This window comes from Rousettus aegyptiacus, unplaced genomic scaffold (assembly GCF_014176215.1).
Source record: "Rousettus aegyptiacus isolate mRouAeg1 unplaced genomic scaffold, mRouAeg1.p scaffold_m13_p_1, whole genome shotgun sequence".
Classification (NCBI taxonomy): domain Eukaryota; kingdom Metazoa; phylum Chordata; class Mammalia; order Chiroptera; family Pteropodidae; genus Rousettus; species Rousettus aegyptiacus.
The window spans coordinates 13,390,041-13,660,992 of NW_023416284.1; the positions used below are offsets into that span (position 1 = coordinate 13,390,041).

At 48.5% G+C, this 270,952-nt stretch overlaps 3 protein-coding genes, 2 long non-coding RNA genes and 1 pseudogene across 9 annotated transcripts; 4 read left to right on the plus strand and 2 right to left on the minus strand.

The window, feature by feature from the left end:
* Window positions 1-24,152: 24,152 nt before the first annotated feature.
* On the minus strand, window positions 24,153-24,271 carry LOC118605994 (annotated as a pseudogene).
* Window positions 24,272-54,869: 30,598 nt separating this feature from the next.
* LOC107513034 lies at window positions 54,870-56,206 on the plus strand. Its single transcript, XR_001597463.2, has 3 exons — window positions 54,870-55,130; window positions 55,568-55,685; window positions 56,063-56,206. It is a non-coding gene; the product is annotated as an uncharacterized LOC107513034 (long non-coding RNA).
* Window positions 56,207-117,974: 61,768 nt separating this feature from the next.
* On the plus strand, window positions 117,975-182,683 carry ZBTB40 (zinc finger and BTB domain containing 40). The gene is made up of 18 exons (XM_016149283.2): window positions 117,975-118,141; window positions 147,407-148,175; window positions 148,588-148,721; window positions 155,223-155,415; window positions 156,046-156,188; window positions 159,934-160,126; window positions 161,882-162,018; window positions 162,384-162,585; window positions 162,944-163,077; window positions 164,654-164,822; window positions 165,140-165,607; window positions 166,401-166,607; window positions 170,307-170,471; window positions 173,293-173,507; window positions 174,587-174,749; window positions 175,410-175,496; window positions 176,648-176,874; window positions 178,666-182,683. Exons 2-18 carry the CDS (start codon window positions 147,482-147,484, stop codon window positions 178,858-178,860), a joined length of 3,726 nt encoding a protein of 1,241 aa, XP_016004769.2. The 5' UTR covers window positions 117,975-118,141; window positions 147,407-147,481; the 3' UTR covers window positions 178,861-182,683.
* Window positions 182,684-191,897: 9,214 nt separating this feature from the next.
* Window positions 191,898-199,215, minus strand: LOC118610027. 3 transcript variants are annotated; one of them, XR_004953671.1, is made up of 5 exons: window positions 199,048-199,215; window positions 198,684-198,895; window positions 197,767-198,024; window positions 195,495-195,777; window positions 191,898-195,314 (listed from the first exon to the last, which is right to left on the minus strand). It is a non-coding gene; the product is annotated as an uncharacterized LOC118610027 (long non-coding RNA). The 3 variants fall into 3 exon arrangements; XR_004953672.1 differs by lacking the exon at window positions 199,048-199,215 and having other exon boundaries at window positions 197,767-197,874; window positions 198,684-198,973; XR_004953670.1 differs by lacking the exon at window positions 199,048-199,215 and having other exon boundaries at window positions 198,684-198,972.
* On the plus strand, window positions 196,176-241,834 carry EPHA8 (EPH receptor A8). 2 transcript variants are annotated; one of them, XM_016149285.2, is made up of 17 exons: window positions 196,176-196,657; window positions 212,878-212,942; window positions 218,552-219,215; window positions 225,531-225,686; window positions 227,791-228,126; window positions 232,419-232,543; window positions 232,624-232,786; window positions 234,069-234,162; window positions 235,438-235,505; window positions 236,335-236,499; window positions 236,705-236,890; window positions 237,196-237,257; window positions 237,801-238,010; window positions 238,834-238,983; window positions 239,073-239,263; window positions 239,557-239,730; window positions 239,891-241,834. In XM_016149285.2, the coding sequence occupies exons 1-17, from the start codon at window positions 196,393-196,395 to the stop codon at window positions 240,003-240,005; spliced, it is 3,189 nt and encodes a 1,062-aa protein (XP_016004771.2). In that variant the 5' UTR covers window positions 196,176-196,392; the 3' UTR covers window positions 240,006-241,834. The 2 variants fall into 2 exon arrangements, with proteins under 2 accessions (XP_016004771.2, XP_016004774.2); XM_016149288.2 differs by lacking the exon at window positions 196,176-196,657 and adding an exon at window positions 197,849-197,962.
* A 24,340-nt stretch (window positions 241,835-266,174) lies between these two features.
* Window positions 266,175-269,106, plus strand: LOC107513061 (complement C1q subcomponent subunit A). Of its 2 annotated transcripts, none has more exons than XM_016149290.2 (3): window positions 266,175-266,302; window positions 267,144-267,313; window positions 268,352-269,106. In XM_016149290.2, exons 2-3 carry the CDS (start codon window positions 267,151-267,153, stop codon window positions 268,924-268,926), a joined length of 738 nt encoding a protein of 245 aa, XP_016004776.2. In that variant the 5' UTR covers window positions 266,175-266,302; window positions 267,144-267,150; the 3' UTR covers window positions 268,927-269,106. The 2 variants fall into 2 exon arrangements, with proteins under 2 accessions (XP_016004776.2, XP_016004775.2); XM_016149289.2 differs by having other exon boundaries at window positions 266,218-266,349.
* The last annotated feature ends 1,846 nt before the right edge of the window (window positions 269,107-270,952 follow it).

Here is a 270,952-nt window from a genome sequence, read left to right on the forward strand (position 1 = left end):
TGAGGGGGTGGGAGGAAGAGCTGTGTTAACAACTCAGCCTGTGTGCGCCACACACGAGCACGGTCGCTTCTGGTGCCTGCCCCCTGCCTGCCGGTTCCGGTGAGGATCTCGGGCTATGAATAGTCCCAGTGAGGCCCCCTCAGAGGACCTGCTGGACACCCCCAAGGCCCTTCGTTGGCCTCCACCCCAAGCTCGCTGCCGGAAAATCAGGGGCGAGGCCTCCTCCTCGGCGCCTCCATCCTGCACGTTTCTTCCCTCTCGCTTCCCGCCTGGGATTACCACCGGGGTTGGGCTTCTGCACGCTGCTGTTGCTTGGGCCCCCACACAGGACGCTTGAAAAACATCTCTCTGAAAGCAGAGAAAGTGTGAGCCTTCGAGAAGGAGGGTGTGGAAGGAGCGAGGTCCTCGGAGAGGGGGAAATTTACAACACTCATTTGGCCAGTTCTGGGGACAGCATGAAGCCAGCGTGGAAAGCCTTCCGGAGGTGAGCACCTTTGGTATTTGACTGCCTAAAATTGAATGTCAACACATCGGCACCCTTGCCCTTGGAGGTCACCTCCACCACCCCCTCCTTCGACGGATGAAGAAACTGAGGCCCAGGACAGAAAGTGACTTGCCTAAGCCCGTACGGCCGAGCGAGGCATCCCAGGCACTGCTCGTGAACGCACTGGATGCTTGCTGGGTGCTCCGGACACCGGGCCAGGGGCCGGAAACTGGGACAATGTGGCTGCTCAGCTCGGCTCCTTTACCCGTCAGCTGACTATGTGCCGGGCCGTCCCTTCAATACTTCACAATCTTCCCGTGAAGACGGAGTTACTACCCACATTTCACAGATGAGAAAACTGAGGCCCAGAGAGCCTGAATCACTTGCCAAAGGTCACACAGCACCGCGGTGAGGGAGAAAGCCCTATGTCGAAGTAAGCAGGAATTTGCCCTCTGGAGTCCAACAGGCCTGGGTTCCGTTACCACCACTCGCTGGCTGCGTGACCTCAGCCAAGTTACTTTGTGTCTTTGAGCCTCGGTGTCCTCATCTGTAAAATAGGGGTAATAATCATAGACTATTATGAAGATTTAGTAGGATAATACATGGGAGGTGCTTAGCACATCCTTGTAATATATTTGTGTTCAATAAATAGTGCCAATGTCAGTACGATTGTCACTGTCAAGATTATAGGCAGCTATAGTAGACGTTTCTTGGGTTGGCTACCAGACTCCAATCTCCAGACTCCTTGGGATGAATGGCCTCTGTCCTTCGTGTGATATTGATGGTGATGGTGGCCGTGGGGGCTAATTCTAGGTACTCTCCTTTCTCCGCCGCCATCCTCTCCCACCCCAGTAGAGCCCGGACCCCGACGCGACCAGTTGATTCTGCTCTGCTGAGTCTTTGAGTCTTTGATGATTTGACACTGCTCAACATCAGTTGGGGACTTTGTTTTTGTATCAGAAGTTGTATCGATGTTCTTATTGCCTTTTTCTGCTCTCAGATGCTCATTTATTTATTCATTCAGTGGTTAGTCCGGGAACACTGCTCTGGGCCAGGCCCTGCGTTGGGAGCCTGGGACACAGTGACACATTATGGGCGGAGTCCCTGCTCCCTCATTCTCAGCCTTCCTGATTCCCCCTGGGGCCTGCCACCCCTGAGCTCACTTCTCCAGCTCCCTGCCGGTTCAGGGTGCCCGTGCTCCTAGCTTCTCCTTTTGCCTCTATCAGCCAGAACTGATTAGCTAGAGCCTGGCTAACTCCAGGCCGTGGTGAGATAGCCCCTCAAGCTTCCCTGTCTCCCGAGCCTGGGCTCATCCCCTGGCATCACCCTGCTTCCTGGTACCCAGAGTTTTCTCAATGTCTGTGTCCTGGGGACACCACGGTTGACCTGAGCAGGACCAACCAGGTCCCTGGATTCATCTGAGAAGAGCAGGGTATAGCCGAGACTTTGAGATGCCACACAATTATCTCACAACAGTGGTTTCCAAACTATATCCTTTAGAACTGTGCAGGGTTGTTGGGATTGGGAGTGGTCGAAGAGGCAGTTGAGTGCGAGTTCACCCCTCTCCCTCCTGCCATGCCTGTTTTAACCAGAGTGGCTTTAATTAGTGTGACATTTAAGAAGCATGGACTCTGGAACAATGCTGTCCGGGTTTGAGACCTGTCTCTACCACCTGTGAGCTGCATGACCTCGAATAAGTCATTGAATTACTCTCTGCCCCAGTTTTCTCATCTGTAAAGTGGGAATGATGGTCCTTCTCACTGCAAGGACGCAAGGAATGTAGGATGTGAAATGTTCAGAAAAGCACCGGCCTATGGCGAGTCTTTACCGCGAAGCAGCGACTGTTACTACCGACTCTGCATGTTGCGTTTCGATGGATTATTCCACGGGGGAGAAATGAAGAAATGGTTGAAGACATCTGCTCCACGGGTCACTCGGGCACCGTCCCCTACGCTCGCCTGGCGCTCATGTCCTCTCCGGCACAGTTCTCCTCTATGGAACTTTCCAGCTCTCAAAATCCACTCTGGACTTGCGAGGCGTCACTGACGTGCTCGTCCTGGGACATTTCGGGGCGTCCGGCCATGCAGCCGGTGTGCAGAAGCAGGTGGCCATTGCCCTGCTCCGGGGCTGAGCTCCCTGGACCGCAGGTTCTGGTCTCCCTCCTAAGATGGCCCTTTGGCGCAGGTGTTCGGGCAGCTTGGGGCTTGGTTGGGCCCTGGGCTCTGCTCCTTCCCTCCACATCAGGGACCCCTCCCCCAAATCTAAGAGGAGAGGAAGAGACTATGACGGCCCCTTGCCAGGGGAGGTGCTCCTCCCCACTCAGTCTCCGCGGGGGAGATTTGGATGCCAGCTCCCAGCTGATGGAGAGCGAGCCAGCTCCCGCTTTCCTGAAAACTCCCCTTTTCCCTTTCTTTGTCCAGAAATTGTGGCCAGAGGGGTCCCAGTGGGGGGTTAGGACAGTTCCTGCCTGTGTCCACTGGGCCAAGCCACTCATACTGACTTAACTGAAGAGTTAGGACAATCAGGAGGCCACAGCCCAATTTGCTCCATAAAGCGAATGGGAAAGTCTGAAGCCTGAGGATTCTGTCCTTGTCTCAAGCACTTTTCTTTGCCGGACTTCCATTCCATCATCTGAAATATTTACGCATCAGGAAGCCGAGCTGATCCCTGGGCAGGCGCCAAATTCTGTGCCCGGTGCTGGGGATGCCAAGATGCCCCACGGAGGTCATCGCCTAGGTCCCCGGCCTTGAGGAATCAAATCAAGTGGATAATCTGATGTGGAAACATAGCCCTGCCAAGGACAGTGACACGGAGTGGAAAATGCGGACACCGATTAAAGAAAGAAAATAATACGTGCCGAACATCACGAAGACGGGCGAGAAGACAGAGACATATAAGAGATATTCTTCCTTTCATGGATGCGTCGTTGGTGAGATATTGCCTAAAGCTGACACAGGAAGAAAGAAAAGTGTGTTTGTTCTATATAATATGGAGGAAACGACCCGAAGAACTAAAACAAGAAATAATAATCATCAGTACTGCCGAGTGTTCATCATGTACCAGGTGTACATCAATTAAGTGTGCATCAATTCACCGACTCCTGACAACAGTCTTATGTGGTAGATGCTATTGTTATCACCCTCATTCTATGGATGATGAAACTGAGGCACAGAGATGGTAAGTATCTGGCTCAAGGTACACAGGTGTAAGTGGTGGATGCTGCCTGCGAACCCTGGGATGTCTGGCTGCCAGAGGCCTGTTTTTACCCATCAAATACTGGTCCTCTCAGGTCCTCTCCAAAGAAGCTTTCTGGATGATGTAGCTGGAGCAGGGGGCGGGGCAGAGACCCTTTTTCCCCCTTTACTCTTCTTTTCTAATATATTTGTTACCATTTGCATGAATCACTTTGTTTAAACAAACACATATGCAAATACACAGCAAAGAGCACTAGAGTCAGAGAGAGAGATGGTTCCTGCTCCGGCTTTGCTATTTATTGGCTTCGTGTTCGAGAATAAAGTACTTACCCTCTCTGTGTCCGTTTCTAGGTTTGGAAAATGGGGATGATCAAAAGCTGATAATAAAGGGAGGAGGACTTAGTGAGCTCATGCATGGCAATCCTTGAGCTCACGGTGCTCAGTAAATGTCAGCTTCAGTTAGGCCTGGGGTCAGCATGGCGCAGGGGAGAGGAAGCAGCTGCGTCGGAGGCAAGGCTGCTCAGAGGAGGCGGTGCTCGAATTGGCTCTTAAAGGATGTATAGCGGTGCTCCAGGGGTAAGGGCAGTTCAGGCGGAGCGAGCACGGAGGCTTAGAACTGCATGGTGGATTGGGAACAGCATATTGTTCAGGAACCTTGAAAGGTGAGTTGGGATCTAGGGGGGAAGCAGCTGGAAGTAAGACCTGGGAGGAGAGCAGGGGCTCCTCAGGTGAACCTTGTGGCCGGGCCGTAGGGAGCCATGGAGGGGTTTGAGCAAGGGAGTGACCTGGTTGGCTTTAAGTTGTAAAAAGACAACTCAGCTGCCGCATGGAGAATGGGCAGGAGGGGAGACCCTGGAGCCCGTGGCAGTCATCCAGGTGATGAGGCCCAGAAGAGGGAGACAGAACACCAGCAGTGCCCCCCAACCTGGGCCCAGCAGTCTTCACGCTGGTTGCATCTGGGGAGGGTGGCCGACCAGACCTCCACCCCGCAGTTCAAGGCCATTGCTCTGAGGGCCTGCGGAGCCGGCTGGAGAAGAGGTCAACCCCAGCCTGGAGTGGGAAGCAGAAATATTTGCTCAGCTGCAAAGACCAACTCATGAGTCCTTCCTTCCCCATGAATGGGAAAGACACTGGGCTGGGGTGGGGGTTCAGCATGGACCTCCCTCAGCTTGCCAGTTTTTTGCTCTTCCACTATTTCTGCTTCTGAGCCATGGAGAAAAAGTATCCTTCCTGCCTGAGATCTGAAGGTAGAGACCATGACTCTTCTTCCTTTTCTTCTCTAATCAAACACACCCAAGGCTTTCATCATTTCCTCATATGAGGGCAGGGACTGACCTTGATTTTTATTTTTAGAGAAACGTCCAGATTCAGCAGTCATTGATTCAAGTATTTTTTTTCAGCAGGGGACACAGACAAGGCACCCCAAGGGTTTAGAGACAGGACTTTGATGCTGGGCAGGCTGGGTCTGAATCCCGGCTCTGCCCCCTTTCGCTATGTGGCCTTGGGCAAGTCACTTGATCTCTCTGAGTCTCACTGGGCCTCTTCTCTAAACAGATACTCTACACCCCTTTCTCAAAGGGTTGCTATAAAGTTTAAATGAGCAGCTATTTATAAGGCACTAGGACAGTGCCTGGCACAGAGTAAATGCTTAATAAATGGTGGCCGTTATTTTCTGTGTCTCTTGACATCTCAGTGTGTGTCAGCTTCCCATAACACGTGGTACCTGGCAGCTGGACATTCGCCAATTGCCATGACCTTGATTAAACCTTTCTGGGTGGACAGATGCTAATATGGCCCCAGAGATCCTTGCCTCCTGCTGTCACGCCCGTGGAATCCCTTCCCCTCGAATGTGACTTGTTTCTAACCAACAGAATACAGCGAAGGTAACTGAATATCACCTCCACGATTGTGTTACATAGATAAGATGGTCACTTCTTTCTTGCTAGACTCTTTCCCATACGAGCTGGGAAGAAGAAGCAAGCTGCCACATTGTAAGCCATCCAAGGCGAGGCCCAGGAGGTGAGGAACTGAGGGTGGTCTCCACAGCCAGCGAGACAGCCTGAGAGGAACTGAATCCTACCAACCACCACGTGAACTTGGAAGTGCATCTTTTGCCCATGAGTCCTTCGGCCGAGCCTCTGCCCTGGCTGACACCTTGACTGCAGCCTTCTAGAAGACCCAGCTAAGCGGTGCGCCCTGACTCCCGAGTCACAGAAACAGAGAGAATAACTGCGTGTGGATTTAAGGGCACTAAGTTTGTGGTAAGATTGTTCTGCAGGAAGAGATAACTAATGCAGCCTCTGAAGGTGCATTAGGGCAAAGCCACAGTGGGCTGGCGGAATTAGAAATGCTTTAAAACAGCTGGTGTGGCGGCCTGTGGACACAGCCGGGTGGCTTTGTTAACAATAACAACAACTAGCCACGCCCGAAGGTTTGCTGTGTTCTTTGCACCAAATCCTTTACATGCCCTACTTCACCTAGTCTTCACCATAACCTTATAAACAACAACTACTACCCCCTTAAACAGATGGCAAAGCTGGGGTTCAGAGAGGCTGAGGGTGGAGGCTGAGCTTCTGCCCTTCTGGGACCCTCCTTGGCCCTTCTCAGGGTGGGGAATAGGGGTTACCTTATTCAGACCAAGACACACCCATGTCCCCAAGTCAGATCCATCCTGAGCTCAGGGGGAAAATTTAAGCAGCAGTTTTCCGGAATGTTTGAGCCTTACTCCAAAGTGATGCAGGAGCAGAGGCCTGGCCTTCACAGCGCAAGGAGTGGGGAGGGCGCAAAGCCCCACAGGTCAGGGGTGTCTGATATGGACGTCCCCACATCTCCCCAGCCCGTCCGTCCGTTTCTCTAAACCTAGTTAATCCTCCCCACAGCTCTCTCTCTAAGCTCGCCTGTAAACCATGTTCTGCCCTCCCCCGCATGATAATGGCCCCCTAGCACCAGATCTTTCTTCTGCACTGCAGACTCTGCCCCCTCAAGGGCGGCAGCTATTAAGCGGGCACTGGGTGTGAGGAGGAGCCCTGGTCATGTGAGTGGTGGTCTGGCGATCTCGGCCGGCCGTTCCTCGGCACGTGGACCGTGGCCCCGATCTCTGTCTTTATCTTCGCGTGGCGTCCTCTCTTTGCGCATGCCTCTGTGTCCAAACTTTCTCTTTTTATGAGACACGCGTCCTATTGGATTTGGGCTCACCCTGTCTCAGGAGGACACCATCTTAACCAGTTACGTCTCCAACGGCCCTAATTCCAAACGAAGAAATCCTGAGGTTCCGTGGGTTAGGAGTGCAATGGAGGAATTTGGGGGTGACACAACACAACCCATAACACTATCTGTGGCCTCTCCCTATGGCTCGGGCTACTCACAGCACAACAGCTGAGTTTCAAGAGGGAGCACTCAGAGCAAATGCTCAGAGAGAGACAGGTGGAAGCCATGAGGCTTCCATGGACCAACTCTCCGCAATCGGACAGCATTACTTCTGCTGTAGTCTACTTGTCAAATGTGAGTCACAGGCCAGCATAGATTCACTGGAGGAGACCACGCAAGGGGGTGACTATCGGGAGGTAGGCTGGGAGCCGTTTTTGGAAACAAGCTACCCATAACATGGCAAGCTCACATACGCCCTGAACCCCAGATGAAAGGATTTTCTAGTCCCTGTTTTTGTCCACAGGACTTGGCACAGGGATAGAGTTGCTTATAGTTATTAGTTATTTATTAGTTAATAGATCCTTGTTGCACTGAATTCCATTGTGAAGGGGTCTGCTCCATCGGCAGGAAAGTGACAGGGACCAGCCTCTTCTCAGTTGGTTCCTTGTTTCCCTGCTGGCCCCTTTCCTTGGGAACGAGGCTGGTGAGGGCCGGGTCCTGGGATCTGAAGGATGCAAAGCTGGAACACAACAGCCGCTTTTTCCTACCCACACACCTGGGCCCGGCGCTCACGGGGACTCTCCCCACATAAGGAAGGGCGGGTTTGCCAAACCCAGAAGGAGGGAGACCTCATTTGAAACTTTTTCCAGATCTTCCGAGTCGAGTCGAGTCGAGGTTCCGCAGCCCCACCTCTGCCCCAGGGAGGCGGAAAAGGCAACGAGAGGAAGAGAAGGAGTGGGTTTCCAGTCTGTTTATATTTCAGGCTATTTTGAAACCCCCTGAAGGCGCTCGCACACAGGGGCGCATTTAATGCACCAGGAAGTGCCCCCGGAATGGAAACTGGAGTCGGGAATGCTGGGGCACTGCATGGCCGTTCTGGTCTTCTGTCCCTTAAACAACCACCAATTCAGCCCCTTCAATGCCCAAGTCAGAGCGTCTCTGGCCGGAAGGGCTCGTAAAGGTCATCTCGTTTCTCCTTTCTCCTCCCTCCCCATCCAGCATTTACCCAGCATCTCAGCATCTCCATCGTGTCAATTATAGGCTTCTTTTGGACACAGTAAAAATAGCACCCAGGCTCATCTAGATGAAAAGTAAAGGGGGGATTTTATTGGCTCAGTTCACATCAAAGTCCGAGGAGAATTTAGCTTCAGGTACGGCTGGACCCAGCAGTTACAACCATACCATAAAGGCCTGGGCTCTATTTTCTCGGCATTATAAGGAGACAAAATCACGCCAACAGCTCCAGACCCTCATCAGCAACTCCTGCAGAAGATCTGAGGGTGTGATGTTCCAACTTCCCAGGCATGGTCACATATATCACCTTCCACTTCTTCTCCAACTCAGCTACTCAGCTGGGAGTGGGATCAACTCTGCCTGAAGTTTAGAGGTACCACTCCCCCCCAACCCTCATCCTCACACAGCAAAACCACACATGCATTCTCATCCCAGCAAATGGTGCCCACGTTCTCCTTTTATACCTCTCCGGTGAGAGTTCGCCAGCATGAAGTAGTCTTGTCCTTTGATACCTTTATTCATAATCATATGAATGCTTCAGTGTAGTTTTTTGTTTACCTGCCTCCCTTATCGAACACCTTTCTTTTTGTATCTCTGGCACCTAGCACAGGGCCCGACATATAACAGGTGCTCAACGAATGTGCATTAAATGCAAAAATAATGTCTTCTATTACTGAGCGCATACATGTACCAGGTGTTTTATGGGCATTATCTCATTTGATCCTCATGACGCTCTCTACGGTAAATAACATTGTCCCTCGTTTTATGTGTGAAGAAATTGAGGTTCAGAAAGGTCAAGAAAGTACTTTAACCAAGGCCGCCCAACAAGAAGATGCGGAGCCGGTATTCGAGCCCAGGTGTCTCTGAATTCTACCTGAGGCAGGAGTAGGAGAAGCAGGGAGAGAAGGGCAGGGAGTAGGAAAGATGGAGAGCAGAGAGAGCAGGGAGAGAAGACAAATAAGGCCGGGGCAAAGGGGAAGGGATGAAACTCTGAAATGTTAAAAATTCTTTCCTCTGATGGTTACTCTTAGCTTGCTTTTTGGTCACTGGCTCCCTCAAGAATCTGATTAAAGTGAGTGCTGTCTAAGGTGACGATGCATTCAAGTGCTATACACACGAAAATCTTCAATAGAACTGAATGCTGTCAATCCTGATGGAGCACATGAAGAGTATGAAACTAGATACATGGAGAAAAAAGATGATGTAATTTTGTCTGAGGGACAGAGTGTAGTTCGGAAAGAATTTCAGCTTGGGCCGTTGATGGCGGGTAAATTGCTTCTCTCCTCACTTCTCAAGGGAGATTCATACTTCATCTCGAGCTGACGGGAACCATATTTTTGTTATGCTACATGGGCGACTCATCTTAATAAATGATTGTCTGCTGCATTTGATGATGGTATTAATAGAATAATAAGAGAGAAATACAAAAGTGAGGCCGGTGACCAAAGACAACACGTGGCTGTTCTACAGTGGCCCTGATTCATGCCATCATCTTTGTGTCTGCTTTTAAAATTTAAATTAGGTGTCGGATTAGAGAGTGGGATGTTGGCCTTTATTGTTGTGAGTTTTGGAGAATGGAACAACTACGTAAAATAAAATGGAGGCCCTGTATGACAAGTGCACACGCAGGAGTCTTCCTGTGTGCGATTTCAGGGCTTTTGAAGATTCTCTAAGTTTGATGACCATATGCATAGAAGGAGATTACCCAGGACTAGGGAAGAACCACCTAAAAGCTTTAGAGAGAGTACTCAGAACTTACAGAGAGTCCAGAATAGTGCCTACTGTCACCTGCTAGGCTGAGAATGCTCGTAATTCACAGAGCATTCGGTAGAGTCCTCAGAAGGGTCTTGCCTCAGCAGTGGGAATAGTTATCCCTATACTGAATGCTGCTCTGATCTTTCTGAACAAATCTCCAAAGCAAGACCTGAAAAGTTAAATACTGTTTCCAAATAATTTAATCGTGTCCCAGAACAAAGATTAAGATTTTAAAAATAAAAATGCAAAAATATTTAGTACCCAATGAGGCAACATCCACAATGTCCGGCATCTAATAATAAATTTACCAGTCATACAAAGGAGCAAAAAAATACAACTTATAACGAGGAGAAAAACTAATAGAAAGTAACCCAGAACTGATACAGGTATTAGAATTAGCAGATAAGGACATTAAAAACAGTTATTATAATTGTAACATATGTTTTAAAAACTAGAGGAAAGATTGAACATGTTAAGTAGCATAACAGAAGAGATTAAAAAAAAAAGGACTCAATAATAACATCTAGATATTAAAATTACAATGTCTAAGACGAAAAATACACTGGATGGGATTAATAGCAGAAGAAAAGATTAATGAACTTCAACACTAATATAAATAATAAAAATGATTTTAAATGAAACCAGAGAGAAACAAGACACAAAAATAAAAATGAAGAGGGCATCGGTGATTTGCAGGACAACCTCGGGCAGCTTAATATGTGAGTAATGGATCTTCAAAGGAGAAGAGAGAAAGGAGATGAGAGAAAGAATAAAATATTTGAAAGAAAAATATTAAAAGAAATAATGACTGACATTTTCTAAATTCGAACCAAGAATCTGAAGGAACCTCAAGCACAAGAAACATGAAGAAAATGTTACCGAGTCAAATCATAATCAAATTGTTCAAAACCTGCGGTAGAGAAAATCTTAAAAGTAACCAGAGAAAACAGACACACAACGTACCAAGGAACATAGATAAAAATGACAGTAGATTTCCTGCTGGAGACAATGTAAATGAAAAGTCACTAGAATAATATCTTTAAAGTATGAAAAACAAAACAAAACTGTTTATTCAGAATGCTACACCAAGAAAAAGATGTTTCAAAACGAAGGTGAAATAAAGACTTTTAAAGATATAGAAAAGCCAAAATAGTTCTTTACCAGCAGATTCACACAGTAGGAATTTTTTTTTAAAAGTCCTTTAGGCAGAAGAAAAATGATATCAGATGAAATATGGAATCAAAAGCATTGGAAGTAATAATTATAAAGATAATTATAGGACTATTCTTATTATTTAAATTTCTTTAAAAGAATCCTGACTAAATAAAAACAATAAAAAAATAGTGTAGAATTTATAGCATATATAGATGAAAAACGTATGAAAACAATAGTACAAAAGCTGAGAGGAGAAACAGAAATATGCTATTTTAAGGTTCCTATATTATTCATAAAATGGTATAATATTGCTTGAAGGTAGAATGAGAAGTTAATTATGTATACTACAAACTCTAAAGCAACCATGAAAATAACAAAATAAAAAGTTATAGCTAATAAGCAAACAAGATAAAATGAAATCAATAAAGAGAAAGAACTCTAAAAAGTCCCTCCAATATTTGGAAACTAAAAGTGCATTTCTAAAGAATAACTCGAAGGTCAAAAAAGAAATTAAAAGGAAATTATAAAATATTTTTAGATAAATGAAAGTGAAAACACGACATTCCAAAATTTGTGGGATGCTACTAAAGCAGTACTTAGACAAAAATTTGTAGCACTAAATATCTGTATTAGAAAAGAAAAAAGTTCTGAAATCTATGACCTCAGCTATCACTTAAAGAAACCAGAAAAAGAAGATCAAATTAAAACCAAAGTAAGCGGAGGAAAGGAAATAATAAAAATAAGAGAGGAAATAAATGAAATAGAAAACAGAAAAGTGAGAAAAACATGAATAAAAGCCAGAACTTGTTATTGAGAAGATCAATACAATTAATAAACTTCTTATCATACTGGCCAGGAAAGAGAGAAGACACGAATTGCCAATATCAAGAACCAGAGAGGTGACATCACTACAAATTCTACAGGCATTAAAAGGAGAAGAAAATATTATTAATAACTCCGTGCTGAAAAATTCAATGATGTAGATGAAATATATAAATTCCTTGAAAGATACGGTAACCAAAAGTCACTCAAAAAGAAGTGGATAAAATGAAATAGATGTAGCTCTATACCTCATTTTTCAAACTGCAGTATAATTAGAAACCTTTCCACGAAGGAAACTTTGGCCTTCACTAGTGAATTCTACCAAACATTTAAGGAAGAATAATATCAATTCTACATGAACTCTTCCAGAAAATTAAACAGGAGGGAATACTCCCTTGCTCATCCTATGAGGTGAGCATGATTCTTAAACTAAAACCAGAAAATGACATCACAAGACAAGAAAACTGCAACTAATATCCTTCATGAACAAAGATGCAAAAATTCTTTACGAAATTTTATCAAGTTGGATTCAACAATATATAAAAAAGTAGTATATCATAACTGAATAGGGTTTACCTCAGGAATGCAAAGTTGGTTTACCTACTGAATATTAATCAATGTAATTCACCATGTTAACAAACTTAAAAAAAAAACACTCTACGATTATCCTACTAGATGTAGAAAAGGCATTTGACAAAATTCAACATTGATTCCTTATGAAAACTCTTAGCAAGTTAGGAATAGACGAGAACTTCCTCAACTTAATAAAGGACACTTACAAAAAAACAAAAAAACAAAAAACAAAAAAATCAACAAATGAAAAAACAAAACAAATGAAAAAACAGCTAAAATTATACTTAATGATGAAAATACTTAATGATGAAAAGCTGAATGCTTTCTTCCTAAGATCAGGAACAAGATGAGGATGCCTACTCTTATCACTTCTATTCAACACTATACTGGAAGTTCTAGCTAGTGCAAAAAGGGAAGATAAATAAATAAAAGGCATCCAGATTGGAATGCAAGAAGTAAAACTGTTGCAGATGACACAAGATCGTGTGTAGAAAATCCAATCCATGCTAGAATTAATAATCAAGTTTAGCAAGATTTCAGGATATAAGATCAATATGCAAAAATTAATTGTTTTCTATAAATTAGCAATAAATAATGAGAAATTTAGATTGAAAAGCATAATTTACTCTAGCATCAGAAAATTTTTTAAAATGTCGTGTAAAAGCTATACACTGAAAACTACAAGAAATTAAAGGAAACCTAAATAAATGGAGAAATATACTACGTTCATGGTTAGAAGACTCACTATTGTTAAGATGTCAATTCTCCTCAAACTGATCTGCAGAGCCAGTGCAGTCCCAATCAAATTCTCAGCAGGGTTTTGGGTAGAAAAATTGGCAAGCTGATTCTGAGGTTACATGGAAAGGCAAAGGACCTAGAGTTGTCAAAGCAATTTTCAGAAAGAACAAAGTGAGAGGGTTTATACTACTTGATTTGAAGACTTACTATAGAGTTACGATAATCAACGCGGTAGCATTATCACAGAGAGGAATAGATCAATAGAATCGGAAAGAAAATCTAGAAACAGACTCACACGATATGGGGAACTGATTTTGCAAAGACGATTCGGTGGCGAGGGAAGAGTCTTTTTATTAAATGGTGCTGGAATGACTGACTATCATCATCCAAGCAAAGAAAGGAAAAAGAAAAAGAAAGAAAAAATCATGAAAGCAAAGGACTTTTATCTGTACCTCAGACCATATTTAAAAATTACCTTTATAAGATCATAGATCTAAATGTAAACGTCTAAAGCTATAAAATCCCTAGAATAAGACAAAGGAGAACATCTTTGTGGTCTTGGGTGAGGCAAAAATTTCTTAAATGAGACTCTGAAAGCACAATCCATAAAAGGAGAAATGGACAAATTGTACTTTCATAAAATAAAAAAAATTCTACTATCCACAAAACACTGTTATGAGAATGAAAAGACAAACTACAGACTGGGAGGAAATTTTTCCAGATCATTTATCTGATAAAGGATTTATACCCAGAATATGTAAAGAACCTTCAAAACTATGAATAAGAGACAGCACAACCCGATCTTTTCAATGAGCAAGAGATCTGAAGAGTTACCTCACCAAAGACGGCATATGAGTGACAGATAAGCAAGTGAAAAGACGCTCAATATTATTAGCCGTTAGGGAAACGCAAACTAACGCACAATGAGTTGCCACTGCACACTTATTAGAGCGGCCGAAATCTGAAAGACTGACCGTATCGGGTGCTGGTGAGACGTGAGGCGCCTGGATCTCTCAGACACTCCCGGTGGGAATGCAAAACAGGACAAAGACTTTGGGAAATAGGTTGGCAGTTCCTTGTAAGGTTACCTACTGCACACCTACCATATGATCTAGCCATTCTACTCCAGATAGTTACTCAAGAGAAGAGGTCCATACAATGTTCATTGTAATAGCCAAAAATAGGAAACAACTAAATATCCACCAGCAGATGAATTGATAAACAAATTACAATACAGCCATACTATGGAATACTCCCCAGCAATAAAAAGGTACAAACTCTGATCTATGAGACAACATGGATACATCTTGATCATGGATACTATTATGACTCCATTTATATTAAATTCTAGAAAATACAGACTAATCTTTAGTGAAGGAAAGCAGATCGGTGATTGCCTGGGTTGTTGGGGAAGGAGGAATTAGAAGGGGGCTATTTCTTTTGTAGTGTGGAATACGTATGTCAAAAATATCAAACTATATACTTTAAATACATACAGCTTACTGTAGCTCAATACAACTGTTCTTAAAGCCACATATACTTACTGGCTACCTACTATTTACAAATGATTACCTGCTATTTTAGAGAGCATTTTTGAAACTACAGAGATGCATTCATTTATTTACTCAACAAACAGTTTTGAGCACCTACTATACTTTCATATACTCTATATACACTATACTTAGTCATATACCCCCGTAAGGTCTGGGAATACGTGGGTCAACAAAAGAAATAAAACAATTTCTGACCTCTTGGAGCTCACATTCTTGGTGGAGGGAGTCATGGGTGGAGAGACAAATGCTAGCTAACAATTTAAATATTTAATATGTCGGATGATGATAAGTACCATGAAGAAAAAAGGAGCAAGGTTAGGAAATACGGAGTGTGGGGTGGGGGTGGGGTTGCAGTTTTAAATAGTGGTCAGGGAAAACCTGAATGTTAATGTGATGTTTGAGCAGAAACCTGAAGGAGACAAGGCGAGGCTGGTATCTGAGGAAAAAAGACTTCTAGACAGAAGGAAGAATATTGCAAAGGTCCTGAGGTGGGAATGTGCTCGGTGAATTGAGAAATAGGAAGGATTCCAGTGTGTCTGGAGCAGAGTGAGCGAAGAGCTGAGGTCATGGTTGGGGCAGGTCAAGTTCAGCCATTGGAAGCACTTTGGCTTTTACAAACATGCCATGGATCCTGCCCCTAAGAGAAGGAACAGGAAATCAATCAGCATTTTCTGTGGACCTACCATGTGTCTCCTGCCTCAGAAGTCAGAAAGACCAGGGCCCTGTACCATCCTATGGCACCCAGCGCCAGGCCTGGCACACAGCTGGCATCATCAGATTGAGAGAGTAAATTGGGACAAGCTTCCTGGAGAGAGCGTTGGAGCTGGGCTCGAAGAGTTATTCCCAAACTCTACAGCTGAAAACCAGTTTCCTGAGGAGCCAGAGGCAACAGCAGGCTGTGGGTCCCCTGAGGACAGGGATGCCGTGGATCCGTGTCAGCCTCTACCCCCAGGACCTGACGCAGCACCTGGCCCACGGCAGGGACGCGGTCCAGGTTCGTTAGGTGAATAAACGACTGCAGGAAGGAACCGATGAATGAAACACCGGCATGCCGGGGGCAGAGCCAGACACAGACCTTCCTTACCTATCCAGGCGCTGCCCGGACCCCTGCAAGAGCCCAGGTTCTGGAGTCAGGGAGACCAGGATTCAAATGGCAGCTCCACTCGTTTCTGCGAGACTGTGGGGAGGCCACTGGACTGCTCAAAAAAATGGAGACGGTGATAATATCTACTTCACAAGGTACTTATGAGGACCAAATGAGCTAGCTTTGTAAAGTGCCAGCCACATAGAGAGTACTGGACAGGTCATCAGCTTGGTTTTTGTTGACTAGTACAGGTCACAGGCTCTGTTCTAAGGGTTTTTCATGTGTTAATTCTAAATTTAATCATTACACCAACCCTATGAAGTAGGTACCCATCTTCTCAACCTGTCTAACAGATGAAGATACAGGACCTCAGAAAAGTTCAACGACTTGCCTGAGTCACACAGCCAGTGCGCGGGGAAGCCGGGGTTTGGACCAGAGTCCACGCTTATGCTTATAACCACCATTCTATTAGGTCTCTCTGATCTCCGCCTCTAACCAGGCTGAGGACTGGGGCTTTGGTCACTTGGCACGAGGGAGCTGTTACAGCTCTTGAGGAGGAACAAGATGATCTGACCTTCGCCTGGCTTCTGCCTATGGCTGGAGGCACACGCTCTGTAACCAAGGGAGCAAGGAGGAGAGTTCGTGCCAGAGAACTCCCTCCTCCATGTGCTCTCAGGGGGGCTTGCTGCACCCCTGAAGGAAACTGGGGAACGAAGCCCTTAGAGCCAAGTCACCCCTGTGCTTAGCTGAGAGTCAGCTGATTTCCTGGATAAACCTTGGGGTCCCTAGCCTGTCCCCCAAGAGGGACTCTTGCTGGCAGTGACCTGCCTGGGCAGGGAGGAGACCGAAGAGGTGCCCGGGGCGGGTTGTCTGGGCGGGTCTCACGGCAGCTGTAATTGTTGGGCAGCAGAGTCCAGGCTGGGCCCTTTATGGAGACATTTATAGCCAGCCCGTCTGGGGGACAATTCAAGTGGTTTTCTCTCTTTTGTGTCCCTTTAATAAGCGAGAAGAAGAGACATCAAATTAAAGCGGATGCTGGAGAAACTTGGCTTCGCTGCGAGGCTCTGGGGAGGTCAAAGGAAGGTTATTTTGCTCTCTAACCCGGAGGCCTGGAGTTTTTACCACATGCTTTTAAAATGTACAGACTCAGATGTCAGGGCTAGTCGGGCCTTTGAGGTCACCCAAACCAACTCTTATTCTTGTGCAGTGATTCCTGCTGGCACATTTGCAGCCTTCCAGGGATGGGGAGCTCACTACCTTTTAAACGACCATGCTGTTGATAGACAGCTCTCCATACTCTCTCTCCTCGGGAGCTGTGGAGACAGAGCTGGGGTGAGGGCCCAGATCTGATGCTCACCAGTGTCAACACCAGAGCCTGAACTCTCACCCCTGTGAGTTCCCTCCTCTGCCAAACGTCGCGCATTCGTTCAAAATACATTTCATCTTAGCCTGGACTTATCCGGAAGCAGACTCAAGACAAGGATTTGAAGACACGCGTTTGGGAGGTGGTCCTAGGGAGAAGGGGAGCCTGAGACAGGGAAGGCGTTGTGGATGGAATTGTGTCCCCTTCCCCCCAAAGGAGTTGAAGTCCTGACTGCTGGTACTGGTAACCGTGACAGTATCTGGAAACAGGGTCTTTACAGATGTAATCAGGTTAAGACGAGGTTGTGTTAGGGTAGGGTGGATGCCGATTCAGTGACTGGTGTCTTCGTCAGATGAGGGGAATCTGGGCAGAGAAACACACAGGGAGGACGCCGTGTGAGGACAAAGCAGGGATTGGAGCCACGCCGCCCGCCGCTGCCGCAAGCCAAGGATCGCCCGGGGCGGCCGGCGACCACCCCCGAGGCGGAGGCGTGGAGCGGGCTCCACCCCGGAGGCCCCGGAAGGCACCGTTTCTGCCGACACCTTGACACCTTGATCTCAGACTTCTAGGCTCCTGAACTGTGAAGAACACGTTTTTGCTGTCCTAAGCCACCCACTTTGTGGCCTTTCATTATGGCATTCCCAGGTCACTAACGCAGCAGGGAAGGAAGCAGTAAACAAAAAGGCCGCGCGGGTGTCCAGCAGATGGCTACCGAGGGAAACTGAGGCTGGGTCCTCGGGGAGCTCAGGGGGACAGTGGATAACTTGCCCCAGAGTTAAGCCAACCAAGGGGAAGGGGCTGGGGTATTCGTCCACCAGCTTCCATCTGTCCTTGTCTGAAGGATGCTCCTGGGGACACTGACCCCCGACACACTTGCCTGACCAGTGGGTGGACAGGGCTGGCTCAGGAGGCCTGGATGAGAATTGCAGGTGCTGGCAGTTGAAAGTATTGGGAACTGAAGCATAGAAAAGGGGTGCTGAGGGAATGTGGATGAGGCACCGGCAGTGTCCGCCAGATTTTTATTGGATGCCTACTGTGTGCACAGGGCACCATTCCAAGTACGTGGAGTGCAGCTCTCTGGGGATGGGCTAGGCCCAGCTTTGTAGGGCTGACACTCCTACAGGGAGACACTCTCGGTGAGCCAGGAGGCAGCATTATGCCCCAAAGAGTAAAAAGGGGGGGGCACAGTGATAGGTGGTCGGCCAGGGGCCTTGGGGATGGCCCTGGTTGAGCCTGGCTAGTCAGAGTCGACCTCTCTGAGGAGATCCGAATGTGGAGACGATCCAAAATTCAGACATCTGGTGGAACGGCATTCCAGGCAGGGGGCACAGCCAGTGTGGAGGCCCTGAGGAGATGGAGGCTGCTGTGAAGATTAAGGCAGCTAACGGATGCGACACGGACCTGGAGCCGAGGCGCTGGCAGGAACCGGGCTTCGCTTCCCCCGTCCCGTGCTGGGTTCCCAGCTCTGCCCTCTGATCTCGCAGAGCGGCACATCCAGGAAAGCCCTTGAGGGGCTCCGAGCGCAGGGGCCAGGTGGATGGACTTGGGCTACCCGCTTCCCTGCCCCTCACAAGCCCTTTGACCTTGGACTAGACCTTCAGCTCTGAACCTCACTTTTCTTCTCTGTAGAATGGCCATAACAACTGTGTCCACCTCATCGGGTTGGGGTTGAGTTTAAAGGCTGCTTTTTCCCAGGCAGAGAAGGGAGGATTCCTCATACTCCTGCCCCTGCCCGGAACCCCACATTCATTTCTTCGGGAGGCCAGAGAACTGCCAGCAAATGTTCTTTGTTTATGTGCCGTGGACATCTTTCCTTATCCATAACCCCGAGGCAGGATGATCGCCCTATTTCGTTGATGTGAGAACCAGGCTTGGCGAGGTGCAGCGTTTGGCTCTAGGTCATGCACTGCTGCATGGCAGAGCCGGGACCCGGGTCTGTCTAAATCTGGGGCTCCAGGCCTCTCCTCCGTGCTGGCAGAGGCCTTGGCCCTGTACAAGGAACTTCCTTCTGAAGGCAGACAGAGAGCTGAGGGGGCAACTGAGAGGAGCGGACCTTTCCAAGGGTGGGAGGTGGGAGCACAGGGGTGACTGTGGGGCTCGTTCAGGGAGGGGGGTCCGAGCCAGGGGAGGCACAAGCCACGCTCAGGTCTCTGCCAGGTTCCTGCCAGGCTTGCTCACCTTCTCGGTGACATCCTTACTTCCCTGTCTGTCTGAGCCAGCCTGAAGCTCTGAGCCCTCCCCAGCCAGTGCTGGCTGGCAGGTGGCTTCTCTCCCACCCCGTTCAGGGCTCAGTATGCATGTGGGTATAGCGGTCAGCATTTGCCTGCCCGCCATCTGTGTAAGCTCAGAGGCGTCAGGTCTTCTCCTTCCCCAAGGGAAGTTGGGACCCCTTGAAGCACCACAGAAGGTAATTGTTCACCTTTTGCTTGGATGACTCCTGAGATGGGCAGGTCATTACCTTACATGCTGTCTGGGACAGCTACGATGGTTGTTTAGATAGTGGAATGAGCCAGATCCAGGTGCTTGTGGGGAGGATAGGAGAGATGATGAATGTAAAGTTTGTTCCAGTAGTTTGTGAGGGCGGGAGGGCTGAATGAGCCTCAGTTTCCCCTTCTGGCTTTATTTGTCTCAGTGTTTATCTAATTGCAGGTCATAAACCATTAGAGAGCCATGGCATTAAATCAGTGGATTGGGAGTAGCATTTTGCAAAAAGAATGGGACAGACTATATCCCCACGCAGTTAAGGATAAGACTTGTTTCTTAAAATTTTTGCTGTTGGCATGGAGGCGGCATGCTGGTGCGGCGGGCATAGAGGGGTCCGTGTAGGCCTAAGGGGGGCAGGGGCCTTCAGCAGCACTGAGGGTGGCCTGGAGGGGCTCCCAGGCCCAGGCGCCTCTTCCTGCCCAACCCGCACCAAGCAGGGGCCCCAGGGGCGGTGGGAACAGGGAGATCCTCTCCTCTCTGCCCGTGCATCCAGTGGGCTCTGAGCAGCCCCATAAATCGTCTGCCCGGAGTCAGGGGCATAGAGCTCTCTGATTTATGCCTCACTGGGCTGCCCCCTATGCCTCCCTCTTGGGCTTTGTGGGGCCAAGGCCTGGCAGGCTGCTGGCTCCAGACAGCCCCTGCGGTTGCCGTGGCGACCGGTTCAGGCTGGGCCATTATCCCCTCCTTCCCTCCCTCATGCTCTCATCAGCGCTGGCTTTTTAACAGCACCAACTCGGCTTCTCCTCCATGAACCTGGCCCTCCCCTTGGGGTGCCCCGTGTCTAGGGGGGCCCATGCATGGGTGTCACAGTGAAGCGCAGATCTGAAACATGCTAAGACGAGGCAGCCTGGGATGCTGAGCGGCTGCCCGCCCTCAGATTCCGGCAGACCAGGGTTCGAATCCCGTTCCTCTACTTCGAGGCTGGCAGTCACAGTGCCTCCCCCACGCACTTGCTGTGCTTGTTGTCAAGAATCAGGAGGAGCCTACAGGGGAAGTGCCGGCCCTTTCACTGGGGCGTAAACCTTGGCAAGTCCGCGTCGCCTCATCTGTGAAGTGGGTATGATTACATCCCGTCCACTGCGCTCTCCCAGAGCCTGCAAAGCTGTCCTGCGGTATGAGCTCCGTGAATGTGAGTGAATAAATGTCAAAATTCTTAAGTGAGAGTATAAGTGCGCTAGACTCAGTGTGAACACAAATCCTTTGACACGCTCCCTGCATTGGGATGTGGGGGTTCAGTTCTCTTCCCCAATCTGCCCTGCCCTTAGTGCTCACTTGTGCCCAACCAAATGCGGCAAGAGTGATGGTGCCGGCCTTCCCAGGCAGGTCGGAAGGATGCGCAGGCCACCCTACAAGAATCCTACGAAGCCGAGCACGCACGCAGTGCTGGGGAGGCCAGGAGGAGGGACCCTGAGCCTCCACGGAGAGAGGGACAAAGATGCCCAGCTGGCCCCCACCTCCAGGTGTTGGAGTCATCCCAGTGGAGACAGATGAGCTGTCCCTCCCCAGCCCCACCCAAATTGCAGGTTCACGAGCAAAAAAATAATTATCATTGCTTTAAGCCACTACATTTTGGGTCGATTTGTTCTGCAACATGGAATTATTTTTTTAGAACAAAATGTAAAGCCCTAGCCCCATACCTATCACAGAAGAAGTGCTCGCTGAAGCGTAGTAGTAATAGTAGTAGTATCAGCTGCTGTTCCTGGGGGGAAAATAGTCTAATTTACTCAGAACTGAGGCTCTGGACCAGGCAGACTGCCTGGATCTGGATTCCGACGGCTAACTCTGCAACCCTGGACCATTTCTTTCCCTCTCGAGGCCTCAGTTTTTTTTTGTTGTTGTTGTTTGTTTGTTTGTTTTCATCTCTACAAAAGCAATCATGACAGTTAACCACTTCGTAGGGTTATTCTAAAGAGTTTACGAAATGCTGCGTACGAAGCTCCGCCTGGCGCCAAGTAAGCGCGGCGTGGGACGGCCACCGCACCCGCTCTCCTGTTAACACCTAACGTGCACTCTCTCATGTTATAAGACCTTAGAAGGGTCAGAGCCGGAAGGAACGAAGCCGTGGTGTGCAACCCTCCATCATCATACAGATGGGACTGGGTTGCTCGTGGAGGCTTTGAGTTATGATGTTTTTATATTTAGAAAGAGCTCTGGGTGGCCCATCGGAAACGAAATAAATAATAACTATGACAATGGAGGAGGAAGGGTGGGGGACGGGAATTTGCGCAGTAGAGCTCACCTATATCTTGTTTCTAGAAACTGCCCAATGATTATTAGTTCCTTGCCGACCGCTAAATTCTGTGAGCTCCTGGGGGGTGGGGGGTGGGGTAGAGGAGGTTCTTACTAGGTTTTCGGATTGGTTACTCCTGCCTGTTGGACACCATCAGGATCTTCCAGGTCAGCTGACCCATCCTCTCACTGTATGTATGAGGATCCAGAGAAGGACAGTGACTTGCCTGAGGTAACACTGCAAGTCAGAGGCAAAACTGAGGACAAGAACCCGGGACTCTCGCCTCTCAGTCTGGAGCTTTCCCGGCTGCTTCCAGCCTCAGATGTAACTCATTTTGGAGAAGGTTTTGCTTACAAAGCTTCCAGGAGTGGGTTTTGCCCTCTCCCCTGCCTGCCTACCATGGACTCCCTTGCATTAAAATTCTCATCGTGGGAGTCTCAGCTATTATTCATTTCTTTCCAAATGGAATGTTAGCATCTGACAAGGAGCCTCTGGGGAAGACAGTGTGTGTTATCTGTCAGCTCATCTCCAGCCTCGGCTTGAGCGTAGCAGGGCGGTTTTCTCATTCCCCTTTAGCAGATGGGGAAACAGAGGCCCAGAACAGGGTAACGAGCCTTTCTTTGCTCATCTCAAACACCACCATGGACTCTCCCTACCAAACGACCAGCAGGCACCATCCACATGGTACGCATTGAGGGCTCTAAGAATGCCAGAAGCTCCCCTGCTCAAAAATCGTCTCCTCAATCCCGTTCTACCATGCCTGCAGATCCACTTTGGGGTTTACTGCCCTTGAGTAGGGAAGTGTTCATGGAAATGCTCCTGGCTGCCCTGCTGTTGAGCTGACAGTGATGAGGATGAGCAGAAAACCTGTGTGACCTTGAGTGCATTGTTTTACCTTTCCAAGTCTCCGTTTCTTCCTCTGTAAAATGGGGGTCATAATTGTATCTACCCCACCCCATGAAGGTGAAGTGTAATGTTTGGGTTGCCTGTTGCTGCATAACAAACCTCCCTAAAACTTAATGGCTTAAAATGCAACCACACTTTGTTTTGCTCACGAATTTGCAATGTGGGCTCAGCAGGGACGGCTGATCTCTGCCCTGCACAGTGTCGGCTGGGGCCAGTTAACTGGGGCTGGGGAATCACCTTCCAAGATGGGGCACTCATGAGAATGGTAGTTGGTTTCTCCCCTGTAGACCTGCCCATGGAGCAGCTTGGGCTTCCTCACACCCCGGTAGCTGGACTCTAAGAAACAGAAGTTGGTTTGGGCCAGGAAAGTGTAACAAACACTTCCGTTGTATTCTAGCAAGAAAGCAGTCACAGAGAACAGACATAGGAAAGAGCACTACCACAATTACAATTAAAATAGTTATTTATGTAGTTATTTATTGACATCTGCTTCCCTTCCCTTCACCCCATTAGAGTGCCTTGTTCATTGCTGGATCCCCAGAGCCTAGAACTGGAGGATATGGGGGCTTCAATAAACAATGTTAAACATATGAATGAATGAATGAATGAATGAACTAATGTCCCTCCCCTGACACTCCCGCCCTAGATGCCGCTTGCTCAGGCTGGTGTGAGGGGACACGGGTTATGGAAGGAACCATGATTCCAGCATCTGAGGCCTGGGTTTGGGCCCCAACTTTGGCCCCAGGGTGCTTAGGTGACCTTGGGCTAGTCACAAAATTCTCTGTGGGTGTCAGCAAAAGCTAATAAAACCAGACCCAGGCTTTTCAACTTGTGTCATCAAAAACCCCGCATAAGACTTGCTTTAATTAAGATAAGAGCACAGCACAATGTTTGGACTTGATGTTCATTCTTTGATGTTTGGCCTTTTCTGTTGTTGTGTTTGATGTCCAGGGGCTTGAAGAACTGGTCTTGGGTTCTTGGCCCTTGCTGGCCGGCTGCCTGCTGTCTGCTGTTTGCCTTGTTAAAAGTGCTTATGATCTAATAAAGTAGATGGATGTGGCCTCCTTGGGGATGAAACACTCTCCACTCCCCTTACTCACTGCACTTCTCAGCTGCACTCACGGCTGGTATTTATTGAGCACCAACTAAATGCTAAGCCCTGGTCTCAGTTTCATCTGAGCTTCAAAACAACGCAATGAGCGGGGAGCCACTATTGTCTCCATTGTAGACAGGAGGAAGCAGAGGCACAGAGAGGCACGGGGGCTTGTCTAAAGTCACTCGGAAGTAAGCTGGTAGGTAGAGGTGCCAGGATATGGACCCAGCATGGCCTCTCATGGCTGCTGGTGTCCCTGGCTTGGATGGTGTGCCGACAGGGAGCCTAGCCCTGCATAAGAGGAAGCAGTTCATTTTTTATTTTATTTTATTTTTTTACGCCTACAGCACTAGGTCTTCCTAGCTGGTCTCCCGTCCAAGTACTAACCAGGCCCGACCCTGCTTAGCTTCCGAGATCAGATGAGATTGGGAGTATTCAGGGTGGCTTGGCCATAGACCAGTAGTTCTCTCTTGATTGCTAAGCTTGCTCAGTGCCAGTGTTAGGTATTGGAGAGAGAAACAGGCCCACGAAGTGTTGTTTCTATGATCCCCATTTTACAGGTGGGAAAACTGAGGCCCAGAGACTTTGCACAAAGGGGGCCAGCTCCAGGAAAGGATAATGGGTGGGAAGGTGGGGGCTTTGGGACCCTCTGCCCCTCTGCCTGGCTCATTGTCCAGAGTTAAGTCAAGCCAAGACGTGAGCCTTTGCTGGTCTTGTGTGTGAGATTTTGGCTGAACGAACCTTGGCATCTTATTGTCCAACAGAGAGTGGAAGGGATGTGATTGTGCCTCCCTGTGGGCCAGAGGTTACGAGTGGAGTGGTTCTCAGGAAGATGGACTGGAAGCCTCCCGTATCCCTGGTTCTGATGGAGGGAAGGGGCTGCTGAGGAAGCTGGTACTCTTCCTTGGAGCTCTGCTGAAGCTATGGGCACCCCCAGCAGTGCAAACAGCACAGCAATGTCCCCCACCTTGAGTCGTAGGGCCAAAAATTTCATCCTTCACAGCTTCTAGAAAAACACAAGCTGCTGGGAGGGAAGGAACATCACTCCTGAGGGCATTTTCCGGGTGGTTAAGGAGCTTCGGTTTCCTTCTCTGGGAAAATGGAAGAAACACCAACCCCACCAGGTTGTGAGGGCTCCCAACACAGTGCCAGTCACCCCAGACAGCAAAAGAGGCTCGTTCGTTCTGAATTGAGGGTCAGCCCAGCAGACCCCAAGCACCTGGGCCTGCTGTAGAGTGGAGGATGGTGATAATTCACTGGAACCCAACTGTCCCCAGGCCTCACCAGCCTCCAGGTATCTGTGAGGTCACACTGACATTAACACCCAGGTGAAGAAGTTTCTTAAGCCTTATCTCTCCCCCAAAATCCCCTCCCCACCCTCAAATGGCCGGCCACTTACTTCCGACACATCCCAAGGAGGTGCCCTACTCACGTCCAAGAAGAAGTCTGCTCATATTCTTAGCATCTTCGTGAGGGGCCTTATTACTGCCTCGGCCACAGGCATCCCCTCAATAAGAGCCTCACCAGGTGTACCCACCCTTGGCCACCCTGAGCTTCCAGGTGCCACAGTTGCCATGCGGCTCATGGTGAGGTGGACACAGAGTGGGCTTAGGCCAGTTTCAGTTTGGGTCTTGTCACCTGGGCCATACAGCAGCCCTACCTGAGCCCTGGGTCTTTTGTGGTCTTCATGACAATGGCTTGGGAAATTCTTTTCCCATTCTTTTCTCCATCAAAGCTCAAAACCAGTGCTGGGGCGGAAGGCGCACCTTCGCCCCATTGTCCTCACCTTTGCCATTCCTTGACCCCCTCAGTACCCAGTTCCACCCCTCCATGAATCCCTTCCTGGAGAGGACTCACCAGGGCCACCATCAGCCAGACCCCAAATCCAAGCGTGGGCTCAACCAGCATAGCCTGCTACAGACAGAAAGCCCAGCCGTCCAGCCGCAGTGGGGGAACAGCGCGCCAGAGGGTTAGGCCCTCCCTGTGGTGCCACCTGCCCCAGGGCTGGTTCCTTCCCTGCTGGGCCTCCGTTTCCCCATCTGTCTCCCCAAGGGCCCATCCAGCTCAGACATTGAGGCCTAGCGTCTTCGTCCAGGCTAGGACAGCCAGCGCGGCCAGGGCCGCCCTGGCCCCAGCCCCTCTTTTCCACTCAGGCCCCAGTGCCAGAACAGCCTGGAGGCCCTTATCACGCTCGGCTATCTTCATTGTTTGCATAGCACTCATTTCCCCTCGGCTAAGAAAACATGTTTGCAAAATCAGATTTCCAGGGAAAGTCGGCAGGTTAAAAGGAAAGGAACTGGTTTGAATTCTGTGAAGCAGGGATCTGAAGGCAGGGACCGACCTCTGGGGTTGCCCCCACTCTTCTGGGTCCCCTCAATTGGGAGGGAGCAGGGCCCGATTCCAAATTCCAGCTTCTAGGTAGCCCCCAACCTCTCCCAAGTTTATTCTAGAACCCACGGGAAGCTGAGGCCTAGAGCTTGATTCAGGGTCACACAGAGTGGAGCCTCCCCTTCTCTAGAACCCTCAGTGGTTCCCCAGTGCTGGCAGGGTGGCCCCACAGGCAGCCTGTGGTTCAAGGTCTTCCTCTTCCCTTGTGTAGCCTTCAGTCCTGGTCACCCTGAATTCCTCACTGTCCCAACCAGGCACACATCTGCCATCAACCCCATCTCTATCTATCTGTCCAACTCCCTCTTACTCTTCAAAACCCCACTTAGATCCTGCTCCCTCCAGGAAGCCTTCCTTGACTAGTCCTGCTCACAGGGTGTTTCTCTCTGAGAGGCCCTAGCCACACCACAGCATTGTCAAGCCACTTCTCATCTGTACCCACCCTCTCCCAACCGTTGTCTCCGCTGGGGCCCAGCTGTCTTCTTGGTCAGAACCTGACTCTCATTCACCGGGACTGGCCAAGCCTGCTCAGGGCCATGGTGGGCCACCAAGGAGAGAACCAAAGGGTTTTCTTGGGGAAAATGATGCCAACAGTGGCCACAGGCTGCCGAAGGGCCTCACCCTGGGGCTTTTCTTAAGAAGTCACAGCTCCTGATAGTCAATGTGAGTAAAGCACGTGTGTGGTCCCACGACACGCCACAGTGCAGCTGTTTACAAGATGAGCTCGATCTACCTGTGCCCCAGTGGACAGCTGTCCATGATGAAAAAGCAAAAGCCACAGAAAGAACCGTGATCCCATCTGTTTTTAATTTAAAAAACAAAACACCTGTGACGACTCTGCATGCTCGGCACTGGTCTAAACACCCTGTGCATTAACTCGCTCGGTTCGCATAATGATCCAATGCAGTAGTTACCACAGTTGGCCCACTTTACAGATGAGCAAACTGAGGTTGAGAGGTAGGATTCAAAGGCAAGCTGCAGGCGAGGTTAACCCCTCCACTGTGCAGCCTGCTCTGCGTTTTTTATGCTATTCTGTGTTCTTCACGCTATTCTGTGTTTATGTATATTCGCAACCAAAGATACAGAAAAGTTGGGAACGATGTCCCTCTGGGCTTTGAGTAGAGTGGGGTGTAAGAGGGAGAGATATAAGGAGACTTTCATTTCCTCTTCTTATAGTCTGCATTGTTTGATTATCACAAACAATATAATTTAAATGAATTCTAAAATAGAAAAAGCAGCACAGATTCATTGTAGAAAACTCAGAAAAGAGAAGAGAAAGGCTCCAGAAACCAGAGTCAGCCTGGCCTCTTGGAGTTGACAGGAAAGCATACTCAGGGTCGTAGGATTCTGGAAGGATCGCCACAGAAATGGGTGAGTAATTGGGATTATTCCAGGTCCAATGGCATCGGCACGAGGAGCAGACATCAGCTCAGTGTAAGAGGCACTGATAACCAGTCAGAGCTGTTCTACCATGGAACATGGCAACGTCTTTTGGTAGTAAGCTGCCTGTCAGTGGAGGAATCAAGTTGATGCCAGATGTTGGATTAACACTGAGCCGTTCGCTAAGTATCTCGTGTGATCTAGTCTGATTTCCACCCCTCACCTTTAATCCAAGTTGGACAGTAAGAGAATGTATATACACGAATTGGTTTAAAAATAACAAATAAGTATAAAACAAAGATTAAAAGTCTTGCACAGAAACAGTAGTTTAGCTCATAGGATTGCTTGGCATTCATGGTTTCATATGATTTCAACATTATAGAAACATTTTACAGAAGAGAAAAACAGAGGTTCAAAGAGGTATGGACTTGCCCCAGGTCACCAGCTGGTCCAGGACCCTGGACTCTGGCCTGGTGTGCCGTCCCATACCTGGGTACTTCTCACAGCAGTCGTTCATCTTCCTGACAGTGTCCAGTACCCAGTAGGTGCTCAGGTCCTCCACGGAAGCGCCTTGGGTTCTAGTCCGGCTCTGGCCCAATGTTCTGTGCGATGCTGAGCAAGTCCCCACCCTCTGGTGCTGGGTTTGACATATCCAGGTCTCTTCCAGCTCCAATCTGTCTGCCACCCACCCGAGTCCCTCACTTTTCTTCACTTGTTCCCTGACAGCAGGCCCCAAGGAGTGCTCACTGGGACAGGGGGAGGGAGGGCCTGTGGGATGTCAGACCCCCCGGCGCTGGGACCCTCTCTTTATTCTGCACAGATTTATAGGGGTGTGTTCCTGAACTTTCATCCACTGTCCACAGCCCAGCGCGTGGTCTAAAAACAACAGATCCGATGAAAGAGATCTCACCCACAGATGAAAGCGGAAGAGGACCCGGCCTCCTGCAGACGCAGCCTGGCCCTGGGCCCACTGCACATTCTGGTCAAGGCCAAGTCAGGGCTGCAACGTCTCGAGAGGACCAGAGGAGGTGCCTGCCCACTCAGGGGTCTGGAGTTTCGACAGGCCCTGGGTGCTAAGCCTTGGACGAGGTGATGAGGGAGGCGAAAGAGAATGGAGACCCGAGCCCTGTCCAGGGGTTTGGCAGAACCTAACGTGGACGGGATGGGGCCGAATGACCCTCAGGTGTCACCCCCGGCACTGTAGGCCACTTATTCAGCTTCGGCCACCCTGGCCTCCTCTCTGTTCCTTGAAATTCAGCAAGCTTGTCCCCTAACTCAGGGCCTTTGCATACACAATGCCTGCTGTCTGGAACATTCTTCTTAAGACCTTTCCCACCCTTCACAAGACCTTTCTTCTTTCCGGTCCCCGATTAAATGTCACCGCCTCGAGGCAGGAGGCCTCCGGCAAGTGTCCCAACCTGTTCTCCAGCACAGCGGTGTTTTCCGAATGGTGCTCGGCACAATTTATAGCCGTTTGTTTTGACGATTTATCCGTAAGCTCCATGAGGGTGTGACCTTATGTTATTCCTCTCGGCGAAGGGGGCCAGCTCGGCCACCAGCTCACCGCTTTGGGTTCAGCATCAGCTCCCCGTATTTAGCTCTCATCCCGGGTACTTTCCATGTATGACCTTCTTCAATCCTCACAGAAACCCAGTGCGGCGGGTGCAAGTATTACCCCCATTTCACAGACAAGGAGACTGAGGCCGAGGGACATTAACGTTGTGCCTTGGCTACAACCCCCAACGCAGTTATCTGTGTACACCGTGCCTCCTCCTGCTGCCCGAACCCCCATCCCCCATGGGTGCCTCATGCGTGAGCACTGGGCGGGGGAATCAAACTGGTCACCAGGCAGTAGCACCACAGAGTGATGACGTCCATCTACTCACTCTGGGGTGGGAATTGAGGGGTTCCGGAGCGAGGGAAGCCACTGCTGGCTGTGGGGTCGGTGTGAGCAGCAGTGGGGAAAGGGATCCTTCAAGGGAAGATGGGGGAGATCCGGGCTCTCTGCACAGGCCCCGCCCCTCAGAGACCCCACCAGCCCACCTGGTCTGCAGAGCAGGACCGCAGGTGTTTCCAAGGGCAGGAATTGGCCCCTCTCCTGCGTTGTGGGTGGAAGGAGGTGGACAGACACTGGTGACTGGACTTTGGGCGGGTGCGGCTGAGCCCTAGAAGCAGGCCCTGCCACGCCCTGTGCTCCCCTGGTCTAGACGATTCTCTGAGGGATGCAGCCAGAGAAAATAATCAGGGGCACGGAGAGCAAGTTCTGGGCAAGCTGTTCACCCGGATGTACCACCCCAAACCCCGCGCCCGGCCCCTGTGTGCGTTTTGGGGGCTCCTTATGCTAGTCTCTCTAATTTTGTATATGTTGTATATTTCTATTATAAAGAATAACAGAGAAATAGGGAAAGGAAGAAGGGAGGGGAGCAGGGTGCATAATACAATTCCATTTTTTAATTAGATGAGGTATATATATATATATATATATATATATATATATATATATACACACCAACATGTTAACAACGGTCCTCTCTGGTGAAATTATTATAGCTTGTTTTATTTTTCTTTGTTATACCTTTTACATTTCTAATTGGTGGGGGGAAACCCACAGCTACTAAGGAGAGAAAAGAGGGACTGCCTGGGGTTCTAGGGCCGCCTTCACCCATTCGGTCACTCTCTAACCCTGCGCTGGACACATCGCCTCGAGGAGCCTGCTCCCTCCTGGCAAAAACGGAGCGATATGGAACGCGCTGAGGCCAGAAGGAGTTGGTGCCTGAAGATGCACCTGGTAGTGCCCAGTTCCTGTGAGCTTGTCTCCACCCAGCACACACACTGAGGCAACCCAGAAACAAAAGCATGGAGCCTGCATACACCTGCAAACCTGTTCAGGAGACGCGCAGACCCCAGAAAGACAACCAGACTTCTCAGCCACCATTCACACTCCCCAGTATACCAACGCCCTCGTGCCCATGTGCACAAACACACACTCACGCACACGCGGACACACACGTGGTGTGCCCGCGAGCACACGTATTGTAACCTCCTTGGGGCAGCCCATCGGCCAACCTGGTGGGTGAGAAAAGAGAGCCCCATCCCTCTCCAAGATAAACACAGGAAGTGAGGATCCCACAGTGTCAGGGCGAGGTTGGGAGCCATCCATAAACTCCAGGAGGAGGTGGGGGGCGGGCAGGAGGAGGGAAAGAGGCCCGGAGCAGGGAGGGAGGGTGTGGGAGTCTGGGCAGGGGCCTGAGTTTGACATCCGCTGTCTTAGGTTCAAATGTGAAAAGTTGAAGCGGTGACTAAGCTTGGGGCCTTCTTGGCTCTGTCTGTCTGTCTCTCTGGGACATCTCCCACCCCCACCCCACCTCTCTCTCCCTAGCTCTGAGCCCAGGGAACCATGTGTCCAGGCCAGTCGGAGGCCCAAGGGCCCCCAGCTGGGCCCCCCAATGCATAGGGAAGCCAGAATCTATGCTCAGCAGAAGTTTGGTAAATGAATGAGTGTATGGAAAGAAACAGTCATTACAGATTCCGGGATGCTCCCTAACCCAGTGCACGCCTCCCGGCCCAGCTGGTATCTCAGAGATAATCCAGGGGCAGCTGCCAGGACCCGCATGCCCCCAGCCTTCTCTTCTGGGGCTGCAGCTCTGCTTCCCCCAGCGCCCACCAGGTCCCAGGGGAGGGGTAGAACAGGGTCTCTGGCTGGGCCTGGGGGCGGAAGGCACAGGGCCAGCTACTGAGGCGCTGCCCCCAGTTATGGTTCTGGATGAATGAACCTTCGCCCCGCACCAGGTAGTTTACATCAGGCCGAAGCACTTTTCTGGAACAAAGCGAGGACAGAGAGGGAGAGAAGGAGATGTTCTCTCGTTTATTCTCAACCACCCAACCATCTCAATGTGTGTTCAAAGTCCCATGGCCAGAGGCAGCTGTGTCTGATCCAAAGCTTGTGTTCCTCCTCTGGCCCCCCCCCCACCCCCGGCCGCCGTCACACCCTCAACAGTGGGTGCAAGGGAAGAGAGTGCCGGGGTGGCGGCAGATGGAAACCTTTTTTTAAACATACTGTCATGAAAGTCCCCATTCCACCCGTGAACAAGTGGGTTGCTCATATTCCCCTCTGAACATAATCGCCTGCTTACCTCTTGCTGTCATAAGCCTCCCATCCCACAGCTGGAGCTCCCCGCCCCACGCACTACCTCCCCAACCGGCAGCCCAGGAGCCCGGCCCACCCCACCCACCCCTGCCGTGCCACTTTGGGCACCACTTTGGGCAAGCCGTCAGCACTCCCTGCCCACTCTCGGCTCCAGATGCTTCAGGCCCGCCTGGATTGCTTCAGCCTCCAGTAACCTCACCTGTGCACAGACAGCTCTTCGCAACTATTATTTGCTTCTCTTGACAATCCAGGAGATAGAAAGATTATGTCTGTTTTGCCGACGAGGAGACTGAGGCCAAAGAAGGTCACACAGACGGTGAGGAGCAGAGCCCAGCCCAGACCCAGGTCTGCTGCTTCCGAATTCAATTATCTTCTTCCAGTGCCAGCTTCTCTGCCAAGGCCAAGGTCAGTGGTGTGAGGACACCAGGGCTACGGCAGAGGGACTCCAAGGTCCGGGGTTCCTTTCGGCCTCTGCCTTCATCGTCACCTTCACCCTACTACCAGCTCAGCCTCAAGCCCCAGACTCACACCTTATCGCGGCCCCTAGGGATCAGAATGGTCTGGCCCTAACTAGTTCCTCATGCATCTCTCTTTCTCCTTTATCTTTTTATTCATTACCTTTGGCCACATGGTTCTTCTTTCATATCCTCGAATTTCTGTTCTTTCCTACTCCAGGGATCTCACTGCTACTTCTATTTTCATCTTTTAAAAAATTTATTCACTGGATAAGTGGACGGGTGGTTGGTTGAATGGGTGTATGGATAAGCGGTTAGATGGGCGAATGGACAGACAAATGGATGGATGGATGGATGGATGGGCAGAGAGATGGAGGGATTAATGGATGAGTAGGTAGGTGGGTAAAGAGGTGATTAGGCGAGTGGACGCATAGGAGAGTGGCTGACTGAGGAGATGGACGGACGAGTGGCCTGGGGTCGTGTGGGTGGATGATGGCTTTGGATGGATGGAAAGGCGGGCGGGCGGGCGAATGAATCCGATGGGCGGGCGGGTGAACATATATGTGGAAAGACAGGATGGAGGGATGAGATGGACAGATGCTGCTTTAGTTCTGCTGAGATTTGGCCTTTCTGTCACCTAAGTGACCTGAAGCTATAGTTTTCACCCCATTACCGACTTGCCTTCCCCCATGAGGATCAGGGGAACAACGGGGAGGCTGAAATGAGCCCTTCCCTTTGGTCCCAGACTTGATCCTCCTCAGGGGGTGTCCTTACAGCTCCCTTCAGGAATGCAACAGGACCTCCGGAGCAGACTCTGGGGGACAGGGTCGGCCACTGTCCTCTGTCCGAATGCCTGAACAGCTTGAGCCCTCACCTGTCACAGCAGCTCCTGCTCTGGGAGGGCGGTCATATCCCTTTAGATGAGAAACTAAAAATGAAGCTGAGAATTTATCTCAGATACCCCTGCACTTTAAATTTAATTACATAAAATTACAGTTGGACCAGATTTTAATTTTAAAAAGCTAGAAATATTGTCTTGAAGAATTCCAAAGTAATTGAAATAAATTCGAAAGGACACCCACCCCAACTGAAACACTGCGTAGTTAAGAGATACTTGTCATTCACCCCCAAATTCAGCCAGAAGGTCTTTAGACTAAATGGCTAAACAATCATCCACGTACAAAGAATAAAATGGAGCGAACAAAATACGACACTACGAGGGGTAGAAATGTGTGTGAACAGGTCGTGGGTCAGCAGGACTTGAAGGAAATGTGCCAGACCCCACGGCCCCTTCCCTTTCGAATCCCTTACGCCGACTCAGAGAGATGAGAGCAAGACCCTCTCCCAGACCCCCGCCTGAGAGGCTGCCCCTGTGCTTGCCTGTCCATGAAGAGGTGACTACTAACACTCACGAAGCACCTCCCTGAGCCGAGCCTGTCACCCCAGTGTCTCACTAATCCTCACACAAACACTGGGAGAGCATCGTGGAGATCCCCATTTCCCATGTGCAGAAACCGAAGTTCAAAGCCAGGAAGCAGAAGATCCAAGGGCCGAATCTGCCTTAAAGAATACCTGTCTCGCAGCCCCACAAAATAGATGAAGCAACCGCAGTTCAGAGCAGCCCAGGTTACACGGCCAGAGAGGACAGAGCTGGCCTTCGGTTGTACAACCTTTAGTATAAAAGTCAGTGAATGGGACAAAGAGTGAAGGCCGGGGTCCTCGCTTGGGGATCAACTCCTATGGGGATGGAGGTGATGCCTAGAGGGGGAGATAAAAGAGGCTCATCAGGAAGGGCTTCCTGGAGGAGAGGGGCATCCACAAACACAGAGGATCTGGCAGACCCAGTGTCCTCTGAAATTACCATGGAAGTGGAGAGAAAGCAAAGGCCCCTCTGCTCTCTCTCTGAGTTTTTGTGTGCAGCTGGGTCACTGGAATATCCCTCGGCCCCCCAACTTTGGGAAAAACTCCTCCCCCTAGCAGGGCCAAGAGGGCAGAAGCAGCCAGCAGCCTCCCATCAAGGCTTGACAAGAATTGTCACCAGCACAGATCCAGCAGGGCTGGGGGGCCGTCTGGCCTCAGTCCCGCTGTTTACCTGTCTGGGCTGTTGCTGGAGCCATCCATCTGGGTGAAGGATCACACGGCCTCCCTCCCTCTTCCTCCCCCTCAGCTTCCCCCTGTCAGGCATCTTCGCACCACTCCAGGCCCCTTGGATACGTCCTCCCTGCTTACCCTGCTCCTTCCCGGCCAGTCCCCGGGCCGGCTTCTGGTCGGCCAGCCGCCCCACCCCACTCACCCAGACCCTCTCCCCTGCCCCGACCAAGTGCTTCCTCCTGTTCTCACCCACCCATTGAATTCCACTTAATCACGCCGAGTGCCTATAAACAACATCGAGGGCAATAATAGTTATTGCAGTCCTGCTGTGTGCCGGGGCCTGTGCTGAATAAGCACTTTACACTCATTGCTTCTCGACTCCTCACCTGTATGCTGTTCACGAAGAAAGGCAGGGGGACTCATCAGCGAGGTGGAGAGTTCACATAGCTGTAGGGTTAGGGTTAGGTTTGGGGAAGGGGCCCATCTCTGAGTCCTTGCAGAGGAGGAAGGGGTTCCAGGTGGACCAGCGGAGTGTGCGCACATGCAGGTAAGCACCCCATTAAGGACACGTGGTCAGGAGCATCCGAGGTGTCCGTGGGTGGGAACAGACAGGAAGCTTTCTTAAGGCCTTTCCAGGAGCCCTCTAGTCACTGGGCCCTAGACCCCTTCTGGCCTCTTGTAGTATTGGCAAATCATACTTATTTCACCTTCCGGTGTAACTTTCTGAGCATGCACTGCCTCTATCCGAGGATCATGGGCCCCTTGAAGGCAGGGGTCATGACTTATGTTTCCCCACATCTACAGTTCCCCAGCTGCCCACTCTTGGCCCCCATGTTTAGTACAATTGTGAATACATAACAGACGTTCAGTAAAGATCCATTATTACTGCCGACGTTTTCGACGGGTCGCCGGCATCTCCGTAGGTGCAAGGATAACGGGATCAGGAACGGCGAGCGGTCAGGATGCAGCAGGTGCTCAGAGAGTGGCGGATCGGGCCACCACGCTCCTGTCACAGCTCTGTGAGCCCTCAGGGTCCAGCCTGCACCCAGAGCTCAGCAGGGGACAGAGGTGGGTGGGGGCAGGGGATCCCTGATCCCTCAGCTTTCCCACTCGTGATGTAGATAAGGGTCCCTTCCAGCTTGGTGACCTTGGAGTCTCATGGACTCTGTCTCTCATGCTGCTATTAAGTCATGGGACTCCCTGTGGTGTGGTGGCCAAGTGCAGGAACTCTGAGAGTGACAAGCCTTGAATCCCAGCTCCGACTCTCACCCACTGGGAATGACCTTCGGTGTCCCTATCTGTAGACAGAGACTCTGGGAGCACTTATCCCATGAACTTGTTCTGTGGGATAAATGGGACACGGTGTGCATCAGGCTCTGCACAGTACCCAGACATAGTACATAGCACATGCTCAATAAATGTAACTTGGTACAACCATTTTTTATTATCTCAAAAAATACTCCCTCTTCCAGGAAGTCTCCTCGGATTGAACCTAAGGGAGGTGTTTTCCCTTTTCACCTCTGCTCAGCAGCCTCCAGCTCACAGTCCTTTGTCCCTCAGTGTAGGACAGAACAGCAAAGCTGCCTTGGCGTCTAGAAAGGCCTGGCTTATACCACTTCATTGGAAGGTCATTTCCGGGCCTCGGTGGGCTCCGTTACAGATGGGGTACCCTGGAGGATGGGGACCATGTTGTGTAAATTCACCCCTGGGGCTCCCGAAAGCCCCTCAGGCTACAGAGTGCACTAGTGACGGGCCATGCCACAGCCGGCGTCCTCCACTCTGGCCTTGGCTGTGCCCGGTGCCCACAGCTAAGACACTAGGCTGCCTCGACCAGTCACCCGTGCACACTCGGGCCACGACACTTGCTGTCCTCAGGCCTGAGGCAATTCTATCTGCTGCACCCTCTGTGTGAACTCTGCCCTGTGACCTTGGTCAAATGGGGGGAACGCCCTCTCCAGGGGCCTCTCTTTGGTGGCCACAATGGGCTTGGTGTCCTCGCTGATACCTCAGGTGGGTGGGGCTTGGGCAGGAGCCAGGGGCCACCTGAGGCTTGGCCAAGTGCTCTGGGGACGGAGGAAGGCTGATTTCCAGAGGACTCGGAAGGGGTCGCTTCCTCTGTGTCCCCCGCCGGGAAGCCGGGTGTGAGCACGGAGGCAGAGGAGCCCTGGAGAGGAGTGGTGGCTGACGTGCAAGGAATAACCCCTGGGAGGTGGGGCTGCCATAATTTAGGCCGAAAAAGAGAAGTGGGCAAGCAGAGAGCCCTGCCCTGACCACCCCGGCCATAGACGCCCTCTCCCGCCCTTGTTCGAGTTTCTCCATTTTATCTTCCCCGCGGGCCCTCCCACGATCTGAAATCCTCCTATCAGAAGGTAGGCTCCTGGAGGACACGGTGTCTAGTTCATCACTATCCCCCGTGTCTAGAACACTGCCTGGCACATAGTAGGTGCTCAATAAATTGCCATTGAATTAATAGTCACACTGCTGCAATATTTCATTCATTCTTTACAGCCACCCTTCACGGCAGGTGTGATCAGTCCCGCTTTGTAGATGGGGAAACCGAGGCTCCCAGAAGTGAGGGAAGTCGGTCAATTTACCCACCCAGTAACTGGTGGAGCCCATTCAAGCCCAGGCCTCTCAGCTCTGGACCAGAGGCCTGGCGAGGTGTGTGATGACACCAGCTGGACATTCAATAGGAGAGAAACAGATTAACACTTTTGCTCATTGGCTCCTGCTGCCTGGTGGATAATTTTATTCCCAAGTTAAGTCTATTTGTGGATCAACCCCTTACTTTACAGCCTCGGCCTCCTGCCTGTCTCTTAAAAGGACTGCTGTTAAATGGACACCAGAGACCAACGGCGAGTGCTGAGGAGCGGGGAGGGCCAGGACACGGGGGCTGGACATGCTGTGCCTTAATCGTGGCCTCACGTCTGTTGGGTGCGTCCTGTGTGTACCAGATGCTGCATCGTCTCATTTAATCCTCACAGCCATCGGAGGGGGTATTTGTCATCCCCTCCAGGGGTGGATGAGGAAACTCAGCCCAAGAGAGGTTGAGCCACGTGCCCCAAGCCACACAGCTGGAAAGTGCTGAAGCCAGCATGGGGGTCCCCGTCCCCTGGCCCCAGAGCCCACCTACCAACCGCTCCTCTGAGCCTGACAAGCACGGGCTTTGGAGCTGGGTTCCAATCTCAGTTCCACCACGGACGTGCTGTGTGAGCCTGGGCTAGCCGTTTAATCTCTCTGAGCCTCTGCTCCCTCAGCTATGAGACGCGGGCTACAGCACCCACCGGGCAGAGGTGCAGGGGGAACTCAGGGACGCAAGGGGCACAAAGAACGTGGCCTGTGCCCGCCACGTGGAAGGAGAGCGACAAATGTTGGTGGCACTTGTAGTTCAAGTGCCCGGCTTGTGGCGAGTGTGCCATAACTGATGGCTCCACCCCAGTTTCATTTTCTAGAAACACAGGGTCAGTTCCAAGTCAGTGAGGCCACCCCATTCAGCCTCGAATCCTTTCTCCACGTCCTGGCCGGGGCCTGGGGTCTCGCCGTAGAGGTAGAATTCCCTTAACTGAACGCTTCACTCTTGGGGAAAATGTGGCTTCTCGCAGGTGGGATTGGGGGTTCGGGGGCTTACACAGCTGTTCATAGTCACTTTAACCTCCATGTGAATGAAGATTCCAGAATTGGGTACCTGGTGAAGGGATTCCCCTGGAAACAGGCAGGAAGGGAGTAACTTTGCCAACCTTATAGTTTCTTCCCATCCATTGTTAGCCTTAGAATCCATCTCACATCTTGCTCAAACACCTTCTTTTGCGGGGCCGAGGACACTTTCCCTTCTACCCAGGATAATGTGAACATTATTTTTCATTAATAGTAATAACGTCACTTACTTCTTATAGCACTCTACAGTTTACATATGCTTTTCACCTCATTCCTCCTGTGTGAGCGTTACGTCCCATTTCACAGATGAGGGAACTGAGGCCCGGAGAGAGGTGGCTGGCCTGGGGCAGTGCCAAAGCCCTGGGTGGGAGCCCAGGTTTGAGACCTTCTCTGGGGCTTGGGCCTGGCGGGCCTCCCCAGGGACCGCCCCTGCCCCCCTGCCATACTCTTTCCCATCAGAGAGGCCCAGACCCTGGGCCAGGCTGGGAATGTTCTGGGGGAGGCCTGCCTGAGTCAAGGCCGTGTGTAAGTGTTTTATTGTTTGCCCGAAGAGGTGTGAATGAAGTAATGGGCCTTCTCCGGCACTCCATCCGTCTAGAGCTGACAGCCGTGCTCCGAGCCCTGGGCTGCTCTGTATAAACGCTGTCACCCTGCCATCCCCGAGCAGGCAGCTTCCTCCGGGAAACTGTAATCAGGGCCTCCCGCACCCGCAGCTGGCCCTGTCCGCAGCTCGTAAATCACAGCTGCCTTCCCGGAAAGCAGAGGGAGAGACAGACAGGGTGACGGGGAGACGGACGAGGCCGGGCGAGGAAGAGACGACAGGGGGAGAGGGCCGCGGTGAGGGTAGGCTCGAAGAAGGGACAGGCAGGGAGAGACAGACGGACAGACAGACCAGGGAGAACAGCCGAGAGAAGAAAAGAACAGGGGAAGCGGCGGAGGGAGTGGCCAACAGAGGTGCGGGAGAGGAGGGGGAAACAGAAAGGGGAGACGGTGACCGAGGGACAAAGAGCCACATCAGAGAGGGACAGACGCAGAGGCAGGGAGAGAGAGATGGAGGCGGAGAGAAAGGCGGGAACGGACCGGGGGAAGACGGCGGGAGAAAAGTAGAGTGAAAAAGATGAAGGAACGAGAGGGGAGCAGCACAGAGACAAGGCAGGAAGGGAGGGAAGAGACAGAGAGGGAGGCGCGCGCCAGACGGGGAGCCTCGGCTGGGATCCAGGGCAGGAGTCCGAGTGCTGGGCAGCCGGGCGGGGATTCGGACTCAGAATGGACTCGGACCAGTCCGAGGGGGCCCGGGGAGGCGGGAGAGAAGAGGCTGCAGCCTCCCAGACTCCTGATCCATGGGCCTCCATTCTGGATCCACTCTCTCTCCCTGGGATGTCACAGGGATCTTTCAGGACAGATACGTGACTCACCCAAGAGCCATGAGGACACCTGGACCGTGCAGCCGCCAGGGTGCTCCACACTCTCCTGCCCCCGGTGCACACACTCTTATGCAGGACACAAGCACACGCGTGAGCGCCTGTGCCCACCTGCCGGAGGAGTCATGGGGGTGGAAGATGTTGGTGTTCCAAGCCCAGCCAGGCTACCTTAGCCTTGGCAGCCACAGGAAACGCCTTCCAGAACTGGTGGAGGATGTTTCAGGCAGTGTTCGGCCCAGCAAGGGATTCCTTTTTTTGGCTTAAGTCCTGAAAGTTGATTTAAACAAACAAACAAACAAACAAACAAACAGAAAAACCTCTCACTCACCAGGTCCTGTCCCAGGGACCAGGGATCTAGTCAAAACAAATTCAGTTTCTGTCTTCTGGACTTGATTGATGTCTGGTCAGGGAGACAATCAGCAGTAAGCAGGTAGACCTAGCATATCACATAATAATGAGAAGTCTAAACTGGGGGAAAGAATGGGGTTTTTACTGTTTTCTGAAAGGTGGGCAGTGAAGGCCTCATTAAGAAGGGGATCTTTGAGCAGAGATTGGAAGGAAGTGAGGAGGTAGAGGAAATAGCACATGCAAAGGCCCTGAGGCAGGAACACGCCTAGCGAATCTGAAGGACAAGAAGGTCAGTGTGGCTAGAGCAGAGTAGAATGGAGGGAAGTGAGGTCAGAGACACAGGGGACCAGGTCGTAGAGACCTTGATGGCCATCGTAAGGACTTTCACTCTTAATGTGAATGAAATGGGAAGTCGTTAGAGGTTTTGGAACCGAGGATGGCCTGACCTGACATATTTTCAAAGGATCCTCTGGCTCTTGTTTTGAGAATAGACAGAAGTGGGGGCGGGGCAGAAGCAGGGGCCCCGTGAGGGGGTTATTGAATCCATCCAGGCATGCGACAATGCAGCATGAACGGCGGGTAGCAGTGGGGGTGAGGAGACTGCTCAGATTGTGGACGTATTGTGGAGCGACGACAGGATTTGCTGATAGACCAGATGTGTGAGAAAAGGAAGTCGAGGACAAATTCGGGGTCTGGGGCCAGTGCACCTGGAAGGATAGAGTTGGCATTTACAGTGATGGCGACGATGAGTGTGGAGCAAGCTTGGGGGTGGGGCGGGTATTCAAAGGTTGGGTTTGGGGGCCTATTACACACCTGCATGGAGGCCATGGGCATCCGAGCTGAAGACATAGATGGGGGAGCTGTCCCCACGTGGACGGTATTTGCGGTTGTGGAGCTGGATGAGGTTACCTGGCGGAGAGTAAAGATGGTATGAAAGAGTCTGGGGCTGCAGGCCACATTTAGGGGTTTGGAAGAGAAGGGGAATGCAGCAAAGGAGGTGGAGAAGGGAGGACCAGCGAGATGAGAGGAGAAGCAAGAAGAGCGGAGTCTCAGAGCCAAGTTGGGGGCATTTCAACAGGGAACGTTGGTCACCAACCCTGCAGAGTATCGAGAAGGGTGAGAACTAAGAACTGCCATTGAATGGGCACATGAAGACCACTGGTGACCTTGACAGAGCAGTTTTGGGGTAGATTGGGGTGAAAACCTGACAGAATGAGAAGAGAGGAATCACAGATAGTGACTGTGGACAGTTCTTTTGGGGAATTTTGATAAAACAGGAAACAAAATATGGGAGAACAATGTCGAATCAAGAGAGGGCTTTTAAAAAAAATAACGTTTTTATTTTGGAATCATTTTATATTTACAGAAAAATTGCAAATACTACAGAGAGCTCCCATATACCCTTCACGCGGCTTCCCTTGATACTAACATCTTCTATAACCACAGTTCATTTGTCAAAACTAAGACACAGACATTGGTACAATATTATCAACCCACTTGCAGATTTGATTGAGATTTCACCTGGCTCTCCACAAAAGTTCTATTTCTGCTCTGGGATCCAGTTTAATCCAGGATATCATGTTGCATTTAGTAGAGAAGGTCATTTTATTTTTTATTCCTTTAAATATGGGGACTTGCTACCTGTGTGTATGCTGTACTGGGGAGGGAGCTGGTGACGCAGGTGAGTGAGGTGATGTCCTCCAACAGGTGCAAGGGCATGGCCACCAGGACTCCAGGGTTCCTCCTGGTTTCTGACCACCCATGTGCCACACAGAGGCCATCCAAAAACATAAGCGCCACCACTCAGGTGTGAATGATGCTTCCTGTTTACAGCCATCTCTCTACACACCATCTCCTTTCAGGATCCCTTCTCCCCAAGAGTAAAACAACCCCAGAGTCTTGTAGGGTGGCTGAGGAGAGGGGTCCAGAAAGAGCAAGGACTTCTCTAAGGCCCCACGGTGTCAGCAGTGGAGCCAGAACTGCTGCGAATGGGTCCCAACTCAGAGCCGGAGCTGTCAGCCTGTCTCTCCATTGCAGCAGGTGTGTTCTGGGTACTCCAGGTGACAAGCTGGAAAGGGCAGGGCTGGGCAGAAACACAGAAAGAGAGACTAGAGGCATTTTCTCCCAGTACATCAGCTCTGTCCACCCCTGGAACACTAGCTCTGGGACCTGGTGCCCGGTGGGTGTGATGAATCACGGTCCTGCAGGAAATGAATAAGCAGGAGGGGCAAGTCAGAGATAGAACCAGAAGGGATCAAGCAGGAGACTTGGCCAGGACGTGACTAAGACAGAAATCCAGGTCTCGCCGTGTCCCGGTGAGTGGGGATTGGTGGTTAACTCAGTCCTCCCTCCTCTGTGCGTTACCTATAGTTCGCTCTATGTATATAGGGTGAGCTTTGCTGTTTTCAACCAACCATATTGATGCCACCAAAACAAAAGTGAATGAATGAATGAATCTTCTTCTGCTATTTAAGGAGTGAAACCTCCAACATCCTGAGGTCTGGTTGCAGAAATTAGGTTTGTTCACAGCCAGCCGCTGGCACCCAAATCAAGCCTTTACACACACACACACACACACACACACACACACACACGCCATGTGTGCACACATGGGCACATTACAACTTTCTCCCTGCTCTCTCTTCTGGAAACTACGACTTCACCCTAAAACAAGTCCACAGGCCCTTATCTGAAACCCTTGGGGCCACATGTTTCAAAATTCATAACCTTTCAGATTTTAGAAGGGTGATTCGGTCCGCATTCCACAGCGTTTATAATAACACCTGTGTGGCCTGAGCAGCACTCTGTACGCAAACACATTAATATTTCTGCAGCGAAATGTATGAATATTCACAGTAAGTGGGAAAAATAAAGACCATAAATAGCCTTGTGACAGTTCAAGTTGTATTTTACAGACTCGCGAGTTAAGTGAAAACGGCTTTTGGAGTTTCTTGGATTTCAGGGTGACGGGTACGTAGACAGAGGACCTCTCGGAAGGCCCTCAGCTGGGTGGGCTGCTTGGTCCCCATGACATGGACGTTTGTTCATTTGTGATGAATGTCAGGGCCCGATCCTCCTCGTGGGAGCAGGTGGGACAGGAGCCTGCATGTGCGCAGGCATGCGTGCGTGCACGCAGCCCTTCCCCCCCCCAAAACACACACACATTGCACACACATACCAGAGGCATGTCTTGTTCCTCTGAATCCTTGAGAGGCCTCAGACGCATCTCTCGAACCTTCTGACCACATCCACACCAAGCGGTCACTCAGTTCCTGTCCCCGTCCCTCCTCTCTGCCGCTCCTTCACCCCCCGCCCTGAGCACTGCCCTCCTACGCCCTCTAGACCTTCTCCCTTCTCCTCCTCCAGACCCAGAATGGAGCAGCCCTGTAGCTCTCATTCATCGGCAACATTCCTCAGTGGGAACCACTAGCACGTTGTGAACTTCTGCCACTTCCGATTGTGAAAGAAGGATCAGCTTCATGCATCTCACTTCTGGCCAGTGAGTGTACTTTGCGTGGAGTTCTCCTTGCCACCCGCCTCCTTAGAAAAGGTTGAATCTGATCAGGGCTGTGGATGCCCATAATCTCTCCTTCCCTTAGAATCTTTTCTTTCTTTTCTATTACTTTTATCTTGAGATAGTGTTAAATTTTAAATGTTTTTTTTTTTTGGCCAAGTGTTCCGAAAAAATATTGATTTAAAAATTTTTCTTATTTTGAGCTCATTTGAGCTTACAGGAAAGTAGCAAAAAGAGTGCAAAGAGGTCCTGTCCATCCTTTATGCATATCCATCATCCGTAACCTTTTACTGCATTTGCTTTATCATCCTCTCATACATAGATATATTCATACTTTTTCCTGAACTATTTGATATTAGACCGCGTGGTGCTACTCTTTGCCTTCGTATTTCAGTATACATTTCCTAAGAATAAAGATCTTCTTTTCCATAACCACAGAATGCACAGTTACACAATCCAGGAAATTTATCATTTATACAATACTTTACTTTAATCCATTGTGCTCCCTCAGGATTTAAGCCACCTTCCTTACAGTTTCTTGGACAGATTGGCTGTGTTTGGGGTAAATTTCTGGTGCTGAGCAATGTGAGTCCCAGTCATGGCCCCCTTGAGTTAGTCTGAACTTTAGACACAAACCATGTTGGGGGTTCTCAAATCACATGCCACGGAATCCTATGGGTTCCAAAAGGGAAGAAAGCATCACTTTGGAGTGGGATTCGTTTGGAGCAAAAAATTCTAAAGAAAAAGGTAGAAAACTACCAAGAATCCAGTCTCTTCATTTTACATTTGAGAATGGAAGCTTTGGAGAGCTTAAGCAGAACTTTCCAAGCCATACTTGGCAGTAGCGGTCAGTCGAGCAGGGGTCTAAAACCAAGTCATTTATTCATTCGACTGACATTGCTCAGACGCAGCAGGGAGATGGGGACGTGCCGCACCCTGGAGTTACAGAGATGACAAACGTCCAGCCCGCCTTCCAGAAGCTGCCCGGCCACGCACAGATGAGGATCTGGTTCCCTGTGCAGCTCTGCCGAGGTGGGCTCTGAACTTACTTACATTCTAGTCCAGGGACCCCAGAGAAGGGAAAAGAGCCTGTGAATCAACAGGAGCTTTTCCAAGAACAATAGTGTTCTTTTAACAAACATTTATTCTATCGGCAAATTTTTGAACATTCAACAAACATCTGTCCATTCAACAAATATTTGCCTGCTCGCCAGTGTTGACTCAGTTCCTGCCCTGTGCCTACTGCTGGGTGGAGATTGCCGACACGGTGTCAGGGACAGAGTGCCAGGCAGCACGAAGGCCAGTCCCCCACAAAGGACTCTGGGCGGAAGAATCTCTTCTTCGCTACCTCCCTTTCCTTGCCTCTGCCACCCCACACCCCAGCAGAAGGGACGGCATGACCCAGCTTTTTACTCCCAAACTCCTCCTTCATAAACAAACCCTTCAAGTCATCACGTGGACCCTCTCATCCCCGACATGAGCAAACCTTGCTTTCTAGAGAGCAGTTCAGCGAGCTATTGGAAATCGCTCAAATGTGCACAACGTCCAAGCCAGCGAGTCTACTTCTAGGAATGTAAGCTAAGGGAACCCATTGTGGGATGAGTCTGAGCTTTAGCCTCCAAGATCGTTTATAAGAGTGAAAAACAGAAACCAACCTGGATGTCTTCTCGGGAGGAACATCCTAGCTCATCTGTGCCCTAGAAGCAAGGTGTCCTGTGACAAGAGTGAGGAGGAGAATGTGGAATGTCAAGCGAGACAGTTTCTAATATATTAAGAAAAAAAGTTTTCAAGATAGGGTTCATTAGATGATCTTGGTTTTTAAGAAATATATACACACATGGAAAAATAGTCTGATAGAATATACTCTAGAAAAGTTAAAAATTAGTTATCTTTGACAGAATTATAAATGATTTTTGAAAATATTCCTTAACTATGCTCTCCTGATTTTCTAACTTTTTTGCAATGAATATGGATTAGTATTGTAATTAGAAAATAATACACAGAGTTTAACCTTTCCACTAAATTCAATGAAACAGCAGTTATTAATCCTTCCCCTGGCATTTCTTAAACAACACTCAGCTGCAAGCCTTTATTACAGACACGACACCATTTCTAGAAATTCGCCCAAGGAAAACATATAACCCTCAACCTCAAGTGGCAGTCCTGGTGATCACATCAGCCCTGCGTCCGGGGCTTCATATCCTTCTGCTTCCCATGTCCATGAACACGTGTGTGCAGACAGATGTGTACACAGATGTGTTCTTGGGGCTGGGCATGCTGCCAGGGGATGGCAAAACAGGGCCTGGGACAGTCATCTCACACCCAGAGAAGAGAATGGTCTTTGATTATCGAAGTCAATTCTTTTTGTTTTGTGTTTTGTTTTCTTGTTTTTGTTTTTGGTTTTGGTTTTGGTTTACTTTTGCTGGCTGCCGATCGTTTATTTTCCACTTGGTGCAAGGCACAGTTAGTTACCGGGTGTCAGGAAGGCTCATGTGTGGCTTGGGCAGTAAAGAGTGAGGTTTTCTCTCTTTTCCTCAAGTTCCTTTTTAGTGTTTTGCCGTTTTGAGATAAAAGAACCCAACTGCTTCTGCTTGCTGCAGCCTGCCTGGTCTTTCGGGTGGGGCGGGGAGGAGGAGAGGGAAGACAGGGAGGGGCTCAAAAAAGCCTAGCGCGTCTGGAAGTCTAGCGGCTGGTGGGGGGCCACTCAGTGTGGGGGTCCCTGCATTGGCTTTGCTGGGCTGGCCACCAGGCTGCTTCCTTGTGGCTTCTTGAGCCAGGTCACAGGGGATCATGCTGCTGGAGGGCTGGGGAGATTGTGCTCTGGAGACTCGACACCGTGGCCATGAACAGGAGCATGAACTTCCTGAAAAAGCAGCTCACCCGCAGTGACCGGGGTCAGCCTTGGGGAGGCCCGCGTGGTGGGGGACGGCTTCCCCATGGTACTCAACGCTTACTCAGGAGCTGTTACTGGCAGAACCCAGGCGGTGAGACAGTAGTCGTGCGTGGCCCAGTGAGCCCTGGAGGGCATGGCTGCCGTGCTCTTGCTTTGGGCTGGTGGAACCCTCCGTGCGATCATGGGCCTCAGCCCGCCATCACGGTGGCACACCAGGGCCAGGGGCACTAGGCCACGGAGCCCATCTGCAGAAGAGGCCACCAGAGGCCACTTCACGACCCAGACACACGGGGTGCGGAGTCAGTTCTTAAAGCTGCTTTTATCATTTCTGGCATAATGGGTGCACTGAGACTTCCTCCACATCCTTTCCCCACCCCATCCCAAATGCACACTCATACACCCAAGAGACACATGCGCACATACGTACTCTGAATAGCAAGGCGTGACTTCTCTCTGCTGGGAGAAAACCAGAGCCAGAAGGATTAAAAGCTCCACGGAGAGACCTCTGTGTGTCCGCAGAACCCCCGGTGGGCATGCTCTAGCAGGTAGGTGCTCATACACGGGGTGTACTCCCAAGTTCACTGCGCCTGGGTGTGCAATACCCATGTGCACGTGCATGCTTGGTGGCACACACAGGTGTCCACACACATGGACAGGGAGGTACCTGAAAAGAGACAGGTGTCCAGTTCCCAAGCCCAGTTTAGCGTTTCATTAACCTTCCAAATTTGGGCAAGCCGTGGCCTTTCCGAGCCATTGTTTCTCCTGGGGAGCGGGAAGGATGCATGTCAATGTGATTTATAAATTGTAAAATGCAATCCACATTGAAGGGCTCGTTATTATTATATATACGCATGCTCATATTTATAAAAACAATACTGAGTCGTAGTAGTCGTGGAATCTGCCTCTCCTCTATCCCTGCCTAATGAATGCCCTGGGATGTTGTTCAACAGACTCTGCTCTGCTCGCCTCTCTCCTCTGTGCCTGTATCATTCATGTTAATTACAAAATCCTAGCTTCGGAAAGGATCCTAGAAGTTACCTAGTCCAGGAGGCATGAACTGTGTCTGTCCCAGAGAGGGCTTCTTCCCTCGACAGAGCAGGGTGCACACCAGGAGAGCCCAACTGTGGGCGTGTGGCTTTGGCACTGTGGCTTCAGGCAGCTCAGGGAGGGCACCAGTCCTTGGTTGCTAAGCCAGGGCTGGAGCCCTAAGCGAACAGAATCAACAGACCCAGGAACTCCCATCAGCGCGCCCCAGAAAGGGGCGGGGCTGGCCCAGGGGCCCCACTGGAGGAGCAGGCCAGGCCTGGGATTTATGGGTCCCTCTTGGACACGTTAAAGATCACATTAAGTGCAATAAATGTAGATCACGCTCCTAAATAAGCTGAGATTTATCCCCGGATCCTCTCCGCAGGGGCCAGCCCCATAAATCCTGCCTGAGCTTGTCCCCTGGCCAAGGGATGGGGGAGGGGAGGCAGGGTGGGGGAAAGCAGTGGGGAGCAGTTCCAGGTACTGAATGACTAGAGCTAACAGGGGGCTCTTGACTAACGGCAAGAGAGGGGGTGGGGCAAAGATAGGACCCAAGCTGCCTGTACCCCTCCAGTCCCTGCCTGGCTCCCCCTCACCCACCCTCCTTGTCCCAGCCCCACCCCAGCCCCCCTCTTCTGACCCCTTACCCCTCACCTTCTCCTGGCCCCTGCTCACATATAATCTTGTTATAGACATTAAAACAATAATGATTCTAATGTTGGAAAAGAATCCATATCTTCTAAATGGGAAGCTGAACCCCCAGCTAAAATTGCCTTTGTCCGTGGTGTGGGAGGGCCCTCCATTAAGAAAAATGTACTGTAGGAAAATGCAAATTTACAGACCAATAAATTAGGGGATGATTAGTCACATTGCAACCTTTCTTCAAAGGATTCTTTAAAGGCTGAGCTCTTCATTTAAGTGTCTGTTTATAGCTTAGTAACTTCCAGACTGAGAAGCTGGGAGGCCCCTCCAAGGGCCAGGGAAACTGGGAAGATGCAGAGAAAAAGGGAGAGGCCCCCTCCTTCACCACCCCTGAAAGGTCATCAGAGTCATCTGGATTGTGCCCAGCACCTCCTATATGCCAGGAACAGCCCCAACACTGGGGAGGCAACCAGACAGGAACCCCTGGACCCTCACGGAGTTCACGGGGTGGGGGTGGGGCGGGGAGAAGAACGGTGATCAGGTTTAGCCTGGTTCCGAGTTGACTAGATGCAATGTACAGGCAGCTGTTTCTGGGCCCGTCCACTGCCAAATGTCAGGGACAGTCCACGCGCATGATGGCGGAAGGAAGGGTGAAATCAATAAAAGACGGAATTGTTAAAAACGTAGAGCAAATATAAACGTCACGGTTCCTCCAGCTTTCCCAAGGAACAAATATGACATTTAGCCTTCATTTAACTAATCGCCCCAGTGTCCTTTGCTCTGTGATCTGGACTGAATCACTCGGCCACTCAGCACCTCAAGCACCATTGACCACAGGCAGACGAGAATAATGAACTCACACCCTGGCCACTGGGATCACTGAGGAATCTTTGCCAAGGATGAGAAGAAGCCCGCTGGATTCCCTCCACCCGCCATGTGGAGCCACGTGAACTTTACACGCTTTCCCGGGCCCTTCCTGCCCCGTTTCCAGGTCTTTGTTCCTGCTGTCCCTTTTGCCAAAATGCCCTCTTCCCCTCTTTTCTGCCTAGCATTCTCCTATTCATCCTGCAGGACCCGGTTTCTATCAAGGACTTATTACATTATGTTGTCACTTAGCCATTTGTATGTCTGCTGCCCCCACTGGATTATAAACTCCTTGAGGGCAAGGGTTAAGTTTCACTGGCACAATTCTTAGAGCCAAGCACCGTGCCTAACACATAGGTGCTGCTCCGGAATTGTTTGCAGAATGAATGGCCCGAACTGATTGGATGTGCAAAGATCATCACAGTCTCAGTTACTGAGCATTGAACACTCACTGAGTGCTAAGCACCTCACCCGCCACAGCCCTGAGAGGGAAGTTCTATAAGAGGAAAAATCGAGCCTGGGAAGATTGAAAGTTTGTTCAAGGTTAAAAAGATGGTAAGTGATAAGACCCAGGTCTATGTGATGATAAAATACAATCTCATCAGTTATCCCTTATAAACTGCAGTCTTTCAGGGCAGGGACTGTGTTGTACTCACCTCTAGATGCCCCACCAGGACCCAGCAGAATATAGGCACAAAACCGAATGACAGAATGAATGAATCTGAAACCATTGTCATTTTGTTAACAAAATGACATTTCTTTTGATTTTCAAATCAACAACCAATGGGCCACATTCTCATGCTGTGCCAAGTCATATCGGAGCAGGAAGCAAAAGGAAAAATGTGCACCCTTATATACACATTTTAAATAGTTTTTAAACAGTTAGTTTCTTCTAGAACATTTGTTAAAGAATTTCGAAAAACAAAAACAGGTTATTAGAACTTATATTATTTTAAATTTGGATACTTTATTCATACCTGAATTTACTGTAATATGCCTTCCTGGCTTGAATGAAAGCACGCTCATCAATACAAATTAAAATTTAAAATCTACTTCTTGGCTTATTTCATTTTCCATTGAGAGTTGTAAGTTATCGCAAATAAAAAAAAAACTTTGAAAATATGTTTGATGAATATAAAACTTTATCAAAAGATGTAAATACACTTTCCAAATATTTAAACTTAATATGATGGTTTAAAGACATTTACTTTTCAATGTTGTCATATTTTCAACTACTTTAACATTCTGGATTAAATGTTACCTTTTTAAATACATAATGTATTTTCGTGTATTTGAAAAAAATTTTTTTAATACATAAAATTATGGAAATAGGAGCACATGTTTTTCCTCAGGCTTAGGGCACTGTGTTTTTATATAAAAATTTGATATTTTGCATTAAAATGCTATTTATCTTGAGTTGAGTTTTTTTGGTGCCCAAAGCAAGTGCCTCATTCACCTCACCCTCTCCTCACACTGCTTCATCCCAAAAGAGGAAGGAAGGGTGGAGAGAAAGAGGCTTGCTCCTATCCACTCTGTAGAGATACAAACAGATATGGCTTCTCTGCCTGGTAAACTTCCATACACATCCAAAAAACATTTAAACGTTTCTTACTTTTGGCCTACCAAAATTTCATTTCTGGAGATGTAGCTAAAGAAATCAAAAGATCCAGATGAAGTGTTTTTTTGAACAAGGATGTTCATCTCTGTGTTATTTATAACACTGTAATGTTGGAAATAACCTGACTGCCCAACAATAGATTCATTCTTAAAAATTCTGTTTATTCGTGCAATAAAATGTTAAGACAGCTGTTTTGAATCATGTTTTTCAAAATAATATTTCCGAAGAATATTTAACGACGTGGGAAAATATTCAAGATGCCTTTGATGAAAATGCACGATGAGAATCATATATTCCATGCTATTTCATTTTTTAAAAACATATTTGTTTTGGAAAAAAATGAAATACATGAAAATGTTCATAGCGGTTGTCGCTGGATGATGGAATTATGAGTGATTTTTTTTCTTTTTTCTACTTTTTTGGTATATGTCTTCTTTCTACTATTTTAACTATTTCCAATGACTTCACATTAGTTTTATAATCAGGAATTTAAAAAGCATTTCTCCCTTTTATTAAAATATAATTGGCATATAAAAAGTAACATTTTAAAGTTAATTCATCCAATGAGTCTATACTTCAGACAGGCCTAGGGGAACAGGGAATATGCCTGCTTCGTTCCGTGTTCCATTCCCAGTGCTCATAGCAGGACCCGGGCAAATAGTAGGTACTCAATAAACATTTGTTGAATAACTGCTTATGAATAAGAAGTTCAAACACTTCTTTTCTGGATCAAGACTCTTTTGGTTGAAAGACAGAACCTTAACTCAGTTTAAGGGGAAAAGGAAGTATGTTGGCTCACAGGTGGGGTCCCATGTTCAAAAGACCAGTTTTGGGGATTAGGGCTCCCCTGGTTTCAGCAGAGAAGAAGGCCGCTGACAGCTGTTGAATCACCTCCTCCCAGCTTTGCTTGATCCCCAAAGGACAGATTCTGGGTATAGGCCCTCTGTAAGTCTCACATATCCTCTTAGCCAATCATGTATAATACAAAACTTCAATGTAGCCAAATCCAGCATCCTTCAAAAAAAAATTTTTTTTTGCACATCCTCTATTTATAGGATAGGATTTACAAAGCTGATGACACTTAAAGTTTTAGTAATTTAAGAGCTGCTAAAGTTGAAAGTCAGATGGTCCCAGGGAAATTAGAAAGCAGTGGCTATTGGACAAAGAAGTTGCCTGAAGGTTTCAGGTCTCAGTTGACCTGACATTTCTCCCACCCCCCAATACATGCACTCCGAACTGTCGGCTAGAGCCATTTGACATTGACATTTGCCATTCCTGAGCTTCCCATGACGTAGGCTGGAGGCATCAGCTATCTGGGCGACAGCCTTAAGAAGTCTGATGCAAGCAAGCCATCTATTTCCCAAGGTTATCAGGTTTCTGTACCTGAGGAATTCAGCGTATGGGTGGCACTCTTAGGCTGCCACCACTAGGGGCAGTATTTGCAACCAGCATTTGATAATCCTGCAAGAATTGAATTCAGGTCAGAGAAGAACAAGTCATTGAGCCAGGCACGCTGTTGGATGACTCCGTATACGTCAGCCCATATAACAAGGCAAAAATAATGATCCCATTTTACAGATGAGAAAACAGTCTTAAAATAGAGAATTCACCCAAATGGCAGGGCTGGGCTCCAAACCCAGGTGTTCTGACTCCAAATCCTGTACTCTTTCCATTCCCCAAGTGTTTCCCCAGGGGGCATAAGGGCCACCAGATGGCAGGTCAAAAAGAACTTTTTTAGGCAAACTATTTGGGGAAATGTTGCAAACTATTTCTCCTTCTTGGTAAGTGACAGATTCCTTAGCATGTACAAGGCTCTGAGAAGTCCTACGTGAAAAGAAACGGATTGATTTTGTGTGATCTTGTTTTTGCCTGAATTTATCTGACCATATAACTCTTTGTCCTTTCTATGATAACTGTGCCTGTGGAACATACTGTAGGAATTGCTGCATTATGCCCTCAGCTCCTGTATTCCATTCATTATAGTAACAGCTTCCCAGGGTTTGCTCTAGTGCTTGACGGTCTGTGAGAGGTGTGTCTCAATTCATTGTATACTTTCAACGGTGTAAATATCAAAGCCACTGAGACTCAGAAGGGATTCAAAATGATCACGGTTCTCACTGACTCACTTTTGGGCAGTGAAAGAGAAAGGTGTGGAGTTAACAGCCTTTGCCCTGGAAATTGCTCATGACTCACAGTCTCCCTGCGCCTTAGCAACATTGCGACCTGTGTGAAAACAATTATAGTGCTTATGGATCATGACTTCTATAGTCATTTCTGTTTCCTTTTCAATTTGAACAAAGGGTAACTTTGGGGGGAAAGGTACAAGGGACATTTCTTGCTATGTCTTTCCCAGCTTTCCATTATATGTGGTTCCTGTGGAAGTATCAATTACAGAGCTTTCTACTGTGCCTACTGCCTTGCCAATCACGAGATCTACTCCTCTGGACGTACTAATCGTCCCAAGAGTGGGGAGTTGACCCAAGTACAGCCCATTAGATTTCCTACCAAGAGGTCGGATATATGGACTCTGAGAGAAAACCTATTAGATCAGAAGCTTTGTGGACATAAGCTTGGCAGAGCCATCTTTCCCACTCCATGGAGGAAAGTTTCACTGAGATTTAAACCAACATATAGAAGGAAGCAGAGCTTGAAACTTTAAAGAGAGGGGTAAAAAGACATCCAGAGTCTTGGTCATATCACTTGTGTCCCTGGATCCAGCCATGCCCGACACTGTCTCATCTCCAGCATTCTCAATCATGTGAGCCAACGCAGTACCCTTTTTTGCTTAAGCTCATTGGGGCTGTGTTTTTGGTCATTAGCAACAACTAAGAAAATCTTGATGCATTTGAAAATTGATACCCCAAAGTGGAGTACTTTAGATGCAGAATTACCCGAGGTGAGGTGGGGTGTGGATAGGAGAGTTGTAAGCAGTAGAAGGATGGTAAGAAATCAGATCGATGAAGAAGGGAGAGGTCAGATCACTCTGATTCTTGTAGACCAAGCTCAGGGTTTTGGGTGTTATTCCAAGTGTGACAGGCAGCTTCCGGAGGGTTTCAGAAGTAGAACAGTGAGCTAATGTGATTTCTGTTTTAAAAAGATTATTCTGGTGGTTAGATGCAGAGTGGCTGGTGGAAGCAAATGTGGCAACCAGGAGACCAGCTAGGAGGGAGGCTACGGGGTTGGTCTAAGTGATAGGTAGTAGGGGCATGGACTAAGATGAAGGGGGTGCAGGTGATGACAACTGGTCATAATGGGATACCCTGGGGAGGTGGAGTGGAGCTGAGGGGCAGGATGTGAGGCAGGAGGGAGGGTGGAGCGAAGGATGACTTGTGTAGTGGAAGCTGTTGGTGCCTCGCCCTGACCTCCAGTGTTCCTGGAGCACCCATCCCCTGGCTCCTGTGAGTGTCCGCCACCCGCTTCTCTGGAGAATCGCCATTAGCCAAAGGGACCTGACTCACTAGGAGTCCACATCTGCCCTACCAATGACTGGCTGACATGAGGTTAAGGCCTCCTTGACATTTCAAGGTGGAACTTACTCTGTGTCACAATTTACCCTCCAGGGCTAAAGCTGGTGTCCAGCTAAGACTACGGCCTCACTTAGGTGTCCTTACCTGCTTCCTCCTGAGAGTTTTTCCTCAATAAATCATTACACAAGGGTTCCTGGCGCGGACCCTGCTTCCAGAGAACCCAATCTAAGGCAGCATCTCTTTCGGCTTAAGTATCTGGGTGGATGGTGATGTAATTTGAGATGGGGAACATTAGGGTAGAAGAGGTGAGCCTAGAAAATAAAGTTCGATTTTGGACATGCTCATTTTGAAAGGTTTGCTAAAAGGTGTCAAGAAGCTATTTGGAATGGAAAGTGAGAAGTCTCCATTTAATATATGTCTGAACCCAGTGGTATCTCTGGCAGGAGGTGAGTGAGGGGGATGGAGAACTTGGATAGTGTAGGAGCTTGCGTGAATAAGGAACAGAGCAAGTGCTTGGCAGTCATGGGAGAAAATTCTTCCCTGTACCTTTTTTCTCCTGGATCCCGTATCCGTCCTGCAGTGAGAAGTTTGTTCGGAGTTCAGCCGGCCTTGGAGTGAAGCTGACTCTGCCAGGCACTAGCTGTGTGCCCTTGAGCAAGTCCTCTATTCTCTGAGCCTGTTTTCTCATCTGAAAAATAGACAAGAACACCTGCCCATATGAAAAAGAAGGAAACTAAATGAGAACTACATATAATGCCTGGTATGAGCAAGCACTGAGGAAGTTGTCATTGCCACTGATGCTATTGTTACTGCACATACACGGCCATCTGGTCCCAAAACACAGGCCCCTCCTGCCTCCCACATCCAAGGTGGTCTGTCCCTGTTCAGGACATCCATAGCGTCACCCGAGCTTCCAGCTCTCGCAGTGAACTCCTCTCTCCTCTTGCCACTGCCTCCTGAATAATCACTTCTTCCATGGGGCCTCCCAGCACTGACCTCACCCCGGGCGCTATCAGCTGAGCCCTGGGCAGCATCTCTCCCACTATCTCAGCTCCCCACACCCAGCAGGGCCTGGGTGGGGCTGGGCAGGGGGCCGGGCCCTGTGCCTGCAGCTCAGGCAGCTGGAGTTGCCTCTAACTGGGGCACAGGGTAAGGAGCACACAGGGTTTGCTGGCTGGGAGGTGCCTTGGGTGGGTCATCAGCCCACTCTGTGAATGGAGAAGACAGCTCTCCCCTCACAGGACTCTGGAGAGGAATCAGTGGAGTCGTGGGCAGAGGCTACACGGTCAACAGGAGGTGTTATCATCAGTTCCTCCCCATTGCCTCGTGTCTCCCGAGGCTAAGGCAAAAGAAGGAGCCTTGCCAACACGACAACGCGAGGCAGGAAGTGCAGAGAGACTCCTCTGGCGTGGTATGGTCCCGAAGGGGCAGCGGCAATAGGCTAATTTTCCAAGGGCAAAAGACCCTACCAGTGTCATCTGTAACAGCTAAAATACAGATACAATTTCAATATGCAAAATTTGGGATAAATCTATCTGTGGAGGGTAAGTTATCTCATAGCCAGAATCCCATGAAATTTTTTACAATCATTTCTTCCCAAACAATATTTAATTGTGTGTGGAAATGACCGTGGGGTCTTATTTTGTGAAAAGAGTCTGTCACCTTCAGGACAGCTGCCATAGCGTGGAGGTGAGAGGCATGGGGACTAGAATTAAATGGAAGTGCAGCGAAAAAAAATTCACCAACATTTGAACTCTGATTATTTCTGGATGGTGGGTGGGTGGGTGGGTGTGGAGTTTATTTTTATTTCCTTATTTGTGATTTTTTGCTTTTCTTCATTTTGTACAGAGCGTGCATCGCTTGTGTAATACAGGACTTACCCGCCCCCCTTGCTACATGCTTTAAATAGACTTCGGGACCAAGTCACTGATCTATGCAACATATTCTGCCCTCTCTGCCCACCCAGGTAGCTCTGTCCCACCTGCCCCTGCCTGCTCAGGGGGGCTCCTATCAATTAGCAGCTGTGTGACCTCAGACACACTCTTAATCTGAGTCACAGCTTCCCCATCTAGAAGAGGCACGTGGTCATAGTACATACATCATGGGGTCATCAGAAGGATTAAAGAAGATCATGGATACAGCCTGGCACATCGCAAGCATTTAGAAAATCATATATATGTATCCATGTATACACACACATATACGTATACCTATACATAGATACATACAGACAGTCCCTGATGATGGTCCAGTTTACGATTTTTTTTTACTTCAAGATCGTGTGAAAGCGATGCACATTCAGTAGAAACCATCTTTTGAATCTTGGTTTTTTTCCTGGTCTAGTGATAAGCAGTACCACGCTCTTGTGAAACTGGGCAGCAGCAGCGAGCCACAGCTCCCAGAAAGCCACGCGATCATGAGGAAACAAGCAATACTCTACAGTGTACTGTGTTGCCAGCATTTTTTTGAATATCGTAATCTGAGCACATTTAAGGTAGGCTAAGGTGTTTGGTAGGTTAGGTATATTAAATACATTTTTGGAACACAACCACGTTGTAAGTTGAGGAGAGTCTCTATCTATCATCTCTGTATCTATCTAATTTGTTATCTATCTATCATTTATATCTATCTAATCTGTTATCTATCTATCTATCTATCTATCTACCATCTACCTGTCATCTGTCTATATCTCTCATACACATACACACACACATACACACACACACTAGTAGGATATACACTAAGCATTAGAAGTGCTTTTCTTGAGATTTTCCTATTTCTTTGGAAATCAGGGGAAACAAAAGGTTCCTGAAGAAGAAAGGAAAGTGTTGCCCCTACTTCCACTGTGCCTGACACAGCAGGACCCCGACAGCTCAGGAGAACTAGGACTGGAACCGAGCCCCCCAGGTGCATAGCCCAGTGCTCCTGCCTCTGGACCACATTGGGGAGGGTGGATGTTGGAGCCCAAGGATGATCACTGTGGGTCAGAAGGACCCCAAATGGTATGTGTAGACTGGGCGAATGAAGGGACGAATCTGACTGGCTGGCTGTAAGGAGAACAAGGAGGGAGAAAGCAAGTCAGGTAGCATCGTTCCATTTTATAGAGCAGGAAATCGAGGCTCTGAGTGATAAAGTGACTTGCCCAAAGTTACTCAGCTGTCATTGCCTGAGCTGGAATTTGAACCGGAGGCCTATTGATTCCTAAGTATATACTGTTGACGCCATTTCTCTTTAAATGATGGAATCCCACGGAAAGGTGGCTTTGCAGATAAAGAAAAGTACAAAGTCCTCAAGGTTGGGTCTGGCTTCCTCGAGGATCGGTCTGGATAGCAGGAATTCAGAGGTTGGGTGGGTGAGAGTCCTTGAGCTCTGAGTTCTTCAGCCCCCGGGGCTGTTGGCTCCGATTACAGATAAAAAGACATGGAAACTGTTGTCCCAGTGTGACTTGGCTCTCTCTTGTCCTTCTAGTACAGAAAGGCCGAGTTCTCACAGCCCCTGCGGCTCCAAACTGCTTCTAATGAATTCATCGTCTGCCTTGTTTGTTGTCCCAAGTTCAGGCCACTTTGTTTTTCGCTTGGCGAGTGGCCTCTTTCAAAAGTGAGATGCACTTTCTCTGCCTTTGACAATTGGTCTGTTCGAACTGGCAGCATCTTCACAGGCAGGCCACTGTCGACCCACAGGCGGATCTCCACCACGCCAGCAAACGGGTGTGCAGGTGGGTGTCCACGTGCCCTGATATCTAAGTGTGCGCTTTATGCAGAGGGAGGACAGGAGTAAGAAGAAATAGGTCAAGAGGATGGGGTCAAAGATCATGCCCTGGGATAGTCAAGGTTAACTGCAGCTCTACCCAAAAGTACTCTGTTACCAAGTTTGAGAAATGCCAAAGTCATATATTTCTTTAAATGTACACTAGTGAGATGAAGGCTCTGAGAAGTACTGCAGGAAGGAAAATTTGTTGACTTTTAACAGAATTTCCATGTTTTTTTTTTTGTCCTTCTTTCTTTCCCCCTTCTCTCCCTCCTTCCATCCTTCTCTCCTTTTAACATCCTTCCTTCAACAAACGCTCAATGAGTTCCCGATATCCACCAGGGACTGTCCCAAGTTTCAAGGACACAGCAGTGAACGAAGTAGACCGAGGCGCTGACATTCCAGAGGGAGGAGGTAGATAACATGTGTAATAAGTGAAACACAGAGTATGTCAGATGGTGGCAGGTGCGATGGAGGAGCATAAAGCAGGAAAGGGTGGGGAGCACTGGGGGCGAGGGAGCCCTAATTAAGAAGGTGATATTTGATCTGAGACCTACAGGAAGGAAGGAAGCCCACCTTGCAGATACCTGGGGCAAGAACATTCCAGGCAGAGGGAGCCACAAGTGCAAAGGCCCTGGGGCCTGAGCATGCCCGGCAGGACCTAGAAGCAGCAGGGAGGCCACCAGACCCTCCTCTACCCGCCCCACAGAACACATTTCCATCACCTACCAAAGAGGTTTGAGAAACCGATGGAGTTTAAGAATAAGGCTTTAGTCAGAAAAACCGAGGTTTTTATCCCAGTTTCATCTCTTCTACTAGTCTATGCAAATGTAGGCACATGACATCACCTCTCAGTCTCAGTTTCCTCACCTGTAAAACAGAGATAATAACATGCACTCACCTCGCAGAGCCTTAGTGAGGGGCAAATGAAGTCATGTCCGCGTGTGCCTTCACTCTGCCTGGCCGTGGTGAGCTCCTGTGAATGTCAGCTCTGGTTGTCGTTATTAATATTATTATAGCTGCATGAGGCACCATCTCACCCCTGGTAGACCTATCACCTTCTCAATCCTCCAGCTGAGAGGCAGCCAGGGAGGGAGGCGGCCTCAGTTCTCAGAGAGGCCAGGAACCCAGAGGCGGGGAGCAAGCGTCAGTCACAGGAATCCTGCTGCCAGCTGCTCCAGCAGCAAATAATCCCCCTATGATAAGGAGAAATGGATCAGAGTGAACCGCGGGAGAAATCCAAGATGAATGGCCAAGCCATAAAGCCCACCCAGGTCAAAGCCAACCAACCAATTTCACATAATCTGTCATGCCCCCTCCCCGAACACATAAATTTTCCCCTTTCCCCACCAGATAATTTTTCATTCTAAGCCCCCAGGAGTTGTCTCCTTGCTGCTGAGATTTTAAGATGGTTTATTCAAGAAATATTTATGAGTGCCAACTATGCGCAGCCACTGTTTAGGCACTTGTGAGGTAAGACGGACAATCTGAGACCAGTGGTTCTCAAAAGTATGGTCCCTGGACCAGCAGTATCAGCATCACCTGGGAACTTGTGAGAAATGCAAATTCTAGATCTCATCCCAGACCTGTTGAATTGAAAACTCTGGGGAGGGGCCCAGTAATCTCTGTCAATTATATCTAAGTCTTCCTGGTGGTTCTGAAGTATGAGACCCAATGGCCTAGAAGAGTGATTCTCAACCAGGCGCACACGCGCACACACGTGCGCGCACGCACACACACATTTGCCTAAGAAAATTGGCAGTGTCTAGAGATATTCTGAATTATCACTACGTACAGGAGATGCTACTGGCATCTGGTAGATAGAGACCAGGGATACTGCTAAACTTTCTACTATATACAGGAAGTCCCCCACCCCACCCAACAACAAAGAGTTATCCAGCCCAAAATGTCAATTGTGCCAAGGTTGAGAAACCCCACTCTAGAGGGAGGGAGTCAGGGACAGAGATAACAAATAAATAAAATCATTTTGATGGGGATCAGTGCTCCGAAACAAATAATTCAGGGTAATGAGAGAGTGAGTGGCTGACGGTGGTCGTGACATTGGGTGACCAGAGAGGGCCTCTCTGAGGAGGTAACCTAGAAACCTAGAAAATAAGAGGGACCTGGCCATGGAAAACTTGGAGAGAAGATTCTAGGCAAAGGGAACAGTGAATGCAAAGACCTAAAGTGGGCAGGAGCTTGGTGTGTTGGAGGTTCAGGGAGGAGGCTAGATTATGACTCTGGCTGTTGTAGGAAACTCCCTCCCTTCCTCCCTTCTCCCTTCTTCCCTTCCCTCCCTCCTCCCACCTTCCTTCCCTCCCGTCCTTTCCTTCCTTCCTTCCTTCCTTCCTTCCTTCCTTCCTTCCTTCCTTCCTTCCTTCCTTCCTTCCTTCCTTCCTTCCTTCCTTCCTTCCTTCCTTCTCTCTTCCTTCCTAGAGGCCAGCACTGTACTGGATATCAGTTCCTGGCAAAGCACCTGGACGAAGTGGACTGAATCACTGGTCAACAGAGGAAACTGAGGAGCAAAGAGTCCTTGAAACCTGGATGGGAAAAATGAATGGGGTGTCAGAATGACAGTGTAATAGTCTCCAAAGATGAACCACCACTCCAATGTTCACACCCTGTGTCGTCCCCTCTCCTTGATGCTGGGTTGGCTTATGACTTGTTTTTGACCAACGGAGAGCATCCTGTAACATCTAAGACTGGGTCAGAAGCCTTGCTTTTACCTGGGTCCCCAAATGCTCACTCTAGGGACAGCCTTGTTTAGAACCTGAAGGGAAAACCTCTTCCCGTTTTCTCTGCTCACTGCACCTCTGACACCAGACGTGTGAGTTTTTCCACACCAAGAAATTCTCTAGTTCTTGGATGATACTGACCAGGGCCACCCTCCCAGCTCCTCCATGTGTTCACTCACATGGACGGCTCCCCAAACCCCTTCAGTCAGGGTTTTTACAAAGGCTTCCTTACATAAGCATGGTCGATTCAATTATGACAATTGACTTAGCCTCCAGCCCTTCTCCCCTCCTAGGAAGTAGAAATGGGCCTGAGTTTTCCAACCCTTTAATTACTTCGTTGGTTTCCCTGGCAACCAGCTCCTATTCTTAGGGGCTTGTCAAAGTCACCTCATTAACATAAACTCAGGTATGATTGAAAGGAGCTTATTATGAATAACCAAAGATGTTTCAGGAGTTATTTCAGGAGCTGGGGACAAAAACCAAATATTAGAACAAAAGATGCTCCTCTTGCTCTTATCACGTAGGAAATTACAAGAGTTTTAGGAGATCAAAACATATACATAGTATTATATCAACAGTTATTCCCAACGGTGATGCTGTGAGAACCCCACCCCACATGGAGAAGCCACAGGGAAGCTCTGTTCCACAGCTGCGGCTCAACCACAGCCTAACACCAGCATCCATCACCGGCCCTGTGAGGTCACCACCTTGGACATCCCAGCTCAGCTGAGCCCTCAGATGACTGCAGCCCCAGCCAGCATCATGCAGAGTAGAAGAGCCACCAGCTAAGCCCAGTCCATCAACAGACACATGAGGGATCATAAAACTGTTGTTGTTTTAAACCACTAAGTTTTGGGAGGGTTTGTCATGAAGCCATAGAGAGGTGAGACAGGCAGGGTCCTGACACTTGTAAGGTCCACCTGGGGAAAGTCCCATAAATGGAAATACAAACACTGTGAGAAGGGCTTGGGGGCAGCAGGAAAGCAGTTGGGATCAGATGCTTGGGTCCTGGCCCTGGTCCACCAGGGTGCTGTGTGGCTTTGGGTCTGACCCTCTCTAGACATCAGTATCCTCTCGATATAGAAGGGCTCTGTTCTGGCTCTGCCATCCTTGGCTGGCTGGGTTCCTGGCTGATCTTTAATCAATCTGCAGATTCCTGCCTCCAAACCTTTGCTAATGCTGACCCATCACTGGAATGCCCTGCTGAAGAATTCCCCCCAACTCCACGATGATGCCAACCAATTCGCCCATCCCAGTAACATTTCCAGAGCATGGGCTTTCTGGATCCAGACCACTCAAATGCTAACTCCAGACCTATCGCCTCCTAGATGTGATGTTGGCTGAGTCTCTTCACCTCTCCGTGCCTCAGTTTCATCATCAGTAAAATAGGAGTACCTCTCTCACAGGAGTAGCTGTGCAGACTTAATGAGATAATTTATGTGAAACATTCAGCCCTGTGCCTGGCCCAGTCAGCTGCTGCTCACTTTCTGTGTCATACATCTGTGCTCCATTGAGCATATTTAATGTGAGTCTTGTCTCCTAATGTAAACTCTCTCCCAAACATGCTTTATGAAGGCCCGACTCTGGCTGAAACCCAGACCACAAGATTTAGCACCAACTATGAGAGCAGACTTTGCACTGGGAGCCAGATGTATGCATTTCTTTCACTGGCTGTGGGATCTGCTCATGATGCTTAGCTTCTCTGAGCTTCTGCTTCCTCTTCAGTAAAATGGAGGTGACTGTCCCCACTCAGCCTCTTCTGGGGCAAGGTGAAGATCGACTGAGATACTGGACGCAAAAGTGCTGTGTAAACTGCCGCGTGCTGAACATGTACTTGTAAGGAACACCGCAGCCCGGGGTCAGACCACAGACCTGGACGGTGGAAGAGCTCGTTCTCGTTCTGGCTGTGTGACCTCGGGCACATTACCTCCCCTCTGGGGACCTCACTATCCCCAATGGCAAAGTGAGATGAGGCCAACATATCTGTAGACATGTTGCTTTAGCCTACATAGAGTGCGTTAAAAATTCAAACTTACCTTTTAAAGACTAGAAATGATCACATGAAAATCAACTTACATGTTTTCTCTGAAAAACCAGAGGTGTAGCAGCACAGGACCCACACATCCATATGGCAAATGCTGAGCGGTGGCCGTCCCTGTGTTCCCCACGACTCCCCACCCATACCAGTTCTCATACCCTTCCAGCCATTCTCATGACTGCCACCTGCACAGCCCTGATAGCTATCTGAGTTTGTCAGCCCCAAACGAGGTGGCTCCTGGGGGCCACTTGTGCTAACATCCTAAGAATCTCTGCCCACAACGATTATGACAGTTACGTTTCCTGGTAACCCACTCAGCCCGGCACAGTTCTGGGAACACAGTGGACGCTCTGCAAACATTTGGTTCCTGCCCCTCCCCGGCTGCCTGGTGACCTCAGTTACCCTACACTCGGGGAGGCTTGAGATACATCCACAAGGGTGTGTCCTGCTTAAGCCCTGTCCCCATGAGGCCTGCATCTGTGTGACCAGTGCAACAGAAATCAGGGCCTAGTTCAGCTGGGGTGGGTCTGAAAAAAACCTCTAGTAACCATAGAAGCTTCTTTCTGACCAGTTCCAAATTTGCAACTCTGCCCTCTCCCCGCTCTCTCACCTCAAACAGAACCGAACTTCACCTGTGGGCAGGAATTCACCTTCACCACACAGAGAGACAGATGGCGTGGACTCTTGCACCACATAGACTTGGGTTGAAACCGGAGCTCCGTCACTTGGCAGCTGTGACTGTGGCTATGCAGGGTTCCCCAGAAAACAGAACCAATAGGATTTATAGAGCTATATAACAGGGTATTTATCATAGGAATTGATTCATTTGATTATGGAGGCTGAGAAGTCTGACAATTTGCCTTCCATAGACTAGAGACCCAGGAAAAGGAAAGCTGATGCCGTAATTTGGTCTGTGTCTGAAGGCCTGAGAGGCAGGGTTGCCAAAGGTATAAGTCCAGCTCCAAGGCCTAGAGGCCCAAGGACCAGAAGCACTGATGTCCGACGGCAGAAGATGGACGTCCCGGCCCAAGGGGAAAGAGGAAATTCGCCCTTCTTCCAACTTTTTGTTCTATATTGGCCCTCGAAGTGTTGGATGATGCCGACCCTCATTGGCAAGGGCGATCTGCATCACTCAGTCTACTGATTCAAATGACAGTCTCTTCCAGAAACATCCTCACAGACACACCTGGAAATAATGTTTTTACCAGTTATCTCAGCATCCCTTAGCACAATCAAATTGACATATAAAATTAGCCATTACGTTAGCATGAAGTCCTTAACTTTTAGGATTCTCAGGTTCTCACAAGTGAAATGGGAAGAGAACTCTCCTCTGCCTGCCTCGGTGAGGGCCTGCTGACTGGATTAAAGGAGCTTGTCTGTAAAGCATTTAGCCATCTAGGTAATCAATGCCCATGATTTTCTCATCTCAGCCACAGAGCGACAAAATGGTTTGGCATTTCCAAACCCAAAGGGGCTACTTCCCCAACTCCATCACGAAACCAAGAATAAATTGGTAGTTGTGACTAGAGTCAAATTGGAATTGGGTGGGAGGAGCCCAGTACAATATAAATGTTTTACCCCTATGTAGAAGACACCTCTTAATTTTTGCACACTCAGAATCCATTTTCTAGTATTAGCACCCCAAGTTTCCTTGGAGAAACTACCGCTCCTCCATGCTCAGTCTATGCAATTCACTGAGTTTGATGCTATCACCCCAGAACCAGGTCTAGCCAATCAGATCTCTGACTCCTCCAGCCGCAGTGATTGATTCAGGAGTGAGCATGTGACCTAGGCTGTCCAATAAGAGATATTTTCTTGGATTTGTGCTGAGTTCTTGGGGGGAAAAAAGACATCTTCTTTCAACTGTAGTGGCTAAGTTAATAGGGCATAAGCCTGCAGCTGCTGGTGGCCAACTTTACAAGCAGAGAGAGAGAGAGAAAAAAAAAAAAAAGGAAAAGAAAAAAACCCAACCGATCTGCCTGAGAGGGAAGCCAACACAGAAGCAGAGCCAAAGGGTGTAGGGAGAGTTCCTGACAACAACATCTGAGCACCTGAATCCGGTCATGACTACAGCTGAACATACACTGTATATATTTTGGACATTGCAGATACATGTATCAATAAATTCCTTTCTTTGCTTGAGTGAATTTGAGTTGTGTTTCTGCCACTTAGAATGAAAGAATCTTGACTAACACAGTCCAGAAATGAAGTCTGCTATCAACGGGAAGAGTGAGGGATTAAACAAATTAAATACATGAATTCGTTAATGAGGGAGTGAGAAAACAAATGACTGAGTGGATGACTGAATGAGTGAGTGAATGAGTGAAGCATTCTGGGAAGCAATCCATTTTTGTTCTCTGAGCCTCAGATACCAACACCTTCTGCTCCTGAAAGGCTTCCTCTACCCGCGTTCAGCCTGTGTTATACTTTGTTAGGGAGAATTTTCAGTCCGTCTCAGAGGGGATCCAAACATCTTAGGCAAGTCACTTAACCTTTAGATAAGCCCAAGATTCCTCACCACAAAATGGGGATAAGAGGTCTTATCTCGTAGGGCTGTCACAATGGAGTCTTAATGAGATACTGCACATAAAACACTTAGCCCACCACGAAGAAACTGGTGCTGTGCCTAGGGTCCGGTAAAGTCATTTGCTCAGCAAAGATAATGATGACTGTTAATGTTATTATGCTTTCAGGCTTAGCTCGTGTCCATCTTCATGAAGATTCCCCTGATCACCTGAGTCCCCATCAGCCAACTTCCTCTAGAGTAGCATCCAAGTTGGCAAGCTTGCCCAGCACTGAGACGCTATCTCCTCCAGGAATCTTGCTCAAAATTCAGGATATCAAAATACCCAAAGGAAGTGTATTTCAAATGTAGACTCCCAGGCTTACCTTCTGAGTACCTGTGCCAGAGGTCTACCATGGAGCCCAGGAATCTACATTTTCACCAAGTCCCCTCAGCCCAAGATGATTCTTGAACAAGTGGCCCACAGGCTACACTTGCAGAAACACCTATCCACCACTCCATTTCGCAGACGGGGAAACTGAGGTCAGGGGGGCGGGGCACGGATTGGCCCAAAGTCACATACTGATCCATTGGTAGAGCCAGGCCTGACCCGGGACTGGCGCCTCGTGGGACCTGGCTAGTCCACCTTGCTGCACAGTCCTTCCTCTCTGGATTGAAGCTTGCCCAGCCTTCGGCATGGGTTTTTCACCATTAGGTTCTCTGATCACTGGCTGGCCTCCTGCGCCCAGAGAGAATGCCTCCTCAGGGCCCTGAACCTTCCCGGTGCTCAGCAAACATCTGCCAGAGGATGAGCACGGCTGTAGCAGGACCAAAATATTTAGCGGTTTCTTCAGCAAGGGAGTTTCTTCAGCGAAGGAGATAGATGATGTGGCCGTGTGAGTGATGGAATCTCCCAAACGGTGCGAGGAAAGAGCTATCACCCACCGAGGGACCCCAACGTGCAGTTTTTCTTGTTTATTTTCTCTCTCGAGGAGAGAGTTGCGATGTTGACGGAGCTGCTACGAACCTACCGACCAGACTGTGACCTCCGGCAGGCAGGGCCTGCACGTTCTCACCCACGTCTCACACTCTCTCTGACCAGCATTCGATAGGCGCTCAGTAAGTGTCGATGAGCTGAGAGAAACAGAACTGTGGACCCCGCTTCTCCTTCCAAGCGGCTCATTTCTTGTAGTATAGATGGGCCGATGGTAGCAGAATGTTACCGCCATTCCCCGTCCTCCTCACTGCTCCCCATCCCGCCCTTCCGGCTCCGGGCCTGGGGAACGTGGAGGTCCAAGAGGTAGTCCTCGTCCCCGTCTTCGGACCATGTCCTCCAGAGTCGTGTATCTGTGGGATGGAGGGTGGGGTGAGGAGGCTCCTGCACAGCTGGGCGTGCCGTCACCCCCGCTGCCGACGCGTCCTCCATCAGCGAGCGCTTTGGCGCCGTGTTCCCTGGCTTGGCCACGACCGGATTTGATTGATTCTTTATGGCCTGTGGCTTCGATGCCCATGCTGAGCACATGGAGAAGACGAGCCAGAGAGGAGGTAGGGGAGAGGAGGGGCGAGGGGAAGCTGCATGCGCCAGACCCCTTGCAAAACACAGGGCTTCCCCAGGCCTGCCCCAGACCAGGACACCCCTTCCCGCCGCACCCACATGCCGATGACTCTGGTTTCTAGAACTGTCCTGAACCTCATTTCCCAGCAATATCCAAACGAATGGGAATGTCCAAGGCTAGGCCTTGGGACAAGCCTGGGCCAAATGTCCTCCCGAAAAAATGCGATGTGAACATTGTTCATCTGTTATTGATTGGGAGGCTGTGAGCTTTGCTTCCAAAATCTCCAATAAAACTGGCTTGGAGGAGAATTTCCTGAATCCACGGGTAAGTGGATAAAGATGTTCCAGGAGTCCGGGGTGGTGCTGGTGGGGAAGCTCATACACCATGACCAGTTGGTTTTCTCCTTTGTTACTTAATGAAGAACAGAAAACAATCAACCCCATCTCTGCATCCAGCTTCACCCTTTGAGTTAATTTCCGGTGGAGACAGGGGTCTGCTCAGCCAGAGGGCCCCTGGGAATCTTCTCCTTCTCTTTTGGGTTGGGGGCTGGCGTTCGCTCATTCCTCTGGGCATCTCAAGAAAGGGCTCTGGCACTGACAGTGGTATTAAGAGGGTAGGAGGTTTTCAGGGAATGAGGCAAGGAATTAAGGGAGCTGGTTCAAATGCTGGAGAAGCCCCAGTATGAAGTCTCCCTCCAGGGCCCTACCGTTTACCAGCTGTGTGACCTTGGGCAAGAGAGTTTGCCTTTGGGGTCCTCAGAGTCCTCATCTGTTAAATGGGTGTCCTCTCAGCCCCTGTCTTACGGGGTTGTTACCAGGAGTCCAGGAGCGCATGTATGTACACACATGTGCTTTGTACAGTGCCTGGCACACGGCAGGCGCTCAATAAGCATGGTTTTTATTACTATTATTCCTTGACACCAGAAGCAGCTGGGACTCTGCTGATTTCACGAAGCCCAGAGACGCCCAGAGAAATGGGATCACCCCTTCCTTGCCCTTCTCCTTCCCTTCCTCCGCCCCCGCCACATGCCCTTGGGCCATGGGGTGGAAGGATGAGGACAATCTGAGTCAGAGTGCTTGTCATCTGGGTGGGGGAAATGGGGGGTGGGCCTAGAGCTGGGAAACTTCGCCCCAAGCCAGAGCGTGGCTGGGGAGGTCAGCCCTTGGCCTCATGTCTTCCACTGTGTGGCGCAAAGATGCCGGAACAGCCTCCCATCTCCAGTGACGTGGACCTAGGTCGCCCTCAGCCCTCCCAGGTGGCAGGGAAGGACCGCGCTACCTGTGGCTTTTGCTCCTGGGCACCTATTTGGCTGTGGACCCCAAATGCTTCTTCTGCTAGATGAGGAGGTTGATTTCCGCCTTGTGCATCTCAAAGGGTTGTTATGCAGCTCAAACGAGGACAGGGATCAGAGATCCGAATGACCCAGACAAGTCTCACCTTAACCCAGAACGCTGTGAACACTGGACAGATCCAAACCAACATAGCGAAGGCTCAGAGAACTTGACCAGGAGTTGAGCCTCTAAGAAAAATCTAGAACAAACAGCCTTCTTTATGGTGAAAGCTTGAATCTTTTGTCCTATGAGCTATATCTTGCATCTTGCATTTTCATACTTAAAAATGGAATAGAAATGGATCATATAACTAAATGTAAAACATAAAAATATAAAATTTCTAGAAGAAAACATAGGGGGAAACCTTTGTGACCTTGGGGTAGGCAAAGATTTCTTGGATTCAGCACCAAACACTATTCACGAAAGAAGAAATAGATAAATTAGACTATATCAGAATTAAGAACACATGCTCTTGGAAAGATTTTATTAAGAAAACAAAAAGATAAGGCACAGACAGAAGCCATTTACTTGTCTGCTAAGGGACTTGCATCTGGAATACATAAAAAACTTCCAAAAATAATAAGAAAGCAAACAGCCCAACAACAACAACAACAACAACAACAACAACAAAAATGTGCAAAAGATTTGAACAGACATTTTACCAAAGAAGGTATATGGATGGCAAATAAGCACATTAAAGATGTTCAAAATAATGATCTGAGAACAGATCATTAAAGCCACGATGAGATACCAATCACGCTTATTAGAATGGCTGAAATCAAAAAGACTGACCATTTGTACCAAATATGGGTGAGAACAAAACTCTCATATGCTTCTGGTAGAAATGAAAAAATAACGTAACCACTTTGGAACATAATTTGGCAGTTTTCAATGAGTTAAACTTATACCTACTATGTGACCCAGCCATTTCATTCCTAGGGACTTAGCCAAGAGAAAAGGAAATATGTGTGTTCACACAAACTTGTACGAGAATGTTCATAGCAGCTTTATTTGTAATAGCTTAAACCTGGACAGCTAAAACCGTTTATCGTCAACAGATAAACGGATAAACAAATTGCTGTATATTCATACAAGAGGCTATGACTCAAAATTAAAATGAATAAACTATTGATATGTGCAATAACATGAATGAATCAAAATAATTAAGCTGATTGAAAGAAGCCAGGCCAAAAAAAAAAAAAAAATACATGCTTCGTGACTATGTAAAACTCTAGGAAATGCAAACAATTTGTTGTGATGGATACAGATCGGTGGTTTGGAGATTGAGCGAAGTGTGTCTTACCCCAGTGATGGCAATAGTTCCACGATTGTGTGCATGCGTCAAGAATGACCAAAATTGTACACTGGAAATGTGTGCAGGTTATTGAACTTCAAATGTAATTCGATAAAATTGGGGAGAAAAAGGATTAGCTTTCTTCTTACACTGACATGGGGTGCCCACTCATGCCGCACCCCCAAGTCCCCCCTTGCACCTTCCAGGCCTCACAGGGTAGGAAGCACTTGAAGGACAGGCACAGCTCTGAGATACTGCACGTTTGGTTCCAGACCATGGCGATGAACTGGGTATCGCAAGAAAGCGAGTCGTAATCGTTTTGCTGGTGGACGGTTGTGCCTTCGATTTGTAAAAAAAATGCAACCCCTGTGAAGGGCAGTGAAACCAAGGCGTACCTGTCCTGCAACGCACCTGGTTTATGACCTGCACCATCCTCCAACCTGGTAAGTCGGAGGAAGCAGACACAAAGCATGAACTCTAACGCTGCTGTGAATTTAATTTGAAGTGAAAAAAGTAAAACCGAAGAGCGATAGGAGTACTGAGGGGGGACTAGTTCCCTCCTTGCTCAGACTCCTCTGAAAGCTGGAGGCGGAGGGCTCGTGTTTGTCCCGTTACTGAGTCCCTGTGTGACGGCTAAGTTTGTGTGCCCACTTGACTGGGTGACAGGATTCCCAGGTATCTGGTTAAACATAATTCCTGTGTGTGTCTGTGAAGGTATTTCCGGAAGAGACCAGCGTTTGAACTGGTGGCCTGAGTAAAGCAGATGGCTCTCCCCAGTGTGGGTGGCCACACTCTGACCCGCCGACGGCCCGAATAGAACCAAAAGGTGGTGAAAGTTGAATTTTCTCTCTCTTTACCTAACCACTGGGAGCTGAGACATTGGTCTCCTTCTGCCCCTGGACTGGAGCTTATACCATCAGCACTCCTGGTTCTCAGGCCTTGGACTCAGGCTGAAGCTACAGCACTGACTTTTGGGGTCTCTAGCTCACAGGTGGCAGATCGTGGGACTTCTCAGCCTCCATAACTGTGTGAGCCAGTTCCTTATACTAAATCTCATTCCAGATACATATGTATATCAATGTCAATATCGACATAGATACATCTCCTATTGGTTCTGTTTCTCTGGAGAACCCTGACTAATATTAATATACCCAAGAAGCAGAAGTGGAGGACAAGAGGAATGAAGAGAAGAGGGAGAGAGCTGTGGAAAGATGTGTGATCGAGCCGGCTGCAGGCAAGAGTCACGGGCTGCTGGGTCTGTGAACTGTGCCCCGGGAAACCGCATGAACCACGTGTCTTGGAATGTCCCCTGGGGTCGAGTGGTGGGAAGAAAAGAAGACTATTTACCCACTGGTTCGTATGTCTCAGTGGTCCAAGTTTCACGCACACAGCGAGGATTCTCCTAAACTTTTGGATTGCGCACACCTGGGCATGGCACAGGGGCACCCCAAGATAAAGTGAAGGGAAGCCCCAGGTGAGCAGGAAGCTGCCTCTGAAAGAAGCCTGCCAGGCCCACAAAGAGCTAAAAGAAGACACTCCTTAGGACTGTGAGGACGAGAGGATCTGAAGTGGTGGGTAAGAGGTGTCTGATAAAAACTTGGGTTGCTGGGGAAAGCTTCAGAAGGGGCAGATGCAAGGGAGTCAGGCCTTGAAGAATGAGTAAGCGGAAGAGCGGTTCTGGCAGTGAGCTGGGGTGGCAGTTCTGGCTGAGGAAGCGGTAAGGCAAAGATGCAGAGGCTGCACTGTGAGTCGTGGGACCATGGCATGCCGTTCCTGTGCCCTGCAACCACGAGGCAAGCTCTGGCTTCTGTTGCCATGGCCAGTGGCATCCGTGCTTTGGCCTCCCCAGAATCCATTCCCACCCTTCACTTTCAGGCCACAGAGCTGACCCCTGGCGTAAGCATTTGATCTTTGCCTGGCCAATGAGAGTGCCAATCCTTCTGGCCACAGCAATTGGCTCAAGGGTTGGCACATGACCTGTGCTGGGCCAATCAGAGCCAGTGAGCAGCAATTCCAGGACTTTTGCTGGAGCGATTAGGAAATAGTCCCTCTCTCTGTTGGGATTTCTAACCTGGTAAGACAGGAGCCTGGAGCTGTTGGGCCATCATTGTCATACCTGGGGAGAGGCTGCCTGAGAATGTCTCTAATGCAGAGAAGAAGCAGCAATAGATGGAGCAGGTTCTTGACATTTTGAGCACCTGGATCCAAGCATGCCTGTAATTCAGAGCTGACCTTTGAGTTTTCAGTTACATGAGCCAATAAATTCCATTTTCTGTGTAAGCGAGTTTGAGGTGGGTTTCTATCACCTGTGACCAAAAAAAGTCCTAAGGATGCATCACATCCTCAGAACCTTGTAAGAGTCTGTTGCAAAGTAAAATTTACAACAGATGTTAGGGGTTAGAATTGCTCAGAACACCTGGCACATCCTTCTCTCAGCACTGACTCCCTGGGTGAGGACCTCCATTCCCAGAGCACGGGTCATAGCGTGTGTGCTCTGGAACCAGACACGTGGGTTCAAATGCAAGTTCAGCCAGTTATGAGACTTGCAACCATGGCTGAATTCCTTCATCTCTCTTAAACCTTAGTTTCCTCATCTGAGACATAGGATAAATAATACTACTTACTTCACAGGATCCTTGTGGCCTTTAAGTGAGTTGTTATATGCAAAATGCTCACCCTAGAGTTCAACACACAGTGCTGGGTAAATGCGAGCTGATGTTAGTACTGTACTGATAACTCCTGAATCTATACCTCCTACTGTCTACTGAGCTCCCGGCCAACAGACAGCTGTGTTCAACGGGCCCTAGACGGGCCTAGTTTCTACTCACCTCCAATCCTCACATCCGCTCAGCATCTGGGTCCAAAGTTCAGTTAAAGGCCCTACAGCCTCTCAGTTACTCGTGCCGGAAAACTGGAATCCCCTGCCCTCCTCCACATCCAGGCATCACCAGCCCTATTGCTGCTAACGCCTCGATCTTATCTCTGGATATGTGCATCAGCCAGACTCTCAGCCCCACTCTAGACCTACAGAATAAAATCTGCATTTTAACAACATTTCCAGATGATTCAGATGAATATTAAAGTTCGAGAAGCCCCTCTCTTCAACTTCTAATTTTTTCAACCTTGGATACCCGCCGACATCATCTGAGGACCTTTAAAAATACTGATGCCTGAGTCCCACCTCCAGAGATTCTGACTGAATTGGTCCAGGGTGTGGCCTGAGCATCAAGATATTGCACTTTTAATGTGCACCTGGGGTTGGGACCCACCACTCTCACCCCTGTCCCTCTCAGCCTGCCCACTGCCCCTACCCTGGTCCAGGCCTCCTCCAAGAACAACTATGACAGTCCCAGCTTGGCCTCCAGGACAGTGCCCCCTCCCCAGTCCATCCCCAGAGCTCCAGCTAGTGGTCTTCTACAACAGGAAAAAAAATCACATCTACTATAATTGAGACATACCAAACCTGTATAGAGACGAAATTTATTTTCTTTAACTGACCCCAATGTCCTCACAAGTCTCCTCATCCTGCTGACAGAGGGCAATAAACTAACAACTAACTTGATTTTACCAGTTAAAGGTAATTCCATCTCTTTTAGGTCACTTTGGTCTCTTTGGGGAATATGTTCCATTTTTCAAGGGTTCTTTTAACCTCCTACCCCATCTTTCCTTAGATGGTTCTCAGAGTGGCAGGGGGAGTTGCTGCTTGTCCACATGTGTCCTCTGGCCTACCTCGTAGGCTTCACCCCCTTATTGTGTCCCGACCCCTTTATCTCTGAGCCTCAGACTCTCTCTTCGCTGAATTGACAGGTGCTGTCTTTGGTTCCTCTGGCCTGCAGGTGTGTGCCCACATCCCCTGCTGCCATTCATTGCCTCTGTGGCCTCCTTGCCCTGATCCTCCCGGGTCCTCTGAGCCCCACTTTGGGAGGCACATGTGGACTTCTGGGACCTGTGTCCATCACCCCATAGACTGTGCAGAAGCAGCAGGGCTCTCTTGGACTTGCTGTTCTGGACATGTCCCTGAGTGGCAACCCGAGCAGCAGAGCTGGCAGGGGGCAGAGCACAAGCCCAAGGTTGTTAATTCCCTCTTTTACTTCCCTGAGGTGCCAAGAGACCTTTCATCTTCTCCTGTCCTCCAAATAACCAGGGGGCTGTCCACTCCCGGCTAATCCCTCCCCCTCCCTCCAAGCAGGAAGAACTCCCAGGGTCACTCTCCCTCGGCCACGCGCTTCTCTTGCATCCTATGCACATTCTCTCCATCTAAAGGTCTCAGTAAAGTCCACTGGTCCAAGATGCTCAGGCCTGGCTTGCGAATACAAAGGGAGATTTGTACATTGTAAAGAAAATGTTTCTCTCTGCAGGAGGCTGCTTTTCAAGACAATTGTCCTACTGCAAACTTAAGAAAGGCAGTCTGGCCTCATTGCTCTAAAGGATATTTGTCCTCTTCTCCTTCCCTGCACAATGAGTCCCCTGGGCTTTCCTCCAGGGTGGACAGGCAACAGGCTTTAGGGTGGAGGAGGGGAGAATCAAAAGCAGCTTTCTTGCAATCTAAAGGCCCACCAGCTAGTGAAAGGAAAACCACATTGTGGCACAGCCATGCGAGGGAATATTACTTTGCAGTTAAAAAAAAAGAAAGAAAATCTCCTAATAGACAACATGGAGAATCTCAAAAGCATGGTGGTAGGTAAAAGAAGCCAGGGACAGAGGCTACTTTATGATTTAATTTCTAAGAAAGTGTGGACAAGGCAAATCTACAGATCTGAAAGCAGATCAGTGGTTGCCCGAGGCTGGGGTTGGGTGAGGGAGTTTGCAGGGGAGGGGACTGACTGCAAAGGGACATGAAGGAACTTGGGGCGGGGGGTGAAATGTTCCATGTTCTAACTATGATGGTAATTACACAACTTATTCCTTTGTCAAAGAATGACTGACTCATATACTTAAAATTGGTGAATTTTATCACATGTACATTATACTTCAATAGAGCTGATTAAAAAGAAAACCTTTAAAAACATCAGCTTTATATTTGAAAATATCAACTTCATTTCGTATCTAAAATTAAAACATGGAAAGTGAACAACAATCCATTTCAAACTCCCCACTGTCCTTGGTATCAAGCTTAAAATCTGGACCGCTCTCTCCCTTCCTTCAACTGCTAACTCAAGTTTATTCTTGGACACTCAGCTTAAACCCAACCTCTCAGGAGACACCCTTCCTCATCCCCCCAGATTGGGTTAGATCTCCATGCACAGGAACCCCAGAGCAGCTTCCGCCTCTCCTTTTCATGGCGTGATCGTTCTGTTGTTTACTTTTCACCTTTCACATGCGACTATAAGTTTTGTATCCGCAGATGCCAGCACAGCATCTAGCACAGAGGAGAGCCTCGATGAATGTCGAGCGACTATTCTCAGCGAATGTCTGGTGAATGAACGGACAAAAGAGCAATGCGTGGGTTGGTGGAGCTGGGGTGTTGTTCACACAAAAGGCTCAAAATACTGAACAAAAACTGAGCCGAGATCTAGGGAAAAGCCACGTGAACAGAGCGGGGCCCTGAAGGGCAGAAGGAATTCAGAAAAGAGAAGGTGATGTGAAAAGGTGCTCTGCGTCGTGAGACCAGCTCAGACAAAGGCTTGGAGTGGACATTATCACAGCGTGTGTGGGAGTCGAGAGGAGACCGGCTGCCCCAAACCAGGCTCAGACGCCAGATCGTGAGAATTTACCGAGTGCCAATCACACGCCCAGAGCCACGGGGAAGTCGAGAGAAGCACGGAGTGTTCCTGCTTGTCTCCACACCACATTTCGCAGCCCCGCACGTCAGTCTCCGCCTTGTAAAGATCGATTCGGTATTGACAGTTCCTGTCTGCACCCAAACAGGCAGAAAAAACAGCCCTGCTGGACGGACCCGTCGACAACTGGATTTACGACTGCATCTCTAAGAACACAGGCTGCCAAAATGCACCGGCCCCGCTGTGGTTCCCAGCACTCCCAGACACACAGCTCCCGGTCGGAAAAGTAAGGACGGGTCCAGCAGGACAGGATCGGTCCAGTAAACCAACATTTACTGATGTCTATACTGTGCCAGCCTCTGAGGCCACGGAGAATAGTAAAACACCACTCCTGCCATGCGTAGCCCTCAGACCAGCCAACAAACATGACCGAATACCTTCCATGTGTATTCAATAATGTTTGCTGAGTTTTAGTTATTTAACAAACACTTACATAGTGCGTACTGTGTGCCAGAAAATGTTCTAAGTATTTTACAAAGATTAACTCAGTTAATCCTCATAACAGCCATTATCATTCCCATTTTCCCAATGAGGAGACCAAGGCAGAGAAAGGTGCAGAGACTTGAGGGCGGTCGTAGCTGATAAGCGGCAGAGCCAGAAGACAAGCTCAAACAGCGGGCTCCAGATCTGCGCTCACACTCCCGGTGCTGCCTTATTTCTGTAGCTGTGGAACTTCATTCATTCCCCTATAATTACTTAGTGAGCTCCTACTATGCACCAGGCATTGAGCGAGATGCTAAGGGTGCAGGGAATAATGATGCCTCCCACAAACATTTAGGGAAGACCTACTGTGTGCCTTAAGGACAGGACCATGTCTCCCTCACCTCTGGACTGGGCTTAGGGCGCAGCACATAGTAGGGGCTCGATCATGTTGGTTGGGTGACTAAAGGTGCCAAGTTTCAGAAAGAGTGTTGAACTTGGAGCCTGAGAATGTAGAGCCCTCCCGCTGGGAAAGAAAATGTTTTGACATGCTCATCCATATTCAGGTATGTTATACATCCCGAGGGGCTTATATTGAAAGAGTGGAACTGAGATAAGGCAACAGTATCCTCCAAAAGAATGAAGTATTAATGGTGGAATTTCAGGCATCCACAAAGGAGATAATTTGGTGGGTGGGTGGCCCCCAAGTACACTCTATTGATTGCCTCCTCTAAGCGCTTGGGAATGGGACAGACATTGTCTGCGAGGAGGTGCCAAGTACTCTGCTTAGGGCTGTGAGTCACTGGCTGGTCATATTGGAACCTGATGGGGCAGCAAAAGTGTACACCCTCACTGCAGACAGATACGACCTCGGGGACAAGGCAGGATTTGTGGCAGCAGAGTGAAGGCCTGGTCCTCCAAGCCGTCAAAGGGGGAGGCTGCCAGGAGCCACAGTCTGACTCCTGGATGGGGACTGTTGTGTCTTCTCCGAGCTAGCTGCTGCCTGGGGAGGAGGCTCATGGGATTGGGGCAAGAATCTGCATCATGTGAGGCACGGCCAGAATTCCACCTCTAGAGCTTTGTCCCCTGCCTGAGCCACAGTGTCAGCTGGCAGGGGTAGGACCTCCCCAAATTCACTTGGCTCAGCCCAGGGCTGGGACTGCTGGCTGGGCCTCCCATCCTCCTGAAAACAACACCCACTGATAGTGAATTGTGTCCAGGTACCCCGACACATGGCACCTCGTCCTACTGAATCCTCACCCCGGCTCTGTGAGGTGGGACTATTCTTTTCTCCTTATGTAGAGGAAGAAATGAGGCACAGAGAAGCAAAGGCAGTTGCCCAGGTTAGCTCAGCAGGCGCTGGGGCCAGCTCCTGCTTCCGAGTCTGGAGCCCGAGCACAGAACCCCAGGGCCATGCTACAGCCCGCAGGAGATGGAGTCCAGTCCTCGCCTCCTGGCTGCCCGTCCTTGCCCTGGGTCTGGACCTTGGCATTGGTGGAAGCTGTCCACACTGATCCATGGTTGAGTCATTATGTCTGACACTAAAACCTGCTAAAAGCCCCCTTGGATCAGAACCTTTAAATCCAGCTGGTAACAGAAGTCAGTGAATTCCCCACCCCACCCCAACACATACACCTTCCCTCCCTCCCTTCCACCCTCTCTCCTCTTTTCTTCCCTCTTCCCTCTTCCCTCTTCCCTCTTCCCTCTTCCCTCTTCCTCCTCCTCCTCCTCCTCCTCCTCCTCCTCCTCCTCCTCCTCCTTCTTCTTCTTGTTGTTCTTCTTCTTCTTCTTCTTCTTCTTCTTCTCTCTCTCTTTCTCTCTCTCTCTCTCTCTCTCTCTCTCTCTCTCTCTCTCTCTCTCTCTCTGTCTCTGTCAGCCCTGCCCTCTCTAGGGTCTCTCCAGCCTCCCCCGTGCCAGCTGCCATTCCCCCCTACCCTGCTGCCCTCCTCCCTCTCCAGGAGTTCCCAGCAAGCTGGCTTGACATAGTTAAATACTCCCCAACCTTCTCTAAGTCTTACAGTCACAGCTACCTGGGGCTAGAATCCAGCTCCACCCAACCCCAGTGCAGTGGCCACTTCCTAAAGTCAAGTCTCCCGAAGCACTGGGAGACCTTCAGTGACCTCCAGGGCAGATGCCACCCCTAGGACCTCTTCCCCAAGCCAGGTGGAGGGCAGCTCCGACAGCTGTTCCTCCCGTCCTGCCCTATTTACTGATCATGTTCCTGAATGCCCAGCCCCCACATCCTCTCCTTCCAGCCCTGCAACCAAAACAAACGCTTTCCCATACTTCATTTCATCACCAAACAATAAAAGCAAACCCTTTTTCTTTCCTAAATGGAGTGCTAATTTCTTCTTTATCATACCGGCCAGCTTGGCTGAGACCATGAAGCCAAGATGAGCATGGAAGGCCAGGTGGGCAGCAGCTTGCCCAAGAGCTGGGTGACAGAGGTGTTTTAGCTTTCATCAGGCGTGCCATGCTCTGTCCAGCTAAGGGGACAGGAGAGAGACAGCTTAAACCACTCTCTTGGCTGGGCACAGCCAGCAGGCCCTGTCCTGACAGTCCTCTGGCTGAAAGGCAAGACTTCTCCATGGGACTGGGCTGGGGGCCCTGTCTCAAGGCACCAAATAAAGAGCGAAAAAAAGTTCATGGTCCAGGAAAAAACAAAACAAAACAAAACCCTAGAGCACGCCCGGCCCTGCCAGCTGATCAGCATCCAGCCGTCCAGGGGTTGGCCGTCTGTCTTGGGGATCCATCACATGGGGGCATGTCACGAAACGCAGATCCCAGCAGACAACTCTCACAGCTCTCAACTCTCAGTTGTTAGTCATTTTCAGTTCCTCTGTCACTCCTCCCAACATACAATCCATCAACAAACCTACCAGGTCTGCCTTCAAAATACATCCAGGGTCTGGCCGCTTCTCACCATCAGTACGTACCATCACCTTCCCGGGCCAGGTCCCCATCATCCCTCACCTGCATCATCACGACAGCCTCTTCCTGGGCTCCCCACTTCTCTCCTTATGGTCCATATCCATACAACAGCCAGTGGGGTTACTTAAAACCATCTGATCTGATCTGAACTCTTTCCTATCCTGCTTAAACCCTCCAACGGAGTACGGCTCCAAGTCTTCATCGTGGCCTAGAAGGCCCTGCTTGACCTGGCCACCGCCTGTTACCCTAACTTCATCTCCTATGGCTCTCCCCATCGCTCACTTCACATCAGCCACACCGGCCTCGTCGCTGCTCTTCCTGCTCGCCCGACACGTGCCTGCCTCAGGGCCTTTGCACTTGCTATCGCACAGGTGTTCCCAGGGCTCACTCATTCTCCTAAATCAGATCACTTTAAAACATGCCCCCCTCAGAGAGCCCACCCCTGACTAGCTCATCTAAAATTACACTCCTCACCCCGCCACTCTCTGTCTCTGTCCTTGCTACATTTTTCTTTCAAGCCTCAGTCACTTCCTGACACCGAATTTCATACAATGTGACAGTGTCCCCACTAGAATGTAAGTTCTAGGAAGGCAGAGGCTCGCTCTCTGTCTCGTTCCGTCTCTGTGTCCTTAGTGCCTAGAACAGTACCTGGCACATAGCAGGGGTTCAGTAAAATTTATTGAGTGAATGAACATTCTGTTTCCCATAGTTTGCATTTATACACATAGCAACACTTTCCACCTAGATGACGTTCTTATTGAGGGAAGGCGTTGTATACCCCCACAGCAGTTCCCAAAGAGGTGTCCGAACTGCCTTGAACAACGGCGGTTTGTTGGCGTGAGTCAGGGATGGCAAGTGACGGCCTCCGTGCGTCAGGTACGTACTGATGGTGAGAAGCGGCCAGACCCTACTCTTCTCCTCCAGTAACGGACATTATTTATAGGTCATGGTTAACCAGGCTCTTCACAAGTGAGGGTGTGACATCTTGGACAGGTGATATTAGGGACTGCGTGTTTGAGCACCGCCCCACACCACCTTTTAAATGCTGAAACCCTCACCCCCAATGAGATGGTATTAGAAGATGGGCCTTTGTGAGGCGATTAGGGTTTGATGAGGTCATCAGGGTTGAGACCCATGATGGGATTAGTGCCTTTACAAGGAGAGAAAGCAGTTAGAACCCTCTCTCCACCCCATATTGAGGATACAACAAGACAGCCATCTGCAAACCAGGAAGAGGGCCCCCATCGCACACCACAACTGTCTGCATCTTAATCTTAGACTTCCAGCCTCCAGAACTGTGAGATATAAATGTTTATTATTCAAGACATCCGGTCTATGGAAATGTATCATAGCAGCCCGAACGGCTAAGACAGGTGAGGTACTGCTGGGGTTTCCCTCATCACAATAAGCATCCTGGCCATGATAAATCTGGATGTTTTCTTTGACATGACTCACGGCTAGGAGAGACCACAAATGTGGCAGAGCACAGAACACCCAGAGCAGCTGGACTACCCAGTCCAAATTGACAAAATGAAGTTCAAGCAAGGTCAACGTTGTCCTCGCTTCACTTAAGTTCCTGAAAGTCAAGCATTGCAACCTATCCTAAGGAAATGTATAGAACGTGAGTAGAGATTTATGCCTGAAAATCTTTCTCATGACCTTATCTGTATCAGTGAAAAACCAGAAACAACTCCATTTCCAATGAGAGGGGGAGGATAAGTCAAGTCGTGTAGAATCACATGGCAGACCACTAGGCAGCCAGGTTCTCAGCCTCGGTATGATTGGCATTTGGGGCCAGATAATTCTGTGTCATGGGGGCTGTCCTGTGCATTACAGGATGCTTAGCAGCCAGCAACAATGGCCCCATTCCCACCAGCTGTGACAACCAAAAATGTCTCCAGATATTGCCAAATGCTCCCTAGGAGGCAAATCACCCTCAGTTGAGACCATTGTTGCACATTCAAAAAAAAAAATATTTCTTAATACCATGGGAAATGCTTATGCTATTATGCTGAGTTAAAGAGAAAAAGATGCACAATGTGTTTTTAACTATACTTGTACGTAAAATAGAAAAAAAGTTTGGAAGGAAACATACCAAGTTGATGACAATAATCTCTGGGCAGTAGAATTATGAAAGATTTTCTTCTACTTACTCATTTCTGCTCTTCAACATTCATTCATTCATTCATTCATTCACTCACTCACTCAATAGGTATCATCTGCCAGGCATTGTTTGGGATGCTGAGCGTAGGCTGTGCACGAGATAGACGCAGGCATTCTACAGAGCTCTGCCTTCACATAGGTCAAGTTCTATGGGGGGATAGACATTAAACACAGAAGCTATAAAGAATAATACTCTGAAATATTGATGAGAGCTGTGAGAACCGTAAAATAACGGGGAGGAGAGAGAACCAGCCTGGCACTTGGTACACACTCAATGAATATTTCTTGAATGAATGAATAACCCTTAAAGGGTTTTAAGGGGAAGAGGAGCCTAAATGATCTGATTTTGATTTTAAAAGGGTTATGATGGAAAAAAAAACACTTAGTTTTGAAAAAATAACACAGGTTTATTCTTGAAAAAATTCAAACAGCATAGAAGGAAAAATGTAAGGGAGAATCTAAAAATCACGAGCTCAGCCAATACAAACATTTCCGTGAACATCCTCAAGCATCCTTCTTTCTCTCTCAATCTTCCTCTCTCTTTCTTCCTGTCGATCTCTGCCTCTCTTTATAAATATATAAGAACATTATATGCAAGTGGATTCAAAACATTCATGCTGATTTGTAACCTGCTCTTTTCCTGCCCTTTGTAATTTTATGCTCATTGTAAACTTTCCACAGTGGGCATATATTACTTTTATAATCCGGAACATAAAAAAAGCAAAAGACCACAAAAAAATAAAGCGAAACCCACAAATACAGGATGAGGGATCACTGGCTGAGCAATAAGGCTGTGAAGAAAGGCTTTGGGGTTTAGCCGACCACAAACGCAGCATGAGCTGACGGCATAATGTGGTTTCTAATTTCAGTTCAGTTCACGTTATCAGACAATTCTCCAGCTTCTGGTATGGGAAAAGCAGAGGGCAAAATGAACAGGCTTCTTCAGGCTCAGCTCAAGGTAACTCGGCGTCTGTTCGATCCCCTTTCTTAAGTCTTTTGAATCACCTGCTGTGTGTGAAATCAGGATGGTCATAACAGCTGAGGTTGAATGAGTACTTCTGCTGCGTCAGGCACTATTTGAAGAGCTATACATATATTAACTCGTTTAATTCTCCCAACGACCCCATGATGTGGGTCCCATTATTATTCTCATTTATAGATAAAGAAACGGAAGCCCAGAGAGGTTATATGACTTGAGCAAGGTCACACAGCTTCTGTAAAGCATCACGAAAAACACCCAGAGGAGCAAGTTATGAGTCTGCCCTTAAGGAATTGACAGTCGAAAAGGCAAACACGGCAATCTCACATTGATTCATTTCACAAACATTCACTGTGCAAGGAGTTCCATGAATACATTGTCTCAGCCCAGCCAAGGTGAATCTTCATTTAGTCAGTCATCAGACAAAATTTTATCAATCATCATCTATGTGCTGGGCATAGTGGACAGTGGTGAGCAAGACAAAGTCCCCACAGTTCAGGTTACCATTGAGTGGGAAAGAGAAACATTAAACAAGCAAATAAGTACATGATCTAATACAATGTGGATGTGTAGGTCATTTAGAAAAGGCCATCAGAGAAGGCCTTTCGGATAAGGTAGCTCTGGAAAGGTGATCTAAGCAAAGAGAGGGAGCAAGTCTTGGGAACATGTCAGACAGCGCAATCCAGGCTTGAAGAATGTCAAGTGCAGAGGCTCTGAGATGTGAACAACCTTGGGAAGGCCATGAGCGGGAAGGAGACTGGTGTCTGGACCAAAGTGAGTGGGGAAGAATTGTAGGAGATGCAGGCTGAGGGGTAGTCGGGAGTCAGTAACACACACAGGGACTTGGCTGTCAGGTAGGCCTTTATTATACCTTGGCCAAGAAGCATTTGAGAAGTTTAAGCCGGGAAGTGACAAGGTCTGAAGTCCACTTTCGAAGGGCCACTGGACTGGAGCACGGCAAGGAGGCAGTACGAGGCTAGTTCAGCAACAGGGACACGAGCTAATGGGACAAAACCAGGGTGGCAGTGGGGAGCCTGTGGGAGTCAAGATTCATTATTAAGTCGGCACTGACCAGATCTGTGGGTGGATTGGAGGCAGGATGTGAGGGAAAGAGGGGAGGCAGGATGGTTCCAGAGGGTTAGGCATGAGCAGCCAGGGTCGTCATTTACCTAGAAGCGGAAGCCTGGAGGAAAAGAGGGCTTTAGGAACTCTGTCTGGTTTGAGATGTGGTAGGGGCTTCTCGAGGTGAGAAGTTGGATGTAAGAGTTGAGATCAAGGGAAAGGTCTGGCCTGGAGAGAGAAATCTGGGAGATGTCAGTGTATAGAGATTTTATGCACAACCTCGGACTGGATGCGACCCCCTGGGTGGTAGGGAGAGAAGGGCCCTGGGTGCTGCAATATTCATGGATTTAGAAGAGAGATGAATCCCAGAAAGGAGCCCGAGAAGGAGTGACCAGGGAAGAAGGAGGAAGACCGCGAGAGTGTGGCATCCTGGAAGCCAGGGCTTACGGCAGGAGGGAGGACTCAGAGGGAGGACTCGGCTTTGACAAAAGCTGCTGAGAGGGTGAGGCAGGTGAGGGCTGAGACCGCCCACTTTGGCAGCTGGTCACCATGTACGTCAGGCATCTTCTCTCTGGCATTCTGAGACACACAATTCCCAATTCCCGTTTCTAGCCACAGACCCATTGGCAGACTGATGATCTCTGCTCTGCTCACACAGGTGTCTGGCAAAGGTCCCAAGAAAATGTCAGCTGAAGTCTTGGCACAGACCCCACTAAGCTCAGACCATCCTGCCCAGAATGAGCTGAAGTTACACATGGTGCAACTACCCAGAGGCCCTGCGAGGCAATATCTGTCATGTCCACACTCACCCAACTCTGATGCCTGAGAGAACAGCACATAGAAGCAATCACACCCTCCTCCAAAGATTGCTGTGAGGGTTAAAGAACCTGAGAGGATCCTTGTCAGCTCAAAGGTAACATAATGTATGTTCTGTGATGTAAGCTCTGATCACAGTCATCAGAAATGAACTCCTCCCTCCAACTGCCTCCCTCCTCCTTCTCGCTTCTCCTGGACCATCTCCCTGACCCACCTAACTTAGCCCATCTCTGTTTTCAGGAATCTCTTCGGTCCTGAAATTCACAGGTCTTCCAAGTCGAATCAGTCCTACACCCCTTCTCCTCATCACCTTCTCTCCCACCCTCTGCTGAGAAGAAAGCAGAGAAAGAATAACAGAATTAGAGTCAGAAATGATGATGATGTGGTGATGATGATGATGGTGATGATGATGATGATGATGATGTGGTGATGATGGTGATGGTGGTGATGACGATGATGGTGATGATGATGATGGTAATGTGGGGATGATGGTGATGGTAGGGATGATGGTGGTGATGATGGTGATGATGCTGGTGATGATGATGATGATGGTGGTGATGATGATGATGATGATGAACACTGATACGTACCCCTTATCAAGTGTTTCTCCTTGTTTGAGACTTTTCATCTTTTCTTTCCTGCAGTCATGGAGGTATTTGCTCTCCCAACGGTAGTGGCTGTCCCTGACATCAGCAGGATAGTAGCAATGCCTACTATTCATTAAGCACTTGCTATGTGCCTGGTTTGGGATAAACGCCTTCTGCTCACTATCTCCTTTCTGCCTAATATCAATGGGAGGAGATAAATACTCTTATTACATCCATTTTGCAGGTGAGAAAAAAAGTTGAGTTGTTAAGTAAAAGAACAACTTGTGGATCAGAATTCAAAACTAGTTCAGGGCAAAAACAAAACAAAACAAAACAAAACAAAACCCAAAAAATGGAGGCAGAAAGACCTCAGAAAGGCCTGTAACTATTGTGCCACCCTGAGTTCCCGGAGACATGCCAGTGCGGGGGTGGGTTGTGTATTGGGAGGGGGCAAGGAAAGACACAGCCCCTCTGCCCTGTGTGTCCTCCCACGAGAGCGAGACCTGCGGGTCCCTGGCTGGTGGCACTCTGGAGAGTGGCGAGGGGTGCCGGCACCAGACGTGCCGCTGACTTGAGTGTGCCCCAGCGGGCCTGTGGCAGCCTTTACATTTTTGTGGCATGAGGTGGAAATTTGAAACATTAAAGAAAGGGAGCAAAGAGACAGAAACAAAAAAGAAAGAAAAAAGCAAGGAAACAATAAAATGTTACCATCTTGCAGGCGCCAGGCTGGGCGATGAAACCACTAATGAGCCCGAGGTTCTGCAGAGCCCAACATCTAATTCAAACCAGACAGATAACAGCCCTGGAACACCCCTGTCCCAACACAGAGAATGTGCCCTCGCAGCGAGGCCGGGGGTGCGAGTCTCCCCGCCACGCCGCCCATCCGTCCAGCAGCCCTGCTGCGTGCGGCCAGGCTGGAGACCAGAGGTGGGAGAGCCGGAAAGGGGCCGAGCAGACACCCACCTTGTCCGGGGAGCCGATCTGCCGCTTCCTCGGCCAGGCCTGACCCAGCGCATAACCCGGGCCAGCTTAGCCGCAGCCCCACCCCGCTCCCCCGTTTCGACCAGCATTTCCCGTTGGGGGATGCAAACCCTGCTACACTTTTAGAGAGCTCTTCCGCTATTTTGCCTACTTTTGAGCATTTGAAGAATTTTCATTTTAGCTCATGTTTTCTAAGCACTCGCTTAGGAAAAAGAAGCACAAGCTTCATCTGAATAATCAACTAGAATCGTATTTTGATCGTTATAATACGGTGAGTTTACGTCTGTCTGTCCACGTATTTTGACTTCCTTCTAGGCATCTCAGAAGCAGGACAGTGTAGGGAGACCCAGGTGTGAATCCCAGCATCATCAGTACTAGCTGTGTGATCTTGGGCAAAAACTTAGCCTTGCTGTGCCTCAGTTTCCCACTTTAAAAATGGAGATGATGATAGTCTCTACCTTATAAGGTTGTTGTCAGAATTAAATGAGATGATACATGTAAAACACTCGTCACTGGGTAAGCGTGCAATGAACCTAGCTGGTTTGTTGACTTTGGTGCATTTTATTTATATGTTTCCTCAAGTATTAGCTGAGCATTTCCTAGAGTCAGGGCTGGACTGGGAATTGGGGAGACAATCCTTGTTGTGACCGACAAGTTCTTGTCTTCCTGGTGCTCCCGGTCCAGCAGGGAAGGCAGACCAGCAAAGAGGTGATCACAGCACAGTGCGCTGGGGACGAGGGGACAGAGGTCTATGGGAGAACATAACGAAGGCACCCAGACAGCCAGAAGCAAATCAGAGAAGGCTTTCTGTAGGAGACGACATCACAGTTAAGGCTCGAAGTACAAGTAGGCGTTAGGCAATGTTAAGGGCCTGGGTATCTCAGGTAGAAGGAACGGGTTTGCAAAGACTCGAAGACATAAAACTCCAGGGAACTCTCAGAGAACTGCAAACAGGGCTGGAAAGTCGAGTGTGGAGGGGAGGAACGAGGCGGCTGGCGAGGCCACGGAGGGAGGCAGGGCCCGGGCCATGAGGAAATCCCTCAACTTCAAGTGCTGGACTAAGGAGCTTGGAGGTTGGTTCGAACCTTGTTTTCGAGCTTCCGCTTTCTTGTTTTTAAAACTAGAATGCCTCACAGAGCTGTTAGGATGAAGCGAAATGACCCAGGGACTGACTGGGCTTTGCACAGGGTCTGCCACATAGCGAAGGCTCCCCACATGCTGGCTAAAAGAAGCGTTGTGATTCTGGTCTAGCAGAATTGCCATGAGATGAAACGAGATCACGTAGGCAACGTTCTTAGCACGTAATGATAGAGCATGGTTGTTAAGAGTTCTGGAGCCAGACCGATTGGGTTTATGTCCTGCATCCACCACCCAAGGGTCAGCAAGTTATCTCACCTTTTTGATCCTCAATTTCCTTGTCTCTAAAATGAAGGCATTAACCCCGCTATGCTGTTAGGATGAAGCATGTATGTACAGGGCCGACCAGTTCCATGTAGATGATAAGTGCTCAATAAAATAAAAATGTTGACAATTATTAGTGCTTATTCAGTACAGCCAGGTTCCTCGCAAACTCCACCCTCACATCCAGTCCGAACTCGGGAACATACAACACTGTTGGAATAAATGGTTTGCCAGCTGCTGGGTTTCTTTTTCAAGATGGTGGAATAAATCACATTTAAAATCCACTGCTTTTTCTGGGTGAGAATCACAAACCGCTTAAGATTATTGTGGAGTTCTTAGGTAAACAGAGAGACCCTTGCTAGATACTGGGTCCTCCACATGCGATTTAAATGGTCCACGTTATAAACAATGAGCATCTGCCCGCCATATTTAACAAAGGGCTGTCATAGCTGTCGCCCTCTGAGGTGGGCAGCCTCAACTTGCATGAAGAAGATGGAGGCTTGGAGTGATCACCTGGCAGCCAGCACTCGAACCCAAAGCCTGTGCCCTGGGCCCCTTTTCTGAGCTGAATGCCAGTGACTTGGGGAAGAGTCGGTGGGGTATTATCTCCCTTACCTGCTGCTCTCTCCCCCGTGGGTCTTCTCTCCAAAGGAAGTTCCTTTTCTCTGGGCTTCCAAGAGCAGCAGCCTCTCCTCCAAATTCTCCACAGAGCCACCCTGTGTTCCCGCAGAGGCTGCCGTGACCCGTAGGTCATGGAGCTGGGTCACCTACTGCCCAGCTCTGGAGGCCCCGTGCACCCCCAAATCACCTGGAAATATTCCCATAGTGTGCAAGGTGGGTTCTGCAGTCCTCAGTATAACAAAGGCGACAAAGGGGAACATTGGACTTGGGGCCGGCTCCTGACCCGAGTGAGAGTTTGCTCTGAGCATCAGTTTCCTCATCTGAAAAGTGGGGAGGTTAACGCGTGCCCCGCGTTCTTCGCAGGATAGCTGGGAGGACCAGGGGAGATTATGCAGTTTAGTATAAACCTCAAGGAACAGCGTGCCCAAGGTCACCCAGCCGTCTCTAAAGTTGTGCCGAACACAGACAAGAAGGGTATCTACTTCGAAGGGACAAATCATTTCCTCAACTGCCAGTTCCTTTGCGTGCTTCTGGTTGTAAGTGACAGATGATGAGAATTCAAAGGAAGAGAGACAGAGATAAACAAATAGAGATAAGAAAGATGCTGCAGAGAAAACGACAAGATGGGAGGGAGGTGGGCCTAAGACAATGAGAAGGATTGAAAAATAATGCATAAAAGAGCAAAAGCTACCCGGAGAGAAAGTGGGGGTTGGGAGATCAGTGGTGAGGACAAGAGAAGCTGAAGCTAAACCAGGAGAGGCAGGAAGCAGGGGAAGCCAGGGGCGGAGGGCGAGGGTTGGAGCCTGACCGGGCCTGGACCATGGAACTCCAGCACATGGTCCTAAGGGATGGGGAAGAGTCAGGGGCAGGTGGCCACAGGGCCGGGGCTGCATGGCTCTGGGTTTGGGTTGAGGAGAGAGTTCGTGCTCTCCAGAACTGCCTCCCCCCGCCGCCCCACCCCTACCCCGGCACCATCTGTTTGGTTCCTGATGCCAGTACCTCCACTCAACCACTGAAGCCCAGTCCAGAAATCCTAGCCTCTGTTTGTGACTCAGATATTGATCTTCGTGTATAGATCGGTGATTTTTCTGGAAGATCACAAGCTGGTGGAACCTCAAAAGCCGAGTTGTCCAACTCTCCCTTTCTTACTGTCTGTTATGAAGTTTATTCGGGGCCCAGAAGGAGATGGCTGTTTCAGAGCATACCTGGAGCCTCCTGGCTCTGGAGGAGAAGGGCGGAGAATGGATGGGGGTGGAGAGTGAGTGGAGGTCTCAAAGCTGGCAGGCTGGGGAAGAGATGGAGTCCAGGGAGCTGGGGGAGGTGGGGATTGGAAGGATGGAGGCTGGGGGAAGGGATGGGGGCTGGGGAGAGAGTACAGGTGAGACAGGTGAGGGGAGGAGGGAGGCTGGAGGGAAGGAAAGAGGTTTTCACCTCTGCCTAAGGCAATGTTTGTGTTATAGATATGTCCCCAGCACCCAGAAGAAGGCCTGGCATATAGGAAGCACTTAAAAGTAACTTGTTATCAGACCCTGAGGCAGAGGAAAGCCATCTGGCAACCCCTCTGCCCTTGACCAGAGCACTGGCCAGCCTTGGGGCTCATCAGGATGCAATAGAGCTGAGGGCAGGATTCTGGCCTGGGTTAAGGTTGAATTTTCCAACTAGACTGTAGCTGCAGTGTCTGAGGTTAGGCCTGGGGTTGACTGAGCTTGAGTTGAACTTGGGATGGAGCTGATGTCTGGTTGAATTGTGGATGGGAATGGAGCTAGGAAAGTTGCAGGTGGTGTTTAAAATCGGGGCTGGTGCCGAAGTCTGGCTGGGATGAGGGCCGAAGAGGGGTTTGAGGCGGGTACTGACGTCCAGCTTGAACTGAAGCTGATGTGGGAATGGCCTTGGGATTTGGGCTAAAGACACTGGAGGAACAGGGCCCAGGGTCCCCTTCCTTCCATCACCCTGACCTCATGCCTCTCTCCACCAAGACTGCCCAGTGGGTCCTCCCCAGCGTCCTGCCCGTGGCCCACCAGAGCCCAAGCAAAACACCATGTTCTGACCTGGCCCCGGGGCCTGCGAGGCGGAGACATGGCGGTGCCTCGCGGGCGCCAGGTGCGACCGAGCTCCCTACGGCTCTGCTGAACCACCGGAAGCAACGAGCGCTGCCACTTACTGCCTTTTCACAAATAAAATGTACCAAGGGAGACTCTTCTGAGGCAACAGCAAATATTCGTTGTGGATTCCCGAGCCCCTGATTTATAAGGGACCTAAGTTGTGTAGACCAACATCTGAGCTCATGTGCTTAGGCTTAAGTCTGCTTCTACCCCCTCGGGCCTTGGCAGGCGTGTGCGGCTGGAGCCAAGACCACAATCGGGAGTCCGCCTGCCGACTGAGAAGAGGGGACACCCGCCCTGGGAGTCTCGGTTCCCACCTCTGCACACAGCACGGGATTTGGATCAGCTCTGGGACCTGTAAATCAATTACCTCCTCTCCCTAAGCCTCGGTTTTCATATCTCTAAAATGCAGATAATTTGTTGAGAGTATATGCCTACTCAAGGTCTGGCTTGTAGGAAGGATTTGCTGTCCCTCCTTTTTTGCAGAGGTTGAGAGATTGGGCTCTGGACTCAGACAGACCTGGGTTTAAACCTTGGCTTCACCACTTATTATTTGGGGGTGGAGGGGGGTGGGGTCTGAGCAGGTTACTTCACCTTTCTGAGCCTCAGTTTCCTCCTCTGTAAAATGGGCAAGTGAGTTCGTTATCTCAACCAAGATGCATTGGTCAGAGTGAACAGCCGCAAGCAACAGAACCAGATGGTATCCCTCAAGCGCCAAAGGGAATTTATCGGAAGGATATCGGGAGCCCACGGAATGTGCAGGAAGCTGGAAGACCAAGCCTAGAAAGCGAGGAGAAAACAGGGAAGAGTGGAGGGCAGGGTGGCAGAGATCAGAGCGAGTGGGAACAGCCCAGGGACAGGCTGCTGCCGTTGGTGATGATCAGGACGCCAGTGGTCCCTGAGCTGGCAGGCCACTTACTCGATGCTCGTGGCCCAGCCTGAGTTATAGGCCTGTCTCCGGCCCATTTCTTTGGTTTCCATAGTGGCAGCAGCGTGACCTCCCACCAGTCCACGTTCACTGGGGATTCTTTAGGAATTATCAGGGCGCTTGAAGCTAACAATAAAGGTCAGCGATGGGGTCTCTGAAAAGAAGATAAGACAACTCACATCGATCCTCTGTGCCCGGCACCGAGTAACACTCTTGAACGGCTGCCAGTAGCTACTGTGGTACCTCTTCTAGCTCAGTTCCTGCCTGCAGAGACCCCTGAACTAAGTGGCAAGTAGATATTGCTGGAGGATTGGCTCGCGAGGCACCATCTGCTTGTCAGGCAGCCTGACCTGAAGGAAAGAGCCCTTGACCAGGAGGCCAACTCTGCACCTTGTCGCTCCTCCGCCACTCATCAGCAATGCGGGGCCTTCGCGCTGAGTTCCCACTTTCTCAGCTGAAAAATAGCATCAGGGCTACCTGCCCTGGCTGCGTCACCAGAAGTTAGGAGGAGCCTATGTGGCAACACGTGGGAATTTTGATTTAAAAATGTTTAATATTTTCTAATAACTTTTAAACCTTTTAAACTGACCCGGAGCCCAAAAAATTTACACTGTTAAAGTATACAGCCCAAGGGTTTGTAATAGATTCACAAAGTTGTGCAAATATCACTACTATCTAATTCCAGAACATTCCATCATCCCCCCTCGCCCCCCAAAAAACCCTGCACTCATTAGCAATCATTCCTCATGCCACCCTTTCCTCAGCCCCTGGCAACAACGAATATACTTTCTGTCTCTATGGATTTGCTTTTCTGTGTATTTCATATAAATGGAATCACGTCATAGGGGGTCTTTTGTGCCTGGCTTCTTTCATTTAGCATGGTGTTTTCGGGGTTCATCTGTGTTGTAGCATGTGTCAGTACTTCATTCATTTCATAGCTGAATAATATTCCACTGAATGGATCTACCACATTTGTTTATGCATTCACATAGGGTTATCTTTAGTTCACACGGGCCCCAGGCTGGGGCCTCAGGTGTTCTCAGAGGGAGGGAGGAGGCCAGAGCAGAATCAGTAGGAGAGGTCACGTCTGGATGTTGGGGATTTTGCAACCTGAGCTGATCAGTCTCTCGCCCTGTCCATCCTAAAAGTGCATGAAGGCATTCCAGAAATTCCCTGGATTCTGAGAATGGAGAATTATTGCTACCTAGACTCCAGACTTTCTCTCACCTCTGCCTCAAACCCTAGGTTGGTGTGGGCACCAGTAGGGACTTCCTAGAGGTGGGGAGGTATTAGACACAATGCTGGACCAGGCACATGGTAAGTGCTCAACAAATACGTGGATGAATAAGTAATGGGTAGAGATATATGGATGATTGGAGGAAGGGGCACGAGGGCAGGTGAGTAGGAGAAAGATGGAAGGATGGATTAAGGAATCGATCGGTGGGTGGAGCTGGCTCTTCATTCTTGCCAAGACCTCCTTTATACAGGGGAGAGAGAGAAACTTTTTACCTAGAGAGAAATCGTAGCCCAAGGCATCCTTGAACCAAAGGACATATCAGTAGTAAGAAGAATTGAATCTCAAGTCTTTGGGATTGCAGGTCAAAATGATCTAGTTGTGCTTGGCACACAGTAGGTACCTATCACACTGTGAGTGGCTGGATGAATGAATGAATCGCCGAAACAACTGAGAAAACCTATTTCCCAACCTTTTTACAAATAAAGAGAGTGATGCTCACTTAGAAATGAGGAAAGTGACACCTAAGGTCACCCGGCAGACCAGGGGCAAAGTGCGGTGTGGAATCCAGGCCAGCGGGAAGTCCAGCATTCTTTCCCCCACACCAGGCAGCTTCCTGGTTCCTGATCTCACTGGGGACGTCCCGCGTCAACCAGATGAGTCATTCGTGGCTCTTGAATTCTGTATTCTCCTACCTATGACAAGGAGGTCACCGAACCGACCACACATCTGCTCGATGTTTGTTTGAGAGTTGGGGGGGGGGAGGGGTGCACACTCAAGAATGGAAAGGCAAACACATGTTGTCAGCAGCTTCCATCTCCCCGTGTCCAGCTGTAGCATGTCAGGTGTATGGGGCACTCCAGATAAGCTGGTTTTGACACACTGCAGATGCCTCCCTACCTCCCAGGGAGATTGTGACGGCCCCGTGTGACAGAGACAATGACGTTCAACATCTGGGTAGCATATAAATGAGGTAATGACTCTTCCTGGCGCATGGTGGCTGCCTTCATTAAATAATGACAGTCCCCGTGGCCCGGGCATTCTTGGCATGCTTCACACTTCTCGGTGCCATTGGATTGGATATCGGGAGGTCTGATTCCGATCCCAGCTCAACCAGGTGCTCCTTCTGTGACCCCTGGATGTCCAACCTCGTTGGGCTTCAGCCTTCTCATCTGCAGAATGGAGACGACCACGACCTTGTCACAGGGTTGCAAGAGATACGACACGAGAGACAAGAGGCAGACTATGGGGGTTACTTTGCACACTGCAGACTAAGCAAGGGGCAGCAAACCACCATGGGCCACGTCGGGTCAACATGTTTTTGTAAATAAAGTTTTATTGGAACACAGCTGTGCTCGTTCGCGTGTGTATTGTCTGTGGCTCCTTTCGCACTATAGTGTCAGAGTTGAATAGTTGTGACAGAGGCTCTAAGGAATGCAAAGTCTAAAATGTTTACCATCTATCCATTTACAGAAAAAGGTGGCTAAGTCCTGCTATTGAGCAATTACTCCCGGGTCTTAGTGGCATCGGGAGCTTGTTAAAACCCTGTCGGCAGGCCCGCCCCCGGGTTCCAATTTGGTAGGTCCAGGGTGAAGTCTGGGAATCGCCTTTCTGACAAGCGTTCCTGGTTTTTCTGATAAAGGGAGGTCCCTCGCCCAGATTTCGAAACAGGATAGATAGATAGATAGATAGACCTAGGGTCAAATCCCCGCTCGACCGCTTCCCATCTGTGTGACTGTGAGCAAGTTACTTCTCTCTCTGAGCCTCAGTGCCCTCATCTGCAAAACGGGGACAACAAGACCTGTCCCTCAGGGCTACTGGGAAGATTAAATGAAGACCTCTACGAAGTGCGCCGTCGGGCCTGGCCCTCAGCCACAGACCCTGTTCTCCCCTTCCCGCCTCACTAGGCCTTCTCCTTCCGTCTCTGGGCAAGCTGCTTCCCAGTTCCTGCAGCTTCTCGAGGGGACCCACCCCTGTCTTTACAGACAGGTCCTGCTTCCACAGCATTTGGTAAGGGGCGGTGTCAGGGGGCTCGTCTGGTAGAACCCGGAGTCTTCAGCCCATTTCTGCCACTGAAACTCACTGGCTTCGTGTTTACACATTTACTCTCATAATATTTGCTTTCAATGGCCATTATTTGCCCAGAGGCTGACGTCAGATTGCAGACTGGAGCTTTCAAACAGCAAGGTCAGCACCTCCCTGGCCCGCCTCCACTGCCCATCCCTTCTCTCCTGGTCTGAATTTTCTCAACCAACCACACTCTGGGCCGCAAGTGACTTAGCAAAATGTGTTGGCGTGAGACCAAGAAACCAGGCAGACTCTGGTCTCAGCTTGTCACTGACCTTGGGCAGGTTTGGGTCTCTCGCTGGGCCTCAGTTGCCTCATCTCTGCCCTAAGAGATCTGGCTTACCTGGTCTCGAGGGATCCTCCCAGCACCATGATTTTGTGGCTTTGGGACTCCAAGAACCCCCCAGATTGGGAGGTTCCAGAATTCATCTGGCCGTTCCCTCTACCCTTCTCGAGCTGAGGGAAGGACAAGGAGAGCGAGAACAGAAACTGTGAAAACTAAGCCACACTCTATCTACAACCACGCAAGTAGCATGATCTTTCTCTCATCAAGCTAGAAAATTTTTAAAAAACTGAGGAAAACTACAAGCCCTTCAATTAGACCATCTCATAGAGGCATGTTCCCCCACCCCAGCAAATGCCCTGCTCCCCAAACACCTCGGGGAGCCTGGGCACGGACTGTACGTCAAGTTTTCCCCACCCATCTGCCACTTCATCGTGTAGAGAGCTCGGCGAAGGTAAAGATGAAACCGCCTGCATCCCAGGGCCAGCTCTGCTTCCCAGGGAGGAGGAAGAATCAAGCTCAAGTCCAAAGGAGGAGGAAGCTGCGAAATCGGGGAGTCTCCGACCCCACTGAAATGTGCTTCCATGCCGAGGACATATTGGTTCATGGGAAAGCCATTGCGAAGGGTGCCCACAGCTCCAAAGGACTAAATACAGGACATCCGTCTGAAGGCTCAGCCTGAGACACATTCGTGAGATGCGCGGAGGCCCCTCAGGCCTCGGCCGGAGGTGCAGGCAGCGAGGGGCCGTTCTGTGGAGCCAGACACACCCGGGTTTGGATTCTGCTAAGGCCACCAGTGGCTGGGTGGCCCCGGGCAAGCCATGCCACCTCTCTGGGCCTGGGCTTTGCCCACTGTGATATGGAGCTGATAAGAATCCACACCTCATGGGGCCATAGTGAGAATGGAAAGGTGGGAGGCAGCCTAGGGAGAGCGCTCCGAGCCAGGTCTAAGTCTCCAGATGGCCCTCACCAAACGTCACTCACCTCCCGAGTGGGAAGGGTGAGCTAGCGAGTCTTTGAGGGTAATGACAGTGGACTCCTACCCTGGTATCAGAAACATCCAAGTTCTTGGAAGCGCCCGCACGTGCTCTCCTGCACCGGCCCAGAAGGCAGACGTCATCGTCTCCATGTTACAGCTGCTGTGACCGAGGCTCGGGGAAGCGAGGCATTGGGCCCAGAGCTCACCACGAGTCAGCAGCAGCCCCGACTCCCGGTCAGTGCTCTCGTACATTCTTTCACGGGGTCAGGTCTTACTGGCCTGGGTGGGCTTGGGTGCGGCCAGAGGCCTCCCGGGTCTCCGCCTCTGGCCTTGCAAGTTCTCTTTGCCTTCAAGAGAAGCTGAAGGAGAAGCCCTAGGAGGCAAGCTCAGCCAGAACTATGAGGACACAGCGCCCTCCAGTGGCTGCTGTGCAGTAGTGAGGGAGCAGAGGGAGGGAAACTTCAAATTCACAAGGGCTGCAGCCCAGAGGTGAGGGTGCAGGGTCCCTCCCACTCCTGCCCTCACCCGTCCAGCTGAGTGCCAGGGTCACCTGCTCTTTGATACCCCGATATTCCACATGTCTCAAGGTTCTTATAATTACATCGTTTTCATTTGAGAAGAAACCCAAACACCACCTAACCAAACACTCCCTTTGCACAGAGAAAATTATTAAACTCAGAGTGAAAACGGCACATCCAAGGTCACACAGGGAGTGGCACCGAGTGGAGACCAGAGCCCAGCTTGCCTATCTCCCCCTTCAGCCCCAGCAAGAAGTTCAGAGAGGCTGGATCCACGGACCCTGCCCCTGCCCCTGCCCCTCCCCCTGGCCCTGCTCTGCCTCCATTTTCCCCTCTGCCCCCAGGGCTGCCAGATGCACCAAGTAGAGTGGGACAGGTTGAAGAAAAAGAGTAGCAGTGATGGGCACATGAATTCTCGATGACTGTGTGACCTTGTACAGGTTACTCAACTTCTCTGTGCCCCAGTTTCCTCCTCTGTGCAATGAGGAAAATAATAGAGCCTATGTCACGGGGTGGCTGTAAGGGCCAGAGAAGGTGTGAAGGAGGAAAGGCTGGTGGCGCAATGCCTGGTAGGGAACAACCAGCCCCAGAGCGTGGTAATGCCTGCTACGGTTTTCATTATTACTTGTGTGAGGCTTCTAATTCACTGGCTCATTTGGGGGGGCATACATCTCGCCTCCTCCCGTTTTCTCATTCTATTTCTTTTCATCAAGCCCCAAAGTGGCAAATTAATAATCCCCAGCACCTGTTTCTCGTGCACCTCCCACATGAGGTGCTGAGTGAGGAGGTGGTCTGGTCAGGGACTGGGGAGTGGGTGCCATCGGCACTGCCCACTTGCTGATCTGCAGGACGCTCTGGCCCAGGGTGAGCACCGCCAAGGCCAAGTCTCAGAGAAAGGCTAAAACCCCAGAGAGCTTCTCTGGGGTCAGGACACAGGTTGAGGAATATAGCCAACACCTTCCTGAGCTTCTGGAATGACTCCGAGGGCCCAGCTCAAACAATTGGACACCGCTAGGCTCAAGTCTCATGATGAGAGCCCTAAAAATCCCTTGGTTTTCCCTTCCCATGAGGCTTAGAGCCAAGAAGACGTGGGTTCAATCCCTGACCCTGCCACTCACAAGCTGTGTGATCTCGGGAAGAGACTCGGTGTCTCCGAACCTCAGTTTCCTCATCTGCGAAGTGGGGATGATGACAGGAGCATTCAGAGCTGAAGGATTGGGGGTAAAGTGCATGGCGCAGTGTCGGGAACGTGACACTTTGCACAGCAGCTCAAAATCAATTCGCCACCTTTTCCCCTTGGATGCGTCTCTTCCTCTTGGATTTCCTGTCCTGGTAGGGGGCAGCATCTGCTCGGCCGCCCAGCGAGGAGTGGCCGGTGCTCTCCAACCTGTGTCAGCTCCGTGAGTGAGGTCAACCCCGTCACACCTTGCTTACACGGCTGACCCTCTCCGCCTGCTTTGGCCTCTGCTCTTGCTCCGGAACTAAGTTTACAGCACATTCCTCCTCGCGGGTTTCCTCCTTCCACCCTTCATCCTGCCGCTGTGCTGGTCATGGCACCCCCTCTCCATTCGCATCCGTCACTCTGAACCCACACACTCCCCTACAGCGCGGAGTCCTCCGCAGAGCCCGATACCCGAGGCCCTCCGTCATCCCAGCTCCACCTCCTCCGCCCACCTTGCCAGCATCCTCTTCCCGCCCCCCTTTCCCTTGCTCCCACCATCCCAAAGCACGCGAACCCCCTGACGATTCTCTGCTACTTCGTGCCTCCAAGCCTCGGCCCACTGTCGCGACCACCCAGAGCATCTTCTCCAAACCCCCCTCTGCCAACCCTCCGACTGCCCCCACCTCCCCAACTCTCCCCTCGTGGACTTGAGTGCTCGCTCCCTCCTCTGCGCCCCACCGGCCTCTCTCACACCTCCATGACCGCCCGTCTCCGCTGCTCGGCTCTCTTACCTGACCAGCCAGTCCTGGAAGACGGGAGAGAACGCTGGTTGAGACCAAGCCCTCCGGGGTTGTGCCATCAGGCGTGGGCTTAAGTCCTGAGTCTTCATGGGGATTTACTGAGAGGCTGGGTGGAAAGCCCTAACCGGTGCCTGCTGCATAGTAGGTGCGCAATAAATGGGAGTGGCTTTTTTTTTTTTTTTAAATCACCACTGCATATTCCTGGAGGGTGAGACTCACGTCTTATTCATCTTCATATCCTCAGCAACTAGCATGGGGTTGGGTCCATAAGGAAGTTTAATGATTTTTTTTTTAATGGATAGATAAATAGACGTGGCTGAAAGAAAAGAAATACATAAGAGCTGCTATTTATCTGGCAGTGACAGAAACATGCAGAGCACTTTAAAAAGTGATGTCACATAATCCTCACCGCAACCGTGGAGATCGATTCTGTTTCTACCTCCTCTTCTTCATGGGGGGTGGGGGGGGGAGGACGGCGGGGAAAACTGGCTCAAAGAGGTAAAGATACTTGCCAGAGTCACATAGTGATGAGGATGGTGACAGAGCGAATATTCAAAGTCACTTCTCGCTGGCTACAAACCTTATGCAATCTCCATTTCTCCACGCTGCTTCCTAAAAGGGGGACAGTCAAAATCACAGCCAGCATGTAAAGGAAATACTAGCATTTATTTGGAGTTTGCTAAAACTGTCAGGGGCTTTGCACTCATGATTTCATTGAAGCTTCACAACAAGAGAGGCTGCTACCTCTCACCCCCAGGAAATAGGGGAGGAAACTGAGGCACAAGGAGTCTAGGTAACAGCTGGCAGGTACAGGCCTCTTTACTGCCACATGAGCCATTCTGCTGCCCAGACGCTGGTGGTACCCAACACGGCACAGAAGGGTGAACCCGGAAGGTTGCATCCTGGGTCTGAAAGTCAGAGGCAAACAGAGGCAAGCAGGTATAGGTGTCTCCAGGCGTTCAGAGCTGGGGTTTTAGGGTGTCCGGGAAATGTCGCTGCCATGACTGTTTTGATAACGTAGTTCATTATTATAGATGCTCCGTAATAATGTACTGTAAAATTACTCACATCGCCATGGCACTTTACAGTTTTCAGGGCACTTTTGCGGGCACAAAATCCTTCAATGTGTGCAAGGCAGGCCTTATTTTCAAATAGCTCCAGAGGAGTTTCATGAATCCCCTCAAGGTCGTGCATCTAGTAGGTGGTTTCCCTGGGTCCGGACCTATGTTTTTTCTGATTCCTGGTCTGAGCTGTTGCACACTTGCAACCTGAGAACTTCAGTGTATTACAGGTGTTATTCAGTAGGTTAATGTGAGTGTCCACGGAGAAATAAAGATGGCAGAAGTAGACGGAGAAAAGGAGAGCAGGAGAACTGGAGAACTAAGAAAGGAGGCTCTGTTGGGGCGGGAAACAGGACGAGGCAACCCAGCACCCCTCCCCTTTCCCCCATGCCCCCAGCTTTATCCAGAGCCGTGTATCAGGCTGGCAACCTAGATGCTGCCACAAGGTGGCGCTCTTGGATAAGGAACCGGCTGGAGTGAGCCTGGCCAGTGTAGGAACTGACTCAGGATTGCTGACCTGAGACCTGCAGATTCTGTCGTTCTGGTGAGGGGTGCGGAGGCTCCTCATTCACATCAGCTTGCATTTCAGAAAGGCCCTTTCAAGCCGCCCCTACTGAAATCCTAGGTGAGTCCTCTCAAATCCAGACAATGGAGCCACATGGTTGATCAGGGGTTAACAGTTATTACCAGTCAGGTGCATCCCAACACAGGTGAATGCAGATTTTAACCACAGTCCCCAGGAAATGCAAAGTAGTAGGTTTCAGCAGAGATCTTTCTAAAGTTGATTAAGCATTTCCGATGGGATAGGTGCTATGCTAAGTGCTTCCCCTGCATGTAAGGTTGTCAGATAAAATATGACATCCAGTTAAATTTAAATTCCAGAGCAACAAGAAATAATTTATTAGCATATGTCCCAAATATTGCGTGGAACTTACGCTATAAAAAACTTATTCCTTGCTTATCTGGAATTCAAATTTAACTGAGCATCCTCTATTTTTATTTACTCAATCTGGCAACCCCATCTGTATTATTTCGTCCTTACAGGCACCAAGGAGGAAGATTCTGGAACTATCTCCACTTTCACCAAGAGATGGAGGAACTACTTATTTTGTGCAGCAGGCAAACAGTGGGGCCTCAATTCCAACCCAGGTTTGCCCAACTCATGAATCTTTGCCCTCATCAGTTTCCTCTGTTAAAAAAAAAAAAAAAAAAAAAAAAAAGCTGAATTCCTTAGTTTTTTCCAAGAAGCAGCCCGTTAAAAATGAGCCATGAAGGCACCGACTGTAAATATCCTCAAAAGGAGAATAATAGAGTTTCGATTATAAAGCAGGAATGGGTCTTATAAATTATCCAATGAGGGCAATTCGGCTTTTAGGGTTAAGAGGCGGGCTCTGGGTTCAGATTGTTGGGTGAAAGCTCCAGCTCCACCTGTTACTGGCTGTGATACTTGAGGCAAGTTATTTAACCTTTCTGCGCTTTGTTTTCCCCATTAAGAATATAGGAGACTACTTCCCATGTGGTAGGGTTGTTATAAAGGTTAAATGAGATAATGCATGTACAGCACTTAGAACGGTGCCCGGCACTTGTAAATACCTAAAAGCATGTGTCTTAGCTTTGTGTATGTAGTCCAACCACTTAACCTTCATGAAGTAGAACACCGACGCCCAGAGGGGGACTGCCTTGCTCCAGGCCACACGGCAGATGAGCCACTGGGCAGTCTCGACCCCAGGTGGTCGAACTAGAGTTTGTGATTCTAGTGTCAAAAGAAGAGAGAGAAATCAGTATCAGATGGCAGGCGAGCGCCCGGTTCTCGATCTCCAATCCTGATTTCTCCCATGGCAGTTGGTACAAAGGAATCCTACTGCTTCTGAGGTCATTTATGGAATTTAAATATTCTGGTTCTTAGTTGCCAGTACGATATTGTAAATTTATTTGATTCCTTCCACAAATATTTCCCAGGGTTTCTCTACATGCTGGACACTGTGTTAGTTACACAGGATAGAAAGGCAAGCAGATACCCAGAGACGCCAGTTTGATTAGCACCAGCGGTGGGGAGCGAGAGCCTGTGGGAGCCAGAGGAGGGACACCTGGAGAGCAGGTGGGAGTGGCAGAAAGGTACTGCTGTAGGAAGTGAGAGTCGATCTGATCCCTTCAGGACAAAGACAGATGGCCAGGTAAAGAAGGCACAGGAAAGGCCTTTCAGGCTGAAGGAACACCGTGTGCCAAAGCCTCGTGCAGACAAAAATCGTGCCATTCCCCTCAGGGCCCACGACAAGAAGACCACAATGGACCAAATGCTTCCCACATTGCCCTGGACCTGTGCAGGGCAGCAAGTCCCCTCCAGTGGGATGGCTACCCCTGTGATTAAGAAGTAGCTGAGCCAAAGAGGTTCTCGTGTCATAAGGGAATCACTGCTTGCCTTCACTGCCAAGCAGGACCCGAATCAATGGCACCTACAGAGAGACTCTGTCTTGGAGACCGGCTCAGGTTGGGCTTTTGTGCTGTTGTGAACGTGGATTTAATTTGCCATTGGGTAACTGAATGGAGGCCTGGTATATATTGTGTCCTGGGGGTCACCAGAATAAAGGCTGGGGTGCCGGCGAAAGGCAGATCTTCGGCAAATCTCTGCTTGTTCCATCTTGATGTGCTCGATACCAGAGAAGAATTCTAATTGCTAGCAGGCCAGAGAGGCGGGGCGGACAGCCATGCGCTGTGAAGCCCATGTGGCCACAGCCCCTGGGTGGGAGAGTTTCTTCCGACTGGCTTTGTGCCCACTTGGATCTTCCTCTGAAGGTCATTACCACCAAGGTCATTGGCAGCACTGCATCTCTGGGAGACCAGCAGTATTTGCTGGTTATTGGATGATATTTCTTCCAGGGCCCTAAGGGAGCATCGCTTGTGCAAATGCCAGGATCTGAAATGCCCGCATTGCTGAAATTGCTGACATAACCTATGCCCAGCAGCCGCTCACTGCAGGTGCCCTCCCCTTCTTACTGGGAGTCGTCCCCCCACTCTCCTCCCTAGGGGAAGATAGAGGTGAATTTGAAGGAAATGTGGGTCTTTAGTCAATGTCTTCTGCAGTCACTCATGGGCTTGAGGTTTCACCTCTGGCTGTGAGCTGGTGACAGCCGCAAGCTCTAAATGGCATGACAAGCAACCAGTTGGCCAAGTCAAAACTATGGAGGCCATCTTTCATTCCCGCCTGTCCCTCAGCCACCTTGATCATCAAGTCCTGCTATTGCCCCCACAAGCCTCTCTCTTCCCCCACTTCTTCCACCACCCCTCACTACCACCCTGGCCAAAGCCACTATCACCTCAAGAATGGGCACCATGGTAGCCTCCAGCAGACTGCTCAGCAGCCTGCAGTCATATCTCATTGTGATCCATTTGCAATTCTATGGCTAGAGTGGTCACTCTAAAATTAAGATTATGATCTCCCTGCTTAAAACCCTACCAGCTATTCATTCATTCATTGAGTCAGTCAGTCACTTCTTCGATAAATAATGTTTGGTCTATTGTGTGCCAAAGATAATTTATTATATCAGTAGGAATTCATCAAGACCAAGTCCCTGCCCTCGGAGAGCAAATACGGTGTTTAGCTCAAAGCTCAGTGCAGAGCTGGATAACGTTAGCTCCCTCCCCTCCTGTTAATCCACCTTTCAGACCCACACCCTCTCTACAAGGGATTCCTTGGAAAGTCAAGTGGTGGGATTTCAAAATCAGAAACTTCCGATCTCCGTACACTCAAATTTGTGAAAAATGCACACACAGAGACCCTGATTCAGATCAGAGGTGATCCCAAGGTGATCCCAGTGTGAGGTCCCCAGACCGGCTTTTGCAAAATACTGTCCTAGTGCCCAGAGAAGGGCAGAGGTCAAGATAGACAGGACAGAGGAAATCAGAGCTGTATAAGATGTGTCCCAGTCAAGGCCTGGGGAAAAAGTAAAATGACCGGAGTGCAAAACATTGTTGTTAATGAAAACAGTAGCCCGTAGGAGACAATGTCAAGTTTTCTGAAATGTAACCAGAGAGAGTAGGTTGGTTGCCCTTATGAAAATCTAGATGTTAAGAAACGCATGTGTTAGCTGTACAACCTTCTGCAACCGACTTACCCTCTCTTTCCTCTGTTTTGTCATCTTCAAAGTGGAGATTTTCTCATTACTCCCCGCTCATCAGGTTGCTGTAAGGATGAAACAGGTAAATGCATACAACGTGTTTAGTGTGGTCCCCGGTGCACGTCAGCTAGGACCGATGTCGTAATCGTCGTCGTCATCATCATCATTACTTTTAAAAGGGGCTCATGGATGGACTCCTTTGAGACTGACGGAAAATATAACCATGCACATGAGTGCACACGAACACAACTCAGCACCCAATTTTGGAAGTTCCCAGAAGCCCATCCATGACCCTCCATCGTGTTGGGGGAGGACCACACAGGCAGAGCTCGGAATCCCCGACTCCAGATTCATCTAGAGAAGCTCCATGTCCACCTCTTTTATGTCTATGTGATGTCATTTGAAGAAAGGAGATATTTTTAAAGATGTGTAAAATGCTCATCTTTCCCCCTTTCATCTTGCAGGTGAGGAACCTGAAGGTCACAGAGGGGAAGACACAGCCAAAGGTCACACGGTAAACTTGGGGCAGAGTCAAGACTGAGATCCAGAATGTCCTATCTCCAAGATTAGCGACCCTGCCCTCAGAAAAAAATATGCAAGGGAAGTTGACAGAGGCCTCGGTGGGTAAAAATGGTCCGTCGGAGGGGGCTCAGTGGATGAAAACACGGGTTTGGGAGACAGACCTGGATAGGAATCCTGAATCAGCTACTTACTCACATTGAGTTAAGTTTCCTAACCTCTCTGTCAATTTCCTCTGAGGTGACAGAAAACGTACTAAGGTTTCTCAAAAGTCTGTTCGCACCAAGGGGCAGTGCTGGGTATAGATGGAAAAGGTGATCGTATATAAACGTGTTATGCATCATGTTCAACTATGTCTTAAAGCTCTGTGTCTGCGTAAATCTGCGTTTCTTCTGGATAAAAGCCTTGAGGGATAAGATCATAGCTAAACAAATCTGTAAAGTTGAAGGCAAAGGTGCGCTTAATGGGAAAAGAGCATCAGGAGCCCCTGGGGGACAGGTGGGGGGGAGTGGAGGGGTCTTTGCAGGGGTTCTGCACCTGTACCGAGTAGCTGTGCCCTGTGCACTGCTCTCTGAAGCCTCTATCTGGCTTTGATAAAATAATGGTCTTGTTTTCTTTATTACCCACAAACTGTATGCTTCTGGAAAAGAACTTTTGAGACACCCTAATAATATCAACTCCATAGGATTGTTGTGAGGTTTGAAAAAGAAAATGGATATAACGAGATTCACTCTTTGCTGGGCACAGAGTAAACTTTTAATAAGTGTACGCAAATTTTAGCAACTTGGGGTACTGTCATTAATGAAAACAAAAACAAAATCTATGAGGCAAGGATTGTCTCATTTGCCATGGACTTCACCCGGTACTTAGCACGGTGCCTGGCACACAGTAGGAGCTCAATAAATATCGGATGAAGAAATGTATAGACTGAGTGAAAAGATTAACAGCAAAAGGGAGAAATGCTTCTAGAGTTAATTATAAGAAATATACTAAACTGAATAGAAGTATAAAGGGGAGGTTTTTATGAAACGCAGCAGAAAATCCCTCATTCATGCAGTCAGTGCACCTTTAGTGAGCGCCTTCTCTGTTCCAGGCACTTTTCCCAGTGTGGGGTTAGGGGGTGAACAAAGGGGACCAGATCTTGTTCTCCTGGAGCTCACAGTATAGTGTGGACAGACAGATAATAAACAAATAAACATAGAATATGATATAATAATAAGTGCCAGGAAGAAAAATAAAGCAGAATAAAGGAGGTAGGAAATAATGGAGATGTCATTTTACATTGTGACAACCTCTCCAAAAAATGACATTTGAGCAGACACATGAGTGAAGCCACGTGGCTATCGGAGTGGGGAGAGACTTCCACACTTGGAAATTAGCTGCAGAGAGAACAAACACTTTTCATCCAGTACCTCGGCCTCATTTTCAATCCGCTGAAACTAAATAAAGACTCTTTGTAGTGCAGAGCCTGAAAGTTGAACAGAAATATACTCAACATGAAAGGCAAACCTTTAGTTAATCTGTTTTTGTTGTTATTGAAATCTTAAGTACCTCCTTTATCGCAGGATGGCTCAAAACCCACGGGGAAAGAGATGCTTTAGAGATACCGCAACAACAACAACAAAAAACCTCAGCCGTGGTAATGGCCTCACAAGAAATAACTTGAAATTGTGAGTGCGCTGCTTGATGAGATTAAACAGTTGGAGGCAAATGATGCAAACCCCAAAGGAGAAGATACGCGTATGAATCTCCACACAGATTCACGCTGCAGCACACCAGACTCAGCGATTTTCTGTTCAGGGAATCATCAGCCATTCCGTCCAGGAACAGTATGGAACACCCAATTATTTGTAACACTGGGTGTTTTGTGGCGTGAAAGGTGAATCCAGTCCAAATCTATACTTAAAGAGCTTCGATCTTGCCCCCAAGTAGGCACACGCTTATTATTTATTTCTATTTTTCTTACTGCTATTTTTCTGTTTTAATTTAATTTGTCCTGTTCGTCTTCTATGCCCAGTTTCATTCCCCTTTCCCACTGTTCTCAGGTTCTCTGTCCACTTTAGTTATACTTATAAATATATTTTACATTTTAAATGCGTCTATAGACATTTATATAAACAACATATGCTATTATGTGTGTATATGTAATGTACGTAAGTGATACATTGCTACATATCTCATTCCGCTTCTTTGAGGTCTATTCATATTGATTAATGTAGGTCTAAATCTCTTTTTCTGACTGTTGCATTACATTTCATCATTTATACAATATTATATTTTATTTAGTAATTTCTTATTGAAGAACATTTATTTCCAGCTCTGTTCTTATAAACAAGGCTTCAATGAACATCTCTCTTTGCATACTCAAAGAATTTCTCTGAGGTTTATGCACAAGACAGGATTTGCAGTATAAAGTGATATACATACTATCTACCACTAAATACATTCAAATTGCTCTCCAAAATGACTGTATTAATGTTTACTTCCCCTGTCGGCACGTAAGAGTTATGGTTTCCCCACATCTGTGGCAGTTTGGTATTATCTTATATTTTATCTTTGGATGTAAAGTAGTATCTATTTCTTACTTTATTTTGCATTTCTCTGATTTTAAATAAGGTTAAACATCTCTTTATAGGTTTGTTAGTCATTCTGTTTTTCTGGTTTCCTCTTCTGTAAATCGCTTCCCCAGTCCTCTGTTTTTCTGTACTTGGTCACACACTTCAGGAGGGCCTATCCCCAGCCTTACAGAGTGAGTTGGAGAGTGACCCAGATTCGGCCTATGGCAAACATAGTGGGCCCCTTTTCCTTGTCAGTGATTAGCTTACGTCTAAATATATGATGCAATGAAGCAGATGAGTGAGTATATAGTAGAGGATGACAAAATCGGAAACACAGAAACAAACATTCTGCCTGTGAATGTAGTCGTGATAATAATGTAAAGCCTGGGGCTGCTGCACCTGTCTTGAATCCAAGGAAGCTAGTCTGTGTTTCAGTCTGATGCACTGAGGATGGAAAAGTGGGAAGATATAAAGAAACTTGACTTTGATGACTTAATGGAGGGTGCAGTTAACTGGTGCCTGAATTATCTTTCTTTTGGGCTCCTTGTCATATGAAATAATAAATTTATTATTCTTAAAATTGGTTTAGACAGACTTCTTTTTTTATTCTTTGCAGCCCAAAGCATCCTGATACACCAAAACTCTCTTATAGAGTTTTTTGAGTAGCTTTTTAGTTTTATTTTAATAGCATAAAAAATAAGTCAAAATTTCTATTTCTGCTATAACTACAAAATATAACATATTATATAATTTTAATTTATGAAATTCTAGAACAGACAAAATTTATCTGTACTGACAGGAAGTAGATCAACGGTTGATGGGGGACAGGGTATGGGGGTAGTTGAACAGGCAAAGGGTGTGAGAAAACTTTTTCAGGTGATGAAAATGTTCTAGGATAGGACTTCTGGTTTCCAGTCAAGCATGTAACAAGATTATAAGTCACACTTCATCCTCACAAGTAAAAAGCTAAACAAACTGAAAAATCAACAGCTCTTCTTAGATCTCTCGGAGAAGTGAGGTCACAGGGCAAACTATTCCTCCCCCTGCCCCAAATTGAAAACAGAGAATCACAACTTACCTGGGCAGAAACCCAGGAGCAGAACCTCAGCAGGAACCAGCCCAGGGACAGGGAAGCCTGAACTGTAATTGATAAGTTGCTGGAGGCTCAGTGCCCATGAGTCTGAGAGTTAAAAACTCCAGAGGGACCGAGTCATTGGTGGTGGGGGAGCACTCTTTTGTGAGTTTTACCACTTTGAGTTCTCACAGTGAATATCAGAGTGCTTCTGGCAGAGGGAGGGGCAAAGAAATCATTTCAAAATAAACCAGAGCATTCTGTTCTTCTTAAGAATTAAAGTTTGTCCTCATAAGAAACTATTAAACCAGATTCTAACCTGGTAGAGTTAGTTTGATCAGCGCCTAATTGACCTGGGGGATAAAAAAAATGCCCAACTCCAGCCCACTCTAGCCATCCCATTTCACCTAAGCGGGTGAGGTGATGAGAGGCACTTGTGAAGTTCACAATCCATAGGCACAGGCTCACCAAGAGACTCTTAACTAATCATAGGACTATAAAAACCTTCCTCTCCGAACACCTCACTGCCCATCACTAAAGGCATTTTTACAACAGTTCCTTTGACCCGGTACATTTTGTACTCCTTTCAACAACAACAACAAAAATTACATGGAATACTAAAAGGCAGAAAACACAGTTTGAAGAGACAAGCCAGCATCAGAACCAGACTCAGTATGGCAGGGATGTTGGAATCATCAGACAGGGAATCTAAAACAACTATGACTAATATGCCAATGGACAAAGTAGGCAGCATTCAGTGACAATGGGCAATGTAAACGGAGATAGAAATTATAAAAAAGAACCAGAGGAAAAAATGCTGGAGATCAAAAACACTGTAACAGAAATGAAAACTGAGTTTGATAGACGTATTAATAGACTGGATATGACTGACAAAAGAATTTCAGAGCTGAGACTATCTCAGTAGAAACCTCCCAAATTGAAAAGCAAAGAGAAGTAAAGGGAAAAACAAAAACAAAACAGAGCTACACCAAGGCATATCATATTTAAGCTTCAGAAATCAAAGGTGAAGAAAAAGTCTTGAAAGTAAGAGGAGAAAAAAAAATGTTACTTATAGAGAAGCAAAGATAAGAATTACATCCGACTTCTCCTCAGAAGCAAGGAAAGAGTGGAGTGAAATATTTAGTGTCGACAGAAAAAAAAAATCAAGCTCGAATTACGTACTCTGCAGTATTATTCTTTGAAAGTGAAAGAAAAATACAGACCTTCTCAGACAAGCAAAACTTTAAGAAATTGGTTACCAGTAGATCTGGCTTACAAGAAATGTTAAAAGAAGTTTTTTATAGTAAAGAAAAATTATATAGGTCAGAATATTGATATACATAAAAAAGAAAGAACACTGAAGAAAGAATAAGCGAAAATAAAATAAAGACTTTTCTTTTTCTTATGCTTAACGGATAATAGTCTGTTCAAAATACCAATAGTAACAATATATTGGTTACATACTATATATATACATATACATATTCTTATGTATGTTTATGTATAAATGAAATAAATGACAGCAATAATACAAGGGACAGTATGGAGGAATTAGGATTACTTTGTTATTATTAGGGACTTGCTCGTGAAACGGTATATTGTTATTTGAAGGTGAACTTGTTCAGTACAACAAATGGAAAACAGTAATAAATATGAAAGATATATCCAAATTTATTAATAGTAACTCTGAATATCAATGACCTAAATGCACTAATTAAAAGAGAGCGTCACAACAAACAAAAACTGGCTGTATTTCTATATGCTAAAAACAAACTATTTGAAAAGGAAATTAAGATAGCAACCCCATTTACAAGAGCATCGAAAAGAATAAACTACTTAGGCATAAATTTAACAAAGAAGTGAAAGACTTACACATTGAAAACTATAAAACACTGATAAGAGAAATTAAAGCATATACAAGTAAATGGGAAGACATTTTGTGTTCATGGATTGGAAAAATCAAAATTGTTAAAAGTTCTATACTGTACTCAGTAATCTACAGAGTCAATGCAATCTCTATCAAAATCCCAATGGCATTTTTTTTTACAGAAATAGAAAGCAATCTTAAAACTCATATGGAAAAAGTGCCCAAAGAACAACCAGTGGTATCACACTTCTTGATTTCAAAATATATTACAAAGCTACAGTAATCAAACAGTATGGTACTGGCATAAAACAGACAGACCAATGAAGAGAACCCAGAAATAAACACACATATACAGTCAACTGCTCCTCGATAGGGATGCCAAGAATCCAAAATGGAGAAATGATAGTCTCTTTAATAAATAGCATTGGAGAAACTGGATATCCACATGCACAAGAATACAACTGAACCCTCATCTTACATTATACACAAGAATCAACTCAAATGAATGAAAGACTTAAATGTGAGACCTGAAACCATAAAAATCTTAGGAAAAAATAAGTAAAAAGTTTATCGATATTGGTCTTGGCAATGATTTCCTAGCTATGATACCAAAAGCACAGACAATAGCAAACATAAACAAGTGGGGTTGCATCAAACTAAAAAGCTTCTGCACGGCAAAAGAAACAGCAAAATGAAAAGGCAGCCTATGGCATGGAAGAAAATATTTGCAAACCCTGTATATGGTAAGGTGCTAATGCCTAAAATACATGAGGAACTCCTACGACTCCGTAGTAAAAATAAAGAACCTGATTTAAAAATAGACAAAGGAACTCAGTACACACGTTTCCAAAGAAGATATGAAAATGTTGAACAGCTATATGAAAAGGCGCTCAACATCACTAATTATCAGGGAAATACACATTGAAACCACAGTTAGATATCTACTCATACCTGTTAAGATGGGTATTATCTAACAATAACGACAACAGAGAGTAGCGTTGGTGGGGATGTGGAGAAAAGGAAACCCTCGCACACTCTTGGGGCAAATGTAAATTGCAGCCACCATACTATGGAAAACAGTATGGTGGTTCTTAAAAAAAATTTTAAATAAAACTATAATCTAGCAATCCCACTGCTGGGTATATATTCAAAAGAACTGAAATCAGGGTCTTGAAGAGATCCCTGCACTCCCAAGTTCGTGGAGTCATTATTCACAGTACATGGAAACATCTGAATGCTCATCAACAGATGAATGATAAACAAGAGGTGGTAGATACATGCAATGGAATATTACTCTGTTTTTAAAAAGAAGGAAATCCTATCATTTGTAAAAAACATGGATGACCCTAGAGGATATGAGACTAAGTGAAATGCCTGGCAGACGCAGAAAGACAAATGCTACATGATCCTGCTTATATGTGGCATCTAAATAATCAGACTCATAGAAGCAGAGAGGCGAGCAGTGCTTGCCAGGGACCTGGGGAGAAGGTAATCTGGGAGGTATTGGTCAAAGGTACAAAGTTTCAGTTATGCAAGATTAATAAGTCCCGAATGTCTACGGTACATCGTCAGCTAACAATAATGTATTATATACTTAAAAATTTGCTAAGAGTATAGCTCTTAAGTGTTTTTATGACATAATAAATAATAATAATAGGAAAACTTTTGGAAGTCATAAACGTGTGTATGGCATTGATTGTGTTGGCAGTTTCACAGATATACACTTCTCTCCAAACTCATCAAGTAGTATACCTTAACTCAATACTCAATAAAGTTTTCTCTTTAATTCTCAGAGTGAATCAAAAGACAAGACCCAACTACATGTTGTCTATAAAACTCCCACTTTAAATATAGAGACATGTATAAATTAAAAGTAAAGGATAAAGAAAGACATACCATGCTAACAAAAAAGAAACAGAAGTAGCTTTATTAATTTCAGGCAGAGCAGAATTCAAAGCAAGGAAAGTTATTAGGGATATATAAGGGCATTACATAATGAAAAAGGGGTCAATAAGAAGACATAATAATTCTTACTGTGCGTGTGCTCAAGAATAGAGCATCGAAATATGTAAGGCAAACTAAAAGCTCTACAAAGAGAAATAGATGGATCCACTCTTCTAGTCGGAAACTATCAGAAGTGAACAGGTCTAGCAGAAAGTCAGTTAGGATATAGCTGAAGTCAAGAGCACCATCAGTCAACTGGATATAATGGACATCTATGGACTACTTCATCCAACAACAGCGGATTACACATTCTTCTCAAGCTCACATGGAATATTCACCCAGATAGACCACATTCTGGGCCATAAAACAAAACTCAACACGTTGAAAAGAATGGACACCATACAATCTCTGCTCTGAGACCAAAATGGAATTAAACTAGAAATCAGTACCAGAAAGATAGCTGGGAAATCTCAAAATATTTGGAGATTAAACAACACACTAATAAATAACACATGGGTCAAGAAAGAAATCTCAAGAGAAATTTATTAATATTTTGAACTAATGAGATAAAAACACTCCTTATTAAAATGTGTGAGATAAAATGAAAGCAGTCCTTAGAGGAAAATTTAAAATATAAATCATAGTTGACCCTTGAACAACATGGGTTTAAATTGTGTGGGTCCACTTATATGCAGATTTTTTCCAATAAATACACTCGGTCCTTTGTATCCATGAGTTTTGAATCCACGGATTCAACCAACTATGGAGGAAAAATAGTATTTTCTCAACTCCAGCTGCAGATAAAAAACAGTTTTCAATCCACATGTGAAGGGCCAACTGTAGTTAAGTTTTAGGGGAGTCAAAAGTTACACACGAATTTTTGACTGTGCAGGGGATTGGTGCCTCAAATCCCCACATTGTTCAAAGATCTACTGTATAATATTATAATGTTATTATAGAAAAGAAGAAAAGTATTAGAAAAAAAGAAAGATCTAAAATCAATAATCTGAATGTCCACCTAGGAAATGAGACAAAGAAGAGAAAATTAATTCCAAAATAAGTACGATAAAGGAAATAATAAAAATTATTTCTTTCAACTTTCTAAAATTTTTAATTTCAGAAATCACTGAAATTGAAAAGAGTAAAGCAATAGAGAAAAATCAATGGAACCGAAAGCTGGTTCTTTAAAAAAATTAATAAAATCAATAAGCCTCTTGCCAGACTAAGAAAAAAATAGTGAGGACGCAATTTACTAATATAGGAAATAAAAGAGGGACATCACTATACATCTCAAGTATAGTAAAGAAATACTATGAACAACTTTATGCCTACAAATTTGATAACTTAGATGAAATGAACCAATTTCTTGAAAGACACAATCTGCCAAAACTCACACAAAAAGAAATAGACAATCTGAATAGGCCTATATCTAGTAAAGAAATTAAATTAATAAATAGTAACCTTCTAAAACAGAAAGCACCAAGCCCAGAAAGTTTCACTGATGAATTCTACCATATTTAAGGAAGAAATTATACCAAGTATCTATAATCTTGTCCAGAAGATAGAAGAAGAAATGCTTCCTAACTGTTCTTTGAGGCCAGCAGTATACTACCAAAAACCAAGATATTACAAGAAAAGAAAACTACAGATCAATATCTCTCATGAATGTAGATGCAAAAACCTCTAACAAAATACTAACAAGTCAAATTTAACAATGCACGAAAATAATTATACATCATGATGTATGCAGGGCTTGGTCAATATTCAAAACTGATAAAGGTAATCTATCACATCAACAAGCTAAAGAAGAGAAATTACATAATCATATACATAGGTGAGGAAAAGCATTTGATAAAATGTAACACCCATTTATGATAAAAACACTCAGCAAATTAAGAACAGAGGGGAGCTTCCTCAAATTGATAAAGAACATCTACAATAAACCTATAACTAACATTATCCTTAATGGCGAGAAACCCAAAGCTTTCCCATTAAGCTCAGGAACAGGGCAAGGATATTCCCTCTCACCAGTGCTTTTCAACATCATAATGGAATTTCTAGCTAATGCAATAAGGTAAGAAGAAATAAAATGTATACTGATTGAGAAGAAAGAAATTAAACTACTTTTGTTCACAGATGACATGATTGTCTATTTAGAAATTCTGAAAGAATCAATAATAACAACAAAAAACTCCCAGAACTAGTAAGTGATTATCATAAGGTTACAGAATATAAGGTTAATACGTAAAAGTCAATCACTTTCTATACACCATCAATGACAAGTGGAATTTGAAATTAAAAACACAATACCATTTATATTAGAAACCCCCCAAATAAAATACTTACATATAAATCTAATAGAATATGTACAAGACTGATGAAAGAAATTATAGCACTAAGAAAATGGAGGGATATGCCACATTCATGGACAGGAAGAGTCAATATTGTCAAGATGTCACTTCTTTCCAACTTGATCTATAGATTCAATGCAATGCCAATGAAAATCTCAGCAAGTTATCTTATGGATTTTGACAAATCAATTCTAAAGTTTCTAGGGAGAGGCAAAAGACCCGGAATAGCCAACACAGTATTGAAAGAGAACAAAATTGGGGGACTGCCATTACTCAATTTCAAGACATACTATAAAGCTACAGTAATCAAGACTGTGATTTTGGCAAAAGAATAATAGATCAATAGAACAGAACAAAGAGCCCAGAAATAGACCCATGTAAAGTAAATTGGTGTTTGACAAAAGGAGTAAAGGCATACAATGGAGCAAAGATAGCTTTCTAACAAATGGTTCGGGAATAATTGGACAGCCACATGCCAAAAAACAAAAACAAAAACAAAAAAAACTAATCTAGACACAGACCTCACAGTGTTCAGAAAATTAGCTCAAAATGGATCACAGACCTAAATGTAAAATGCAAAATCATATAACTCCTAGAAACTAATAGAAGAAAATCTAGATGACCTTGGGTGTGGTGATAGCTTTTTAGATACCATACCTATGGCACAATCTATGAAAGAAAGAATTGATAAGCTGTATTTGTTAAAATTAAAGTTTCCCACTCTGTGAAAGATGCTATCAAGAGAATGACAAGACCAGCCACAGACTGGGAGAAAATATCTGCGAGACACATCTGATAAAGGAATAGTATCCAAAGTACACAAAGGACTCTTAAAATTCAACAACAAGAAAGCAAACAACCTGATTAAAAAAATGGGCCAAAGACCTTAACGAACAACTTACCAAAGAAGATTCACAGATGATAACTAAGCATGTGAAAGATGCTCCACATGTTATCAGGGAAAAGCAAATTAAAATTACAATGAGATACCACACTGCACCTTTTAGAATGGCCCAAATCCAAAACATCATCACCACTAAATGCAAGTGAGGATGTGCAGCAATGGAAACTCTTGTTCATTGCCAGTCAAAATGCAAAATGGTACGACCACTTTAGAAGACAGATGAGCAGTTTCTTATGAAACTAAGCATACCCTTACCATGCGATCCAGCAGTTGTGCTCCTTGGTATTTACCCAAAAGAACTGAAAACATGTCCACGCAAAAACCTGCACACAGATTTTTTTTTTTATAGCAATTGTAGACATAATTGCCAAAACTTGGAAGCAAACAAAACATATTTCTGTAGGTACATGGATAAACTGTGGTACATCCAGACAATGGAATATTATTTAGCGCTAAAAAGAAATGAGCTATCAAGCCATGAAAAGACATGGATGAAACTTAAATGCATGTTACTAAGTATAAGAAGCCCATCTGAAAAGGCTACGTGCTATATGATTCCAACTATATGATACTTGGAAAAGACAAAACTATGGAGGCTGTTAAAAGGTCTGTGGTCGCCAGTGGTTGCCAGTGGTTACAGGGAGGAAGGAATGAACAGGCGGAGCACAGAGAAACTATTTTAGGACAGTGAAACTATTCCGTATGATACTATAATAGTGGATAGGTGTCATTATACTTAAACCAAACCTATAGAATGTACAACACAAAGAGTAAGCCCTAATGTAAACTATGGACTGTGAGCGATAACAGTCTGTGAATGTAGGCAGAGCAATGGTAACAAACGCACCATTCTGGTGGAGATGTGATGGGAGGGAGGGAGGCTAAGCATGTGTAGGGGCAGGGGTGATGGGAAACCTTTGTACCTCCCTCTCGATTTTGCTGTGAACCTAAAACTCCTCTAAAAGGTAAAAACTTCCTATGTCTTGATATAGTATTGCTTACACTGGTATATATATTGCCAAAACTCCACTTGAAATGAGTACATTTTCTTGTATGTAACTTTATTATACCTTAATAAAGTTGATTCTAATCTAAATGAAAGCCTACGCTGGTGTGCAGAACAAAGTAAAAGATATCAAAAGAGGCAGCATGAGGAGGATATTACAGTAGGCGGCCTGTAAAGGTCATTTGGGCTTTGCCTGTGGACGTGGAGAGAGTATATTTAGAGGAAAAATCGACAAGATTCGGTGACTGGATGAGGGTGAGTGACAGAGTGGCAAGGGCAACTTCCAGGTGTCTGATCTGAGCAATCGGGCAGAGAATGGTGGGTGGGCTGTCCTTTCTGAGGTAGGGAGCCAGAGAGGAGAGGCAGGTTTACCTGGAAAAATCATAGCTTCGGTGGATTCTCCATCTCCATGGAATTATTGATTTCATCATTTTAAATGCAAGAGTGCCTTTTGTCTCAGGGAAACTGAGGCAAGGGATCCCTTTACAATATAAGAAGTGCTCCAGACTCCCATTGGCTGGGCAGCCCATTGGTGCCAAGCAATCTCCCTCCTCCTCCTCCTCCTCCTCCTCTTTAGTTATCCAGATGGATGTGCAGGCGGCTGACCTTTCTGAGTCACTCTGCAAATTCCAACAGCATCTTCATCTGAGACTCTCTGGTCTCCACTGGGCAAGATCTGAAGACAAGTTTCAATAGGAATGGAGAAAATGGTAGTGAAATTCTAACACTTAGAAAGACAGGAAAAAGAATGCCAAGGCTCACATACCTACTCTAAGAAATAAAAAGCATATGTTGAGCCTCTAGCAAAATTCATTTCTACAAATAACACCATCGCCTTGGGGAACAGCGGAGACATTTGACCCGAGCGGCAGCTGTGCAGAGGGTGCTATTTAAAAATCCAGCTTTTGCAGCCCAATGACTCTGGGCTTAAGATTTGATTGGAAGGTGGAGAGAGGACAGCAAAGACTGGGAAAAGAACCAGATTTGGGGGGAAAAAAACATCACCAGGTGGTTGGCTCATGATGTGAACCCTGACTATGTTAAATGAGCTCGTTTTAATAAAATTATGTCTATCCATCTTTCTCTGAGTAAATTAAGTGTGTTCATTCATGGAAAGCACTCAGATTAGTGTCCAGCGCAAAGTGCTTACCGAGAGACACCGTCATTGTTATCATTATTATTTCTTCATCTACCTACCTACATTTATATGTGCCCGGAGATGGAAGAATGCTCATCTATAATAATATGTTACTGACAAGTGGTAAGATTTACAGAGATTCTGTTTTGAACTCTTATTTGTATTTTTTTCTATAATCCTTAAATTGTTTATAATGAACACACATTTTGTAAAAACCATAAGTCATTATTCGGGGGCGAGGGAGGGTGAGATGGAAACTGAAGGCTCTAGAGTGAGACTTCCTAGGTTTATAGCCCAACTCTACTTCGTAGCTATGTGACTGAGAGCAAATTATTTACCTTCTCTGGGTCTGTTTTCTACTGAATCCAGGGGAGTAATAATGTTACCTACCTCACAGGGTGGTTATGATAATTAAATGAGATAATCTAGGTAAAGAACTTGGCATGGTACCTGGCAGAGAGTAAGATTGAGGTCAGTGGAGTGCTGTTATTAGCTGTAGACATGGTGGTGGCTGTGTTATTTTTTTACTAGCAAGGGACTATTCACCCCAGTGTTCTTGGCATGTAGTAGTCACTCCGGAAACAGTTGACAGTTTAGCTGGAGCCACTTCAGCCATTGGATGGGAACATTTTCTGTCAAGGTAGAAAAAAGGGTGAAAAGTCCACAAGTACCTTCCCTTCAATGTCGAGGATTGGGTCTGGCAATTTGGAAGTACAAATTATTTCTCCTAAACCCTTGAGGTTCTTCCAGGAGATGAAGTCCTTAAAGGACCCAGACAGTTTTTTTATTCTTCCATATAATGGACAACCAGACTACAGAGCCATTGTTTTCCATGACCCTATGATGTTTTTCATGAACCGTAGGCAAGGGAGTCCCACAGGAATTTCTAACAATGCAAAACCTCAAGTAACCAATCGTGGAAAAGCTGCAGCCATTATCTTCGACTCTGTGCGAGTGTGTGTGGGTGTATGGGGGTATGTGACATTTATTGTTGTGTCTAAAACAATCCTTCAGAAGAGCCCTTTCTATGTTTTCTAAATTCTCTAAAACAAACACGTTTTTGTTTTAAAACATGAAATAAAATAAGAAATAAATATATTTTTTAAAAGTCCTATTATTTGTAACCATGGTCCAGGAATTCAGTGTAGGCACAGTGGCCACATTTCTTGTAGTTTTTCCTTCTAGTCTCTACAGGATGCAGTTTTGCTAAGTGGAAGGGGGAGACAGATTCTGCCTGCAAACACTCCTATTGTTTGAGATTGTTAAGTCTCAAGTCACCCACATTTACATATAGCACAATGGAATAATACTGTTTTTAATCCATCGATTTGACAAATATTTCTTGAGCACCTACTATGCGCCAATCACCATTCTAGGTGTTTATTTGCTAAATCCACAACACTGTATTGGGGACACTCACTATAGAATAATGTAGAGATAGTAGAAATGAATGATTAGGAGGCACAACAACTGTGTTGTGACTCTCATGACTACAAAAGTGATTGAATGTCAGCTATGCTAAATCTGACCCTGAATGTGACAGTGATGTGTGAGTATAATAGTGAAAGTGACTAATTGGGCAGTAACCAGGACAGCTGCTGTGTACCTGGTAGGGGCCTGCTAAATACTGGCTTGACTATGTGGCAGTGAAAGTAGGTGAGTGACAATGACATTGAAGACAACTGAAAGGGTGACAGCTGGGCACACAGTCCAAGTGCTATATTTTACAGAACTGTTTGAAGTTTGTGGTCATTGACAGTGTTCGCATATCAAACAGTGATAGTAAAAAAAAATGATGGACCAGCTGACAGCGACAATGCGACAGTTCCGCCCCGTAGATTGAGTTTGTGATTATAAACGATAATGGAGTAGGAGTCAGTCTGACAATGACAGCTCTCAGAAGGACTGAATATCGACACTACGGCTGTAACAGCTGTAACCACACAGGGAATTCAGTACTGCACTGAGACAACTGGATGTGGGCAGCATGACTGGCGATGGCAGAAAAATTGGCTGCGTGTCAGTGACAGAGTGACAGTGTGAGGCTCGGTGGGCCAGCGCTGATGTGACTTGGTGTGACACTGGATCTGACTTCATCTGTTTGGCTGTGTGAGGGTGGCAAGAGGAGCTTCAAGCAGAGCGCATGGTGTGCGACAAACTGTGTGAAAGGGAAAGTGAGCAAAAGAACAGCTGTGAATACTTTTTCCCCAAACTCCTAAATACTAAAACTGGAGGAGGGAGAGGCGCGATCAAAATGCCTTCAAGACGCCACGATTGGCTGATTCGGGTCTGTTAGCCTTTCATGTCAGAGCAGCGCCACGCCTCTCCACCAATGAGAATACGTCTGGGGACGAGGCTCAGGTCACGTCCCCCCCTTGCACGTGAACATGTTGTTTTGGAAAAAATGAAATATACCTTTTTTTTTTTCTTTTTCAATCTACTATTCTTCCATCTTTGAAACACGATCTTAACCCTAGTGCTACCCCAGCGAGGGGTGGTGGAACTTGAGTTGAACTTTCGTTAGGGCGTGCGGGGAGGAGGGGGATGGCCACAGGTCACAGGTCAGACACAGGCCAGAAACCGGCTTGTCCCACCGCCGCAGCATTGGTGGAGGCGCGCGCGTGACGCCGGCCCCGCCCCGCGAGCCCCGCCCCCCGAGCCCCGCCCCCCGCACGTGACTGGCGCGCGGAGCCGGGCCGGCCTCCCCCGCACCGCTATATCCCTTCCGCGCCGGCCTCAAGATGGCCGCCTTCTGGCGTCTTTGGCGCTGTTGAATGGAGAAATCTTTATTGTTCCCTTCGGGCAGGAGTGTTCGTGTCCTCTATGGCGCTGTCAATAAAGAACGGCAGTTTGAATCGGTGCTGAACAGGTAACCATAGAAACGGGGCTGGGACTCAGCGTGGAGACCCCCTTTGTAGCTGAGGCCCGAGAGGCACCCCGAATGAGGGGCGCACAGAGACCCTTCCGCGTGTCCAACTGCGCGGGCCGCAGCCCGGTCCTAGCCGCCCCCGGCCCTGCGACGCGGACCCCCAGAGGCGGCCCACACTCCGAGCGCAGGCTCGGCTCTGGTCTCCGGCGGGGAAGGGCTGAGGGGTTCCGGCCTTCCCTCCGCCCGGGGCCTGTCCTCGCGTCGCACCGCCTGCTACTCGGCGCGATCGCAGGCCGCTCGCTGCTGCGAGTCTCAGTCCCCACTCCCGCCAAGTCCCTTCGCCTGGCGCAGGCAAACTGGCCTTCGGCCAAATCCGCCCTCCCATTCCCCCTCCCATTTTTTGTCTGCCAGGAACTAAGACTGGTTTTTACATTCTTTAATTGTTACGGGAGGGTGGAGGAGGAAGGAGAATATTTCATGTGAATTGTGACAGTTACATGAAATCAAATTTCGGAGCCCATAAATGGGAGTTTTATTGGAATACAGCCGTGTTCCTCGTTTATGTTTTGTCTGTGGCTGCTTTCCTGCTAGAAGAGCAAAGTTGGGTAGTTGAGACAGATGTTACGTGGCTTTGATCGCTTGGCCCACAAAACCGATAATATTTATCTGGTCCTTCATAGGAAAAGAGTGCCCTAGACGCATCACTGTCGTCCAGCGATTTCTCTGGCCACTTCTCACGGAGTAGGAAACAAGTTACAACTGTCCCGTGCACCTAGAGCTTTGACCAAACACTCTGGCTTCCCATTACCTCTCTGGTCTTGCTGATTTATTAGTCAAAGTGGGAATTGTTTCCCCTGTTTAAATAATAATGCCATCTACTCAGCTCCACAATAAACCAGGTGCTTTGTTTATACTCATACCCAGCGTTTTTGTGCTAATAACACTTTATAAACAAGTGCCCCGATTTCATTTAAGAGGAGGAAGCTTAGATTCTGGGTTAGATTCTGGGTGGTTAAGCTATTTAAGGGAGTACTAGGGTACAGGTATGGCAAAGTGAGCTCATTCCCAGAGCCCCCTGCCGGTGACCGAGGATATACTGTTCAGAGTTTCATCTTTCAAGTCTCTCAACAAGGGGCTGACTATTGGTTCTTCTTTGGAATAGTATCCAAATCTTTGTGCGGTTTATGGAGATTTAATTACAACTCCAAAGTGAAAATTCTCTCTACTTGGCTAAATCATAAAACTTCTGCCACACCCCGCTTTCTGATTTAGATGCCTTTCTTATATGGCAGTAGTTCCCAAACCTAGCTCTTCATTACCAGCTTAACAAATGATTTTAGAACACCCCATGCTTGCAAGCATGCGTTGGTGAATCATTTAGTATTCGTTGAGCACCTACTTTGTATTAAGGATGATTCAAACCCCTGGAAATAGGGTGGTAAACAAAATCAACATGATCTTTGTCCTTCCATGGAATTTAAATTCTGTAGGGGCTTGGACAGATGGTACACAAGTAAAGAAAGACAATTTCAAATCCAGCTGTCATAGCAACATAAGCATAAAATTAGTATTTAATATTTATTGAGTGATTTCTGTGTACTTGATTTACATGGATTATCATTTAATCCTCACACCGACACTATGACATAGGTAATATTAATATTCCCCTTTTAAAGATGAGGACACTAAGACTCAGAGAGAAAAGATGTCCAAGGTTACATAGCTAATGAATGCATAATGGAGCTGGGATCTGAACCTAAATGGGTCACACTCACCACCCTGTATTCCATCTGTTTATCTTTTCTACCAATTTAGGAGGTCCTCAGGGGCAGGGATCACACCTTACCTGTTTTTGTATTGGGGGCTAGCCAGTGCCCACAGCCAGTCACAAATCCAGGCCATTGGTTGGGCAACTATTTGAGTGCCTGCTACTATGTATCAGGCACCACTGTGCTAGGCCAGGGCGAGCAAGATGAACCTAAAACCTGGCATCTAAGACAGTACATAAAGTTATTCCAAATTGTGGCAACTGCCAAAATGGAAACAAAACAGTACTATCCTAAGATACCTCTTTTACCAGGATGGTCCTGGAAGGCCTCTGTTGAAAAAGTTAGTTTAAGCCGAAACTTGGTCGGTGACAAGAATCCAGTCCAGCAAGAAGGGAAAAGGGAGAGAAGTGGGGAGGCAGAACTTTTCATCAAGTTCAGAGACATGAGGTGGCAAGAACTTGGGGTGCTGGAGAACTGAAAGGAATGATTGTGCTGTTGTTTACAGTCCTGTGCTCTCAGTCCCTGGCCCTGAACCCAGCTTTGTTGCTGATAGAGCTGCACGCTCTTGGCCAGTTACGGATTAGTTGTCTAATCTGTCAAATGTGGATAATGGTGCCTCCTCAAAGGGTTATTGTGTGGATTAAATAAGAGAAAATGTAATAATAGGTTCTGAGTTTTCTTGTTGTTGTTACACACGTTGCTGAATTCTAATCAGCGAAAACTAACCAAGTTTGGCCCCAAATGGAAACTCATCTAAAATGCTAAAAACAAAAATCCAGAGGTGTGTTACAGACAAAATTGTATTTCTGTCTTTTGGGGAAAGAGGAACAGATCTTATTTTTTCTTAATGTTTCTGTTAAGAGATGAACTTTTCCAACTGCTATATAATTTTTTTTCAACCAAATTATATAACTGTTTATTCAGAATATTTTTCATCATTTTAGTGTTTTAAGCTCAAAACCATTTGTGTTCCTCCATCTCGTGCATGTGCACATTCTTAAGGCTTTCTAGGAAAACTATAGGCTTCTTCTAGTGGTGATCATTTCACAATTTATTTGCAAATGATTTTGAGTTACCTCTAAAAGTTTTAAAAATAATGTTGCATACTTTAAGCAGAGCATTGAATACTTTAAAGCAAATAGCAGACTTTTTGAATAGGTAAAAATAATATGATGTCTGGGCACATGAACATGAAAAATTACAGAGGCGGTAATAAATCGAGCAAACTATTTAGATCAGCAATGTCAAGTTTTGCTTTCAGCTGTACCCAGATGGCACATGTCATCAGAAGATGTAATCCAGCGCAGCAAATGCAAGGAACTAGACAGAGAGTGGCATGTAAATGCAATGTTAAACAACAAGCCCTGAATTAAATTGCTATTTTAGGTTTGGGTGGGACCTTTCACATTTAAAGTATTGCAGTTTTTCTCTGTGATTTGTGTCTGTTGGGCTCCAGTAAAGAGTAGGTGGTAACACTAGCTTTGAAGGATAATACAAAACTGCAGGAAGAGCCAGGGCATACCAATTTGTTTTTCAATCTATTTTATTTCAGTTCAAAGCCTCATTGCAGACAGGCAGCACAGAAAAAAAAAGCCACGCTTTGGCAATACCCAACTGCTTTTGGAGATTGGGGAAGACTGAGTATAACCAAAGTGTGGCTTATTTTTTCGGACTATCTGTCTACAAAGATGCTTTGAACTGAAATAAAATAGATTGAAAAACAAATTGGTCTGCCCTGTTGCCTCATACTGAGTATTTACATTACCCTTCTGGAGTTCTGCCCGTACCAGCACCCTGGGGGAAAGCAGTGACCCCTCAGCCTCTTTCAACTCTTCAAGAGAGTGGGCTCTTTGATTTTTACAAGGGCATCGAATTGCGATATATGGTTTTCTGGATCTCCAGTAGCCGGCCTTCTAAAGTCATCGTCTTGATGATGTGGAGAAAGCAGGCTATAACCACATAGAAAAAATAAATAAATATTAAGGGCATTTAAATTCAGAGATGAGCGTGTCCCTAGTTTTCTTTTTTTCTTTTCAGTCATGTAGAACAGCGGTCCCCATCCTTTTTGGCACTAGGGACTGGTGCTTCTATAAGAATCTAATGCCTGATGATCAGAGGTGGAGGCGAGGTGGTGATGCCCCTGATGCGAGCGCTGGGGAGCGGCTGCCAGTACAGATGGGCTTGCCACTCTGCTTACCTCCTGTTGTGTGGCCCGGTTCCTAACAGGCCACTGACCCTCTTTCTCTTGGTTAAAGCTGCTATAATCTTTTGTTCTGGATTACTGCAGCAATCTTCTAGCTGGTCAGCTGGCTTCAGTTTTGTTCCTCTTCAGTCTGTTTTGTACACTGTTGCCAGTGATCTTTATAAAGCATAGATATGAACATGTCACTCCCAGGCTTAAAACTCCATGATGACTGCCTGCCCTCAGGCTAGTGCAATTCCTTGGCTTGGCATGTGCTGCCTTCAGGCTCTCTGGCCGTGCCAGTCCCAAGCCTCATCTCAGCACTCTCTCCACTCCCTTCTCACCCTTCCCCATGAGCACTAGTCAACATTCAGTGGGCCTAAGAACTTCATCCTTGCTGAGACAAGTGGACCACACTCTGGGGCTTTGAGGCTGCTGGATTTCCCTGGCCATGTTATTAACCAGGCCAGTAGTGATGCTGTTATCTACTGTAATCATTAGCTTACTGAACGTTGTTTTAGTTTCCCTGTGGTTCCTTTGTCCTTACACCATGCTACTGGAAATACAGTCAAATACTGTGCTAAGGTCACTTGTAATTATTTTCTCTGTGTGGTTGCGCCACCAACTTGATAAAGTTGATAAACAGGTTCATTTGTTTTAAAATTTAAGAATTACCTTTAAAAGTCTAATTTTGTTTTTTAACTATGTAAACCATTTACACAGTTCCAAAATCAGAACTATATAACAAGGTACATTCACAAGAGTTTTTATTTCATGCCTGACCCGTCTTTTTTTTTTTTTTTTTTTTTTTTTTGAGTCTTGTCAGAGTTTTGGGCTTTTGCCAATCTGCTAGGTAAGAAATAATATATAGTATTAGTATATATTAATTTAGCATAGTTTAAATTTATCTGCCCAATATCTGGTTTAAGTTGCAACAAGATTTTTTCCAATTTGTCATATGCTTGAATTTGCATATGTTTTATTGCTATACAGAAGTTTTACATCTTTGTACAGTCATGTTTATCAGTGTATATATTGCTTTAGATTTTGAGTCAGAGTAGGAAGTTTGCCGCACTCTCAATTTATCAGGAATTCATTAATACTTTCTTCTAGTACATACATTGTTCCACTTTTTTTTTCTTTTTACTATCTAAGACTGATCCATTTGGAATTTTTCTTGGCATTTAGTTTGAAAAAAGATCCAATTTTATCTTTTTCTCATTGGCTAGCCAGGTCCTAATACTTCTTAAAGTTCTTACCTTTTCTCCGCTGATTTTAGATGTCGTCTTTCTTGGATACCAAACTCTCGTATGCATTTGGATTTATTAGTGGATTTTCTAGTTTGTTCCATTGGTTTGTCAGTTCATATGCCATTACAAAAGCATCATAATTTTAGAGGCCTTGTAATTTGTTTTACTATCTAAAGAGCCAATTTTTCATATTGTTGTTTTTCAAGGTTTTCTTGGCTGCATTTACTTGCTTATTCTCCCATGTAAGTTTCGTAATCAGTTAGTCTAATTTCAGGAGGAAACAATTTGATGATATTTTTTTTTTTTTTGAAATCATGTTAAATATATAAGTTAGCTTAGGGAGAAGTGACATCTTTATGATATTGTCTTCCTACCCAACATCATGGTCTATCTTTCCATTGGCTCAAGGCTACTTTTATGATTTTTCAGGAATGCTTTATCTTTTTCCTTATATATAATTTGTATACTTCTTGTTAAGTTTGTTAGACTTTCGTTTTTAATATAAATTTTTTTCTATGAGAATCCCTGCAGAACTTCTCAGAAGTCGTATACACCCACATATCCCAAAGTCCCTCTGAAAGTCTGTTCTGTTGTCTGTCTGCCTCTCTTTCCCACTCACGACCTAGCTTTATATCTCACATACAGTAGGCAATCAGCACCTAGCCGTCGAATGGATAAATAAAGCAGTAACAAGAAAATGAAAGTGGATGGAAGTGAGAAGTGTATTAAGACCAATAAGTACACTCTGCAGCCATTAATTCACTGGTCGATAGTATTTTGTTCTCCTCCTTAACTCCATCCTGGAACTTTAAAAAAACATCCTGTTGGTATTAATAGTTACAGTTACCATTTATTAAGAACCTATAAAGTGCCAGGCACTGGACTAGGTGTTTTACATGATTATTTCTTGTAATCTTTACAGCAGCTAAGCAATAGATACTTTTATCCCCATTTAAAAAATTATTATGGAAATCACAAAATACCAGAGTGAGAATAGCATTATGAACTCCCGTATACATGTTATCTCCATTTTACACTTGAGGAAACAGGTGTTGAAAGGTTAAGTAACTCAAGGTTACAAAGCTAAAGTCAGCTTTAAAACCTAACTCTTTTTTAGCTCCTTACTAAGATTTTTTTTTTTTTTTTCAAATTTTAAACGCTAGCTGGCCAAAGGAAAAGCAAAAGGGAGACAGTCAAGAGCCAATCTTAAACTCAAACTGGTAGTATTTTATTAGTCTTCCCTTCTAATTCATATCGTAGATACTGCCCTCACTTCTACCATTTGCAAACATAAGCCCTCCTCTCATTATTATTCTTATGTGCTCTGTTCACACTTTGCCTTCTTGTCTAGTTTTATTAGTGCAATTGATATTAGTTGATTTTTAAAGGCCTACCACTGGTTTGAGTGCTCCTACCTTGCATGATGTCAGGAATGTAGTAGGAACTTATAAATTTAAATAGTGAAACTTGCCACTCATTCATTTAGCCCATAGATTGGTGTGGTACTATAACTTCTGAATGTTGTGCTGAAGTGCTGGCAGTCATTAAATTTGGCCACCCTAGACGCCAGCTGCTCATATAGCTGGCACTTTGCTGTCAACTGCCCTCAGCTCTAGTAGTCAGATTCAGACCAGAGGGAGACTTTCTAAGGTCAGAGTCTAAGACAGCAGACTAATTGGCCCCCAGAGTTCTGGACTTTTTTTTTTTTCCCCGGGCAAGCAAAATGTTGAGGATGAAATTTTCCATGTCTTCCTTTGAACATTTTTGAACAAACTCTATATAGAATCCCATAGGCTCTTCCCCAAAGTTAAAGACAACAGAGAAGTTAGGCTCTTTTGCAATTTTTTTTTTTTTGTTAGCTCCTTAAGTTAACCCTCTTTTCACACTCCCTGGTGATGGACGAGAGAAAGAAAGAGATGAAAATAATTCAAAGACTAAAGAAAAAGCTTACAGCACTAGGAGGAGAAGAGAATGGAGTTCATCTGTGAAATGTACACAGAAGGGTACTGAAGGTTGGGCGATCTGAGTAGTGTAATAGGACAGGATTGCAGGAAGCTGGGGTTCATAGTCTCTTCAGTGATTCTGCTGCTTAACTACAAAGGTATAAGAAAAGAAGGATTTTAGGCTGAAAGTGGTCTCTTATTTCCAGCTGTGCCATAAGCTCTTCAAGAGCAGGGATTATGCTGAATTTCTTCTCTGTGCAGTGTCAAGCCTCAGTTACGGGCTTTTGGCAGAGCTCCCTAAAGATCTGCTGGACACACTGTCCATGGATGAGGCTGGGAAATGGGGCTTTGGAGTCATGCTGGGCCAGCAAGGGCTCTGCAAACCCTAGCCACACTATTACCAGCTGTGTGGCCTTGGACAAGTCAGAGGGCTTGAGGAGTGTGTATATGGTGCCTCATGTAGCACAGAATAAGTAGGTTCTAAATCATGTGCTCTTACTTAAAAAAACCACTTTTATAAACTGTATATCTTTATAGTGCCTCTGAACAGAGAAGTTACCAGCAAAGTAGGAGAAAGACTTTAGGATCAAGAGCTTCACTGCTGTTTAAATTCTCAAGCTTGGGCAATGTACAGTGTGGTAAAGGTTCCAGCGCCGGAGTCCAACAGCATGGGTTCATTTACTGACTCCGCCACTCACTGGCCTTGTGATTTGGGGAAGTCATTTAATCTCTCTAGGCCTCCACTTTCGCAGTTGAAAGTGGAGTTAATAATAGTAACTACCTCACAGGTTTTGCAAAAATTATATAGGGCCACCCATGCAAAGTGCTTGGCACAGTGCCTGGGATAGAATAAATCTTAGAAATGTTAGCTACATATTGTTCAGGTTGCCACCTGAACTCTTCCAGACTGTGTCTGTCTTTTTCCCCTTTCCCAAATGTCTTCCTCATTGCTTTGCACTTAGACTGTGTAGCTCAGACATAGGTAACAGGAAGAGTCTCATTTCTGTCATTCGTGAACTGGAAGATCTTAAAAACATTTTACTTCTCAACACTTCTGTTTTCTTGCCTAGAAAATGTGGGAATTGGACCAGGTGATTTTAGAAGTTCTTTGTATCTCCTGATTTTCAGTGAGTTTAAGGCTTTGTATGAAATCTCTGATTATAGCCCAGTGATCTATGTTCTGAGAAGCCCAACCCTCTCCATTCTCCCCCTTTTCTAGCTGACTCCCAGCTCAGACCTTCTGTATGAAACTGGTAATGTGGTTGTCTAGAATTTTTTTCTTTAAAAAAAAAAAATCATGTAATGTTTGACATACATAGAAGATATATATGTAACATAAAATGATGAGATGGAGTGATTTTTAAAAAGTATATCTGTGAATTGATCACCCAACCCAAGAACTATAAAAACGAATATATTGGCAGGTGTATTTTTATGCTTCCTCTAACATTTGATGAGCGTTTAAAATGTTCACTTCAATGTAGTAGCTTATTATTGCTTATAACTACCCCATGAGATAAGGACTAATATTGTCCCCATTTTACATAGGAGGAAACTGAGGCCCAAAGAGTTAAGCAACTTGCCTAAAGTCATACAGCTAGTAAGAAGGGCAGAGCTGCGATTCACCCCCTGAGCTGTCTGTCTCCAGAGGCTGTGCTCCAAACCTGTACTGTAAGCACACAGCCCCTGGGGTCCCAAAGCCTGGTTGGGTATTCTTCAGTTGCCTGAACTCTTCAATTTTTACATTAGAGCAGTATCTTTGAATTTGGAATTTGGTACTACATTACTGTCGTGGTCCAGATTTAGTCCCTGCTGAAGAAAAGTGTATTCTTATAATAACGCTGATGAAAACTCAGAATTCATTCACATTTTCAGGTCTGATCAAAATGGCTGTCAGTACCAATGACAAAGCCAAGGGTCCTTTTTCACACCTAAGAGGTTGGGTGTGAAAGCACCGAAGCGATGATCGCTTGTTGAGACTTCCGACTGCAGATCCAAGAGTCACATTAGGCGCAATGCAGTCATTATCCCCAGTCACTCATTAGATGACAGTGTTGCTTAGGAGCTTTCGCAGTTTATCCTGTCAAGAGTCGTCTTGGATGAACTACCAGATCAGACTAGCATGGCCCAGAAAGGCGGAGGAAAGGCAGGTCAGTCTCTCAAAGCCTCCTTCCATTTTAATAGCCTTGAAAAATCACTTGTTTCTATGAATTAGTCAAAAGATAAGAGGACACAGTTTGATGTTTTGCCTCATTGTATTTTATAGGATGCCTCAAAAGAAGAGTTCCATTAGAAATTGAAAGAATCTGGAAAAAGAGATTAGCTGAATGTAATGGTTATTAAGGTTTATCAAGAATCAGCTGCCAGCTGCCAGTTTTGAGATGTGAAAAATGACCTTGCTAGTGATCCTTAATCTCTACCTCCTTGACAATCAGGTGGTGAGATGGTGGTCGTGATGGTGGTGATGACGATGACGATGACGATGATGACGATGATGATGACGATGATGGGGAGGGGGACGGGCAGAAAGGGCAGCTAGCAGCTAATTAATTTATCGAGCACTTAGTATGTCCCTAGCACTTAGTGCTGGCGCTTTTAAGTGTGTTAACTCATTTAATCTAACAACCCAGTGAGAGAGGTACTATTATTACTCCTATTTTGTAGATGAGGAAACTGTGCCCCACGAAGGTTAAGTGATTTTCTCAGGATCACAGTTTGTAACCGGAGGTTCAAGCTTCACACCCAGGTAGTCTGATGCCAGCTCTGGCCTTTAACCACTAAGACACACTGCTGCTCATGGCAGCCGTGGGCCCCGTCCCCCCAAAATTGTGCAGTTGGACAACATCACATGTGATCTCAAGAGTATATGGATTTTTCTTCCCCTTCCCAGTCCATGGATTTATGTAAATTCTTCGCTGGCAGAGATTATATCTTATTAACTTTGCTTGATACCTATTAGAAGTAAAATAAATGTTAATGAGTGAATGGTATGTTGGAAATGGCATTAGCTTTATAGCCAAACGGACCTACCCAGGTTTCTATTTTTAAATTTCCTGGTTATAAAAATAATGCCTGTTTACTGCAGAAAGTTTTGAAAATGTACGAAGAAGAAAATAAGTTCCCCATAATGACACTACCTAGGAATAACCACCATTAGCATTTTGAAATATTTTGTCTTTTTAAATGCAAATGTGTATATGCATGTACATATCTTTTGATACATAAACCAAATTGAAATATATATACAGCCATGTTTTTTTCCTTTTAGTATATTGAATGCATCTTCCCACATTATTAAAAATCTTCAAGAGCCTAGTCAAAAAATTTATCTAGATATAATTAATATACCATACAATTTAATGTTTTAAAGTGTGTACAATTTGAAAGTCTGTGTAACCATCTCCACTTTCCAAATCTATAATATTTTCATTGCTCCAGAAAAACACCCCATACCTGTAACATTCACTCCTAAATCCCCTCTCCCAGCGTCCGGCAACCAGTAAGCCACTTTCTGTTTGTGGACTTACCTGTTCTGGATATTTCATATAAATGGAATCATACGCTATGTGGTCTTTTGGATCTGATTCCTCTCACGTAACTTAGTGTTTTCTAGTGTTGTAGCACATCAAGATTTCATTCATTTTTATCGCTGAATAGTATTCCATTCTATAGATATACAACATTTTGTCCATTTTTCAGTTGATGGACACTTGAGTTATTTCTACTTTTTGGCTAAGTAACAGCCAAATCAACATTAGTATGCAAGTTTTTGTGTAGACATCTGTTTCCAGTTCTCTTGGGTGTATACCTAGGAGTGGGATTGCTGGGTCATATAGTACCTCTGTGTTTAACTTTTTGAGGAACTGCCAAACAAAACTTTTCCACAACAGCCACACTGTTTTACATTCCCACCAGCAATGTATGAGGGTTCCAATTTCTCCACATCCTCAGCAACACTTGTATTTTCTGTGTTTGTTTTCTTATAGCATCCTGGTGGGTGTGGAATGGTATCTCACTGTGGTTTTGATCTGTAGTTCTCTAATGACTACTGATTTTTAAGCATCTTTTCATAAGCCTATTGGCCATTTTGTATATTTTCTTCGAAGAGGTATCTATTCATATTCTTCACCCATTTTTAAATTGGCTTATTTGTCCTTTTATTGTTGAGTTGTAAGAATCCTAGATACTAATCTGAAATATTGCATTTATATATTCCAGATGCTAGACCCTTATCAGATATATGATTTGAGAATATTTGTTCTCATTCTGTGAGTTGTCTTTTTACTTTCATAATAGCGTCTTTTGATACATAAAAGTTTTAAATTTGATTAAGTCCCAATTTATTTTTTTCTTTGGTCACTTGCGTACCATGTAGAGAGCCTAATATTCCATGATTTGACTGTGTTCCATATTTACTTTAAAATCTCATATTATACATCTAAGTTTCTAGTTTTTTCCCATTAATGCTATTGCCCTGAATACAGTATACATAAATATTTCATTATATTTCTAATTCATTATTTCATTATATCCCTAATTCAAGTGGGACTAAAAGCATAAATGTTTAAAAATTTTTTTCTTCTATCACAGGCTTCTAATTTTTAAAATTTATCTTTCATTATGCAACTGATAATGTAAACATATTCTGGTAAAACATTCAAATAGTGCACATAAAGTATATTCTCCCCAACTCCCCTAAATTCTCACATCTTTCTCCAAGGACATTTTTTATAGCTCTAGGTGAACAGATTACTTCCCCGAAAGATTTTTAGCAGTTTATACTTCCCTCAGTACTGTGTGTGTACCTGTCTCGTTGCTTCCTTCCATGTGTTATTATTAATGCAAGTCATATTTTTATAGTGATATCAGCGAACACTTATGAGTATTTACTGTTGATAGGCACTTTGCTAAAACAATTCAGATGCATTATTTCATCGTCACACCAAAACTCTGAAGACAGTAAGGTTCACGGTGCTTAAAGTGGCTTGTCCACGACCACTAACGGTTCAAGTTAGACTTCGAAGTGAAGTCTGCCAAATCAGAGCCCATAGTCTAAAACCACTGCTTCCCAATTAAATGTTATTGCTGCAAATTTTTCCAGTCTGATTGTCCCCAAATAGTATTAATGTTTTAATTTACATTCTTTAATTATTCATGAGAATAAACTTTTTAATCAGTTTATTGACTTTTTATTTTGTGAATTATGTTTTTCTTTGTCCATTAAACATTTTTTTTAATATTAAGGGTTTCCTTATTGATTTCTATGATCTTCCTATTCTAATATTAACTGTTATTTTTCACTTCATATGATGGTTTTTTGGGGAAGTTTGAATTTTTATGTAGCTAAACCTACTGGTCATTTGTGAATTTCTTCTGTTTCCTTTATGCATAGAAAGGCCTCCTTCATCTTGACCTTGGTGAAATAGTCATTACTATATTATCTTTTAAATATCTTAGTCACTCAAAAAATTTGTTTTGTTTTTGTTAAGTCAAATCTACATACTGTTCTACTGATGACAGTAGTTTGGGAAGTTTGCAATCATGTATTCCTTCAGGTACTTTTGGGCAGTTTTATGGCTTAAGAATAATTATTTTCTTACTGAAAGAGCTATTAATGGTTGATATTTAATCAACATTCAGGGAAAAAAACAGTAAATATGCTGTATGCACACACCTAGTGCTGGTGGCTGCCAGTCTGTGAGATACATAGAAAGCCCTCCCCATCGAGGGCATATTTTGTATGCTTAGGAGTTTGGTATTTTAAAGTACTGGCTTACAAAGCCCAGACACCTGGGTCCCGGGTTTGGCCCTGCCATTACCTAAATATATGACATGGCAGGTTACTTAATTTCTATCAGTTTCTTCATCTGTAAAATGATGGGGCTGAATTATATAGCCTGTAAGGATAATTGTAGCTGCAGACTTCTCTAATTTTTATTATCCTTCTGATCTGGAATCACTTCGTGTACGTTTGGTATTGGTAAGTAATTTTTTAAGTTTTAATCAGTGATGTTTGGCAGAGTGGCCTGATGACAGGCGAAAGAAGGACAAAGGAGGAAGGAGTGGGTGAGGGCACAAAAGGAAAGGGGGTGAGGACTGAATTCTGGTGTAACCGTTGTAAGGTAGATGACCTAGATGGGACTGAGAAGGCGGATAAGTTTGAAGTGAGTTGAAAGCTCCTGGAAGGAGGAGTAGTTCTGATCTGCTATAGATAGATGTTTGGAGCACCATCAGAAGAACCTGTGGGTGGGAGCAACAGGAGGGCACTCCTTACATTCTCAGAGAGACTGAAAAATTAGCACATGATCAGTGCTGTTAGGTACCTGCACAAGGTTACCTCAAGGGCAGAGCTGAGTCCAGCTATATTAAAAGTGAGACTGGAGCCAAGGAAGAGTCCAGGAACTCAGTGATGGAGGTAACAAGACAGAGTGGCAGCTGGTGCTGCTGGTGCAGTGTACATTGACCCTTGAACTCTGCCTGCCAAGTCTGCGGGCCAGGCATTTACTTCCATGGCAAAGACAGATGCACCAAGCTTCCAGTGAATGTAGCATGTTGTCTCCTCTGTGATTCTTAAAAGGCTTTCTGATGATACTTGGGTGAGTTGCATAATCTTGTTGGACATTAGTTTCCTCATCTGTAAATTAGAGATAATGATATCTACCTCACAGGGGTGGTAGGAGAATTAAATAGGAAGTGTGTAGACAGTACTTCGCACAATGGTGGACATTATTACTATCACAGAGCAGTTGACGACCTTGCCAAAGGCATTCAAGAGATTCAAGGATATGACAAAGAGCAGAGACCAGCAAATTGAGCAAATAAGATATTTTAATCACCCCCTCATCACCCCCGCTGATAAGGGAGGGATTCCATCCCTAGACTTATGGCTGAACACATAACACAGATGAGACTGACAGCATTCTGTTAGTTGCAAATACACCTAGCCCCAGAAGAGGACATGGCCTGCCATGCCAGACCACCTGCACTCAGGAGCGGATGAACCAGGGACTGTGGGAAGCAGACTTTACGGTATTAAGAGGATGGAGTGCCCCCTGGTTTCTGCCAGAGGATGTGATTGACTTATTTGAATAATTGGGGGTGCTGGGAGGGGACTGAATTCCACTACTCAGGGACAAGCAGAAACTGTACCTGGTCCCTTTGATAAGGAGAATTGTTTGGCTAAGGGACCTTGTCCGTGGAGCAGAGCGGGTAGTGGAATTTGTGGTTAAGCCCTTTGAGACTTTCCTGATTTTACCAGATGTTGAGGTGGCACAAATGTTGAGCCTTAATTTTAGACTTTTTACTAGGAAGGAGAATACAGGCCTTGAAATGCTGTTTAAGTTTTCAGGGGATCCAGGTAGGAGGAAGTAGAATTATCTAATTCTGTGGGGGAAGACTGATGGTACAGTGGCTAGAAAAGGTGTCACAATAAGTCATATATAGTGTCATGAGCCAAGATCTCTTCACTGTATTCAGTTCAGCATACATTTATTGATTGGCTGTACCATCCTAGGCCTTTAGAGGCTTAGCTAGGTTAGGTTCACTCTAGATCAGGAGCAGTTTGACCTCTAGTTATTTTGGCAGCAGCCAGGGAAGCTGACTAGTCCTGGAAGACCAGGTTGCTGGAATGCATCTTAAAGGAGTTTGGGTTGGTGCCAGGCCATATAAGCTATTCACCTAAAGCCTGGTTATTGGAATCCTCCATATTTTGTAGGTTTTATTCCCAGAGCTATTTGGAGTTCGTTTTTCTGGCTTGAGCCAAGGATATGTGCAAAAAGGAAAGATTTAAGGATGACTTGTGACTTTTTAGAGGTGAAGTGTTGCTTAAATATATAATAATTAGATGGGAAAAAATGTCATTTGAGAACAAGCAATGTTGTGTAGTCCTTTGTATCTCAGAGAGGGTTCCTTGGACCAACGGCATTCATATTACCTGGAGCTTATTAGAAATACAGAATTCAAACCCCACTCCAAAACTTCTGGATCAGAATCTTTTCTTTGACAAGACTCCCAGGTAATTCTTAAGCATATTAAAGTTTGAGAAAATGTTCTAGTGGATAGAAGGGCGTGAGCTTCAGGATCAGGCCAACTGGATTAAAAATCTCAGTTCCTTTCTGATTTGTTATGTGACCTTGGGCCTGTTCTTTAACCTCTTCCCTGTCAGACTTACTTGTAAATTGAGTTTAACTGTCTTGCTGAGTTGTTACTATTAAAGGAGTTAGTGTAAAAAGAAACAATAGAATGCTTAATTATTAGTAGCTCTTATTCATGGTTATTTGATGAATAACATTCTAAAATAATTCAGTAGAATATGAAAAGAGAGAGCAGGACGTCATTAAGACTAACTCAATTGTGAGACATGAATTGATAACTGAGAAAAATATGGTTTCCTGACCAGTGGATGTGGTTGGCTCAGGGTGAGACTGAAGTGTACTTGTTAAGTAACCAGGAGTTGACAGCTATACTTCTTAATAGCTACTGAGCTCTTGGAAGAGAGAATTATCCGCAGAACTGGTACATAAGGCTTGGCATCCAGTGTGGCCTTCACATTATAAAGGAAAGAACCATGACTTGAGAATTGAGACCTGAGCTCAGTTCTGCCCCTTATTAGCTCTGTGGCCCTTAAGGCATTTGGCATCTATGAGCCTTAGAGTTTATCTTTAAAATGAGGGTACAGGAGATGATGAGGCGCAAATCCCAGTATATAAGCAAGGTGGTATTATCTCAGCATCATCCCTACTTGATGTCTACCAGAGAGCTCACTGGATAGCCTTCCAAATCCCCAAAGGTAGATTTTATGCCCGATTCACCCACTTTAGAATCTTCAGTACTGGAGTTCTTCCAAGGTGTTCTGGCTACCTGGATTTACCAATGATCAAAATGTACTTCAGGAAAGCACACAGGCCATTCAGGTATTGCTACAAATCTCAGGGATTGGAACAGTAGTAGACTAGCATTCGGGATGGAATGATGATGGTAGTGATGATAACAATAGGAATAACAATGAATATATATATATGAAAAAATGCTACCATAAACCCAGACGTGTCGAATACAAAAACCTCCATCCCTTACACTATACATTGCTGCCTTTCAGGCCCTCAGTGTAAGAGAAGAGACCAAATGACGGCTGCCTTTGAACTTGAGAAATCTGGGCCCGATGAAAGCTACAGTCACCCTTTTCTAACCTCACCAATCCTCCTTGCGTTCTCAGAAATAATTGCTAGTGGTTCTCTTTTAACTTAGCCGATTCCTTAGATACCTTACATTTTAAATCATCTTTTTGTGTGTAGAAAATGCCCCCATTTCTTGTCTCTGAATGTGTGATCTTTGCTCTAATTATGTTGAGAGTGCCTGTTATTTCACCTGATTCTGGTTGTTTGTGAGATACTAAATAGCCACAGGGTTAAAGCTGACTCAGATCAAAGAGTAGCTCAGCCTCCCAGGACCTCAGTTTCCTCCCTTAAAAAGGGAAGAGATTGGACTAAGGTCATCTGGTCATGTGACAAGAGTACGTGATAGATAAAGTAATGAACTTCTGTTTGCTGAAAGCAATGAATAGAGCTCAGCAAGGTCCTGTCCAGCTTTCTGGTTCCAACAGAGCCCGGCCTCAAGATAGAAGTAAAAGTTTTATTCAGGAGATAGGGATTATCGATAGCAATAGTAAAAAAGAAAAAAAAAGTACTTAAGGAGTCAGGTTGCATCACACCAGAAAATAAGAACCAGATCATGTCTCACACCATGAGATATGTGTACCCCAAGGAGAGTGCAGAATCGTTTGGGGAACCAGAACAAGTATTAGAATGGCTGTTCTCTCTTGATACAGAGATTCAGGCAGAGGCAGGTCTGGCTTCTGCTCCATGGAACTCCAACAATTGTGTAGCGTTAGACAGTATGTATAGGATCCCTATTCTTCCTTCCCATTACTAGTCACTTTTTTCTTATTAGTCTATCCCACCTGTCACTGGTAAAGCTCTGCTTTAATTGTGCTGTTTTCTCATTTAGAAGGCCTCCCTCAAAACAAGTATAAGACCTTGTGCTTGTTTTCTGGCCTTCCTAACCTAGGCAGCCTTATACTCCTCATTTCCTCTTACATGAGTGTTTTTAGAGACCTATCATATCCAGCCTAGTGTCCATAGTAATGATGGCAACTACTTATTAGATGATTTTCCAATTCCAGGTGCAGCGCCAGTTGCCCACACACATGCATTATTTCCGGCCTACATGCCAAGCGTACCTCTTCTGGAACTGGGTTCATGGTTCTCCCTGTCTACAGGTCTTTACCTCCTCACCCTTGTCTGTTGAAATTGTACCTAACTTGCTTTACCCCCTCCAGCTCCTTCCCTTTCCTTGCTACTCACCGGGATAAATCTATTTTGTTTTGTTTTGTTTTTCCCCTTTCTCTTCCTGTCCCTCTTCTTGTCTTAAGGCTTTTTTTTTTTTTTTTTTTTTAAAAAAAAAGAGTTCTGCTTTTGATCCTTCCAGTGTTGGGGCAACTTTATTACAGACTCCCTGTGGACAAGGATCTTGTTTTATATTTCACTTGGCTCCCACCTAACACCTAGCAATAGGCTGAGTAAATAATAGGCAGTTGACTCATAAATAGTTATTGGTTGACGTGTGTTTTGCTGGCTGAAGACTTATGGGAAAATAAGTATAGTAAATCAGGGAATCGCAGGTCGAGTTCCTGAGGCACAGAAAAGAGCCTCTTACTCTCCAGTAGTGGCAGCAAAGTCCTTTAAGTACTATGCTAAGGGCATTACCAGCAGTTGTGGATTTCAGAACGTCTATTTTATTTACTTAAGCAATGCATATTGAAACCGTAAGTCTTTATATTCCTCTTTGTTCGTTAAAGGCATTCCACATTTTCTAACAACTATTACTTAGTTTTCACTTTGACATTTTTTGGTTTTTGTCCTGTATCTGACAATGATTTCTTTGTAACTTAAAGAATCCTCAAACTTGTGATTCCTTTTTGGCAGTAGACAGAATAAAAATTTAAATAAATAAGCAAGTAAATAAATAAATAAATATTCTTTGTGCTCCCTTTAGAAAGCTGGCCTAGTTTTCACTTTGTGTTGAATTCCCATTTGTGTTTTGGGTCATTTTGTAGCACTTGGTTCAACCAATTAAATTTTTCTTTCTAAGTATCTTTATTCTGTATCAGTATAGTCTTTTCTTGAGGCTTTAATATTGTTCCTTTGAGGAACATTCATCTGTCTAGTGCTCTTTTGTTGCTTAAATATTCTTCCCCTGGGACCTTTGACAATTTTCCTAAGCCTAGCAACTTTAATAAGTGCTTAATAACATAATTTAGGTTGCTTCCATACGATAATCTATAGGATTTACTTAGAGAGTCCAACATGCAGTGTTTCCACTCTAGTTTCTTAACTCTGAAAAGCACACTTTAGTGACATTATATCTAGTGCTATATTTTCTCTCCTCCATTTAACTTCCTTGCAATGGGAGTTAGGGGTAAACTCAGTAAAATATATGTTAGAGGCTTTTACATTTCAGTTGTGAGATCAGCAAAGTATAGTTTAGCCTCTATAGTATAATTCAGCAGCCCCAAATCACTAGTGTATCCTTCATGATTATATAGATTTATTTAACGATAGTATTTTGTGCCTGAGAGTGGTTAGTTTATTTACAGATAGATACTTCAGCTGTTATATCAGATGGCTAGTTTCAGAACCATTTCATGAGACTGATTCACACCTTCTCTTGGTAATAATAATAACAGCTAACACATGTAGTATTTACTACACCTAAGCTTTGTTTTAAGTGTAAATCCCCCCCCATGTTAATTCTCTTACAAACAATTTCTAGCTGGTTTTTCAAAAATCCAATCAGAGAATCTGCCCTTTAACAAGAAAGTTTAATCTGCTTCTTTGTCATGATTACTAATACATTTGGGTTCATTTCTACCGTCTTTAGTTGTTTTCTATTTACTACACTTTCTTTGCCTCCCCTTTTCCAACATGCTATTAGATCAATCACATTTTCCTTATTCCCTTTTATAACTCTTGTTTGCAAATATTTATTTAGCTTTTATTCCCTTCTATCCTTACCTGTTAACATACATACTTCACTTAACGGAAGCTAAAGTTAATCATTATTTTCGTCATCCTCTTGGCTCTTAGAACACCCTCACTCTAGTCTTCCTTCTCTCATCTTCCACGTTGCTGAGATTTTAATTTCAGAGAGGCAGTGGATTTTTTAAAACACAGACCTCAGAGCCAGACTGCCTGAGCTTGGACCCTGGCTCTACCGCACACTAGTGTATAACCCTGGGCAAGTCGTGTAACCCCTCTGTGCCACAGTTTTCTTGTCTGTAAAATGGGGGTGATAAGAGCACCTACTTCATAGAGTTGTTGAAAGGATTAAGTGAGTTCATATATGGAAGCATTGAGAACAGTGCCTGGCACATAGTAAGCATTTAGTAAGTGGCAGCTACTGTGGTTGTCATTATTCTGCCTTGTTTTTTAATCTCCCCTTCCCATGCCCGTTTTGAAACAGTCAGTACATTTTAGGTATGTCAACATATTTCTTAATTTCTTTTCATTGAGATATAGTACATGTAGTACAATGAGCTTACGTTTGCTATTTTAAGAATTTTGACAAATATCTACACTTTAAGAACTACTCAAAATAAGATGTAGAACATTTCCATTCTCCCAGAAAGTTCTCTTTTGTCTTTCCATTCAATTCCCTTCACTGTACCACCCCAATAACCTCTACAACCACTGTCTGATTCTTATCAGATATTTCTAATTCCTATAAATCGAGTCATATAATATGGACTCTTTTGTGCCTGGCTTTGACTCAACATAATATTTTTAAGATTTATCCATGTTCTTGCCTGTGTCAGTGGTTCATTCTCTACTATAAGAAACCACTACACAGTTCTTCCAAGTAGTGGTACTATTTTACACTTCCACCAGCAATGTATGAGTCACTCCACATCCTTACCAGCATTTTGGTGTTGTCAGTCTTTCTGATTTTAACTTTCCTAGTGGATATGGTCAGCATTTCCTTTGCTTGCTACTTGCTTTTTCTTTTCTTACATCCTATCTCTGGTTCAGTTCCTTCTTGCAGTAATTCTTTCAGTGACAGTCTCTGAGTCTCTTGTTTGAAGATTTTACTTTAGTCTGGATATAGATACTCGGTTTATTCTTATATTCCTTAATATTTGAAAACTTACTCCATTTTTTACACACCTGTTGTTATTAATGAGAAGTCTGTATCAGTGCAATTGTCATTCTCTTGTAAGTAATATCTTTTCTCTTGGGTTGCTTACAATTTTTTTTCTGTGTTGCGATTTTGATTTTTCATTCTGAAGCTTCATATCTGTCTTTAATTCTAGAAAATTCTCAGTAATTATATATTCAAATTTCTTTTTCCGTACGGTCTCCATCATCTCCATCTGGAAAACCTGTTAGATGCATGTGCAACCTTCTCATTCTGTCTTCCATATCCTTTAACTTCTCTTTCATTCTTCTGTTTCTTTTTTAACTCACTGCTACTTTTTGAGTCATTTTCTCAAACTTCTCTTCCTAATCACTAATTTTCTCCTTAGCTGTATCTAATATATTTAATTCATCAGCGATGAATTTCAGTGACTTAATATTTTATTCCTAGAATGTCTTTGGATACATATGTGGCTTTAAGTATTATGTAGTACTGTTTTGATTGTGTTTTTTTAACATATAAATAGTATTATATTCTAGATCTCATTACAGTTCTTTTTTTTTTTTTCATTCAGCACCGGGTATTTAAGATCAAGTCATCTAAGGAACAAAAAGAACACACTAATCAAAAACTGACTCACAAATATAGGGGATACTTTGGTGATAGACAGAGGGGATGGGAGGTTGAGGGGCTGGGAGAATGGGGTGAAGGGTTAAAGAAGCACAAATTAGTAGTTAGTAGATGGGCCTGAGGATGGGGAGCAAGGCGTAGAGAATGCAGTTAGTATTAATATATTGGCTAGGTGGAAAACCAGAGGAGAGAAGGAGCAATCAGGGGGATCATTTTATAAACTATATAAATGTCTAACCAATGTACTGTATACTTGAAACTAATAACAATAATAATAAAAAGATTTAGTCATGTTTCTGTCTGAATAGCTAGTTGTTACTTCTTTCTAATGCACCATATTCTATAGTATACATCCTGCGTACTTAGTTACATTCTTTTAGCAATGGACATCTGAATTGCATCTCATCTCCCTGCTACAAACAATGCCCCAGTGATCTTTCTGGCCATGTTTCCTTATGGATCGATGTGAGAATTTTTCTAGGATATATATCCAGGAGTATGATTCCCGGGGTTATAAGGCATATATGCACAGAAGATTTCACTAAATATTACCAGAATGTTTTTCAGAACAGCTATGTCAATTTATATACCCATCATTGGTATACTAGATGCATATACATGTTCTACACATTTTACTGTGAGACTGGAAAAATTACTCAACCTCTCTGGGCCTCAGTCTCCCCATCAGTAAAAAGAGGGTAATAACAGCATCTACCTCATCAGGTTGTTAAAAGGATAGCGTGAGTTAATATATATAAAGCATATAGAGCACTTCCTGAATACAATAGATATCAAAATAAATGTTAGCTGCTATCGTAACGATCACGGTTACTATAGTTGTTGCTAATTAAGTAAGTGCCTCTGCATTGCCTAGTTACAGCATTTGCCTATCTTTCTCCTTGGATTTCATTTTTTTTCCCCTAAGATTTGTAGAAATTTCTTATATAGTCTAGATGTTAAATCCTTGTTGCCTTTTAACTTTGCGGCTACTATCTCCTAGTTCTACCATTTGTCCATTTGTCTGTTAATCACATCTACAGATTTCTTTGACAGAAACCTTTAATATCAATGTAGTCAAATTCATCTTTTTGCCCTTTTTTTTTTGGTGGTGGGGAGTATTGTTTAAGAAGTTTCCCTACCCCTCAGGAATACCCTCTGACATTTTCTGCTGTTAGTCTTTATAGATTGACCTTTCACATTTGGTTTGTAATAGTGAGTTCTTTTCTATGTTTTTCTTTTTCCCGGTGTGAGTCTCTGGGCCTTGCATTATGAAAGTATTCCATTTTCTTTTTGCTGTGGCATATCAAAGACTCGTTTTTATGTTAATTTCTCAACTCAGAATTCCTGTATGATACAGGGTATAAATTTGGATCCTACACCTCTGTGACATAGGCCTACATTTTAGCTTTCTTATGAGTGCCTTTTCCCCTACTCAAGGCCTAGATAATTATCAACTTTTATTGCTGTTCCCTGAGCCAGTGGGCAGAGATCTTTCAGACTGCATATCAAGGAGGGATAGGTATTTGAGGCTGTTTTATGCAAGGGCCTCAGTTCCAACTCCCCCGCTTTCCACCCACCTAAAAATATATTTCCAGTCTTCATGCAAGCTTTAATGCTTTCTTCCTCCAAGAATAGGGCCTGTATTGGAGTTTGAAACTCCCGTGCACCACCATGGTCTACCATTCTGGCTTTGATTTTGATGTCTCTTTCATTTCAGGTGCCTGGGGATTCTGCCTCGGCCCCCCCACCCCCACCTTTTTTTTTATTTTTAAGTTTGGATAAAATGAGTTAATATATATAAAGCATTTTTATTTTGTTTTAGCCAGCATTTCTGTGTGTGTAGTAGGAAAAAAGGTCCATTTACATCAGCTCGGTGTGCCATTTTGCCAAAAGTCTGTTCTTTAATTAGTATTCCTATTGAACTCAGTAATATTTCAACTTTCAACATTGCCAGCTTACATTCATGAAGTATCTTTTGATCTCCCCTGAATGTTTTCTACCTTAACTATCACCATTCTCTTTTTATTGGTCAAATTTATACACATGTTTTTGTTATCTATGTGTTGGTAAGCCACATAATTCTGTTCAATTGTTTAAACCTTGCTCAGTTGCTTATTCTGCTAAAGTTATTCTATTATTTTTTAATCTAATTTAGTTGTTAACAAAAATATGAAATAGCTCTGACCACAAGGTCCTATAGTTAATGCTCAAAATACCTCCCTTTGGGCCATTGATATATCTTCTTATTTCTTAATCTCATAAAAAAGTGTGAATATTTACCCCAGAAAAATGACCAAACTACATTTTAAGTAAGTTTTAGTTTGTTCTGAAAATATAATTTCAACCACTTGTTTCTTATTAATAAGAATGTTTAGAAAGATCTAATGTATGTCTAGATAAGTTTTGATTTACTGTAATTCGTAAGGCTTATGTCTTCTTTTCGGGGAAAAAACCACATTTGCTGCTATAATTTGTTCTTTAGAAAAACCACATTGGTGCCTATTTAGTGGTTTATGTTTTGTGTTATTTACAAATTGAATTATTCTGATTTTTCTCAGATATTAAAATAAGTTAATTTACAATTTTTCAAAACCATCTCCTTTCTTGTAAAGATAGCTTCTACTCTTGGCCTGCTCTGAGTCTCATAGAATTTTTTTTCTGTTTTCCACAAGTACCAGGAGATACAGATGCCAGTCCTGCTTCTACTGCTGCTACTATTACAGCAAGTCAGTTAGCTCCTAAGCCACAGTTTCTTTATCTGTTTTTTAAAAGTATGCATTTTTGTAATGCAAGTATTAAGACCAACTTCTCAAACAGTAGGGCTGGATGTCCTCAGAAATACTCTTTTAGTAAAGTAAAAGTATTTTATGAATTCGTGAATGCCCTATGACGTTAGATACCATGGTATTATTAGACAGGGTTTACAGGTTGATCAGAGCTGAAAATTTTACTTTCATTTTAGGAAATTTTTTAAATAAATGAACTTTATTTTTAGAGCAGTTTTAAGTTTTCAGCAAAAACGAGAGGAAAGTAGAGATTTCCCATACATGTACAACCGTCCCTAAAGTCTCACACCACAGTGACACATTTGTTATAATCAGTGAACCTGCACTGGTGTATCATTATCACCCACAGTCCATAGGTTTCATTAGGGTATACTTTTGGTATTGTACATTTCGTAGATCATGACTCAAGCATAATGCATGAATCCACCATTGTAAAATGACACAGAATAGTTTCACTGAAAATCTATGCTTTACCTAATCATCTCGCCCTCACCCCAGCCACTGGCAACCACTGATCTCATGACTGACTCCATAGTTTTGCCTTTTCCAGAATGTCATTTAGTTGGGTTTATATAGTATATAGCCTTCGGATTAGCTTCTTATACTAAGTAATATGCATCTAAGTTTCCTCCATGTCTATCCATGGTTTAATAGCTCCTTTTTTTTTCAGTACTGAGTAATATTCCATTCCTGAATGTACCACAGTTTATTTATCCATTCACCTATGGAAGAGCATCTTGATTGCTTCCAAGAGCTGCTAGTTATGTGTCTTGTACAAAAACATTTGTGTGCAGGTTTTTGCATGGACGTGTTTTCAGTTCATTTGGGTAAATACAAGGAGTGCTATTGCTGGATCATGTGGTAAGGATACGTTTAGTTTTATAAGAAACTGCTCATCAGTCTTCCAAAATGGCTGTACCATTTTGCATTTTCACCAGCAATGAATAAGAGTTTCCATTGCTGCACATCCTCGTGCATTTGGTGTCATCAATGCTTTAGATTTGGCCATTCTAATAGGTGTGCAGTGGTATCACATTGTTGCTCTAATTTGCAATTCCCTAAGGAAATATAATGTTGAACTTCTTTTCACATACTTTCTTGCAGTCAGTCTGTATATCTTCTTTGGTGAGATGTCTGTTAAGGTCTTTGGTACATTTTTTAATCAGGCAGGTTTTTTTTATTGTTGAGTTTCAAGAGTTCTTTGTATCTTTTGGTTGATAGTCCTTTATTAGATTTGTCTTTTGCAAATGTTTTCTCCTAGTCTATGGGTTGTCTTCTCATTCTCTTGACAGTGTCTTTCATAGATCAGAAGTTTCTAAATTATAATTAAGTCCAGCTTATCAGTTATTTCTTTCAGAGATCATGCCTCTGGTTTTGTATTTAAAAATCAGTTGCCATACCAAGTTCACCTAGGTTTTCTCCTTTGTTTAAGGAGTTTTAGAGTTTTGCATTTTATATTCAGGACTATGATTCATTTTGAGTTAGATTTATCAGGGCTGTGAGGTCTGTGTCTAAATTCATTTTTTTAAACATGTAGATGTCCAGTTCAATCACCATTTATTGAAAATACCATCTTTGCTCCATTACGTTGTCATGGCTCCTTTTGTCAAAGATTAGTTGTCTATAGTTTTGTGGGTCAGTTTATCTGCTCTTTCACCAATCCACACTGTCTTAGTTACTATAGATGTAGTAAGTCTGCAAGTTGAGTGGTGTCAGTCCGCCACCCTTGTTCTTCTTCAATATAGTGTTGGCTATTCTGGGTATTTTGCCCCTCTATATAAACTTTAGAATCTGTTTATAACATCCACAAAATAACTTGCTGGGATTTTGATTAGGATTGTGTTGAATCTGTAGATCAGGTTAGGAAGAACAAATCTCGATAATACTGAGATTCATGACCTTGAAGTTTTTGCATGTCATCTACTTTTTCAGTTTAAGCCTCTAGCATATTAATCTTGGTTTTAAAAAATTCCTTGCCTGATAATTCCTGACATATCTGACAGTGGTTCTAATGTTTGCTCAGTCTCTGCAAATTGTGTTTTTTACTTTTTAGTATGCCCTATAATTTTTCCATGAAAGGTAGACATAAAGTACTAGGTAAAAAGAACTGTGGGATATAGGCCTTTAGTGATGGGGTTGATAGGGTGTGGGAGGAGAAAATGTTTATAGACCTATGATTAGGTCTCAGTCTTTTGGTGAGCACGTGCCCCTGGACTATGAACCTCACCAGTGCTTCTGAAGTCCCCCAATCCTTAGGTGGTATGGGATGGCTGAAATGGGTAAAAGTTGGATATTTCCCATCCCCCAGTTAGGTTAGACTGGTAAAATAGTTTCTCCAGAGGGTATGCTTTGTTAAGAAGAATAAAATACTATGGTATATTTAAAAATTGCTTGCTCCCCCTCCCAGAAAAAGGAGGGAATTTTTTATTCAGTATTCGCTATGAGAACCTGGTAGTGCTCTTGGAGATAAAACTCACAAAATTATCACTCGTTCCCTCTGGAGTTTTTAACACTCAGACTTGTCCACACCAAGCCTGCAGCGATTCATCAGTTTCAGTTCAGTTTTCTTAGTCTGGCACTGGTTCCTGTGGAGGTTTCTGTTACTGGGTTTCTGCTCTGAGAAGTTGCGCTTCTCTGCATCTGCTTGTCTGCCTCTCCAGTTTTGGGGGCAGCAGTTTTGCCCTTTGACTTCGCATCTCCGTTGAATCTAAGAAGAGTTGTCGATTTTTGTGTTTGTTCAGCTTTTTACTTGACAGGACGAAATGATGACTGCTAAGCTCCTTAAATGCCGGACCAGAAACTGGAACTTGGAAATATTTTCTTTCTATTTTTATCTGTCGGTTTCAAAAGTGGAAAATGAGGAAATAATGTTGGAATAGAAAGGGCATCATGCATAATCTTGCTAATAAAGGCAACCGGTGTTATTTTGACATGTCTCTAGACCCCTTTCTTACTGTATTTTTTCTTTATACAAGTGAGATTATACAGTTTTGCTATTAGCATGAGATCCTCAAACCTAAAACTGAAATATAGATGTCCTCTTCCCTAAACTATCTTTCTCTTGTATTATCTGGATCATCTCACCATCTACCCCCACTCACCAAACCTGAAACCCGGAGAGTTGTCTCTCTCATCCATTCAGACCCTAAATCATGACAGTTACGCTGACTAAATATTTTTGGCTATCTCTTCTTTCTTCTCTTACCACTTTTCCTGGTCAAAGCCCTCACTGCTTTTTCTCTGAACTCCTGCAGTAATAGAACCTGTCTCTAGCATTATCTCCCTCAAATTCTGTATATGTCTTAATCTAGATCATATATTTAAAATGCATATCTGACCATGTGATTTTGCTGCTTAAAACCCTTCAAACCCTTCACTGGCTCCTAATTGCCTTTAGGATAAATCCAAGCTCCTAAGCCTGGCCTATATATTTCTCTGTGGCCAGAACCCCTGCCTGCCTCTCCAGATTTATCTCCTGACATTCCCTATCCCCTGCTTTATGTTCCACTGCTGCTGAACTCCTTACAATCCCACCTCCTCCTGCTACTCTGTTTTGTTTTCTGACTTGTGCGCTTCATGCAGCCTTCTGGGCTGGGAAAGCCTTTTTTCTCACACTCTTTCCACCTTAGCAGTGCCTACTCATTTATTAACAGGACATCAGTTAGCTCCCACTCAAAACCTTAGTGTAACCCTTGGACTCCCCTCTTCCCCAAAGTGGGTTTCTAGATGTAACTGTCATTACGTTTCCTTCCCATTCATTTAGTCATTCCATCAACTAACCAACAATATTTGTGTTAGGCAGAATTTTAAGTACTGGGATATAGCAAATGATTAAAAAAAAAAAAGTTCCGTCCCTAATGGAGCTTACATTCTAGCAAAGGGAGATCCATAACAAACAAGTAAAAATATGTCAGTAGGTAATAAATACTGTGATGAAAAATAGAGTAAGAGGGGTGGAATATTCTGAGATTGGACAGGATGTTGCTATTTAAAGAACGTGGTCAGGAAAGGCCTCACTGAACATGTGGCCTTTGAGCAGAGACCTGATGGAGGTGAGAGTGAGCCGTGCACCTGTGTGAAGGAACCTTGAGCATCATGCTCACTTTGTCTTAGGATCAGCAAGAAAGACAGTGTGCTTAGAGAATGGTGAGGGGCAGAGTAGTAGATGCCATAGAGGGATTGTATAATAGCCTGCAATTCCTTCTAATGACAGCCAGATCATGAAGGGATCGTAGGCTATTATAAGAACTTGGGCTTTTAGTTTTTACTGTGGGGCCCAAAACTATGGAGGCTTTTTGCAAAGAAATGACAAGATCGGGCTATGTGCTAGAAAGATCATTCTGACTACTGGGTTGAAGATAGGGTGGGGTAGGGATAGTGCTAAGAAGAGGCAGAAGCATGGAGGCCAGTTAGGAGATTGCCAGAACAATCCAGATAAAAGGTGGTGGCGGCTTGGACTGACTAGAGTAGAGCCAGTAGAGGAGGTGATAAGTGGTTGGATTTGGATATATTTTGAAGGTAGCACCATCAAGATTTATGGAGGATTGGATAAGGGTATGAGAAAAAAAGAGGGAATAAGGACGACTTCTAGGTCTTTAGTCTCAACAACTAGAAGGACAGAATTTCTGTGAAATGGGGAAGCTGGTAGAAGAATTTTAGACTCTTAAATTTATAGAATTTTGGATTCTATAAGTTGAAGAACTCTGTCAGGCCTCCAGTCGGAGATGTTGAGTGCATAGTTGGAGGTGGGCATATGGAGTTCAGAGGAGAGGTCTGAGCTCAAGATATAAATCTGAAAGCTGTCAGCATTTAGAGATTTCAAAGGTGGGGTATCAGATGAGAGAGAAGATAAGAGGGGAGATGACTGAGTCCTGGAGCACTCCAAGCTTTAGAGGCCAACGTGATACAGAGGATGTCTGAGCAAAGGAAACTGAGAAGGCTAGTGAGGCAGTGGGAGAACCAGAGAGCAAGAGCAAGTGAAAAATGCACTTTAAAACAGAGGGAATGATGACCCGTGTCTGGTGCTGCAGGTGGGTAAAATAAGATAGGATATTGTGTTGTAAGTCCCTGTTTGTGTATTTGTCTCCTTCAGTGGGCTGAGAAGTCACTGAGAGCAAGAATGCATACAGCACCGTAGTTACTTACAGCTTGGAAATCAGTGATACAGACTGCCATTGAATGGCTGTTCTCCCTTGGGCTGGTTCTCCTGGTCACTTTGCATTTCAGTCTCATTTGTAAAATGGGGAAGTTACAGTATCTTTTCCATTGAGTTCTTGTGAGGATCAAATAAGATCAGATAAAGCACTAAGTATAGTCCCATTCATATAGTTAAACATGTGATAATAATTATTATTAATTTCATATACGGGCACAGTGCTTCTCACTATTCGAGCAACATTTGTCGAATAATCAAGTAAATTGCCTTTTTGTTGATTTGTTTGTTCTAATATTTCATCCAAGGCATTTCCCTGTGTGTTGTAGAATATTAACATGGCATTTTTGGGCTTTCTCTAGGATCTAGTGCTGAACCTCATAAAGTGGGTCCTGGAAGAAGGGAGGAAGAGAACTCCTTGGCGCCGAGCTGATGCGATGGAGCTCCCCAACTATAGCCGGCAGCTGCTGCAGCAGCTCTACACGCTGTGCAAGGAGCAGCAGTTCTGTGACTGCACCATTTCAATTGGTACCATTTATTTCAGGGCCCACAAACTTGTCCTGGCTGCTGCCAGCCTCCTGTTCAAAACCCTGCTGGACAACACAGACACCATCTCCATCGATGCATCTGTGGTGAGCCCCGAGGAGTTTGCTCTCTTGTTAGAAATGATGTACACTGGCAAACTACCTGTGGGCAAGCACAACTTCTCCAAAATCATCTCCTTAGCCGACAGCCTACAGATGTTCGATGTGGCTGTTAGCTGTAAAAATCTTCTGACCAGCCTTGTCAACTGCTCGGTTCAGGGTCAAGTGGTGAGGGATATCTCCGTGCTATCGGCAGACTCATTCAGAAAGGACTCAGAGAAGCCTGAAGCAGAAATCCTCTCCTCAGAGGGTTCTGGAGAGCATCCTTCCCTGGAGGGTTCTACCCCTGCAGGGGGCCCTGTGAAGGCTGAGGCCCAGGAAGCAGTCCACACAGTTGCGCAAGAGATAAGTGTGGATCCTTCCACTGCCCAGGAGATTCAGGGGGATGCGGACGTCCCATTGGAGGCTCCTCATACCTCTCAAGTTGGTTCTCCTTCCCCTGTTGTACAAGCCTTTAGTAAGGCAAAGGAGGCGAGCACAGAACCAGGTAACATTCTGTAATAGTTGTTTTGTAATCTCTCGTCAATTACTAGATTCAATGATCTTTATAATTTTTTTGTTTCATTGATAAATTTACCAAAGACCACTATTAGATTCTTCTTTTAAAAGTATCTGTGTTTTTGAGTGTTAGAAGTCTGAAGCCGAACTACAGAGCAGAAAAGCAGTATTGAAATAACAATGTACCATTTTTTGTACTTACCGATTGCTTTAACTAGGGGGAGGATGGCACAAAGCCGGAAGCTATTAGAGACAATGTTTTCTATTACTCATAACTGATGCACTAGGCATCAATTATAAATGCAGTCTGTGACCTAAAGTTTCTCGGATAACTGAAACTTTTCAAAATCATTTTAAGTAGTGAATCATTGATTTTTTATTTTGTTTTGCTTTATATTCAGAGTATGAGAAGAAACACTACCAGTTGAATTTTCTTCTAGATAATGAAAATATCTTCTCAGATGCACTCTTGGTTACCCAGGATGTTTTAAATAAACTAAAAGAATGTTCAGAAATTAACGATGCACAGAAGAAGGTAGGTACCATGAGTTTTGTTTGCTGGTTTAGTGTTCTCAGGGTACCAGATGTGCTTCCCATATGAGGCAGAAATATGAAAATGCAAAATACCCCAGAGTCTCAATTTTTTTTCAAAGTTTAATTTTTTTTTGACATTTATTCCCTAAAAGACAGCCTTGCAAAGTACTAGGCAGGATGCTTTCAAAACAAAATTCTAGTTCAATTACAAAGTAAATCTCAACTTATAGCCAGTTTTGATCTCGAATATTTAACTGATTATACCATTTTCTCTGATTAATCAAGGATTAAAAAAAAACAATAACACTGAAAACATGCTACAAAAAGGATGTAATATAAACTTACATAGTAAATTGCATCCAATTTTAGGAACACAATGTCTGGTTTCAGACATCAAAACAATGGTGAACATTCGTTGAACATTTATTGTGCTATGTTTGGTACATATGTTATTTAATCCTCACAGAAATCATATTTTACTATTTTTCAGCCTTGTTTTATAGATGAGAAAACTGTCTCAAAGATGTGATATATCTTGGCCAAGGTCACAGAGCTTATAAGACTCTGAGCAAGAATTCAAACCTAAGCATTCTGACTTTGAGCCGTTCTCTTACATGTTGAGTTAATATTGCCTCCCAACAGGGTAAAAATGATGTGTATATGCCATGTATATATAAATGCTTTACTGACTGACAGAAACTGCCAAATAGTTATCATGCTCTATTTCTTAGCTGACAGGTTTTTTTCCTTCAATATCTCAGTAAGGCGCATCCCCATCAGTGGGCTCCTTGCGACCTAATTCCTCATGACCTTGCAGGAGTAACTCCACAGCCACTTTAGAACTCCCCTTGCCTCCTCTTTCTCCCAGCCGAGTCTCCGTTCTGCGAGGTGCTGGCAGAGAGGGCTCTGCTCCCGTAGGCTTGCTCACCTGGTTGGTGGGCTAGTATTTGGCGGTTTCCACATCGCCATAGGCAATTTAGGTTTTGTTAGTTACTATTAATCCAAGAAATAAATGCCTTCTATTATTTAAACATACCCCTGATACATAGCAAGTTGCTTAAAAAAATAAATCAAGGTCAAGTATTTATTTTAACAATGGTTAATTGACAGTCGGCTGTAAGTTGTTTTGAGAGATAAGCTATTTACAAGACTGGGCTAAAGCAGATGATTCTCTTAGGGAAGTTTCAGGTTGTAAATCCTTGGTACTCTTTGTACCAATTATGCTGAAGGACATTATGGTTTTATATTTTTGCACTTGGATGTCCTCTTAACTGTTCAATCCATCATTTTTGTCACTAGTTCGTTACCTTGATAGCTGTAGGCACACCTCTTTATTTTCTCTCTTAAGACTTCCTCTCCAAAGGAGCAACATCATTCCTTAGATCAGCAATACTGAAATTATTAGTGACACCTCTGTACTTATTTCAGCTGTGTCTTACACATTTTTTTCCTAACACTGGTACCTAAAAGTGTCTGGCACGTAACAGGTGCTCAAAAATATTTACCGTACATGGGTTCATTTAACATTTTTTCCCCTCCAATTCTTGTCCTAATCTTTTGATGGCAATAACATTAATAGTACTTTGAAAGAACACTGAATCACTGTTGGTGATCATTATAGGCTTATGTTATTTCTTCCTCAGTTTTAGAGGTCAGAGTAAGGGCTCCACAAATCATTTGGTGGCTGCATTTAAAACTGATTCTGTTATATTCCATAATAAATGTTTTTGCTGCAGGAAGAAAAAGGAAGAAGATACTTTAAGAACATAGGATTAAATTAAATAAAATACAGAGTTAGGGAAGTACTGCTTTGTACTGAGGCCCTACTCCTCTCTCTCTCAAGCTATGGTAGAACTTGGAAATCTCTATCTTTAGCAAGTTCCTCAGGAGCTGCAGTTTTGGTATCTCTAAACCACGTTTTGAGAATCACTGCTGGTAAACTAATGGCTTACAGAATTCTTAGTGCATGATGCTGGGTGTCTCAGTGTCTATGCTAACATCTCTCAAAGTCTTGAGGGGTTGCTGAATACCCATTTTCCCCAAATATTACTCTTGGCTTACCCCTTGATTCAGCACATATTTACTGAGCAACTGATATGTGCCTGGCATTGAGCTGGTTACAAGGAAAACAAACATAAATAGGACTTAATCCCTGTCCTTAAAGATTATGTCTTGACAGCAAAGAAATTCTGCCACCTGTGTAATTTGGGGAGAAGTTTATGCAGAAGTCACCAAACTATAGGAATCACCAAAGACTTAGGTCTTCAGTGTATTTAAGAACAGTTCACTTGGAATGGCATGCTACATTTCAGCTACAATTGTAAAGATTGTTTGGAGGGTTTCATTTGTTTGTTGTTGTTTTTCTGTTTATACATTTTTAGCTCCCAATGATCTTTTTGAATGTTTTTTGTTGTTGAAAGTTATTTGGTTAATCAGTCATAACATAACTTGAGGTAGCTTAACATTAAAAATAATCCACCGTTACGTGTGATTTTGAGACTTGTTGTAAGGCTTTTGAGAGATGTTCTGATTGAGATGGACCAGCTTCTTCCTTTTCTGAAAAATGAATATAGGGTGTGTAGCAGGCCTGCATTGAGATTAGAGAGGACACCATGAACCAGTGTCTTGATTATTTTATTTCCTGAGATAAATGATGAGAGGTGGCAAAGCCATTCCCTGAGCAATGATTGCAGCAACATGAGAAGAGGCTGGGCTGCTCGAATTGTGTGAAGCCAAAGCCAGAACTGATTAAGGGGAAGTCTCCTGGGTGCCGGGATGGGGACGTGTCTTCTGCCTGTCTTTATCTCAGTATACTACCCCCTGCCCATTAGAAAAAGCAGATACTGACCTAAGAGGCTTTCTGGCTGAGCCGAGTAACATCTTTATTTAAAAGGCAGACGCGGGCTTTTTTTCAGCTTCTACGCCAGAACTTTTGTCTTCTTTATTCTTAGCCATGTCCCTGCTTTTAATTAATTGTGCATATAACAAAGTGAGTCTTTCACTACAATAAGGAGATAACTGTTTCTACTATTGATTTCCTTGCTGTTTGATCCACTTTTCACCTCACGTTCTAGAAAGACTCCCAAAGCTGACGATGTAGTAGCATTTTTTTTCTCCTTCAACTTTGTTTCAAAGGCACTTAAGTCCCATCTCCTCTGTGAATCTAATGTTTTCAGCCATGTCGCTGCTTTGGAGGTTTGTCAAGTTCAGGTTCGTATTTCGTAGACTGTGTTTGCTAACAGGGTAGGCTGACCCTCTTGAGAAGTAGTCAGTAGGATTCATTTTGCAGGTCTGTGAGAGATGAAAATAAGCTGTTGTTTTTCCACATCTCCTCTGTCCTAGTTATTAAGTCTAAGATCTGCTGCCACAGATAGAAGGCTAGTGCTTTTATGGCAAGGAAATTACATTAGGGTAAGCGTTTATTAACCATCTACTGTGTACCAGTCTATACTAATTGAGACCAAGAGAAATGTTACAGATCGTCTGGCTACTGCTATAGTGTTCAAAGTGATGTGGATTCCAGTAAGCCCAGTAGAATCCAGTGTAAATGGATTTGGTTACACTCAAAATCTGGGAGATGGAACTGAGAGAAAGGGGTGCTAGGTCAAATGAATGAGTTCAGTGTTTCATCCAGGCTGCTCTGCCTACTCGCCAAGTGACCTTGGGCAGGTTGCTTCCCCTCTCGGACTCTCATTTAACTAGTCATAGTAATGCCTCCTAGGATTGACGAGAGGGGCAAAGTCGATGGCACAGTGTCTGGGATGGTGTTGAGCTCTTGGGGTCTGTGGCCTTCGGCGTTTAGGGGAAGCATGAGTGAGCAAGAATACAGTGCCACCCAAACACATCTGAAAGCAGCAGGCAAACAGGAAAATAAGTAAATTCAGTTAAAAGACCTGAGTGTAAGGGAAAGATTAAATGGTTTTTCATATATAATAGAGAGAAAGGAAACTGTCCCATCTTTAAATATATCGACCTATATTTTACAGACAAAAATGCATTGATTATACATGTGACTATGAATTGATAGGAATTTATTGACATGTCTTTAACTGTAAGAATCAGAGGAGCTCCAAATGCATGGTCGAAGAATAAAACTCCGTTTTGGTTCACCTCTTAGAGTTCTGTAACATGGTAGCCGTCAGTGAGCTCCAGCCCATAGCAATATGTGATACCCTTCTGTTGAGGCAGATACACTATTTCAGAAAAGGGCTCACTTCGCTCTGGAGCCCCAGGCAGCATGGGCAGCTGATGGAGTAACAGTTATGAACGCTGGCTCTGATACAGGTCCCCAGTAGGTTCTGGAAGGAAGAGCAGGGCCATCCAGGCAATAGACTGCTCCCTCCTGGCCCTTTCATCAGCCCACCCCTGTTTCTCTCCCCAGATGGTCACCCTAGCTAGCATCACTGCTGAGCAGCGAAGTTAACAAATGTTTTAATTTCACTGCCGAGCAGTTCTGCAAAGGAGGAGAAAGCAGAGAGGATAATGAGAAGCATATCCGATGCCACCACTGATGAAAGTGTCTCTTCTCCAGTGGCTCACATGATAACACCAGACAAATCAGACGCTAAGAAAGGTGGATTTGGGATATTTGGAGAGCTTCGGGTGAACAAAACTGGCCAAGCATAGAATGAGATAGCTATTTGCTATATCAATTATGATGCACTAAAGAAAGGAAGGAATGAAAAGGAAAATAAAGAGGAAGAAACATGTTTACTAAGGGCATTAGCAGCGAGTGAGTCTTTATTGGTTATCTGTTGCTGTGTAACAAATTGGAAGGTGTAGCAGCTTAAAAGAACAAACATTTATTACCTCCCGTTCTGTGGGTCAGGACTCCAGACACAGCATAGCTGAGTCCCTGGCCCCATGGTTCTTCACAGGGCTGCCTCGGGTGTCAGCCAGGGCTGTAGACATCTTAAGGCTCACCTGGGGGCATGCTTTTTCTGAGCTCACTCACATGACTGTGTTGTCTAAAGACATCAATTGCCTGCAACGTGGGCCTCTCTGTAGGGCAGCTCACAACAAGGCAGCTGGTGCCCAGAGCAAAGGCAGAGAGAGTGAGAGCGCACACACAGGCAAGATGGAAGTCTAGGAACCTAACCTCAGAAGTGGCATCCTGTTACTTTTGTCCTATAATCTTCCTTAGTCATTAGGTTCAGTCCAAAGGGCATAAGTGCCTGGAAGCGTGGATATTGAGAACCATTTTAGAGGCAGACCACCTACCTCAGGTCCTTACTGCTGTCCCTGACATTCTAAAGAGATTTAGGCCAGCCAACAAAAGCATGATGGGATAAGTAAACTAAAGGGAATTAAGCAATCCGTTGATGCCTTTATCTCATTATTTTTAAAATAGAGACAAGATAAGTTCAAGGGAGTTACTTATTCCAATAAAATCTTAATAAGGATTGCCATGTTTTATCTTTTAAGAGATAACCAAAATACATAGGGACCTTTAAAAAATGTTTAATTGAGCTTTATGCAGCCATTCTGTGATCAGGAAACAAACTAAATCTAACTCAGTTATAAATACTGTTTATTTGGGAGGAGGGGGAGAAAAACAATCTCTCGAAACAAAAATTTTAAGTGTATAATTACTACCAAAATTTATAACTGTCTAGCTGAACTTTGAAAGTGTAGATACTGAGGAGATCCTTTCATTGTGTGTATGTGTGTTTTTGTATATAGAAAACCTTAGCTTTTTGCTCTCTAAAGACTCTTCAGAAAATTCTATTTTCTGTTATAGTATCGACAGTAAAAAACATCAAAGTTAGCTTATAGTTTTGCCAAGTAGAAATGCAAAGACTATACTAAGAGTATACACATGAAATTAAGTTTTGGTTACCAGATTTTTTCCAGATAAATTTATTATTGCCAAAATAGAAATATTAATCCTGCATTCCAGTTGGCCTTCCTTTCATTTGTATGAGAGATGCTCTTTCAGCCCAAGGAAAGGAATGCTAATTTTGTTTCTTTTATCACTGGAGTGTCGATATTTTTTGTACTCTAGGTTTGGAAGAGCCAAGATGGTGAGTTTGGTTTCAGACATATGGTGCTGAGACCTCTGGAGAATCAGGCATATCTAGCAGAAACTGTGTGGCTCTGTATTTAAACACAGAGTTCAGGATCGGAGAGCTATTTTTCAGGGGTATCTGCATAAAGGTGACAGTAAAGGCTATACATTTGAGATCTTTCCAAAAAGGAGAGAACAAAGAGAGAAAAAATAAAAGAGTTGAGACCAGTCTTACTGCTTATGGTTATGGATTTGGAAGAAGAACCATTGAGGAAGGCTGAAAAGGAGTGGTCAGAAAGGCGAGTGTGTATCCAAAATGCTTCAGTGTGATGAAGTTAGAGAATTGTTGTACAGAGACAGTGGTAATGCCAGACGTCCACACAGGAAGGTGAAGTACGAGGGGATCGAAGTATTGAGGGTTTTACTTGCCAAGTCCAAGGAGCATGGGGTTCTTGTACCTGGCTGATCTCTCTTTCTGTTACTCTTGTTCCACAGACCATAATGGGATGTCTTGAGGGTAAGGAAGGACATTCAGCATTCCGGAGAATCCTGGATAAAGTAAGAGAAGAGAGCCTGGATGTTCAGGCTGTTGTGTCCCTGTTGAGGCTGTACCAAGGTTCTAATTCTGCAGTAAAGACAGCGCTGTTAGGCAGAAAGCCAGAAGATGTGGAAGCTGTGCAGCCAAAAGGTAGGAGAAAACCCCATGCACCTGAGTCACCGAGTTTTATTCTGGGCAGATGCTGTACCATTTGCTCCGGTGATTACATTTCTTCAGTGGCTTAGTTAAGTGATTTTCACATAAACTCTACATATAATTCCAGAAGCTGCATGTTAAGTATGTACGAGCTAAATGTGAGTGAGTCTCCATTTCTGTCCCCTAGTTAACTAAACTAGTCTGACACCTTGAAGTTGAAGAAAACCACCGTTCTTCTGCCCTTCAAAAAGCCACACATCCAAATCGGTGTTTTGAGTGCTCAGGGTGAACTGGTTCACTGACAGCACTTTTCAAGGCTGAAGTTTCTCTCATTTGGGTTAGGTACAAAGCAGTGGCCTTGCCAACTAGAAGTTAACCTCTGGCTGGCTCTGCAGCTTTGTGTTTCAACAGATAAATGAAACATTTTTCCTTTCATAGAGTTTAAACAGAATAATAAAGTATTTTCCTCTCCAAAAAGAGAGATTCTGCATTTGGGTCCTCAGAATAGGCTGAGAATCACTTTACTATTCCGTTAGATCTCTCTTGACAAACCATGCTGTCATTTTCTTCAAATTGACTAGCTTCTCTGCTTCTCTTGTGCGTCTCTAACGCTTTCTCCCCCAGGGAGCACAGAGGAGGGAAAGACCTTGTCTGTTCTGTTACTAGAACACAAAGAGGACCTGATCCAATGTGTAACACAGCTGAGACCTATTACGGAGTTCCTGGAAACAGCCAAGGAGGAATCCCTGACTGCCACTGAGAAAAGGGTAACTGTGTCGAGTGCCTCCCCCTCCCTTCTGAATTCATGTAGCACTTTTTTTTTTTTTTTTTTACCTCTTTTGTGGTACATAACACTTCTTACCTTGCAGTATCTTGTACATACTATACAGTAAGCACCTCGAAGTTCAGATTCTTGATTCATGCCTCTGTAACTTGCAACAGCTTGCATGTCGTAGTCATGCATTAAATGGTTAGATGCATGGATGGATGGCTGTTCCTGCTCTGACTCAGTGAGTTTTTATTATAAATTAGTTGTCCCAAGAGTTAAGTGTCTAGTTACATTTGGAATTATTATGACACTTTTCCTCTTTACAGAAATGATATATTGTTCATCTGTAGAAAATTGAGAAAACAAGCAGAAAGAAAAAAATTCAAATCTCTCACCATCTCATCACTCAGAGATAATCACTGCTAACATTTTGGAGCGCGTGCTCTCACTTTTTCTCATTTGAATTATCCTGGAATGGTGTTATCATACAGTTTTGTGCTTTTTTATTTACTGTGCTGTGAATACATTTCCATACCAACAATATGGATTTTGGTAGCTGTATGGTATTCTGTCCAATGGACATACTATAATTCATTAATTCTTTATTGTTGGGCATTTGTTCCAGTATTCTGCTATTATAAATATGTTGTAGAGAACATTTTTGTACACAAATCTTTGCATATTTCTAAAATTATTTCCTTAGGCTAATTTTTAAGAAGTAGGATTTTGGAATAGTATAAATTTTTCAAGTGCTTGATATATGTTGCCAAATTGTCCTTCAAGAAGGTTATACCAATTTACTCTCCTACCAGCTAGCTACTAAAATCCTCATGAAACTGCTGGCATGACTTTTCAAGTCAACTAGATAACTGTATTTGTTGGTGTTATTGATTTCAACTTTGTGCTAAAAATATTTTTGTATCTGGCAGGAAGGAATAAGGCACAGAGAACTTTTGTGGCACCAGTTCTTAAAACTGTGGGAAGTGGCTTAAATGTTCAGGAGAGAAAATGTTTAGAAACCACTGGCATAATGGCTAAGCACTGCATTAATAGTGAGACTGGATTCTAGATTTTCTTTTTCTCAGTAATCTTGTGTTGCTGTTTTTTCATGTAAAATGGAATAATCTTTAATCTCAATTTTGTTTTGCAAAATAACTGTGTTTTAAAAATTTTACTGCAGCCACGCCACCCTGAACATGTCCTATCTCGTCTGATTTCAGAAGCTAAGCAGGGTCAAACCTAGTTAGTACTTGGATGGAAGACCACATAGGAAGACCAGGCGCTGTAGGCATCTAAAAAAAAACAATTTTTTTTAACTCCTCTGAACTTCTTAGAGAAAGATAATACACAATATTAAGGTTAAACCCCTGTTTTCTTCTTAGACTTGAGATTAAGTATACTTTCAGGGACTCAGTTAAAGTAAGTTGCTTATAGCTCCAGAGGTACCTGATTCCCTTAGTGATTTTATTCAATTACTTATTCAAACCTTTTCCTTATTAGCTGGATCGAACGTGTCCTTTGAGCTGTTTCATTATCTTGGTAAAACAGCGTTTATAGGTACAGCCCAAACTCAGTCTCGTTCTCTGCAGCCAAATAGACCACACTGTCATTTTCTTCTGTCACTTTCAGTTTACTTGACAGAAAGGGCTGAAGCAGAAGAACTTAAATTAGATATAAATCACAAAAACACTCCTTCGGATTGGGATTCCACCAGAGCTTCATTAAGCTACTCCTTCTTACGAAAATTGAAGCAAAATAATAAAACAGAAGTGTGGAAGTGCATGTCGATCGAATAGCCACAGTGTTTTGACATCGCAGGGAACAGGCAATTGCACCTCTTGGAATATTTTTCTGTTATGGAATGATGCTCACCATAGGCACCATGGTGCTTATCTGTACATATCTCAAATTCTGTAAGAAATGGCAAATAGGAAAGTCTTCAGGATGAGAAACATGCAAAAATAGTAATTATTATAGCTTCCATTTATTTATTGCTTACCGTGTGTCAAGAAGTATGCTGAGCACCTTGTAAGCATATAAATTCTACCCTCGTAGCAACTTTATGAAGCCATGGATATTACCCTAATTTTTAAAGATGAAGGAACAAGACATGTGAGGAGGCTGAGCAGCTCACCCAAAGACGTAGCTGCTTGTGGAGTACTGGAACCCAGACTTCTAAACAAAGCACATTCTCTTAAATACTGCACATACTGCTTCCTAACAATATCGGTAACCACTATCATTTATTAATGGTCACACACAGCCTAGGAGTTATGCTGATTTCCACAAATAGTAACTTCATTTTACAGAATCCTCATAAAAACTGTGCAAGAGGTGTGGTATAGTTATTTTTTTTACAGGTGATGAAGATAAAGTTCAAAGAATTAAATAACTCGTCCAAGCTCACACAGGCAATAAATTTTAGAACTGGTGTTCAAGCCAGGCCTGTCTGGCTTTAAAACCCATTTCTACTCTTAACGGTGTCTGGCCGCCTCATTATGTATCAGGTTATTGCTTAAGAACTAAGAGATAGCACTGAAATCAGTATGGTTTTTAGATACAAGCTCTTAAATTTTAAATTGTGATTCATTTAGTAGAAATTAATGTATATTAAACCTTAACTAAGAGAATGACTATGTTCTGTACTGACAAGGAATATGACAACTTGATTTATAATATGTACATTCCTATCATAAATATAATGTAGATATTCCTTTCATATATGTAAAACCAATTTGGTTTTGTTGCAAAATTCATTATTTTAAAATGGGAGTTAATTTCATAATGACATCCTCTGGCATGCTGCCACGACTGATCTGCTTTACTCTTTCTCCTGAGAGCTGGTACTTTCCCGAAGGACAACTCAAAACTCAGTTCTGTGCATCTGTAGATTATATGTATCGAATAATCCCCTGCATAATCAGTTCCATAAGAGCCAAGTTATGCATATTGAGTCACAATCCATTAATAGTTCTATTGTAATAGGAAAATATCTGTAAAATAGCTGTCATGTGTTTTATTTTTCAACCTTCTACGGGAGCCATGTGCCCTCTGGCCTTAGAACATCTTCTAACCCATCAAAGAAGAACAGAGAATGGAATTGTGGGATGATGACTGGAACTGAAGTGTGTGCCATTGAGAATGAGAAGGACAGATAATAAAGAATCCACAAGAAAAATAATCCATAAATATACTTTAAATCTGTTATTTTAGATCCACAGACTAATGTGTAAATTATTTGGGTATTCCAGTTGCTATGCAAATAAAATACAAAGAAGTGAAATAATAGTATTGCTCTGAAATTGCAACCTCATGTACTTTACTGAACAGAGATCGAAAAACACTTTAACTTGTATTAATTAATTGGCAGTCTATTTCTCAATCTTATGTCTGAACAAACTAAATCTAAAGAATCAGGTTAGATATAAGCCACTTGCTCTTCCATACAGGCTGAAGTGTAAGAATATTTTCACAAAATGCAACTGTTGGAGGCAAAAAATGTATATAGACCTACAATTGAGAAAGATTGATTTTCATAGAGCTATCTATTTGGAAAATGTTTTGGATTTTTATTGAAACAGACTAAGGAAGAGACTATGAAAAAAAGTAACACTAGAGACCAGCAGAGAAGGAGCTGGAGCTAGGGCATCTCGTAATGCCATCTTGCAGTGTTTTCCAGTGGTGTCTCAGATACACTTAGAATTGCCAGTAACTGGTGTCTGGTTGATTGCTTGCCACCGCAGGTGATTCTGAATTGCTGTGAGGGAGGAACGCCCAAGGAGGCAATAGAAAATTTGTTGCACAGAATGTCTGAAGAGAAGACCCTGACTGCTGAGAGTTTGGTAAAACTCCTCCAGGCTGTGAAGAAGACGTTCCCGAACTTGGGCCTTCTGCTGGAGAATTTGCAGAAATTAGCCACTTTGCCTGGCACCCCAGGTACTAGTTAATTGTTGACTCTCTGGACTGGAACCGCTCCTACATAAAATCAAAACACCTTTTAGTTCCATGCTGGGGAGATAAGATAATGTTAAGAAATGCTATTGCAAAACAGAAACTAGCTGTCACAAATCAATGATTCTCAGTATTTCTGGAGTTAAGTTCTGATATCCAAGGATTACTCTTCATTAAGCTCCCTCATAATGTTTCAGTGGTGCAGGGTGTGTTACAGTGTGGCTTCCCCAGGGCTGTCATGTGTCACCTGTGAATGCCTACGGAGCAGTCGGGCTCATAAGGCTTTGACAAGTTATGTTGACAAATGTGAACAGCAAAAACTCAAATCTTGGCTTCCCCATCCCACTTAAGTGCTGTTTGGTTCCAGTAGTTCCCACAATTAACTACCCCTCATGTCCATTCATTTTGGGGAAACAAGTCCATATCCCATTCCTTAGAAAAACACCAACTCTAGCCAGTTCTCCCTGATCCCAGAGCATTTGAGACTAGATATTTTTCAGAAGCATATAAAAGTCACATATATGAACTTGAACAGTTCGAAAAATTAGGAAGAAAACAACCTAAAATCCTACTACTGGATTACATCAATATTCACACATTGACATTTTATCAGTCACATTATTTTTATAATGTTAAAATACTCTACCATATTTTATAATTTTTCCTGTTTAACAGTATAACATAAATATTCTCCACATTATAATCCCATCTCCTCCTTATAATCCCATTTTTTGAGAAGGCTACGTAGTTTTCCATCATAAGAATGTGTATGACATATGACTCATGCCCCTGTGTGGGGACACATGTAGCATCATGGTTAAGACTCTGAAGACCACGTGAGTTTGCATCCTAACTCGTTTTGTAGCTATGTGACCATAAGCAAGTGACTTAAGCTTTCTGACCCTCATTCTTGCCACTGTGAAATGAAGCTAAGAATGGTACGTGTCACATTCGTTTTTGTGGCTGCTATCACATAATACATGCATAGTGCCTCGCACATAATAGGCATTTAGTAAATACTGTTATTACCTTCATCATCATCATCATTATTACCACAAGCTATATACAGTGACAGATACCTTGGTACATAGATTTTTTATTTTTATTTTTTTGCCTTCAGATCATTTCTTAAGGTTAGATTCCCAGAAGTAGACTTACTGTGCCAAAGGAGAATAAATTTTAAAATATCTGCAAAGCTAAGGGAAACGCCTGATGGTGTTGATTTTTTATTTCTTTCAAATAAATATGTCCTCTTAAAAGAGAGTACTTGCAGATTGGCTCAAAGGGCATATAAACAGAAGAACAGTGGGTCACCTTCACTGCCACAGTCTGGACTCATGACTCATGCCTGCCTGCATTTTGGACCACCACATGGTTCCTTTACCTCAGGCTTGATGACTAACACCCCTTGAATCAGTACATCTGAATCTCTTACAAGTGCAGCCTTCTAATTACCCTCCCGTTGAGTAATCGCTAGCTTCTACCACCGTGCACTAACTCTGAAAGGCTTAGTGGTTTTGTGACCCTGAAGCACTGAGTGATTAAGGGTAGACCGAAGGAGATCATACACATGTGTATGAGGCCCCAAGCCAGGAGCTGAACTTGCTCTCCAGCAGAGACAGAGCTCTTGGCTGATCTCTCTTCCTCTCTCGTTTGCAACTCCCCTGGTCTTCTGTAGGAGAAGCCCTTAAGGAGGTTTCGTTCCAGTGAACATTATTGTTTTTGTCATTATCTTTACAGTCCAAGCAAGCCCTGAGAATTATGGGACTGAGCTATTGAGACGGTATCACGAAAACCTCTCTGAGATTTTCACAGACAACCAGATGTTACTGAAAATGATCCCAAATATGAAGAGGTTAGCCCCTGGAGAAAGAGAGGTAAGAGGGAGAAAAAAAGGGAGGGAGAGGGTCAAATGAGATAGTACGAAAAATGATGCATGTATATATATAAATATGTTGAGAAATGCTAAGGGGTTAGTAGAAAAAAAAAGGTGATTCAGTTTTTATGGCAGTGACAAGTAGGATAGTTGTAATTTCTGCATTAATAAGGAAAGGCATTCAAAAGAAGGGGTATAGAACTTTGTTGTATATAGAAATCTCTCAGGTTGAGAGAGGTGTAGGATGTTGAAAAACTCCCTCTGCAGAAATATGTGCCCTGTAACCCAGTACTCAGACTTGGAGCTCTGTGGCTGGGCCGGCAGCTCGGAAGTCCCTTATGTGTTCGTTTGTGCTGCATCTTGAAGGTCATGGAGAAGCTTGTGAAACGTGACTCTGGTTCGAGTGGTTTCAGTTCTTTGCTGTCAGCAGTTCTAGAAAAGCAGACTCTCTCTGCAACCGCCATTTGGCAACTGCTGCTGGTGGCTCAGGAGACAAAGAACTGCCCGTTGAACCTGCTCATGGAGGAAATACGAAGGGAGCCCGGTGCCGACGCTTTCTTCCGGGCAGGTAGGTGACCCGGCCTCTGTCATAGCTTTGCTCCCACTAGAGATTATTGTCAGGCTTCCCAGAAAACAAAAAGAGCTCTCGACGGCAGTCTTCCGCAGCCCTACCATTGCACGTAAGGACTGGCAATTTCATTCAAGAGGGTAAACCTTTTTTAATAAAATATGCAGTAAGTATTCTAAGCTTATACCAGTAATTATACTCTAGGTGCAGTGCTATTTGCTATTTTCCTCACTCCCAACACCAGGTAGGAGGTAGGTAAAGTGTATTCTCATTGTGAAGAGTCGAATTGAGAAAAGGCGAAGGGAAAAAATGGTGCTCGTCGTTTTACTAATGAATTTTCAATCTCCCTTTCTTTCAGTGACTGCCCCAGAAAGTGCTGCCTTAGAAACCATGCTGAAGCATCACAAATCAATCCTAGAGGCCATCCAACACAGGCTTGAAGTCAAGGGCTTTGCCTCAGAGGAAGAGCACCTGGCAGAGACTGTGAAAGAGGTATGGTGGGAATAAAAAACAAACAAACAAACAAACAAAACACTTTATTTTAGAGAGTTCGACAGAGTTGGTGCCTGGGACTGCCTCACTCCTAAGGGAAGAACCAACTCCTGCTGTGTACTGAGCCCTCTGCAGTTCACAATACTTTTGCACTTTTAATCTTCCCAAGGCTAAGTGACAGATGATGTCGTCCACATTTTACAGCTAAGGGAAGTGAGGCTCCCAAGGGTTCGGTAACGTGTCTAGGATGCTCCAGCTGGTCAGAGATGAAGACAGAATTTGAACCCAGGTTCATATGACTCACACCTAGATTTATTCCACTTGTCTAAAACATTGGTAAACTCAAAGAGAGCCATGATACTGTTCTCTAACATGTTTTAAGAAGCAATTTCTTATAGAGGAAAGAAAGAAAAATGGTCTTATTACATGCTCCATTCTGGCTTCTAGAAAGAGCCAAGATAAACATAGAACAAAGCTTTTGCCCATATGGGGTAGCAAATAGTGCCAACTCATTTTCTGTAAAGATTCTCACAGTGTGGCCAGCATCCCAGAAAAACCAGGTGGAAGCTGGGAGAGAATTCATGATGTCCAGTCCAGGAGCATGTGCAGCTTGAGTAGGGAAGAATTATAAAGGAACATAAAATTAAATTACAGATTCACCTATAGTGCCTTTTGATCCAAGGAGGTATGGAAGGTGTGCAGAGGGCTGGTTTCTCACTGTTCACATAGGTGAAAGCCCCACCTTAGTCTGACTCTCAGATAGGAAGAAGATGGCACTCATTTCTGTGGCCTTCAGAGGAAGGATTCATCTGCTAGATTCTCTCCAGCATGCCACATACTTCGGAGATAGGGCTTCTGCAGTTGATCAGTTTTAGCCTCACTAATTAGTCTCATGCCTGCCTCGAGGGACAACAGGTTTATTTAGATAGACTTGAAAAGAGCAGAAATAAAATGTCTTCCAAAATGAAAATTCCATTTGGCCATCTGTGGATGGTTTAGCTTTATTTTCTCAGTGTTCTGACTCTTTCTGCTGATAGCTTTAACATTCTAAAAGAGGACGGCTTTGAAATAATATTCTTGGCCTCTTTAAAGCCCCTATTTGAACCTTCTTTAAAAAGCTGGGTTTCTTTATGAAAGAAAATGGTGTTTAAAGGGTACATCTAAGTATTAAAAATGTGAAGCCACTGATCATGCAGAATTACTTTCAGACATTGAGATAATTATGAAAAATTATTTTGATCTTCAAGACAAAAACATCAACAACCAAATCCTACAGTTTTGCAGTCTTTTAATATTAAGATGTAGAAAAGTTCTTTGGTTTCTGAGAAGATATTTCTCATAGAAAATGCTTAATGCTTCCATGCACATTCGTCTTCACATGTGCCTCCTTTTTCTTTATTTTGTTACTTTCCCTGTTCTTTGGGAAAGAGGGCTCTCCACTACATTTATCACAAGAAATGTAAACTTGTTATGGATATGGAGCAATGCCTTCCTGAAGTTAGCTTTTTTAAAAGTTGAAAACCATCTAGAAAATCTGATATTAAACACAAATCTTCCTCTCTTGGTGTTCATTTAGATTTTGAGCATTTCCTGTGAGACAACCAGCCCTCAAGTACTCCTGAGAGCAGTGCTGAGCAGAGCCAAGGAAAAAGCCGTCTCAGCTGCGGAGATATGTCACCTCCTGTGCAGCATCCACAGATCTTTCCCAGGCCTGCAGACTGTCCTGCAAGAGCTGGCATTCACTGGTGAGAAACGGGGTGAGGCGGGGGCCTCTCAGGCCCCCAGCTGGTTTCCTTGTTGGAGAGAAGAGGCAGTAGGTCATTTGAATTAATGTATCGCTACCTTATTTATTTCATATGCTTTCAGTACTTAGAATAGTCACAGACATAGACATAACATGATGCTCTTTGTGTAAATCAGAAAGTAAAGATGGTAGTGATAATGCTTCAGAGTTTTATGAGGGTCTCAAAGTAGTCTACATTCTCCTCTTAAGAAGAAAAGTTAGAAAGCAAAGTAGACACAGAGAGAATTCCCAGAGCCATGAGATTTCTCTCCTATGCAGGTTTTCTTACTCAGGAAAATGGAGAGAAGGAAAGATGGAAGGTGAGTAATAAATTTCACCTTGAAGCCAACAACAAAGCAGATGAAAAGGCAGCTGAGCCAGCTGAGGAAGACCGCCAGTCTGGAAAACAGAAAGATCAAGGAGAGACTAGTTCCTTGCCAGAACAGCAAGAGAAGGACGCTTCTGCCTCCCCAGACTCTGCCAAGAAGAGCTTCATCTGTAAGGCCTGTGACAAAAGCTTCCATTTCTACTGCCGCCTAAAGGTGCACATGAAGCGCTGCCGGGTGGCCAGGAGCAAACAGGTGCAGTGTAAGGAGTGTAACGAGACCAAGGATTCTAAGAAAGAGCTGGAGAAACATCAGCTGGAGGCCCATGGTGCAGGCGGAGAGCCTGAGGTCCCCAAGAAGAAGAAAAAGAGGCTTCCAGTGACATGTGATCTCTGCGGAAGAGAATTTGCTCATGCCTCAGGTACTTTCAAGAAGGCAAAGTAATCGAGGATAATTCTGGATATTGTACTTTGGATTCCAGGCCTGGCCTCTAGTTTTATGCAGTAAGAGCCGTGGATGGGCTTAGAAAATAGAGCCGGTTCCTACAGAGGCAGGGTAATGTTTGGAGAAGAGCAGAGCTTTGAGATCAGCTCTTTGAACTTTAATTTCCCATCCGTTAAAAGGAGCCCTGATACCACCTACTTTTTCAGATTATAGAGATTTAAGATAATAGAGCTAAACACCTTGTACAGTGCCTACAGTAGAGTTAGTACTCAGTGAGTTGCGGCCGTTAGCTCCTTAGTAATCGACTATTAGGCCTCCGTGCATCACCTATGTCTTGATAATGAACAAGAGTCATGGAAGCCATGGGATGCAAAGTCAGAATTATTTTCCCTTGCCCCAGATGTTGGATAAACCTAATGAAACATAAAAGTGAGTTTCATTTTACTCTTTTGGGGTGACTGGGTCCTATTTAATTGAGAGAGAGAGAGAGAGAGAGAGCGAGCGAGCTTGGATGGAAAATTTAAACCCCCGACACTTCATGCCTAATTAAACCATGAGTGGGACCAAGGTGACTTTTGGGGCAGATGGGCCGCATGGGTATGAGATGAGCAGCTATGTGAAGTCAAAGCGAGCATGGCCCGGCATCCTCTGGTTCATACTGTGTTTCCTCTCGAGGCCTGGCCTGAGACAGTGCTGTGTGACGTATCCTCATGCTGGCTTCATGATACTGATTACCAGTATCTTTCTGGTCCCTGGCATGGCTTCCCTAGGCATGCAGTACCACAAACTGACCGAGCACTTTGACGAGAAGCCTTTCTCCTGTGAAGAGTGTGGGGCAAAGTTCGCAGCCAATTCTACTCTGAAGAACCACCTTCGCCTTCACACTGGGGACCGCCCGTTCATGTGCAAGCACTGCCTCATGACCTTCACGCAGGCCTCCGCCCTGGCCTACCACACCAAGAAGAAGCACTCAGAAGGTAAGACATGGGGAATTTCTTCATTTCTCCCGCAGACTTAAACCGCATGAGCTGCCTAAAACCCCACTTTGAATCAGGCATGATATATGTATCTCAAGAGGATTTAAAACAAAACAGAACATAAAAAGGTCTCTAGGCACACAGGTGACTAGCAATACACTTGTGCACAGGCATGTAAAACGCTATGGTGAGAATTTCTGAAGAGAGACTTAACTAACATAGTGTTATGACCTTGTAGTTATAGAATTTTTACATGAAGCCAGGAATTCTTGGACTTTGAGTTGGAGTTTAAGCATGAGGAGCACTTCGGTTGAGCACCTGCCATGGATTGGGCAGTGGCAGGTGCTGAGAGGCTAAGCTGGAATTCCCGAGCTCACAGCGCTGACAGTCTTGAGTGTCTGGTGTAGACACAGTGACAGTGTGCCGTCATCAGTGGCGCAATGTGGAATAAGACGAGGGAATTGGGAAGAATGAAGGAGGGGTTTCTAGTCCAGGGGAGGGGAGGAGCCTTGTCAGAGAAGACTGCTCCGAGGATTCTGTGTGTAGTTTGGAGCATTTGTGTGTAGGTAATAATGCCACCATCACCTCACCTGGACTGTTGTTGTCGCTTCCTAACTGGCTTCCTTCCTTCACCCTTTCTCTGAAAAGTGCTCTCAGTACACAGACACAAGTGATCCTTTTGAAACTAAACTATAGTCTACGGCCATGCCACCCTGAACAAGCCTAATCCCGTCTGATCTCTGAAGCCAAGCAGGGTCGGGCCTGGTTAGTACTTGGATGGGAGGCCACCTAGGAAGACCAGATTCTGAGTTGTAAAAAAAAATTTAAAATAAGAGATTGTAAGCTGACAGGGTCCTTGCAACCTATGAGGTCAGTCAAGGGTTGTCTCACCTAAAATAAGAAAAAGAAAGAAACTAAACTATATCCTGTCGCTTTTCTACTCAAAACGCTACAAAAGCTTGTCACCTGTAAACCGAAGGCCTTAGCAGACCCACGTGATCAAGTCCCCTGATGGCTGTCTGACCATCTCTGACTACCCGCCCCTCAGCCGCTCTGCTCTACCCACTGCAGCCTCCTGGCGAGGCCTCAGACTTGCAGGTCCCCTGCCGCAGGCCGCAGGCCCCATGTCCTCGCCCTCCCCTCGGCTCGGAAAGCTTTCCCTTCAGACCCCTGCGTGCTTCACTTCCTCACCTCTTCAAGGCTGCTCACACCCCCTCCTGCACAAGTCCCTCCTGCCCACCCTGTATAAAATCTCAGCCACCCAGTCGCCGTCCCCTGCCTCAGTTTCCTCCATAGTGGTTATCATGACATATTATTTACCTATTGTTTGGCAGTCCCCTGCCCCCCATTGGGATGCAAGCTTCATGAGGGTAGAGCTGTTTGTCTTTTTTTTCCCATCTGTGGAACTGAGAAGAGTACTTAGTAACAGTAGGCCCTCAGTAAACGTTTACTGATTAAATGAGTTTCTCGAGCCCTATCCCAGGCACTGAGGATAGTGTAACTATATACACCCTGCTTTCATGGAGCTTAGGGTTTATTACGTACAATAAACCCTAAAATAATGAATGTGGAATATAAACTCAGATTGTGCTCTCGCTATGAAGAAAAATAAAGCAGGGTAACCAGCAAGAGAATGACAGGGTTGGGGGTGGGGCACTATTTTATATCAGATAAGGTCTCCGGGAGAGGAGATTTGAGTAGAAACCTGAAGAAGTGGGAGATGGGACCAGCGGAAGCGCTGCGAGGAAAGCAGCCAAGTGCAGAATGAACCTGAGCGGTTTGAGAGACCAGAGAAAACGAAAAGGGGCCAAAGCAGGGAAAATGAGGGGAGGGTTTTGAGAGATGGGGTCACAGAGGGCACCAAAGGCCACATCTGGCAGTCTTATAAGCCAAAGTGGGAATTCGGTTCTTATGTGAACTGTGCAAGTTTCTATTGCTGCTGTAAAAAATTACTACAGATAGTGGCTTAAAACAACACAATGTATCATCTTACTGCTTTGGAAGTTAAAAGTCCAAAATGGGGCTTACAAGGCTAAAACCAGTTTTGGCAGTGCGTGTGCCTTCTGGAGGCCCATCCCTTGCCTTTCCCAGCTCGTAGAGGTGGCCCGTGCTCCTTGGCCCACAGCTTCTCCGCTCCTGCCTCCGCGTCTGTCATCATGCCTCCTTTGACTCTTCTTTCTCATCTCAGCATCCTTAACTTAATCTCATTTACAAAGTCCCCTTGCCACGTAAGGTGACAAGATTCACAAGTTTCAGGGGCTGTGATATGGACATCTTTGGGGCCATTATTCTGACTACCACAGGAAGCTCTAGGAAAGATTTGAGCCAAAGAGTGATAGGATCTGATTTACATTTTTTAAAGTTAACTCTGTCTACTCTGGACAATAGACTCTAGATAATAAGGCAAGAGTATAGTATAAACAGGGAGACAGGAGACATTGCAAGTAATCTAGTGTAGAGGCTGACAGAATTATCAACTAGAGTTGTGCTGGGCGGGATGTGAAAAATGGTTATGTCTGGGGCTATATTGTTGAAAGTGGAAGTAACAGGACTACTGATGGCTTCTGGATGAGGGATGTGAGGGAGTAGAGAATGAAGGATGGCTGTGGAGTTTTGGCGTGAGCAACTGGGCGAACGATGCTGCCTGAAGTGGGGAAAATTGGAGCGTGAGGATGGGTAGAGAATCTGGAGCTCTGTTTTGGATGTGATAAATTTGAGATGCCCATTGGACCTCCAGGTAGAGAAGGAGAGTAATAGGCAGTTGGATATAGAAGTCTGGAGTTCTGGGGACAGCTGGGAGCTGGAGACATAAATGTGGGCACTTCCAGTGTGCAGATGGGATACAAGGCTCTGAGATAAGATCATCTAGAAAGCGAGGGTTCGGAAGAGGGCCAGGGACTAATTCTGGGGCTTCTCAATAACATTAACTCTTGACTTGAGAAGCCCTTTTTTTCCTAACAGAATCTTATTTCGAAGCCAAATATGTAAAAACGAACATGAGGTTGATTGTAGTAGTTTAGGTAGGCCCTAGGACATGGGGGATCTGGGCCCTCGCCTCACTGATTTCCCTACTTTTCTGTTGGCCCATAAGGGAGCTTGGAGGTACAGTTTCTGTAGCGTTTTTTACAAGTGCCAGTTTCCCAGACTTGCCCTTTACCCATATTTTCTAACAGTCTCTGACAGTCTGGTCATTATATTCTCATCATGTGAATGAGAAAATAGAGAACCCAAGTGGTTCGTAATAGCTGTGGAGAGTCACTGGGGGAAGGCTTTCGTTTTTCTCTAATCCACGTCTCTCGCCTTTATGTGCAGTTGCAGTTCTGTACTGAATGAATATGTTTCCGGGGCTCTGGACTGGAGTGTTTCTGGGCACAAGGGTATCTCTGTTTCTCGGGAGTGGAATGAGCTCTTCCATTCTTGTGGTGTCCTGGTTAACAGATGGGTAGTCTTGCGTGATAAGAACTCTGTCCTTATTGCTCAGGGTAGGGAGACCACACCAACACCCTGTCTGTTTAATCAGCTGTGTTTGTGAGGTATCGTCTGATAGGATGGCTCACATCTCTCACTCAGTGTATTACAAATTGCCTGATGTTTTACCGTTACGTTGCAGATTATATTTCCAGGCCTTAGAATGTGATTTCCTTTAGGAGCACCATAAATGTTTAGTACTGGCTCTAATAAACTCGTGTATATTTCCAGGAAAAATGTATGCATGCCAGTACTGTGATGCTGTGTTTGCCCAGTCCATTGAGCTGTCCCGCCACGTGAGGACCCATACCGGGGATAAGCCATATGTCTGCAGAGACTGTGGCAAGGGCTTCCGACAAGCCAATGGCCTCTCCATCCACCTGCACACCTTTCACAGTATGTACTGAAGTTTTGTATGTCGGGCACATAGCACCAGGCCTGGCCCTGAGAAGACTTGTAACAATCACAACCCAATTGTCACTTCACCAGAGCTGGGCCCCATTCACTGCCTTCCCCTTGCTGCTCTGCTAAACCTAAAGTCCCTCATTTCTATTTCAAGAGGAATCTCATTTCAACATGTCATTGTACGATGCCTATTTCTCTGTCCAGACTATTATTTTGTCTTCCTCTTTAGCTTACCTGGCCCTGTTTGGCTGACAGAGGCAAATTATGTTTGAAGGAAAGAGCCTCTGTAACAGACAGGCTCGCTGAGCTCCAGAATATTCTCATTAGTCCGTTGAGCTTCTGTTTTCTACCCATGCCTTCCTTCCCCGCTCTAGCTTATGGTCATACCTGCCTTTTCCCAGAGGAGCAACCCGGACACTCTCTGAGTTAGTCCATCGTAAGTGCTCCCTGGTCACGTTCCCTTAAAAGCCTTCTGCCAACATTCTCTTCCAAATGCCATTGTATTCACTCAGTTAATGGGGTCTGCCCCCATCTTTCTCCCCTTCTACTAGAACTGATACAGGCAAAAACACGCTTCTACTGAACACACACAGGCACAGGAAGGAAGAGGAACCGCGCGATGCCCCAGGAGCGCGCCGTGTGACACTTGGCTGGCCACCTCGCTCTTCAGCAGCTGCTGTTGCTGCAGCGGGGAGTGTAATCAGCGCAGCACAGCAGGGGGTGAAGAGCTTGGACTCTGAAATCACGCCCCGGATTTGAGTCTTGACCTTGCCATTTACTTCCTTGAGACCTTAAACAAATTTCTTTACCTACCCTAAGCCTCTTAGGCCCCTTCTGTAAACTTAAAGGAAATAATCACGCCAGCGCCTTGGATCGCTGTGAACGTGAAGTGAGCTATCACATGTAAAGCATGAAGCGCCACATCTGACACACACACAGAAATGCTCGATAAATGCCAGAAAGTGTGACAAGAACAACCCCCTCGGGTGTCATTTGCCAGCATCAAAGCCTGTCTTTCTTGCATGCCATGCACCTTGCGTACCCTTCTTCCCTCCTCCTCTCCCCACACCTGTTCCCCATACACCAGTTTCTACCTTTTGCCGAGTGCGGCGCCTGCGCTTCATGTCCGCACATTCAGATTTCTTGCCAGCCAGCTGGCAAAGGACTTTGCCAGTGCTCCTGTGTGCCCAGCATGTGGCTGGACACTGGGCAATGCAGAAGGAATATAAGGTGCCACCCTCTCCTCCCTGCAAGGAGTTTACAAGATTGTCCAAAAAGTTCAGTTGCAGTAGACTTCTGGATAAGTGAGATGATTGGCTTAGATCCAGTGCCACCATTTTGATATCCTCTCGACCCTTTTAAATGACATTCTGCTTTAGTCTCCTTTTCCCAGTAGCATTATATAGAAGTCAGGAACAGGAAGACATCAGTTTTCACAATGGAGAAGACCTGAAACATTTTGCCATGCCTTAGGGCAAGGGTCCCCAATCCCCAGGCCGTGGACCTGTACTGGTCCATGGCCTGTTAGGAACCAGGCCGCACAGCAGGAGGTGAACGGGTTTCGAGGGAGCAAAGCTTCATCTGTATTTGCAGCCGCTCCCTAGAGCTAGCATTACCACCTCAGCTCCACCTCAGATCATCAGGCATTAGATTCTCATAGGAGCACCAGTCCCTGGTGCCAAAAAGGTCAGGAACCACTGCCTTAGAGTATATCATTGACAGCAGGCCCATCGTGCATTTCCCTCTCTGACTTCCTTACCTGTTTCTTGGGAGCACATCAGTGCTTCTAGAGAACTGCTTCAAAGTGTCTGAAAAGACAGTGTAAAAACCAAGATTTTAAGAGCTCATGTCCACAGGGAAACTAGTTAATGATATCGAGTGCTGCTGCATGTCAGAATTCCTGAATTAATCTGAATCACTGCACATATAAGACTGGCCCTTGGGCTGTACTTTTCTTGTGGGCAAAGGGTTTTATTATTAAAACATTTCGCTTCTGTTGTTTTCAGAAAGTCTGAAGTTCCCTGCCATAGGGATGGCAAGTGTATTCTTCATCAGTGCTAGTTCTTATTTTTGAGATCCCACTGAAGAATCAGCTCATCCAATTAAGCATGTAGCTCAGAGAATGGCCTTGGGAGTGAAAGCTGGGATTGTGACCTACTTCAGCCATTTCCTGCTTGCACTGTTGGGCACGCCACCAGCCTTGATTTTCCTCATCTACAAAATAGGACTGGTAGTAGAACCTATTCATAGGACTATTGGAAGGATTAAGTGGGTTAATAAATATGAGGCACTTAGAAGGTGCCTGTCGTATGGCACTCTTTAAACATTACCTATGAAAGTATTTTTATTATTGAATCTAAAGTGGGGTGCAGGGAGGCATTCCTCCTGTCATTCACATGACTGACAACAAAGGAAGTAGTGGTGCTCTGGGGAATATGTTGGAAATCTCTCTAGAGAATTGGAAAACAAAATGCCCACTGCAAGCAAGAGAAGAGCAAGAGCAATGTACCCTGGCAAGTAAAATGGAATTTAACGTGTAGGTGTAAAACGCGGAATTGAGGTAAACTATTTGACACTGCCAGGTGATTAATTCAGAAGCCTTGGAGGAATCCCACCTCCCAGGATGAAGGCAGGGGGTAGTCAGGTGATCGCTGCACTGACTTCTGGTTTTTGCAGTCTGTGACCTTGCACAACCTCTAAACAGAGTCTTGTATGTGGAGTTGCACACAGCAGCCCACACCTCACTGACTGCTGCCTGTGCTGTTTTTTCCCCTCCACCCCTTCCTCTCGTGGACGCCCCTCATGGAACCAGACATAGAAGATCCCTATGACTGCAAGAAATGCCGGATGAGCTTCCCCACACTGCAGGATCACCGCAAGCACATCCATGAGGTGCACTCCAAGGAGTACCACCCCTGCCCCACGTGTGGGAAGATCTTCAGCGCCCCTTCCATGCTGGAGCGGCACATGGTGACCCACGTCGGAGGCAAGCCCTTCAGCTGCGGGATCTGCAACAAGGCCTACCAGGTGACCTCACTGCCCCTGGGAGCCCTTCCCCCGTCCCTGCCCTGCTCTCCCTTTGGTCTTCCTTGAGTCCCATTTTGTGTCTTGCGGAGTGCATCTTATCTCCAGGATGTGACCATTTGGCCAGTTTTCGTGAAGATTGCAGGTTGTAATAATTCAGATTCTCCAGGTGCTCTGGCCAGTCGGGCAAGTGGGGGAGCTTAATTGGATCAGAGTTCTCACACCTCTGAACTGATGCTGCTGGCCCCCTTGGGTGCTTACATTCCTTAGCTTACATTCCTTTTAACACCATGTGTCAAGGGACATGAGAATAACAATACTGCCTGGAATTATCTTGTTTAGTACAATTATTGTTTTTTTTTTATTTTGACTCCCAGGGAAGGGCTCCGCTTTTTTACTTTAGAATTTGAAATGTATTTAAAGTGAACCACATAGAGAACTAAAAAGAAATCACATCTGTGAGAAACTCTAAGACCACAGAGAAAAGAACAGTCCTTGATGGCATCTGTAGGTTTGGGTATAGAGGAGGAGCCAGCCGTTAATTTCAGTTCAACAAAAATGGAGAATTAACTTTGTGTGCCAAACCTTGTGTTGTAAGATTAGTGTTACAGAGCTGAGACCTGGGCTTGGTCTCTAGGAAACCATAGAATTGTCGGGAGAGTATCCCAATGCTTCTCTGAACCCAGGAAGAAGGGGGACACTTGCTTATGGAGTAGAGACAGTGTCCCCCTCTGCTCCTCATGTTTCTCTGCTGCACCCCTCAGGGAAGCGGTGAGGTTGATACAGCTCGTTGGTGAAGAACAGATGCTCCAGTCAGTCGGAAGGCTAGGATTTGAATCCTGGTCCTACTATTTACTGATCTTGTGACCCTGGGCACGTCATCGAACCCTGTGTCTCAGCTTCTATCTCACTGGGAAGATTCTGGCTCCTCCCTCACAGGCCTGTTGTGAGGAGTGAGTTTCTCTGCTGAGCCCTGCCCGTAGCAGCCTCTCAGGACATACCAGGTGTCTGATTCCCATAGCCTCCCTCACATCAGCTTGTTGGAACATTCTACGACCTAACACTTACCAAATTCCTTGCAGCAATTGTCCGGTTTGTGGTACCACAATCGCACCCACCATCCCGATGTGTTTGCTGCTCAGAACCATCGATCTTCAAAGTTCTCGTCACTCCAGTGCAACTCCTGTGACAAAACCTTTTCCAACACCATTGAACATAAGAAGCACATCAAAGCGGAGCACGCAGGTGAAGTTGGGGTGCCGTCGACAAGGGAGGGGGAGCTGATGACACAGCACCCTGGGTTCTATCCCCGAATCCTGATTTCCGGTGCTGGAGTGTGGTGTGCTATGGCAGTAACTTTTGTTCTGCCCCAGCACACCTGAAGGATGCCACGCTGGTCCATCCGGAACAATAGCTTGAGTGGCAGTGGTTCTGAAACTCAGAGACCTAGAGCAGTGTAAGCTCCTACCAGCCCCTGAGCGAGTCATGGGCAAGGTGGCAGTTTTGGTAGCAGATAGGCCTGGGTGCAAATTCTGATTCCAGCACTCATCAGCTACATGACCTAGGGAAGTGACTTCTCTTTTCTGAGCCTGTTTTCTTCTCTACAGGTGGACTTGGGGATAATCACAATAGCTAGCAATTATGAAGCAGTTCCCATATTCAAGGCACTATACTCTGTACTCCACATGTGTTTTGTCATTTAATTCTCACAACAACCCTGTTTGCATCCAGGTAGTCTGGATCCAGATCTGGGGTCTTTACCACTAGGTTGTGCTAATGTATAATGGGATAAGGTTCCTGGCAGTCGGTAGATGCTTTTCTGAGTGTTAGCCATCACTCCCACCGCCAGCCCTGTTATTCTCCAGACTTAGCCATCTTTTTGTCCTTTCCTCGTGTGGTTTGCAGATATGAAGTTCCATGAATGTGACCAGTGTAAAGAGCTCTTCCCCACGCCAGCTTTGCTACAGGTTCACATCAAGTGCCAGCATTCAGGTCAGTGCCCGCAGAGATGCTGTCGAGCTGCACTGCCCAGCATGAATCTCCTCTCCACCACCACTCACAGCTGTGCAGCCACCCAGGCTAAGTAACTTGTGCCTCAGTGTTCTCATCTATGAAATGGGGACAGTTGCATTTCCTGCCTCATCGGGTAACTCAGAATTGAATATGCTAGTAAACGGAAAACACTTAGCACCTGGCATCAGTAAGCACCCCTAAGCTTTACCCACGATTATCACCGCTGCTGCTGCATTTCATCAAGTCTAAAATGCCAGCTATAAGATGCAGCCTTTAATGAACCATTAAGAAAGAAAAACTATTGCCAATTAAACTATGCTTTGTTATCACTTAGAATTTATAGGTTATTCTAAGTGCTGCTTTGGACTTAATTTGATACAGCTTTTTATGCACTTTTGTGCACATACATTAAAAGGAAAACAAAGAAATAAACTGATTAGGTATTAGGTAAGAATGCAGCTTCTCAGAGCAGCTTTCGATTTAGATTGTCGACACGCGTGTTGTTCTAGTGGGTGTCATCCTACATGGTGTGTCCCTTGCCATCAAGAGCACATAGCGAGGCCCCTGGTTTTAGTCCCGTGCACCGTGTGAAACTAGTCCACTTTTAATTCCTGTTTGGGGCATGTTCAAACGTTCCGAACATCCACGCCTTACCTCGTCTCTCCTAAGCCTTTGGGTCTCTGTCCGTCAATGACGTGCACCGCTCCCGTCTTAGGCGTTTCCGTTCACACCACGGACACGTTCTGCAGGCCTCGGTGCGGCAGGACTCCGCCGGGTGTCGGTGCTCACATGTGCACGGTCGTTGATGATTATCCCCGAATAGCCGCAGGAGTTGTAAAATGCCAGCGAATCCATTTCAGAGACGTTAAAATGTACTTTTTAGAATTGGTGAAAATGCAGCGTTGTCAGCATCATTATCTACAGTCGAATGAATAACGGACTTCAGCAGAGGCAGATGTAGCCTGAATCCAGTGCTCCTGAAGCCGTGGCTTCAGGGGAGCCCGGGTCCCCCAGAACCTGGATCTGCCTTTGGCCCCCGGCCCTCATTGTCCCTTCCTGTCCCCCCTCCCTGCTCTTACTTCTCTCCGTCGTTCCCCCACGGCCCATCCCTTCTGTCTCCCCTGCTCCAGGGTCACAGCCGTTCAGGTGCCTGTACTGCGCGGCCACCTTCCGCTTCCCTGGGGCGCTGCAGCACCACGTCACCACAGAGCACTTCAAGCAGTCGGAGAGCACCTTCCCCTGTGAGCTCTGCGGGGAGCTCTTCACCTCCCAGGCCCAGCTGGAGGGCCACTTGGAAGCCGAACACCCAAAGGTGACAGGCACTGAAACCCAAGCAGCAGCCTCGCAGATGGTGCAGGTGATTTAGGGGCCACCAGACACGAGGGGGCTGTCACGGGCTTCCTAAGGCTTCTCTAAACACAGCCTTTTCCTCTGTGGCTCTCAGAGGGCTTGTCAGCAATGCTTTCATCAGTAGGAGGACCTGTAAGAGTCTCTCTGGACCGCTTACCACGCAGAACAGGAAAGACTAGTGTCCTCGTGGCCACATGCGAGATGGCCCCTAGGTAGTGGGAGCTTAGAACAAGAATTTCCAAAAGCTGAACGACCTTGGCTTCTTCTCCCAGTTCACACACTTCTTCACCTTCTGTGAAAGCCTATGGGATGTGATGAGAGTTACGGGAAAGCTCAGAGAAGGGCGGATGGCCTTTTGTTGAGGACACCTTCATTCGAAACACTTGGATTGCTCCTCCGGGCTGGGCACAGGACACATGCAGACATGTTGAGCCTCTTGCCTTCACTGAGGTGGAAAGCCAGTTCTCCTGATGCTTAAGGCTAAGTTTGCTCCAGCCCCTCTCTGTGTCTCTTGTCCTCTTTACTGCTCTTCCTGTCTTCTACAGAGAGGGTGGGCAAAGAAGGAAAAGCAACGCCCTTCTGTTGATTGGCAGTTGATTTGTGAGTGGACTGGAGAGGAACTGCAAACTGATTGCGTGTCCCCCTGTCCAGCCTCCTGGAGCAGCCCTTTACAGACCACGTTCTCCAGCCTTATGGGGAGCAGAGAGCAAGTCAGGCAGGCGGGCCTCTGGGCGATACTCCTGCTGCCATATCAAGCAAAGTGGCTCTGCTTTGAGCTTTTCATATATTCAGATTCTTGGTAAGATGTTCTTTGGGAGGAAAAAGATTCCATTGCTAAAAGAAAGAAAACATACTTTGGAAATTACTCTCCTCGACGATTTTTGATGGAACATCACAGTTGGCCTCTTTACTCCCGGCAGCACGGAGACGTGGCTGAGCTTGGCTTCCCCACCGCTGCCTGCGCACATCCAGTGTTCTTTTCCCTACTCCCGGCTGGTTCTCAGGCACCAGGGTGCCTGTGCCCTCTGCGGACACTCTGGTTTGAAAATATTGGGGACAGCAAGCTGCCCTGATATCCGCAGGTCAAAAGCATCAGCTTAGAGGTTCAGGCAGGAACTGGGTAGATTTAACCACAGACGAGTTTCCCCTGAGATGCGAAGGTCATCTTTAACGGATGATGCAGATGTGATGGGTGTGTGTGGCCTGTGAAGGAGAGAAGAAGGCGCCTGCCTTGCCGCCCTGGTGAGCCAAATGAGTGAGTTGACAGAAGCCACATTTCGTCTACCTGTTCTTCCTCCTATAGCCATTATCTCTGTGGCCATGTAGCTGCCAAGGAAGCTCTTAGCCTGATCAAGGTCCAGAGATGCCATCTTTGGCAAAGCGAGGCTTCCGGTAAATCACTTTAGTTTCCATGGTTCAAGCGTGAGAATAACCACCTTCGGTAGCATTCCTTTCACATGGCACTTACCTCTGCAGTGTCATCCTCGAGACAGGAAAACCCAGTGTGAGAAACTGCGCCAGCGTTCACTGGTGTAATCATAGAGTCCGGGCACCCTGAGACGGCATACTGAGCTAAATTATAGCAATTTAGCACACAGAGTTATTTAAATTGTTTGCCTGCCTTCTCTTTTGCATCGCTGGTGTGTTAGATTTGCCTCTTCCCATTAGGCACATGTAATTGCTCTCCTCAGGTGAAAACATAAATACCATCATTACAGCATGAGATGAAAACCATGTAAATTCTGGGGAGCTAAGTGTGGACACTGCCCAGAGCAGCCTCACGGTCTCTCTCTTTCAGGTGATCCAAACCCCAGAGCCGGCAGCCTCAACGGAGCAGGTGATCACTTTGGAGGAGACGCAGCTTGCTGGTTCACAGGTGTTCGTGACCTTGCCAGATTCACAGCCATCTCAGACCAGCTCTGAGCTCGTGGCGGTGACCGTGGAGGACCTGCTGGACGGCACCGTGACCCTGATATGTGGTGAGGCCAAGTGAGCGGCCAGCCATCCGGTGGGGGGGAGAGGCGCACCCTTTGCCGGCCACCTCAAACTACCCCGAGTGGTGAGCATCTTAGCCTTGTGCCAACCAAAATGGTCTCGCTTGGAAAACAGACAGAAGGAGCGACGTCGTTCTCATAGAACCAGCAATGTCCGAGTCGTTAACGCTGACACCACCGCCCCCCATAGCAGACAGGCCTGCTTCCCCACAGGCCTGCTGCTGTGGCCTCCGTGACTCTGGCCATCCCCAAGTAGAGATAGTGCCAGAAGGTCTGAAAGAGCGGCGGGGCGGGAGCTGGGGACCAGGGTAACCGTGTGATGTGCCGGCAGCCCTCAGCGTGCCGAGTGACAGAAGTGGGACCGTGACCCACAGACCGGGCCCGCAACGCTGCCAGTGCCTTCTGGCCACTTAGAAATGAGAGAAGAGCACCAGCAGAGCATCCAGGGACCTCCAGCCTGAGCACACTGGGCCCTTCCCTCACTTCCGTCATCCTCCCAGCAGCTTTGGTCATCCAACTGCCCCCCCCCCCGCCCCCACCGCGGTGGCAGCAGGACAGGCAGCAGCGTGTTAATACACGAAGGCCTCGTTTCCATGCCGAGTCCCACCTTGTCAGCACAGTTGGCCCTTCTGAAAACGAAGCCTTTGGAGCATTTCTGCTGGGAGTGTTCAGTGTGGCCATCCCGCTAAAAAGACACTCTCTGCCTTTCCATGATACTCCTCAACGGTGTTTCATACCTGAGGCCAATTCCTGCAGCCTTCCCACGTTATCCTCATCTTCCCCTCATCAGAGCCCACAACTTCTACCTGACCTAGAAGCCTTGCTCGCCACTCCGCCTCCCGCCTTGGAGCGTATAATAAAGCTGGGGAACCCGCGCCAGGTGGAGTCGTGCTCTGGCTGCCCCTGGCTCTGCCTCCTGCCACCGTGGTCCAGGCTGGTGCGTGGCCTGCTGTCTGAGCTCTTGCAGGCTGCCACCGCGGCTGCAGGTCAGTGATCCCTTGGAGTCTGAATTTCACAAAGCTTTTTTATCTTCAATTCCTAACATATAATCTGATAATTAATGGTTTGTGGAATCCATTATGAAGTGCAATTAGATGGATGTAGGTTCCTGCCGTTTGAAGGGAATGACTAGCATTTATCTTCCTTTCCTTGAAGCCCGCTAGTGCAGCGTTTACACACGGGCAGGGCTCCCTGCCACATTGCGTGGCTTCACCCCCTGTGGAGGGTAGAGTCCAGTTTGATCACTGTTCCTCAAGCTGTATAGGTGGGCAGAAGACTAGCCCACCCCTTTTCTCCAAGCACACTTCACAGGTACAGGCAGAAGTGGGGGGCTGATTTTGGTCATGGTCTGGACTTTTATTGTCACACACTGCTACAAGGGCAGAAGGTGGATCCTTCATACTGGCTCGCATGCTGGCTGGCTGGCCCTCCAGCTCTGTGCAGGCAGCGAGTTCCAGCCTAGGCCAGCTTCCCCAGGTGGCCACTCCTTCTTCCAGTGTGTCCTCATTTTGATATGCAAATCACTTGAGCTTGTCAGCTCAGGGATCTTTGTTCTGAAGTAAATGAAGTTTTCAAAGGCATGTCAGCCTTAGAAGCCAAAAACTGACCAGAAGATGGTGCTCAAACCTTTAAGACTTCGCCTCCACACGAAGCCCTCGCTGCTTCTGCCACGGCTGCCTCTCTGTCTTAAGGTTTTTCAGTCCTGGGAGCTGTCAGACCAGGAGAGCTCTTGATCTGCAAGTGGTGAACTGGAGCTGGATCTCCCTGGACAGTAGATAAAACCCGCCGAAGGAGTGGCCTGTGCTCACAGGGCCCTGAGGCCAAGCCCAGCAGATGAGAATGTAGCTCCTCAGGAGCCAGGGCTGTGGCCAGAAACTGCAGAGTCATCAAAACTTCTAACAGCCAAAACACGAAATAAATAAAAAATTAACTGTCAAGGGCCCACAGGGGAAAGTGATTTTTCTTTTGAAAGTCTTCTGAATAAAGAAAGCTCTAAGTTTTAAACCCAAGTTTCAGATCCTTTCAAGTACTAAGAAGCCCTCTCTCAGGCTTCTGACGGACCCAGACCGGGACATGACACACGTTTCCTTCAGACCCGCCCGTCAAGCAGCTCTGCCGCGCTGAGAGCAAACAGGAGTGGAACTTGCTGCTGGACAGACTCTTCCCCGTGGCCCACTCCTCGTGGGGCATGAACCCTGTGCTCACTCCAGTCAGGAATGAGGGAAGGGCCATCCTGAATTTAGCCTTTCCCCTGAGTGGACCTTTGAAATCTGCTGCATTGGCGATAATCTTACAAGGTCACTCTCTAGAGACTCCCACGTGTGGGCTTTATTGTAGGAAGACTTTTTCTAGCTCTACTTGGCCATTTTTTTTTTCCTTTTCTCCCACTTTTGTCCAAGAGACCTTCTGAATCGCTGCCACAGAAGACGTTGTCGTCATGGCCGCCTCAGTCCCCATCACCGGCTTCGGTAGGGCGGTGGTGTTCGCTTCGTCGCCGTGGCTGCTGCTCCGTAGCCTCTGGGCTGAACCCTGGGGCATTGCAGCGACATGGAGGAGTCTCTGGGCTTCTCAGAACACTTGACTCTGTTCAGTGGGACCCCAAACCTCGGCTCCCAGGGCTCACGAAACAGCTGGTGAGGAGGGAATGGCAGGCGGATTCCACGCTGGAGTCTAGTTCTTGTGAGTGATGGCGGTCATGTGTGGAAGGACTCGCCCTTCCCAGGTAAGTGAGACAGCAAATAGATGACTGGCGAGCAAGCGCTGCCCTCGGAGGATGGGACTGTCCGAGGGTGTGAGCAGAACCTGGGCCCAGCAGGGCAGCACAGGGCCAGAGACGAAGGTCTTGTTTGTTTCATAAAGCCCATCTCCTCTCTCAGAAGCTTTGCGTTCGGAAAACTTCGAGCCCAGCGCAGACTGCAGTCTGCAGCGTGGATTCTGGGTTCCCCAGGTGATTCCAGTCTCTGACTCGCCCCTCCTGACCACAGAACACAGATCACCCTCATCCCCCAGGGAAGAGCTCTGGTAGTCAGGCTGGAGGTCGGAATGAGGTCGAGTCCAACTTGGGTTAATGGGGCGAATGTCTCCTAATGGTCCAAATCAGGAGATGAGATGGGCCCTAAGACTTTCTCCCTCGCCCGAGGTGATGTTGCTGTCGCCACAGCCTGATGACTTATTAATGGGGCGGGAGGGATGTGCCTTTAAATCTCACGTGCCTAAGGTCTATGGTTTGACTGAGGGTTGGAAGAAGCTGCTCACCTTGCATCGAATGGTTCTTACAAGCAATATTTCTATTAAATTGGGGCTAGAAAGTTGGGCAGTGATAGAAAAAATGCTGGCATGTTTTAATTAGTCCTCCCAAAGGAAGAATTCAGCGGCCCAGCCCTACTCAGCTTCTCCCAGGTATTCCAGGGACACTCAGAAGGGAGAGAGAAAATGGGAGTAAGAGGAACACTATGGCTTGAAGGGAATATGAAGGCAAATTGGTAATTGTTTTGTTGCCATGGAAAACCCTGGGGCTGGTAGGACTTGGGCCAGAAGCTCAGGAAACTCACCTGTGACTCGACCTGTACTGAAGAGAAGCTGTCTGTGCTTTGGGGATTATGTTGCTGAGAAAAAAGTATCCCCTGGGCTAATCTAATTTAGATCTCTTCCAAGTCACTGAAATGGTTATCATTTCCCTTGCCTGGGCCAGCCTCACCTGCTACCACCCGTGGTCAGGACAACTAGCCAGCACATGATGCTGTATAAATTGGATTACAAAGCATTATTTGTGTCCACCTTGCACTATTCTATATAAATAAAATATGTACTTTGAAAAGAAATGATTTTGTGTGAGTTTCAAATGGACTGTGATGATACAGACCTGTTTTCTTTTTGGCTCTGGGCAGCTGTTGAACAGGCCTAACAGGCCTGGTTTCCTAGGAGCTATTGTGTATCTTCAGGCTGTGTAGCATGGAGGGGGTTGGGGGGCTCGCCTGTCCTGTGGGAGTCTGGTTTCCTGAACCCTCTTTCCCAGGGAGCAAGTGTGGTGCAGTGTGGCAGAGACAGGCTTTGGTGTCAGATCTGGGCACATCCCAGCCATGCCACGTTCTGGCTGTGTGACCTTGGGTGGGATACTCAGCCTCTCCGAGCTCTCTCTCTTCCAACACCCATGTGTAAATGGGGAAAATTATTAATGTTTACTCCACAGAAGTATACAAAGTAAAAGCCTGAGTTTCATGAATTTAGTGTCGAAAATTTTAGTTGTTAATGAAGTCCTTCACATACCGGTCAGCTGATCTCTGCAGTTTCTGGCACTGAGGAATGTTCATCCCTGCACCTTTATGTGTCTCTCTCCTTCCAATCTCTCTGAATCCTTAGGGATCCTTATAACACCCACCAGTTTTCATTTATCCCTTAAATCTCAACTGCCCTAAAAGCATAAAGTGCTGAGCAGATAACTATAAAATAAGCAGAAACCTTTTGTGGTGAACAGCTGAAAATGTCACGTTGCTGGCAGCCAACAAGGAAACAAGAGGCAGACGCAGACTATACATAATTTCTGCAGTCAGAATCCAGCATTTGCACTGGCAGGGGGAGGCGGCATCCTGCAGCCCTCCAAGCTCAGGTCAGCGCTGAGGGTGGGGAAGGTGGGGTGAGGGGGCCGTGTGTGAACTGCACCTGGGATGGTCCTAGGGTCACCTGAATAGACCCTTGTCCAGCACCCACGGGCTCTCATGAAGGAATGCCCCTCTGCCTGAGCAGTGTCTTTGGAGAGAGAAGCTGGAACTGTCGTATTTGGAGCAGTAACCCCGAGTGTCCCAGGCAGCTCGGGGGGACCGCAGCATATGGCTGGGCTCCAGCCGTGAAGGTGAACCTGCACAGGGGCGACTGGCTGCTGCGGGTCAGGAGCCACTGGGCAGAGGTGGGAAATGGGCCGGGCGATCCCCTGGTGATCCAGCTACCAGGCCCAGGCCGGGGCCTGGCCCAGACGGGCCGAGCGGCGCAGTGGACAGGACACAGACTCAGCAGCTTCCCAGCCCACCTCCCGTGAGACCATGACCTTAGGCGAGTTGCTCTTAGTGATCGATAGGAGGAAATTAACATTTGTAAAATGCCTACCTAGCCAGGCGTAGGTGCTCCCTTTATTAATGTTTCAAATACTTTATGAGGGCAGAGGAGGGCGGGAAAGGAGGGTGCTTGACACAGTCTAAGACGAAGGGCCTGGGATGGACTGCAGGGGGGCGCCCAGCGCCAAGGCGGATTTACCTCTGGGCTGCCCCGCAGTAGAGCAGAACCTCTGTCACAGACCAGAGTGAATTTGGCTGAGAGAGGTTTGGAGCAGAGACTCTCAGTCCCGCAGGTAGGAACACATCCAGCGAGAGCATGGGGAATGGAAACCGTGGTAATTCCTGGCCTTCCCAGCTTGCCTCTCGGGCTTTCATATTCATTGTTTATCCTACCCTCCATGAGCTCGTGCTCAGGCATGTGTCCGGTGAGAAAAAAGAACTTGCTCTAGACCAAGAGTGGTCATCCTTCTTTGGGAAATAACCCGGGCCCCCAGGTTTCATGAGAAGAGAGGGTCTAGGACATGGGCATAAAAACAAGCGCATTTCCTTCTCGTCTATCTGTCCCATTTTCTCCCCTTTCCCCACTGCTGCCAGATCATTGGTCGGGTGTCCACTGAGACACTTGTATCTCCGCATACTCGGAACCAGACGGTGCGGTTGGGGTGCTTAGATGCTGCTGCTGCTCGGCTGGTACCAGGCAGTGCTCTTCCCTCACCTTCATGGCTCCTCAGGGAGAAGCCAACTTCATCTCAGCCCTGCCAGCAGGGCTTCTGCCCGAGGTTCCTGTGGGCTGGTCCATCAGAACATCCTCCTCTCTTGTCCTCCAAGGGGAGATTAGCAGAAGGCTAAGAGCGGCCAGCCCGGCCAGAGCTCCCAGCTGCTCTGATCAAACACCGCTCCTGCCGGCCCGTCTTGCACTGGTTCCCCCAGCGCAGGCCAGAAACAGCTGATCAAACACATCAGGACAAGGTCAGTCCAGGGACCCGCGGTCCCCTCCAGGGGAGATTTCATAGACCTGCCATCAGGAGGGTCTGATAAGAATGGGCAGGGGGTGGAAAAGAGGGCCCAGGAGCTGGCTCGGGACCGAACAGCTTTTCATTCCGTGTAAGGTTGGAACCTGTGCTCCGCGCAGGGTCCAGCCCCAAGCCAGCGTTTCCAGAGAGGCCCGGACGGGAGCCGCCTGTGAGCCCAGGGAGCCGAAACAAAATGAGGGAAAGGGGTAGCTGTGCGAGCACGCGTGCCGGGGCGTGGGGGCGTGAGAGAGAGGCCGGGCGAGTGTGGGTTGGGGAGCGTGGGATTATTAGACTGTCACCAGATGACTTCAGATCCTCCCTCGCTAAACCGTGACCCCTTCAAGGGCAAGAACTGTGCAGTATCCTTTTTATTAACGTGTACACACACACACGTGCGCACATAGCCCGGCACATCAGGTGTCTTTTTTAACCTGAAATTCTGGAGTCTCAGAGGGCCTGTTATGTGCTCACCCCCATGCTGGTGCTGCAGAGCTTGGGCCGTATGGGGCTAACATGGTGCGTGGCTCCTGCTGCTCGGGGACCGGTAACCTGGTTGGCCAGGCAAGGATTATATATGAGAAACAAGGACCAGAAACAGCCATGCTGGTCCAGACTAAAGCACCTATAAATGCTGGGCTTTGTTTATTTGTTTGTTTGTTTTGTCTTTTTCATGAGGGTGGGGGATTAGTGTTTTTTAGAAATATTCTCATAGTTCATAGTCACTGTTATCAAGTGCTTATCACCTGTGGGACACTGGACAGAGACCTTTATATGATTCTGATTTCGCCAACACCATGATGCCAGCGCTGTTACTCTCCCGCGTTGCGGATGAGGAAGCCAGCCCCAGGGAAGTCACATGACGAGTTACCTAGCTCACGAGCAGCACAGCCGGGGTTTGAACCCAGCCACCTGGATCCAGAGCTGGCTCTTAGACACCGTGCTACATTCAAGCTTCTCTTGCTTAATATTTAGCCATGCTGCCCAGTCCTCAAGCAGCCTGGTCTGTCACACCTGGACTCCTCTCGTAGGACCAACCAAGTCTGCCCGCCTGCTCTCTCCTCTTGCTTCCCTTCTACCCATCCTGCCTGAGACAGCAGCCAGGCCGAAACTTTGCTTTTATCAACTGAAGTGAGTCCAGTAGCAACAAGTCCTGTCCTCTGCCTTGCTTTGGGACTAGATTGCTTGTGGCCTCGGGCCGGCCCCTCAGTTTCAGCAGTCCTCAGTCAATGCTTGGAGGCTCAGTTGGGGCTCCTCCTTGGAGTAAAGGACAGTCGTTAGTCCTGCCCGAGCTTCCACGGGGGCAGCCGAGCCCCACACAGTGCCTGGCACAAGTGTGCTGTTCCCCAACTCGGGCAGCTCTGGGAAGCACCTTGGCCAATCTGATGCCCCATCTCTGCCCTAATCCTAAAGGAAAAATGTTTTCCAGAACAGCAACCATATTGCTGGAGAGGACTGGATCAGAGGAAGACAAAACGCAGTGGTCCGGAGCCCGCTTTAGAGTGGAAGACCTGAGTTCAGACCCCTGCTCTATCATGTTAGATGTGTGACTTTAGGCAGCTTAACTTTTCTTTACCTCGATTTCTTTTGTCTGTAAAATAGAGATAATAAAAATTCTTAGAGTAATTGTAGGGATTAAAGGTGACGCATGTGACTGGTATAAGTAATGTCACGTAGCAGGTGCTCGATAAAAAATGATACCAGTCATGTTATCAGGGGACCCAAAGCTCTGAAGTGGTCCCTGCCCCAGTGCAGAGACCCCTCTGGGTGCTTCTAAAGCTCAGGTAATTGGGCTTTGGTGAGAGAGAGGAAGATGAAAATGCACGAGCTGGACAGGGTCCCCAGAGGGCAGGGCCTGGTCTTCACCTTCCCTCTGTCCCCCATCTCCCTGGTGTCTGGCGTGTGGCTGGTGTGCAGGGAACACCTGTTGCATGATTACCTGAGCCCCAGAACCAGAAGTAAAGCCGGGGTCTGTGGGTGCCCAGGACCCCGCTCCTCATGCTGCTCTCTGCTGTGCCAGAGCCACCTAGAAGAAGATCCTACAGCCCAAGGGGTGTCACAAATGCGAGCGGACTTCCTGGGTCTCACAGCCCCAGGGTGTGGCCATGTGGCCCCAGTGGAGTCAGTGTCTTGTTCCATCCTCAGCAGAACAGGCTGTCTCGATCTGTCTGGCGCCCCCGTTCCCGTCCCTTCCCGTCCGAGCTGGTCTGGAGCAGAGAGGCCTCCCCGTGGAGCAGGGCTCTCAGGCTGGGGGAGCGTGGAAAGAGAGGAGGTGGCGAATGCTTGGCCCAACTGGCCGCCCTCGTTTTGGTAAGGGTAGTCCCATAACGTCTCCCTCTTGAGTAGCACTCTGCTGTTTTCAGATTGCGTTCGTATATATTGCTGATCGTCACAGTAACGTGAAAGTTTAGGATAGTATCTTCGTCGTTGCCCCGTTAGAATGCAGGGATTCAGACGCGGCCCCTCTGTGGAATCGGAGGTCATCGGCTAGTGCAGTCCAGCTTTCTGACGCCAGAGGGAGGCGATTCCCACCTCACCGTGCTGTCCTTGGTGTCTCTACGGCCCCCAACATTTCAGAGCACTTTGAATCATTCACTTGCTTGACTCTGGCGACAGTGCTCTTGAGGCTGAAAGAGCACGAATTACCCTTTTGCAAAGGAAGAAGCAGGTTCTGGGAGGCAGTGCCACTCGGTCACACAGCGAGTCAGTGGCAGAACCACAGTCAGAGCCGCTGGACCCAGCATGACGCCCTCTTAACAAGGAAAAGCACGGCATAGGCCAGGCGAGTGAGGGGACTCGAGGATCAGCCGGTCTTTGCCGCAAGGATGGCTGAGCACTGCCATGTGGTCCCCTCTGCCCTGCACCGGGCCATGGTCAGCATCCCCAGGGCAGCCCTTGAACCTACATTCAGGCACCTGACGAGCACTGTCCGGTAGGATTCCTTGTGATGAAGGAACTGATCTGTTCTGCCCTGTCCGCCACTATGGGAGCCACCAGCCAAAAAGCAGCTTTGAGCATTTGAAATGTGGCTAGTATGCCTGAAAATTTAAATAGTCACATTTGGCTGTCGTGTGGACAGGGTATCTACCATATTGGACGAGGGTCAGACAGGGGGTAGCTGAGCCCGAATTCAAACCAGGTCTGTCAGCCTGTGACATTTCCGCTGGTGCCAGCGTCAGGAGGGAAATGCGCTTGCGTGGTACACATCGCTGCCAGGCTCAGGGTGCCTAGCTCCCTTAAGGCCACCCCTTGCTTCATGCTCGCACGGTCAGTCATCGCCGCTCTGTGCTCTCCTCCAATTTCATCCTCATCGACATCAATAATAAATGCTGTGCCAGGGGCTCTCCCTCCATCGTGACTGATCCTAACTCTACAATGACCTTGCCATTATCCCATTTTACAGACGAGTACATCGAAGCTCAGAGGGGCTGCGAAACTTAGCCAAGATCTTGACAGAGTTGTCCCAGGTCACCCAGCTTTTGCTGGAGGGGTCACACTGGTGTAACCAGAAAATGCCTACTTCTTGCTCCTGCTACACTCCAGCTCCGGACCGGAGCTAAACTGGAATTAGAAGATGCCACGGAGGCCTCTCGGAAGGCCTCTCCCTTCCACCGCTTTTAAGAAGACACTACACCAGCCGCTGTTCACACAGAGTGGGTGGCAGGGAACAAGGGTTCTCAGGGGACAGGTTCACCTTCGTGTGTTTGCAGCTTTCTAACAACTATGGCAGTAGAAGGTACTTGCCTCAATTAAACCTGTTTTAAAAAGCATACCATAACCTTAAATGTGATGTTTATCTTGGAGCTAACAAGATTCGTGGCAATGAGCCAGCACATTTACAATGGAAGTCGCGGGAAAACTAAATGCATTATCACTCGTGAGCTGTGTGACCTTGGACAAGTCTATTCAGCTGCATCCCAGAAAGTGGATCAGATAACCTGTAAGGGCCCTTCTCCAATATTCTATGATTCCTCCAAATGCGTGGGTGGTAGAGAAATCGGGATTCTGGGCCTGACTCGGCCACTTTCACATTGTGTGACTCATCTCTGAGCCTCGGTTTCCTCATCTGTAATGGTGCCACCGCCACAGTGTTGCGAGGACTGATCCCAGCACGGGGCTGCCACACGACCAGTGTGCAGTGAAGGCTCGTGCAGCCCTGATAGGCACAGGACCTCGTCACCCCCTCTCGGGAAAGAGACGTTGGAGGAAACTCCCTGTCCTCAAGTAGGAGGGGAAACGTGTCCCTGTTTGGGGCCAGGATGCTGGCACAGGTGCTGAGAGTGGCACCGACGGGAGCCTTCTGTGGTCCTTTCCACCCGGTGCAGCCTGGCTTCCCCCTCACCTTGGTGGGGGTGGGGGCCAGGGGTGCTGTGCCCACCGCTGGCCCGGCTGGGAGGGGCCGGTAGGAACAGGCGACCAAAGCATCTAGGCCTGGAAGAGGGAAGCTTCCCAGAGCTGGAGGAGAGTGGGGATTGGGGACAGTGGCTCTGGCATCCTCGTGAGCCCTGGTCTGCGGCTAACCTAGAGCCCAGAGTGGCCAAAGAGCTGAGAGGGCTATAGCATCGCACAGTCCGATGTCAGTCTTGCTGCGGCCCAGCGCTCTGGCTCTGGGCAAACCGCTCAGCCGCTCTGGACCCTATGTTCCTTACCTACGAAACGGGGAGGATAGTAGTACTTACCTGCCTCTTAGGGTTGTAAAATAATACCCACGAAAGTCCTTATGTTGTGCCACACAGAGAAGGGACTCACTAAGTGGTTCTTTATTGTTAGCTTCCCTGGGCCTGACCCCAAAAAGGCCAGCTGTTGTAGGAGGAGACTATGCGTCGTTGTCTGGACTCTGGTGCCCACAGAGCAGTAGGCGGACATGATCCACGTAGGAGCTCCACCCTTGACCTTGTTTGAGGACTAATGGGGAGTGTCAAGGCCCAAGGCCTGATGCTTTGTGCCTCCAAGCCTTCCAGGGTAGGCCCGGCTGCCTGGGCGATCAAGACCAGAACTCCAGGCTTGAGGGGTGGGGGGTTCCTCAAACCCACCACTCAAGAGGCCTGAGGACATAGGATCCCCTGGATACCATAGGCTGCCCCCTATTTTCTGATCCGAAGCTTCAAAAACCTTCCTGGGGGCTCAGATCCAAGCTTCCAGGGGGCAGGAAGAAGTGGCAATGTGGTTCCTGGCATGGGGCCCTCTGTACCCCAGCCAAAGCATACATACTCAGGGCCAAACTTACCTACCTGCAGGGCTTGGCCCAGGCCATCCTCCTCCCTGAGGACATAGCCTGCACCCATGCCCCCGCCCGCCTCTCCCACCCAGCTCCTCCCCGTCCTCCAAGGCCCAGCCCAAATATCTCCCACTCCAGAAAGTCACCACGCTCTCTCACTCTTGTGGGTGCCATTTACAAGCAGAGCACGTGCAGAGGAGATGAGCTCAGGGGCAGCTGGAGGCTCTGGAGGCCCCACGCTGAAAAGGGAAGGCCCGTGGGGCTCCAGAGCTGTCTTCGCAGACCTTTCAACTGTCAGAGGGATCTGCCTAGGACATGGATCCAACCACATCGCGCCCTGGCTCCAACCCCTGACAGCGCCTACGTTGAAGTCCTGGAAGCTTCGTCGGCCAGACGGGGCCCTCCAAGATCTGACCTCTGCCAGCGTGCCCAGCCTTGTCACTCACAATCTGCCACCTCATCCTTCACTCTCCGGGTTATCGAACTGCCTGTAGCCCCCTCCCCACACCCCCCCACCCCCGCACACACTCTCTCTCTCTGCCTGCCCCCACTTCTGGGCCAGGAAGGAAGAGTGCTGCCTGCTCCCCGAGCCTCGGATGGTGCTGTCCCCTGGGCTGGACTACCTCCTATACTTAAAGACATTTTGAACTTCAACGCAGCGGTCACCTCTTTCAGGAAGTCCTCCTTCGTGCTTCTGTTGCCGCTTATCTCCCCCCGGTACTGCAGCTGTCTGAGTGTCCGCCTCGCCAGCCTGGGATGGAGTGGGGGGACAGAGGCGACATCCGTGGAGGGACTGAGCAAGCGCCTTACTGGCCCTCACAGGGAGGCCAGCACCGCCTCGTTATGTCATTATCCCCATTCTGCAAGTGAAGAAACGGAGTCTTGGAGAAGTGAAGGAACTTACCGAGGTCGCACAGCTGCTCCGAGGTGGAATTGGGGCCGAAGCCTGCAAGTCCCACGTCAGGCCCTCAGCTGTGCTGGAAGGGCACTCCGGTGGAGAGGCGGGGAGCTGGGGCACTGTGAGATCGGTGGGTGGCCTTCGCAGACCTTCCCAGCACCAGGATTCTCAGATCCTACCAATATCACTAGTCGTTCAGATGTCGCCTCAGAGAGCCATCTCTGTCCACACTGCCTCAAACAGTCCCGTGTCCCTCTCCATCCTTTCGCTCTCCTTAAATTTGTTTTCATAGCGCTCATCATGCTCTAACTAAGTTACTCATCGTGCCGTTTCCTCTCCTGCAGGGCGGGGACCCGGCCTGTCTGGTTCACTGTTGGATTCCCGGTGCCTAGGACAGTGTAGGTGCCAGTAAATATTTACTGAACGCACAAATCCTCCCCGTGTGCCTGGCAGTGGCCAAGCGCTTCACATCTGTCATCCACTGGTCCTCCCAACAATCTTTTAAGTAAGACTTAGGCAAGTTTTTCAGATAAAGGAGTGGGCCCCCAGAGAGGTTAAGTAACTGGCTCAGGGTCATTGATAAGCGGCAGAGCCGGTGGCCGGGTTTGTCTGATTCCAAAGCCTGCCCTCATCGACAACTGGGCCACAAACGAGGAAGCTGGCACCCAGAGAGGCTGCGGACTGGCCCGAGGTCACCCAGTCAGCTTCAGCTGAAGACGTTGGCTTTGTTCTTCTCACGGCCCTCTGCTGGGTCCCCCGAGGGCCTTAAGTGCTGAGCAGGTCGTATTTGAAGAATTCTGTGCTGCCCCTCACTGAGCACGTGAAGACTGCAGCCTTCATTATTGTCCACAGTTCAGCTTCACTTTTTTTCTTTCTTTCTTTCTTTCTAAATGAGCCCATTACTTCGGTGGCTGGGGTGTCATTAATTCTATGGCCCCGTCCCTGGTGAGGGCTTCGGGCCCAAGGTCAGCATCCGCCGACAGCCCTGGTAGGAGCTTTTTCAAGCGCCTAATCCACCTCACAGGTGTTAGAAGCTTAGAAATCATGCCTTCTCATCTGTAGTAATGAACTCAAGGCCCAGGCAATGCCAGACACCTGTACATGTCTTCCCAACTCTGTCTCTGACACCTAAGTTCCAATTTCCCAGACACGCCTTCCTGACAGTGTGACCTGGAGCAAGTCCCTCCCCTTCTGAGCCTCAGTCCCCTCCCATGTACAGCAGAGGCTCAGAGTCCTGGGTGTCTAACGGTTCCTCCAGCTCAGGTGTTCTAGGTAGTGAGGTCCAATAGAAATATAATATGAGCCACATGGATAACTCTGAATTTTCTAATAGCCACATTTAAAGAAATAGGTGAGAATGATGTAATAATATGTTGTATTTAATCCAAGACATCCAAATTATTTTGAACATGTAATCGATATAAAAATACTAATAAGACATTTTGCATTTTCTTATACTAAGTCATCTCAATTCAAGCTATCTACATTTCAAGTGCTCCAGGGCCACATGCTGTCTGGGCTGGAATCCTCACCTTGTCCTGCCCAGGCCTTTTATTCTCACCCACCAAGGAGGCGTGTGGCTCCCACCCAGGGCCCCAGAGCACCTAGCAGAGTGCCAGTCTGGATGGCAGTTACAGGGCCCATGACACCAATCGTCCACTCTGAGGCAGGTGGAGTCCCGCGTGGCCTTGAAGGTGCACACAGCCTTGTAAGGCGTCCTCCCTTCCAAGGGAGGAGGAGATGGAGGGGAGGCAGCACGGCCTTCCTCTTCTCCCAGGAAGGGTGGCGTGGTGGTGGTAGTGGTGGGGACGGATCTCAGATCCAGGTCCATTTGGTGGGGTGTGTGTCCTTTCAGGTCAGATTCGAGAGGACCGGGTGCTGGGCTAAACTCTTTACACGAATCATCTCTTTTTACCTCCTAAGGGCCCTGCGAGATGTGTGAATTTCTGCCGCTAATTTTTTACGGAGGGGGAAACTGAGCTCAGAGAGATGAGGTGACTCTTTTCCCTGCTCCTAGGCTCGCTCTTTCCTCTCTTTGCCAGCTGGTCGTGCGTGCATGTGTGTGCATGTGCACGTGTGTGTGTGTGCATGTGTGTGTGTGTGTGTGTTGTGGAGGGCGCAGTGGGAAATGAGCCCCCATCCCACACACAGCCTTGGGGCTGAGCATTAGAGTTCCTGCTTGCGAACTGCCCCGTCATTGCTGGGGGGCGGGGCAGCAGGCGGACAGGTCAGAGCAGGACTCTGGGATCAGGAGACGCAGGACTTCTCCACCTCACCAGGGGGACAGCAATACCAGCTAAGGTGGGAGGCGGCTGCGGGAGCAGGGCGGGGCTGGAGACAGAGCTCCCTTCTCCAATCGCACCCTGTGCCCTGAGCCCAGGCCCCCTCCACACCTGCTGGAACTTGCCTGTCCTGTTCTCAGCTGGGACCCCAAGGCCCCACACCCACCAGGCCTGACACTGAGCGGGCACTTAGTAAATGCGGGTCAGGCGAATGACCATCTTTCTGGGGGGCTCCTCGCCCCTCTCCAATCTCTCTCAGTCTGTCTCTCTGTCTTCCCACCCCCACCCTGTCTTTTCCTGCCTCCCACTGTCTTCCTGTGTCCCTGTCCCCACCTCTGTCCTTGGCCCCTAGTGGTCCCTCCATCTGGTCTCTCTCGCTCCCTCCCTCAGGCTGATTTTAGGCCTGTCAGTCTCTGTCTCTGTCTCTTTCCGTCTTGCCTTTCGCTGCCTGGGTCTTCATATCTTTCCCCTCCGGTCCCTGTTGTTCTCTGTGGCTCTGTCCCTCTCTCCCGAGGCCTCTAACCTCACCCTCCTCCTCCTCCCCTCTCTCTCCCTCTGTTCCTCTGTCTCTGCTCCCGGGCCCCCTCGTCTCCCGCCCGACTCTCCCTGTCACTGGTTTATGCTTCTCCTCCCCGAGCTTCAGCGGAGCCTCGCTCAGCCTCCCGTCCTCTGGAAGGCAGGCGGCTGCGGCAGCCAGCGAGAGGCCCCGCTGGATGACAGCTGAGCCCAAGCATCCCTCGGAGCTGTCACTGAGGAAATCACACACCAGCACCTGAAATTCAAATTAGAGTTTTGCTGAAGCTGCTAAAACTCATCAAATACCATCTTTGAAGTTCCCTAGCAAGCTGGCCATCGCTCTTAAACGAGTCCCTGTTGGAAATGAGATGGGGGGCAGAGGGTTTGGGATAGACCACCGTCCCAGAGACTGGAAGTGAGGGCCCCTCCCTCCACACTCCCCTCCCCCTCACATGTCCAGCCACCGATGGTCACCAATGGCTCCCTCAGAGCATGCTCACTGGGTCAGCACTAGCCTTACCAGGCTAACATCACTGCCCCTACGGGCTCCCCACCTCTCCCAGGGGATAACTGAACCTCGGACCAGAGGGGAACCGTGGACTAAGATGCAGAGGAGGGAGCCCTGGGTGGGCAGAGAGCCTGAGGCCCTGGGGAGAGGGCCGATGGGGGCGGTCCACAGACTCTGCCTCAAGGTGCTGTCCCTCTGCCGCTCCCCAGCCACGGGACCAGGGGCGCTGCCCTTACCCCTCTGGGTCTCCTCTGTCAGCCGGGACAAGGGTGCTGACCCACAGGGTGTGGCGAGGATTAAATGAGTCATTATGTGAGTAGCCAGCACACGGTCCGCTCAATAAACAATCGCCATTATTACCACAACAACAACAGCAAAACGTGTAGAGTCGCTCATCATCACCGCGGCTGATACGCATCGGGCTTTGCTGTAAGAGCTGTATCCATCTCAATTCATTTCATCCTCAGAGCAGCCCCACGGGAAGCTACTAGTATTATCCTTGCATTTTACAGATAAGGAATTAGGCCCAGAGAAGTGGAGTAGCTTTTTCACGGTTCCGCCCCGCTGACCGACTCCCCCATTCTCCTCTCCCCGCACTCCACAGTGCCCCCAAACCCAGGGTCCGGAAGTTGTCCTGAGCCTGCCCTTTGCCATCTGCTTGCACTCAAATTTCCCCTGACAACCCTCTGCCCGCCCTGCCGTCAGTCCCTTCTGATGGAGGTGGGAGGTGGCTTGCCGGAGGAGGGCCCGTCACCCTTGCCACCGCCTGCCTGGAGTCGCCAGCCTCCAGCCCGGCCCGCCTGCTTTTCCACATTACCCGTCCCCCTGACCTTTTCCACCGCAGATGATCCTTTGGGGTTTGGTCTCGTTGCAAGCTACCTCCACACAAGCGCAGGCAGTTTTCTGCTCAGGAACTTTAAAATAGAAGTCCTTGGCACCCCGTATCCATCCTCTTGTCCATGACAGATGGCCCCTGGAAAGGGCAAAAGTGACCAAGACTGAGATGGGAAGGTGGAGCTCCGAGACCCCTGGGAATGTGAGAGACGGGCCCACTGTGTTTGCAAAAGATGCCCGGGAGGGAATTGCCGGCCTTCGTGGCACTGGCCTCATGCCTGGCACTTGAAAAGGGTGATTCCCGGCCGAGCATGCCTACCTGTGGCACGATGGGCGGAGCCCATGTCGGGGCAGCACCTGGCCCTGGACTCTCCTGGACGGGCAGCCCGGTGGACCCAGAAATGGCCGCATGTGGCAGGCCCTTGGGCGCCTGCAGCTCAGGGTGGGTGCTAAAATCCTGAGGTAGGAACCAACAGAGCCACGGGAACCCGTCCCGGACCTGCCAACACGGAGCTGCCTCGGAGCACCCGTTCATGCCGCCAGTCCATGGCGGTGCCCAGCCGTGGGGGAGACACCGTGACGGCCTCTCAGGCTCCAGGGGCCTGCAGAAGAGAGACGCCCAGCATGGATGTGTCACCGTGATTAAGTTTTTTTGTGATGGCAAAAGTTCAGGAGGCTGAGCAGCCCGAGGACACACCCAATGCCAATGTGGGGAAGCAGAAAAGGCTTTTGGGAGACCTGAAGAGTGAGTAATTTGAAGGGGAACTCAGCGGGCAAAGAAATCGGGCAAGGGGAAGAGGAGTGTGCCAGCCAAGGGACTGGCGGACAGGAGCCAGAGAGGCCGCAGTAGACTGGGGTAACTGAACGTTGAGAGCGGTTACAGCTGGGCGTGGGGAAGCAGAAGAGGTAAGACCCGAGGCTGGAGAGGTGAGAGCCACACAGAGCCCTCTTGGTGGGGAATTGACACAGAAAAAGAGATTCCCAAATGTTTTCTGAAAATTCAGACTAACCGTCTTTCCTAAGCACCTACTATGGGCCTCGTGCCTATTGCTGTGTGAACAAAAATGACTGCCCGCAAAGGAAGGACCCCGAACAGAGCCTCTCAGCCCTGAGTTCCCAGCAGGCTCTGAGCTCCCACACTGCCAGATCACCATCCCTCTGCAGGCTGCAGGGACCACAGGCCTGCCAACATTTGCCGCGTGATTCAGACAACCACAATGGGATGCTCCAGAGACCAGGGCAGGACAGGGCCTTTTCTGATAAGGAAACTGACGCCAAAGCAGAGGAGTCCTTGGTCATATGGAAGGCCAAGGTCGCTCAGGAGGTGGGGGCAAGGCCAGGACTCAGAGCCCAGGCCCCACAGCCAGGGCTTTCAATTTGACCAAATGGGCCTCAGACAAAGTGAGAGGCTCTCAGGAATTTTCCTCGATGTGACTGAGTGTACTCAGGAAACACCGTCTCCCAGGGCCTGCTGTGTGCCAGGTACTGAGCTGCACGTTTGAGGCTGTGTTAGGGGACAGGGGAGGGGGCGGATATTTAATAGTACCTGACCCACATCGAAGCCGTTTCAGAACGCTGCAAGGGATGAGTGAGTGCTCTGCAAATATAAAATGCAATCTGAAAGATGGGGAGACCACAGAGGATACAGGCCAGAAGGATGGCTGGGCCCCTACCCTGGACCTCAGTCTCCTGTCCTTAGGTCAAAGGGACTTTGAAAACTGTCTCCTGCGGTCTCCATTCTACCCGTGCGCGCTGCTCGCTGAGCCTGGGTGTGTGTGCATGCATTTGCAGGCGTGTGCACGGCCTGCATGTGCACGTGTGATGAGCAGGAGCTGCTGACAAGCGCCCCAGGTGTATTTCGGGGGCCGTTAAAGCTCCGTGTTTAATGGCTGGAGCCGCAGTGGTCACGGCTGTCATCAGAGATTTCACGGGCTCGTTTACATCTTTAGCTTCCTTCTTCCGAGAAGGCTTCATCATCCCCAGCCCCCTCAGCCCCTCAGTGGCGGTGGGGAGAGGAGGCGGGGCCAAAGCGCTGAGCTCTCATGTTGGGGTTCAAAGCTCTGGTCGGGGGACAGGCTGACAGAAGTGGCCCAAGCCCAGACGGAGGGCTTGGGCAGAGGGCCTTGGGCAGGATCCAGGGTCCGCAGCCACCACATGGAGCCAGCAAGCTGGAAGCAGGGTGGGGTCAAGAGGCTGATCTGAAATCTGGAGATGGGAATCTGGGGACGAGCAGGAGGTGAGATCCGGAAGCCAGGAGCTCATGACTGGGGCAGGTCAGGGACTCCAGGAGTCAGCCCTGGGTCTGCAGAAACTGGGCCAGGAGAGCCAAAGGGAAGGGTGGTGAATGCGCGTGGTCACACTCCGTGGGGCAGCCCCTGCGTGCCCCCGCTGGGAAGCTGCTCGGAACTGTCAGGCGCCCAGAGGCCCAGGGCTGCTGGGAGGGCTGGCCCCGGCTGAAGTCTGAATGACCAGGGCTGACACCCATCTGGAACCCGGAACCGCCCCCAGAGGCCAAGATATCAAGGGTAGAATGTGGGGTGGAATGTAGGTAGTCAGGATCCTTGAATTCTTGGCTCACACCCGCCACTTACCCGCTGGTGCCTTGGAGTATTGACAAAGTGAAACCCTTAACAATCGTGAGGCATTCTCAGTTTGGTGGATGAGATGGACGAACAGGTATTCACCACACTGGTCATTGCCTGCGTGGAATGAGGCGATGTGGGCCCAACACTTGGCACACACCCCACACGCCTTGAGAGTCTATCACACGATGAGGACGATCAAGGGGTAAGTGCCAGGGGGCACCGGGGGCTTTAGGGCTTTAGTTGAGGGAAGGCCCAAGCCGAGACCTGCAGGAGTAGAAGTGAGCACCCTGCCACACACACACACACCCGTGGGGAAGGGGCAGGGAGAGGGGATGGTGCCGGGAGGAAGGAACGGCACATGCAAAGGCCCAGAGCCGGGAGAGAAGAGCACAAGCCGAAGCCACAGAGAGGAGCAGAAGCCAGACCACACAGGGCTTCGCTTCTCAGGCCTCGGCGTTGGGGCTTCCTCCTGGGACAGTGGGTCACCGCAGGAGATAAGCAGGGCGGCTGTCGTGCTTTAGAAAAATTACCCTGGCTGTGGGTGGCCGGAGGACTGGAAGTGAGGCATGGGAGGCAGAAAGCTCCCCCCTCCCCACCCCACCCCACCCCGGGAGGCTACGGCCAGAATGGGGGAGGCGATGGAATTAAAGACAGGACGGATTCAGTAAATGGTTTCGAGCTGGAACAGGGCTGGTGACTGGGTGATTCCTTCCCACGGGGAGGCAGCGAAGAGGCTGAGCCCCTGCCCATCGCTACCTCTACCTCGGGCTGGGGCCAGCCTGTCTCCACCTCGTCAGCACGCCCTCCACAGCCCCGGGCCTGTCACCAGCAGCCCCGGGAAACGTCCCCTCCAAGAGGCAGAGGGAGGGCCTGATGGACCTGTCACCACAGTGCCATCCCGCCCCGCCAGCCGGCCCCCTTACCGGGTAATCTGCCTTCACCGGGAACTCTGTCCTTCATCCTCCCCAGCTCGCTCAGAGCGGGGAGGGCGGGGCACCAGGGCTGAGCAGCTGCCTTTCTTCCCCGAACAAATGACCTTGGGCCAGCCTGGAACAGCTTGGCCGGAATTCAAACAGCCCAGCCCCGCAGCCCTGGGCTCTCGATCGTTCTTTCACACGAATCCCCGGGAGTGAATCTGCATTTGGGACAATTCCAAATTAAACTGGACTCTTGGGAACTCCTTCTAGGTGACCCTGAACCACCTATGGGTCGCCGGCTTCCAAGTTACACTCTGTCTCCTTTCCAAGAAACCCGCCTCAGGGAGTTGTCTGACCGAGGGGGACCCACTTGGTTTGAGAGTCAGAAAGAAGTCCTTGGGTTCACATCGCAGTTTGGCTCCTTCCTGGCTGGGTGACCTTGGACAGCTTGTCCCTCTGAGCCTCTTGGGAGCCTAACGTAAGTGGTATGAAACCCTTGCAACCTTGCGGAGGGCTGCTGAAGAACGTAATTGCAAAGCATCCAGCCCACCGCGGGCACCTCAGAAATGTCAGCCCCTTCGGGCTGCTCATTTGCCCCTGGCCTTGCGGGGGAGCAGGACACAGACCACCCCCCTCCCACCCTTAACCTCTCCCGGAGGCTGCCACGTGAACAAACTTACAGCCTGGCCCCCTCCCTACGTGCTGGCTCCTCCACGGCGAGATGGCCTTGTGTAGGTGCCACCTCACTGAATGAGGAGTCGGGAGATTGGGTTCTGGTCCCAGATTTGCTGCTGGCTGTGTGACCTTGGGGAAATCACCTGCCCCCTCTGGGCCTGCGACTGCTCCCCTCCTCTTCCCCACACGCACACCATCACCACCCTGTTCAGCTCTCCTTCCTCCGGACCCTTCAGTCGCGTGCGGCTATTCCAACCGCACTGCCGTGAAACGATCGATTCTAGGGCTGTCTAGACCATGAGACTAAGAGAAGGGCAGTCCATGTGTCCCCCACGCCCCAGATCCAGCACAGCCCCTTGCCCCCATCCCAGCACTGCTGGGCCTCAGAAAACGTGGGTGGATGGCACAGGATGGGGGTGGGGCAGGGGTTCTTCTTTGCCCATATGACGGAGGAGCAAACGTGCCAAGCAGCCAGGGTGGGGGGTGGGGGGGTTGCCCAAGTGCAGCACGGGGGTGACAGCTTTCGATCTGCAGCAGCAGCAGCAACGGCCGAGGCTGCTCAGTGAGCAGGACGGCTTAACGTAGGGGCAGAGCTTCCTCCATGCTGCGGTGACCGTGGCAATGGCAAAGGTGGTGGTGGCTGGGACGGTGGCAGTAGTGGTTCGGGCGGGGGTGCCGATCGTGACCCTGGCTCTGGCTCCCGAATCAGACCTTCCAGGCAGTGAAGGAGCCGCTGCCCCTCCCGTCACATCCTCTGCCTCCGCAGTTTTAATGAAAATCAGACACAGATCTGTAGAGCTGCTTAGCATTTCAATACATCCAATATTGGGTATTACTAAGTCACACTCCTAAAAGTATTCCCCTGCTCTGGAAAGGTGCCATCACCACCCACACACCCACCCGTACCCTCACACCCACGCAACCCCAGCCCCCCAGCAAGTACTGTCGCCCTGACACACTCTGACACACGCACACGTGCACGCACGCACACACACACAGCCTCTGCCTCCCTCTCTCTCTCTCTCTCTCTCTCTCTCTCTCTCTCTCTCTCTCTCTCTCTCTCTCTCTCTCTCTCTGTCCCTCCCTCCCTCCTTTCTCTGTCTGTCTGTCTCTCTCCTGCAAACACAGAGAACTGCTCCCCATCCGTCAGAATGCTGATGTGGGCTCATCTCCTCCCGACGAGGCAGAATGACGATAAGGTTATTTTTTAATATCAGGGATATTAACACTTCTCTTTCTGATAACGAGCCACAGGCTGATCCCTCCTGCTCCCCGAGGAAGGTCTCGGGGCTGGGTGGGGAGAGGCGGGCACAGGGCTGTGACACACGAAGACCTACTGTGTGTCAGGCACACTTTTAATGGTCAGAACCCTAAAGAGCAAGTGGAGGCGTCTCCATTTTATAGATCAGAATCCGAGGCTCAGAGAGATAAAGTCACCTCCCAACGTCACCCAACACACAGGAAGGATTAGGCCTGGGATTTGAACCAGATCTGACTCCAGAGCTTTTGCTCTTTGCTGCTTCCCAGAAATCTAGCAACTTTTCCCCAACTGCTGCCTGGAAGTCCCATCACCCTGACACTCCAGAGGGAGGGCCCTGCTCTAACCGCCACCCCCTCCAGCCCCACCCCAGTCAAGCTGAGAGGTCAAGCCCAGCTCTGGCCCAATAACCCAGCCAGGGGCCAGGCGAGTCCCTGGAGACCTCGTCCCCTGTGGATGCCCAGCTGCAGCCTCTCCTTGACCTTGAGCTCCTTCATCTCCCTGCACCCAGAAATCTGAGGGGTTCACGGAAGGGTCAGCTCACCCACCACTAACCCACATATAACAGGCCTCCCTGACACCTGCTTCCTCCCTCACCGCTGACCAACCCAGACCCCCAGACCTTGCACTCATCCGAGCGCTCAGCACCCTCCCTGATCCCAGCTGCCCCGTGACCATGCCTGTGGGCTCTGGAACCATGGGTCTGAGTTCGAATCCCGCACCAATCACTTTAAGTAGCTGTGGCATCTTGGACAAATCACGTCGCCCCGCCCCCACCTGATTCTCCTCATTTACAAAGCGTAGATAATGATAGAACTTACTTCAAAGGGCCGTTATTAAGATTAATAAGAATAGTGGATATTTAGCCATATTATCCTAGATGTTGAAAGCCCTGGAGGCCTTTCCCTGCACTGAGCGCACTGAGCAGTGTCTCAGGTGACGAGACTTGCCTAGAGTCACACAGGCAGGTTGTGGCAAAGAGAATCTAGCCTTGGTTTCATTTGGACCAGACCTCAGAGGGAGCCAGGCTCAAGGCAAAAGTGCTTGTGGAGGGCCACCCACATGCACAGGCTGAGGATTTGGTGGCCAGCAAGAGCAGACACGGTCCCTGCTTACATAGGAAGGTGTGACCTAGGTGTGAGTCTAGGAATCACATATGTGCAGGTGGGGTTTCCAGCTGAGCCAAGGATGGAGAAACGGAGGTGATGACTGGGTCCCGACCACCTGGACGGGGCCTCGTGGCATGACAAGGATTTGGATCTTTATCCAGAGAGAGCAGAAGAAGGCTCTGAGTATCAGGGGAGGGAAGGCACAGGGCAGGGGCTGGCCATGATTTTTGCACTAAATGATCTTTCTGGCTACAGTGTGGCGTGTGATGGAAGGGGACCAGAGAGTATGCATGGAGGCTGGTGAAGTGGCCAGCGCAGTTGCCCCGGTGAGAGGTGACGGAGACTCAGACTGCACTGGTGGCTGCAGTGAAGAGTGGATGGATTCAAGATACTTTTCGGTGGTCAAATCAAAGGACTTGGGATGTCCCAGATACAAAGCTGATGGAGAAGGGGGAACAGGGACAAAGTTCAGGTTCCCGACTTAGACAGCTCAGTGGATGGTGGTTTGAACGAGGACCAGGCGTGGGACAGAGAATCATAGAGAGAGGTCTGGGGCAGGTGGTGTTTGAGAGATGGTGGAGGCGATAATGGACGAGGAGAGGTCGAGAGAGAGAGATGGAGTCCACGAGAATAGACGATTCCTTCGAGAAGCTTGCTGGGAAGGGGAAGAGAAGGGGAGAGGGCAGTAGGCAAGGAGAGTGAGGGATGAAGGGATGGTTTGTTTGTTTTTTCAGGAAAGACTTGAGCAAGAAGGACGAGGGGGCAGCCGGACCTCCGAGGCCCATCCCATGTAGTCATGTTCCCTCTCCACTCTGCCGCTTGCCATGGTTCCGAACTGTGGAAGTGATTGATTATATGTAAACAGGAGGAAGCAATTAGTCCGTGCATGCCCGGCCATTAATAAGCCTCTTATGTATTTATAACAACACCTCACCTACCCTCCAACCTGAGAACAACTCTCCTGAAACCTCCGAACAGCCACAATCATTGACACTAAACTCACATTCTTTACTCCAGGGGAAGTTTCTCACTTAGAACCCACCGACTCTTACTTTACATACAACTCTGATAAGCATTCGTTTTTTCCATTTTTTCCCAGTCCGCAATAGATTAGAGGCAGCACCTCAAGAGGAAGTTGGGAACTGTCAGCGGAGGGAGCTGTGCTGTAGAGAGGAAGTAGCTTGGTGGCCTGGGAGCGAGGGGAGAGACAGGGACACTGTTCAGGCAGAGAAGCCCGAAGTCCTTTAGTCAACAAGGGTGAATAGGTGCACCACTTCTACAGTCCTGAGGGCACCTCTGTCTCGTATCGTCCCCCAAGCAGTGGCTGGAACTGACTCATCTCCCGGTCCTTTTCCACATCAAGATTCAGTGATTCTTTGTTCACACTGATGACTACAAGCTACTAAGCTAAATTACATTCAGTATTTTCTGCTTCGAGAGGACTGTAAAAAATATATTTTAAATTGTAAATTTTATTTCAAGTTTTGGTGCTTGCAGTTTCTGAGATGTTCCCTCATGTGGAAGGGGGTTTCTGCCATTGCCTGTTTAATGATCCGCTTCCCCGTTAGACTGGAGCTCTGAGCCCGGGCCGGCACCTGTGTGGCCCATCATCTCATTCCCGGCACTTGGCACCATGCCACAGGCGGGCTCAGTGCAGAGTTGTTGAATTAGTGAATTGATTAATAAATTAATATTACGTGCCAGGCAACAGTCACTCAACAAATATATTACTACATTTAATTCCACTTATTTCTTTCTACTTTCTTAACCTGGCTACCAGAAAAAAATTGAATTTCGTAGGTGGCATTCACTATACTCCTATCGTGCGGGGCTGCCTTGGACACACCTGCCCTGGCTCTAGAGGTGAAGTACATGGTCCTAGCACAGTCCCCGTGGTCCAAGAGAATCTCTTCTGCGTAACGTAAGCCACTTTCGTATGCGTTTCGGGGGTGCTGCCTGGGAGCACTTCACGGGTAGAGTCATAGCTTACTACCTGGGAACCCCAGCAGCAGCCCAGCACCGTGCCCCCTTCCTGGGAAAACAGGTGGGGCAGGCCCGTCACGCATGAGAAAACTGAGGCCCCAAGCGAGGGAGCCTCATAGGCCTCATGTTAGGAGACTGGCTCTTCCTAAGATCTCCACACATCTCCAGCTGGGGTGGAGAGGTTTCTATACTAATGCGAGGCATACCCACCCGCTCCAGCCCCCTCGGCTCCGCCGAGTGGGACAGCTTGGAGCCATGAGGTGTCCAGGGCCGCTCAAGGATGAGTGGATTTCACCATTAACCACTGCCCCCACCCCGCATACTCACACACACACCCATCTCCTGCCAGAATGTCTCCTCTACCTGTGCCGGAAGTGGCTCCCTGCCCTGCACAGTTCATCCTTTGCAGTGCAGAGCTGCCCAGACCCCTCCTTCGAAATACAGCAACGCCTTCCGATCTTTGATCTCGTCCCAGGTTCCCAAGCATGCTTGCGTCTGTGAATTAGCGTGAGCCTCACAGTAACTCTCTGAGTTGGTGGCATATCCTCCCTTTTATAGCTGGGGAAACCGAGGCTCAGCAAGGTCAAGTGAGAAGGGATACTCCTGGGAGGGTCCACATGTAAAAGGGACTCACCTGATGCTCCCTGTTATCTCCCTTCCCACTCAAACGGGGGGGGGGGAGCCCTAAGGGTGGGGGAAGGACTGGCTCAGAGGCTGCCAGCCCAGCTCTGCCCACCCCACCCCCACCTTGCCTGTTCCATATAGCAAGGTCCCAGTGTGCCAATGTGCTGATGGGAGAAAGTGAGCTCTGTTCAGTCCCTTGAAGAAGGAAGGTCAAGGCCACTTAGCAGGTCCAGCTGGCACACCTGTGCCCCATAACCCAGAAAGGGCTGACCAGCAATGACGGCCTCAAGCACTTGGCCCGCAGGGCATGGGCCTCTTGGATATCTGCTCATTCGTTTGCTTGGTCATTCAGCAAACATTCCCAGGGCACCTACTGAATGCCAGGAAGATCCAGCATGGCCCAGCCGGGCCCTGCCATGGACTTTATGCTTAAGAGGCTAAGAATGCAGTTAGGGAGGGGAGGGGCGGGGTGGGGCGGGGCGAGGCGAGGCGAGGAGGAGGGAAGGGGAGGGGCGGAGGGAAGGGGTGGGGAGGGGAGAGAGGAGACAGACAAACTAACCACAGCCATCACGGTCCCCCGTCTGCACCCCACAGAGCTTCCCATTTCATCAGTCGATCTTTACGAATCTCATTCTCCGCGTCTTTAAAATGGGGGCAAAAGCCCTACATTGCAGGGATTCGGTGAGAGAAAGGCATGGAGAGTCCAGCACTGAAGGTGAAGCTGGAGAAGCCTCACCTCTTCCCGCCAAGGCCCCGCCCAGCTCTCCTGCTGCTGGACCACTCAGGAGACCAGGGGAGGCGCCACCTCCCCCAGAGGCCTGGTGACTCGCCCACGGCTCCAGGACGGGCTCTAAGGGCGTCTTCCCTCCCGTGGGTGGTTTAGCAAGTTGCCACTTTGAAACACAGGACAGGCAGAAGGGGCGGGAGTGGGAGAGACTCCAGGGAGAGGAGACACCTGGACTGGGGCATCCTGGGAGCTTCGGAGGGCACAGGGAGCCACCCCAAAGCAAGCTGCCCTCATCCTGCAGAAAGGTTGGTGAAATGGCATTCTTATTTTGCTGAAGAGGATTCAGATATGGAGCAGACCCCTGAAGAGAACCGCCCTTCAAGCTCATCAGCTCCAGAAGACTAGCTGTCTTCAGTTTCCTCATCTACGAAATGGGTAAAATCCAGGTTTGGTTGGCTCCACTTAGACCTGAGGATACAGAACCCCAGCCCCCCACAAAGCCTCCCTCATCAACACCTATTTCTGGGAGCCCTGGCTGGGACAGGGGCAGCCCATGAGTGCTCTGACTGCATCCTGCACTCTGCATTCTTTGGCCCTGACTTGCGCATGCCCTCAACGCCGCCGGAGCGAGGTGCCAGCCATGGACCCTTCCATCTGAGGAGCCCTGAAATCCTGTGGGCTGTGGCCACTACACCCATAGGTTTGCCCACACTGTGGTGTTATTAAAATGTTTGCGTTTGCTGCCAACTTTAGATATTTGGAGACACCACATAAAAATTCCAGATACACAGCTTCCCTTGAAAACGCAGAAATTTGAGCTTTCATCCCCACGGTAATGTCGGCTGGAGCTGGGAACACTCCCCTAGTAGGCTTCATCAGGGTGCCTGCCTGCCTCCTGTGGACATTTGCATTTGCCTCTCCGGGTCTAAGCCAATCTGTTCTCCTTACCCCGCCCCCCTCCAATCCCTTCACTGCATCCTTGAACCATCTCTAGCTGGTGTCTCTTTGAATGCCTCTGGTAACAGGGGGCTTACTACGTCTTCGAGGCAGTTTACCTGAGCTGTTGGGAAAGAGCTCCTAGTATGAACTGTCTTCTCCCTTCTGTAACAAAGACGCACAGGAGAGAGTGAGCTTTAAAGTCCAGTGGCTCTCTGAGCACTTCCCTGCGTTTAACCAGCTGCGTGATCTAAGGCAAATGATGGCCTTTCTGAGCTTAGTTTCCTTAGCTGCACCTTCCCGCAGGGTCGTGTGATGCTTAAAGTGGAGCAAGTTTGTAAAGCGCCTAAAGCAGGGTCTGGCACATGGCACGCACTCCCCAAATAGCCTTTATCATTCTGTGAACCCCCAGGCATGGATCCAACTCTTTCCTGGTGAGCACAGGAGCTGGGAGTGCAGTCAGAAGGCCCTGAGCAGTGGTCTGTGCCCGGTGGAAGTCAGAGGCAGAGTCAGGACTTGTCCCCACTGGGCCCCCACACTTGAGAACCAACCCCTGGGAGCTGCAGACCTCTTATCTGCTTCCTTCTTATCTACCCCTGGGAATGAAACTGGAGGTAGAGAAAGTTAAGGGAGAGAAAAGTAGGGAGCATAAATCACCATCATCCAAGAACAGCTGCGGGGTGCCAGCCACCGGGCGTTGTGCCTGGCAGCATGCTGGGTGCTTTACCTGGGTCCTTGAGTATACTTCTCACAACAGCCCTGGGACAAAAATATACTGTTATCCCTGTTTTACAGGCATGGAAGTTGAGGCTCAGAGAGGTTAAGAAACTTGTCCAAAGCCACACAGCCGGGATTTAAATACTTATCTGTCTGGTCCCATAGCCTGTCTTCTTGACCATTGCACTCTAAGGCTTCCGGCTTGAAACTCTGGTATCCCCTTCATGCCCAGTCATGGGGGCGGGGGAGAGGCGAGAGTTTTCACCTAAAAGTGCGTCTGAGTTTGCCTCTGAGTGGGTCTCTGAGCCTCTGTCCAGAAACTAGCGTGTGTGCATCCAAGCGTGTCCCTCTGCGAGGCACTTCGGACGCGAGTCTGAGGGTCATGCGTGTAAGAGTGCGTGTGCAGGTGGATGGCTCGGCCGTGTGTGTGCGCACGGGGACTTCCCCGGTGGGTCTGCGTGTCACAGTGTCGCGGTGGCGTCCTGACTCTGGCTCCGGGCGCGGCGGCTCAGTCCACGTGTGGACGCGGGGCGCGGGGCGCGGGGCGCGCGCCGCCCCCGAAGGTGCGGGCGGGTGAGTGCGAGCGTGCGCACGTGCAGCGGCCGTGTCCGCGGGCCTGGTGTCCGCCGTGCGGACTCCGTGTCCCCCCACCCCGCCGCACCGCCTCGGTGCTGATTGGCTCGGCACCGTGACGGGCCGGCCCCCGCCCGGGGCGGCGGCGGCGGCGGCGGCGGGCGCGGGTGCCCGCGTGTGCTCTGTGAGCCGGCGTGTGCGCCGGTGTGTGCGCCCGGCCGCCGGGTGTGCGGGCGAGCCAGGGAGCGCGCCGACGCGCGGGCCGCCGCGGCCGAGCCCGAGGGTGCGCGGCGCCCGCGCCCGCCCTCCCGGTCATGGCCCCCGCCCGGGGCCGCCTGCCCCCCGCGCTCTGGGTCGTCACGGCCGCGGCGGCGGCGGCGGCGGCGGCCACCTGCGTGTCCGCGGCGCGCGGCGAAGGTGAGCGGCGGCGGCGGCGGGGCGGGGGCGGCCGAAGGGCCAGGGGCGCGGCGCGCGCTGCCCGAGGCTCAACTTCCTTCCCCCGGACCCTGAGCGCCAAACGGGCTGGGATCCCCGGGCCTGAAGGTACAGCGATGGCACCGCGGGAGAGACCCGGGGTCAAGGATCAGAGCGATGGAGATGGGGACAGGACCGGGGGACCCGGACCGAGGACTTGAGGCTGAGGCACAGGGGCACGGGAGACTGGGGGACAGGGCTGAGGGGTCTGGAGCTGGGGACAGAGAACTGAAGAGCGGACATTGGGGATGAGGGGACAGGATGGGGACAGCAAACGAGAGAAGGGGTATAGAGGAGAGGAGATGGAAAGGGCAGGGGACGGGGTGGGGACAGAGAACAGTGACGGAGGGACACGAGGATGCAGAATGAGATTCAGAGGGCTGAAGAAGAAGGAGGCAGGGGACGGAACTGAAAGATGGGGACCAAGAGCTGCAAACCAAGGGCCAGGGAGAACAGGACAGGGCTTGGGGGAGACAAGAATGAAGGGCAGGGAGGGAGAGTCTTGGCGGTGGCTAGGCAGGAGGCTGGGAGTGAAGGAGGTTCAGCCGGCAGGGAAATAGCCCGTGGGGCGCCGTTGTGGTAGGCAGGGAGGGGTAGCCTTGGGAGGAAGGGACAGAGAGGAGAGGGCTGAAGGGTGGGCAAAGGCACTGGGGCAAGCAAGGCCCTGGAGAGCAGGGTCTTGTCCGGGGGTAAAGCTGGGGCGGTCCAGTCACTCAGGGGAGGGAGGCAGGGTCAGGGGTTGTAAACTGAACAGTCAAGACTGAAAAGGTCTGGGAGGTGATCTCCCAGGGAGGTGGGAGGGTCGGGGGGACAAGGAAAGCTGGGAGGGAGCACCCATCAGTTTTCTCCAACTCCCAGGGCCTCACACCTACATGTACATACATGCAGGATGCTGTTCTGGGTTCAGATCCCTGCTCCAGCCTCCGCCCTGGACCTCCTTTGCTGCCCAGAGGAAGCCTGACCAGGGCTGACGTCCTGGGTCCAGAGCTAGTCTCACCCTGGCAGAATGTACTTCCAGATTCGAGGGAGCTCCAGAGCCAGTGTTCCTCATCCAGGCTTAGATCCACCACAGATCCACTCCCCCCGCTCCCCCCCCCCCGCCACGCACACACACATACATGAACAGCTCACGGAGATACACCGGGACCCTCACGCACACATGGACGCACATCGGGATTTACACCCATCGACCCAGGCCTGTAGAGACATGCATGGACAGCGGCCCCTCCGCCCACTGTCAGATGCGCAGAAGTGCAGGCAGTACATGTGTGCGCACACATATGTGCCCAGATGCATGCACTTGAAAAATATATACATCCGTGGGCAGACACCGCATATATAAGGAGACCCTCAACCTTGCATTCATGCCCACGGAAATGCCTGTGCACAGAATAAATGCACACAAACACACAGTCAGAGTCATCAGTGAAACTGGGGCCACACCAGGAGCAGGGACCATATAAGGGGAGCTGAGAGGTGAGACGGCCGGCTGAGGTGGGTAATGATGAGGTGCAGGTTCCTGTACATCAGGAGAGTAGGGGGATGGGATGAGTAGGGGAAAGGGCACAAGGGGCCTGTGGGCTCTCAGAGCCGTGACCCGAGAAGACAGTTTCCCCAGGCCTGGGTAGCCTCGTCAACCAGCAGGATTATGAGGGGACCCACATCAAGGCTCTGGGCATTGGGCAGTACACCATCAATTCCTCGATTCTACTGTCTACCCAGGAAGGAGTCAGTACCCTCCAGAATTACAGGTTGATAAACACCAGAGTCCCCTGTGGAAGGGACTTTAGGGAGGACAGACCATTGGCCTAGGAGAGAGGACGTATCCGGGGAGCGGCAATAGTTGGGGAAGAGGGAAGATCCATGAAGAAAGGCAGGCGAGGAAGTCTGTGCAGGGTGGAGGGGGCGTTGTCCAAGGGCCAGTCCACACCCATCTGATCAACGCAGCAGTGTACCCATAGCAGGGTGTGAGTGGCCCATGCAGGTGGGACAGCCATGGATAGAGACCTAAGGCATAGGTTCCAGTACGACAGCCAGGAGTCCCTTCCGGCATCGTCCCTGGGCTGGCCTAGAGCCAGGGAGACTATTGGAACTTGAGAAGGGGGCTCTGTTCCCAGCTAGGGTCCTGCAAAGGTGACAGTGCTCCAGGCTGGCCAAGTACCCCTACACCAGGTGGCTCCCAAGTCTGGGGGAGGGTGCAGCACCTGCAGAGATGCCCCCTGGGCAGCCCCATCAGGCTCACAGCCCTTTACACCCTCTGGTGGGGATTACCTATCACTCGGAGGTGATCTCGGAGGCATTCATGTCCTGGTTGACATCCCCTGGCCACCCCGAATTCTCCAGCCTCACCAGCATGCACTGTGTCCTCAGGGAATGTAAATCAATTTAAGTATTAGTCTCAGCGAAATGGAATGGGGGAAGGTGACGGTGCTGGAGAAAAAAAGAAATCGCATAATGCCTTCCACAGTCGAACAGGAAAGGCTTAGGAATTATCTGTGCTTCTCAGAGTAGGAGAGGGACCTGTCTGATCCCCTAGAACAGCCAGGGCAGGTGAGCCCAGGAGGGATGCCTATGGACATCTCGCAGATGAGGAAACTGAGGCACAGAGGAGTTGAATGATTCGCTCCATCGAGGCCTCTGAGAAACCATCTAATCCAAATGGGGAACAGACCCGAAGAGGGGAATTGATGTCACAGATGTCATACACGCCCAAAGTCCGGCAGTGTCAGAGGCAGGAGAGAGCCCAGCCCTGGTGACCAGAAGGGTCCGAATCTGCACGGGGACTCAGGCCCAGCCGGGTGGACCTGGTGCTGGAATTCTCTCCAGCCCTGATGAAACCTCCTGTGGATCTGGAGCTTCCCGTGACAGACACTCTGTGTTTTCCCTACAGGAGGGGACATGAAGTAGGGAAAAGGGGGACAGAGGGAGAGGAGGGGAGGGGCAGAAAAGGGCCAGGAAGGTACTGGAACAAGCAGCCCTGGAATCCTGTAGCTCTTCTTGAATCCGATAGAATCGATTTTTGACTTATCTTTGGATTACCTGAGCCCCCTGGCTGGCTGATCAGGAATCCACTGCAAATGTGGTGGGGCTTCCCAGGGGAGGGACGGGCCTGGAAAGTGAGGTCTGCAGTGTGTTCCAGGGGGAGGAGTCTGAGCAGGGGACATTCATTCAGATGCCCCCTATGTAGGGGCAGGTCTGAGCTGCATGGAAAAGGGACCCTCCAGCTCTGAGCCCAGTTCGGGATGTAGGTCAGGGTCTGGGATCCTATAGGAGTCCCCTTCTCCACCCTATCCCCAAACTAGGCCCTGCTGGTCTGGGGGAAACTGCAGTGCGGCCCCCTCCCCCTCCCACCAGGCAGCAGGAGAGAGCTGCCTGACCCAGTTTTCTCTCCATTGCCTGAGAGGGAGGGAGGGAGGTGGGAAGGCTTCTCTGCCTGAGCCCCTGGTGTGGGGCCAGCTTGGGGAGGGGAGATCCTCCGCGGACATTGGCTCCATCCCCTGATCCTACCTGGCCCCTGGGGACTCAGGGCAGAGCAGAGAGGCCCCTCCCTGGTTCTGCAAACCCTTTCTCCAGCCAGCCTTCTCCACGCCCCTCCGACAATAGGGTGGGGAGGATGAGAGGAGGAAGAAGATCAGCAAATAAGAGCGTCCTCACTCCAACATTTCCTGAGGACACTTGTCTCCATCTTTGAGGGGCAAGCACAGAGCTATGCAAATCTCAGGGAGAAGGACACCCAGCCTTCCTGCAGAAAGTTCCAGGAGGGCCCTGGCTTTAACCCTCTGTAACCTCCCCAAGCCTGCCAGTTGGGTTAGTTGGAAGCCCAAGATTGCTGGCTGGAAGACGGGGTACATGGAAGAGAGAGTGAAATGGAAAGCGAAGGGACTGTGGAGCCAAAAGCCCTCTCATACAACTATCACTAGATAGAGCAAAGGAAGTAGGGGCCCAGAGAGGTAAAGGGACTCGCCCGAGGACACACAGCAGTTAGAGACAAAGCAGGGACTCAAGCCCTGATTTCTTAACAGTTTAATGCATCTTTATCATTGTAAAGGGAGTAGGCAGATCTGAGGTACCAGGAGAGAGGCAGGAGGGGCAGGACTTAAGGAAAGGGAACTAGCTTTTGTGCATCGACTCCAGCCAGGCCTTACAGTTTTCCTGTGGATATTATAATCCCCATTTTATAGATGAGGAAATGGAGGCTCAGAGAAGTGAAGGTCACCTGCTACTAAGTAGCTGATTGAGGCATGAGTCCAAAGGTGTCCAAGTCCAAGGGCAGGCTCTTTTCTCTACCGTGAGAGTCTGGCTTATACTAGACTTGCTTTCTGGCCAGTGCTCCCGGCATCGGTGGCCTTGTCTGTTGTTGCCATAGCAGGTGCTCTGAATGCCAGCCCTGCCAGCTACACCTGGGGGTTTCTGGGCACGTTCCCAAACTTCCTTGGGGCTCAGTTTTTTCATCCTTAAAATGGAGGTGAGACCGACCACAACTTGGGGTTGTCGTGCGGGTCACAAAAGAGGCATCTCCAGCTCCCCAGCACAAGAGGCAGCTTCCTCTTCTAAATCCCTCCATGTCGAATGTGCACAGAGGACCTACTAGGTGCCAAGCACCTCCTGGGGGATACTGATGATTGTAAAGCTGGGGCCAGTCCTCTGGAGGAGACATGACCTCACAGAGTGAACGTTAGTAGAGCTTGTTGAATACCATCATGTCCCATGAGTGGGGCAAGGGTCAGGTCATCCTCACGAACCCTGTGTGACAGGAACTACTGTCACTTCCATTTTACAGAGGAGGAAAGCAAGGTCAGGAAAGGACACACAGCTCCTAAGTGATCCAGACCTCCTGACTTCTGAGCCCATCTCAGGTATCCCACTGAACCGCCCACTGGAGCAGCCTGGCACTCAGAGCAGCTTGCGTGCTGGGAGTTTAGAAGATCATGTTTTGGCCAAGGTGGTAGAGGAAGGCTTGGGGGAAGAGAGAGAACTTGAACTGGGCCTTGGTGGACAGAGGAAGCGAGAAAGGGCACACAGATATGGAGCAGACCTATTGGGGGCTGAGAGCTGACCAGCGTGGCAGGGTCAGGCTACTCTTGGTCCCAGGGGTCTGATGTACTCTTGTCTCCTGTTTTCTAGTGAACTTGCTGGACACGTCCACCATCCATGGGGACTGGGGCTGGCTCACATATCCAGCTCACGGGGTAAGTGATGGGCAGTGGGGCCAGAGTCATCCCTCTGTGAATAGAGAAAAGCTACAACTCACAGAGGAAGCAGAGGCCCAGAGAGGTGAAGAGACTTTCCCAAGCACATGCAGCAGTTAGAGACACAGCTGTTGATTTTTTAACTGTTTAGTCCACACAGAGCCTCGGGGTTATAGAACCAGCCCTAGTGCTGGGCTCTCAATTCTTCACATCTGAGGCTCTAGATATGGGATCTTCATATGTATGTCCTGGGCCCACAGATTCATAATGTGCCACGGCCAGGACCAGGGTAGCGTAAGACATGTCAATTACGAGGAACAGGACCAGGAAGGGTCCGATCAGGTCTTTTGCTGCTTACAGATCGGTCCTCTCCCTCACGGCTACACTGCCCTCACCTGGAGCCCGTGAGCCTGGTGGGCTCCTGGCTCTGCCATTGACAAGCTGAGTGGCCCTAGGTCGCCATTTCACCTCTCGGAGTCTCAGTTTCCCTGTCCGTAGAAAGCAACGAGCATGTGATGACCTCATGGGGTTTGCTGCAAAGGTGAGGGGAGATGACACATGATTTTTGGCACTGTGCCTGGCACATAGTGAGCCCTCACTAAATATATTATTGTCGTAATCTTTGTTATTGGTGTGTGTTATGGTTATATCTCACATAAATTTCCTCCCACAACTGTGCTCATAAACACACATACACATCCCACTTACAGACATGAGCACATCATGCACACACAGCTTCTTTCATGAATACTTTGGAGACGGAGGGATCATAATGTTAATAATAACAATGATAATAATGCCACGAGTTACGATGTACGAAGGGAGTCTTTACTTGGGAGTGGGGTTTTCATCCAGGCTGTTTGTGGCCTCTGGCCTGTGGCTGAGATCAGGATGGAGCTCTGGTCCTTTCTCTCTGGAAGTCTCATCCCCAGGCAGCGGTAAGCTCAGTTCGCTGTCATCAGTCCCCACTCAGCAGGCTTCAGGGAGCTGGAGGGGCAGGCCCTGGGGCCCAAGAACCAGAAGGGAACCCCTTCTCTGCCTGAGCAGGTCAGTTCTGCCTAAGGACAGAGGCTGGGTCCTTGGGGTGTCCCTTTACCTCCCTGGGCCTCAGTGTCTCCCTGTGAAGCACTCCACTGTGTGTGCCCCAGATGGCGGTCTCTCGGGGGTACGCTTGGGTAAGAAAGGGCTTTGGCAAAGTGAGCCAATCTGCCAGTGGTAGGGGTCCGACCCATGAGGAGGTGACTGGCTGGCTATTTATTGGCCGCGTTAGCATGTCCCCTGAGACCCAGCAGCTAGGATGGAGTGGGCATGGTCCCAGCTTGGTTCTGGGTGTCTCTGTCTCAGGACCTAGTTTTAGATTAACAAGGAACAGTAAGGGTTTTAAGCAGATGAGAAACATGACCGGACTCGTGTTTTGGATGATGACACTGGTAATCTAAGGTTCTTTGTTTGCAGGGTGCTGTAAAGTATGGCTCAGAGTTATCTCATTTCATTTGGGGGTTGGAACAAATAACAACTTATATTTATACAGCTCTTAACAATTCACAGACGTTATCTCATTTAATCCCCGCTAACAATCCCACAAGTAGGTATAGCCACCCCCCTTCACAGGTGAGGAAGCTGAGGCTCAGAGCAGTGGAAGACCACTTGCCGGCCATCAGACAGGTTCCAAGGGATGGCCTGGAACTCAGAAATCTCTGACCATGGAGCACACACTGAGTCCCTTCTGCCCTCTTTGGTCTCTGTCTTCATTGTGAAGAGGTGGGAGGCAACCCTGCATTGTCCTCTAAGCCAGGTACTACCTTCCAACTCTATGGGGCCTGGAGGCTGGGCTTACTCAGGGAGAGAAGAAGGCTGGATGAGAACCCTCGTTCCCAGACTCTAGACCTTGAACTTGTGCCAGGCTAGCAGGTAGAACATGCAGATGCTCACATCTGAGGGTGTGGGAAGGGGTCTGAGCATCTTTGGTTTAATAAGCTTTCCAGGTGACTCTCCTCCCCAGCTGGGCGAGGGGCCTTTGGAGAAGGTCCTTGAGGTTCCAACCATCCCTCTGGAGTCTGTTAGACACTCTGGGTCCAAGGGTCATCCTGGGCTGTCTCCACCATCGGCAAAGTTATCAGATGGTCAGGCAGGCCACACATGCCTAAAGGCCAACGTGCTGGGTCTGGACATGCTGGCGCTCTGCCTCCTCTAATCAGTGTGACTCGGGCAAGTCCCTCACCTCACCCCGCCTCCTCGATTATAACACGGGGATGATTATAAACTGCCCCATGCAGTTGTCACCTATGAGATGATGCATGGAAAAGGATAGTTTACTAGTGAGAAACCAGAAGCTCTGAGAGGTTAAGCATCTCTGCTAAGGTCGGGGGAAGTCTGGCCCCAGAACCCAGGCTGTGCCCCTCCCTTTGCACCCCTCCCTCCACACACTGGTGTGTGCTCCACCTCTGGTGGCCTAACATCTGCCTCAGAAGAGAGGACACATTCCTTCCCATTGTCTCCCTTGATCCTCACCACCCCTGGAGTAGGTGGAAGGGCCAGGCATTAGCTGCTACCCCATTTCACATGTGAGAAGCCCAAGGCTCAGAGAGGAGATGTGACATGCCCAGGGCTGCACAGCTGGTTTACTGCGTTCCGTTCAGGGAAGAGGACAGAGTTCCAGAGCAATGGTGGGGGTTGCGGGAGGAATACGCCAGGGGCTAGAAAGGCAGCTCGGGAGTGGCATCCAGCATGGGGCGAGGGCGCCAAGGCAGAGAACAGGGATGATTCTACCTTTGCACCAGCCTCCGGGCATTTGCGCCATCCTGGCGTCCCCGGCAGCTCTAGGGTTGGCAGGGCCAGGTCAGGCCATTGGCACTGATGGGGCGGCTGGAGCAGACTCAGAGTTGATTAATTTCTCCCGTCCCTGGCAGGAAACAGACAGGGAGCAGCTGGTTGGCTCTTTGGTGCTCCATTAATTGTGGCAATGACTTTAACCCCAGATGTGACACAGCACTGCCCAGAGGCCCCAGTTGCAGGGTGGGGGTGCAGGGCAGGACGTCTCTTGGGGTGGGGGGTCCAGGAGGCATGATCTCTTTCAGGTGAGGCTGGCACACTCTGGTCTCCAGAGGCACACACAGGAGGGCTGGGAAGGCACTGCCAATTCAGCATGATATCGGTCCTGCTCCTCAGGTGCCCTCCTGTGCCAGGCCCAAGCTAAGCACTTTGCAGGCTTGTTCTCCTTTCATCCTCTGATGCCTTGCTGAAGTGGGCTTGTCTGAGCTCCATTGTACAGATGTGGTTGCCGAGGGTCTAAACCAAAGAGCTGGCCAAGATGAGGTGAGAAAGAGGGGCTTTTGTCATTCAGGAAAGACTCGAGATGCCCGTGGTCCCCTCTCTGGCACTTGTGGACCAGCTCAGAATCCCACAGATCCTCAGGGGACCACAAGGAGAGGTCTTTATCTTTCCTCAGCCCCCACTTAAGTAATAGGATCTCTAGTTCAAGGACAATTTCACACAGAGGCCCAAGAGAAAAGATCTCTGCCAGAGCGGACAGGGACCCTGAAGCCTCTCCCCTCCATCTGGCCTCAGTCCCAAGCCCATCCTCAGGCCCCTCATGAATCCACTAAACTCAGCCCAACAAGGACTGCTCCTGGCCATTGAGCATTCTGCAGCTGAGGAAGCTGGGGCCCAGAGAGGAGCAGCGACTTGCCCAAGGTCACACAGCGGTTTAGAGACTGGAGCCAGCTTATTTCCTCTAGCTCCTTTCTCAACACTACACCTTTAACGTGATTCTTCTGTGTCTAAACTGGGCTGTTTGGTGCTCGCTGTCTTGGGCCTCTTCCCTCCCATCCCTGCGAGAGGTTCCTGCGTCAGCCCCAGAGGAAGTTTTGCCTGACCCCTGTGCGCCCGTTCCCTTTGGCATGTCACTGTCCCTCACCTTGTCTGTGAGGCACTCGAGGGCAGGGCGTATTTCTGGTGTTTTTCTGTCTTTTTTTTTTTTTTTTTAAGTTGTGGTAAAATACAGACAACGTAAAATTTACCGTGCTAACTATGTTTAAGTGTACCGGTCAGTGGCATTAAGTACATTCACACTGCTGTGTGACCATCACCACCATCCAGCTCCAGAACTTTTTTCATCTTCCAGACTGAAACTTTTGTACCCATTAAACTGTAACTCCTTCCCCGCGCCCCCACCCACCCCTATTCCTCAGCCCCTGGCAGCCGCCTTTCTGCTTTCTGTCTCTACGAATCTGAGCACTCGCGGAAGTGGAGTTGAGCAGTGTTTGCCCTTTCGTGTCTGGTTTCTTTCGCTTTGTGTAATGTCCTCGAGGTTCACCTGTGTGGCAGCATTGTGTGGCCAGGCCACGTTTTGTTTATCCACGCGCGTCTGTCCATGGACATTTATGTTTCCATCTTTTGAACACGGGTGTGCAAATATCTGCTTGGGTTCCTGCTTTCATTAATTTTGAGTGTACACCCAGAAGTGGAATTACTGAGCCATATGGTACTTCTATGTTTAATATTTTGGGGAGTCGCCATACTGTTTTCCACAGTGGCTGGACCGTTTTACATTCGTACCAGCAAGGCGTGAGGGTTCCAATTTCTCCACATCCTCTCCAACATTTTTTTTTCCCCCTGTTGTTTTGATAATAGCCATTCTGTTGTTTTGATAATAGCTAATGGGTGTAAAGCGGTATCTCATTGTACTTTTGATATGAATTTCCCTAACAATTAGTGATGTCGAGCATCGTTTCATGTGCTATTTAGCCATCTGTATATCTGCTTTGGAGAAGAAATGTCTATTCCAGCCCTTTCCCCGTTTTTAAAGAGGGTTGTTTGTATTTTTGTTGTTGAGTTGCAGAAGTTCTTTATATATTCTGGATGTTAATCCCTTATCAGATGTATGATTTGCGATATTTTCTTTCATTCCACGTGTTGCCGTTTCCTCTGCAGATAGCGTCTGGTTTATTTGTGAATCGGTGATGCCTGACAAGCACCTGACACAGAAACAGCCACACTCAACTTCCCCATATCCTGGCACTCTCTTGAGTGAGACCCAGGCCAGCCTGTGAGCCAACAGCTCCAGGTGAGGGCCAGAGGGACCATGACACACAGCAGGGCAGAGAGTTCACCCATCATTCACTAAACTAGCGCCAATTCAGGAGGCACTGCTGAAGGATTTGAGGCGTGGTCTGATTTGTGCATTAGAAAGATTCCTCTGGCAGCTGATATGGAAGGGATAGGAGTAGCCACATACAAACAAGGTCAGAGCTTTGTAGCTTTGGCATCATTTCCAGCCCTGGCTACATCACTCACTAGTTACGTGACCTCAGGCATGTGGCTCATATATCTGAGCCTCTATTTGCTCATCTGTAAACAGGCAACAAATAATCCTTCCCCAGAAGGACATGGCGCTCTGTGAGATCACATCTGCAGGGTGCCTGGCATCTGGCAGCTGTGACAATCCACTAGAAGGTCAGCTCCTCCAAGCTGGAGACTGTTTCATCTTCTTCCCCAGGATGCCTCCAGCTCAGTGCATGTGGCATGTGGCATGTGGCATGTGGCAGTCAGCAAAGAGGGAGAGGTGCTGCCTCTCATTTCAGCTGGCTGTGTGCTCTCTCTGCCCACAGTGGGACTCCATCAACGAGGTGGACGAGTCCTTCCAGCCCATCCACACGTACCAGGTGTGCAACGTCATGAGTCCCAACCAGAACAACTGGCTGCGCACCAGCTGGGTGCCCCGTGACGGCGCCCGGCGCGTCTATGCTGAGATCAAGTTTACCCTGCGCGACTGCAACAGCATGCCCGGCGTGCTGGGCACCTGCAAGGAGACCTTCAACCTCTACTACCTGGAGTCGGACCGCGATCTGGGCGCCAGCACCCAGGAAAGCCAGTTCCTTAAAATCGACACCATTGCAGCTGACGAGAGCTTCACAGGCGCGGACCTGGGTGTGCGACGCCTCAAGCTGAACACGGAGGTGCGCGGGGTGGGCCCCCTCAACAAGCGAGGCTTCTATCTGGCCTTCCAGGACATTGGGGCCTGCCTCGCCATCCTTTCCCTCCGCATCTACTACAAGAAGTGCCCCACCATGGTGCGCAACCTGGCTGCCTTCTCGGAGGCAGTGACGGGAGCCGATTCTTCCTCGCTGGTGGAGGTGCGGGGCCAGTGTGTGCGTCACTCGGAGGAGCGGGACACGCCCAAGATGTACTGCAGCGCCGAGGGCGAGTGGTTGGTGCCCATCGGCAAGTGCGTGTGCAGCGCCGGCTACGAGGAGCGGCGGGATGCCTGTGTGGGTGAGCGCGCCACGCGTGGGCGGGCTGGCGGGTGCGCTGCATCTGGGCAGAGCTTGGCGGGTGGGGGGGGGGCGTGCCGTAGCCAGCGAGCATCTGGGTGGTGCACACAACATGCCGGAAAGTGGCTGAACCTCCACTGTCCCTGTGTCAGCAAATGCACCAAGCCACCTGTGTGTGTGTGTGTGTGTGTGTGTGTGTGTGTGTGTGTGTGTGTGTGTTGGGGTGTGGGGAGGAAACATGCTACAGCCAGTGGTACCCTCTGGGGGCATTATGGGGAGGTACGACAACACCTGCGTGATCGGTGTACTGCTGGGTATGTACCTGCGTTAGGGAGCCATACTGTGAGCTAACTTAGATCGGCATTGTTCTAAGCACTTTCACATATTGACTCATTTAATCCCCACAACTACTCTATGAAATAGAAACCACTGTTATCCTGGTTTTATAGATGAGGAGACTGAGGCACAGAGAGGCAAAGCAACTTCCTAAGGTCACACCGCTAGGAAGAGGCAGAGCTATGCTTTGAACCCAGAAGTCTGGCTCCAGAGTTCGTGCTCAAAACCACTAAGCCTCTAACCTACGCGTGGAGGGAAGCGGCCCCAGGCCCTGGGCGAGTGAGTGTAGTACAGGGCCATCGTGAAGGTGTGCGGCCAGGGCACCTGAGGCAGCCTGCCTGTGTTCGGGTGGATCTTATCTAGGGACCTGTGGGAGAGGACAGCCGGCCGAGGTCCTTGTGAAGGAGGACAGCTGAGAGCACCCGGGTCACAAAATAGCATGGCACGTGCTAGGGTTCCCATGTCAGAGACCAAGAGCGGGGCCCAGACCTTAGGTTATGTGCCCTCTGCCCTCCCTTGGCCTCTAGGGGCTGGTCACATGGCAGATCGGCCACTCAGAGCACAGTAAAGCCTGCGGCTAGGCTCATTGGTTCTCCGGGGGAGGAGGATGTGTTTGTACATGGATCAGAGAGACTGGGGCCAGTCCCCAGATAGCACTATTGCCTTTACATCTTGCAAGGGGGTTTCTCACACAGCAATTCATTGGTTCATCATAGCAAAGCAGGTATTACAATTCCATTTTACAGATGGGGAAACTGAGGCTTAGGAGGTAGCACCACCTGCTGGGATATAGCTGGTGAGAGGTGGAACTGGGTCTCCGGTCAGGTCTGTTTTGTTCTGAGCCAGGCAGAGGCTGTATACCTGCCCCTGGCCCACCTTGACTACTTTCCCCTCCAGAGCCAGCTCCCAACATCCTCTCATTCTGATGGGGATAATAGCAACAATATCCCAAGTGTTTGCCATGTCCCAGGCACTTTAATAAGCACCTCTTACACATCATGTCAGTTACTTGTTCTATTGAGCATTTACTGTGTCCCAGGGACTAGGGATATAGGCACAAGGGTGTCTCTGCCTTCAGGGAGCTCACATAATTTCTCATCCTTTCAATAGTCCTCTAAACTAGGTAGCATGTCCCCATCATACTCATGCGGGAAACTGAGCCCCCTCAGCTGAAGTCACAGAGTAGGGATCTGATCCCAGGTTGTCTTACTCCAGAGCCCTGAGCTGCTTTCTCTGTCTACAAAGCCCTCTGCAAAGCCCTCTTCCCTCCTCCCTGAGTGACATTCAGACAGTAACTGGTACACCGGCTGGTGGATATCTGCTCAAGGTCAGCAGCTGTCCCCAACTCTGCATTCGGCCAGTGAGCACAAGCAAGTCACTTGTTTGTCCAGAGTGCACTGAGACACTTGTCCATAGGTGGGAGACTGGTCCTCCTGACTAGGGTTGGGGCTTCGCTCAGAGGTCTTGGGAACTGTTCTAGCTCCATGTTTGACAGAGGTGGGAAGCGAAGCCCAGAGAGGGAATGCATCTTGCCCAAAGTTTCACATCATGTCAAGGGCAAGGGTCTTGGTAGAATCCTCAAGGCCTGAGCAGTGGAATCTCCTGGGGTTGGGAGAGGCCAAGGCCACTCCCATTTCCTGGCACTACTGGCACGTCAATAAAAAATAATTTTAAAAAATGCCAAAGCATTAGGGAATTGCAGCGTATTTTGAATTTTACATTTAGATCACAATACAACACAATTATGCCAGTTGCAAGATAATTACAGGTTTAATAAAAAATACAAATTCATAGTGCACTGCAGGAAATGAAGTTTAAGGGCAGAATGCCAGTTTTAAGTGACATGGGGAGAGACTCTTCTCAGCCCTGTTGGTGGGCTTCTGTGATTGCACAACCTCCTTCGAGGAAGAAGCACCGATCCAGCACTGAGGTCCACAGGGTCCCCCATCCCCACCCCCTCCTTGGATAGCCTGAGAGTGGGAGCACGGGGGCCAACCAGGAGCTGGGACCGCGGGGGGGGGGGGGTGCCTTTTTTGGGCTACTTGAGAGGGGTCCTCTCAAAGCTGCAGTCCACTCCCTGCCCCTGGCCTTTTCCATCAGACCATTCCCTCAACAAACAGTTGAGAGAAAAGGCTGAGACAGGGGTTCTGACTTGCTCAGCCCTGAGCACCACCCGCCTCTCCTAGTGATGGAAAGGATCTAGTGCTCAGCCCTGCAGCAGAGCCAGGCTCCCAGTGACAGCCACCCCCACCCCAACCCCTCCCTGGCCTCCGGTTCCCATCTCGCTGGTTTTGCCCTCATGGGGCCCCTCAGAAGTAGCTGTCAGCACTCGATTTTACAGAATTGATTATAAAGCCCAGGAGTGGGGAGCTACCCGGTCACAGGGCTCTTTAGAAGCCTTACTGCAGGCTTTAGGGGCCCACAGAAGAACACCAGAGCCGTGCAGAGCTAGTTCAGCGTGCCACTGGGGAAATGAAGGCCCAGAGAGGTGAAGCTACTGGCCCAAGGGCACACAGGTAGGAGAGGGTGATCGAATCCCAAATCGCCTAACTTTGCGACCAGAAAGCTCTCCCAGCCCCACAGTTCCTGACCCAGTGACCTCCCCCCACACCTGGCCACACACCCCGCCCCCTCACTTTAGAGAGGAGAAGGACCTCTCAGAACATCACCCGGTGGAGCAGCAGCCTAGAGTCTGAAGTCCCAGTTGCTGTCCTTCCCGTCACCTGGACACTGAATATAAATCACCCTCCAAGGCCCTAATCATCTTTCTATAAATATCGGAGTCTCATTTTGAAGGGGGAGCATGAACAGCGAGCTCTTTTGCCTCATGACTGTGTTTAAAATCTGAGTTAGAATTAATTTCCTTTGGTCGTACACTGGCAGACACCTTATTTGTCAAATCTCGAGCTCTTCATGGGGGAGAGGAGAGAGGTGGCCAGGGCCTCTGGCAGCTGCCGGCCTGACAGGCGGCCTGGGCAAGGGCAGGAGCCCCTCCTGGCCCACCGCCCAACACGGTGCACACAGACTCCGGAAGCGCCTGGGGTGCCGGGCAGGGCCAGGCCTCAGCCCAGAGCTGCTCCATCTGTCTCAGCCATTAATTTCCAGCTCTGCCTCCAGGTCGTGGGGCTCCCCGAGGCCTGGTGATTAGTATTCTTATTAAAGATTATTTTATTTCATTGTGCGGATTAATCTGGCCTTGACACGTTAGAGCCATATGGGTATTAGTGGTGCTTGTGACAACCACCCGCCGGTAAGCGGCAGCGCGCGGGGAAGCCGTCGTGACACCCTGGATGGGCGTTGAGAGGCTGGTGAGGGAAAGACCCCGGCCCCAGAAGCTCCCTGGGGCATCTGAGTTTGCATTCTGGCTCCAGGGGACCCTAGGGCATGGCACTTAAGTTCCTCAGGCTTCTGTTTACTCTCTGCCAAACAGATGTATTAATTCTGACTATAGAATTTTAATAAGAGCCAGGCACTGTCCTGGCATGAATTCATGTCTATTCACTCATGTCATCCTTACAGCAGCCCTAGGAGCCCCCGTTTTAGAGATGAAGAAACTGAGGCCCAGCAACTTGCCCAGTGTCACTCAGCCAAGGGCGAAGGGTTAGATAGAAAAAGGAACCCGGCAGCCTGCTCCCAGGGCTCTGCTCTAAACTGACAAGGACTGGGTGAACTCTGGACGGTCAGGGGCTGGGGGAACGGGGCCTGTCATGTGCTGCTTCGTGCCGCACATCACACCAAGACGTCACCCCACGTTTGCTTGTCTGACCCTCACTGCTCCGAAGTGCTCCTTGAGAGCAGGACCAGCTCAATAAATTTGGGCGAAGGAAGATCACAGTGTGTCAGTTAAGGGCCCCCACAACTCTCAGCTCCCAGCCCCAGTCAGACCTGAGCCCTCTTGGGACCGCCTGGGGAAAAGGAGAGAGGGAAGCTATCTCAAAACCCAGGCACATTGTCCTCGACTCCCAAACCTAGAAGCCGCTTTCGGACTCTGAGTCTCTGAAGCAATTTAAAGACATTGTCTTTTCACCCGATTTCAAGTTTCCTCTCAGGTTAGTAGAATTTTACAAATTAACCTGATTTGAGCTATTATAATAAAGAATGTGATTTTTTAAAAATATGACATGGTATCTTTTCAAATGAAGCTTCTCTCAAGCATTGAGTTTTTCAGAACGAGAATAGGGCTTAGTGGAGAAAGACTCCAGGGAGCTTCCTGGTGGTCCCTATTACACGGAAGTTCAGTCTCATGGGTGGAGCTGGGAGCTTTCTGGCTGGCCGGCATTTGGTCCTCCTGAACCCCCGGGGTCTCTCTCTACCCAGAGCAGATAATGGTGGGGTTAGCCCACTTCGAACACTCCCACTGGCACTGGCAACTTCGGGGCCAGACACTAGGAACTTTGAAGGAATGCAACAGACCTGGGGCCTTATTCATAAGGACCTGTACACAGGGGCCTTCCGGTCTAGGTGGAGAGTCAGATACACAGACAGATACAGCCATAGTGTTGCAGGTGATGAGACTGAGCCGGGACTGCAGAAGTAGAGAGGGGAGTTGTCATTTCTCTGTGTGTGTGTGTGCGCGTGTGTGTGCGCGCGTGTCTGTGCGCATGCGTGCACACATGTGTGTGCATCTGGAGAGGTCTAGAAAGTCTTCATCATAAGGAGTTCTACGGGTCAACAAAAAAGAAGAGACATCCCAGGAAGAAAGCTCACACACACACACACACACACACACACACAGCATGTGCAAAGGCCCTGAGAAAGGACACAACCTGCTGGTTGTAGGGAATGACCAGTCCTTTAGCTCAGGATGGGGAGTGAGAGGTGGCGTTGACAGAGACTGCAGGGAAGGCTTTGAATGTCAGGCTTTATTGTTTAGACCATGAGGAGCCCATGGGGTTTGAACTGGCAGTGACAGAGGTGCCATTTTAGGGAGTCCCTCAACCTACTCCCTACATGGCTGACTCATTCTTGCCCTTTAGGCCACAGTTCAAGTATTGTCTCCTCAGGAAACGGGGAGGGAGAGGTAGCTCCCTTTGCCAAATTTCCCCTTTGCCAAATCATCCTCTCTATTTCCTTCCTGGAAATGATCACAGCCTGTTTATTGCATATTCGCCCCTCTAAAGTGCCACTCCTTGAGGGCGGAGACTGTGTGGATTTTGTTCGTGGCTGTGTCTCCAGCCCCCAGATCAGTGCCTGGCACAGAGCAGGTGCTCACGGACGCAGGCAGAATGAATAGTGACCACACCAGCCACTGGGACTGGGGAGGCAGGGCTGAAGGCTGGGCGTGGAGGCTGCTGCAGCCATACAGGTGAGGCAGAGGCAGGAGAAAGGGCCAAATATGAGTCGAGTCAGTCCCAGCCACGGTGTCGGTGACTTTGGACCTGGGAGGGGTAGGGGGCCTGCAATTTCTGAATGGTTAGCATTGCGCAGGAAGCTTATAACACAGACGCCCGCCCCACTCCCCGGCCCCGACCCCCAATCTCATCACGTGTGTCTCTTTTCCAGGCACATTTCCACCATTCCCTGTCCAGCTTTCGCATCCCACCCAAATGACATCCCCGGGGTTTTGTCTCCCTTTTGATTCTTAGCCTCTTGGCCCCTAGCCTGGAGGCTAGTGTCTCACTCAAGACCAGTGTCCCGTGAAGAACAGAATCAGGCTGGAGATGGGGTCTTGGCAGGAGGGGCTGTTGGAGGAGAAGTTCTTTCCTGTGCTAACTTTGGGGCTTGGACTCAGGTGTCAGAGTTACAGCCTCAGCTGTGCTCTCAACTTGCTGTACAACCCCGAGTAAGTCACAGGTCCTCTCTGCTTTAGTCTCTCCCTGCGCAAATGAGAAGAGGACTGGGTAATTCTGAAGGTCTGCACCTCTGTCCCTCAGGGGACCCCCCCCCCCCGCCAGGAATCCCTGGGTCAAAGTGAGAGCTGTCCTTAAGGCCCGCCACGGTGGCCCAGCCGGCTTACCTACAGCCACCTTCTCTTCCACAGCCTGTGAGCTGGGCTTCTACAAATCGGCCCCTGGGGACCAGCTCTGTGCCCGCTGCCCTCCCCACAGTCACTCTGCAGCCCCCGCCGCCCAGACCTGCCGCTGTGACCTCAGCTACTACCGCGCAGCCCTGGACCCACCATCTGCAGCCTGCACACGTGAGTACCAGCCCTGGACCCCAGGGCCCTCGAGACTAAGACTGGGCCAGGGCCTTGTGCTCAGTCCCACAAGCTGTAGGGAGCCAGTACTCTGCAGACAAGGCAGGAAGAGGTGGCTCTCCTGGGTCAGGGGCAGTCTGGGGTGGGAGGCGACTAACCCCTCAGTGGTGGCCTTGACCTCCCAGCTTCTTGTCACCTGCCATCTTTCCCTCCCTTAGTCTCCCCTCTCTGCTTCAGAGGGCAGGTGAGAGCTGGACTTCTGCCCTTCTCAGTACTGGGTGGCTCTGGTCATCTTAAGCTGGGGATTTGCCCATGAGGCAAGAGGGGTGTCAGAGGAGCCCCCCAGCACCATCATCCTTGATGAACTGGTTGGAGCTGCTGCATGCTGGGAGCTGCCTTAGCGTGCTGTGTGTGTGCGCGTGAGTCTTTACATGGAGTGTGTATGGCTGCCTGCTTGGATGACGACGTGCATGTCCGATTCCGCGTGTGCCCTGGATGCTTACGGTGATTGTGCGACTGTGTGTTTGTGTCAGCAGCTGCTCCTACAGAAGATGTCTGCATAGTATCTGTATGCCTGAGTGTGAGTGTGTAAGTATTTGTGCACACATATGTAAAGGATTCTTAAGGGGGCATTTACACACATGTGTGTGCACATCTGGTACCTGTGGGGGACTCCTAAGTCCCCATAGAGCTTGATGAGCATGCCTTGTGAGCTCAGCATGTGCACGCCTGGCCCTGCAAGGGAGGCGTGTGCCCGGAGCGGGTGCAGTTGCCTGCGTGCATGCTCTGGGTACCTGAGGGGACTCCCAGGATGTCTGACGCTGAGCTTGCAGGGCTGCGTGACTGTTTTAGCTTTCCACTGCAACAGTTTCTCCATTGCCTCCCGTCCCCTGGCGCAAAGGGGCCTTACCCTCCCATCCTAGCAGGGGAGGGGCTGCAGTCAGCTCAGCTCACCCCCATTCGCCAGCTCTGGGCTCTTGTGGTGGAGTGTGAGGGGTACTTCACACAATTCTGACTGATTTTGCCCCAGAATTTACCCCAACCTGATCCTCACCTTTCCATCCCCCTCACCTCCATCATGACCGAGCCCCAGGCTCTCTGTACATGCACATAGCAAGTGAGAGCCCGTGTATATTCACATCACACACACACACACACACATGCACACGTGCGCACACACGCACGCACGCACGCACTCCTTCCCTCCCTCCACTGTTCTGCCCAGACCTGTGCATCTCCCCGTGTATGAACTGCCAGGGCACAAAGGCTGGCTGAGCAATATGGGAACAGCTATGGGCTCCTTGACCCGGCGAGCCTGGCTGTAGATCATGAACATTCACATGCAGCTGGCTGGACTCTAATTTTTCTCCAAATTCACAATTCAGGTTCTAGAAATCTTAAGACTGTAAAAGGCTGGGCTTTTAGTATTCCATACCTTTCAGATTTTAAGATTCTCTATGGTTCTGAGATTCTACAGTTCTGTTTTCTTAAGATGTAAGATTGCCTCCCCGGGATTCTAAGAGTTGGAATTCTGAGTCCCAGGGGTCTCCACAGCCCCCAGGCCCTCCTGGCTCAAATCTCCACCGTCATGGGACTACCTCAGCCCCACCCCTCTCTCCAAAGTCCTTGTGCTGACTAGAGGAGTTTGGGGGAGGGTTTGGGGTCACCTGCTGGGCTTCGGGTAGGGGGAGGGAAAGGGGGGACTCGAGCACAGGATCTTAAGGAGTAAAGATAGGACACAAATGACTGGGGCATTTCACACCCTGGTGGCTGCTATGGGCACTTCCCGGGGCTGTGCATCTCTCTCTGGCTCTGGATGAAAACTTTGGGAAGCACAAACCCCAGAATCCCTGTGATGGTCCTGTGCGGGGGAGGGGCTTAGATTTCTGCGCCCAGACTCTGACACTGTGGTCCTAGCTCGAGGGCAGAGACACTGCCTCCGCCCTTGAGGAGCTTCCAGAGGATGGAGCAGGTGTGACCTTATCCTTAGGGAACCCCAAACATCACGGGGGTGCCAGAGCCCTTCCCGTGTCTGGCGGCGGGGGGAGACTGGACCAGCCCAAATAAATACCCTCCTCCCCACCTGTTATTCCCTGCTCCCCAGGGCCACCCTCAGCACCAGTAAATCTGATCTCCAGTGTGAACGGGACATCCGTGACCCTGGAGTGGACCCCTCCCCTGGACCCGGGCGGCCGCAGCGACATCACCTACAACGCCGTGTGCCGCCGCTGCCCCTGGGCGTTGGGCCACTGCGAGACGTGCGGGAGTGGCACTCGCTTCGTGCCCCAGCAGACGAGCCTGGTGCAGGCCAGCCTGCTGGTGGCCAACCTGCTGGCCCACATGAACTACTCCTTCTGGATCGAGGCCGTCAACGGTGTGTCTGACCTGAGCCCCGAGCCCCGCCGGGCTGCAGTCGTCAACATCACCACGAACCAGGCAGGTAGGCGCAGACGCTCTGTCCCCCCAACTTCCCTGGCCCCGCGCCCTCCCAGGTGTCAGAGCACTGTCACGGGCTTGCTGTGGCCTTTTGGGCTACTGTCTGCCTCTTCTGGCCCTGCCCTCCTCACCAGGACCTGGAGCTACAGGCTCCCTTAGAAAAATAAAACACATCCTATGATCCAGAAAGCCAGGCGATCGTGGCCACCGCAGGCCTGGGTCCCTCTCTGCCTGTTTCCTCCCGGTGCGCTGGAATTAATAGTACCTGCCTCAGGTACTGTTACAAGGCTTAAGGGAAGGAAATGAAAATGCTTAGCCCAGCACCTGGCCCGTGGTACATGCTCAATAAATGTCATTAAAAAAATGAAATCACTCTGATTATCATTTTCCAGAACAGCTGCCACTACTGCCCGGGATGGATTTGGTCTCACTGGTTTGGACAACAGCCAGCCCTTTTTCTGTGTCTAGCCAGTTGTTGGGCTAAATTTATCCCCTGGAACCTCTTTCTTTCCAAATTTTGGTGGGTCCTGCCGGACAGGTGAAAGCCTGACCTAGGAGCCCACCGAGGCAGCTCCCCTGTGAACAGCCACCCTGGCACTCGCCCCAGACCCCTACAGCTCCTCACCCTGGCTCCTCCCCACACCACGCAGGCCCAGCAGACACCATTCCCACCACTCACAGAGGAGGAAACCGAGGCGCAGACTGCCACCCAGTGTCTCTGTATAGGAAGTGACAGAGTTAATTCGAACCCAGGTCTCTCTCACTCCCAAGTGAAACCTGCCTCCCTTCTCTGAGCCCAGGGCACCCCCACTCTGATGCCAGAACTTCCTCCATTCAAGAGACTCTCATTCAACCAGCATTTATGGAAACCCCACTAAAAACGAAGCTCTGTGCTCAGTGCTGGTGGCACGATGAGGAGCAGACTTGTGTGCCCGGTGCTCGGGGCCCTGACTCAACCCCTGTGGCCCAGGCGACTGACAAGGGTGTCTGGCCTGTCGGGGGTGGAGGGCGAAGCCGAGAAGCCAGCAGCATCCAGACACCATTCGATGCGCTTCATAATTAAAAAGAAAAACCCTCCCCTGACCTCACGCTCCCTTCCGGCCCCCGGACCATCTCTCTTCACATGAAAACTTCCTGAAAGGGCTTCCGAGCAGCTGCATCTGCGTCCCCAGCTCGATGGGCCTCCTCCAGCGACTCCAGTTAGGCGTCCTGCCCCACCTGTCTACAGAAACTCAGCAGCCCCAGGCGGCGCGGATACTTCTCTCCCCGTTCTTCTTTCCCCCTTCTTGGAAGGGACACGTTTATCTTGCCTTTCGTGAGCTGGGCCACCCCCACCCGCCATTTTCTGTCTCCATCTCTGCCGGCCCCTTGTCTCTAAACAACTTCCGAAGGCTCAGAGACCCTGGGCTCTTCCTAGACCCTCCTCTCTTCCCTGTTTACCCAGGTCCATCTTCTCCAAGTGACCTTATCAAGGCTCACGGCTTCAATTCTCCTTTCATGCTGACATCCCCCAATGTAGGCCACCGGTACAGACCTCCCCACTGAGGTCCAGCTCCCCACTCCCATGGATGTGTTCTACGTGAACAGCACCTCTCAAACCTGCACTTCCCACAGGTCGCCCACATTAGGACATCGTACCATGGTTCTTGGGGTTACTTAAGCCCCAAACCCAAGCTGTCATCCTCGACTCTCTCTCGCTCATGCCACAGTCATCCGCCAGTCAGTCTTACTGGGTTTCCCGTCAACGTGACCATCTCCACTCTCAGTCTCCCCACCAAAACTCCATCTGTCTTAGTGTGCTCGGGCTGCCATAGCAAAATACCATCAACTGGTGGCTTAAGCCATAGAAATTTATTGCTAGAAGTCCAAGGTCAAGGCACTGGTTGATTTGTTCCTAGTGAGAACCCTCTTCCTGGTTTATAGATAGCTGCCTTCTTGATGGGTCCTCACATGGGAGAGAGGGAGGGAGGGAGGGAGAGAGAGAGAGAGAGAGAGAGAGAGAGAGAGAGAGAGAGAGAGAGAGAGAGCGAAGAGAGAGAATTCTCTGGCGTCTTTTTTTATAAAGGCACAAATCCCACCAGGAGGGGCACACCCTCCCAACCTCATCCAAACCTAATTACCTCCCTGAGGTCCCAGCTCCAATTATTATCATGTTGGGGGTTAGGGCTTCAGTATATGAATTTGGAGGGGTGGGTGTGGGAAGATGATTACATCCAGAGCACCATCCATGTTCCCACCATGTGTTGCCTAGGCAACTACAGGAGGCCCCTCCCACCTTGCCCTGTAATTGGTTCTCACACCACATCCCGAGTAAGCTTTAAAAATGTGAAGATTCCCTTTTCTCCGTATCCTCTCCAATACTTGTTATTTCTTGTTTTATTGTTAATAGCCATATCAACAGGTATCTCATTGTGGTTTTAATTTACATTTCCCTTGTAATTAGTGATGCTGAGTATCTTTTCATATATCCGTTGGCCATCTATCTGTATGTCTTCCTTGGACAATTATCTATCTAGGTCTTTTGCCCATTTTAAATCGGATTGTTTTTGTTGTTGTTGAGTTGTATGAATTCTTTATATGTTTTGGATATTAGCCCTTATTAGAGGTATTGTTTGCAAATATCTTTTTCCATTCAGTTGATTGCCTAAATTTATGTAATGTTATTAACCAATGTTATCCAGTGAATTTAATTTAAAAAGGAATGTGAGATCAGGTCATATGTAAGCCCTTTAACAATTTCAGCCTGAGCTCACATACAATTCAGACTCTCCCCGGGCCCACTGGGACCCATGTGGCCCACTCCTGCCCACCCCTCCAGCCTTACCCTGTCCACTCTCACCTGGCTCACTCCCTTCCAGCCACAGTGGCCTCTGGTCCTCATCCTGAACACGCCAAGCCCTGCCTCTCCCAGGGCCTTGGCCTTGCTTCTCCATTGCAATGACATGCTCTTCCCTGTGACATTCCCATGGCCGGCTCCTTCAGTCCTGAGCTCAGCTGGCCTCCCCACCCCAGGTAACATGGCCCAGTTCCCTCCGGGCCCCTGTGGAAGGTCCTCTCCATCACGACGCCCTCTTCATGCCTTTCACGGCATTTCACCAACCTGTACTCACACACTGATTTTTTCTTGGTTACTTCCTGTCTCCCTTCCTACACCATCGGCGCCTTGAGGGCTCCTTAGTCGCTGCAGTATCCCAGGTCCTAGCCTAGTGCCCAGCATGTGGTGGGCATTCAGGGGCATGAGAGAGTGGACACCCACAGCTCTGGGCTGGGGGTTCGAGGCAGACAACAGCCCTGAGCAGATGGTTGAGGTTCATCCTCAGAGACCGCTTGCTCCTCCCTGACCCCTCCCCTCTCCTCCACAACCCCTTCTTTCCCTGGAGCCCCCTCTGGTGTCCATGCCCATTTCTCTCCCCCATCTCCCAGGCAAGCTGGGGAGACAGGATGCCTAGATATGAGGCAAGGGCTGGCTACTTGGGCCAGGTAGGGAACATGGGAGGTGCGTGGAGCAGGGTGAGCAGAGGGGGAAGAGGAGGCCTGCAGGCCAGAGGGGCAGGGAAAAGGGGGTTGCAGCAGGGTGGGCACTTCCTGTTTGGCTGTGACTGGGTCTCTGTCTGACACTTTGCAGCAGATGGCCTTAGGGCTATTCAGTGACCTGAGGACAGAGAGAGGGAAAGGATGAATGAGAGAATGGGTGAATCTGTCAGTGAGTGAGAGGCAAATAGGTGGCCTCGTGTGACTTCAAGAACACCTGAGCTGAACGGTCCAGGCTCAGCTCATGGCCCTTCCCTAAGTCTCCAGAGCTGCCCCACTCGTACCTCCAAATCCAACAGTGAGAGTCTGGGTTCCTTCCATTCATCCCCTCCCTTCCGCCTTCCTCAAACACTCCTGAAAGCTGCTCCACAGTGGGCTGGGGGTGGGAGACATGGAGATGGAGACCTCAGATGATGAGACCCCAGGGTGGACAAGAGAGTCTGCTCGCTGGGGCTGGTGAGGGTCTGCACTTCCAGTGGAGAGACCTGGCCAGAGAGGAGAAGAAGGAGGCAGTGAAAGCTGGGGCCATTAGGCCTTGTCTGGGTCAAGCCAGCCCAGCATCCCAGGCCAGGAGCAGGCTGTGTAGACTCCAGATGACTGACTAGGGCGGCAGCCTGTGATTTGCCAGGAGGACCAGAGGGGCAGAGGCAGGATAGTCAGCAAGCTGAGCGTGGCCCAAGCAGGGCCTGAGAAGGGGTGGGACAGAGGCCAGCCCCGATTTTCACTCAGTTACTCATCTGACCGCAGCCGGCCTCCCTCCCCCAGCCCCATCCCAGGTGGTGGTGATCCGCCAGGAGCGGGCAGGGCAGACCAGCGTTTCTCTGCTGTGGCAGGAGCCTGAACAGCCCAACGGCATCATCCTGGAGTATGAGATCAAGTACTATGAGAAGGTACCACCCCTGGGGGAGGGAGCAAGTAGGAGGGGAACCAGGCAGGGGTACCCTCAGCTGACTGCCCCTCCTGTGGACAGGACAAGGAGATGCAGAGCTACTCCACTCTCAAGGCTGTCACCACCAGGGCCACCGTCTCAGGCCTCAAGCCGGGCACCCGCTATGTGTTCCAGGTCCGAGCCCGCACCTCGGCAGGCTGCGGCCGCTTCAGCCAGGCCATGGAGGTGGAGACCGGGAAACCCCGTGAGTGCAGGGCGCGGGGAGGGCAAGGGACCTGGGCCAGCACCAGGCCTATGTGCTCAGAGGAAGGGAACTAGCACGTCCGGGCTGGTGCCTGTGCTGGATCGGCACTTTTAGAGCTGAACAAAACCGAGGCTCAGAGAAGGAAAGTGACTTGCCCAAGGCAGCTGAGCTTATAACATAAAAGCCCATAAACGCTGGCTCTTACTGAACATTGGTGAGACTTGAGACATCATGATGCCCTTTGCTTAGCAGGAAAGCCTTATCCTCATCCCAGAGACCCCACTAGTGAATCAGCATTATCCACCTCCCTATTTTACAGACAAGGAAAATGAGGGCCAGAGCAGTAAAGTGAATTGCCTGAGGTGACCCAGCAAAGCAGCAGTAATTCTGTGCCCCGCCCACCCCGGAGCGTCCTGCCCTCGGCCTCAGTGTACTCTAGGACCAGCTGCATTAGCAGCACCCGGGACCTGTCAGAAATGCTGATTCTCAGGCCCCGCCCCAGACCTTCTGAATCAGAAACCTTGGGGATGGGGCCTAGCTATTTAGGTTTTATCAAGCCCTCAGGGTGATTCTGAGGCACACACAAGCTTAGGCACCCTCTACCCCCATCACCGTGGAACCCAGGTCTTTCCCTATACTCAGCACGCTCTAGGGCGTGGTACTAGGATAGAGGGTTCAAGGCCGAGTCAAAGACCCTGCCCACCTGCACTCCCTCAGTGCGTGTGTCTCGAGTGCTCCTAGGTCCCATACCACACTGAGACCGCCCCACGGGGTTAGAATGCTGCCCGGGTCCACCCCATGGACTGTGTGACCTTGAGTCAGAGCCTCTGTTTTCTTATCTGAAAATGGAAGCTAATACTGGGCTACCCCTGGAAGGGATGTGGGAAGGTTAATTGAAATATGCAGTTCTTGGCAAATTCAGCTATGTTCTTGTTAAATAACAGGCAACATGGGCACTTTTGACTAATATTACAGGTGAGAAAATGGAGGCTCAGAGAAGTCCAGCACCTCTCCCCAGGTCACATGGCCCCGGGAAGTGGTGGCACTATGTTGGGACATCAGGAAGTCTGAGGCAGCAGGGTCTTCCAGGGGAAGCTTAGTAGAGGGCCGGTGGGGTCAGAGGAGGCAGTGGCCTGTGCCCTGACTCTGGCTGGCTCATGTCTGAGGAGGCCGCACGCCAGGCCCCAGAGGGCCACCAGAGCCCTGGGCCTGAGGCCAGGGCTGAGAAGCTGCATACCCCTCCCCACCACCGCCCTTCACCCGCCCCGGTTCCCCCCTGCAGGGCCCCGCTATGACACCCGGACCATCGTCTGGATCTGCCTGACGCTCATCACGGGCCTGGTGGCGCTTCTCCTCCTGCTCATCTGCAAGAAGAGGTGGGTGGTCCTGGGCCCCAGCCACCCCCAACCCCTCTCCTGGATGCTGTGTCTCCTGCCTGTCCTCAGCCCCGTGCCTGGGGCTGGGCTGACTTACAGAGGCACCTTTCTTCCTTCTTGGAAGAGACATTCTTCTCTTGCCTTCCATGTCCTGGCCTGCCACCCGCCCGCGCCCCCCATCCCTCACCGCCATTATTTGTCCACTTGACTGGCCTGTCCTCCATCTCTGCCAGCCCCTCCTTTCCAAACAACCTCTAAAGGCTGGGGGACCCCAGGCACATCCCCAGCCCTCCTCTCTTTCCTGTTTCCCCTGGTCCATCGTTTCCGAGTGACCTTCTCAGGGCCCACGGTTTTGGATTCCATTTTCATGCTGACATTCCCATATTCATGTCACCAGCTGCCCACTTCCATCTCTATGTGGGTGTGTTTTAGACAAGCAACCCCTACCCCAAACTTGCACCTCCCACAGCCCCCCCCCCCCGCCCATCTTAGGACATGGCGCCATCGTTCATGGGGAAACTCAAGTCCCCGACCAAAGTTGTCACCCTTGACTCTTTCTCATGCCACATCTGTCCACCAGCCAATCCCACTGGGTCTCTCTTCAACACAACCACCTCCATCTCATTTAATCCTAATGACACTCCAGTGATGTAGAGATTCTGACCTCATTTTGCAGGTGAGTAAATTGCAGCTCAGAGAGGTTAGGCCATTTGCCAAATGGATGCCAAAGCTGGAACTTGAACCCAGGTCTGTCAAAAGGAAACACTCTGCTCTTAGTCGCTCTCTCCTCCCCCGCTCCATTCCAGAGGAGGTAGAGATGGGACATGGTGCTCATGCGGGCTTAGGATCCCAGAGAGCAAGAACCAGAAGGATCATCCAATACATGGAGAAACTGAGGCCCAGGGAAGGAAAGAGAAGGGTTTGCCAAAGTCACACAGCAGAGCTGCCATCAGAAGCCTCGGCTCTCAACCCCTCGACCAGGGGCAGTGTCATGTAAAATGGGGTTAATAACCCATGGACTTTGCTGTGAAGGCCAAGCAACTCAACTTTGTAAATTGTGAAGTGTTACATAAATGTCAAGGATGTCACAGTCCAACTGGGTCAAGAGCCTGAGGGTGGAGACTCCCCACAGCAGGGGCAGGGGCTGGGGTGACAGGTGCTGACCTGAAGGGGGAAGGGGAGGACAGGCGGGGAGTCCTCGCTTGTCCCTGAATGGGGTCGGGGCTGGGGCTGGAGAGGTCTGGCCTGAGGCAGAGCCGTGCACATGCTCCACAGGCACTGTGGCTACAGCAAGGCCTTCCAGGACTCAGACGAGGAGAAGATGCACTATCAGAACGGGCAGGGTGAGTGCCGGGGCCCCGGGATCTGAGGGCGAAGAGGAGGTCACAGTAGGAACCAGTGCTAGTCTGGGGGTGGGAAGGAGAAAGGTGCTCACAAAAAAGACCAGGGCCCCAGAAATCGAGACTCAGAACTCCAGAGATAGACAGCAGAATGTCACAGAGACCCGAGACCCCAAAAGCACCATGCTGTTCACCTTTCCTGGGTCGCAGACCTCACTGAGAATGCTAGAGACCCTCTCCCCAGGGAAATGCATAAAGGTGTGCACTTACGCACAATTTTGCATACAGTTTTGGGGGCAGGTTCATAGACTCTTGGACAAGAACCCTGCTACAGTTTTTGAGAACCCCGCAGAGACCCTAGAAAACAAGGCAAATGTGGGGCTGCCTACCTCCACACCCTACTTCCGTGCCCACGTAGACATTTGTCTCAGTCATGGTACCAATTCCCGTTGAGCCTGAATGCAGCCTCAGAATCCTTAACACAGCCATCTAGGGAACCACTTTCAATTAGTCTGACACTTGTGACGAAATCTTTTTTTGCCACATTCCTGCCCCAGAACAATTTAGAAAGACCTTAAGGACTCTAGAAAATGACAGACATGCTCCGAACTCACTGGAGACCCCAAAGTTTCCTAGAGACTCCAGAGCTACTCCACAGAGACCGTTCTTTCACTTGGCAAGAACTTGCTGGGTGCCTACTCTTTGCTCTGACATCCTGAGATTCCCAGAGATACTCCTCGCCCCGCCCCCAGACCCGCCCCAGACCCAGGGAAGGATGAGAGGGAAAGTCTTCCTGGACCCCTCTGAAGGCCCTTCTGCCCTGGCCCCTCAGCACCTCCACCCGTCTTCCTGCCCCTGCACCACCCCCCGGGGAAGATCCCAGAGCCCCAGTTCTATGCAGAACCCCACACCTACGAGGAGCCGGGCCGGGCAGGACGCAGGTTCACCCGAGAGATTGAGGCTTCCAGGATCCACATCGAGAAAATCATCGGCTCTGGTGAGCCTCGGGTGCTGTGAGTGTGGGGACGACGTGGGGAGGTGCCCAGGGGAGGAGGCGCCCAGGGCAGAGGGGAACCGAGGAGCCTGGTGCGGCCGGGCCCACTGGGGCCCTCAGGTGTGTGAGGCCGGGGGAGTGCAGGGGTCTCGGGTCGGGGGAGGAGGATGCCACTCCCCTCCCCCTGCCTACCCCTCGGGGTCCACAGGAGAGTCAGGAGAAGTCTGCTACGGGAGACTGCAGGTGCCGGGGCAGCAGGACGTGCCCGTGGCCATCAAGGCCCTCAAAGCCGGCTACACAGAGAAACAGCGACGGGACTTTCTGAGTGAGGCGTCCATCATGGGTCAGTTTGACCACCCCAACATCATCCACCTTGAAGGTGTCGTCACCCGCGGTAGGTGCCAGGCGAGGGCGGTCTCGCCCTGCGGGGCCCCTATTGCCAGGGACAGAGCACTGGGTCCATCCCGCCCCACCCCGTTCTGCCCCTGCCCTGCCGCCGTTCCCTGGCTCAGGTCCCCAGATGATTCAGTCGAGGAGGGGCCCAGAGCCAGGAACCTCAGTGGGAACCCTAGCCCCTCGGGGCCCTCAGCGCTGGTGCAGCTCCTGGTAGCTCACGGTGGGCGACGTGTTCCTGGGATCCCTGATCAGCAGTCTCGATCTCCTCACCAAGAGCCACAGCCTCCCTGTCCCTCTCCCCAGGCCGCCTGGCAATGATCGTGACGGAGTACATGGAGAATGGCTCTCTGGACGCCTTCCTGAGGGTGCGTGCTCCACCCTACCTTTCACATGGGCTGGCGGTGGGAGTCCAGTCTGGGTGTGGGGTGACCACGCGAGGCCTCCAAACATCCTGGGAGCTTGGACCCAACAGCCCTGGGGAAGGCCTGCCAGGTTCAGGGTCCTAAGGGTCAGCCAGTCAAACTGCCTTTCAGCCCCATCACATGTGAATCCCTGTGCTGCACAGGGTCCTGCTGCCTTGCCGTGGCCCAGGGTGGAGTGCCCCTGTGGGGACCCAGGGCCCCACCCAGAGGGGAGGCATGGCAGCTGTGATGAAAATCACTCGATTCCCAGTTCCCACTCTGCCGTGTATTTGCTGGGTACTCTTAGGCGTAGGGCTTAACTCTGGGCCTCCATGTCTCCTGCAAAGTGGAGGAACAGTCCTTGCCGTCCCACCTACCTCTCGGGGCTGCTGTGAGTGCACACGAGCCCACGGGGACGAACCTTAGCCCGTCACATGCTTCCTAAGCAGTGAAGCACTTTGCAGGCTGCAAAGAGCCTTCCTGCAGCCCAAGCTGTGTCCTCTGCAGACTCACGACGGGCAGTTCACCATCACGCAGCTGGTAGGCATGCTCCGAGGGGTGGGCGCCGGCATGCGCTACCTCGCAGACCTGGGCTACGTCCACCGTGACTTGGCTGCCCGCAACGTCCTGGTCGATGGCAACCTGGTCTGCAAGGTGTCTGACTTTGGGCTCTCCAGGGTCCTGGAGGACGACGCCGATGCCGCCTACACCACCACGGTGCGTGCACGGCCCGCTCCCCTTTCTAATAGGCCCAGGGAGGGGCAAGGCAGCCCAGAAGGGCCCCCCACCTGCCATGCAGCGATGTTGGCAGTTTCTGGGTTGCCTTCCACCTGGGGCAAGTCCTGCCTCTTCTCTGCACCTCAGTTACTCCCTGTGGGAAATGGGAACAACCTCGCCCACTTTCCTCTGTCCCTGAGTGGGTTCTGGATCCCAGGGCTGGTCTCCACTGTCACTAACTGGGTGATTTGGGAAGAGTTGGTTGGCACATCGCTGAAACACACATCCCCTCCACATCTGTCTCTAAAGTGTGGCTAAAACCCAGCATTTTCAAAATGTATTTCGTGGAGATTTCCTAGAGGTATCTCAGGGCTGCCCTAGAGTCAGGAGGCTGAGTGGCAGTGGCTCTGGCCCCCACCCCTGCCCCAATCAGAACTTTCCCTTTGGATCTTACCCACTGGGCCTCCAAATGAGGTTTCACTTAGAGAAAGGATTTGTGACCCTCAAAAAAAGAAGAAGAAGTTGGGCAGGGGCAGGGAAGACTAGGCCCTGTTCTCTGAGATTCATCTTTTGCTCAGGCGTCGACCCCTTGACTGACACTTGCTGAGCATCTGCTGTGTGCCAGGGGCTCACGCAGCTTCTTCGTTCAGTCGTCACAGCAGCTCTGTGTGCAGGCCTCCCCCGTCAGAACAGGTGCCCTTGGAAGGCGAAGGCCATTTCTCCCTCGCTGGGCTGAGAGTTTCCCAGCCTGGGAAATAGGACCCCAATGTTCAGCTCCTTGGTTCCGGCTGGGAGAAGCTGGACACTCCTGTGTCCATTGCAGGGAGGGAAGATCCCCATCCGCTGGACAGCCCCTGAGGCCATCGCCTTCCGGACCTTCTCCTCGGCCAGTGATGTGTGGAGTTTTGGTGTGGTCATGTGGGAGGTGCTGGCCTACGGGGAGAGGCCCTACTGGAACATGACCAACCGTGACGTGAGTACCAGGCCCTGGCTAAGCAAAGGCGGTGTGGGCCTTGGAGGGAGGGACAGCCTCAAGCCTGGCGTCGTGCTCCCCCTCCCCAGGTCATCAGCTCCGTGGAGGAGGGGTACCGCCTGCCGGCACCCATGGGCTGCCCCCGAGCCCTGCACCAGCTCATGCTCGACTGTTGGCACAAGGACCGGGCCCAGCGGCCTCGCTTTTCCCAGATCGTCAGCGTCCTTGATGCACTGATCCACAACCCTGAGAGCCTCAGGGCCACGGCCACTGTCAGCAGGTGCCTGGCGCCCACCCCAGCTCCACCCCAGCCCAGCTGTCCTCCCAGCACTGCCCTGACCTAGTCCAGGTCTTGGGACAGTTCAGCCCTGACTCCTCAATCAGATCATCCTGGGCCCCGACCTCTGTTCTGCCTGGGCCTTTCTCAGCCCTCTCCTTCCGGCCTGTGGTCTAGCCTGTCGGACCCCTTGCCCACTGCTGAGCCTGCATAGAGGCTGAGGGTGGCCAGTGCCAGGGTCCCCGAGGAAGGCAGAGGCCCTGGCAGGCCGCTTACCGCCAGCTCCTGTGCCTCAGGTGCTCGGCCCCTGCCTTTGCCCAGAGCTGCTTTGACCTCCGCGGCGGCGGGGGCGGCAGCGGCGGCCTCACCGTGGGGGACTGGCTGGACTCCATCCGCATGGGCCGCTACCGGGACCACTTCGCCGCAGGTGGTTACTCCTCTCTGGGCATGGTGCTTCGAATGGATGCCCAGTAAGTGCGGGTCCCATGGGGGTGGGGGCACGGGGAGAGGGCAGGGGGCAAGATGCAGAGCCATGGAGGAGGCTGGAAGCTCGAGGGGACGACTGTGTCCCTGTCTTCGCGGCTCCTAGCCTCCCGGGGCAACCCGCTCAGCACCATTCTTCCTTCACAGGGACGTGCGCGCCCTGGGCATCACCCTCATGGGCCACCAGAAAAAGATCCTGGGCAGCATCCAGACCATGAGGGCCCAGCTGACCGGCACCCAGGGACCCCACCGGCACCTCTGACCAAACTGAGCCAGCCCCAGGCCAATCCAGCTGCCAGAGGCCTTGCAGGGTTGGCCGGCAGTCAGAGCAGCCCCAGGCTTCTGCCCTTACTTCTTGGCTGCCTTCCTGTCAGGCACCCATGAGGCCACAGACTTCACTGAAAGACCTGGAGTTGTCAGGGGTCGGCCACCTGGGAAGAGACCTTCGGTGCTCAGCGCAACCAGGACACCTGTGCCCAGGACAGAGAGCCTTCTCTTTCCCAGAAGCTGGGGCCTGGACACCATGGAGCCCAACAGAGATTTCACTCACCTGCCTCTGCGTGTGTGTGTGCGTGTGTATGCATACGTGTGCTCCTGTGCTGTATGGGGTGTGCTCTCACAAGGTCATGGGACCACATGTGTGTGTGCTCATCTGCCAGGTCCCAGCATGTGGGCCAGTTATGGTACACATGTTTATTCATGACTCGGAACACATGAATGCAACCATGGGTGGCATGTCATGAATGAGGATGAGTGTCACAGTACTGTGAGCGGGGAACTTAGTGTGACACTGCCCATCGAATGTGGGCCCAGGTCCCAGAACCCACAGGGACTGGAGAGAGGCTCAGGCCCACCTTCCCCCACAACTGGAGGCCAGAGCCAGGGGCCACTTCTGATCCACACCAGCACCAGGCCCGCCCTTGTCTGTCTCCGGGTGAGCCCGCCCCCGGCTCTATCTCAGGTCCGAGCCTTCCCTCTAGCTGGTGGGGGCCACCGACAGCCTCCACCTGGCTCCATCGCTGCTTCAACAGGAAAACAGGGTTCCCGGCCAGCCCCCCTGGCCACCTCTGTGTCGGCATCACCACAGGGTACATGAGATGCCCTCAGCTGGACTTGGCTGCCTGGCTAAGAGACAGGGGCCACCAAGTTCCCTCTAGTCGCTGATGCCCCTCCGTAGCCCAGGGCTTCTCACTTGGAATTCCTTCTGCCAACCTCACTGTCCCCCAGCCCCGTATCTGGGATCAGGGACCATGAGATACTAGCTTTTCAGCCCCAAGTCACTGCTCCTGTGCCATCTGGGCATAACGAGGGAGTGTGTCTTGTCCAAGGTCACACAGCAGCCGAGCATCCAAACTAAGCCTCCTCCCAGGGCTCTCTCTCCCACACCATCCTACTAGGACAGCTGTGGGTGGGAGGGGCTTGGGAAGCCCTCCCACTCAGAGACTGATCCTGTCCCTTAAGGCCCACCAGGGTATGTAAATATCTTTTTTCTACCATGTCAGAATATTTTTTTCCTCACTCCTGACAATGCAAAAATGGTCTTCAAAGCACATAAAAAGCACCCAGGGTGAGAAAGCTCCATCCCAGGGGAAGCTGGCAGGGCCCGAGGAACCCCACCAGGCAGGACACCAGGTGCCCCCTGCCAGCCCTGAGGGAGGGGCAGGCCTAGCTCCCACCCCTGGCCCAGCCTCCCCTTAGCCAGCACAGCTGTTCCGTGGAGACACCAGCACTGAGTCCCCTCTCCTTCCTGCAATAATTCGGGGAGTCTCAGCCCCACCCAGGTGCCGCGGCCAGCTCTCTACACCTCTATATATTATATTACTATATAGCCGAGCTGTTCTTTCTTCCTATGGAAGTCGGAAACATGGTCAGGACACGATCCGAGGAGGACCCTGTCTTCCTCCCGTCCCCACCCCACTCTCACCCAGCTTCTGGGCTCTGGATCCTCATAGTCAGTGGGGGACATAGTGGGGCTGGCAGTTACAAAAGTGTGGCCCTTACTCCCGACATGCGGTACCCCCCAGGGTCCCAGGGACCTGCCTCTCTGTGGTCTCCATAGTGAGTCTCGAACTTGCCCACAATGAGAATAAATTCTGCCTCATCTTTATGTGTCCCTCATTTTTTTCGCATCCCTGCAACCTCGACATCTGGCCAGGAAGGAGCAACCTTATGCTATGCGCCTACTGTATACATCCCATGCATTTCTTCCTCTCTGGTCTTCCCACCTCTCCCAAGAGGTAGGGCTCGTGTACCCGTTTTATATACGGGGAGGCTGAGTCTTACAGAGGTCAACTTGCCTAACGCCAAGTTTGTGGGGGTTGAATCAGAGCCCAGGTTTGTTCAACTTCAGAGCCCATGATCCACAAGGACACACCCCCGTCTGCCCCATATTCTCTCTTCCAGAATGTGCGGACGGTGCTTACCACTGGAGCACGGTCCCTTGCCGCTGGACGTTGCTGTTGCCTCTGGTACTCTGGGTGAAGAAAGATGGTCCCTGGAGGAGGAACACAGAAGAAAGGAGCGTTTTATGGGAACTACCTCCTCGGGACCAAGGTGTCCACTGAGAGACACGGGTGCTATGGAGCAGGGAAGGGAAGATGGGGGGCAAGCATCTTCCATAGTTACATCGGGGGGCTGAGGACCCACCTCTGCTCCGGGAGAGAGGGGGCAGCAGCAGGAGCCAAGGTGCTGGCCTCAGAAGCTGGGAAGGAGACAGGGGCAGAGGGCACGGCCTGTGTCCATTTGCGTCAATGGCTCAGCCGTTTGAGGAAGATGCCCCTGGAATCTTACTGACGAACAAGTAAGTGATCTCCAGCAGCCTCTCTGGCTGAGGCAAAGGCCTTCATCCCTGCACCTCTCTCATACTGGGAACGTGGGACTAGGGAGAAAGCACCTTTAGCATATTTCTAAAATCTCGCTAATAATCAATCCCAACAGCCCTATGAGATTGATAAGACTGCCTCCTTCTTACAGATGAGCACGAGCATGCACAGAGAGGCCACTGTCCCACACAGCACAACCACCACACAAAGCCAGATACGTCTGATTTCAAACCAGGTGTATTTCCCCCTGAAACTTCAAACTCCATTTCAGGGCCCCTCCCCAAGGGACCAGCTGTTTCCTCTGAGGAAAAACCTGTTACTACACACATCTTTTCCCTAAAGACCAATCATCAAAGCCTATTGAGCACCTACCATGTACTGGGTGTTATTGGGGATACAAAGATAAAGGTGATGCAGCTCCTTCTCTTCAGAAACTGAGACAAGGTGGAGGTACAAAGTGCACTAAAGTGGCTCCCTCAGTCAGATCCATTGTGCTAAGTATCAGGAAATGGGGCATAGAGAAGGGTTAGAGAAGGTCAGAGGAGAGAGAGAGACACACACACAGAGAGAGAGAGACAGAGACAGAGAGAGACAGAGAGACAGAGAGAGACAGAGAGAGAGAGAGAGCGAGAGAGAGCGAGAGAGAGAGAGCACACGCAGGTAGAGGGCCAAGGCTGTCTCCAAGGACTTCCTGGTGGAGGAGGCATTCAGCTGGGCATTGAAAGATAAGAAGGGTTTGGAGGTTCATCTCCTAGGCAGCCCCCTGTTCAAGAATGAAATGCAGAGGGGAGGAAGAATACAGCCAGAAGAACAATAAGCTGTGTTTGTAGATGGGAAGCCTCGCTATTATAAAGTTGGCTAGTTCCTTCCTATTTAATCTATACATTTACTTCCAATAAAATTTGCAATGGGGTTTTCTCTGCGACTTGACAAAGCATCCCAAAATATGTATGGAATAAAACCCAAAATGGCCAAGATAATTTTGAAGAAGAAAGAGAAGGAAGAGGAAAGGAACCTCACCCTGTCAGATATCAATAATTACTAGAAAGCTCTAATTAAAATAGTTTGATTTGGTCCCAGGAATAGAGAAAGAGATAAAAAGAATGGAGAATATGCCTAGGAAGTGATCCAAAAATATATGGGAGTTTGAAACATGACCAGGGTAATGGATGATCTAGTTAATGGGTGATGTTAGGACAACTAAATGCCCTCCTGGAAAAATATAACATTAGATCCCTCCTCCCACCATTCACAGAATACGTTCCCAGTGATTAAGGTCTTCAATTTAAAAAGCAGACTATAAAAGTTAAAAAAATAAACAAAACAGGAAAATAACTTTATCAGGAGACAAACAAATGATAAGAGAAAGCCATGCTAAACCTTAATTCATTAAAATAAAACAATTCTAAATAACAGATAAATTTGTTAAAGCCACAGCTGAAAGAAGATATTTGCAACCTGTATAATCAACCAAGAGAGAATTAGTTTCCAAAATAACATTTCTTTAAAATTTCAAAGAATCGATTTACCAAAACATTCCAAAGCAACAGGAAAATAGGCAAAAAATGAACTGAACAGACAAATAACAGAAGAAGAAATTTAAATGGCCAATAAAGATATAAAAAGATTCTTAGCATCACTAGTAAACATGAAAATGCAAATTAAAATAATAATGAGAGCACATTATACCAATCTGATTGGCAAAATTTGCTTCTAACACTAATATTGGTGAAAGTGTGGAGGGAATAGCAATGTTTATAAACTGCCAGTGAGAATATAAATTGGTACAACTTTGGAGAGCTATTTGGAAACACTTAGCAAATTCTGAGATGAGCAAATCTAGGACCCAGTAGCTCCACCTTAGTGTGAGCCTGTCTTAGGTTAGGTTACTAAGCAGTGCCTGAGATTCTCGTGCAGGTGGTTTATTTTGGGCGAGCTCTCAGGTGAGAGAGGGGAAAGCAGAGAGGGTGGGAGGCAATGCTAAGCAATAATGTGTTCCTCGCTGAAGACTAGCTTCAATCTGATGCTGCAGGGAGTTCTAAAGCATTAATAACATCACAGAGTTGGTCCACCTTGAGGCAAGGGGGTCCAGTCTTTGATATCCCCCATTTTCATCGGTCATTGCCTGTATGCCGCCCATGGGGTGGGGGAGGTCATGTCGCTTTCTGGATGAGGAAGTTCCCAAGGAGGGAGCAGCTCTGAGACCTTAGCAGCCAACACAGGGCAGACAGGGGAGGACGGTACCCACGGGTCAAAGGAATCTGGGTGCAGCACCTAGTGTTGTCTGTGCATCTTGTTTCATACTCATATGCAAAAGGATACATGTCCAAGGATGTTTATTACACCTTAGTATGTAATAAAAATGAGGAGCAGCCTATCTGCCTCTCAGCGCAGGAACAGGAAAATAAGCTGCTTTATAAGTACAATGAAATTGTCTATCGCAGTTAAAATGAATGAACTAGATCAACGTGTACCAGTATGGATAAGTCTTCAGAACATAATACAGAGTGAAAAAAGTAAACGACAAAGGACTACGTATAGTATTATACCATCTATGTAAACTTTGAAAATAGGTGTAACAATAGAATTACAGGTTTTAAATGCATAACTAGATAATAACAGTACATGCCCGGGACAGTGAAACACCAACTTCAGTTCAGTTACCTGCGGGGAAGAAGGGTAAGGAGGGAGGCGGTGTCGAGCTATATCAACAGAGTTTCATTTATTTTCTTTTTTAAAAAGAAAGGGCTCTGAAGCAAGTATGGCAAAAATGTTAACCCCAGTTTAATCTCTGTGGGCACATACATGTCAGTTATATTATTTTCTGATTTTTCTGTATGTTGAAATATTTTACAATTAAAAATAAAAATGTTTTAAAACAAGAAAGGAGGGGTTTTGAGATTTGCCCTCAGGAATCACCGTGCCTCCTGAGAAACAGAACCAGTCCCTCTGGGGACACGCAGGTGCGCTGTCCATGGTGCTGGATTCCATGGGCGGGGCGTGCTGCAACCAATCAGCGGGTCCTGCCAGCTCTTTCTCCAAACTGTATCCTAAATCTGACCACTAATCTCCTTCGACCTGCCGCCTCCACTGTCCGAGCCACCACCGCAACCACCTCTCCCCTGGAAGTCAGCAGGAGCCTCCTCCCTGGTCTCCCTTCTTCCCTCGCCCCCATAAATCTATTTTCCACAAGCAGCCGGAGGAATCTTTTTAAAAACAAACCAGATCATGCCACTTTTCCTAGTTTCAGGCCTCTGAAAGATTCCGATCACGTTTATAATGACGTCTGTAATTCTCACCTGGCCTAAAACATCCTACACTATCTGCTCCTGCTGGCCCCTTCGACCGGCCTCTTGCCATCCTCTCTCTCATTCACACCCTTCTTTTTGCCAGGGATGATCTTCCATGTCTGCAAACGGTTCAGTATGAGAGAGACCACCTTCTATCTGAGTCATTTTCTACCATGTTACCCAATGCTACGATATTCGTGGCACTTATAACTAGTTGACATTATCTGATGTATTGTTTATTTGTTTATTTTATGCCCCCATCATTCAATATGCTCTAAAAAATCAGATACCTCATCTAATTTACTCAGTACGTTTAAGCACCCAGTTCATTGATAGCCTTCATTGGTGTGCAACCGATATTTATTGAATGAATGAATGAATGAATATTTATTGAGCACCTCTTCTGTGACAGGCCCTATTCTTGGCTCTGTGAATTCTGGAATAAATAAGATAATTCTTGCTCTTAAGATACTCACAGGCTGGAGATAACAGAGAAGCCAACTCATAGGATCCTAGAATGTTGGAATAAGTCCCTTCGCTCTTGTTATAGAATTAGAGACCTTTAAAGGAAACAGATTTGCATTCTCCACACCTTCATTGTTTCTTAAATAATGAAATCCAGCCTTATGCAGGGAAGGAAAAAAACTCACCTAAGTTTACACAACATCAGAGGCATAGTCTGGATCTGCACTCAGGTCACCTAACTTCTTGTAGTTTGCATTTAAAGGAAGGTTCCCCAAAAGCACTTACATTGCACTGTGACAGATCTCCCATCTTCACTGTGGACTGATTATGGCCAGAACTATTTCCGTTTAGCCAGAGAACTGCAGTGCCAAGCCTAAGCTGACTCCTGGGAGGAATTCAATGAATGATGAAAGCAGAGGCAAATAACATTTCCTGGGGTGCTTGGTATCTGTCCTATCATGGAGTCAGTTTCTTCATTCTTCCTTTCCATGTGACCTTGAGCCTGTCACTTCTTCAAACCTCGTTTCGTCACCTGTAACACAGGGTCAGTAGTCACATGCACTGCACGGGCTCGTCATGAGGATTAGAGGCTAATCCGAGGACAGTGCGGGGTGTTGGGGATTACAACAGGAGGATGGTGGCTGGGTATCTCTGGGATGGTGTGAGGACAAGGCTGTTGGTGAGTCTGGGTGAGGCTTTGGAAGCAGGAGTGGGCAGCGCAAGCAGTCTAGGGTCTAAGCCCCCAGGGTAGCCCCTCATAGTTGTCTTCTATCTTCCGCTCCACCTGGGGGGAATGTTGGGCTGCCACCTCTCACCTTCTATCCCTGAGGCTCAAGCACCTCATTAAAACACTTCCATCTCTCCAACCCTAGGCAGCTGGGGAAGGGTCATCTGCTGGCGTGAAATTCACGGTCCTTGGAGGGTTTGAATTTCCATGTCTCTTGTGTTAGGGCTTGTGGTAGGTAATGAATAAAAGATGGGAAAAGGCAGGAGATCCTGTGGCTTTAAGAAGAATGTGATGAGCATTCAGAGTGAAGAGATTAGTGCTAGATCTTCTCTCTGAATACCAAAAATGAGGGGTCCAGCATCAAATGTAAAATAAACCAAAATAAACCAGAAAGTCACCTTCCTGACTTGTGGTGACTAGAGATCTAGAGAAGAAAAAGGCCTGGGTGCCTTGGCTGAGGAGCGGGCAGAGGTAGAGGTGATGAATTTTCAGGTGAAGGAAGCTAGAACCATTGGGAGAGAAGTTCAAGCGGAGACATGGCCAAAGTGACCCGAGGGCTGGTGCCAGGACTGGGAGGGGAGGGTAGTCAAATGCAGCCCCCTTCCTTCTTCCTCTTTGGATGCTAAAAGTTATTATTCCCTGCCCCCCCACACACACACACCTGTGAAGGTGCTGTGAAGAGGTGTATGGCATCTACTGGGAACTTATGTGGGTGCTTTATTGTTATTACTAATAATGAGTCACTATTTACTGCACTTTTATCACGTGACAAATGCTTTCCATGCATTATGCTTTCCAGTTCTCACAGTAGCTTTGTGACTGATGCTGTTACTATTCCCTCCCTTTCGTCAGTAAGGAAACCACAGCACCAAGAATTTATATAACTTGCTCCATGTCACACAGCTAGCGAGTGGTGAACCAGTATTTGTGCAGCTCGGCTCTGCTTTTGAGCTGTCCGTGGTGCTGAAGCTTCATCTGCAGGCGCTTGCCTCCAGGACCCCTGCGGGGGCCAGCTCTGATTTTCCTGCTCTGCCCCTTACTGGTCTGGTAGGTCTAGAGCCTTACATCTCTTCTTCCCTGAATGCTTACTATGAAGTTTCTAGGGCTCTGGTGAGCCTGATGCCAGACTGAGCTGAAGGAGAAAAACAGGCCCTTGGGTGTGTCCAGGAGAAGATATCAAAGTAGATGACGAGTCCAGGAGCCAGGGCAAGGAGAGATTGTGGCAAGACCCTGGTGAGGACATGGGAACATCATCAATCATTGTCTTCAGATTCTGGAGGGGCTGTCCTGGGAAAGCGACTCAGGCTATTCTTCCCAGAAACAGACAGTGAAGGTTTCAGGAAGACAGATTTCAACTCTATTTAAGAAACCCTTCTTACAGTCGGAATTCCCCCAGCGAGGGATCGGATCATTTTGCTTCAGGAAGAGATGAGCTTCCTGACAGTGAAAAAGACAAACTATGCCATTTTCTAGTGTCCTCTTGAGAGCAGACCAGCCTTTGGCACAATGGTCGCCATGTATTGAAGACCTATTACATGCCTGCCACAACCCATAGGTGTGGAGATCATTAGTCTCGAGTTACAGATGAGGAAACTGAGGCTCAGAGTGGGTAGGTGACTTGTTTAAGGTCACATGGCTAGTAAGAAATTGGGCTGAACTCACATCCAGGTAAACCTGCACTGTTAAACTCTGTATTACAAAGGCTCCTGAACCAATCTAGAAAGTATAGAATTCCTACCTTTTTCCCCAACATTCCCCCCAGCACACACACACACACACACACACACACACACACACACACACACACAGCCTTCTCTCAGCTCCCACCCCACTTCCTCCCCAAGGGCTAAATTTTAAAGAAGAAATAAATTTTAAATGGATGAAGTGCCCTGCCCAGGGTGTGAGGACAGATCTGATTAAAACTGATGTTTCTTGCAGAAGGAATGGGACAGCATTTCTCACCTGCGGCAGCCCAAGGCAGTGGAGGAAACAGCCTGTAAGTCAGTGAGGCCACCTGCCTCCCAGCTCTGTGGGTTCTGTGACCTGCCCTGCCCCGCCATCTGCCGCCACATTGGCCTCGCATGTTACCTATGGCCTAGCCACAGCTCTCAGAAGCCCCACCAAACTCTAACTTACCTCCCAGATGGCCTGGGGCAGCAGAATAAGCCCGGGCTTTGAATGCAACCAGAGTCTAGGTCCTGGCTCGGCTTCTTAACTATGGGACTTTGAAAAGGCCACATGAGTTTTGGCTTTCCCTCCAGTAAAGTGGAAAAGATACCTGGCTCACAGAGTCACTGTGAGGTGTGAGTTGATGTATCTAGGGCTTGGGACACAGTTTATCTTCTCTTGGTTAACAACGGCCATTATTGCTAATACTACTGCTGCTGATACTGCTATTGCTACTCTAGTGGTAATAATGCTGCTACTATGATTACTAGCATTATATTAACGAATGGAAGTATTTCTTGTCCTGAATGCTTGATAATCAAAAAGAGAAGTGGATAAAAATCAAGGTGGAAGGAGTTAAGACCCCATTCATGGAGGAGCAGGGTACTCCTTAGGAAATCAGCCATTTTACAAGACAGAGAGAATAAGTGACAGAAAATCAAACTGATAAGGGCCCCAGTTGTTGGGGTTTGCCCACCTGACTTTGCAACTAACTGAGAGACATAGAAATCCCTTGGATAGAGAGCAAAGGCATCTGATCACTAGAAAAGCTAAAGGCTAGTGGGTTTCCTATGGTGAACCCCAGTGCCCAGCCATGAGGGCGCCGGACCTGGCACTCCACCAACTGCAGAGGAGCAGAGCACACATGGGCAGGCTGGCTCACAGAAGAAAAGATCCTACCACCCTCATGCTAAGAGTCCTTGGCCAAGTGCTTCCCCTCTCTAAGCCCCAGTTTGCTACTCTGTAAATGGGGGTAATAACAGAACCTGCCACACTGAGTCATGGCTAGGGTCAGATGGTGCAAATAAAGCAGGGGGGCAGCAGGCCTGAAAACTCTCTCCGGGGCTTCTCAAACCCCCATACACCCAGGCCTAGGGCTCTTCACTAGGTCTGAGCTCCCAACTAGCACCTAGGTCCAGGTGACCCACAAAGAGGTCAAGGCACTGCCCCTCCCCCCCCCCCCACAATGGAGCAGACCTCAGCAGCAGCTCTGAGTCTCCTTGCCTTGCGTGCCAGATGATGCACATGGCCGTGAGGAAAAGAAGGAGGGGAAGAGGCTGGGAAGCCTTGGGCCCAGGGGAGCACCCCACACGCATGTCAGTCTCCCTCACGCAAGGGGCTTGGCACGCGATGTGAAGGCATCCACCAGGCCTCCTCCTCCCGCTCCCTCCCCTCGCCCTAACTCCCTCCTTCACATTTAGAGAGGGTCAGTAACCCCAGCCTCTGCCCCAACTCCGGCCTCCACTGCCTGCTGTCCATCAAAGTCCACCTGTCCATCTGACCTCTCAACGGGCAGACTGGCTTCCACCTCTCCCTTGATCGGCTTCCTGAACTGTCACTGTGCCCATCTGTCTGCCTGTTGGTTGTCAGGCTTCTTGTGTATCAGATCGGCTGTCCATCTGTCTATCAGTCTGTCTATCTATTGGTCTTCCTCTGTGTTTTCCCATTAAGTCTGTCTGTCCTTCCAATGGTCAGACTAGCCTCCCATCACTCAAGTCACCTGCAGTCTGTCTTCACGACCTTCTTTCTGTCAGTCTCTCCGTTTATCCTCTTATCAGTCAGGCTGGCTGTCCATCTGCTTTTCAGTTTCTCTTTGTGTTTTCCTCTGTCTACCTGTCAGTCGGTCAGTCCTACCTTCCTATCTGTCTGCCTGTCCATCTACCTTGTTATATTCCCTGCCCCCATTTCTCCCCATGTGTGCAGGTGGGTTCACTCATCACCAAAGACCATCTCTCTGCCCTGATCAGGTCTGGCTGCCCCTAGTGAAGCAGAGTGGGTGGTCCAGCAAGCCCAGGCACCCCCTCCAGCCCTCCGGCCCCAGCTTACCCACCTCCCAGCCTCCACAGCATAGCCTCTCCCTTCTTTCAGCCCCTGGCCTCCTCTCGCCAGCCCTGGAGTTCTATAGAAAGATTTAGTGAATGGCATTTAGTGAAAACTAGGTCCAAATTAATGGTGAAAATAAGGTTTTATGATTCCATTTCAGTTTTATTCCTCGGCTGATTTTCTCCATTACCACTGAGCATCAGTTGAGAATGGCTGTTCTCTGCAGTATTTATGGTAATGCAGGTTAATGTCTGAGTTCGAGGAGCTCAATTAGCAAATTCATGGACAAGGAGGTCTGTTCGCACTTCTCTTGTGAAGCCCCGGTGATTCATTAGCCACAGGGAGAGGCTGAGTTTCACGTCGGCATACAAAACGACAGCCGCTGTTCTCCCAGGCATGTGGTGCCTGGCTCAAAGTTGGTGCTCCGGGAGCCAATGGGTCTTTGTTTCCCGTAGCCATCATAGTGCTTGGCACAGAGTAGGGCTTCAATATTTGTTTGGCATTCAGCACAGGGCACATGCCAGGTGCCTCTAAACATTGAATAAGCCAATTAATCACTTCGTCCCAGTGCCAGGCACAGAGCTTAGAGCAGAGGAGGTGCTCAACATTTTTAAAAGAAATTGACACACTCTGATCTCCTGTGCCTAACACGGGGTTGCCATATGTTAAATTGTGCATGAGCGTTTGTTGACTGACCAAATAATTAATAACAAACGAATGAATGAACGAATGAATGGATGAATATCATTAGTCTTCTCCAGCAGCAAGGCTACCTAGATTCCCAAAATCCCACCCCAAAGATGACTAGAAAAAAAAAAAAACAGAATTTTAAGGAAGGGGGTTTAGTCGAGAGATTCTAGGGCCGGAGGAGACATAGAGCTATCATCCCTACTTTAGGCCCAGACTTCAAAAGATGAAACACCCATTTCCAGGTTTGCGGCTTCAGAGTGTACTGGGCTGGGGCCACCACACTGAGTAGAAGTGCTACAGGTGGCACACACCTCTGCTCTGCTAGTTGCCCAGGCCTGATCTCGGGGGAAAGCAGCTGCACAGGTGGGCAAACCATGTTCTCCCACTGTCTTTCCAAGACTGCCCTCACTAGAGACTCGTCTCTTGGTGATGCAAAAGCTAGGAGACTAGTCCCATTTTGCAAACGTGGAACCTAAAGCCCAGAGATGGGAAGCGCCTTATCCAAGGTAACACTGGCCAGTTAGTAGCTGAGCCAGGATTATGCTTCCTGCGGCTGCCCAGCCCCCTTCTTTGTTTTCACTGAGCCTCTGATTTCCCACCCCTCTCCCATTAGAATGTCACCTCCATAAGGACAGGGATCTTTTCTGCGTTCACTGATTCTCCCCAGTGCCTTGAACTGGGCCAGTAAATTACAATGAGTGTAATAAAGCCTTATTTTGTTTTTCAAAGTTTTCAGTTGCAGAAACTGAGTATAGAGAGGCAACTTGACTTGCCTCAAGTTGCACAGGTAGTGAGTAGTGAAGTCAGGGTCAGGGTTCCAACCCAATTTATTCCGTATCCAAGCCCTGAGCCCATAGCTACTGGATACCTGACCTTTGCAAGGTTTAAAGCCAAGCCCACCCAGCTGCCTACTCACCATCTCCATTTAAGGCCAGACCCTGAACTGATGGCTCCCCATCCCCAGGCAACCTTCAGGGTCACCTCCTGGGGCTGGAGCCAAAGTTGTGACAGGGAGACCAAGAAAGACTGGGCCCAGAGGGAGTGAAGCCAGGCCCTTGGCTGCTCCCTGCCCACTCCACCAGCTGGGGGTCTCGTCAGTGTCAAGAGAGGCCTCTCAGAGAGATGGGGTTGACATTTCCCGCACAACCTGCCATGGGCTGCCTGTCTCTGCCAGGAAGGGGTTCTGGTGGGAGGGGGTGTGGCATGAAAGGCAGATGTGACAGCCAGGCCCAAGAGACTGGCCTGGTGTGCCCTCCTTTTCTAAGAGCTCGATGAAGAAAACGGCTCTAACCCTATGCTAAAGGCTTGTAGGAGTAGCTGTCAGCATTTGAGGAGGGCTCACACATGTCAGGCATGATGCTGAGTGCTTCACATGCATCCTGTCCATTGCCCTTACGGCTACACATGAAAGAGGCATAAGGAACAGCCTCGTTTTACAGACAGGAAAACTGAGACTCAGAGATGTGAAATGAATTGCCTAAGATCACACAAGCAGCACAGCAAATGCAGGACCAAGTTCCGTTTGACTCCAGGGTCACCACCCTTAAACTCCACTCTCTAGAGCCTCAGTTGAAAAATCTGCATCACATAAACATGGTCCTTGCTCACTGGGAACCTCCTCCTGCAGCTTAATGAGGCAGGAAGGAAAGCCCCTGGCTGGGGAACTAAAGACACAGATTTAATCCTATTTCTATCATGGACTTCCTCACTGTGTGACCTTGGGCAAGTCACTTACCTCCTCGGATTCCCCAACTGTGATGTGACATCCTCAAAATGGAGACTTTATTCATCCATGCCTGCAAGGGATTATCCTGCCTGGAGGCCCCTCTGCCCCCCACCTCCTCTCACTGATTCCCTGGGCCGAGGAAGACTTTCATGTCTAGAAGGAAGAGATAGTCTGTGGCAACGAATCTCAAATCTTAGGAAAAACAAACAGCACAAGAAGGTCCCCAGACGTGGAGTGGAGCAGACCCGGCAGACCCTCATCAGGGATCCGATGACCAGAGAGAAGTGATTTGCCCAAGGTCACACGGCACATTGGCATCCATGAGAGGGTTCCCAGCTTAGTACCTTCCCCCACGCAGCCGCCACAGCAGTAAAAATGTTCAAAGAAATTTAAAAGCTTTACCTTTGGCCCTTGTTTTATTTTTTTTTAAATCTTTACTCCTTTTTCTTTGAAGAAAATAGCACATTGGGGTTCTTGGAAACTCTTTTTTTTTTTTTTTTTCCTTTTACACAGAAAACAAGCAAACTCAGTCTAGAAAACCCTGAAGACAGAAATGGCATCTCAGCTTCTCCTCCCTACCCGCCCCCCAGACCCGGTGGCTGTCTCCCCGAGTCCCTGGCGGCTGGCACCGTCATGGAAAGGCCCAGCAGGGGGACTTGCCGGACCAGCTGCTGCATAAACAGCAAGCGACTTCAGACAGACTGGAAAATCAGGCACCACTTCAAAGGCGCAATGACAGGCGGTAACGGTGGCGGGAGCGTGGAGGTGGCCTCCCCTGACGACCAGCCAGGAGCAGGAGGCTAGATGCGCTGCTCTGTTCTCACGGAGAAACAGCTGACAGAGGACAGGTGTGGCATCCCCCACCAGCGAGGATGCTCTTACAATATTTGTCAACCCCTGAGCTCCAGGGGGGCGAATGAGCCCGCTTGGGGGCCGGAGGAGAACAGAGCACTGGCCCATGGGCTGCGACAGCCGAGCCTGACCCTTTCCAAAGCCAAGTTCACCTGCAGAACTGTGGGAAAAGGGCAGAGGACTGGGTGGCTGGGAGCCCAGCATGCCCCTGGCCGAGGGGAGGAGGAAAGGCCTAGCCCCTCACCGCGTCCCTCTGAGTGCCAGGCAGTGTGCAGGCCACAGCAAATGCTGGGGCCACATGGTTCCTCCCTGCTTTACAGATGAGGGAAAGGTGGACTTGCTGGTCCCGGGGAGGCAGCAGGAAGCCCCACCAGGAAGGGTGGAGTAGAGCGAACGTAGTGGGTTTGCGCAGGTTGTGTGCGTGCCTGTGTGTGCCTGGGTACGTGCACACCCACATGCGTGTCTCTAGCACTCCCTCTTTCCTGCTCACACCTGGCTAGTAGTGCGCCCCAATTCACTCATCCCACCTCAGGGCCCCTCGCCTCTCTCTGTCGTCCCTCTCTTTCCTCTGTGTCATCCTCAGAGAGACTTTGGAATGAGAAAACTCAGGTTCTGAGTCCAGCCCATCACTCCCGGGTCATGTGACCTCAGACAAAGGACTGGACCTCTCCAAGCCTCAGCTTCTCTGTCTGTAAAATAGGGCGTGTGGCTTTGCCTTAATGGACAGGTGGAGATGTGTGAAGCTCCGAGCTCGTGCCTGGCACACACAAGCCCCTGATTGTGTACAGGTCCGTCCCTTACCCACCTTCTCCTCCACCCTCTTCTCTCTCCTTAGTTCCCAACCCCTCTCAGTGCCTCTGTTTCCCCATCTGTAAAACAGGGGTAATGCTACCTATCTCCAAGGCTGGCGGGGAGGTTTAGGAAAGATATGTTTAAGCAGAGCTACATTCCTCGTCATCCTAACGTCTCAGTGCTCAGCGAGTAAATGTAAGTTGTTATTACTGAATGAGGGTGGGGCGTCGGCCTGTGTGTATAACTGTACACGCATAACTGTTTACACTAGTCTTCAGTGTACAATAAGATGGCTTAAGTACATAGGAATATGACCACGAAACCACCACCCAAATCAAAACATAGAGCCTTCCCGGCACCCTAAAATACTCTCTCTCTTAGTACCTCTTCCCTCTACCCACCAGAGGTAACCATTATTCTGGATACAGCCAATGTTTTAGGCTAGAAAAGCTACGGGGTTAGACTGTGGGGAGGAGAATGGATTAGATAGGCAAGGGAGAGGCAGGGGAACCGGGGCGCGAGTATCCAGGCAGAGATAGATGTGCAGAGGTTGCATTTGGAGTGAGGGGGCAAGAAGATGCTGGCTGTCAAAGGAGGCCTCTGAGCCTGGGGTCTCAGGGGACCCCTTCTCCAGGAGCTTCCGGCTGCCCGAGGGAGAGACAGGAAGCACACAGGGTGGCTTGTGAGCCCATGCATCTGGGGGCTCTGGGCTGGGCCAGCCCAGCAGAGCCTGAAACGTGGGCGGCCGCCGCCCTTGGGCCTTTGATGTGACAGAGATGGAGACACACACAGGCCCGACAATTAATTAATTGTGACTTTCACCGCACAGCAGCCGCTTCCTATTGATCTCCGCCCGTCTGGTGTGAGAGAGACAATTAGGAGGGAGCAAGGCGGCAGTAGCTAATTACCCACAGAATGAAAACCCGTGCCTTTCAATTTATTAAACTTTTATCACAAAAATAACCTGGCTGTCCCCTCCTGCTGAGAAGCAAAGGGGGGTTCTTTGGAGCGGCACCCCCAGCCCTTCCTAAATACCAAAAGCCCTAGGAGGTCGTAAGCTTCTCCTAGTCACAGAAGACCCCCCACACACCCGGGCTCTGGGAAACAGAGTTGGGAGAGTGGGTACTCCTAAGTCATCAAAACCAGCCCCAGGGCCCGATGCCTGTGTTCTAAGTAAAATCAGGCAGCAGACCAAACGAAATCAGGCAGAGACGCCTTCGAGGAATCTGGAGGCTTAGATGCAGGCCTGGAAATGTCCAAGCCAAGCTTCAAAGGCTTTTGGAGGTCACCCAGTCCGGCCCCTCGGGTGACAGAGGCAGACAGGGATGCAAGCAGGGGCCCAGGGTTCATGCAGCCCCTGGAAAAACCTCCACCAGACCCCCTAAGATTGTCACTGCCTGGCTTTGTTTAGTGCCTGCATTGGAAAGACTGCCATTCCCATTTCACAGATGTGAAACCCAAAGCTCAGAGAGGCCAATGTGCTTGCTCAAGGCCACACAGCCGTAGGCTAAAAACCAGGTAGACGCTCCACTCTCTTACTCTCTTAGAGCATGGCCTGGTGTGAGTGACATTACTTCTCAGGGCCCCTTTTCTTGCCTGTAAACTGGGAACAACAACAAAGAAAAAACCCTGCCTGCCCTAAAAGATGGTAACTGCCATTGTCATCCACAACAGGGAACCTGAGGCTCTGAGATGGGGCGAGGCCAGTGTGTGGGTTGCAGGAAGAGTGGAGGATTCCCAGCCAGCCCTCCTTCTGCTCCATCAACGTCTCTAAGTTCAGACCCGGTTCCGCCTCTTACTGGACGTCTGTCTGTGGGGAACTCTGAGCAGGTCACCCCGTGGCAGAACTTCGATGCCCTTAGACCCGCCTGACTTCGAGAACGCTCCTTCAGGAGCATTATCCACGGAGTGTTCCCACAGCCCCGCGAGGCAGGCGGGTTAGGGCACGTTCCAGACGAAGACAAATGACCCCTTAGAAGGAAGGGAGGAAGCCGAGGCAGTACAGGCAGAGCGAGGCTGAGCACCCAGTCTTCAGGCTCCCAAACCAGGGCCCTTCCCAGGCGCCTGGGCAGACTGAGTGCCCCGGCTGGGGCCAGGCTCTAACGGCAGCTTGGAACCACACCCCAGGCTGGAACCACATGCTGCCCCCCCAAAGCCTTTGCTTCCTCTCCTCCCCGCCAGGTCCAGCCGGGCTCCGGAAAGCTCCCCACAGCCTCCGTTCCTGCAGGAGACGGTGGGAAGAGAGGGAGAGGTGCTCGCCCTACCAGCTCCCACCCCGGTCTGTGCCAATTCTCATGCAGAGCTCCCAGCAACTGCCAGTCTGCCTGGAGCCAAGAGACTGGAGAAATCGAGTGGGAGGTGGGCCCAGAAAGGACTGCTCAGAAGCCCCTTTCCCAGAGGAGGAAATAGCTGAGCCAAGGGCCTTTTGCCCAGTTCTCCACCCCTCCCCTCCCCCACCGCCAGTGCCTTCGCTCCAAGTTCCCAGAGGCACCTGCGGACTCTGAACCAATTCTGTTTCTCCCCCTGCCTCTTCCCAGTGCCCCAGACCAAGGACTACAGGTGTTCTGGGGAACCTGAAGTTTAGCTCTATTCCTACTCTGACCCCTCCAGACCCCTATACCTGAGGGACCAGGCCCCCGAAGTCAGGGCCACCATTCCCAGAGCCTGTCCCTAGTCAGCAGCCAGGGCTCGCGGCGCTGACAGCCTTTCCCAGCAGCCGAAAGGGGTCAATTTGCATACTACAGTGTCATTTGCATACTACTTAGGAAAGCCTTTGCTTTTCCCACCTGCAGCAAACCCTGGGCTGATTAGTTCTCCCCACATTGGAGAGTTAATTACTCTCCCGCATAGACCGGGTGTTTATTTGTAATCAGCAGAGTGCTGGGAGGAGGGGGAGGAAACGGCAGAAGCAGCTGTCGTTAGCCCAAATTCCTGAGCAGCTCCTTGGTGGAAAATGAGTGCGAACTGGAACCACAGACCCAGCCCAAATCCCAGCTCTGGCACGTTGTGTAGCTCTGGGCAGGCTCAGCTCAGCGAAAGGAGAAGGGGTGCTGGGACCCGAGGTGAGGGGAGTGTGGGACCATTGCCCACAGTGCGCTCCCGGCGGGACAGGGCAGAGATGGATGAAGAAAGGAGCTCCCGGGACCCACCCAGGTGCCTGGAAATGGAAGAGGCTGGGATAGGGCATTATCTATCCAGACACCTCCCAGGACTACCCTACCATGGGGCTGGTGGTGGGCAGAGTACTGGCCTCAGAGACTGGACCTGCTCTGCTGCGTGACACCGGGAACCCACTGTCCTCTCTGAGCCGTGGCCTTCCCTCCAGTGCGTTGGGGACAACAGTCTCACCAGTCCTCTCATGGGGAATCACGTGAGCCAGGCAGGGCCATGAGAAACATGAATCTCTACTCAGATCCAAGAAATCTTTCTCGGTTCCCAGGTTGGAAATAGTCTCGGTCCCAGGGGAGATTTAGTGACCGTCCCTCTCCAACAAAACCGAACTTGCCCTTGTCCTCCTCCCTGAAGGCATTTAAACGCTTTAGCAATTACTCTCCACTTGTCAGATGCTACAAGGTCATGTCCGAAGGTCTAGGGTGGGCCCAGCCAACGTGTCAAGGTTGGGAGGACCCTCAGTTGCTTTCAGAGCTCCAGAAAGGGAATGGGCTGCCTGTCTCAGATCACCCAGGACACCTGTGAAAAATGCAGAAGTCTCACTGTAGAGATTCTGATGCGGTAGGTAGGGGTGCAGCTCAGGTTAAAATATTCTTAACCAGCTCCCCTAGGTGACTCTAACTCGAGGAAATCACTGCTCTGTTTCAGCACCTCCCTATTTTTACAGATGGGGAGACTGAGGCCCAAAGGGATGCTGTCCAAGGACAGACACACAGCGGAGCTGGGAATAGAATCCAAGTCCCCTACCTTCAGCCCACGGTGGCCTCTCCTGTTGAAAATCTGGGGCAAGGAGAGATACCTAGATGGTGGCTTTTCATGCAATGAAGTAGGGGTCAAGGTAGGGGAACCCAGCTGGTGTTGGTGGCTAGCCCACAGGAGCAATGACCTTGGTCCCTAGGCAGGGAGTAAGGCTCATATTCCTCTGGGAAACAGAAAGGAGCATCCCCTTCAGCCCATCCCTCCCTACCAAGATAGGCTTTCCCATGAGCCAGAAAGATAGGGGACAGCCACTTACAGGCTGTGCGATCTCCGTAGGTTGCCGGATAAAATGTAGAACGGTTATTTTTTTATTTGTAAGCATCTCCCATCTATACTGTTATTTATGTGAAATTCGAATTGAACTGGGCACTCTGTTTTTATTTGTGAAATCTGGCAACCCTCGACCCATAAACAAGCCATTTCACTTCCCTGAGCCTTCGTTTCTTCATCTTTGAAAATAAACCAAATACTGCCCTGTAAGTATACTGCGTAAATCAGTGAGATGACGTATGTTAAATGCCTGGCACAGGGGAGGTAAATTTGTGAAGCTGGCGAATCTTGCCTTCGGGGTTCCCATACCCAATCCTTTCATCTCTTCTATTCTCCTGCCCTTTTCAGAGTTCCTGTTTTAGGCCCCTGGTGTATACGGTGCCAATGAAACACTTCACAAAGTTACTTGATGCGGTGGAAAGAACTCTGCCCTTTATTGGCTGTGTGGCCCTGTAAGAGTTGCTTACCTTCTCTGAGCCTCTGCTGCCTCACGTGTATAAGGGGCTTGTCAGTCACAGCACTCCCTCCCTGGGGTTGTAATGACGAAATGAGATAGTATATTAAGCACTAGTGCTAAGCCTAGTGCCCGTTAACATCTTAAAAATGCACTAGGACACATCCTCAATTGTAAAACATCCCAGAGAAGGTGATGCTTACCCTATAGAAACAATGGATGAAGGTAGAATTTCAGGCAGGTAACGTGCAGATGAGGAAGATTATTTCTGCATGGTGAGCTTTCCCCTGGCCACTCACCTCCAATCTTCTCATCTGTGTAAGCTAGCATTATCCTGGCCTCTGGGCGCTACCCATCCCTGACTGTAGGGTCTCACAGTCTCCAGGACCCAGGGCCTGGCCCCCACAAGGCAGAAGCAATGCCTCCTTGCTGGCTCCTACAGCCTGCTCTGTTTGTTTTCCAAACTCTCTCCTAATCCTCTTAATCTTTTTTACATCTCACCTGCCTGCACCCCTGGTGGCTTCCATTAGCACCTTTCCAGCTAGATCTGCAAGTTGGGAACTTCTCCCAGAGCAGCTCCACCTGGCCGCTGGCAGGCTTGGCCGCTCCCTCTTGGCAGCTGAGATGCTGGTCCCCAGCTGGGGCCAAGAGTTGAGGAGGCCGGGGCACTTCTCAACTGGTCACCATGCCCCGGAGGGGATAGAAGGAGGAGACGGGGACTTCTGCTAAGTGCTGCCACGTGCCAGGGACAAGCCACACTGATCTGAAGCCTGGCTGCAGTTTGAAGGATGGTTGTCACCCCCAGACACAGGGGTTTTCTCACACAAGAGCACATGGCAAAGGGGAGGGAGCCGCTGAATTTGAACCCACACTGTCTCCGTCTCCTCGGCGAATTATTTGTTGTTTATAATCTCCTCCGTTTGTCATAGAACATTTCCGAAAAGTGCTTTTATCTGCCAAAAGAGGCAAAGAATAAAAAATGGACACCGAAGACGTGTGCAGGTTCTCACGGCTTCCTCCCAATGCCCAGACACCCTCCTCCGCCTCTCGCCAACAAACCCCTGATTTTGCTAGGTGGTGGGACTGACTGAGAACAGAAAAAGAGACTCAGAAGGGCCCCAGGAGGCAAGCAAGACAAGATTAAGACAATTTTCATCATAAAGAGCAGGGAGAATGACAAGAGTGGGGTGGGGGGGAGGAGGAAAAGGTGGCCCAGGCAGAGGGTCCAGAGGGTTTTTTTTTTTTTTTTAAGAAAAAGGTTGTTAAAAAAAAAAAAAACACGTTTTGGCAAGGATGTGGAGAAAAAGGAACCCTCATACACTGTTGGTCGGGTTGCAAATTGGTGTAGCTACTATGGAAAATAGTTCGGAGGTACCTCAAATAATTAAAAATAAAACTACCTTTTGACCCAGCAATTGCACTTCTGGGCATTTTTTCAAAGAAAACCAAACACTAGTTCTTCAAGACCTATGCACCCTTATGTTCACAGCAGCGTTATTCACAGTAGCCAAGATAGGGATGCATCCTGAGTGTCCATCAATAGAAAATTGAATAAAGAAGTTACAGTACATATATACAATGGAATATTACTGTTATAAAAAAATGAAATCTAACCATTTGTAATAACTCGGATGGACCTAGAGGGTATTATGCTGAGTGAAATAAGTCAGACAAAGATGAATACCATATGATTTCACTTATATGCGGAATCTAAGGAACAAAAGAAATGAACAAACTAAATGAAAACAGACTCACAGATACAGAGAACAAATTGGTGATTGCCAGAGGGGAGGGAGTTTGGGGGGGGGCTGGGCGAAAAAGGTTGAAGGAATAAAGAAGCAAATCAGTAGTTACAAAACAGTCACGGGGCTGTAGAGTACAGCATAGAGAATGTAGTCGATATTATTATAATGGCTGTGTCCAGGGCCAGATGGGTGCTAGAGTAATCGCGGGGAGTCACTGCATAAATTAGATAGATATCTAGTCATTGTACTGTATACCTGAAACTAATATAAAATAATAAAAAAAGAAAAATCAGTCATTGCCATTTGAATATTGATAGGCTTTTTTTTTTATAAAGAACTATATTTATTTTCATTTACAGCATCAAATACCATAAATAAAGCTGCATGTATGTATGTATATAAGTATGTATGTATGTATGTATGTATGTATGCATGTATGTATAAGATGAGACATTTCTGGCTTAGTATCTGCCTGGCTAGGTAATCAGATTCTATCCAATTCATTCTCACATTTGCAAATATTTATTGCACTTTCTTTTATTACCAATTTATAAAGTTCCATGAGAAACGTATTTGCCTTTCTGATGGGAAGAACAGCATCCACTGGTCCATAGGGAAGCTGCAGGTCAGGAGCCCCTGACAGCCAGGTACTTTAGTTGATCTCAGTCTGGGCTGTGAATGAGTCTCCCCAACACAGACTCCTGGCCACAGATGGAATTTATATCTATTTTGTCTAAAAAAATGTCGTTTATGAATTAATCACTTTTAAAAAAAGTTTCCTCCTTATAGAAGTATTAGAGAATATATTTAAATTGTTAACTAACATATTATAACCTGCAAAGTGTTTCATTTAAATGTAAGATTTGTAGAAAAAAAACATTTTTAATTTAAAAAGAAATAAAAGTGTGTCTTTTAATTTCAAAAAAAAAAGAGGGTGTTGAAGAGAGAGGCGTGGGTAGTGGATGGGAGGAAGGGGTATCAGAGTAAAATCAATGCCCCCTTCTCGATGTTCAAATGGTACAGCAGAAGATTTGCATATGTTCACAGGGCGTTGTGGGGAGCAGAACTTGCACGAGAATGTTCTAAGCAGCCTTATTCCTGATGGCCAGAAATCTCTGTGAACGGAGCAGCGGCGGGGAGCTAAACAAAGGACGATACAGGCATACGATGGAATACTGCTCAGCAATAACAACTGACACATGCAAGAACCCAGACGACTCTCACGAGCATGTAAAATGAAGAAGCCAGACGTGAAGGACACATATTGAATGATCCTATTCGCATGAAGTTCAGGAACAGGCAGAAGTAACCAAGGGTGACAGAAGTCAGAACATACTGGTCACTTTGGGGGTATGAGGGTTAATGCAAGGGGCACGAGGCAGCTTGCTGGGGTGATGGAAACGTTCTACGTTTTGATCCGGGTGTTGGCGAAGACTGTATTCATGCACATAAAAAGCCATTGAGTAGTACACTTAAAGCTTGTGCTTTTTACTGCATGTAAATTATACCTGAATTTTAAAATTAAGTAAATAAACACAAGAACTTCAGAGTTTCGTTACATACACATTTGCCTACCTGCATTTTGCCTACTAAGACTCAGAGAGAGAAAGATCTAAAGATACTAAAGATGCCAATTTCAAAAAGGTAGGAAATGCTGCCGTCACTCCAGACCCTCAAAGAGCCTATTTCTGGAGTGAGCATGGACAGGGAGACCTGCCTGGACCTGCTGTCCCCAAGTCTGCCTCAGATCCTACGAGCTTTTCATGGTCCAAACATTTCACCGCTGAGTATGACTCCGATCTCTAAAGATTCAATTCCTTTTTCATTTTGTCAAAAAAAGGGGCATCTACATTAGCCAACTGATACTCTCAGCTGAAGAAAGAGAAATCTGTTTTAATGTCAAAACCAGAAGTGACAGGATAGAACTATTGCACAATGGTAATACGGTATCCAACATGCTATTTTCCTAATATTGACCACCTGCAATTTTTGCCTAATATGCTGATTTTGGAACTAAGCTTTTGAGATGTGACTCGACCATGAAGAATTTGAGTAATTTAGAGGGTTTTTTTGTTTGTTTGTTCGTTTGTTTGGTTTTTGTTGGGTCTTTTTTTAGTTATTCCTTAGATTCCTGACTACACTCTGAGATAGGGCCTCACAGATGATGACTTTACAAGCAGTACAGGGTGTTTCCTCTCATCCCTCCATCCCCTGCCTCCCCTCCACAACCCTGACTCTGGACAAGTGGAAGGATACGCCTGTCCCCACTGACCGAAGATGTCCCTGTTGTGACATTCACAGGCCATCACTGATCCAGTCACTTTTCACATTAATGATATGTTCATTACTATTGATGCCTTCTATTTCTTGGGAAGGGTTTAGACTCTTGCAAAAGCCTGATAAGTAAAATCATCTAACACTTGGAAATAAGGCAAATAGATAACTGGTGTCCTTTCAAAGTCAAATTAGAACAGTGTCTGACAAGCCCTCCTAAGGGTCATCTGACACTCCAGGGGAATGTCACTTTGCTTGACTTATTGTTTACTATCGATTGGGCCTGGGCTCTGTAAAGATGGCTGTTAGCTGGTAGAAAACTGATAAGTTGCAAATCATTTTTGTCTGGTAGAGATGCAAATGATTTCTTTTCAATCGGGAGGATAACCTCAATAGTTATCATTTTATTGCCCTATAGGACATTAACCAGTTTTGTATCTAATTTAGCAACCTTATGAATATTCCAGGATTCTTTTTGTTGTTGTTGTTACTGTTGTTTTTGTTTTTACTGAATCTCTCTCTTCTCTCTCTCTCTCCATATTTAGGTATATATAAATATTCTCCCTCTTCACTGAACTAGCTTTGTCATCCTACTGGTTCCTTCGTTAATAAACTACAAAAAAAAAAAAAATTGATGTGTTCACTATATGATTCTACAAGAATTGTGTATTTAATATTTTGAAAACTACACTTCAAGAGGCCTTTCACAGTATTTGGCTTTTCCTCCTGCCAACTCAGCCACTCTCTGTGAAGGTGCGTCTGTCTTTGGTTTTTAGTTTCTTAATCTGTAAAATGTGAGCATTCGGGCCGACTGTCCTAACTCTGACAGGTGATATTTCTGACTCTTCTTGCAGGGAAGCAAGGCTGACAAGGTGCAATCAAAGAAGGCGGATGCTGGAAGGATTGTTACAGACCATTTGGGGCAAAACTTCCTGCCTCCCACCCGCTATCATCCTGATAGATGGAGAAAGTGAGGCTCAGAGAGGTTAAGTAACTTGCCCATGGTCACACAGACATTATTTTTAATGATGACTTATTTTAATGTGGTGTTTGACAGTATACACTTCCCCGTAAGTTCACATAATCCCTCAGCAGTCCAGATAATACGGAGGAGGCTGTAATGTTCCCATTTTACAGATGAAAAACTGAGGTTCAGAGAAATTATTTGGCTGGCCCAAGGTCACATAGAGATTCTCCCAACCTCCTGAATCCCAGGGAGCGAAAATGGAACTAGAAGGAGTAGCTTTGTCCCCCCTTCCTTAAACCAAAGCACCTCTATTTGTATCTGTTGGATATCTACTGGGTGCCCCATAAGATTGCAAATGAGAAAGGAGTCCCAAAAGCTTGAAAACCCCAGCCCCAGGCTGTCTATCTGCCCATTTTCAACAGTCCTTCCTTTTTTCCTCCTCTTTTTCCTCTCCTCCTGCAAAATTCTTAGGAGGTGGGGAAAACAGTCATGAGAAGAAACAGAAAGATGTGGCCAGCCGCAGGCCCAGGCACATCAGTCTCCAGTCTGGGAGAGACAATGACGAAGTAAGCTGTGCTGTCAGCTAGTGAGCGCCCCGTCAGAGAGAGCGAGTAAGACTAGATGATCCAACCAAATGTTAACGGCAACTCTCCAGATGGTAGAATGTATGGGCTTTTGTCACTATTTTTTAAATGTCCATAAAAGCTAATTATTAAGCATTTGCCATGCACGCGGTGTTTTTGTATCCGTATTATGTCATTAAAACTTTATAGTAATCCAGTGAGGTAGATCTGTCGTTCCCAGTTCACGACTAAGAAAACCAAGGCCCCAGATACTCAATAAATGTTTGTTGAATGAGTGAATTTCAAAAAATGGTTACCTGATTACATTTTCTAAGCCATAATGTTAATCAAATATCATGAACAAAGGTAAATAACTGCTGGAAAAATCCATCCTCAATTATATTTCTTTAATTATAAAAGGTGGGTGGGGGGAGGAGGAGGAGGAGGAGGGAAAGAGAGAGAGAGAGAGAGAGAGAGAGAGAAGCAAGGCCCCAGGAGGTTAAATGCATTTCCAAGGACATGCAGCTAGGAGGTGGCAGGTCTAGAAAGCTGATTATTGAGCTTCTCATTACTACTGCATTGTTCTTCTTTCTTCAGGCTTTTCTGTATTTTACAAGCTTTTGACAATGCATACTCGTTGCTTTCACAACCCTGAAAAAGTCTTACAAGTTACTGTTTTTAAAAAAGTTTCTTTCACTTCTCCCGTTCTCCCGGCCCCGCCCAGTACCCTCTCCACTGCCTGCCTTGCTGACCATGCCCCGACACCAGCTGTGGCTTGGGGTAGGATGTTCGATGTCCCAGTCTTGCTGAGGTCTGCTCAAAATGTCCCTGGTGGCCTCTGGCCGCTGGGGCAATTCCGGGGGCATGTCCAGAGAAGGAGAAGGGGAAGTGGGAAGGGATGTGAAACTTGGCCCACTGGCCGGCACCACCCCTGCTGGGTGTCCCACAGGAGTCCCTGGGTGGACAGCAGGAACATCCAGTCAAGTTGACCATTGGAGGCAGGTGAGGCCAGCCTGACTGGGAGGGGGCTGTGAAATTCAGGGAACCAGGTGAGCAGGCTTAGGGGCCTGGGAGGGAGGGAGAGCACCACTAGCTGGTCCGTTCCAGAATGGGGTTGGGTGGCACACTGATCCAGGGCCCCGAATCGATGACTGGGGAGACCTTTACTCCGTGGGCTTTAGAGGAGGGTGGGGGTGGTGAAACAGACCCATCAGCTCTAACTAGAGTTCCTGGGTCCTGGCCCCCCAAAACATAAGAAGCTGGGAAAAGGATGGGAGGTTCAGAGCCCAGCAGAGGGGTCTCACTGAGGGGACAGTGTGTGACAGTCAGCCTGAAAGAGGCCGAGTGTGTAAGGGAGTGAGCAGAAGTGTTGTGTCAGGTGTTTGTGAATTCCTGTGCATATGCACAGCTCTGCCATCTGAGTGAGAGAATGTTAATTAAATAAGGAGCAGGCTCTCAATAAATATTTGTTCAATGAAATTGATCATCTGGAGGAGTGTATGAACGTGTGTGTCGAGGTGAGTGAGGGATGGAGTCTATCTGGGTGTCAGTTTGTTTGTCCCTGAGCGTGTGGTTGAGAAGTGATTAGCGTGTCTGGGTGTATGACTAAAGGTATGCTCAGTTGCATGTGTGTGTGTCTGTGTTTGTGCTTCTGTATATATACACGCGTGTGTTCCCTGGAGCCAGATGGAGGGTAGACATCGAAGTCCCTGAAGAAGGGAGGTGTGCCCTGGTGGTGGGAGGATGTGTATATATCATTGTGGGGGCGGGATTCGAGTGTGTGAGTTGGGTGCACACGAGTGTGAGATGTCCAGCCTGCCCAAGCCCTGTCGTGTCTCCACAGTGGCATCATGGAGGCTCCATGGGGCTGGCTGGTGGTCGGTGTGCTGGCCATGTCCCTGGCCTCTACAGTGACCCAGAACGTGTGCCGAGCACCAGATGGGAGGGACGGGGCTGCAGGACCACCTGGACGACCCGGGAGGCCAGGCCTCAAGGGAGAACAAGGGGAGCCAGGTAAGCACCTCTCCCTGGACCCCAGGCCCTCATCCCTTGGCCTGACCTGGCCTCCAGGGTGGAGGCTTGGGAGTGGCACTGAGAAGCAGGAGTCCACCAGGGTCCCCACGTAAATGTTCTTTAGTCTGCACTTGGTCCCAGGGGCCGAGGGGGCCCTAGCCTTCTCCCTGGGCCATGTGCCCACACCCCCAGGCCTCTCCATATCCTCCTCCCCTTACTGCCTTCCTCTCCTCTGAAGAATAGGTCACTGCAAGCAATGAATAAGAATGGTCCCAAACCTTGCCCAAATCCTTGGTAACTAACTGTTCAGTTACGAGAATAATTAATGCCCTAAGTGTTAGACTCAGGAGCCCTTTTCTTTCTGTGTGACCTCAAGTAAGTTACTGACCCTCTCTGAGACTTAGTTCCCTCATCTGTAAAATAGAGAAATAACCCCAGCCGGCACATAGAAAGAGATCAATTAATGGCAACTACCCTGTTTGTTTTTTTTCTACCACCACCCCCAACTCTGTTCCTGCTTCCCCCTTCCTAGCCCCTTCAGGCTTCAAAAACTCTCTCATTTCAGAAAAAAAAGCTTGGGAGTGAAGGAAAAGGGAGGAGGACATGACAAGAGTGGCAAAGGAAAGTGTGTGTAATCCCCCTGAGCTCCCGGGCCCCAGCGGACCAGAAAGATCTGCAGACATTTGCAACAATTTGCATCCCGGCATTCTACATGTAGTTCTCAGAACTGAAGAGGTCAGGGTCAGTGGCCTGACGGGGTGTGGAATGCGAGGCCATGGGCACAAGCACAGTGAAGGAGCCAGTGTCCTGCCTGTCACAGAATCTGACACTTTCCCAACTGCCTGTTCATACTTCTCTCCATTATATAAAAAAGCCGAGGCTCAGAGAGGTTGAAACACTTGTCAAAAGCAACACGGCCAGCCATAATCGATGTCTTGAAAGCCCAGGCATTCCCCTGTCCTCTATCCCACAGCATCCCAGGGTCTCAGCCATCTCGACACTAGACTCTCATTCCTGACCTGGCCTTTCTCCCCACAGGGGCTGCTGGCATCCGGACAGGCATTCGAGGCCTTAAAGGAGACCAGGGGGACCCTGGCCCCCCTGGAAACCCTGGCAAAATGGGCTTCCCGGGGCCCAGTGGTCTCCTGGGTCCCCCTGGCAGCCCGGGATCGAAGGGCAGCAAGGGCAGCCCGGGAAACATCAATGACCAGCATCGGCCAGCCTTCTCAGCCATAAGGCGGAATCCGCCGACGGGCGGCAACGTGGTCATCTTCGACATGGTCATCACCAACGAGGAAAACCGCTATCACAGCCACTCGGGCCGGTTCGAATGCGCTGTGCCAGGCTACTACTATTTCACCTTCCAGGTGGTGTCCAAGTGGGACATCTGCCTGTCCATCATGTCCTCCAGGAGGGGCCAGTTCCCACGCTCCTTGGGCTTCTGTGACGCCAACAGCAAGGGAAACTTCCAGGTGGTGTCTGGGGGCACGGTGCTCCAGCTCCAGCAGGGAGACCAGGTCTGGATCGAAAAGGACCCCGCCAAGGGCCGCATTTACCAGGGTTCCGAGGCAGACAGCGTCTTCAGCGGCTTCCTCATCTTCCCATCCACCTGAACCAGGAAGGACCCCCCTCCCCGCCCTTGCCTCATCCGCTTCTGGCTGTGTGACCCGGGCCCACTCATTCCACCTCTCTGGTGTCTCTGCTCTGCTCTGTAACGTGGGGGTGCTGCTTTTTTAGCTAAAGAGAGATCATTCCTGAGAACTCTTCCCGGAATAAATATCTGAGTCCATGTCTGCTGGCTCGAGATCCCGTTGCTACGTTAGGCATTGGAAGGGAGGCATTAGAATGACGACAATTACCGAGTGCTTACAAGGCAGGCCCTTATTTAGTATTTTACATGATATATTTGGCAGGTCTTGGGAGCCTCATGGACCTGGGTTCAAATCCTGGGGCCATCTAGTTCTCTCGTTGTGTGCATGTTATATAACTTCAGCAAACCTCAGTCTCCTAGTCTGTAAAGTGGGAATAATAATGGCACCTACCCAAACGGTTCTTGGAAGCATTAAATGACTAAATATATGAAAATTGCAGACCAGCGCCTGGTCCGTCGTAAGGGCTACATAAATTGTAGCTATCATTGTATTTGTATACTCTTCACAGTTGAGCTCTGAGGTGGGTATTATGGCCCTATTTTACAGATAAGGAAACTGAGGCTGGGCACTGGGACGGGCACAAAGCCTAAGTCAGTATTTAAGAGGAGGAGCTAGGATTTGACTCCAAGTCTTAGTGATGCCCAAGCCTGTGAGTAACTGCTACCCTCACCAACCTTCATAGCCAGACACCTGACAAAGGACACACGTGATTTCCAACCCTGAACCAGAAAGGCTGGGGCAGGGCTCAGAGTGGGGGGAGTAACTGGCCTGAGGGCACCCAGAAGTCCACTCCCCACAGTTTCCTGAGTCCAGCCCTGGGCTTCCATCCTGGCAGGCATAGGGGCTGAGGCTGCTGCCTGCTGGGCATCTCACCTGGGTTGGGAACTTGGGATGGTGGGTCTGGAATGTTTGTGGTTCATTCCCAGGGTCCCACATAGCCCGTCCAGGAGCTGCTTGGAAGCAGAAAGCCCCACTGTGTCCTTTCTCTGTGAGAACAATAAGGAGATCAGAAAATGTCCAGCATTTTCCCAGAGGGAGCCGGTTTTATCTCGCCCTGCACACACACGTACACACACATGCACACCACAGGGGCATGCACATCTTCCTCGAGACATATGTGGACTCTCATTCCTGGGCCAAAACTCATCCTCTCCTCACCAAAATGCGGGCACAGTGATCCCACCCCCACCCCACCCCCAGCACACATCCAGTCCCGGCACCTCTCCTGCCACACGAATTATGCCCTCAGACCCACAAACGCACCGGGGGTACATGTGCCGTGGTACCTACACACCCCCGACTCAGACGCTCGAGTGCCCCTTGTAAACCATCAGATGTATTCTTGCTCACACACCTTGAGACACGTGTCCAGACACACTACAGACACAGAGGTACACATTCGCCTCTGCTAACGTGCCTGTGCCTTAGAAACACCTGTGTTCTCTCACAGTGACCACTGCCCACCCTGACCCTCCCAAAGGGACTGTGTCTCCCATCCACAGGCTGACACACAAGCAGCCTTGGAGTCCTCACATACATACAATGCCCCATGCCCACCTCCAATATGCCCTGAAGACCCTCTCCTGGGGCTGTCCCGCCAACAGCCTTTGGGGGTCAGAAGAAGAGAGTGACCCCTCTGTAGACCGGAGCAGTGCTGGACCACACACAGCCCCTCAGCCCCCACTGAGTCTCCAGTCCGCACCAGCTCCCCACCCTGTTCCCCAGAACATACACAGCCGTGGACTGGGAAAAAAAAAACAGATTTCAAGCACCTGCTGGGCATTTCATAGCCATGGATGCCTTCAATCCCAGCAAGACCGATAAGGACACTGAGGCTCAGAGAAAGGAGACATTTCCCCATGGTCACACTGCTAGAAAGTGGCATGGCCTGGATCTGAACCGGCTCTGCCTGACCCCAAAGTGGAGGGCTTCTTTCATTGCAGTGGGATTCAAAGGAAATGTCAGGGACAGAGGCCCCATAACTGGT

Bases quoted from the DNA above. Each gene is read 5' to 3' on its own strand.
- EPHA8 (XM_016149285.2), top strand. From the start codon at position 196,393: ATGGGATGCTCCAGAGACCAGGGCAGGACAGGGCCTTTTCTGATAAGG. The intron at 235,506-236,334 runs GTGAGTGCCGGG...CTGGCCCCTCAG, and splicing joins GCACTATCAGAACGGGCAGG to CACCTCCACCCGTCTTCCTG. The intron at 239,264-239,556 runs GTGCCTGGCGCC...CCTGTGCCTCAG, and splicing joins GCCACGGCCACTGTCAGCAG to GTGCTCGGCCCCTGCCTTTG.
- ZBTB40 (XM_016149283.2), top strand. From the start codon at position 147,482: ATGGAGCTCCCCAACTATAGCCGGCAGCTGCTGCAGCAGCTCTACACG. The intron at 162,019-162,383 runs GTAAGAGGGAGA...TGCATCTTGAAG, and splicing joins TAGCCCCTGGAGAAAGAGAG to GTCATGGAGAAGCTTGTGAA. The intron at 163,078-164,653 runs GTATGGTGGGAA...GTGTTCATTTAG, and splicing joins TGGCAGAGACTGTGAAAGAG to ATTTTGAGCATTTCCTGTGA.
- LOC107513061 (XM_016149290.2), top strand. From the start codon at position 267,151: ATGGAGGCTCCATGGGGCTGGCTGGTGGTCGGTGTGCTGGCCATGTCC. The intron at 267,314-268,351 runs GTAAGCACCTCT...TTCTCCCCACAG, and splicing joins GGGAGAACAAGGGGAGCCAG to GGGCTGCTGGCATCCGGACA.